Source organism: Falco punctatus (genome assembly GCF_963210335.1).
Source record: "Falco punctatus genome assembly, chromosome: 3".
NCBI classification, from domain to species: domain Eukaryota; kingdom Metazoa; phylum Chordata; class Aves; order Falconiformes; family Falconidae; genus Falco; species Falco punctatus.
The window spans coordinates 114,216,634-114,422,483 of record NC_137582.1 but is presented as its reverse complement, the minus strand read 5'-3'; the positions used below and the strand labels follow the sequence as shown (position 1 = coordinate 114,422,483).

Sequence of the window (205,850 nt, the reverse complement as noted above, 5' to 3'; positions counted from 1 at the left end):
GATGCTCAGCTGTGACCCTTTGCTCTGCTGCCGAGCCCTGGGGCCATCAGCCAGGAGACCACCATGACTGGAAAGGCTTCTCCTTAAAGCCCCCACTGCTTACAGCCTCCCCGGGCTGGGTGTCCCCAGGGTGCCCTTACCCCCCCTCCCCAGCCAGAGTGGCGCAGGGTCTGAGCCCTATTGCTCCCCTTTAGCCCCGTGCCTCAGTTTCCCCCCCTCCCAAACTGCAAAGTCTGCCAAGCCTAGAGCCCTGCAGCATTTTGCCTGGTTACAAACAAGGGAAAATATTAGGTAAACAAACACCATGGCAATCTAGAGACATGAAAATAAAAAAAAAAACACCAAACCACCCCAACCCCCTTGTCCCAACAGCAGCAGAAGGCAGCAGCAGCAGCACACAGGCTCCCCGGGGGGCCTGAGCCCGGGCTCCTGGGTGGCCCCATGCCAGCTCCAGCCCCTAGATCCCACACCAAAGGCAACGGCTCCGTCTGAGAGGTCTCACCCTTTGGGAAGGAGCCACAATAGCCCTTTCCCTTCATCACCCATCTCCATCCCTGGTCCTTCCCCAATGTCTCCATCCCAGACCCTGACCCAGGACCCGAAGGAGTCCATCACACTGGGAGGAGAAAGTTCCCATTCAAACACCAGCTTGTTCCAGCTCGGGCTATTTTTAGGTCATTCCTCTCATTTCGGGGGCTTGGGCAGCCAGTCGTGTTCCCGGCGGGTCACTGGTGCCCCAGGGTCAGGGCTGCTCTCAGGGCCCAGAGGGGAACCACTGCGGGAGCCAGGCAGGCAGCGGGGTTGACTCCATCCCTTCTAGACGGGAGAGCCCAGGGTGGTTTAGGATCTGGGAAAAACAGGGTCGAAAGGGAGGAATTGCATTCGCAATGAGCCAGGTAGGACACACTGAGCTCGACCCTGAGCTCCGTAACTGGGAAAACTGAGGCGCAGGGGGGAAAGTCAAAGCCAGGGGCAGGGAGCAACCTCCTGTCCCGCAGCAGCCGGGTCAGTGGCACTGGGTTCACCCGTTTTGTCCCTGACCCCCCAGGTAAGCCCCGCTGCAGGATGCCAGCAGCTCCTCACTCCCCCCTGGCTCTAAGGGCTCAGTGCTCCCCCAGGAGCAGCCCCCCACATCGGCTGGGGCAAGCAGAGCATCCCTATTGCTCTGCCAAGCACCCTGGGACCTCGCCAGCCCCCGGGAGGCTGGAACACCGAATCAACAAGCGGGATGACACCCCAGTGCACCCCAGTTGCTCCACACTGGCCTTCTCAAAACACCACAGACCTGAAGTGGCATCCCTGCTCCATCACCACCTTGCCTACCCCTCCGAACCCCCGGAGCGGGACAGCAGCAGCTCCACGGCCAGAGTCTGGCCATCCCGTCGAGCAGGACACACTGGCTGGATGTGTCCCACTGCCCCTGGTGAGCAGGGGAATGTGCAGAGCCCTGGGGTCAGGGCAGCAGCAGGGACCAGTTGTGCTGGTGGGTGCAAACCCACGCGGTGGGTGCGGCACCGGCACCCAGGGCCATCTCGGGTGGCTGCGGCATTCAGTGCCATGGGAGCAGATCTGCTGCCTCTCGTCCCCCAAAGGCAGCAGCAGGGCTCCTGCCATCCTGCCCACCGTGGGAGGCGACGGCTGGCCCAGGCTCCAGAGCAGCACGTCCCCACGGAGCCACACGCGGTGACTTTTGGATGTTCCTGCCCCACACGCTGCTCTGCCTCCGCAGCAGGAGACCTTCACGGCACAAGCTCTCCCCCACTGCCCCAACACACACATCCTACCAAGCTTCTCTAGACGAGACAGTTTTGCAGGAGCAGGAATGGGCTCCCAAAGCCCAAATTCCCAGCCCTTAAATGCCCCAAGCCCCAGTTAACCCCTTGCATGCCAGACACAGCACTTTATCCACAGATCCTTTCCTTCCCCCGCTTTGCCCCCAGCGCTCCCTGATGGGCTCCAAGCCAAAGCCCCAGATTTGGGCTCCAGCTCCGGCCACACTCCGGCACTCGGCTGTTGGGACAGCACACATTGTATGGATGCTGGTAACAGTGGATGGAGGACTCTGGCTTTGGAGCTCGGCTCGCCCCATCCCACCCAGAACCAGCCCCCAGGGATCAGCCCCACATTGCTCAGCCTGTTTCTGAAGCCAGGAGAAACGTACAGAGCCTGGGGTGCCAGAGACCCTATGCAGGATACCCCCAGACCCACAAGAGCCAAAAAATAAAGCAAAAAAAAATAGATCAAGCAACTACCCCCAAACCCACACCAGCTCCAGCCCTGGCCTGGCTCTCTTATGTGCCAGGAAGCACCAAGACGGATGCCCTTGGTTTGGTGCCAGCTCATTAATGCAGAAATGCACTGTGCGTCTCACTTATTTCCCCTTTTTTAAATAAAGCATCCAAAAGCGGCACCCTATATACCTCACCAAAAGGCCACAAGGCATTACAGCCCCAGAGAGCGCAACCACACCCCATCTCCCCCACTTAGGGGTCCTCATCTTTAAACTTCAGGTGCGAAGTGCCGCACTATTGCTCATCACATATTGCAACAGCCCCAGCCTGGAAAGCCCTGACACTTCATCTTCCCAGCGCCTCGGCAAAGAGATTTATAGCAGAGAACACTCACCCGAAATAATGTACCAGCATTTGCATTCCCTGGCTGTACTGCAAGTGCACGGCTGCTAGCAGAGTGCTTCCCTTCGCCTAGACTTTAAATCTTAAGGACGGACTTACTGGCCAAGCGGACTCATGGCTGTGGCTTCCCTCGCTGCGGAGAGAGGAGGAGAAGGAGGAGGAAGGGCTGCAAACGAGCCCGAGGGCTGGCAGCTTGGTGGGACCTGGAGGGCTGAGCAGCGTCAGGTGTGTGGTGGGAGCGACCGTCCCCCAGCTGCGGCTGATCTGGCTGAGTGCGGCGGTAGCTGTTGTGCTCTGAGCTTGGGGTCTGGATCCTTCACAGTGGGGATCTGCTGCTTCTCCACGTGGCTGCTCCAGCCCTTCTCTCCCTGTCCCCCACTTTTTTCCCCTTTGGGGGATGTTTCTTGGGCCAGCTCCAACCCTGCCCCATTCTGCACAGTCCCTGCCTCCGGCTCCATGCAGGTGCCCTGTTAAAGAAGTGGCCAAAGGGCTGTTGTTAACGGCCTCCCTTCCCCCCCACCCCCACCCTAGGCACAGAGACGTCCCAGCAGCAAACCTGGAGCCCCACCAGTACTGGCTGGGGTGGTCCTGGGCACGGGAGACCCTCTTACAGCGTTGGTGGGGTCCGCGCCCTCCCCAGAGCCCCTCTCCCACACACAGCCTATGGCAGTGGTTTCCCCCAACCCATTTCCCACCTTTTGTCTATTTTTGGCCCAAACTATGGCTGTCCCATAGCTACCTGCCAGCCTAGAGGTCCCTTGGTGGGGGTAATTGCAATTAGTGGGTCCCTTGCCTCTTCTGCCTGCATCTTCTGCCACAGTGGCCCGAGGGCCACCCCACGGTCAGCCTTGGATGTGTCAGCACTGGGGACAACCCCACTATCTTCTTTTGCTGGTGTTCTTGGTGAAATGCCCCTTCTCTTGGTAAGAATCTCCTGCAGGAGGCACCTCCTGGGGTGGGGATACGGCGGTGGGTGGTAATGGCTGGGTTTTAATCCATAGTTTATAGAGCCAGTCCCTGGGCAGGATGAGAAGACACCATCCAGCACCATCCTGCATAAACTGCACAGCGTGAGGGCTCGAGCCCTTCCAGGATGCTTTAACTTCACAGCTCTGCAGCCAAGTGGGGTCAACGAAGAGATCCAGGGTGGATTTTCCTGCTTTATTTTTAAATTTCTGCTTTGGACCCAGATCTATTCCTGCCCAGTTTTATTCCCAGCACACTGGAGGGACAGCGTAGGGGTGACAGAATCCACAGCACCCATTTGTTGAAACCAGCACTGTTAAAAAACCCACATGCACTCTTGAAACCGTGTCCACAGGCAGAGCTGAAGGTGAGGGATGCGCAGATGATGCTTTCCCCCAGAGAGAGCATGGGTCTTCTCACTTGCCAGGTTAATTAATCAAGCAGCTTTGCATTTTTAAATGATCCCTACATGGCTCAGAAATGCCTCCCTGGAGGATGCTGCTGAGTTGGGCAAGAGGAGGATGCTGGAGCAGGCGTGTGGTCCAGGCAGGAGACACAGAAGGCAGGTTCCCCTCTCCTCCCACACTGTTTGCCATGTTGGGTTGCAGCCGCTTCCCATAGTCAGGCTGAGCCCCAGCCAGAAAACAAAGGGAGAAAATTAAAACAAAAGCCCCCAGCCCTGAAATAGCTTCTGTGCAGCTCTCCGCGGCATTTCAGGCTCCAGTTCCTTGCTGCCAGTTCCCATAGCGTGGCCCAGGGCCCGGCGTTAGCTCTGGCTGCAGCTGGTTAAGCCCAAATGAAAAGTTATTTTCAGATAAAAACAACCTCCCGGCCGGTCTCCTGGGATGCTGCTTGGGGGCAGACCCTGCTGGTAACTTTGTTGTTGCTGTTTATTGCATTGAACCAGTGCTCAAAAATAATTTTGAGATTAAGCAGCCAAAAAAATAGCTGAGCTATGGGCTGGTATCGCTCCCGGTGAAACCTTGGGGGGGCTACTGACCCCCAGACCGCAGCTGCTGGCTGCATCTCGGCTCCCCTGCAACAGGAGATGCTGGTACCCAACTTCTTTGGGAGAGTTTGCACGGGAAACAGAGACAGCCTTTTCTTGTAAAGCTGGAAAAAAACCCACCACTGCAGGGTGTAGGGGTTGCTTTTTGGGAAAAGAGGGGTTCAGCAGCCCTTGGGGGGGGTGTCTCACGTGGGACAGAGTGGGAGCTAGGCGGAGGGGCACAGGGGAAGGTGGAGATGGGGCTGGATGTGCCCCAGGCAACAGAACCTGAAGCGGGTATCGCTCCTGCTTGAAAGGCAAAATAGACATTAACATGAAAAATAATAAAAATTAAAGCAAAACATGGTGAGTTTTCAAAGGTGGGGGGGATGGGATGTTGTGGGAACCCTGACTTCCCTAAACTGAATGTGTGTGTGGGGGTTGTTTCTTGCGGGCTTTAATCTGCCTTTTCCCAGCTCCGGTGCTGAGGCTGGTGGCAACGTGGAAGGCGATGAAAGCCAGGTGAGAGCCAACAGCGGCGCCAGCACAACCCGCCCCGGCTCCCGCAGCCCTGTCCCTGGCACCAGACCCATGGAGGGACAAACCTGGGTGACAAAAGCCCCTGGCCAGGGGTGCCCCCCCCCACCCCCCCACCCCCCTCCAGCCCCAGACATCAGTCTCTGAGCTGCTAGGAATGCTTATATATATTTTATATATATATCTATAAAAAAATATAATATATATATATTATATATATAGTGCTGGCAATATATTTTTGCCAGAAAAGGCAGTTTCCAAGCCATTCTGCAGGGATGTTTTGGTCTGGAGAAGGATCCTGTCCCCAAGGTTTGCAAGGTCCAAGGCTCCGTGCTCACTTCAGACTGGAGGGAAGGAGAAGCAGACATAGGAATAAAAAATCCTAAAGAAATAAAACACATTTCAGCCATTTACACGCACCACAGTGGGCTCTGGTTTTGGGAAGGCAAAAGGCAGAGATCCCATCTAAGCTGCAACGTCACGTTTTGAAGCCTCCTGCGTCACCAGAGAACAGAGCCATCCTTGCCTCTTCGCTCCGATCCATCTGTCGGTACCCTATGGCATCCCGGAGATGAGGAGAGCAGCATCAGGGGTGGTCCTTGGATGCCTGGCAAGATGCTGGTGCTGGATGCTTTGGCAAGGGAAAGCTGCTGCAAAAAAAATAATCTTTCTCTGCTTTTTAGTAGGTGACATCTCTCCAGAGATGGGGGGAAAGAAACACGTAAAGAAGAAAAAAGATGGTTTGGAAAGATGTAGCTGTCTGCCCAAGTGGTACCCCACCACAGAGGGGCTGTGGGGATGCTCCCACCTCGGTGCCCTCAGCAGCCACCCGAGGCTCAGCGCAGGCTGGCAGTGGGTGCCCAACACCCACCCCACCCCCAGCGCCTGAGCCTCCACCAGAGCCAGAGATGGACTTGGTGTTAAAAAAAAAAAAAGTTTTTTTTCTGGAGAGAAGCACCAGGTCAAACCCCAGCATCATTCCTGCCAGGGTTGAGGGAGGACAGCCTGGTGGAAGATTTTCCCGGTGTCCGCATGAGCCGGCGGCACAGCTGGGACTCGCCAGCCCCTGCCTTAAAAATACAAAGCTGAAGGATAGTCCTCCAATTTTTTAGTTTAACCAGGCCCCATCATTGCTGCCTTGTGGCCATGCCGTGGACAGTAGGACCTGACACCTCCTCGCCCTCCCTGTCCCCCTGAGCCCTCCCTGGGGGGCTTCACCCCTGGGGGACATCGGAGGGACACCACAGCCACGCACCAGTGGGAATCAACAGGAATTGGGGCTGGGCACCAAAGGAGTGACCAGCCCGCACCTTCCCAGGGGTAAATACAGCAAAGGCCCTGGGAAAGGATTGGGAAAGAAATGCTGGAGCATTGCAAATTGCTCATTTGCAAGAAAATGGGGCAGGCAATGCTTCCCTTCTCCAGGCTGCCGAGCCCGAGCCCGGAGCTGTCTCCGAGATGGGATGTGAGCTGCACCCCACAGCACGGCCTCACCCAGCAGAGCCAACCTCTTTCTCTACTTCACCTTTCAGTTTATCCACATTTTCCTACTGCATTTCTCTGCTATGCTGGGGGTTTTGGAGAGTTTTGGTTCTGTGCTACCTTCTCACCAGGGATCGCACCACCCCGGTGCCGAGGCTGACCCTCTGGCCTCATCCCGTGCAGCTCCTGTTCTGCATCCAAAGGGCACCAAACAATGCGACAGCACCCAACAGGGCTTGGCAAAACCAGCATCGACACTCACCCCTGCCTCTCTGCCCCATCGCATCCTTCTTTGCGGTACTTGCATCCTTCACACCACCAGAAAACAGCTCAAAGGAACCCTGACCCACAGCCGGGCTTCGGGAACTGCCGCATCCCAGTGACTCCATCGTAATTTCGCCGCCTCGCTGCCTGAAGCTCCCCCGGGCACCTTGTACATCCCTACTCTGCAAAAACCAACCCCCAAACCTTGAGGTTATCACCTTATCCTGCAAATATTCAGCAGCTGGTTATAGAGCATCCTTACTCTCTCCAGATGAGCCTGGGTGGGGGCAGCAAGGTCTTGGAGACCTTCTGGGACAGGCTGCTGCAGGCGTGCTGCCTCCTCCGAGCATCCCGCAGGCAAGATGACGAGGCAAGGCAGGACCACATGGCATCAAGGTAACATTTAATAGCCCCGCTGGGCTTACGTGCTCTGGTCAAGCAAATTTTCCGGTGGGTTGAGGCTGGGCAAGGGAACCCCACCCCCCAAAACACCCCCCCCACCCCACCCCCGCTGAAATAAAGTGCTGCGGGGGCTGGTGGGACTTCACCCCCCACCATGTCCCCATCCTGCAGTTTGTGTTGGGTCTCAAAGCAAGGGCTCCTCCAGAAAAGCCACCAGGAGAAGGGCTTGTAAGGCCAAGGGCATCTACCGGGAAGCCATCGAGAGGCAGCTGGGAGAGGACATCCCACCCCAGGCGAGTCCTCCCCTGGGAGCAGTGCCTTGGGACCGCTCTCTTGGCATCTGCTTAGAAACGCTGCCCCCGAACCCCTCCTGGCCGTGGGGATTTGGGGTCGCTGGTGAATGCTGAAGGCCAGGATGAGGGACTGCGACATCACGGTCCCCGAGGGTGCTGGGGATGTTCAGACCCGCACGCCCTGCTCCATCCCCACTGCCCAGGAGCTGGGTCGGGGCTTGCCCCGGCTCGGGGGCTCGCTGGGCTCCAGCAGCTGGTCCGAGGACTCTCCAGTACTTTCCAGTTTGGCGTAACCCACCAGGCTGATGTGGTCCAGCCGGGGCCAGCTCCGGTTCTTACGGTCCTTGATGGGGGCCACCAGCAGCACCCTCGGCTGGCCGAGGTCCAGCGACTTGGAGTGTCCCGGAGTGTGGAGCTGCACATCGGGGCTGAGCTCCGCTGCTGCCGGCTCCGCGCCCGCACGGCCACCATCCACATTGATGACAATGTGGCCACCACCACCACGGTCCTGTCTGCGGGGCACAACGCTGCTACTGCTGGAGAGCGGAGCCCAGGAGAGCCACGGTGCTTCGAGGTGGGGCTCGGCAGGGCCCCCCTCTGCCCTCTTGCCAGCCCCCCGCGCCGCTGCGTCCAGCAAGCGGTTGTTGAGCTTGATGACGGGCAATGCCAAGGTGCCAACTGCCGAGGAGAGAAAGGACTCGGCTCCGGCGCGGCACGAGAGGCTGAGGTTGGCCTCGGCAGAGGCACCGGAGCGGAGGCTAAGGAGGGAGGTGGCGGGGGATGCTGCCGGGTGCTGGAGGAACTCAGCCATGGTCTGGAGCCTGTTGGGGCCGTAGCAGTCGGACCACTTGCTGCTGGGGCCGGGGCAGGGCTGGCAGGACAGGTCCACCTGGTAGCAGCCCTCCACACACTCGGCATTGGCCTTGGGGACGGGTGAGCAGTGCCCGGCCTCGGGGCTGGCCGCCTCTGGCAGCCCCGCCGCCATGCAGTAGAGCCCCTTCTGCATCAGCCTGCGGGTCTCCATGTCCCGGTTCTCGTACAGCATGGTGTTGGCGCAGATGAAGATGAAGAGCCCGATGCCCATGATGACGGGGCCGATCAGCTTGAGCTTCTCACTGTGGGGCATGTGGCGCCCAGTGGCCACCTCTCTCCTCATGTCCCCTGTCATACTGGCATTTCCCGCGCTGGCCCCCATGCCCCCGGGTCCCCGGTGGGGCCAGTAGCCCACCACAGCGATGGTCATGCCCACCAGGACCACTGAGATGCCCACCATAACGAAGGCTCCCGATGGAGAGCGCATGCGGAGCTGCCCTTTCACCGGGACCTCTGGCGGTGACTTGCGCCTCAGCCTGCGTCCCCGGCGCCGCGGCGGAGCTGGGGGCACCGCCGGCTTGTCCCCCCCGGCCTCTGGCTCCCGCATGGGTCCATTGGTTTCGGTGCTCTCGGCAGTCATTGTCTCCGGCTTGACCGCTCCTCCTGTGGGGTGGGGAGGAGAAAAAGGTGAAGAAGCATCGCTGGAGGGTCTGCGTGCCCGGGGTGCCAGGAGCACGGGGACCACAGGGACACTGGGAGCATGGGGATGCCAGGAGCACGGGGACCACAGGGACACTGGGAGCATGGGGATGCCAGGAGCACGGGGACCACAGGGACACTGGGAGCATGGGGATGCCAGGAACATGGCAGGCACAGGGACACCAGGAGCACAGGGATGCTGGGAGCACAGGGGACCCCAAGCCCACAGGCTGCACCACGTCAAGGACCGGCAGCTTTGCCCTCCTCCCTCACCTGCCTGCTTTCCTCTGGTTACTCCTCCCCACCCCAGAGCGGTGGAGGGCTGAGCTCGCTCCCACCGCGCTGCCAAAGCCTCCAAACGCCTGGGCTGTGCCAGGCAGTGAGGATGGCCAGAACCCCACTGTGCCACGTGCTGCTCTGGCACAGACACCGCTGCCATCGGCGGCCCAAATGACCTGTCCTGGCTCACCGAGTCCTACAACTGCAAAAGGTGCCACCAGCCAGCTCGGCTGGACCACAGCAAGGGAAGGGGCCGTGTATTTGTTGGCCGGGGAAACTGAGGCACAGCTACATGTGAAAACCCAGACTAAAGGTCTGACAAACCCACACCCGCCAGGGCCCTGCAAGCGATGCAGCTCCCCCATTTGCCCCGCTCGCTACCCAAACACGACCAAACACCGAAACCAACATCCCATCGTCCTCAAGCTGCTTGTCAGACCGCGGGACTCACCAACCCAGCACCCAGACAGGATTTAAGCTGAAAGAGGCGTTTTTCCTGATCCGCTGCTGTTGCCTGCTTCAGGGGGAAGCTGACCTGCTCGGCGCATCCACAGGGTCCTGCCCTCACGCACACCAAGATAAAGCTCCACATCCAGGGATTTACGGGGCCTTCCAGAGTGCACGGTTTCTCATTTTATCCAGTTCCTTGCTTCTCAGATGAGCAAGGTGTCAAAGTTGCCTCCAAAACCAGCTGGTGACCAGCCCGACGGGGAAGCATCAGCTGGGCTGGCACTGTCACGCACAGGGTAAGAGGTGCCCCGTGACACGGGGAAGCTACAACACACTCTGAACATGTTCCAGACCAAAAACATCTTTAAAAAAAATAAATAACCTCATGTTGACAGGCATCTGTGTCAGCGCAGCCCGGCTGCTCGCTGCCGTGCGCCCAGCGATGGCTGGTCATGTGGGCTGTGGCTGTGCACCCGGGCAGGACGGCATGTCCGTGCCCTTGCCTGCATCTCCTGGCACTGCCGGCGCTGCTGGGGGCCAGGGTGGGAGCGCTGCCCGCGCTGTTCCCAGCCCCCGGCCGGCAATGTGCCACCGGCCTGAGCGGGGAGCGCGGCAGGGTGGCCCCCGGCCAAGGGATGCTGCGGGAGGGGGCTCACCATGCCGTGGCATCTTGAATTGCAAAAGGAAAGCATTCGGATAGCACAGCAGCCCGGTTGCATTGATATTCAGCAATTAAAAGCCAGAAATTAAATGCAAGGAGAAACACCCCCGTAGGAGGAGGGTGACCGCTCTGATTTTACTGGGTGAGGTGAATGAAGCACCAAGAGCCAACAGCCAGCATCACCAATGGCAGAAACATCAGATACCAAGGTTTTTTGCCTGGTCTTAATCATCTTAAGGTGTTATTAGCATCAGAGGGAAAGAATTAAAGATATGAGTTTCAGGATGACAGCGTGTTCCTGGCACAAGGCTGCCAAGCTGTGACAATTTGAATAAGGGAGATTTAAAGGAAATAAAAGTCCCAAACAAAACAACCCAAACCTACAGCCCACTGCTGACTGGGGCGTTAAAGGTGAAACAAGCCCATAAACCTGCACTGCAAAGGAGGAAACACAATAAACCCAATGCAATGTTCACCCTGGATGGAAAAATGAGGTTTTAAATATTTCGGTATTAAAGGGAAACAACCAAGGCACTCACACATGTCCCTGAGACTGTGGGGTCTTTTTCGTCTCCAAATGCCCTGACTTAGGTTATGTCCCAGCTTTCTCTAATTACCAGCTTAGATTCAACCTCTCATAATTTTATATCAAATGCTTCAAATGCCTTCCTGGCTACTTAGGGATTAAAAAAAGTAAGACCTCCTAAACCACAAGAGTGGAGCAAAGGTGGTTTGATACTGATCCCCCTGAATGCGGACCCCGCAGGGCTCATGGCCCCAAAAGCCACACTGATCGCACACACCAGCCACCTCCTCTTCTTGGCCCCGCGCCTCTTTAAACCCAGTTCTGTGGTTATCTCCTTTAACCCCCCTCGAGCCCCCATGGAGCCAAAGCCAATGCCAGTGGGGAGCAGGAGCATCCCCCCGGTCCCACCTGGAGCATTTGCCTTGGGTCCAGGTGATGCTCCCTTGTGCCACACCAGGCTGCTCTTCCCACCTTTTTGTACTGGATTCATCCCTGTGTTACGCGGTGGGAGCTGGGGTGCTTAAAAATGGGTGCAGAGGAGGAGAGGGTGCCCATCCACCCTGCACCACCCCCGGCTGGGTCCGAAGCAGCCCCATTCCCCACTCCTCTCCTTTTCCCTGGGCACAGGGATGGAGATGCAGGGCAGGAGGGACAGGCAGATGCTGCAGTCTGCCCTCAGGCAGGGGATCCCCCCTGCCCCCTCCCCAGCATCCTGCCACTATTCCTGCCCTGAGCGCCTCCCCCTTATCTCCTCGCCGCCTGCCCGATAGCTGTCTGCTTTCTGAAGTTGGAGCATTTAATTGCTCATCGCCGGGGCTGGTTGTTCCCGGAGTTCAAAACCATTATTTTTATTAATAGAATCCCCAAGGTTATATAAGCTCTTTAAAATAAAAAATAATAAAATAAAATAATAAAAAAAACAACAAAAAAACCCCAGCGCTGCCATCCAATTCTGCAACTCGCAGGCATCGACACTCATGCGAATGGATTAATTCAATGTCGGAGCAGCGGCGCTAGACACAGCTCAGCCGGAGGGCAGGGCTGGGTGTCCCATGGGTCCTGCTGGGCAGGGGGACAGCCGGGTCCCTTGGCAGGGACAGGCGGTGGCTCGGGGCCCCCAGCCACCCCCCTCCAGCCTGGAGGCAGCCGTGGTTCACCCGGACCCAACGCCTCCAGTTTTGAGGTTTCAGTTCCCGGTGGGGAGGAATGACGGTATAGAAATGTCAACGCCGTCAGCGTTACAGAGCGAGATGAGGGCTGCTCTGCTGCCAGGTTAAGCTTCCAATCCCCACAATAAGCCTGGCATTAAAATAAACGCAAATATTTCTCTAATCCCCCCCATCATGAAGGCATATTGCTGGCTCCACCCTCCCACCCCAATCCTCTCCCGCCACCTTCTCAGACAGATGCTCCTAAAATTTGACACTAAATCCCAACCCATCCGACAACAGCAGAGCTGGGACTGGGAGTAAAGCGGAACTTGGGAAGGATGCGGGTCCCCGCATCCCTTGGGTGCCCCGGGGATGCTCTGCCCCCGCCATGAACAGATTGCCAGCTTGAATTTGCAACACGCCACAGGCTATCAAAAAGCAGATTTGGCCTCAAAATCTCTCTCCGGCCAAGGGATGAGGGGCTGTGCTGGTGCCTGGCAGTGTCACCCCTGTGCCACGCTGCAGGAGATGCCAGCCAGCTCAGTGATGTGTCGGAGAGCTGCAAAAACGCCGCATGGAAAAGAGCCAAGCGCAGGCAGCCCTGAGGGCAGTTGCCCTCCCCTTGCAGCTTTATCCCCCTTGCCAGTTATCTTTCCAGGAGCACGCTTGGCTCACGCTTGGAAAGGGCTTCAGTGCGGGACAGATTCCACCATGCCAGCCGAGATTTAAAACCCAGCGACTCCCCAGGGAAAGCATTCCTGTTGCCGTCCTGCCCCGCTCCAGGCTGCGTTGCCCACCCTTGGGGCACGATCCCACCCTGCACCCAGGACCCCATCCCATGGGTCTGCTGCACGTCACACCCACAGAGCATCACCCAGGGAGCTGGTACAGGGAGCAGCCCAGGCTGTAACAGACACTCCAGAAATACCTGACAGAGAGCACCTCTTTTTTCCTTTTCTTTTCCTAAAATATTGCGACTTTAAAGCCGCTCTCCTGATTTTGGGAATAAACCGATTTTGAAATCAGTGGCCAAATCAGCCAGCAAAGCCCGCAGCATGGTTAAAGGCTGCGGTGATGGGCAAGACCCCCAAAGCGCCGAGGCACAGCACAGCCCCCTCTGCCTCATCCAAGCCCCCAAGGGAGCCCGTGATGCCAGAGTCTGTGGTAGCTGAGCTCCCCCACATCCTCCCTCCACAGGGAAGGGGGACCCAGGCAGCCAAGACCTTATGGGCACGAGGACGCGCCGAGGCGCGCTGCGAGAGCCCTCCCTGGCTACCCCACCCCCGGGGAAGGAACGGAGCACGGTAATGACAGTCTGCGCCGAGATGCAACGCTTAAAAATAACTCCTTTCAGCCTAACCTCCAACACCGCCCCCGGCACGGAGCAGCCCCCAGGCACTGGCTCCCCGCTCCCCATCTTACCTCCCATCCCCGCGGGAGGAGAGGCGAAGCCAGCGGGGAGCAGCATCGGTCCTGCTGCGTGGTGCATCCAGCATCCTGGATGCTCAGGCTGGTTTGAGGCCCCACGTCCTCGCCTACGTGGTGCCTCCTCCTCTCCTATTTTTCTCAGTCCACATCAAATTTCCCCCCTCGGCTACACATTAAAGGTGCCCAGAGAGAAGAAACAAGATAAACAGCTGCCAGACATATTTCTGGGTCTCTCCCAGCAGAAAACCCTGTCACCATCCCAGAACCCACTGGTTCCCAGTCTGAAGCTGCAAAGCCTCCTCCGGGCTCGGTCCTGAGGCATAAAACCTCCCTGCCATGACCCCAGAACGAGCATGTCCGCAACGCAGTGACAAAATCTGTCTCTCCAGCTTCAGCTTCTGCTGGGGAGACCCGTTAATCAATCATAATCATTAAGTTCCCTCACAGAAGCTTACCCATAAACCCAGTAACGCCAATTATCACGGCGTGGGAAGGATTAGAATCACAGAATCCTGTAGGATGGAAAAGACCTTTGAGACCATCGAGTCCGTTACCCCAGCACTGCCGAGCCCACCACTAACCCATGTCCCTAAGCACCACCTCGACATGGTTTTTAAACACCCCCAGGGACGGTGACCCCTCCACGTCCCTGGGCAGCCTGTTCCAGTGCTTGACAACCCTTCAGTGAAGAATTTTCCCCAGTTCCAATCTAACTCTTCCCTGGCACAACTTGAGGCCGTTTCCTCTTGTCCTGTCACTTGTCACCTGGGAGAAGAGACCGACCCCCCCTTGCTACGGCCACCTTTCAGGGAGTCGTGGAGCGATCAGGTCCCCCCTGAGCCTTCTCTCCAGGCTGAGTTGGGCTTTTTTCATTTCCCCTTATCCCCTTTCCCAGTGGGAACCACCTTCTGGTCCTGGGCTGGGGGTCCCACGCCTGGTTTTAACTGGGCTTGTGATCTATTTTCCCCTTGTTGCGGCACAGAAGACCCCAGGTGTGAGAGCCCTCTGCCCGCCCCCCCAAAGGCTGGGGGCTTCCCACCTTCAGGTCACACATCCCAGGCAGCAGCCAGGAGTCACCAGGGCCACCACCGTCACTTGGAGTCTGATCCAGGACAGCAGGCTACGGGGAAAGATGGTGCCGGGGTGGTTTGGGGACACAGAGGTGTCTGTCCCTTTGCCTCCCACCCTGTGCTTGATGGACTCCCACAGGCAAGAAGGTCCCGATGGGCAAATGGGATGCAGCAATGCCCGGGAGTGAGGAGGGCCAGGCCACCAGTGCCACCAGTAGCTCCAGCTCCATTCACCTTGACTTCTCCAAAGTCCTCCCTACACCCAAAATGGGGCCATCTGCTAAACTCCTCTCTACCCTGCAGGCAAAGAAAGTGCGTGGAAACATCCAACTGATTACTAATTACAAGAGCTTGCCTTACCCAGATTTGCTCTGCTAATTAGACTAATCTCTACGGCTGGGAAATGAGCCGCAGTCACCCATAGCGAGGAGATCATGCAAGTTGGATGGAAGCTTAACTCATGTCAGACCCCTGCGAAGGGGATCGTAATTCCTGGCTGCTTCTGATGGGCCATTGTTTAAGGAGACAATAGAAAAGCCGGCAAATTTTGTGTTTCTCCTCCAAGCTGATGCCGAAATCAGGACATCTGCATTGCTCAACTTTTTTTGATATGAACCAGATGCAAATAATTAATAAATCCAAATTCAAGATAATGCAGGCATCTAAATTTAAACAGAGAGTGGATTTCTAATGGCAGCTTTTTGCTTGGTTGGAGGAGGGAGAGGTGTGGGGAGCTCAGAGGGTTTTCCTGGGAGAATTCCTGCTTGTGGGAAGCGGTGCAGGATGGCAGGGCACCTGGAGATGCAGGCTGCGGCCAAGCACCTTGCAAATCCTCATGGCCAAGAGAAAAGGAAGGAGAGGGGAAAGAATTCTGTAGGCTGGGATTTCCAGGGAATTAGGACCAAACTCTTTCTGAATTTGGCACCTTCCCTGCTGCTCCTTTGAAAAATCCCTGCCAGCGTGGAGGGAGGGAGGGCACTCCGGGGGGGCTGCCAAGTCCTCCCTGCTCCCAGGCATGGCCCAAGTTATCCAGCGGGTACAAACCTGTATCACCCATCCCTCCCACCCCCGGGACCCCCATCCCACTCTGCCTGAGCAATGAAGTTCCCAGCGTGTTCCCCGCCGCCCGGATTCCTCTTGCCTCCAGCATTTTAACCCCCCCATCTCCGGGCTCTTCACCCTGTCAGAGCCCTGTCTCCCCTGCTTCGTGAGGAGGAATCAGAACCCACCTGGAGGCGAGACGGGAGCAGGGGGGCTGCCTTCGGTCGCTCCCCTCCCTCCAAGCCGCAAAGCTGAGTCCCCTGTGTCGAAAGACCCTCTTGATCCCACTCCAGGAGCTACCGGGATAATTTCCACCCACTTCTCTCGAGCGTCCACATCAAATCCTGCGTGGGGACTTGCTGCGTGCCCACTCCTCGCCTCGACCCTCAGCGAGGAGACTGGGGGAACCGCAAAATCGTGGGCTCCCAGATCTGGGAATCCGGTAGTCCAGCCGGCTGCTGCCCGGGTCCCGGCCGCCGGCCCCGCGTGGGTGCGTGTGCCCGTGGTGGGCTTGCACACGCGTGTGCGCGCGCCCCGTGCACGCCGCCACGCGTGTGCCCGCGGCCGGCCGGGCGTGCGGGTCCCGCTGTGCCTGCGGGGGCGGGGGGCGCGGGACCCCGCTGGGTGCCCGTGGGTGCCCGCTGCGCATCCCGCGCGGGGTCGCTGCCCCCGGGGATGCTGTGGGTGTACGGCCGTGCCCGTGTGCCCCCCCCAAGCCCGGGACCCCCGCACTCACCGCCGAGCCGTGCGCCTCCCGCCGGGGCCGCTCCCCCGGGGGTGGCGGGCGCTGGGCTCCGCCGCCGCGGCCGGGGCCATGGAGCTGCGGGGGGCGGCGGGGGGGGGGCGGCTCCCGGCTCGCCCTCGCCGCCGCCGGGGCCGTCTGGGTGCGGGGCGGGGGGGCGGCGGGTTCCGCCCGGCCCCGGGTCTCCGCCCCGGCCCCGGCCGCGGCCCCGCGGGGGGGCGGAGCGCGGCGCTGGCGGGGAAGGGGCGGGGGACGAGGCACGGGACCCCCCATCCCCCGTCCCGCCGGGGCTGCGGGGCCGGCAGCCGCTTCCCGGCCGTGGGAAAGTTGCGATCGCTTTGCGGGGATCGCTGGGGATCCCCCTGCCGCCGGCCCCAGGCCCAGCAGCGTCCCCAGCCCCCCGCGCAGGATGGGACCCGCCGGTACCCGAGGGGATGCTCGGAGCCCCGGAGTCCCTTCCCCCGGTCCCACCGCCCAGGCCCCCAGGCCCGCGCCCTGCGATGCACCAGCAGATCCCATTCCTCCCAGCCAGGCCAGCCTGCCGTAGTTTCCCCCTTCAGCTGGGAGAGCACGGGAGAGCTCGGCAGCTGTGGTGACAGCGTCACCCGAGTCAACTCAGGCAGCCTGGGGCATTTGGTGCAGCCCCCCCCGCAGATGAGGTCCAAGCAGGTTCCAGAGGCACCTTCTCCTCGGGCAGGCACAGGGAGGAGACCCTCTGCAAGGAGCTGGCCCCCAGCACGGTGGCCCCAAGGATCGGGGTACCTATGGCACCCCCTCTTCTCCATCCCCACACGTTCAGCCCCAAAGATCGTGGTACTTATGGTATCCCCTCATCTCCATCCCCACATCTCCATCCCCGCATCCCCCTCCTCTCAGGGCAGCGGGCAGTGTCTCACCGGTAGCACATCAGAATGCACCGACACAAGTGACCTCAGCTTCGCCAAGGTGTTCACACACCACCACCACCACACCATGCACTGGTAAGTGCTGAGGAGGTTTGGCCTCCTTACACCCCCCAGCCACTGATGCTTTGCAAGGCAGAGAGGCTGTTTATCAGCCTTTAATTAAACATGTACCCAGCTTGCGTTCCCTCCCTTCCCCATACTTGTGGTAAATCTCAGAGCATCAAACCAGACCCCAGCTGTCCCCAGGGAGCCACAAAACACAGCTCTGTGATTCCCTGCGTGACTTGGCCACCAGCACCCCGGGGTCTGTAAGCAGATGCAGAGCCCAGCCAGCCAGCTCTGTGGCAGGGAGCACTGCCCGGGAGAGGGATTTGGGGGTGAAGCTCAAGAGTGAGGCACAGGATGTCGGGCTCCTCACCTGTCTCTGGCAGGGGACCATCATCCTGTGAGTTGATGAGAGAAATAAAATCCACATTTCTGGGTTACACTGTGGAGATGCTGCATGGGGTCACCTTCCCTGCTCCCAGCTGGGCTCAGTTAAAGCAGCGTTTGGGAAACTTTGGAGCTTCTTGAGTGATGAGCATGGGGGAAGGGTGAGGATAACAGCTCTGCACTGCTGGACCAGAGAGATGCCTCGCTCATCCCAGCCATCCAGGCGAGCTAACAAACCCAGCTGCCCAGGGAGGAATCATATCTGACTTTGACTCTTCACGCTGTTCAAGGTCTCCCTTTGCTGCCACTGGAGACCATCTGGGCACTCCACAATCCAGATGAAATTAATGCTTTTGAGCAAAATTTGAGTTCTATTCAGAGGCTGTGCCTGTGCCAGGCGGAGCCGGCCAAAGAGCTGGAGAGGGAAGCAGCAAGCTCAGCGCCGGCGGCTTTAGGAGCAAGGGTCAGCGCTTTCGGCAGCGCGGGCAGGGCCGGGAGCTGGCAGGGGCCGTGATGCTGGGGCACTGCCCATCCCCACGCAGCAGCCCACTCAAAAGCTGTTTCCAGCTGCGGGTCGCCCAGTGATGCTGCAGTGGGTCCGTCTCCTGGGGGGTTTAACCCCACACAAGAGGTGGGAGGCAGGCACAGGGGAGGGGGCAGCTGCCTGCAGCTCTCTGGGGCTGAAGCTGGGCTGTGCAGGGGACAAGCTCCTGCAGAGGAGGAAGAGCTCAGCCTGGCTCCCCATCCATCCATCCTGCGGTACCCAGGCGGAGCGGGAGCTGGATGCCGCTGTTGCCTGTGTCCTTGCAGACAGTGGGATCACCTCCGGAGGAGCAGAGGGGTGAAGAGGAGAAAAGAACCCACCGGGGACAAAAGTGACAGCAGGGAGAGAGAGGAAGGGGCTCAGGGAGCCCGGTCTGGAGCAGAGCTCATGGTGGGATGGGAGATGTGCAGGACCAAAGCCTTGGAGCCTTTTCCCTTATGCTCTGGGAGAGGGTGGGCAGCAGTTGCTCTTACAGACACATCTTTAATGAGGAGGAACAACAACAAAAAACAATATGAAAAAGAATCGACGTCACTGACTCTCTTCAGAGGGAGAAAAACTGAATCTCATGGTAATTGGGCACCTCCTCCTGACTTTGGGGAAGAGAGAGGATCTGAATGCACCTTGTTTCAAGCTCTGGTGATCCTGGCAAAGCTCCCTCTGCTCGCTGCTGCCTCGGCCGGGGACGGAGCCTGGACAGGAGGAACCATGTGGATGGAGGAAGGAGAACTAGACAGCGAGTGATCACAGCCAGGATCTGAGATCAGAGAGAAGGAATGTTGTTATGGAGAGGCTGAAAGCTCGGGGTGGGGATGACTCATGCTGGAGAACATACAGCTGTTGGAGCAGGATTTGGCACCAGCTCGGTGAGGCTGCGGAGCCTTCCCCATTAGCAGAGGGGAGAGAGGAGCCTCTGTGATGTCTCTGCTCGTGCAGAGGCAGCTGCCAATCTGTGCGGGAGGTGATGGGCAGGGGAATGCTACCTGCCAAAGCAAGGTCACGACCCGGAGAGGTATTTTGGTCAGCAGGCAGGGCTCAGCAGAGAGGTTTCTCGCTAGCAAGGTCCCTTCTGGCTGAGGGATGTGTAGTGCAAGGGCTTTCAGCTGGGGTCGGTGATGCTGCCCTGGGGAAGGGGGCAGTTGGAGCAGTGGGGATGGGATGGGGCTGGGTGGGTCAGCCCTGCACAGCCCCAGGGCTGCCATTGCGAAGAAGTACAAGGTAAGAAGGAGACATCCCTCTCCCTTCCCTGGTAGTGTGGAAACCGAGGCACAGGGCAGGGATGTGATGTATTCCCACCACCAAGTCAGCTGCGGTGGTTAAAAAAAAGCCTCATGACGGCTCTTGCTCACTGCTCCATCCCTGGCCCGTGGTCACACGCTCCTCATGCTGGGAAGGGACAGGCCATTTTGTGGCTGGAAGCAATCTCTGGCTGAGGAAACAGACCATCATCCCCTCCCAGGCTGCCGGCAGCTGATGCTTGCAGGACACAAGGGCTTTCATCCAGCTTCCATCCAACTTCCACCCAGCGCGAGATGCTGGAGCAGCTTCCCCAATATTCACAAGGTTGCTGCAGAGAAAAGGGGGAAAAAACATTCCCCGCATCGACTGAAGCCAAGGCAGGCAGGGAAGGAGATTTGGGCAAGCCATTAGGAGTGGGAGGATGAGCCAGCATCTTCCCAAAGTCCCCTTCAGAGAGATTTTTTGGTATCACGCCTGGAAATAACCACAGCGCCAGATTCCCAGCGCCGTGGGACAGAAAGCTGCCTTGGCTGCTTCAGAGGTGGCCCCATTTCAGCGGTAAGTGAAGTGACTGTAAATATAAACAGACTTGTTATTAATCATGTTCTGTAAATGTGGAGTCATTATCTTTATGTCCCTGCAAAAGTAATTATCTCCGGCTTTTCAATAAGAACTTGGAAAAGCCTAAAGACTTGAGTTCTGGAAATGTCATCCATCTCCACGTAGAAGAAAACCTGCATATTTCCACAGATTAATGTAAGTTAACCAAATTTACAAAATGAGTGATTTTTAATATATTTCTAAAGCTTTAAGCTAAATGCCTCTTCTCTTTCCAGTGATTTAAAATACTGTTTTGCAAAGTTTTCCTGTACTGGACGTATCACACTGTACTGTATGATGCTGTATTTTATTCTCTATCCAGTAGTACTTGTACAGGAGACAAGGTGGGATCTGATTTACGGGATCTCTCCTCCACTGCCATGTAAAGCGATTCTTCCTCCTGACCAGGCTCACGGGTTGCAGAGCTCTGCATAAAGAATTATTTCCTCCCTAAAAACAAGCAAAAAGAAACATTTTCCAGTGGAAGGGAACATCAAGCTGGGAAACTTTAGGCCAAAACGCAGCTCTGTGGACTTTTATGTCCACAGCAACACATCCATGCTCGACAGAAAATATTTGGGAAGATAACATTGCCTGCTGCATTTACATTCCTGGTGCTCCAGCAGCTGCTCGGGGAGAAGAGGAGGAGGAGGAGGAGTGGGGAGCAAGACGCTGCAGACCCAGGACCAGCACTAGCCAGAGGCCACTTGGCTGTTCATTTCCAGCTTCGACAACACTGCGTTAGCCCAAACGGGGGGAGAAAATCTGCACTGAAGCTGGTTTTAATTTCACCCAGTGTCTCTTCAAAGCAGAATACGCACTGCCTGTTATGAATGGGATAGAGAGCTAGAGGGGAGGTGCTCGCTCACATCGTGTATATACCTACCACCCTGGTGGATGGCTCGGGGTGGGGGTCGGTGCCCTAATTTTAAGCAGGCAGAAGCATCCAGGAGAGTAATTTTTTGCTCCGGAGTAGCTGCATCTGGCCATCGCTTCGTTTGCTTGGTCACACGAGGGATTGAGATCCAACTCCTGATGGGAAGAGGGGGCTCTCTAGGAAGGATTATCCCAAAACGCACCAAAAGGCTTGTCCTCCTCACTCTTCCCCAGATTTCACAGAGGTTTCCACACCAAAATGTTTTGGTTTGTCATTTCAATTTTATCCCAAATTACTAAGCATTAGTGCTTGCTAATGTTGAATTACAAAAATAAAAGCTGGAGAAGTGCTTCAGCTAAAGCTGGGATGGGATATTTCACAGAAATGCAATATTCTGAGATTGCCTTTTCGTTTCAAAACGAGCCATAACATTTCCAGCTCCGCATGGCTCCTGGGGGAGGTGATTTGTATTTTCAGCCCTCTCTTGCTGTGCCAGAGCGGGCAGGGCTCAGGCTGGGCTCAGCTGACAGGACAGGTACGGAGAGGCGAGGGATCTTCCTGATGGCTCATCCTGCAGGAGAAGTCCCAGGGGAATCCAAGGAAACTATCGGGGCAAAAATTTAATGTGCACAGAGGGAAATGTGTTTTCAGACCCTGTTTAATCGAATTGCTGGATTCGTCCCTGTAGGAGCTCACGAACGAGCTCGGAAGGGGAGAACTCAAACTGACGGAGAAGTGCTTCATCGGCAGCTAACGAACGTGACCGATGGGGTGGCGGCTGCAGCCGCAGAAACCCTCAAGGCATCGGCGCTCCGAAGGGATGAAGCACATTGGGAAAGCATCGTCCTCTGCACACCCAGCTCTCAGCCTGCTCCCCGACCTGGGCTGGGGTCCACATCCCCAGCCTCTCCACACCGCCTGTCCCTTGTTTGTCCCCTCTCTTACAAAATCACACCCTTGTGAGCACCAGGCTTTCATTAGCAGCTTGCTGTGCCAGTGTGGCAGGGGGAGAGGGCTGTCCCCTGCTCACAGCCCGACAGAGGGACCCAGCAGCACCTGGCAGCATCCCTGCTCCTTGTTCCCCCCAGCGGGACACGGAGCCATCCCATGCCACATGCCAGCGTCCCCCAGCACTCTGGTCCGTGTTCTGCTGATGCAGAAGCTGTCACAGAGCTCCATCACATGAGGAAAACTGCAGGGCTCAGGCATTCGGGCAGACACAAGAGGCAAATGTCCCGTCACCTGCCTCGGTCCCAAGCTGAAGGACACACCTTAGGGCAGCACATTAAACAGACCTCACTGGCAATTAAAATAACTGAGCCCTGTGTTTCCCAAGCATGGCGAATATCCCCAAAGCAGAGATAAGCCCTTATCAATATTATGAAACAGCGTCGCTTGCTGTGTCTGAACACCAGCTCCCCAGGCAGCCCCCAGGAAAGCTCTGGTTCTGCTATCAAGCCTCTAAAGGATTAGTGATTTTAAAAAAAATATATATATATATATCACCCAATGCTATTGCCACAGCCTTTTCTTGTACATTAAAGTTAGTTACCACAGGTCAGGCAGGAGCAGGAGGAGCCTAAGCAGTGCCTCAGCGTTAACACGTTTATCTACTCCTCAACCCATCAGGTGCATCTCAGCATCTCTCCAACGATATTGCATTTATATTGCATTTATCCATGTCCCTGCTTCAACCAACATCCTAGGGCGTGTGCAGGCAGGAAGGGAGACCTTGGGGAGGGGGAAGGACTTGGGCAAGAGCCCTTGGAAAAGGAGATTAGCCCAAGCTGAAGCTCAGACACAAAGCTTTCTTGATTTGGGATATTTGGCTTCTTCCCTGGATACAAGCGCATCCTCTGCAGTCCTTTCCTCAACAGATTTGGATCCTGCCCCCCACATCGCTTGCCAGGCACCGAGCCATCACGCACAAAGAGCATCCCTCACTTCCTAGGGCCTGGGAGGATGCAAAATGCTCCCACGCATGTTGCTGGGATGCTCCCGGCAGGGCAGCCCCCCCCTCCCCCACGCCCCAGCAGGGACTCTCAGCCCTATAGCACCAGAAGCCCATCACGGCACCCCAGCTCCTTCCTATCCCGGTCCCCAGGACCACCAGTCCAGCAGCGGGGCTGGAGCTGCACCCTGGGCATGCTGAAAGGTGGGGGTGCCAAAAGTCAACAAAGGTGGGGGGTAGGTGAGGGGCCAAAGCAGGGTGATAGGTCTGAAGCTGTGAGGGAACCAAAGACAGGAGCACCCAGGAATTTAACAGCTTGTTTCAGGGAGCTTGTTTCCCTATGACCAGCTCAGATGTGGAGGTTTATCTCGAAGACCTGATTTTCCCTTCCCTGGGAAGGTCCTGGAGATCCCCTGGCTGCTCACAGGGATGAGATGTGGTGGCATCAATGGCTGTGGGGTTTACATAGGGCTGGGATTCACCAAAAGGGCACATTTCCACCCAAAGCAAGCCAGAGCAGAGCTTGTCTGCCATATGGCACGGCTGACGAGCAGCTGGGAGGGAGGCAGAGCAGCTCTCCACAGTTATACCTTTGCAGTTCCTTCTCTTGAATAAGAAGATCAAGAAGAAGAAGAAACAGAGAGGGGACATTAGCTGGCATCCTTCTCTTTCCCTGTTGGAAAGGTCAGATGCTGAGGATGGAAACCCGGCACACAGTTTGTTCCAGGAAATTTTCTGGGCTGCAGCATCTCACTGTGCTTGACCTTCCCAGCAAAGGCCAGGCTGGGACAGGACTGGGCCTCACAGACAGACCAGAGTAATGAGAGCTATTAACGCTAATGGGTGGGAAGTGGCCATGAATAAATCAGCAGCATCTTCCCAGCCATCAAAGCCTGAAACCCTCCAGCAGGGAGGAAGATGCAGGAGGAATGTGAAGATGACACATGTGTGGTTTATGATAGGGACTGCGGGATGCTGTTAACCTACAAATCCAAGAGACTTGGCCCTGTGCCCCCACCCTGCTCCCGTGGCGTGGCATTTTGGACCTCACCGTCATAGAAGCCCCCTCCCAAGGCCACCCTTGAGCATCAGTGAGTTCAGCTTCTCATTTCCGAATGCCCGTGGGCTGGATCTGTGCAGGGGTTTCACGCTTGCCCTGCCCATGATGCTGCAGGTGGGAAAGAAGATGCGGGGAGGCATCACCAGTTCCAACCTCCCTTCGGCCAGACACATCCTTCCACCTCCAACCATCCAGCCTGGCCTCGGTAATCCTGAATCCTAGGCATTAGGCATTTAATCTTGCATTTTATCCTGTCTCCTCTTAGCAGGGGGTCTGAAATTAAAAGGGAAGCAGGGAAGAGCTGAGCTTCCTCAGGTTTAATTGGTTCTGGCTAGCGGATAAGAAGGAAGGAGGAAAATGCAGCAGTTTCTTTCGCTGGCTTTCCTCGGCGTTTCCTGAACAGCTATAATTATTCTGGGAGAGGGGAAGAGATGCAGCATCAGGGGAGGGAGGGGAAAATAATGCCCCCTCCCCGGAGAGAGGAGGAACTTGCGTTGGCAGCCGGCCGCGGGCGCTCGGTGGAGCAGAGCCAGCAGCCGCGGCTGGAGGCCCGCGGACATCTATTTTCCATGATGCAAACTGGGGTGGGGGCGGGGAGAAGGGCCGAGGCAGAACACAGACAAGTCAGGGCTTTGGTGCCTTTGATGCCTCCTGCCTTGCAGGGAAGCTGGAGGCATCTCCCCGCCCCGGGCTGGTGCTGGGGAAGGTCCCAGCTGGGTGCGAGCGGGGCTGGATGCCGAGCGCTGGAAGCAGCAGTGGGATGGGGCAGGGGCAGAGCCAGAGGGGATGCGGAGCAATGAGCTGAGGGCCGGGGATCCCCATTTCCAAGTGCTGGGAGCTGGTTTGGCTGTGGCTCCCGGGTGGTTCCCAGCGCAGGTCCCAGCTCCGCTCTGCTGATGCCCTGCAGGTCCCGGGATATAAAAATCCCATTTTCCATTCCCTCCCCCAGGCCTGCTACACATCCTCTGGGCATCTCAGTTTTGTACTCCAGAACAGAAGTCCCAGCGTGGGATACTTCACCATTAACACCATCTTACTTGTCACCCCTGGATCCTACTGATGCTAATCAGAAATGCAGCTGCTCTGGCTAATGACTGTTTAGTTATTATTGGCAGACTGGGCAGCTTTTAATCGCATCTCCCCACCCCCCTGATGTAACGCGAGGCTGTAGTTTGACCTCAGCTGAAATATCTACTAGCAACAGGTATGTATACCTTCAATATGCTATTTTCTAGATAAAAATAAGCAGATCTGCAGCCGATGGGATACAAAATGGTGAAGCTGCAGTCCTGCTTTTCCATATTTGCCAGGAAAAAGCACGATATGGGAGTTCCAGCACCCTGCAGCAGCAATGGCTGGCTGCTGGGGAAGGTCACTGGGAACCACTGTCTGGGATGCTGCAAAATTTCACCACCGCCAGCCTGTGGGAAGTGCTGCGCCTCGCTAGGAAGAAGATGATGAATTTTGGAAGAACTATGTGCACTTAAAGAATAATGCAACCTGCCAGCCACTTCACACATCTCAGATAAATGGAACCGACAGCTGGAGCTTACCCAGGTGAAACTGCCAGAGCAAGAGGGCTCTGGGGACAGGCGCGGGGCTTGGGGATAAAGTAGGACACTTTTGGAGCCGATACTGCGAGGTCTTCCCCTGTGTGGGGTGCGGAGGTTGTCACCGCTTTGGAAATGGGGCAGGATGGGGAGGTGGGACGTCTCGCATTGCGCAGATGCTCTGCAGCATCCGTGGGCTGATCGCACTTGCAGGACCGGGCTGTACCACCGTGCCCTTGCCCTCGCCTCTTTGCTCAGGAGGGCACTGCCAGTGACACACGGGTGACAGATGATCCAGATTAGGCCATCGAGGTGGCAAATCACCCTCCAGCAGCGAGCCCACCACCCTGGACTATCTCACTGCTAATGACTGCAATTAAGATTATTTTTGCAGAAAATGCATTTTCACCTTAAAAATAAGAAAGAAGAGGGGGGAAAGACTGTGATGGATGAACCTTGCTCTCTTTCATCTTCTTTATAGCAAGTTCCCCCCACTTGACCTCTCCTCTGCCACCAGCCCCAGTCTCCTCGATGTCCCTGCCCATCAGGAGCTGGTGCCTCCCCAGACCCCCCTTGCCCAGCACTTTATGAACTTTCCCCGCAGGCTCAGCCCCGACAGCGATCGCTCAGAGATGAACAGAGCAGCAGTGCCTGGCTGGGGATTAACCAAAACCCCGCGTGTCGTGGGGCTGTGGCATCGTCCTTCCCAGCCTCAGCCCAACCACCCAGCCCTGCCGTTTGTCCGTGGGGTGCAGCAGGTCCCTCCTGTCCTGGTTAACAGCTGGGACTTGTGACCCTCTCGGGTATGATGTGGGGGAGGGCTGGGCACAGCCCTGGGTTTGTCACCCTCAGCTGGACAGATCTCCCACCCCCTCCTCCGGGCTCCCCTGGTCCCCAGTGGGGAGATGGCTTAAATCCCACTGGGATGGAAGGTCAGCCCCAAGCGCGTTCCCTGCTGTGCTGTGGGAGAGGGTTTGCGAGGAGAAGCTAAAAGAGGCTCAAAGCTCTTGGCAGCTGAGATGTGCCAGCAGACGTCCACTTATCGCACACTCTTTTATCTGGAGAAATAGTGGAAACTTAGGATTTGGCCCAGCCCCCAGCCCTGGAGTGGGTGCAAGCGTGCAACCTAAACACAACACAAGAAGATATCCTGGCATCCCCTGCCCCCCACCGCACACTGGGAAATGGGGCAACCCCCCCCCACAATGAGGTGTCAGGACAAAACGAAGTGTCGGGACCATTTCGTGTCACACTGTCAGCCACACATTTGTTGGGTGAACATCACCAAAACGGCTGCTCTGCCAACATCCCAGGTAGGCACACACCGGGGAAAAGGTGCCCACAAATAACATTTCGCAGCTTAAACCCATCATGAGAAATTAGGCTCTGCCCGCTCCCAGCCAGCCAAGCATCCTCAGCGCATTGCTCCATATGGCAACCATTACCGCTTGCAGCAACCGGAATATTTTGCACGGCACACACACACACATGCACACACATGCATGCACGCTCTCTCCCCTGCCAGCCCCCTGCCCTTCCTTGTGCATAATCAAGCCCACATGCTAACAAGCAGGCGTGCAAACCAACCTGCCCCCCCGCACAACTCGCCTTGCCAAAAGGAGCCCGGCGCGAGCGCTCCTGACGAAAGGATGGCTCAGCCTTTCCCTGCTCCGTCGTGTGCTTCGGTTCTTGGGCAGAAACACCCAAGAGCTGCTTCTCCAGACCCCGGGAGCAGCCACAGGAGCTCCCGCTGGCTGGGGACAGGTTTGGACACGGTGGTGGCACAGCCAGGCAGCGCGTGCAGTCATTTTATGAGCAAAGCCAGTAACGCTGTTTGCAATTAAAATGGCCCAGCCCTCTCCATTGCAAGACCTTGCCTCTTGCCCCTGGACCTCAGCAAGCTTCAAAGCCCTTGGCTGGAGCTCCTTGGCACCAGGCAAGTTTTCCCCCCTCCTCTCCAAGAGCCCCGCTGGAAAGGACTTGGCTGCTTGGGCTGATGGCGCGAAGCAGAGATGAGGAGGCTGGATGCACGGCCAGAAACTCGGGGGGTGAAATAACCCCAATTACCATCCTTTGCGAAGAAGTTTTACCTAGAAAACACCAAGCCTCATACAACCCATCCCAGTCCATATGTGCCTATATATATATATAGATATATGTATATGTATGTATGTAACCCCAGCAGGTTGCTGCAGCCCGGCATCCCAGCACAAGTCCCGAGACGGTGACAGCCAATCAGCCAACAGTGCAAAGGCAACGACAACCGTGAAAAATGCTGGCTATAACCCCTCCGGAGAGGATTAGGCTACGGGGATTTCAGAAATGAAGACATTTTATGGCCACCTAAGGGCTGAGCAAGGGAGGAGACACCAGCAAACAGACCCAGGAGGGAGCGAGAGGGAACAACCAGAAACAAGGCTGTTTTTTGGGGAACAAAAGGGATAACTTTCATTTAGGGAACTTGACACTGTTTGCTCCAGCAAGTTTTCAATTACAGACTGGCTAACGGAAAATCCTGTAATAATTACGGCTGTGTTGTAATGTTATGGAAAATGCCATAATGAGATTAGGGCTGTGCCGGGCTCCTCTGGCAACGTGCACAGGCTGCCCCGTGCACCCGCTCCCCTCCAGCCTCTCCTACTCCCTGCAAAGATTCCGGGGCTTGGGAACCCTCCTGGTGCCCAGAACACCATCACGGTGTGGGTAACCGCCGTGGGCTTCTCCCACTGCAAGCACTGGAGGGGAGTCCGTGAGGGTCTCAAGGCGCAGGGGCTCACGGAGGAGGCTCTCCAGACCTCTGATCTGCTTCAGCTTCATCATCTCCATCAGCAGTATTTTTCCTGGAGATATTTATGGCTCTCTCCGTGTTGCTTTCCGTGTCCCACTGAATATTGCATGTGCTATCATTCCCCAAGGACCGATAGTCTGAAGAAAGCTTGTTCTTTGCAGGCTTTTCTAGAGCTGCTAAATGGCACCTCTTCTCTTCCCCGGCATGATTATATCCACACATTTACCACTGATTATATTTGCAGGCACATTTGGGTGTGATTATTAGCTGAAACCTGTCAAGGAGTCAAGCTCCGGTGTTAGAGCATCTCTGGGGGCTGCAGTAGAAAACCAAAAGCAGCATCTTTCTTTTTCACAGGGGCACGTGTTGGAGGCTCCGTGGAGTCGGGTGGTGGCAGAGCCACCCACAAGGAGTCCGAGCCACCCAACCCATTTATTGCCATCCCCCTTGTCATGGAGTATTTGGCTAGAGATCCCGACCCAGACACGGATAGCAGGAAGCAAAGACTAGGAGTAAAAACGGGGTAAAAAAAGGCAAGAAGCAGGGAGGAGAAGAGATGTGCAGGTCCAAGGGGCAGGTGGGGAATCTGTGCCATGAGGCAGGGACCTTACACAGCTCCATTCCTCACACAGGTGCTTACAGAGGTTATTACCCTTAATTTAAGTAGATCTACACTTGCACTAGAAGAACTTAGGATGTAATTAAACAGCAGCCAAAGAACAGCCCTGGCCTCAGCTCTCGCCCAGACAGAAAGAATTCCTGGGAAGAAGCGATCCTGTACCAAGAGGGAGCTCAGCTGTCGGAGTGCTGCTTCCCCTCTATGTGCTGCTTAATATTCCTAGAAATGATACGAAAATTGGGATGATTTTCTGGAGAAAAGGGAAACGAATCGGCTCACAAACCCTGGGGTTGTCCCAAGGCAGCAGTGTAAGCTCTTTTGGCATCTCGACACGACAAAATGGGTTCCCTCTGGTGATCCAGGGGAAAGGGGTCATCCGACGAGCAATGATTTTTGACACCACGTTAAGTAGAAGATTTCGATCTGGTCTCCAAGCAACTGTATCTAGATGAAAACAAGGGGAAAAAAAGGAGGTGCTGTTTGGGAGAGTAACTCACTAACCCCGCTAACAGGCACTGGAGCAATTACACATGTGGCTCTAATAGGCAGGAAAATAATTAGCACTCTGCCAAGGGCTCAAGTGGTGATTTTATGAGTCCTGCTGAAGCTCCCGTAGGACTATCAGGGTCGGGGTGGGTCATTCTTTTGGGACTATTTCATGATCTCACACACGACTATTGCATTTTTCCATCTACGGATTCCTGCGGAGCTGCCTGACCAGCAGTGCCACAGCTGACCCTCACCCTGCGAGGGCAGAGCTCCAGCACACCTCGCCCCCGGGACCACCCGAGCCACGCGCCCGCTCCACCGGCCCCTCCAGCCGGGGGCATTGCCCAGCTGATGGGTTCCTAAAGTCAACCAGCGTTTGCTGAACATTGCAGGGAGCAATCACCTAGGTTAATCACCGCCAGAGCCTGCACAGGCAGGCGTAAGGAGGGAGGAGAAAAATCCTGCTGTGTTATTACAATAAAACATACAATAAATACTACAGAAAGCATCCCATACATCTTGCCTGCAGGGATTCACCACGTCTGACCTCGGTCATCTGAAAATCAGCCATCCTCCGGGCTCTTCCAAGAGTCAAGGGGAAAAGTCAGAGCTTCCATACACCCGACCCCAGATCAGCGATGTAAGGGGGGGGGAAGGGGAAGGGGGGAATTCATTCATGTTGGCAGGTGCTGGTTTGTTCTCCCTTGTCCAGCGCAGGAGCTGAGATGCCTCAGCTGAGACATTCATCCTTTGGAGGGCTGATGCCAGCTGAAACAAATCACACTTGTGACATTGCCCTGCATGTCTCTGGGCCACACCAGATCACGTAAAACCTGTCCTCTCTTATTCCCCTCTCTCCTTCGCGTGCCAGGGAGAAGGGATGAAAGCAGAGAGCGTTCACGGGCGCGAGAAATGGGCTCAGGCTGGAGTTCTTGTCCTCACTTGCCCTCCAGCGCAGCAGTTGATGCTCCGTGTTGTAGCTACCGGCAGACGGGTCTACACCCATCTGGACGCTGCTCTCCCTTGAAACCGGGCAGGAGCCACACATGATGGTCTCTTGAGACGCAAAGCTGTTTAGCTTCTGCCCAAGAGCAGATGAGTGTGACAAGGTTAACAGAAGGTAAAACTGTCCGTTATTCGCAGAGTATCTGCCATAGCAGGTCTTACCCTGTGGGATCAACAGAAGGCTTTGTTTTCTTTATCCCTTCCAGTAATTAATCAATTTTACTGCTAAACAAAGCCACCTCTTTGAAGGGGAGGTCTCCTACTTGAAACCTGGCTTCAGAGGAAGTGGTGGATGATCTTAACCAGACATGTCTTCTTAAAAGGATGCAGTTGCTACTGCTCTGGCTGAAGATCTGGAAGATCAAACGGTGCTCCGAGAACTCACTTTACTACATCATATTCCTCTGTGAAGACACCATTACCTGATCTCCAGCGTCCAGAAGGACTTAAACACATATTCCCAGCTCTTCCCATTGATGAAGCAGAAACATCACAGCCATTGCACCTGGGTGTCAGAAAGATGCTAAGGAGGAGGTGGGTGGTAGCTCCATCACCTCACCACGGAGACTGTGCCACCTGATGGCCTGGGTGTTAGTTAAGCACAACACCCTTCCAGCGCTGGTGAGAGCCAAAGCTCATGGTTGACCTCTTCTGCCACTTCAAGAGTCTCCAGCGTGGGTGGATATTGGTTTTTTGGGGATATCGGCATGTTATGCTCCTCCTGGTTGTCACCACAAGCAGACAGGGTTGATTTTGTTACCATCTGCACTCACATCCAACCCTTTTCTGTACAGATACAGGGGCAGAAACCTGTATCCCACCTGGAAGAAGGCTCCTTGGCTCCATGATCAGAAGCTCCAGATCCAAGTTTATAAAGGTTTTCCACTCATAGTGGATGTAGAGTTATTTGCAACATCCAGCTGGAAATATGGTGGTGACATGCAGTAGTGCTATCCACTGCATCACTCTGGGCTTTTAATGTAATTTGATAATAGTAATAAAATAAAATTAAAAAATAAATTAATAATAATAAAAAAAGAGTCTGCTCTTCCTGCCCTGCTTACAGCAAGTCCTCATGCACATTTTATAAGAGAAGCTGCCTGGTTATAAAAAAAAAAAATGACTCACTCTGAAACTGATAACACTGAACAACTATGTTTAGACCCAAAGCCAAAAATGCTTTATTTATTTGAAATGTAAATGATTCCTTTATCTACGGCCTTGTTCACAAGTTGTTCAGGGCAGTTTCCTTCCAAATGGGTCACTTAGCACAGTTTTGCAAAGTCCTGGGGAAGAGAGAAAGCTGCAAGGAAGACATGGAAACCCTCTTGCCTGATTTATGTAGAGGAGGGTGGGAAAGGGGCCTCCCCATCCCTTGGGAAAGCATTCCCAGAGCTGCCTTCGCTGGAGACTTGCTGCGAGGCTGCTGCAACAATCTGCGCATCGCAGCCTGTGCTGCAACCATCAGCATCGCTCTCCCGCTCACATCAGCTCCATCTCCAATGATCGCTTTTCCTCCCCTGCAGTCTCCAACTGGTGAGCACCACAGGAGCGTAAAGATCCCTCCAGCACCCTGCACCAGCAGAGGAGCCTCTCTCCTTTGGGGCTGTGGGATTCCCACTCGCTTTGTGTCCCTGTCCTGGCTCCTGCTGCAGCAGTGGGTAGACATGATGCCCCTGCCTGCAGCCTGGTCTGGCTCAGGCTGGAGGATCTCGGTGCCGCTGCCTCCCATTTGTCCTGGGCTTTCTGGCCATGGGAAGGGTCTGCAGCCCGCCTTGGTGGGAGCGGGGCAGGCTGTGTTGCTGCTGGAGCTGCGCTGCTGCTGCCCAAGAACATCTTCATGCTGATTTGTTACAGGATTTGGAGGAGCCGGTGGGAAAGCTGTGGGTCTGCCCTCACCCTGCGATGCCCGAGGGACCCCCCCCATCCTTTGCTGCCTGACCCACCGCCTCCGGGAGGGATGCAGAGTCAGGGCGGACCTTAGGAGAGCAGAAGGTGGGAAAGGAGAGCCGAGGGTGAAGAGAAGGGGAAGCCCATGGGTTCACGCATGCGTGTGCAATGTTCAGTGATGGGAAGAGAACTGACTGTGGGAGCACGGCAGAATTAACCGATTGCATGAAGAATTGATTGATGGGGTGGGAGATTTGCAGGGCAGCAGAGCCGAGCAGGCAGGGAGGTCCCGCAGGCAGGACCAGGGAGAGGTAAAACCCAGGGAGAAAACTGGAGAAGGTGCTACTGAGCTCTGAAAGGTAAGGTAATCAGGCTAATGCTTTCAGCGCATGGGGCTCTGGCACAGCGCAAGGAGGAGGAAAAAAACTCCATTTCAGGGGGTGGGGAATGTTTCAACTGTTATTCTTTTGAAATAAAGATGCTTGAAAGGTTTTTCACTGAAACCAAAGAGCAAGACCTTCCCCAGCCATCAACCAGCAGCAGAGACATGCTTGAGAAAAGGGAAATTTATATTCAAGCCTCTCCTCTGGCTTTTTTCAATTCCATCCATAAGAGAGATGAGTTCAAGACGATGTAAAAACCATCCAGAGAGGCTCATTGAATAGTTGTGTGGTCCCATTTCGTAACGCAGAGACATACCACAGCTTCCCTGCGCTTCATTTCTGCCAGGGATAACAAAACCCAGAGCTGCGTGCCCTGGGTACCTGAGCCCAGAGCAGAAAAGCTTTACACAAGTTTTAGGACGGTGCATGAAGCGGAGGCGTTTTGGCAACCCTGACCTGCAGAGCCGCCGGCTCCCAGCACAGCCACGACTCCAGCCATGGAAACCACCTGAGTTTGGAATGGCCTCTTTTGACATTTTTTTTTAAACACTTGGATAATTTGAGTCAACTGAAGAACAGTGCTGAAAGGCAGCCCGGGCAGCGCTCTGCAGGTGGAAAAGATTCTTAAGTCAGCATTGCTGCAAAAACTGCTTTGTGGCCCAAAAGGACCCACCACCGATGGGGACAACAGATTGACCCTGCTGAAACCACAACCCCGTTTCTGAGGGCAAACCCTACTGCAAATGCAACACCCATGTGATTGAAGGCACCGGTGCCACGCTCCAGGATGGGACTGGTGGGGAAAGGGTTTGCCAGGGGGATGCCAGAGCCCCCCAGCACCTCTCAGGGCTGCGGCACCTGGACCCTTCATGCACAAGGCTTCAGCGTGTTTCTCGGAGGCGTGGCTGGAGATGTTCCAGCAGCAAATGCATCCGTCTCCAAAAGGGGAAAAAAAAAAAAAATCCTGCTTACATTAACAGTGTCTGGATGGTGAATAATGTAGAGAGCAGAAAGTGTCGTGGGGCAATTAATTAGCTGAGGCTGTACCTGGTGGCAAGGATGTAAGAAAATATTAGGGGAAGTGACACACAAAGCCAACAGATAGTGGAGCAAGTGCAGTATTTGGGGAAAGGGCTGCAGCGAACACAGCTGAAGTTCCCCCCCCAGGCAGAGCCTTATCCTTGAACCCCCCCAGCCCCTGCATTTTCCTTTCATGCCACCGTCACCTCTTTCCCCTGGAGCTGGAATCTGCCCACCAGCCATGCAGGACGGAGAGGGCAGGTTCCCCCTGGGTCCCGCCGGGGCTGGGCTGGCAGCACAGTGACGTTTGTCTTCACCATTCCTGCACCTGGAAAAGCTGCTGGGCTTGAGAGTGTGACTTGAGTGTGTGTGTGTAGCAAACCCAGGCAGAGAGCCTGCCGGCACCCCTGGAGTGGCGGGATCCGGCCAGCCCAGTGTATGAGGAGGTAGGAGCTGGCACTGGTGCCCAGTACACACCTCCAGTTGCATCCACTGGTAATAGCAGGTTTAACCGAGCCCTGATAAAATGCTTATTAATGCCTCAATCCCGCTGCAAAAGCACAATGAAAATGCGTGTTTAAAAGCACTTAAAGGGCAGACGGTCTTGGCTTCTTTTTCATTTAACAAGATGCTCAGCAGAGCAACCTTTGCAGCCGCCACCAGCCACCGGGCTGCTCCCTCCCATGGGTGAGCCTTGGGGGACTGTGGGCACCTCCTTCGCCAGAGCAACCCCACCGCAGCCCCCCAGATCCCGCCGGGCACTTTACACACGCAGGCAATAGAGGCTACAGTCAACCTTTCAAAGGAACACCACAACTCAGCACAAGCTTTTCTCTCAAAATTAAGGTTATTCATCTTTGAAAGCAACCCGCTCACACCATCCCGCCCACACCCACCCTCCGTGCCACACCACCTCCCTTGATGAGGATGGGAGCAAAGCTCAGTCTCCCCAGCACCAGCTCTTGAACTCCAAAACCACGCAGCCAAGGCCAACAGCCTCCCACCACCTGCAGCTCCGGGAGGCAGCAGCATCCCTGGCTGGGAAGGCAGCGGATGCCGGCAAGGGGCATGGCAGCGGCACCGCGGATCTGCTGAACCCTCCACGGCGGGAGACAGAGGGGAGGATGGGCAGTCACTGGTGTTGCTGTGTGGGAGAGATGTGCTGCATGGGGTGGAGGTGGGTAGGGTGCTCCTTCTCCCCGTCGCTGGCTCTACCCCAATCAGCCACATTTGCCCCTTTGGCAAAATTTCAGGCCAGGGCCACCAAGAACAAAGGGGCCGCTCGAAGGGAGCTCAAAGCGCCACGAAAGCCACAACCCCACACAGTCCCCCGGGAGCATCGCAGGTCACACCTTCCCTGGCACGAACACAGACACTTTCAGCAACGAAAGGCAACAAGTGAAGGTTCTGGCACATACCTCAACGCAGAGCTGGGTGCCAGCGTCCTACATGGGGCAGAGCTGCTGGAGAAGAGGAGGAGGAGGAGGATGATGAGGTGGAGGAGGTCTCTGCTGGAGGCGAAGGCTAAGGTCTTTGCCCACCTGCTTCAGTGGAGTGTGCAAATGCAGCCCTTGAGTCACAGCTGCCACAGATCAGTCTAATTACAAGGGTCTGACGAGCGTCTGGGACAGGCTGAGCGCAAGGAGTTTTGCTTCCGTGTCTCAAGCCGTTCCGAAGGGCTGCAACCAGGCAGGCAAGGGCAGAGATACAGGGCCGAAAGCTGATGCAGCAGAGTGATGTGGGTGGCACATCTTTCCGCCACACTTTTTCTTCACCTTAAATCAAAGACCCCCCAAGCCCATGCATGGGTGTGCAAACCCCACTGGGAATCATGCAAGGGCCACGGCATGAGGGAAAAAGTAATCCCAAGAAGCGTGGTCAGGGCTGGCCACAGAACAACTTGAGCATTCAAGCAGGCAAAAAATAAACTTTTTTTTGTGCACAAGGAGAAACATGACTCCGGACAAAAAATTCCATGTCTGCCTGAGCAGAATAATCTGCAAATATAATCAGCCATTTGGGTGATTAATGCACCCTGCTCTGTTAAGACTTCTCCATCAAAATCTTGGTTAAAAAAAACCCAGCCCCTTCCGCAGAGAAATTCAGATATCACGAGTGCAATGACACAGACAAGCATGCATCCCAGCAGAACCCCGAGGGAACTAACAGAGCAAGTAAAAGCAAAATCTGATGTTAGCGAGTGTGCAACAAGCATCCCAGCTCACCAGACTGGGAATCCAATCACGGTAACAAAAGCAAACAAGCTGGGGTTTAAATAGAAGCAAAAAACCTTGGAAGGGAAAAAACCAATGAGAGCAAATGTTTACCCTGATGATGGGATAGTTTCGAAATTATGGCGGGGTGCCAGCTCTCCAATATTTTTAGTTTTGAAAGGTCTGATAATCTCAGCCGCCAAAGCGAATCTGTGCCCTGGTCCCCTCTTGCCCTTGGCTCGGTGACGCGCTGCAGGTGCAGCTTCAGCCTGTTGGCTCTACCAGAAACACCTCTGCGCAGATCAGGGTGAGCTTCCACCACCTGCTTTTGTGGAGAAACCAACCCACAGCACACCTGGGCAGCGTTCTGCAATGGATCAGCCAATCACAGCAGAAACAAATGCCCAGGTGAGTTCATTAAAACTGTTACGGGGAGCACATGAAGAAGCCCCACAGGGAATTCAGGAAGGTAAAACAGACACAAAGACCCCAAAATGCAGAGGTTTAATGTCAATTCATACCGATAAGCAGATCTTGCTAGTTTTAGTTAAACACTCTGGTTTGGAAGCTGCTTCAGGAAGCTGGCAGAGCCCTTGGACGCTCTGCAACAGGGAACCATGAGGCATCAAAACACTGTCAGCAGCAGAGGACAGCGAGGAATTGGGGGATTAGGGACAGTCTCAGTGGCCAACGCCAGCCAAGGGTGATGCCGTCCTGTGCACAATCAAGGAGAGCTCAAATACACAGCTTCACTCTGCCTGGTGGAAAAGAGCAAAAGACGCAAAAGCTGCCTGCATTTTGATTGCCAGGTTTGGTGGGGGAGGAAAAGAAGGGGACAAACCTTGGCAATGTCCAGCCCACCCCAGTGACAGCCCTTCGGGGCAGCGAGCCAGCCCAGCTTCCCTGCGGGCACGTGCCGGGGTCAGACCCAAACATGGAAAGAACGAGTCAGGTTTGAACTTATATTAATTTTATTCACATTTCCAGAAGAAAGCATCGGTGGAGTGCAATGTCATGGCTAGTGTCAAAAAGCTCAAGTATTTGTTTGGTTTAGAACAGGCAAACATTTCAGAGGCTTAACCGAGGCAACGGGCGCACACTCCCTTCCCCTGCACGTGTTTCCAGTTCAAGTAATAGGAATTTCAAAAATAAGCTAGCTCATCACATGATGGAGAGGATGTCAAAAACTTTAAAGCTTTCTCTGGTATAAATCCCTAAGCAGGGCATGAAAGTAGCAGGCAGGAAATCTTCTACAGCTGAACTAGCTTATCCCCTGGGCTGAATGTTTTTTTTTTTTTTCCTTTGGTTGTAGAGTTTTGCTATCAGTGCTGCCAAACGCTTCTGTCCAACTTTAATGCAATTCATTACCCAGAGCAGAAATTTACTGCTACTGGATTACAAGGATGATCGTTGGTGATGGCACAGAAAAATTTTAACAGGACTCTCTACCGAGGAGGAAAAGGGAAAAGGAGAAAAATTTGATTGCTTTGGATTTCAAAAGCAGGGATACAGGAACAAAAACATATCCAGGAATAAGATCCATTTTAATTGAGAACTGAAACTTCCCAATTGCACTGCCGGCCCACGGGAAGTTGTCCCAGCTCTGGGTTGCTTCTAAGTAATATATTTATATTTCTAAGTGACTTCTGGGTTCAGTTGGGCCAACAGCTGGTTTCTGCAAACTTTCAGTGGACAACGGAAGCCTCCTCAAAGCAGGTGGCATTAACCAGTTTCAGCTTTGTTCACCACAGAGCTACAACTTTTGGCCTTCTGCTTCAAAGTGCATGTTTCAAATTAGACAACAAGGCATTAGGCAATCAAAGGCATCTGCAGACCCCTTGCCTTGATACAGGTATTGACCAGGACTGGGAAAAGGCAGAGCTGAGTTTGTACAGGCAGAGTCTGGCAGCACAAATAAGTCACCAAGCCACACGTGAAAGCGGCACTCCCCGACACAAGCCAAAGGGCATCAGCAACCAACAAATTCCAAAGTTATGGGCTAAAAGACGAGCTAGTTTAGTTGGTTTTCTCCCTTGTAAATATTAGGGAATTGTAAATGTGTCCAGTGAAGACCCTGGCAATCTTTTTGCCCTTGTGTTAATAGTGAAGTTGCTTGATTTTATTAGAATATAGCTATATTTGGAAAAGGAGTCAGTAATAGATGTGTGCACATTCTTGCTTGTTCTGCAAAGACAATTATTGGATTACAAAAAAAGGCACAAGAAGCACATTCCTCCTTCTTCTATCCCTAAAAGGGTTCCTCCTTCCTCCTTGCTGAAAGCACTACTCTTGCTGTCACTGAACAAACTCCAAGTACGCATTTTCGACTTTGATCCAGCTTGGCTTGGAAGCCCCTAGGATTAAAGATTTCTGTTTGAATAATTTCAGTGACTGGAATCTCATTGCTTGTTTCACCAATTCACATCATCCTCCATCTATATATAGTAAAAGAGATGAAATAAAATTTTATTTTGTTTTATTGCTGGAGGCAGTCTGCTGTCCCGCAACTTGGTTTCCCAAAGGAAGGAGGTAAAACAGAAAATCTGGCAGGACCTTCCTGCTAGAAACAAGAGAAAGGTGAAATTGCACTCACCCCACCTGGCTGGGTGTGACGAGGGAGACAGTGGAGCAAAGAAGGGCTCAGCGTTATTTAACAAGTCAGTGGAGAGCCAGGAACGACACAGTCCAGCTACGGATCCTCTGCTCCAGTTGTCAGGAAACAATTTTGCTTTGCCTGGAAGGCGAGTTGTGTCAGAGTCCAGGAAATGCCACTTACAATTCTTTACACTGATGCTAGATGTGCAGAGTGGGATACAGGAATGTGACTCTTTGGTGAATATCCTGGTTTATCATACTAAAAATGTATTTTAATAAATTACATTCATATCTTGCCTAGTCCTTAACACTGCTTTAAATTACTTTCCTGCAGTTGCCTGGCTGATATTTAATGTTTCAGCTATTAAATATCCCACCAACCCTATGCCTTCTCTGTGGAAGGCTTAAACTCCTTAACATCTTATATAAAAATAGAAAGTATGGAGACAATTTTGCTCTATATAATAATTCAGGACTGAATGGCTTCAGCAGTGTGGATTCTGCTCTATTTACAATTTTAAGGAACTTACCACTTTAGGCAAGTCACAAGGACCTTCTCAGCAGCTGGAAGGTTGGACAAAGGATGTGGAGTGATTAGGGAAGGAAGACCAAGTGTGGTCCTTCTGTCACCACATGGTCACAGACAGCGCGTTCATTTTGTTCCCAGCAGCTCTCGGAGAAGCTGCAGGGCTGGGGCTACAGCAACAACGGTGACAAAGATGCCAAGTCCAGGAGGGAGTCTGAGGTGGGTGGATCACACCTCACCATGCAGTGCCCCGAGAAGTTCATGCAACCCTGGGCAAAGGCTGATGGCGCAACACCGTGCAAACACACCTAAGTGTTCGGAAGGGCTGACACACGCAGGATTCAGCCTGGCAGCTCTGAAGAAAGGGATGAAAAGGCTTCCCTAGCTAAGGGAACTAAACTAGCTAAACTCCAGAACAGCCAAATATCTATCAGGGAGCGTGGCTAGAGGAAGAGTCACGAGCTAGCGTGCTGCCAGGCATGAATGGAAACACTGAGCAGAGCCCCAGCAGGGCTCACCGCTTCTCCCAGGGCTCCCATTGTAAGAGGATGGCTCTGGAAGTAACGGTGTGGAAATCCCCCACCCAGGACATCGCAGTCCCACGTGCATGTTATAAAATTATGCTCTGACTTTGAGCAGAGCAGGAAACACTCTTGCTCCCCTCCCACCAGGAGAGCACAGACTGCATGCACAGGAACACAGCCACAAGCTTTGCTTCCTCCCTGATGTAGGTTAGCTCTCTCTTTCGAGAAATAATTCTTACCTCGTTTTGCTGTCTGTTTAAATCCCAGTTCCCCTCTAATCAAACTTCCCTGCGTGCTCTGCCTGTCTGGCCACTGGAGAGGCAGAGGAGACGGTGCCCTGCTGCTACAGCACACCGACTCTGCGGTCGAACAGACCGAAGTCCAGCTGGAAGCTGAAAAGGCTAAAGCACTAAGCATTCAACGAGTTTCGATTGTTCAAAACTAAAAGCAAATTGTTTCTAGGAAATCTGTTTGCATCTGTACACATATGCTGAGGTTCCAGCATCTGTACACGTACACTGCTGGGGTTCCAGCTCATACTCCCAACATTTGGCTGGCAGGCGAGAGGACATGAATAAGCCCATCCAATTCCCAAGTGCTCCTCATTGTGCCATTTTGCCGGAAGACGTTCCTGGTCCAGACAGCAGCTGCACAAAAGCACTGATGGGAGAACTACAGCTAAAATATTTATCTTTGTCTCCTGTGGGAGGTATCTTTACGAGAGATCTTTGCCTACCCAAAGCCTATCTACACAGGGCTTGCTTCCTGCTCTCTGGTGACATGAATGAGAACATTTTGCTTGTTACCAGAAACGATGCGAACCGTCACTGATGGAAACCCTTTCCCCATGCTACCTTTCTGCTGTGGTGCCAGCAGCCCAGTAGCCAAGGGTAGTAGAACAACTAGGATCAGCAGGAGAAACTGAATTTTAAAATCAGTCCTGAAAAGCTCAGCTCTTCAGTCACAGCATTGAAGGATACTGGTCAGTTGCTCTGAAGTGCATATTGTTTCCTATTTTCTTACTCTCTTTTCTCAGAGTTGTTAAACATACGGAATATATTAAACATGCTGGTGATAACTCAAGTCTCTCTTTCAGGCACTATCATTGGACACAGCAGTCATTTTACTCATCGCTTTCTTCTTGCTATTGCAGCTCCACCAATGTTACCCTGGATTCCCCTTATAACCGGAGGTTTCTTCTAGATCTCAAAAAGAGATTGATATATCAAAACCAAATTCAATTACAAAATATAATAATATCCTCTTCTTGGAAGTGAAGCTGCCCCATATTCCAGACTATGGCAGGATTTTTATGTCCTCAAAATATCTTTAATAAGTTCTACTTAAAATACATCTGAGTCCCAATCTGCCTGTTCGGCACGTTGTAATGCTCTCAGGTGGGGATCTGTTCCCTGTCAATTCTTCATGGGCTCTGCCAAAGGGCTTTGCTCAGTTGTCTTCTGCAGACTTGAACATGAGAATGGCATTGTAGATCTTCAGGGCAGGACCCAGCTTGATACTGAGTATTTTAACTATGTCGCTCTGGTTCAGGAGCAGGAAGGCCTCACCATCTATCTGCTAGAGGTTGGAAAGACAACATAAGATAAAGATTACTGTCAAGAGACAGGTGGGATTCTCACTTCTGCTGTGCTTTAACTGAGGGACGAAAGTACAGACAGGTCTGAAAGACTGAAACCTCCTATTTCTCTCTAGTTCCGGCATACACACCCCTGCGGAGTTCGCAGGCACGATGCCCTTTCCAAGGCTCTCAGACCTCATCTAGCAGCCCTTTTTCTAGAAATAGAGCAGCCTGAGTGTGGGCAAGGCTTATGGAGAGACCATAAGGAGGATGCTTGTTCATGAGACTTTACACTCACTATAATTGCTCTAAAAAGCCAACAACTGTCAAAAATCCTACGACCTATTCACAATCTGTGGCCAGAAATTTGATCAGGAAATCCAGAACACAAGCCTTCAGGAGGCAGCTATCCAAGGATTAATATACTACACTGATCTATGACGATTAGAGATATAAAATCATCATTTCCTAGTGCATTCATTACATACTGTCACTGCACAGACTCTCCAACCCTTGTTAAGCTGTTCAGGGTAAAATTTAAAGGCAAACACCCTTTTTTTGCTGGTTGGGGTTTGTTTTTTCTTTTGTCAGCTCTGTAAAAACCTTACAGATGAGAAAAATTCCTGAGACATGAACATCTGGCTGCTCTCACAACTAGGACGTACTATGCCCATAGACCACAAGTCTCTGTTTAAGGGACAAACAGGAGGCTATTGTGAAATGGTTTTCAATGATGCTGAACAGGCGCGCGTAGCACATTGTAAAAGAGATCATGCGCTATATAAACCAAGGCATAGCAGAGACATGTAATCTGTCTGGACTCACATACACACTCCCTTAATTCATCAACAAGGAGATATTTGATTAGATTCAAAGTAAGCAAGCGAAAAACATTCTACCTTGTGAAAATAAAGGATGCTCTAGGTAGCAGCGAGTGAAATTGTGATGTATTGTTTTAAGAAGAGGTTAAAAATTTACTTGGGTTTACAAGAACATCCAGAGAGACAAACCAGATATAATTAATACAAACCCCAAATGCTGCAGGGAAGAAACCAAAGATTAATGGACACAGACAAACAATATGTGTCTTCCTAAGTTATTCTATTAAAGTTCATTTACAGAGACCGACAGCGTCTCATCCTCTCACTTGATGTTCACCAGTGCAGCAGACAACGCTGGACACTCAACTCATCCAGAATAACAACTCTCCTATTTTTGTAGTCTTCCTAACTAGAACTTTTTTGGATGTCAGCGACTGGTGGAAGAAGATACACTGAATAAGCTTGGTCAAACATATAATTAAAGCAAAGAGCTGGGAGCCAGGAGATTTGGTTTCCCCTTCTCTAATCACACAAGAGACCGTTAGCAAGTTACTTAACCTCCCAATATGTACACTGGAAATGACAGCAGTGCTCCCAGTCCACAGATGTCCACACAACGTCCCCGCACCTTATTTGCAAGCTGCCTGGCCTCTGCACTACTACAATGAACATATTAAAAATAGCTTGAAACAAATGGACTGCTGCTTAAATTACAGAGTCAAGAGTAGCAGAAAACTGCTGGAAAACAGTCCTACATTTCAAAATGCTTTTGAGGCCAATATTATCACTATGCTTCATTTTTACCGCATTGCCTCAAACTTGCTTATTTTAAACAGACCTTCCCTGAACTGGACCTAGAAACAAGCGCAGTATCAGTGCCTGTGCTTTATTATTAATTTCTTTGTTCCATCTTATTTGGATGTTTTTTTAAATTCTGTGCACAATTTGTTCTCTTCATTCCTAATGTACACAGCAACTCATCCTTCTCCCCCCCACCAAGAGAAGTCTGCAAGGGATTTATTTATCCTAAACGGCAAGCACTCAAAGGCCTGATTACAGCTAATGGACAATGGGGGTGGAGTTCAGCAGTCCTGTCACTCACACCTGTATTCTGGCCAAAGCCAAACTGCTAAGAGGGTTTTAATTTCAAACTGACAATTTGGTTTGAGCATAAACCTGAAAAACAACCCAAGCTCCTCTCATCTGGCACAGGGAATCATACTTGGAGGCTACAAAAAAGTAAGGTATTAAGACAGAACATGGCTATGCCCCCTTCCAAACCAGAAAGCAGTTGCTGTGTTCAGGACCCGTTTAAATTACGGCTAGAAGAAATAGAATATGTTGTGAGTGGCTGGATTCATTACAAGATTTGCTAGTTACATCTTACCTACCAAACTCTCACCTATGAATACATCTTCACTAGAAAACTATGCACCTTTTACACTCAGCTACACTGAAAGAACGTATTCAAAATTATTCATTTGAATAAATTTCATTATTTCCACTATATGCCATTACAGAGAATTCCACTGCATTGTTACATTGTGAATAGTGCTTTTTGCAAGCCTCCATTTCTTTTGCTTTGTATTTTGTGTGCGTGCATGTTTTTTAAAACAAGAGAAAACAAAATATATATACACAAATCCCATAAATTGCACTACAGCCTGATTCATCCTGAAAGAAAGCCAGCTCTGGGGAGCAGTCATCTATTAAAAACCTGCCCTTTACAGTCGCTACAATGTGCAATGCTTTTCTTCGGTACAGAGGGTGCGCTCAGTGCTGCACAGAGAAGGTACAGCCCCCTCCCTCAAGCTCTTACAATAAGAGCAGTAGAGCTGTAAGATGCCAGAAGGGGAGGTATGCCTGTGCAAATTAATCAGGGGTTCATAAAGAACCTCCAAAAGTCGTATCTGCAATGTAAGTGGAAGCCAAAGCACTCAGCAGAGGCTAAATGCCTATGACCCATCTAAAGAAGTGTGCTAAAACCCAGGACAGCCATACCCCGGCACGCACTGAGGTTTCTCAGAAGCTGTGGTGAATGCGCCACAAACAGGGAACTGAGCCCAGCCCAGCCCATGGCAGCGATGACAGGACACACTGCCTGCAGGAGATGCTCTGATTTCCCAACCACTGCTTGTTCGAGGAAAGGTTCCCCTCCTGCCCTCACCTCAGCCCTTGGGGGAAGCCAGCGATTCCTGGGAAACCCCGTGACTGCCAACCTCACCAAAAGAAGCAGGCATATGTGCTCGTTAAGAGGGAGCAGATGAGATCTTCGCTGCACCATTCCAACAGGACATCTTCACAACGATGCCAAACCCACTACACAATAGTCCAAGACAGGATGTTAAGCATAAGCTCAGTGATTGGAACTGCAGGGGGAATTTAAAGCAGCAGAATGCAATTAGCCATGCTGGAATTCAGCTCGATTCTGAAGCTGCCTCCTAAATGCCACAGGCTCTTTAATGACAAGTCTGAGTACGTCTATACTATCTGCACCGTAACTCCAGAGTAACGGGGTACAAAACCACCTCGCTGTTGTCAGACCTGTCGGTGGCACAGCACAGGATTTGGGCAGACCTGACTTACCTCTTCCCTGAACACAGATGCTTGTTCTTTGCAACCAGGTAAACGCTGGATAAAGCTTACCACCTGGAATTACATTTGAGAAAAAGAGAAAGACAATTAAAATGAGACATCATCAAGAAAAAAGCTCGTATTTCTATATGAGAGTTCTACATGCAAGAATTTTGAAGACTTTAATACCTAAAACTCTTCCCTTAGTGAAGGGTATATATGAAAAACATTACTGGGCTGTTGCTGCAACACCTCCGTGAAGCGTGTTCTGGTTATCAGCAATAACATTCTGCACTGCCATTTGACCATTTCTCTCTACTCTGTGAAGAGTCCAGCTTCTCCATTCCTCAAAAGGATCCTCATAAAACACCAACATTATTTCTACAGACTAAAAGCTGTATATAGCTATATTATTTTAAACCCATCCACAACTTCACTTTCTCTACAGTATTGCTGGAAAATAAAATTAAAAAGAAAAAAGGATTTAGACATTTTCCCATGACGGCATGCCTTTAAGAGACAAGATAAACCAACTGAATGAGTACTGCTGGTTTACCAACACACAGAAGGCAGAAGAGCTGGGAAGAAAAGGAGTTTTTCTTAGTCTGTGGTGGGTGCACAGGATCCATGGAACCAACAGGATTAAACGAGTAAAAGTTAATTCTACGTTTTACATTAGGGAAAACCTTTCTAAGCAGGAAATCTGTTAACATTTGCAATAATCTCCCCAGAGACATGCAAGCAGATATAACACTAAGTAGTGCAAGAAGCAGTCCTGAATGCAGTGGAGGATGACTTAATATGTATTGTCTTCTCCAGCTGTAGCTTCACTGCTTCATGAAAGATTTGTATATTGAGGCATAATCAGATCAAACATTTCATGCTAATTGGATGCTCCCTTGCAGGAGCAGCTCTGTTTCATGAGGCATATTCATTTGAGTTATTACAGATGTGACATTTCTTCCATGAACACAGATAAACAGTTAGGAGGGGTCATTGTCAAATACAAGCTTCCCTTTAACTCAATGTTGTCAAACTCTCTTCTAACTTGTGTCACTGCATCTCCAGCTGATCCCACCACTTGACTTACATTTGTTCCCTTCCCCCAGTTGTGACTCGCAGGAACAGAGCTGTCAGCATGCCCTCTGGTTTTGCTCTACCCTGGCAGAAGCCGATTTTTGGTGAACAGCTCTGACTGCCGTTGTTTCTGTTATGTAATCTGAAAGCAGAGCATCGCTTTCGTGTTTCGCCCTTATCCTCTGCTGGTGGAGAGAGCTCCATTTTAAAGGGAAACACTAAAATCCCCCCCCCCATTGGGCAGTGACTCCAAATTTTCTTCAGTAGAAGTGCAAACTCCTATTATAAACAAATAACAAAACACTACTTTTCTTTTGAATCACACCCCCTGCTCCTTATAATTAAAACACAAATGAAAATCCTTCTGCAGGGTCTAGTACCTTCCAGAATTAAAGAGACAGTTGGACCCCTCATGGCAAGATGATAGATGCCCTTTAGTGCCTATGATATTGAGAGGCTGGTAGAAATCTCCGGGGAATGATCTGAGCTTGCCTTGCTCCTGTGTTATTCCCTGCACAATTGCTGCTGGCTATTGTCACGGATGCTGAGTGACAGACCTTTGATCTGATCCAGAAGTCAATTTGTATGGACACTGCAAGCATTCTGTGCCACAAGAGCGGCCTTTTAAATAAACAGGAGTCCTGGGGTTTACCGGAAATAGAGAAAAGAGAGGGAAGGAGGATGCAGGAGGAAAAATCTGGAGAGAAAGTCCCCAGGATGCGAGCCAAACCCTGGGTTCCACTGAGCCACAGTGACCTGCCTGGCCCGGCACTGCTGGGGAAGGAGAGTCCCCAAACCAAGATGTGGCAGCTGAGGGGCAAGGGAGGCTGGGGTGCACAAGCCAAAACACACTAACGCTATGGATCAGAGGAAACCAACCCAGCCCCACAGTGAAGCCCTGAACCAAGGGAAAGGGTGAGGCTGGAGGGGCTCAAGATGAGGATGGGAGAGACGTCAGACAGGTTAGGAGCACAGTGGGATCAGGCAGACCAGGGCTCTCCTTTGAGGAGCTGAACGCCTGCCTGCCCTTCCTGCTGGCAACAACCCCAGTACTCACAAGAGCGATCTGGTGGAAGCATCTTACACTATGACTGCATATTGGTAAAAGGTTGAAAAAGAGCTTTATGTAATTCTGAGAACACCTTAGAAACTCCATGCAACCTGTACAGAACGTTACTGCAACCCCAGGTGTGTGAGAGACACTGAAATCAGCACAGTAGCTGTACACCTTTTTGGTGAAGTTGGAAGGTAACCTCACATGGCATCCCTTTAATATCAAGCTATAGCAGAACTGACACCACCTCGTGAGCCTATGCAAAGAGGAGCTGGGTTTAACTGGGATTTAGTAATCCACAGGCAATTAGCACAAGGACAGCCCCCCCCCACAAGGTATTAGCATCTGATGCAGGATTAACTAATAAACAATACAACTCTAGCGCATACTAATATTTTTCTGTAATTCAATATCCTTCACTAGCTGTGCTCTGAAAACATGACAGGAAGCTTTCAATAAATAACAAAGCTGCATTAAAGTAACTACTCTTGTTGACTGTTCACAGTGTAACCAAGAGTTTCTTAGCTTGAGGGTTCTTAAATAATGCTGCTCTGCCATTTCAGCTGCTCTCAACCAACAGAGAATTAAAGCAACATTTTTTTCCTTAATGTGGGTTTTATAAAATAAAAACAGTTCTCCAGTCTGAAACTAAAGGAGAATTTTACACCCCCACTGCTCTTGTTTCAGACCAGCAGAACGGCCCCCTTTGTGCAGCAGTTCAAAGCACAACCCAAAGGCAAGTGTTTGCCCTGTAGGAAGATGTTAGGAGCCCAAATGCCGACAGATCAAATCTGCTTTGGACTCACTAAAACACAGAAAGTCCTGCTGCTTTCATCTTCCAGACCTGCGGCTACATTTCACTGCACATGCTGATCCTGCAAGTGCTTATACAGAGCCCAAATTGATTCCTATGGGAATTTGTGATGAACATAATTTGCAAAACCAGATCCACTGTACTGAAATTCAAGACAAAACCTGTAATGACTTCAGCCACTCCATTGTGGTGCTGCAACTGATCTTTTTAATGTGCCACACACTCCTGCTGGCAGCTGAAACTTCATCAGTTGTTTCAGGCTGCAGCATTCTGGGTTTTGAATCACTATATCCAGAGTGCCCTGTATTCGTGCCCTGTGGTCGCTGCTTACATTCATCTGTTATCAAACTAATATCCCAGTTAAATTTACCCAGCAGTTGCTTTAAAGGTCAACTGCAAAGGACAAATTTATTTGGCTTGTATCCTGACTCCCTTCTCCCATGAACCAGCCTCCATGCTCTATCCAAAAGAAAAGAGATTCTCATTTTCATGTCAGAGGATTAACTGCTTCTGCCTTTATTGATTTTCTAAAAAACCTTTTGGAAAAATCACTGGAAGCTTTCTCCAAAGAAGGCTACAAACAGCAGATCTTTCAGAGAGTTTTTTGTCTCCTTGCTATGGATTTAATTCAAACACATTTTCATTACAAAAAAACCCCAACAACAAATTCCCAAAAAAGTACCAAGTTTTAAAACAGCAACACTAATTGCTCTATCCCCTTAATCATCACTGTGGTTCCCATCTCCTGTGATACTGCAGTCCCACCAGACTCCTAGCAGTCCTCCAGCATGAAGAGCAAAGTCAAGATTGGATTTATCTGATGTAAGAGGCACTTAGGGAAAATGCACTTTCTAAAAGTCTCTGAAGATCATCTATGCATCTAGAACAGCACCTTCTCCCTGCTTTGCAGATTACCTACCTTCTTGCAAGCACAATATTACAGCACATTTCTCTCGAATTAAATGGCCTGCTATTAAGCGCCAGGATCCAAATTGTCACCGCTTCCCAAGTAGAGATACAAATATTATTTATGCCCAAGGCATCAAGGCAAAACCCAGCTACTCAGCACACAAAAGATACTGGCTTTTCCACATGCCACCTAATTACAGGAGACATCTCAAGAGCTAGGACTGCAGACATATCCCCAGCTGCACAGCTACCTCTGTCAGAAATCAGGTCAGGCTGTGGGCAGTTTTGTTCCAGGGGAAGCAGGCAGGGAGACACAGGAGGTGTGGGCATGCACAGTGCAGTTTGGAATTATCTGCAATGTAAAAGTGAATCAGCAGTGAAGTCACAGGAGAGGGGGAGAGAGATCAGAGAGAAATGGAATCTGCTGTCAGAATCACTTTTCAGGCCTGAGGACTAAAAGAGCAAGGGGTAAATAAAGAAATGGAGGGAATCCTACTCAGGGAAGTAAGCTGTGGACACCAGAGGGTTAATAGGCATCCTTCCCCTCCCTTATAAAAGGGACTTGTGTATAACTTTAGTCAAGTCGGCAATATGCAAAGCAAACAGAAGAGCACTGCCTAGGAAAGGAAAGAAAATAAAGATGTTTTCCAATGAGCACTCCAGAAAAGGAGGGCTCTGGCATTCCCATGCCCCAAGAGCACCGAATGGAACAGGTAACTCACCTCTTCCACAGTCCATTTGGCCACGTGTTTGGCCGTGAGGCCCGAGACCTCTGGCAAGAGCTTGCAGTGCTGCTCCCAGCAGAGATGGAGGCGGTGGGTCGGGTTAGAGGCCAGGGAAGGCATGAAGATGGACTGGTGGAGGGCCTGCTGGAGATCCAAATCAGAGTCTGGAAAAGGAAACGAGACAAGTCACAGCGAGGCTTCAAGTAGGAGCAATTGCAATAAAGCAGGAGGAAGGGTCACACTCTGGAGGGAAAAGCAAGGCAGGGTGAGCAGACCCAGGCACAGCTACTGCATGGCACACTGAGCTTTCAGGGCGTTCTTCCCACCCTCCCAAGAAGGAGAAAGAAAGAAAAAAAAAAGATAAAGATAAGATTGCCAGGCTGGAGGCTTTATCGTTTGCTTCTTCCCTGGAAAATGATGTCATGCTGCTAACAGAGAAGATGTTTGCAGCATTTTATTGACAAGGTGGAGGAGTTCTGGTAACAGCATCTTCAGCTGGAAACTAATGGCATCTTTCCAGCTCACAGCTGTAGCCAGCCTGCGAAGAACGCTACGCGTGCCAGCTGATGGCCTGGGCTCACCACCTCCCCAGGAGGCTCCCAGGCCAGCAGTGCTGCAAGTTACCTCCAGACATCAACTCCCTCCTTGTGCGTCAAGTGATGGAAGCTTTAAAAATCAAGGCAAAAAGAGGAAGAAATCACCCCTCCCTAATGAGATCACTCGAGTAGTGCAGAGTCATGGTCCTACGGGGACTTGCTGGTTATACAACAGGAAGCGAAGCAGAGGATGAAATCAAGATGGGAAACATTCCTCTGGTTCCCAGCGGCTAACGTGTGCTGCCCCCTCGCCCCCCGCCCTGCCAGGCTGTGCGCAGGGTGTGCAGGCTGCCCAGGCTGCCCGGCGCCATCCCGTGGCAACAGGACAAAATTCCTGTTCTCTTCCTGCCTTCAGCAAGGTCTGGCACGGCCTCGGCTGGGTTTGCTCAGTGTTAGCGCAAACGGGTGTTAGTAGGCTGCTGTGTAAGGATCTGTGGGGTGTGCCAGCCGCTACATGTAAAGCACAAAGGAAAACAGCACTATAAAGAAAAAGCACATTTCCACAATTTGCCTGCTCCTCACCAGCCAAAGTGAAAGCACCACTGGCATCAAGCCTGCTCTAGCAAAGTCCCTGTCCCCAGCTGCATCACCTTACCTCATCCCCACCTCCCTAAACGATGCAGGCAGCATCAAATACAGGTCTTTATTTGTAATAATGAGACCAAGACAGAGGATTTAAAAAAATTAAGCCTGTGTAAGAACTGCTCAGTTCGGGAGCTGATGCTCCTGGTGAGAACAGGGCACAGAACACTGCTCCTGGGCTGTCACTTCTCCCCTGCCTCCCCCCCCGCCGTCCCTGGGGACAGCAGCTGGCCTTGCCACCACCTCCCTGCTGCAGGAGGTCCTGTTTGTGCCCCATGTTTTATGTACTGCCACGTTCCCTGCTGGGTGGGCACTGCTTCTGTCACAGACTGTCTCCTTCACTAAGCCCAAATTCTTGGGGGTAAGTGTCCAAACCACGATCTAAAATTACTTTCCCTCTGAGAAAGAAGCAGTGTTCTAATAGCTTAAATGTAGATGGGATGAAAGCTCTGGGTAATCATGAAACTACAGGTCAGTGGATTATTGCAGAATTTCCCTCCACTGATTTCCATCATTCTGTTTTAAGGTGAATGCAAAGGGAGAGCAGACAGCTTTCCCTGCCAGCTGCAACTGCAGCTCATAGCTGGCAGACTTCTCCAGCTCTGACTGCAGAAGTCAGCACTAGGTAAAAACGAGTATTAAAAAAAATAAAAACGTGCTAGGCACCTGTCCCAGTTTGTGTCTGCTTAGCTATTTTTGATTGGAGACTTATTACCATGTTAAATCCTCCTAAAAGCCTGGTCAGCTTGGTTCTCTGAAATGGCTTTTTATAGTAAATCTGAAACTCAAGCATACGGTTTGCTAAAGTGATATCAGAAAGCTGCTCTTAAAACTTAACCTGTCATGTACCAGAAAAAAAAAAAAAGAAAAGGCATTATTTTTCAATTTAACTTTTCATTTTCTTTTTCATCTACAGGAGAACTTTGAAATAGTCACCACCCAAAATGATTCAGAGTATGTTTCTGAATACTCAGAGGGGGTCTAAAGACGTAAGTCCATGGAACTTAAAACTATCTGCCAGGTTTTGAGCAAGTCTCCCTTGACACTTCTGCTGGTTCCGTCACCAGACCAGTCACCGACTGTTTGGGGAACAAAAGCTCCTTGCCACTTCAGAAGAGTATACAGTGTACAAGAGACGGTGCAAACTTGTCTTCTCAGTTAATATGTATGAGGCTTCACTCTAGAAAGTATTAAACCTTTCACTTCAAAGTAATTTTACCCTTCCTCCTCATTTTAAAGGAAGACAGACCACCATTCCCATCACCTCCAGTGTGTGCTTTCTCTTGACTGTGGAATCAAAGACAAAAAAGCTATAAAGTTTTAAATGTTCCTTGTGTCTGTGGTATACTGCACATATATACACACAGAGAGAAAAAAATAAAATGTAACCAACCTTTTCCATTGCTTTCCTGTTTCACCAGCTGGAACTTTATATAGGCATGTGAACACCCAAGCCTGAAAGCATCAATTATAAAACATTTCAGAAGAGACACAAACTGATATAATTCCTTTTCTATACAGAGATTAATGGGACTCATAGGAACCAAAAACTTCTCCCTCTTAAAGTAAGCAATAGCACTGCTCTGTCCCTGACCTCTCTCTGTAAGCTAAGGACTGTGCTGTTAAATTCATGGCTAGAACTCAGATTTGCATTTACTGCAGGAAAGAGAAGGCCAAAAATAACGGGAAGGGAGGAGATTTACCATGTCATTTTAAACCCCTGTGCTGCAAATCTCTGATCAAACTGGGCTGTTCAAAGTTATGATTTACATCTGTATTTCAGATATAGTAGCAACATCAAGAAACACAACTGTTAATGCATGAAAATACATCACAAAAACCTTATTTACTTTTTCGGTTTGGCTTTGATGTCTCCAGAGGAATCCTCTTCTACCCAGTCTCTCTCTTGATTGTTTTCAGACTGTTCCGACAGACTGTGAACGCTGCTTTGACACGACTTTTCACTGTCTTGTGCAGATTTTCTGGGAAGGCAGAAAAACGACAGGAGCTAAGCTGACATCCTCTGTTCCCTTTCCCTGCAGGGGAGCAAAGCTGGCTGTTCCCTGCAAGTGAGAGTAACAACTACCACCTAGTGGTAGCAGCTTTCCTCTCCACTCATCACTACTGGCACAGCACAAAGTACTTTTTTACTCTTCAGCAGGGCTTGGGAGGATTATGTGAAATAAATCAGCCCCTATGGACTGAGGCTCTGATACCAGCAGCTATAAAAAAACCCACTGAAGCATGTGTTACGGTGAAATCAAGAGATTTAAGATTTTTGAATCCTGATACCTCCGGAAAACATTTAAGAGTCTCCGTGACTGAATTTGATGCGTAAACTGAGACACACAGATGCCCAGGGAAGGACAAGCAGTAGGGTGTTACCAGATCTGCATACTGAATTCAAACCTCCCAACATCAGAAAATGAAGTATTTAGAAGAATAGAAATATATTACAATTTTAGCATGCTGTTTATTCTGGGAGAATCCCAAAGCTCCTGAGAGCACTTTATGGTAACAGTGCCATTGAAGTGCCATCAATTCTCATGTTAAAATTAGGACACAGAGACACCTGCATATTTCTGGGATGGGAGGAAGCAAACAGGCCATGTATGCCAGGGAGGAGAGAGAAGTATTCCTTTTTCTGGCCAAATATATCCTGAAAATATTATAAATCTAATATAAATCTAAGCAAATAAATGAACTTTAAAATGTATGTAAGCCTTCATATACCACAACAAAGACCAAAAAGAATTGCTGGAGTTTGCCCTAGTGAGACTGGATTTGCATAGACTAAAGGTGACAATAATAATAAACATTTTAAGTGCCTCTTGCAGTCTAAGAACTAACAGAGTTTGCTTCAATGCTTACTCAATTCCAAGATCTTCATGTAAGCAAATAGAATATCTGAAGGAACTCAACTTGTTTGCCAGTCATTATACCTACCAGCATCATGCAGACAACTCCAGGGTGGATTGCAGTTACCTCATTTGACAGTTTTAGGACAGGAAATGAAGGAAAAGAATATATTTTAAATTGAAACAGCAAGACAAAATTTATGGAGGCAGAATGCAATTTCCTTTGTTGGAATGTGACCAGAGCAGCAGGATTAAGGAATCAAGAAACCTATTAAGGCATATGAGGGTATAAAAATGCACTGCTCTGTGTTAGGAGTGTCTGGGGCATGGGTCAGTATTACAGACAGACACACTCAATACTCTGCTGCTTCTCTGCCAATTTCTGTGGTTTTCAGCCTTGTAAAATGGGTTTGCTCCCCAGTACCTGGCCAAGAAAAGGGTTCAGCTCACCTGGATTGTGGAGAGTCCTCTTGCGAAGACTCTCCTGCCCCCAACAGAAATGGGGCAGAAGTCTCCAGCTTCTTGGCTTTCTGCATGCTATTGCTAGGGGAAGGTCTCTCCCCACTCAGACGGTCCTGTAACACATTTTCTCTGCTGAGGTTCACATCAGAGTATGGGCAGCCAACTAACCTGTGTTAAAGAAAAAAAAAAAGGCCATGTGTGTGTGTGTGTGTGCGGTGGGAAGAGAGCACAAGATGACGATGATGATGCATGTTTTTAAGTTATACAGTCTTACCAGCCTCAGGCAGACATACCCATCAAGAAACCCAGAAAAAGTGAAGCTAGAAACACTCAGGGAGTTGTTATTACCCAGTTTTAGGTGCGGGAAAGCAGGGGACTACATGGCAGAATTAGAATTAGAAACCAAAGTGATGTTTTTGAAGAGTCACCTCAGAGAACAACAAGAGCTACTCCTCGTAACCTGCTTGTTTGAACAGTATTTCATGAAACAAGAGTCCTGCAATTTCAACTCTGAAAAATTCAAGGCCCTTTACCACATTATATACTACTAGATCTTCAGACCTCCCATTTGAGATTGTTTTTTTGCTCTTTAAAATAGTTTGAGAAAAACCTTTTCCAAGAGCCCAAAAGATATCAGAAGGCAGAGCACAAAACATGTGCTAGCTCTCCTCACTCTTACACTTTAATAATCTACCTACACTCTCTCCCTCTTTAACTGTCTCCTTGCATGCTGTTCTCGAGTAAATTATTTTACCAAAACAAATTCCTTCAGTAATGCTGGAATGCAGAAATTGGAGTGAATTAATCTATGTTGGATTGCATTGCAGCTGTAATGATTATACTGGTATAAACAGAATTTATGATGAAACAGTACATTTAGACACAAGAGGGAGCTGCAATTGCAGGTATAACTATCTCCAGACTAAACACCCCCAGATAATTCCAGTGCAGTGCAGGTGCTTGCTGCAGCATTATTATTATTGACATCAGTCAGATGCTCGCAGGCAGAACCCTTACAAGATCTCATATACATACGTATAATGTGTTCCATATCGTGGCCCCCTGACATGACCGATACCATGGCAGCCTGGAGTAGGACATGCTTGTCCTACTGTTCCCACCCGATCAACAGCACCTGGTAATAAGAAAAAAAAAAGGTTTTTTATAGATTTGTAAAATGCTCCTTGCATCTGAAGAGCTGACTGCATTTAGGAAAATTATTCGACATAACAACATGATGTCATCTACTTTACCTAGAGGGACTTGCAAAGCATGTCCAGTTTTTGCACACCAGCCTACTGGATGAACATCAGGGCTGTCTGCATCGACCCAGAAATCATAATTATGGTCCCAACCATCAAAATGTATCTAAAAGAAGCACACAGTCTCAGTGAGAGATACAGTTAAGGACATGACTCAGCTTTTATTTTAACTTCCCCCTTTGTTTCACCTTGCTCAGCTTGGGGCTGATTCATTCAGTCTTTCAGTCAAGCACAATTGTCCTTTGTGCTCAGTGTAACTATTTGTTTTCCTGACCCCTGCCACCTATGTTTCACAGAACAACCAGATTCCGGTGACACAGTTAAATCACAGGGTCTGCAAGAAAGCACAGACCATGGGGTGCTCCAGCACACTCACTCAAAGACTAAATCTATGCAAACACAAATGCTTATTTAATTGGTTTGTTTTCTGAGGATCCCCAAAAAACACAAAAACCAGCAAGTTTGGTGAGTTGTGCAGTGAACAAGTTCAAATTTTCTGCTGGATAAAGAGACTAGTAATAGTTAGCTCAGATCCAGGTCAGGGTAACAAGAGACTGAGGATCACTGCAATTTAAAGACTACTAGGTAGTCTATCTGGCAAAGTTTCAAACAAATCTATGAACTGAGTATTATGCTATTATATATTGGCAAAACTTGATTTTTGCCTGCAACCACAGCAATGAGACTGAGAATCAAATGGCTAATGGGGAGCAAACTCCACTTCTGTCCACATAATCAGCCTTCGGGAAGGAGACCTGTGGCCGAGGAGCCTCCGTCAGTGCAGCCTCTGCTTTAGCTAGCTCATACATAATTTCTCAGAAGCCAAAGCACAACAGATATTTCTGGCAATATATTTATGTGAAAAGAATCTGTTAAAATCCATTTATGTAACAAAGTCATATTGGAGAATGAAGCCACTTCCCACACGTACCAGGGTTTAACTTGCTTTGAGTTTTCCTTTAAGTATGCTAGGAAAAAAAATTTGTCAGGTAGCTTCCCACCAGCAGAACATTAATGCTGCCTTCACTCACACAGATGCCACGAAAAGATGGAAAATCATGCTGTCAAATGTTATTTCAAAATAGTTACATTAAAACAGTAACTAACAATACCAGGCAATTCCATGAGATTTCAACAGGACAAAACAACAGAAATAATTTCCAGTTGGGCAGGCCTGTAGGCTAGATCATCTGCAAGGAATCTGCTGCTCCTCACACCAAATGGGTATTTTTCCCGTACTGCCAATCACTACGCTGCTCAGTACATGGGCTCTGCACTTTGAAGCAAGGTCATACCTTAATGCGATGGTCGTCTTTGTCAACGATTGTTGCCACTCTTATCAAGATGGGATTTCTTCTGTCCACAGCCTCTAACTTCATATCAACTTGGAATCCGTGAGCAGGACGCTGTAAGAGGGGATTGTAAGCAGAATATTAAGAAGTCTGGGCGTTCAGAGATAGTCACCTGCTCTGAATAAAATGCACTGTAGTTTTCATTTACCATTCTAATGCCTTTGCAACTTTGGCCCCTGATCTCACACAGCAGACTGCTTCAGAGGTTAAAATCAGAGCTTCCTAAAGGATTAAACTGCCTGTTTGTCAGCAGCCCAAAACTACTCAAGAGGAAGTCTGATCTTTCTCAGTGCAGAGAAGCATTCCACAGCCAGGACAAGAGGCACTTCTCTAACAGACAAAAAGCCAGATACTACCACAGGCTCCACTGACTGGTAACACTCCCAAACACCGCAGAGATGATCTCACATCTGACAAGGACCTTGGCCAGTTCACCACTGTCTCACACCTGAACACACACCATTATGTGACATCTCTCTTGACTACACTATGTGACATCTATCTTGGCACCAGATGCAGCATCTGGATGTTACAGTTACCTTCATTAAGCAGGTTAATGTCTGCTTATGACCACAACTGCATCTGCTTGTTAACAACTGCTGAGAACTGCAGTGCTGGGGTCTCAAGAGCAGTTCCAGCTGCTGGAGTCTCCTATCTGCAGTTGCAGACTTACCTTTTCTCTCAAGCCCCAGTGGTCAAATGCCTTTGTAAAAACTCCAGAATGTCCTTTGACCTGATGTGTGCTCTTTGCAGCACACACAGATCTAAACCTCTAAGTAAGTGACAGCATTTACCAATTTTTCCATTCATCTTTAAATGACTGACTGCAAATTCCTCCTCTGATCTCCTCAGCTGGGGGCTATGGAGCACTGGATACTCATTCAAAACATGTCCTTCTTCACTTCTGCACACAAAGGTCAGGATTTTAGCAAGAGATGATAAATCGTGTCTTTGAACAAGATCAGGTTAATGAAAAGATGAAGATAATAATTCTTTCCTCGCTATCTTCCTTACCCTTTTTACTACCAGTAGCTGAGGGCAGGGAAGAAGGTCCACTTCTGAGCTAAGGGGATTACAGACTCCAAACCTGAAGTTTCTCTTTGGTCTTTTCAACCTGGACACAGACATTTATCCACAGGCTTTCAACCACACGACACGACACGCTGGAAGCCAGACAATCTAAACTGGTTTTAGTTTTAAGAACGTCTTATTGAACCAGCCAACCTTGTCTGTCTTCCTTGAGGAAGGAGCCCCAGTGCTAGAGAACGAAATCCTGCCCAGATGAGCTAGGCTATTTAAGTCTTGCTGAAGGGTTGCAACCTTTTTGGCAATAGCTATTTAACGTCTCTGAATTGACAGCCCAAGACAATGGGCTGAAATTGCAATGCTTATTACGAAGCTGTCTCCTCCTGAGTTTTTGGATGGAAGAGAAGGCAGAAATCCAGCCACAACATCTGCTATTTGTGCCGATAATCAGTGTCTCCAAACTACATAAGATAGTTCTTTACAATTGTTAAAAACTAATTCAGTGAGAAACGCCTGTTCTGGCTCTCAACCCATATCTTTACGTACTGATTTCCTGTAATTGCTAGCTGGAATAATAATAATAATAATCATAATTTTTAAAAAAATCAATAACTGCACCATATATTTGCACTTCAGACCAACCAAGCCAGAAAAATAATGAGGTTTGATCTTGAAAGAGTTCTATTAACTGCTGATACATCAAATGCCTTTTTTTTTTTTTGTGTGTGTGTGTGTCTTATTTTCGAAACACAGTCTTGGATGCTAATATATCTTCTGGAGTTTCGTGAGAGCCAGAATTGGCCCTTCTACTGTTCTCTCAAAGCCAGATACCTGAAGCAGCAAAACAACCGCAGCAGAGATGTATGTAAAACCACGAAAAGAGGCAACAGTCAAGGCAGTTGCATTCCCCCTTGGGAAGACACTTTATTTGGGAAGAACCCAAAACAGGGAGAACTCGGTACTAAAAAGACTCTCTGTCCTGAGCAGCCCTGTTATCTTCAGGCGACATTCCTCAACACATTTTATATTCTGAAAATCTGAGGAGAGAATGCCATAATGACAGATTACTGAGGACTTCAGGCTGGGAGTTTTAAGTAGGTCGCACTTCACTGCTTCTTTTTGTATCATGAAGAGGTTTATTATCTTTCCAAAATATCTGTCTCTCCAAAATTACTGCCATTGTTCCTCTAGTGTGTAGAAGACCAATTGCTGCATTCCTTCACTCTTGTATTCTGAAGGTTCCCATTTTCCAGCACTGTTGGGATTCTACCAGTGCAGCTCAGAAAAAGGCTGAGCCTACGCTGGAGGCAACAAATGTGTCCTGCTGACAAGCTTCACTCATTATCCTGCACACTGGCTCTGAGGTGCTTTACACGCTGTGCTGCATGATCGAAGATGCTGTCTGCCCAACTCTGCAAAACCTTAATCTAAGGAATGTTCTGGAGTTCAGCTGTGCTGCAGGTAACTCCAGCTGCAGCCTTACAGTCCTCTAAAGAGGCAACACCTCTTCCTACACCCTGACACCTACCTTGCAACCTACAACTTCAAATGGATACCTGCTGAAATCTAGCAATTATCAAACTTGTCTGGCTGGATTTTTACCTCCCTTATCTGAGGCCTCCCTGATTGCTTTTCCTCCTCAGTCCCAAAGAGCTTACCAACAAAATGTACAAGAGGGCAGCAGGTATTAACCTGCAACTCTTAACTTCATTGAAAGGAATCAAGACAAGCATCACGATGCCACAGAAAAGTTTTAAAACATATTGCAAAATTTAGCAAGGTGAGCCAGCAGTGTGGAAGAAACTGCTAACAAAAAAACCCTCCAACTTTAACGTAAAGGGTTTTTAAATGAAGTTATTTTGAAGGGTTTTCTTTTTTGTTTCTGCTCACATTGAGCTTCCAGATAAACACAGTGAACTCTAATGTAAGAAACAAAAATTCGTGCTCCCAAGGTTGAGAGAATCATCTTCACATTTAGTCTGCAAGGATGATCTTACTCCATCTAGGAGTTTGGCAGAGATGCTCTATCATCTGTTAGTACACTTATTTCTGTGGAGGACACAGCTGGCTCCTCCCTAGAACTGAGATCTGTATTATATATTAGAACATGTAAGCCCCTGATAGGAACTTCTCACTCCACCTTAATTCCAACACACCAACCAGGGGAAGAAGGATCTGCACAACTGCAAGGTGCAAACATTTCAGAGAAACCTGTAAAACTTCATGCAGAGGGGATGGAGGAACTGCACATTTCTCATTCTCCCCCAAACACATACACCGCACGCCATCCCCTTTCCTCCCTTCCCCACAAAATGTCCCTGGTTCCAGGGCAGCAATACCCACTTCTGACCCCCATGAAGAGAGTCTGGAAATGCCTGTTCAACAGGATCAGAGATACCTTTGCCTACCCACTCAGACCTCAAGCAGAGGACCAGCTCCTTCTCCTCTTCATGCCCTCTCTGAAGCAAGGTACTGCCCTTCACACATTCCTCTGAAAGCCACAATTATCTGTGTGGGCTGAAAGCTCTTCCCTTAAATCTGCTAATGGAGCAACTGAAGATGTTTAGTCAAAAAGCCTTTCCAAGACAGCCTTCCATGGCATTTAATAAAAAAAAAAAAATCACGTAGTCTGCTGTGTGTTTTGTTTTAGCAGCACTGAGAGATAATCTTAAACTCAGGCTCAAAGTAAAAAAACATTTCACCCTCTTGGAACAGACATGGTGAACCATCACCAAATAAAGCATCTGGCAAGAAAGGGTGCCTAACAGCAGTTTCCCCCACCCTCCTGATCTAGGACAATCAAAGAGATTCACCAACCAGTTTGAATGCTCTTGCTGGGGCTGCCTGGGAATTAGTTTCTTCCAAGTATTTCTCCCATGAGAAGGCTTTGGTATCCTTGTATCCTGAAAAAACAGAGAATTACCATTTAAGTAAGAAAAAACCACGTTTATTGTTACAAACAACAGAAAAGCAGCTATGCAACACATTCGTGTTATGTTAATTTAGCATTTACAATGGATGGCACTGGGAAGTGGTCTGTTTATTCATGCACACCACTTAGAGCACACACAGGAGCACTGCAAGTTTCCCCAGCTTCTACAAAAGCCTTTAACCCTGACCTGAAAAACCTGAAGAGTTCATTTCTGTACAGCTTAATCAATTGTCATTCTTTAGAGAAAGCTGCCAATCAAGAGTTAGTCAGAGGATCCTGTGATGTGCAATGGTATCATGCAATGGTATCACTAAATTAATTTCCTATTTTATTAACTATTCTATGTGTGAGAGTCTGCAAGACTCAAAACTTCTCATCTCCTGCTATCTACTCACCCATAGCTAAGTAAAACTAGCAATCTGGAGATAAAAGGCTCCATCACTGTTACCATAACCTCAGACATCTACATGCATGTGCGGCTCTAACAGTAACGGGATGTCTCCCCTTAGCAACTACATTTAAGAAACAGATCTACTTTTTTTTTCTCTCCCTATTTCAGTATTTTTTAGCCTCAGTATTGTTTCCTGTTGGCAGGACAGTGCAATGACTAAATGCATAGGACAGTCTACAAATTGCTGCACACAAATCTCTCAGCAGAGAGATCAGAATTGACTGCAGATTCTGCTGGGGGCACAGGCAATCATGGCATGAGCAGAGGAACTGCACATCACAGCCTTGTCGCACATTTCAGGAGCAGGAATAGATGGTGCTGTTGAAGAATAAGCACTGACAACCCCTTCTGCATCTGCAGCAAAGGCACAGAGGCTAATGCCTCCAATGCACAGGGATCTTATAGTGCCTCCCACTCTACTAAACCTGATACACAGTAATGACAGACATTCTTGCTCCAGGGCTGTCAATCTAGAAAACAGCAGACATAATTTGTTCTGTATTTGTTATTTTTAAGGTGAATGAGCACTTCCAAGGCCTGAAAACAACATTGGTTTTCCTGTATGTTCTGTCCTTTTTCATTTGCCAACATTTTCTTCATGTACTGAATTCAAGTGCAGCAGACAGAGACATGGCTTCAGTTACTCCTTCATTTCCAGAAATTCTATCTTATCATCTATGAAACCATGATACTGATTCCTCTTCCTTCTAGCTCACCTTAAAGGAAACGCTGCAAATACTCCAAAGTTATTTCCCTTCCAATATCAAATTCAATTACAAATTACCAAACCCGTCCCATTTTTTGAAAGAGCTATGAAACAAAGTAAAATGCAGTGGCAGAAAGTATGAACAATAATACCGTTCAGTCAGTAGATTCAAGCGTACTGAATGGAACCTGTAACTTGCAAATACGTAATTATGTGCAAGATAAAGCTTGCAGGTTTTTTGACTGAGGCAGGAAATAAGTCTCACTTTCAACATACCAGGTGGTGTTGTCAGTGGGGTTCCAGTTTCTTGGCAGTAGCCAACAGGACGAATATATGGGCTGCTAGCTTCACACCTGAATCAAAGAGGGAAAGTTGGCACCAGTCAATTTTAAAGCAAAAAGAAAAGCAGAATTTCAAATGCTGTCTGAGATGCCTTTGCTGGGTTAGCAGATGCTTTCAGTGGGTGTGATCAAGATGTAAAAGAGAAACACTACCTTATTATAATTTATAACGCCAAGTTTTCAAGGCGTTCAAGCTGCCCCAAAAGATAGGGAAGTACAAAGAAGAATGTCTGGTGCTTTAAAAAAACAACAACGAAAAGCCCTACACACATGGACCAATCACAGTTCAGCCTGGACACAGACCATCCAAGCTAAAATGCAAAGGAAGCAAAGAAACAAAACCCAAACCCTCGTCCCTAACTGAAACACCATTACTGTGGAAGAAGGGGAAATTACTGCTAAACTCTTTGCCAAGAACTGCACATCATACCCTAAATTCTAGCCGAAACCTAATGGTAGTTTGCCTGGTTCCTGAATTTATTGCATGTTTAGATATTCTGAGTCCCTGATGGAGGTGATGGGCCAATTTAAGACAGCCCCTTTTGTCATATTTGCTCAGAGGAAGGGACCAAAGCAGTCTTTCAGATCTAGGAAAAAACCTGTGTTTTCAGCCAAGCCATACTTTGAAGCTTTGTTTGCTGGTGTCTCCCATTAAAATTTTCAAATTCCAAACAGAACATGGCATGGAATCAAAGCTTCACAGGCTAAAATGGTAAAGGAGCAAGATTTAAAGTCCTGCAAATGGAAACGCCGGTGTTACGAAGCTCTGCATGACATACTTATGGCAAAGAAAGAAACCATCAACTTGCCACCAAACAGGTGCCTATTATGAAAAAAAACAAACAAAAGGAAATGGGGGAGAGAATGCAGAATACTGGTCGAATTACTGTTATTTTGATAAGTGTGTGCCTTGTGTTGCTTTTACTGATGAATTCAAAGAAAGTTACTCCATTCATGTAGGTTGGAAAACATGGATCAAAAAAGAGAAAACATTTCCTTGAGTAATATCCCAGCACGAGGGCAGGGGATCGAGATCCTCAGATGCAGAACAACTATAGTGCTGGTGAGGACTTAAAAGCCTACGTGTTGGCAATCATTTTTATTTTCAAAGGGCCTCAGCCAAACTCCGCTGAAGCAAATGAAAAAGATTTTTACTGACTTTAGCACTGCCTGCTTCTAAATGTAAGTTTGCAGAGCAATGTGCCAACACCTACTAACCCTGGAGGAGAGGATGTTACTAATTCCAGGCAGTGTCACTAGTAGAGCTTACTCTTTCTCTGGCCCTGCCAGAGGAATGGATAAAGTGAACACTCCCTGACCTGACCCAAGTCAGCCAGCTGTGTTACCTCGAATGCTTCTTACCTTGAAGGCTTCACAGGAGTTCAAGCTAACCCCACGGGCTGTGCACTGAGCCAACTGATGAGCTCTCAAACAGCAGGGGAAGCTACTGGGCAACGGGCACTTTGTAAAAACCCAAAGTAATTACTCAGATGTTTGAAAACCGATTTAAGATCCCAACTTCAGTGACTACATTTAAAATATCAGATATTACCCTTAGTGGTAGAGTGAAACCATAGTCTACTTGCAGATGCGTATTAGAAATAGAATCTCTTTACCAGTAGTCGTAACTCTCATCCCAGTTGTCGAAATGAATTAGCAGGCGGTTATCCACCATGTCTGTGATAGTTGCGACACACATTAGCGACGGATTCTTCTTGTCCACTGCCTCTAGTTTCATTCCCAGACGAAAACCAGACGGTGTGACAGGCTGAGGAACAAGACGTCAGCAAAGGGAAATCAGCCATGTTCTAGATCAGGCTATTTAAATTACCCTTATGAACTTGTCTGTTGCAGGTTGCAACCCCAAAACCCTGACCAAAACACACTCTAGTTACTAGCAAGAGGTCTACAGACAAGATTTCCATGCGTTCTGGCAATGATTGTTACTATTTCTGAAAAAACGCTGATGCAGCTCAAGTAACAGAATCTCCACATACACACTACTACAGACTCAAACACTAAAACATACACGCCTTGTGGTGATGGGTATTAGCTGGGGATAAGTGTAAACATTGCAGGTTCTGTCTTATTAGTGGAAAAGTTAAGACAGCCTTCAAAAATAGGTGACTCAGGTGGAAGCAGAGCAGAGCTACACAGTTCAGCTCTGATCCTACTGAAGTCAGTGCTCTGTCCCTCTGCAGCATCAAATCCGCCAGACCACGGACTTTGTGTCATCTGAGTGACACAAAATGGGAGTCAGTGTTACACAGGAACTGAGGCTATCAACCAAAAAGAAAGCAACAGTGGGTGAAGGATGAAAAATGCTCAAGATCCATAGCCTCATAATGAATCCCACGGCTCACATCAGTATGCTGCTGGAAACCAGAAATTATTTTGGAAATGATTAAATTAGAGGAAAGTGACACAAATATCTTGACTGTAGGGACACAGCAAAACAGACCGTTGTAATATATTTAATGAATGGTAGAATAAATCTTTTCCTCCAGTATTAAGGAGGAAGGGAAATACGAATTCTCTCTCTGGAAAGTCAGTGACTGGGGGAACAAAGAAAAATTATACTAGTTTCCCATCCTAAAAATAAATCACAGCAGGAAATAGCTTGCATCTGATTGTACCATGGTTGTACCTCTGACACAAGCATATTAAAAACACGTAAATATTCTGGTCAAAACTCACTTAGCATCAGACCTATTTGCAACATCTTTTATTCAGTATTACCACTTACAGTGCCGAGGGTCTTAAAAAGGCTTTTTGGAGCTGCTTGAGCTTTGCAATTTTTCAAATAGGAAGTCCAATTAAATTCTCCCTCCTTGAAACCTAGAAAGAGAGATAAAAAGATTGTTTTACACAGCCCCGTTACATTCAGATTGGTTTTTCAGAAATGGAAATTACCTGGGAAAAACATGAACTTTGCATGATAACTGCCCTTCTACAATCTTCACGGGCTATGCATTTCAGATAAAAACATCTCTCTTTTTCAGTATAATGTCCAATCATTAATCTCAACCTTCAAATGTGTCTAGGAAATTGAATGCAGGAAAGAAGCAAGTTCTGAACCCCAATGAGACTCCTTGCTTTTACATGCTCATCCAATAAAGAGTTTCTAATTTGACTAACAACATCAGTCTTTTGGAACAGCAAAAGGAAGCTGTTCTGTTCTTTTGTGATTCAATCTTAGTTACACCTCTTCCTTTTAAGCCACTCAGTTCAAGTTCCACAATGAAATCACACTAAAAATGAAACACGCAGAGCCAGGACACCTACTTCTCCACAGAATTTATGGTTTCTTGTTCACCATACTATTTTTTTTCATACCTTTAGGGGGGAGCAGCTTATGACTTGTTTTTTCACACCAGCCAACAGGATGGATGTCTGAGGAATCAGCATTAACCCAGAAGTCATAGCACTCTGGATAACCATCAAAGTGTAATCGCATTCTGTACCCTTGTACCTATAACGAGGGGAGCTCTGATTATCATAAAGAGTCATAAAGAAGTTAAAGAAAAGCACTAATCAAACACTCTGTATTTGGATTTACAGATAAAAGTAAATTTAAGGTCTCATTTATTTCTCAAAAGTCTAGTTTTATTTCTCCTCATTTACATCTCCCAGTTTCCATGCTCCTCTTTCCTCATTTCAAACACCCGAAAATACAATCAGTCACTGTAACTTCACTGGCCTCCTATTCCGTACTCATGCACATATTACTGTGGCAATATCTGGAGTACAAATGCAGTCCAAAAACTTTTATGTCTGTACAAGATCAACACAGATTTTACATAACTGAAGGAGTATAAAAGCATTTTGACTTGCTTATATTTACTAAGTCTTAGGGCCTAATGGCATTGTTCTTTTTCATATTTGTCCATTGCATGCAACTAATAGGTTTACTATTCTGAGTTGCAATTGCAAAAATCTGACAGTAGGATTTCAGGCATAGAGCCTTAACCACATAACACTATTCCTTCAGTGTCACCCTGAACTCCTTCTAACCATTAATTAAAGTACTAAAGTACTATTATTCTTCTGCTTCTAATTTTTACTGAAAAAAAATCCTAAATGTACATGGCAATTCTAGAATCAAAGACAGGAAGAGCAACTACCTCAGCCACTGTGAGAACACAAAATTGAGAGGGATGTTCAGGATCCAGCCCTTCCAATTTCATTCCAACTTTAAATCCATTTCGTCCTTGTGGGAATGACTGATACTGGGGTGGGGGGGGGGGCAGGGGGAGAAGAAAACATTTGGTTTTAATTCCTAAAGACAAAATCTATTGCAGAGCAGTCATGAGATACACTTAAGGCTTCAAATTTTCATCTCAGAGAAGAAAATTCTATCCCTACATGATTGCTGCTTTAATAGACAGGTGCAGGTACAGAGATCAATAATGGCATGATCACCATATTTCAGATTTACTTGTTATTCTAAATAATCTCTTAAAAACACTGAACCACAAGCCTGCTGCAATTAGTATGAACAAGTCTTTCAGCAGATGCAGAAATGAACTCTATTCAGACACGAAAGAATCCCCTTCACAGCCCAAGGCAGGAGACCTGGCAGAAGTAAAGAGCCAGGAAAGCCCAAATCACTTTGCCTGTGTCAGCACAAGGTCAGCAATCCAGATTTTCCCAAAAGGTAACTCCCATTGTTAAATGGTGAAAGGCACAAGGCATGTTTGATCTGGAGCCCATTTACACAGTCATTCCAGAAAACATTTGGGGTTTTCATTTATTTGCAGTCTTAATCCAAATTAAACGTGAAGTATAGTAAAGGCTTAAAATAAATCTGAACTGCAAATGGTTTTTTGCATCTACTGCAGATACCTGACTTTCCTTCTCACCTCACGCTGTAAGGTGCCAACAGCCCTTGGCTTCGGAGAGCTCACTGGGAGCTGAACTTTGAATGTGGGCTGGTGCACTGAAGCACAGAAGCAGCTTCAGCAAGGCTAAACTCAGCCTCCTGCACCTTCAGTGCATGGGACTCTGAACAAACACAACTCCCACCGCCTCCCTCGTAACAGTCACTTCTCATTGAAACAGTCTGCAACATTCACAGGGCTGACTGACTTGCAGCTTTCTACAGAGGAAGGCTGGAAGGGGTGTTGTACCACCACTGACCAAGCACAGGACATATGAAAGGCATTAAGCTGTCCCTCTGCAATGGTACTTGGAGATTGCCTAACTGCCCATTTCTCCAGAGCTACCCAAAGCAGATTGAAACAATCATTGTTTATTTCTGAGTGAGATTCAACCAGCATTTTTTACACCTTGGTCTGAGATGAGACTCACAGGGCAGATCCCTGTTTCCACAGTGCTTCAGGGCTGGAAACAAACGTGGGGGTTTTACTGCTTGCTTGTACCGAAACAACTCATAAACGTAACTGCTGGCTTGAGGGCAGTCTCCAATCCTACCTCTACTGAGCTAGTAATTCTGTGATGTTGCCTGAGAAAAACATAGCAAGAGAGTTGAAAAAGCTGCCAACCTCTCTGAACAGTTTTAGGGGAGCAGCTGGCATCCGTTCGTCTTCTAAGTAGGAAACCCAGTTCCATACCTTCTTCTTTCCAGGAACAACTAAGCAATCAAAAATAAAGAGAAAAATGAGTGTTTCTCTTAGATGCCTCCTGCTGTGCCCTCTCTTCTCTTTCTCCTCCCATGTACACACCAATGCTGTTTTGCTGTTGTACCCCAAAGGAGGCAGTGTTACCCAACTTTTGAGGAAAGGTATGAATTCCAGCAGTAGGAAAACGTGCTCATTTCTCATTAAAAAAAATAATGTATCACAGGTCAAATGAATCGTGGCACCCGGATTGCTGGCAAGCTGCCCATGGAAAGTTGCCACTGCGAAGTTTGGACAAGATATAATAAAATTGTGGAAAATAATTCCTTCTCCTGATATTTCACAGAGGAATAAGGGGTTAATTATGAACTAAAAGACAGCACAAGGAGGCATATAATTACAGCTGAAATAAACCTAAAACAAAACAAATCAAAAACCAAGTGAATTTTTGTTCAGTTCACAAGAGTATTTTTTAATATATATATATACACAGATGTATTTATAACCTGCTAATACCACAATGCATCTACTAGAGAGGCAGCTACCAGCACTCAGATGATGAAAACAACTTCGGTAGGTGCTTGGATTCATTCTAGTAGGACCAAGGTCATACACACTGAAAATTACATTTTAAATGCATATTAAAAATCTCCCCCCCGTTACATATGCTAACTCCTTTAAGCTAGATACTAAATGTAACCCATAGTCTATAATCAATCAAATGTTGTCAACAACTTATTTTCTATTTAGCATTTGTAGTCTGTGGCTATGAAGCTCTCCAAAGTCAATTGAAAAAAGATTCTTACTGCCTTCAGTGAGCTTTGGATCAGGCTGTCTCCTTCTAGATCCTCTACACTGTGCCCATCATGCAGGCAAATCTAGTATATTCTTGCTAATACATTTCAGAAGATTGACTGTGGTAAGAGGGTCATGTACCTAATAAGCTATTCTGAATGTGAAATGAGCTCTACTGTCCTTTCCTCTTCTGTTTACTATTATTCATTTTATAATAGCTAGTAAAAAAAATCTATAAACATTAAAGAAAAGAGACTATGAGCTTAGCTCACCTTGTTTTATTGGTTTAGTGTTTCTGCGGCTTTTCATATTATTTGATTTATTCTTCTCCTAGACACAGATATGTTAAAAAAAAGTTTAGCAATATTGTTTTTTCCTCCCTCTTTGATCATCTCACAATGCAGGTACAATAAGGATGTAACATGTAACTAACAGGACTATTAGCTAGCATTTTATTTTCTTTTAAATAACCCTGCAAGAACATTAATAGGGTATGTTACATATGTAACTTTGATCCTGCAGTATCCCAAAGTGCTTTATAAATTATTTAATATACGCTACTAAAGTTCATTTAAATATGGCTACTGTAGAGCAACATGGGCCCAAAACCTCCATCACAATACACAGGATTTGCTTTCTGCAACGCAGGATTTACTGATCACATCAGCAACCTTACTGTAACGTTCCATTTTCCTTTTGCCTTCAGAGGTTCTTATGTCCATCTGTGCCAGGGAATGGATACAGAAAAAAAGTCATTTATGAAGCCCTGAAGGAGGCAGAAGCTTCATAGATGAACACCCCAGAAAACGTGGTCCCCCTGTGTCACACTCCAAGCCAGATTGCCATTCACGTTTCTCCTCTGTGGTTTTCAGACTCATGTTTAATCCACCCAGGGTTGTCATTTCTCAAAGCAAACCAAAAAGGGCAAAATCCGAAATGTAAAGCTGCCAGCCATACATGCCCCAGAAGAGACAGGGAGGCAGTTTCAAACAAGGAGGAGGAGGAGGAAGGGGGAGACAGAATGCAAGTGCTTCTTTAAAACATCTTATATACATCACGGAGAAAAGCTGAGCAACAAGACGAGTTAAACTGTTCACAACATTCAGCTTGCATTACCAACGAACAACTACCCCAGTGTCTCTGCATTACAAAAGCATGTGCGATGCATGAATATAAATAAAATGTCTCAGGCCTTACAAGCTATGCACATGGTAGCAGAGTGGAGGCTTGCACAAAGAAAGGCCCCTAAAGGGAGTTAAGATGCTTAATGGAAGTTAAAAAAAGATGAGGTCAGGACTGAGGTACTTCTATTCATCCACCATTAACACAGGTTTCTAGCAGTGTAATGAGTGTCCATGCAAGTGCCTAATAAAAAGTAATCAAACTGCGGTTCGACACTAATCTTCAATATCACATAACAGCACCTGACTGTAGTTAAAGTATTTTTGGAGGCACGTGCTTTTATTACTGTGAAATACACTTGGTGCACAGGGCTATAACTAGAACTATAAAGTTACAGTCTGAAATGTTGACTTTGACTTCAATTTCACATGAGCTATTCACCCTTATGACTCCTCAGACTTCATAACTGACATTCTCATTACTGATGGACACCAGGAGCAGGCCCAGACCATTCTCATGGGCACAGAGCAACCTCCCTCAGCTCCGTTTGCATTCCACAGTGAAATCTGAGACACAGAATTGTCCCTGCTTTTCACAGTTCTCTTCAAAGAAAACACATGCAGCCTCATTTACCTCATCCTCATCTGCATTTTCCTCATCATCTTCAGACTCCAGAAGCAGTCTTCTCTTCCTTCTGAGACGTTTGACAGGTCTGTCAGCCTCATTCACCTGACAGCCACTGCTGGTATTAAGATTTCTACTATTTCCCCTGTTTCTGCAATCATCTGGAATGTCTCTGGTATCACTAAACATCCAAAATTGAAAACAAAATCAAATTAAAAGTGCAACAATGCTCCTGCAGTATTCCCAGTGTCTCTGTACCAGTTTAGAAGAATGAGCATGCCTGGGCTGAGAACTGAGAACCCGAAGAAGTGAATTGTGTCTGCAGGATTTGCCAGATATATACCATTTAAAAGCACTCCAGAGTACCGGCACAGCTCTCACCACCAGAGCAGCTCAAGAGGGTTTTTAATTCTGCATTTTTCCAACTCTAACACAACAAGGAAGTTATGCCATCATCCTTATCTGTAGGATGGGGAAACTGAGGCATTGAGCACACAACCAGCATTTGCAGGCTGCAAAGAGAAACAAGGACAGAGCTCCGGAGAGGACCTTTCCTGCCTGGCACGGGAGCCTCAAGGGTAACAGGAAGGTCAATGGCAGAGCTGCGCAGGTGGCTCTGCCTCAGCCATGCCACTGTCACACTGGCTCTGAGGATTTCATTCTAGTCACAGCAACACTTTACCATGCTGTTCTCTTTAAAGGTTTTTGAACACAGAAGAGGAATAATCGGGGGTTTCCTTACCTGTCCCTGTGCTGCTGGGAGCCCATCTGAGTACAAAACTTTCCATTCTCAAAACAATCCATTTGCTCACAGGTTTGGAAATTGAAGCAGGGCACGTATTGTCTGGGCACTGCAGAAGCAAACCGAAAGACAACTATTAAATTAAAATGTTGAAACACCTTTGATGCAATCTGTTCCGCCAAAGTCCTTTACAAACTTTCATTAAGTGACCCTCAGTATTCTGTTTCGAGGGAAGTAATTGTTATCTGTGTGCTGGCACACAGAAAAAGCGTACCCCCTCATTAAAGGAAAACCCCTTTGTCCGTAATATTTTAATTTTTGAGAAACGCTGCCACCTGTAAAAGTGATAAAGGAGAATATAATCTCAAGGCTATAACCAGGACACAGTTACAAATTACTTTTTATATTTCCTTATTCCTAGTAACCCTCTAACTTGAAAGACAAATGTCAAAACAAGTCCATCTTGTTTGGACACTTTTAATATAGTTGGTTAAGTTCAAAAACTTCCACCTTTATATATACTTTGTACCTATGAAAATCCTTTGTAGGCAGCCTCTGGAAATAGAACATTCTTGATGGAAGAACAGAAACAATTCTTTCTATATATAGCAAGGGCTATGTATCAATCTTTCATTTGAATGAAAGCATGAAAATGTAAGGAATAACTCCAATACATCATTCATGTTTACTTTCTCCTATGATTTCAGTTCTTCCTAATGCAAAATAATTTATGTTTAATATTTTAGCAAAACACAACTATAGTGATACCCATTACCAGGCATCTGCACTATCCTGATGCACACTTTGCTCAATTAACCTGACATGCAAATTGTGCACAGGGGCTCCTAAGCATACATCATTCCTCTTCTACTTTTAGTGGCACCATTTGTGTGCACTGGTTTGATCAATCCATTTTTGAACGCACCATTAAACACTTTAAAAGAAAAAAAGAAAAAAAACACACCATACCATCCAGAATGTGGAAAAATGAGTCACTTTGCTTTTTTGTTTAAAGCCATTTTCATAGTCTCCTCACCAGTACTTGTACTCATTCTGCTAAGACAGCTGACGTTTTTCATTTATATTTGATCGCTCCCTGTAGCCCAATACGGATGTCAGAAGGTCCTGGCTGGAACTGGGCAGACAGACTGCCTACGCACAGAGTCCACGCATGCCTGCTTGTATCACAACTTAAAGCCTCTCCCTGTGCCATCGGGGACCAATGATTCCAGGCAGGAAAAAGACAAAAAAGGGAAAACTTGCAAGAACATAGAGTGCTTGAAAATCTCTGCTCAGTTAGAAGTCACACTGATCTATGGAATACACTTGGACTAAGAGGGTGTGAAAAATTCTTAGTGCTGATGTGTCCATTTAAGAGCTGGTTCTTCACCAGATGGATTGACAACTCCTCAGCTCGCATAGACGAGGAGAATGACCCACAATCAGCAGGAGCGTAAGCGAATGCCTGTAAGTGTAAGCGAACCTGCAGAGCTTACAATGAAATTCAAGATGAGAAAAGCCAGCAGGGAAGACAGGTACAAAGCCTTCCTACCCGAAAACAGAAACAGTTCCATCAAAATCCTGGGGAAAGCCAACCAGCAGACGCTTGCCCAGACAGGCAACAAAACAAGAGATCGTTCTTTTCTCAAATAAGAAATTCTAACCATAGGGATGCATGAATTCAGTGATGTATCTCTGCCTTGACTAGGGATCCAGCATCGCTACCGCAAACCTTATACAGTTAACGTCCTTCCAACTACTGCACCAGGATGCACTGATGATGTCGAAGACTGAACAGGCTCCAGCTGCTATCCTGTGGTGCCTGTGTGTCCCAAGCTATTTCTCAAGTCTCCTGCCACCTTAGGAGATGATCTGTTTCAGTACAAGGTGCCAGGGCAACCTACCAAGGGCTCCCTGTGCCACAACCACATGCTGTTACGTTTAACCCAAGAGCATCCTTAAAATATGACCTTACGCTGGATGGCTGATGGCACTCTCGGGATGAGAGCTCTCAGCTGTTACTCACTCCCTAGCACTGGTCTCCATTAGTGCTCTCTGAAAGACACTCAGGCACACCTGCAAGGGAGCTCTACTGAAACAGTTAGTAATTTAATCAAAGGAAACTAGTGATTTACTGAAGTAAGTGAGGCTGGCCAGCTTAACTGAGTGGTCTGCAGTGAAAGAGCTCAGAGGTTATCATATAAATATATTCTGTTCTGAACTACTGGTTTCTGGATAAACAGTAAGAACTGAGATACTTTTTGTTTTACATAGGTGTGCATGTCCAATAACATGCTTGTATTATCCTGTTAAAACTCAAGTTTTCCCCAAATTTCAATTACAGTAGCCTTGGAAACCTAAAACCTCTTATGGCTAACAGAGTAACTCCTGGCAGGAGCCAGGTTAGAGAAGATTCTGAAGAATGTTCTTGCAAAGATAACACTACTGGGAATTCATCCTGAGCCAGGAACCCCAGGTTAGCACAGCACTGTGCCATCCATTCATGGTCCACACTGCCTAATGCATGCAACCAGAGAAAGGAGTAACGCTGGAAACTCCTGTCGCCCCAAGAGCAGTCCAGTAAGGCTCAGCGTGACAGGGATGTTTGACTGTATCAACAAATCTAGCCCAGATCATTTACATAACCACACTTACCTTCCACAAAGGCGAGCACAATGCGTGCACCAGGTACTGTTACGACTATGCAGTAATTACACTCACTCTAAATACTCCTGAATTATTTGAAATGAGACAGAGACTCACTCCACACGCTGCGCCAGGGAGCACCACGCTACTGAAACACACATTTCAGTTAGACCCGTTTCTAGAAGCTTTTTCAGAAACCGTGTATTCTCTTCCACAGCAAAAAGCTCACCTTCCAAACTGGTGCTACAGGCAGCAGAAACGTTGATAGCAGCAGGAGCAAAGCTGGTTGGGCTGGCATTTACTGCTGAGGCTGAAAGAGTTTTTATGGCTTCAGCTTCTGATTCAGTAATGATTTCTAGCAGTCCAAACTCATTTACACAGAACTGCAGGTAAGAGAAGAAAGTAAGCAAATAAGCCGTAGTAAAAGGGCTAGGAAGAGGGACAGGAAGGAATACGGTTCCCTGAGGAGCAACTAGGTATGGGATAAAAAGAAATGGCTGAATATACATTAAAAAGCATTAAAAATAAGTAACAATAAAAGTGAGAAACACCTAACACAACTCTTCCTCAAAATGCCACCAGCGAGCCCCCAGAAATCCCCAACGATGTATTTCATTGTCATTGAAGGAAAGCAACGTTAATTCTACCTGCTTGGGATGTGCTCCCCTTATAAAACCCAGACCTCTGACAAACACATCAAAATAAATACCCTCAGAAAAGTGATTTAACCCAAAACTCTGCTATGATGGTTGAAATTCACCCAACAAAGCACAATTACATTTACTGCAGTTATGACGTACAGCAACTTCCCTAAAATCTCTGTGCAAGCAGGAATCACCCAGCTGTTGACAGAAAAGTCACATTCCAGTGGACAACTTGTCCAGTACGTTCTCCAGCTGGTGCTGGCTGGGCTTTAAAGACCTCAGAGCACAGTGACAGCCAGGACTGCATAAATGCAGTGAGCATCTGGAGCTGCAAGAGGCCAAGCGGTTCCCAACCCTTCTTCAATGACACTTGACGGTCTGGTGCTCCCGGAGGAGCAGAGGAATGCGGGGATATGCACAAGCAACGCTGTTGAAGAACAGCAGACACTGAGAAATAACTAGCTCTTCTTTGTTTGATAAGCTTCTGCTTGCACAGTACCACTTCTTAGTGAAAGCCACGGTGGGGCCCTGGCCCAAGGACAGAGGGGAGAGTCTCAAATCCAAATCAACCATTTCTGAACAACCTAGAAAAGACACCTAACAGAAGCCACAGATAGTGGCAGTAGGTAGGTGACATGTACCAGCGTGGCCAGGAGTCAGTCTCCAAGCTCCCAGTCCCAGCGCCCCCAGGTTTTGACCCTTAAGAAGCCCTCCATCAGCCGCTGGGGTAGATGACGCTCCCACGGCGGTTCTGCTAGCACACCCATCCTCTGCTCCAACACAGCACCTACCTACCAACCCTGCACACACACTGCCTGTCCTGCTACAGGGCACGAGTAAATTCAGACACAGAATAAGAAAAACCCTCCAGATACAAAGCAAAGCTACCATGGGGTAGCTATAGAGAAGGAATAAGATGTGGCAGACTTCAGAGGCTCTTATGCTTTAAGCTTAAAAAATTTCGTAGGCTGTGAAAGAACACTTCATTGGTCCAGACAAAATTACTAAATTGTGCCAAATAGTGTCAATGTGCATCTTTTATTAGTCCTGATCTGCAAATGCCACCGAGCACACACACACACACAAAAAAACCCCAAACAACAAAAAACAACACAAAACCCAACAAACTTCTGATGAGCAAATATGCCTAAAAATGAACTCCAGAATAAGAGAGACATATGCCTCACTCCTTGAACTCCAGAATAAAAGAGACAAGTCAAAGGTAGGTTGCATGTGCAAGCTCTGCTCTAAAGCAGATTAGCTTTAGTATCTGAGATCTTTTCACAGCCACCCATTCTTCGCTCAAACCTGCTAAACCCACTTTAAAAGCTTTTGCTTCAGAAGCAGCACCCCGCATTGCATTGAGAAGCACCATTCTTCCTCTACTCCTGCATGCTTCCTGGGCTCAGGACCCTGCCTCCAGCACCCTATCAAAGCCTTATCCCAAACGTTCTTTGCTCTCTTCCCCCTTTTTTATCTGAAGCCTGTATTTCTTAAAGCTTCAAAGATGCTGGACTTGCTTCTAAGCAGCTCACATCTTCCTCTGCACCCCTGAAGAGACAGAGCATCATTTTTATTTCAGCACAAAAAGAAACAGTCTATTTCAGAGAAGTGATAAATCTAAAGTGGACTAAGTTTAGAGAAGAAACCTATCACTTTCCTCAAACACCAGAACAGCAGCAGCACAACAGTGCAGATCCCAGGGGTCCTTGCTAGAGCTGATAAGGACAGCTCAGCATCATGAGCAGAAGGTCAGTGGAAGGAGCATCTCCAGAGCTCTACGTGCCATTAAGCAGCCGAGCAAGTGCGAAGCAGAGCTCTCAGCTGGAGGTGGGGAAGGGTGCCAGTGTCATTTTGTATTAGCAGATTAGTCTCTGGGGTAGTGACACTCCTGCATATGAATTAACAGTTCTGGTTCAGCTCAAACCAGTGAAGACAGCAGCCTGTTATTTCCTCCTTTAATAATTCAATGGTATATCTGCAGCCGCACGAACTGGTGAAGCCCAGCCCAGGCCACAGAAAACATAAGTTTGTGTTAGAAAAACAAGAAGCATCTTTATTAATGGTCTCTGATCTGATGCTGAGGATGGGCTGATCCATGGAGGCAACCACCAGTTCCATTTCGAGACTCTTCAAAGCAATATCCCTCATTGCTAAGTTCTGGAAACGCGTAACTGCTGCTCTGAGGACTGCACCTTCCTTTACACAAAGGAGTTCACCACAGCATGTTTGCTAATATGAAATCTACACAAACTCTCCAGAAAGAATTAGTCCTTCCTGAGACACTTGGGAAGAGAATTAAGGAAAAGTATATTTCATTGTGCATGTAAGAACCAGAATATAGCAGGAAGAAAAGGGGAAAAGAAGGATTAAATGGCAAAAGGAAAAAAAAAGTGTTTGGCACTTCTGCGAGGGAAAATTAAAAAAAAAAAAAAAAGTGTTTGGCATCTTAAGAATGAAGTGGCCTCCTGTGCAGCTAGTTACCATGCTCCAGCTAAACATTTCTACCAGACTCACTAACTGTGGTGCTCAGTGTTCTTACACTTGATCATCTAATATAAAACAATACAGTATTATCTGATGTCTTTCTGTCTAAAAAATAATGTGGTGCTTTGTTGATTACTATTATGAGGAATCAATAAAAGTGAAGTTGTGTCTGCAAAGGAACATTACTGCTGTTTAGGAAAGAACCTGTGGCAATACACAGTTGAGCTCTTTTAAGAAGCAGAAGTATAATTACTTTGATTAAATACAGGGCAAAAGTTAGGCCACTGCAAAAGAATCACCCAAAGGACCTCCTTGAAAGTCAGCGGACCCCATTCCATGGCAGTTTTACGGGAGTGTAAACCACTGATCTTAAAATACTCCAAGCATGCAAGTTCATCCACTTTCTCTCGACATCTGCTGGCAGAAGCATCTTCCTCGTAGCCTAAGTGAGGTCTGACAGCCCGTCTAGAAGACTGTCTGCACAAAGGCAGGAGGGAGCAGGGGAGGAAGGGGAACTGTCAACACTTGCAGGAGGTCTTGATTCTGAATGCCTGATGTGATGATACCAAAATCCGATTTTTCAGAGCTTTCAAGTCCCTTCAGCTCCAATTTTTTTCACTTGAAAATTGATCTTCCACCACCACCACCCCCCCAAGATTCAAAACTTGCAGCCTTGAGGGCAATTTTATGTATTCATTTTCAGTCATCGGAACTGCAACTGAATTGAAGCAACAGTTGAAGGTAATTTGGGAAACAGCCAACAGACACCCACTCTCCTCCCTCCTCTAACACAGAACACCATGTTTAGGACCATCAAATCTTGGTTCTGATTTACACGACAGCTGTATTTGTCGCTATCATGAATACCTAAGATACAGGCAGCTGTCAAAAGCTGCGAAAAACAACCACCGATGTGAAAAGAATCTAAAGACTCAACCCCACAAAATACAAAAATTTGTCTTTCAGAGAAAACGTCTTTCTCATAGTGGGCTGAAATCAATGGGATTTCTTGCCCCAGAGTATGTTGTATGGACAGTACCGGGGATTAGCAAGATCAGACCCATAACTTTCATTAGCAGAAAACAATTACTTAAAATACTTCCTGCCATTAGAAATCAATTCATCAAGAATTTTGAAGGAGAGAGGGAGTATCATCAGGCTTTCAGAAACATTACTAACACTTCACCACTTCCTTGGTAAGGCCAACCCAGTTGTTTAAAACAAAGTATTTTCTCTGCACAACCTTCATGTGCAAACTACAGAATATGTTGCAAATATTCTGTGATGCCAAGACATGGTGGCCACTCATGTATCGTGTTCCTTGGTTTCTTACTTGTATGTTGCTACCAGGCAAGGTACCAATGCCGTCTTTCCAGTCTAAGGCATTCAATATATCGCGGTCTGCTGTCGGGATGCTGATGATTCTCTCCGGGACATTCTGTTCCATCTTTCTGCTTAGTCTTTGGGTTCTTTATTTAATTTTAACAAAGAAAACTAGGGTGTGAAAACAAAACAAAACAAAAAAAGAGGCACAGAATAAAGAGGTCTGTTGCTCACATTTCACTAAGGGTTTTCAGAGCAATGCTAGTTTCAAAAGATGGGAAAAATGTCAAATGTGCATTTTGCTCATGACACTTCAGTAAACATGAAAAGAAAGCTGAGAGCGTTAAGCATATGTACAGCTTGAGGACAAAAAAAACCAGTAAGTTTTAACAGTTACTTGATTTGTATGACATTTTTGCCAATTACAGTTCACTAGCAAGATCCTAGAGCCTCTGGATTCAGTAGGAGCTTTGGTCTGGATATTAGGAGTACCAGGATTTAAAATTACAGAAACAGAAATACACAGCTGTATGCACAAACTCATATACAAGTGAAAAGTCTGTGCACATCACGGGGGAGCAGCAGCATCTAACAGCTGTTTCCAGGCCCCTCTATACTGCTGTAATGTCAAGGCTTTGCACTAGAAATGCTATAAAGCTCTTAAAATGCTTAAGCGCCACGTATTGCTTTCACATCCCAGCAAATAAACTAATGGGCTCCATTAGAAAACTCTACTAAAAGCCACACTGCTATACGGGCTCCCCATATCCAATTACTCAACAATTTTTGTGGTAGACATTAACCAAACACTGACCATAAATTAACTGTATGTTCATGCCCTTTAAACGTAGCCTCAGTATTTTCAATCCATGAACGTAACTGCTTGCTTAAAAAAAAAAAAATAATGTAAAAAATTCACAATCTTCTCTTGAACTGTCAGCTCTACTAATTTTTCTAGTGTGAGCAAACCCACTGATGTTAAGTACAAAATGCACAGTTCAACTGACAGGTCCAACTGCATTCCTGTGGGAATGGGTCAAAACTGCCCACGGCAGGGGTCTTTGCTCTGACATTTGAATGCTTGAGTTCAACAAGGTCACTCTGAGCTGTTACAGCAAGAGCAGGCATCACCCAAGGCCCATGTGCTTGATCTGCCTCTGGCAGACTGGCTCTCTGCTGGAGCACTGGAAAGTGCCTTAAGATACACTGCCAGGGCAGGCTTTTAACTGCCAAGTGCTTAAATAAGGGCAGGTGAACTCCACTCTTGATGTGAAGCCTTCCACATGCTAGACCTTCTACCTACAGGTTCAAAGTATAAGTTTAATTCAGCCAAAGGCAAAACCACAGATCTGAGGTAGGATAATATCTGATGTTTGAGCATTCCTGAAGCTCTCATTCAAGCATCACAGCTCTTTATGATAATCTAAATTGGGTTAAAAGCAGGACAGATGTTTGTAAACTGGAATACCAAATATCTTTGGGTATCACAACCTAATTCCTGTAGGAGGATCTCTTCCTTTTTTCCCCCAAATATAAAACTCCAGCTACTTACAATCCTGCATAACTGTGAAGATAAGCTGCATATAGGCTAGTCAGAACGAGTCAGGAGGGTGAAAACGGGAGCAAAGCAGAGCAGCAGTCAAGCTGCAGAAGCCAGCTCAGCTTCCACCGGCTCTAACGGAACCGCAGGCGCGGGAGATGCGCGCTGGTATCCGTGGTTACGTACACACAACACAACGGCGCCACCGCAGCTCCACAGCGCTACGGAAAGTGACAAACTGGACTAAACAAGCCTTACACACGGTGGTACTGAACTACTGCCGCCCAAGGCTCACCATACATTAACATCTGATGTAGCCTTGTACATCTATAAGCACTCGTTTGTAGCCAATGTTTTGATGTCAGTTTCAGCAAGGGCAAAACTATCACTTTTTAGATGTTCTTTACAATCAGGCTTTTAAAATAAAGCAGCTCAAACACCAAGACTACTTACACAGCTCCCTCTGGGAGAAGGAGCCTGGAGGATACTTGGACAGAAGTAATTAAGCTGTGGATTTTATTTAAAACTGGGCCAGGAAAACTGTCAAAAATCACAATCTAGACAATAATCTTGTGCTAACCAGAGAAGACCCGATACAATAATGAGCCTTTTTCATCTCTGCATTTTATAAATCCAGTAAAACCCCTAGAAAAATATAGTAAAGAAATTACTTTTCTTATAACATTCCCTATCAGTAAAACTTACAATAAAATCAAGATAGCCCAATAAAAGGAAGCAAACTGTGCAATTAAAAAAAGACAGCAGAAACTAACTTCAAACATTTCAAAGAGCTGTAGTGAGGCATGAGTGTTCCCCATTTGTCCATATTTGTGATTGCTTTTCATCTTTAACAGTTTCAGACTTCGAAACATTAATGCAAAAGATACAGCAAAACTCAGATGAGTCATGCAGCCCCAAGTCATAGATTCAAATTTATGAAATGATAAATGACTACCATGCTGGCAGAGATAATGATTCATAATTAATATGCTACCACCCAGACTTCTGTGCTTGAACTTTAGATAGGGAATCCACAGGCAGAGGTCAGAAATACCCAGGTTTTGATCTCGTTTCTACCACTGAACAATAGTGCAGCCTTGGGAAAGAGCTTCATCATTACTGTAGAAAACCAGCTTTGGCTTTTAACATCCATCTTGCCTTAGGACCGCCGCCCCCCCCCCCCCAAAAAAAAAAAAAAAAAAAAGGAAAAGAGGCACAAGTTCATACAAACAAAATCGTGAAGACTGAATGGGTGGATGGGGGTTCACTGTACTTCTGTATACGCTATCAGACCTAATGGGAAGAGAAACATTTCAACCGAAGTCCCTTTTCAGATGCTGCCAGGTTGATTTCTAAAGACATGGGGATTTCAGTGTCTTTATAAGAGGGTAAATGTGAGAAACACAACGAAGCAATAAAACCCAAGACTGTAAATCAAGCAACAACACTGATGTCTGCAGCCCTTCTAGCTAAGCCTCCACGTACCAGGAGGCAAAATTCCATTTGAGAAGCAGCTGGCACCAAGAAAACCATCTGATACTGTGCTGTTCTGGGAATAACTGACTTACAAACCACCTTTCTTCCCCGAAACAGAATGGGAAACCTAGCAAAAGCTGGTCATTTCATTCAGTGTTAAGTGCGCTCAAAGCAAGCTGGCATTCAGAACTCTGTGCATCCTCAGTTTCTTGTATGATTTGGCAGGGTGTCTAACACCCAACGTATCAGACCTGCCAGTCACTCTTATGACGTTAGTGGAGAACCGAACTGCAATTTTTAAACAGAAACAACAAAAAAAAAATAATTTCATGACTTCTCACAGGGCACAACTAATCTGGTCTCAGGAACTGCTTTGAACACTTAGCAGTTCAGACACAAAAATCATTTGCCTGTCCCTTTCTATGATGATGACTGATGATACTTTACTTACCCATCAAAGCCTATTACTCACCTCAGGCAAGTAATATTTTGCAAGGCTGAACTAATACCATTACCAGAAAAAAAACCAGCCTCACCTCCAGGAAACTCATCAGTCAAGGTCTCAAATGAACTTTCACAGCCTGCAAAGAAACCGTACCAATGCCTAAAGTGTTAGTAGCCACTGGCAAGTATTTAACAGTGTGAAGAAGACTGAAGTGCTTTCACTACCTGTGTCAGTGAAGGGGCGAAGATAAAATTCAGAATTGAGGAATGCCAGGCTCCACCCATTGTACTTCTTACTAATTTTTGTTTCTCAGGAAAAGAGAGAAAAATTTTAACTACAAAACAAGGAAAATACTGCTCTGAAAGATCAGAGCAGGGAAACAGTCGAGGAAGGTAGAGGGATGCCCTGGCCTCACAGCATGGGCTGGAACGGAGAGGAAGCAAACGCTTCTTGTCTTAGCTCTGCCACAGGACTGCCAAGATAAACTGCTCTGGTTTTCGGGAGTTTGCCATGTTCATTTGTACAATACAGCCCTTTCAAGGTTACCCTATGTACACATTAATGTATGGATTATGCTTAGGTGGTATTACGCTGGGAGACAAATAAACAGTCACCATGGCAATACAACTTAAATCAATTTATAGGATCAGACAGCAATACTGTGAGTTTACTCTAAACCCAGCAGCTGATCCTAGTATTAAGCCCAAACCAGCATAATGGTTCGTAAGCTGCTATCTCTTGGTTTCTTGACACAGTTGTGTCAAATATATACACACGCACGGATTTATTTCAGGCTGCGGCTGCCTGCTACATGAACGCACGGTCTGCAAAGCTCCCGATTTACACACAGCCCCGCTCCCCGCCCCGCTGACGCACCAGCCAGCCTTCCCCACGGAGCGCACTGAAAAGCGAGCGTGCGGCAAGTCAGCGGCAGCACATCCGACTGCGAAGGCTGAGCGCGGCGCTGCCTCATTTCTAGTCTATCTCCATCTATGATCACACTCGCTTTGCTACCTTTCTCTTTAGATTTATGTGACGCTGTGAAGCCAGCAAGGAAACAGCCTTTCTCCTGTCCTTCCTGCTGCAGGAGCTGCACGAGGCACTCAGCGCTCCACTGGAGAGCATTTCGACCTATTCCAAATAGAAGGGGAGGGATGCAAAAGAAGGTACAAAACCTACTTCCATGTCCACAGTTTACACTTTCTGTTCATTTACTGAAAGTGAGGAACAGAAGCACATCCTACCTTCACTTTTGTAACTTTCATTAACAGCATTGATGCTGCTTCTCCCCAGCTCTTCATCTCCTCCTGCTTGCTAAGAATGGTGGCTCTGGGGAAGGCACCCGGCCACTGACAAAGCCCCGTGCAAACCTCACACTCGGCCCAGCCAGGAGGCTCAGGGATGTCCCCTCAAGGCCTGAGACCATGACACTGCTAATCCTGGCCTCTGGGAACTGCTTATACCACTGTAACACTTTGCACACGCTAACGAATGTCACCCAGTGCCACACAGAAACCATACACCATAAAACCCATCATGTTCAGAAGCACCTCTGCAGGAGCAACCCAAAGCCCCCCCTAGCAAGATGCTGGAACTTCTGCCATTTCTAAATCTGATCCGATTTCTCCAACAACAGATGCAAGATATAAATACTTTCCATCACTCGTGATCATTACTATATTCACTCAAAACTTAATGACCTGTAAGGAAGCTGTAAGATTTGTGATTCAAGATATTGTCAATTTTGTGACAATATAAAAACTGCAGTGCTGGGGGAAAAAAAAAAAATCTCCTAATGGAAAACTAAAAGTTCAGTCACACCACTTACATGTTTAAGGAAGAAGACACAGATAATTACTTTTGCAATAAAACATGCTCTTAAAGTGGAATTAGTTAATGAAAACAATCAAAAGCAGCAGCCATTTCCCATAATGTTTTGTGTCCGCCAATATTTTTGACATCTACAATGGCTGCACATTGGGTGTAGGCTCCCAGACAGATGTTTTAAAGGGATGTCAAATCTCTGCACTAGTTATTTGTTTCTGTTCTGAAGCCATTTTATTATGTTGTACTTTTCTGAATACTCATAATTTTCTGGGGAATAATTAAGGCTGGTTATCTAAACTCCAAATGACTGGTGTTAAGGAGTCTAGTCTTGAACTCCAAAACTACCAGTACCTACCTACTCCACAAGTTTTTCATGCGCCATACTGACACCAGCCACAATTGTTTCATGTTGAATAATGTATGTCAAGTATTCCAGAAGAAAAAAGTGCAAAGAATTGATGAAACAAGCTTAAAAACCACAAGTATGTGTAGGCTTGTCTTTTGAATCCATTCGATGCTGCAGTCAGGAGGCAGAACCAGCCAGAGTGTCCATATTCTGTGTACATAATTGTGCAACAAAAATTGCAAAACAGATTTTTCTTCTGGTATTTGTTTTCTAAATAGCTTGGTAGAGTATGCAGTCAAATTGTTATTTGCAGATTTAGCATTACTACAGAATGAAGGAATTGAAGTAAAATCTGGCACAGATGGCCATATAAAAACATCCAAACTTCTTTCAATTAAGCATCACATGCCTTCTTTGTGTTAAATACAATGAGAAACTGCAAAAATACTGCTGTCCCTGTTGCAGAAAGGGTTAGGTCAAAAATGAATCTTCTTAGAAAACTATCTGAGTCTGAAAAGTGAAGTGTTTAGTCAAGGAACTAATTAAACAAAACCTAGAGAAGTACTTTTTCAGATAACATGAAACAAAGCACAGCTTGCACACATACAGAAGCCATTTTCCATCCCTCCCTCCCCACCAGAAGTTTCAGGAAGTACATGGATTGATATCACAGTCATGAAAGGTGAGCGGGAGAAGAAAATGTGCAAATTCTGTAAGCAATATCACTGTTATTGTTCCAACAGTGTGCTTAAGTATATGCTTAGTCCTATTTGATTTCCTAAAGATTTTGTGTGCACTTTGGAGCTTCACTGGCAGCATCTGTGCAAGTGCCCAGAACCCTACACTTTCTTTGACTACATCACCCAACTTTTCACTGTGAAAAGTTATAACCCAAATTTCCACCTAACTCAAAAGAAGAGAGAAGAAAAACCTCACCCACAATCCACACAGAAGTACCAACAATTTCCAAATGTGATTTATAAACATCTTGTGATTCGTAAAATGAGGATAAACTAATGATGCCTTGGGCTCAAATATCCCTGTATCAGCTTTGGTACTGTAAGAGTTACAAACCAGAGCTGAGATACTATTTTTCTCTAACAACCCAGTACCATCCCCAATCTCGCCATGTCTGCTCTCTCAACTGAGCGAGCAAAGACAGCTCCTGACCTTCTCCAGGCATTTCAGAGGCAATTCCTCCTTGATGCCCCTTCTGCAGCCAAGGGTGACCCACTAAAGTACAGAAATTTGCACCTGGTTTCAATACAAGTGAATGACAATGGAAAGGACTGCTGAGCAGGTAAGGGCCTTGCATTATTAGGAATAAACATTTTTTTTTTAAAAAAAGACACCTTTACGGGACTGACCTTTTTCCTATGTGTTTACTTTATTTAAAAAAAACCCCAAACTTCTAAGTGATCCAGTCTTATGCTATCTCATTTGAAAGTTGCCAAAGTGGAGAGCAGCAATGGGGAAACCAGAGCTGAGGCTGCCGTGCACTGGTGTGGACAGGACGGAGCTCAGGCTCCCGGGTCCTGTGCCACACTGCCATCCCTCTCGAGCCATACAGACACCCTCCAAACACAGCAGAGGGAATAAAGCATCTCCCTGGAGCCTGGAGAAGAGCACATGAGTTTAGCATTCAAAAGGGAAGCGGAAGCTGCGACTACTGCAGCTCACCCTGTAAATTCACTGTAGCTATTTTCTCCCTGCTCCAGCATTCTCACCATTTATGTTCCAGCTTCTGGGGACACCATGAAGTAGCACTGTACAAACCAGACACAAGGAAGCAGTCAAAAAGCCCCAGAACAACCCAACAAACTACATGCAAAGAGAAAAGGGAGCAGCAGGATTGCAACAACAGCCACCAGGTACTATCTGAAAAAAACATTCTGATGCAGGTTGGAAGACACAGCACACCCCTACAAGCCTTCCAGAACTCCTGCCTCCACCAACCCTACCCCAAAGGGGCAGACGAGCCACACGATTTAACAGCGGTGACTATTTCTGATGTGCCAACAGGACCTCAGCTCTGCACTGCCCTGCTACCAGCCAAACAGCAACCCACGAGGAAGCTTTGATCTGCCTCAGACCAGTCAAGAATGATCTCTGCTGCTGCTTCTGTTCAGGTTTCTGGCTTTTAAATCATGTATTTTGTTTGGTTTAAAAGCTACAGCATAAACAGGGTTATCAAAACAAATCCTGTGTGGTTCATGAATACAGCTGCTACCTCTGTTTGCTTGGATCTACCATGCTTTTATCCCATCATTTTGCTGGATTCAATCAGAAATTGAAAAAACAGGAGACGAGCCAAAAGATGCTAAACCTACTAATAAAACATCCATTCCCTGGAGGTAAAGTATTTTACCAGTAAGTTGAACCATCCTCTGGAAAGTAACCTGCCAAATTTAGCAAAGCACATCTGCATACATACCTCACCTGCAGAGCACAGTTAGTGCTACTAATTAGGAAGGACGGGGTCTGGTCGGATCTCTGTTTGCTTTGACTGCTAATTGATTCCACGTGTGGGAGCATTCAGCTGCCAGCCTTCATTAACAAGTAAACATTTGGTCATTTTCCCCCCCAGTCTCCGATTTAATTTTTCAGCCCACTGTTCTACCTTCTTCCCTCTCCTGTACCTCAAGACAATGCACTGATGGAGGGCTTGAGAAAAGGCTGAAATAAATTAAAAATTATAAACTGGGGAGAGCAGGAACAGTGTTCGGGGAAGAATTGACACTGCAACTCAGGAACCTCCTTGTTGTTTTACAGAAAGACTGTAAAGTTCCAGAGTAACTGCTGCCGTGGTTCAGTCTGGTTTTGACCCAGGTTAACTGTGTTTCCCTGATACGCAAATTGTGCAAATTCTGGTAAAGGGAATTTGGCCTCCAAACCCCTTTCCTGCACAGAGGTGAGGCACGGACTGGCACAAGAAGGCTGAACAGACAGCACTCCACACCTTCATCCACGTCCTCATCACCACCCTGGGAGCATCCTATCTCATCACCCATCTCCCAGCGCCAGGTTTGCAGCCCACCACACTGCTCACCTCTCAAAAAACATGAGTGTTCATATAGAAAAGGACAAGGGGGTAATACTGAGGCTTTACCCTCAAATTCATGTCCCCTCTCCACCAATGGACTAGACATATATCACCATACCTATAAGTGTTTAGACTAAAAGCTTTGCATGAAGGTGGAAGTGAGGTAACAGAGAGCCAGACCTTCTCCTGCAGATAATGCACTTTTAAGACAACCATTATAAAGTAAAATTGCAGATGCTAGATGCCACTTTTAACAGTCAGTTTAAAGACCCACGCTTCTGCTACTGCCTTAAAATTCCAGTAAATAAAGAACTGGTGGTAAAAAGTGCAGACAAACAGCATGGCTGAGGCAAAGAAAACACACCCTTGGGCCATGAGAAGTCAGTCGGTCAGGAATCTGCAGAGCACATCTGTTTGTAACCACTCACACTACTGCACCCTACTTATTATGGCAATAAAAACCACAAAGGCAAGATAAATTAACTCTGGCCAAGAAAAATGGAACTGGCCCCGCACAATCTGCCCAGTAGTTGTACCCAGTTGTACTCAGCAGCTCAAACTCGGGCTCCATTTCCACCTCTGCACTCACGATGAATTACAATTTATTTCACACGCATTCAGCCTTAACGGGATTATTTGCGATGTAAGGTGCAATCAATTTGAGGCCAAAACTAGAGCAACAGAGGCCAAAAGTGTCCTCTGTTTTAATTGCATCTGTAATTACTTTATAAGACTACAATCCTGCAAATTACCCTGGGGACTCTTACTAATTATTATTACAGATCTTACACTGCCAAGTAGAAAGACTCACTGAGGAAGAGACTTGTCCCCACCCTCAAAAAATAGAATCTACATAGATGGGACAAGGAAGAGCCGGGAAGCAAAACACCAACGCTAACAAGACCGCATCGGATGGCTGTTAATTGCTGCATGGTAAGAAGAGTTTGCAGCATCGAGTACCCATTTTGCCTCCTTTTCCTTCTGTTTCATTACATAATAAGACATGAACCAGAAAGCTCTTATGCAATTTGGCACAAAAGATCAGAGCTCTTTCTCCCTTAATCCCAATTACAGACCAACGTGTGTTTGTTTTTGTTTCTTTTTTTCAGCTTATCTGGGCAATACTTGAGTAAATTAAATGTTTTCATATTAAAAATCTAATCCAATTCCTTGTGGCACCAAGCATCAATAAAACTGTCCTAATCCCCTTTTTTCTGAACACCAAAAATCATTATGATTATCCCATTCCCATCCCTACATCAATACTTATTAAGTATTATTTTTATCCCTCTGTTCAAAAAATGTTGATATTAGTTCTAGTCTTTGAACTCGCCGTCAGAAAGTTTGGGGGTTTCCCCCCTGCATGTAAAAATCTCTATTTTCAAACTTAAATCCTTCAAGTCTTGCGTAAATCTCCCAGTCCTCATTCTATTGCGTTGTATTTATATGTTTTTTAACATTTCTGAGTTCTCGCACTCCCACAAAGTTTCTGCCGGCGTTGCGGCCGGGTAACGCTAATTTTCACAGCCACCTCTATAGACTCATTAGAAACGGGCAAAAAGCCAACAGAGAAACCGGACATATTTTTATAATTTCGCTCCGTAGCCGGTGAACAACTTAAACTCGTCTTCCGAACGCTTCCTCAGCCGAGCTCTGCCGCGGACTTTCCGCTCCGCGGGTTTGGAAACACACTTTCCCCCCCAGCGGGAGCCTCACGCCCAGGGACGCCCCGAGGGGTCCCCTCAGCCCCCGGCGGGGTGCAGACCCCCGCAGAGGAGCCCGGCCCGGCCGGGGGCCGCGCCGTGACGGGGCGCGGGGCAGCCCTCACCCCCGAGGCGCCATTTCCCCTCACGGACCCCGGGGCCCAGCGGCTCCGCCGCGGCGAAGCGTCTCGGCCCGTCTCGGCCCCACCGCCCCCCGCCACAAGATGGCGGCCGGCGGCTTCCCGCGCTCCCGCCGTGCCCCCCGCCGCCCCCACTCACCCCGGCCCGGCCGCCCGGTGCCTCCCTCACGTACCGGGGGGTTTTCTCTTTAACTCCGGCAACAATTAGTGCCCCGGCGGTCCCGCGGGAGGGCGGGGCGCATGCGCGGCCGTCCCGCTCCGCGCCGGCCCCGGCCCCGGCCCCGGCCCCGGCCGAGGCAGCGCTGGGAGCAGGGCGGGATGGGCACTGGGAGCGGGACTGGGACCCACGGCGCTGGGATGGGACTGGGCACTGGGATGCGGCAGCCCCAGGGACAGGCTGGCAGTAGGACGGGGATGAGCTGGGACACGGCTGGCGATGGAACGGGACTAGGCGCCGGTACGGGGCAGGCACTGGGACAGGCAGGTGCTGGGATGGGGAGGAACTGGGGAGGCTGGCACTGGGACAGGGATGAGCTGGGACAGGCTGGGACTGGGACGGGGATGAACTGGGACAGGCTGGCACTAAGCGCGGGGATGAACTGGGACAGGCTAGCACTGGGATGGGCAAGCACTGGGATGGGGATGAACTGGGACAGGGCTGGCATTGGGACAGGCCCATACTGGGACAGGCTGCTACAGGGATGGGGATGAACAGGGACAGGCTGGCACTAAGCACGAGGATGAGCTGGGGCAGGCTGGCACTGGGATGGGGATGAACTGGTACAGGGCTGGCATTGGGACAGGCCCGGCATTGGAACAGGCCCATACTGGGACAGGCTGGCACTGGGATGGGGATGAACAGGGACAGGCTGGTACAGGGATGGGGATGAACTGGTACAGGGCTGGCATTGGGACAGGCCTGGCATTGGAACAGGCCCATACTGGGACAGGCTGGCACTGGATGGGGATGAACTGGGACAGGCTGGCACTGGGACAGGCTGGTACAGGGATGGGGATGAACTGGTACAGGGCTGGCATTGGGACAGGCCTGGCATTGGGACAGGCCCATACTGGGACAGGCTGATACAGGGATGGGGATGAACAGGGACAGGCTGGCACTAAGCACGAGGGTGAGCTGGGACAGGCTGGCACTGGGATGGGGATGAACTAGGACAGGGCTGGCATTGGGACAAGGCTGACACTGGGACAGGCTCATACTGGGACAGGCTGGTGCTGGGATGGCAACAAACTGGTACAGGCTGGCACTAAGCATGGGGATGAACTGGGACAGGGCTGGCAGTGGGATGGGGATGAACTGGGACAGGCTGGCACTGGGAGGCACCCACCGGCAGTGGGGGCACTGGGAGGGGGGCAGGCTGTGCCCCACCTGGCGCTGCCCCCTCCGCCGGTCGGGTCTGCAGGGAGGTTTGGGAGATGGAGACCTACATCACTGTCACCGCCACACCAGCGGGTCGGGACCCTGACAGACCGACAAAACATTGTCCCTCTTCTCCGCATTTGTTCAACTTGTTTTTCTTCTCATCTGAGAATATTTTTTTCCTTTGTATTAGAATTTTGAAACAATAAAATAAGTGGTGGTAGGACTTTTTAATGATGCTTTGGGGGTGGTTTTTTTTGTCGTGGTGAGGCAGTAAGGAGCACAAGCAGGCCCCAAGCTGTGACAACTTAAATGGAATGAGATTTCAGGAAAATAATAAATAAGATTTCAAATGGTTCATTTGAAATACACAGCATAATATTCTTCATCCCTCAAGTGAGGCACATAAATTTTTTTTTTTAAAAAAATTAGTGGGAAAACAAAAACTTTTTTCACCTATCTGTGTCAGCAAGTTCCAGCTAAAACCCCAATTCTGCAGATGTTCCCGGCTGGTGTTTTAAGCACCCACTGGGACCAGGTTTACAGGGATGTTGAAGAGCTGGAAGAGTTTACAAATAACTGAACTATCCATGTGTATTTAGACTCATACTTCGGTGTTAATTGTAGTAAGGTAGGTTTTGTAGAGGGGTCCCTATCTCGGGGCTTCTTGCCCTTTTCACTGCTTTGACCGATCCCTTTGACAGAGCCTGCCCCATCACTTTCTGCTTTCCCTCCTCAGAGCTCATCCACAAGTTGCATTTGCCCCATGAAACGGGTATCCCAACCCTAAATCAGACTTTGGGGCTGTTTTTTAGTGCATCTGGGTAGGTATCTCCAGCCTAAAGCTGGCTTCTTGCATTTAATTATTCAAACAGAAACACCGATTGGAAATACTGCAGAACTATAGCAGATGTACCACTGATTCTTCCTCTCTAGCCATATGATGTTATCACTATTATTATTATATATTATTATTATATATTATTATTACCACCATTACTGCACTGGCTGCACAACTGCTGCCAGTTAAGGCCCTGCAGGTTCCCGAGCGCGTGGTGCAGCATCGGGATTGCAGCAGTTCCAGGCTGGGAAAGGCTGTGCCGGCACCACCAAGCCACACGAGCCGAAGGTTTTGATGCAAAACCTACACCTGTATGCAAAATTAGTGGGGGAGACTCACTTGGTGACGATCAGACACCCAGGAGATGGAAACAGACATTGAATTACACAGCCGAGACCCAGCTGAGCCATGTGCCCATCGCTGCCAGTGGCAGAGGCGTGCCAGGCACAGTGACCTGCATCCCTGCAGACACCCGGTGCAACTGCTGCCCTGCTGCAGGGGGCACTTACCTTCAGCCTAATTAGTGGCAATAAGATGGCCCAGAATGTCCTTACCCCTGGAAATTCCTGCTCCAACACCCCCAGGCCTTGCATCTGGTGCAAAAAGGTACCTGGGCTGAAAGCCGCGGTACCTGCCGAGGAGGGTGACCACGCTCATGGGGCAGTTGCCCTTCTCTAGGCCTTTCGCTACACCGGGCAGTAAAGCACCGCAGTGTTCCCACAAAGGGTTGGTGGGGAAGCGATGACACCCATCACCCGAGAGCAAACAGACCCGAGTCAATATTTCCATCCCACAGGTAGGGAAACTGAGGCACGCTCTGTGCGGGCAGCGGGCTGAGGCTTCGCATCACCCCTGCCCCTCCAAGGCACCCGGGATTATGCAGCAAAAGGAGAAGGTGCCATGGAAATGCCTGTCTTCCTATTCTTTTCCGCTTTCCAGACATACCTCAAATTGTTTCCCTTTTCTCTTGGACAAAATATTGAGCAAGGGTAGAATTAGCAAAGAAAAAAAAAAAAAAAAAGAGACCAAGAGACTCACAATGTGCGCCCTTCCAGCGCCATCCTGCTGGATGCCACCTCCTGCAGGTGCCGAATTCAGGTAAGAATTTAGCACCACGGACCCAAAATTCTTGGGAAAGCAGCTCCTCTTACCAGGCTGTGCTCCCGCGAGGGCCAGCTCTGTGTGAACCATAGCATTTTTGGTGCTGCTGTTTTGCCTTTTTAAAATGCTGATTATTGGGGATTTGGGAGTGGATGTGCCACCCCCAGGCTTCAGACCTCTTGGTGCTGGAGGGCTTTGCAGCTTGAAGCAGCACTTTCAGGACAGGGAAGGGGCCAACATGCTGGCGGGTTGGGGGGGAGGGGGGCGGGTGCAATGTGGTGCTCTCGGGATGGGATGTGATCTGGAGCATCCCAGCATTGGAGCATCTCAGCCATCAGCAGCCTGCAGGGATGGTTTGGGAGGGGGTCTCAGTCCTGGAAAAGAAGAAGAGACGCTGAGATCACAGCACAGGGATGAGGAGAGGTTTGAGGACTGCAAGCCAACACACAGAGCCCACCAGCACCTGCAGGTAGAGAGGCTGAAGGCAACGACTGTCATCATCTCAGCCTCCAGCTGGGCCACCGGGCTGTGGTGGGGGCCATGGCTGCGTCCCTGGAGGAGCCTGTTCTCAGGCCAGCCCAGGGCACAGGGGACAAGGGGGCTGCAGGGCACCCACGGGGACTCGGTGACGGCTGGAGTCACCCACCCACAAAGGCAGGAAGTGCAGGAAACACCTTTTATTTTCTTAATACAAACCTCTATACTCCCTGTAACCGGTGGCAGGAACATCTTTTACGTGCAACTCGCGTCACTAGAAGCTGCCTTCACGGCAGAGGAAGACAGCCCCAGCCGAGATCACAGAGGAGGTGGGGTGAGGGTGTTGGAGCTTGCTTTGCTCAGCAGCTCAGCGCGTTTTGGGACACCTGCCTCTTCCACCCCATGGCAGCATCACCAGGTCCCCCCAGAGCAGGACGCAGGGGCACAAAGCCTCAACCCAGCCACTTGCTGGTCCTGCTGCCAGCACTGGGACCTTCCTGCAGAAAGGCGCTGGGGTATTCGATGCCCAGGGAAGGGCCAGAGTCCAGAGCTGGGACGAGGGTTTAATTTCTCACCTTCCTGATGGGCACAGCTGATGAAATCTCCTCTTTGATGCTGATGAAATCCCCGCATTGCTCCTACCACATCCTCTCTGAGCAGGTGCCCAGCACAAGCTGTAGCTACATGGTGTATGTGTGGCGGCACAGCCGGGTGCCTGGCTTTGTAACTGCATGTGAGCAGCTGGAGACGTGGCAGCCTCAACCCAGCCAAAAAAAGGACCCAGCAGGCTGAGAAAGCGGCTTGGCCTGGGGACGGGGGTAATGGGGTCACTCCCACTTAGATCTGGGCACATTTAGGGGTAAACCAAAGCATGGGAGATGCACAGCTAAATCACACAAGTGTTTTAAGCACAGGCTTCATATCGGACATGAGACGAGTCCCAGCTCTTCACTGGGGTTATTCATGTTCAAAACAAATCCGGCTGGATCACAGCCTTGCAGCAAGGTTTGTTGAGCAGCAGGAGCCTGGAGTGCAGGGAAGCAACCCCAAGCTTTGCAGAAGACCCTGCCTCTCATAGGTGACCAAGTTTGCACCAGAATCGAGAACAGTGCTTCCAAATAGTTGCTCTAGGTGCATCTGAAGTGGTTTTGGTTAAGAGCTGCCAAAGGCTCCTCCTGATACAGAAGTACTCGGAGACTTGGGCACAGATCCTGGGCTGCTCAACCCTCAAATGCCTTTTTAATCAAAACCTACTTTTTCCACCCCTTGAAAATTTGCTTGCAACAATCAATCACCTGCTTTGAAAACAGCAAAAACAAAAGCAGGGACATCACAGTTAATTCTATCAAAAAATGACACGGACACCCCATTGCACACGCAGAATTCCCTGCGGGGCAGGTGCTGGCCCTGTACCTCCAGCATCACCCGAGGTGCTCACACATGCAACCTTGAGCATTGCAGGGAACAACCTTTGCTGCACACAACGCAGATTTACTCCTCAACCAAAAGTTTTCCATGTACCTCCATCTCCAAAAGCCTGTCTTCAGGTATTTAGGGAAGAAATGTTTCTCCCTGAGGGCTCACTAAAGCCGTGCTCACTTCATTAGGAGCAGCCTTGGCAGCCAGATGGCAAAAGCCAGAGTTACTTTTTAAAGTCTTAGCCTAGACTTTATCATTTGCAGATTTTCTTAAAGGTATTTTTCAGCTAATTATCCCCTATTAGCAAACATCTTGCCTAGCCTGGTTTGCTACTGTACCAAGATTAAGCAGCAAAAGGGATTAGCAATGTTATTATGAGTGCCTAAGATGTTGAAGCACTAAATATATATAGCTGGAAAAGGCTTTTCCTTCTAAAGAAATTAAATTCACTTCCACATTGCTTTCTCATGCTGCTGTAGTAATATGACATTTGATAAAGTCTGAGCCACTCACCAGGACCTGACCCCTCTTAAACTCTATGGAAATATTTTGTGTTGAAAGCAAGTCTTATGATCTACTGCCCTTTCATCTTTTTAATACAGCAGTACAAGTTTCAAATGACCAAATTACACAGAATTACTTGTACCTATGAAGTTAACATCTAGCTGCAAGAACTGCTATCAGAAGTATTGTTAGCAATTTGAAATTCGCTAAAGAAAAGATTTTCATAAAGCCGTAACTAACTTTTTTTTTTTTCCCAGACCAAGTAAGAACTCACAAAATGTGTTTTGCCTTTTATTTCAGAACACCGCTGGCAGGCAGAGCAGGGTGCTGGGGACAGCACTTCTTCGTTCAAAAGCCATTCAAAGCACCCATGCAACAGAAGAGCTTGTAGAAAGTTCAGTTTGAGCAGTTTGCTAATGGCCTGAGACTAAAATTGGGATATTATTCAGGAACACCTATGAAACTCCTGCTAGGAGCTGCCTGCCTTCCCCCCCACATCTGAGGGTTACTGGGGACATGCAGCAGAGCAGCCCCCACCGCTCTTGGTGTTTCCAAGCTCCAAGCTCCTCAGAAGCGTGTCCTGCAGTTTTGGGGTTTTTTTTTCTTTTACAAAAGTTCCCCCCAAGCAAAGGTGTTTTATTAGGAGGAAACACTCCTGGAAAATATGCTGAGAAGAGACAAGCTGAGTGAGGCTCCAGCCTCAGCTCCAAATTGCTCTGGGTGTGACTAGAGAAGCTGGACTGGGAAAGTGAGTGCTAGGGAATTTCAGCTAGATGACAGAGCCCGTCTGGACACTGAATCCAGAGCAAACGAGGTTTCTGTACAGCAGCTCCCTTCCAGGAAAGGGCCACACACAACGTGAACCTTCAATCCATGGCAGGAAATCTCCACGCTACCATTCCCCTGCATTTTTGGGGGACATTAGGACAAACACTGGCTGCTGCACAGTGCCCAGAGCAAAGGCTGGTTCACGCTATCGGAGTCAACATCCCCATCCCACCCGGCTCAAACTAACGCCTTCCCATTTGGAAAGTCGTGGTTCGTGACTGAAATCCCAAACTCGCAATCAAGAATCATGAAATCAAAGAAGAACCAGAAGTAAACAGCTGGGGTAGCTTTGTGTTCTCCTGCTGAGCGTGCTACCTTGCCTGACACCGCTAAAAGCATCGTGCTTCTTTGCCCTTCATTTCCCACAGGTGCAGTAAGAAAGGCCAACTGTGTGAATGAAGAAACAGAACTAATGATCTACAGAACAAAGCAAAGAGCAGAAAAACACACTTTCCACGCCAGCCACGCTTCCCTCCAGCACAGCTGTACAAAGCCCAAAACGTTGTGGGACAAGCAATGATCTCAGTTGACTTGAGTCGAGCGAGTTAAGCGGGTGACAAATTTTCTTCCCTGTATTATGGAAGCTGAAGCTCACTCCATTTCATTTATTAGACAGTGGAAAACAGGCTTGTCACCTTCATTATTGCTTCTGGTTCATTTTCCTGTATTCTTCTTACTGCAGCATTAAAGCTCCAAACAACACCTATGTGTTTCTGGAGGAACAAGTTATTTTAACTGGACTGTATTAAAGTGTCATGACAGCACTTTAATATTAAAGTGGCTTTCTGAACCAAGATCCCATTCTCTGTGAGTAACTCTTCTGCAAATTCTAGTTTACACCAATGGATATCAAACACTGACAATCACGACACAACTTCATGTAACCACCACCAAATGTCATCAAGCAAAAATAGTCTTTATTCAAATTTCATGGAAACAGGAATCACTGTACTTTGCAAGACAGGGAAAAATAAAATAAAAAAATTTAATATAAAACAAGGATATTGTCACAATACCAGAATATGGAACTATACTTCTTTTCCCTATGGATTACTGCAAGTACCTATATTTTTTTTTCCTTTTGACTGTGCTATTCACAACTCTGTAAGTCCAAAAAATACGAAACAAAAGTAGTATGAAACTTAAGACTTAGCACTTCCACTAAATGGCATACATCAAAGGGCATCAATTCAAGGGCAAAGACTGTTGAAGCCATCATACCTACCCTATCAGTCATCACTGCAAATCTCATAAACCCACCAAGGTGCAGTGCTCGTTCTCTGCAAGGCTCTTCCCGGAAAACAGGGCAATTTTGGTGCTCTAGGAAGAGTTATATTTAAAGAGAACCTTTCTATAGGATAGAAAATGAGCTGAACAACCTTGCACCAGAGAGCATGGCAGGGAGGGAGCACTGCAGTTAATAATGACAGACAGACCATCAGGTTGTTAAAAATATACAGCATTGACATGTTTTCTACTTCAATCACTTGCGCTACAACTACTAAACATGTACAAAAGACTTTTCCAACCATTCCAAGTGCAGTTGCAGCAAGGTTAGGATCTGGAGCGAGACCTTGACCGCGACTGGGAGTGTGACCTAGAGGCAGACCTAGATCTAGACTTGGACCGGGACCTAGGCTTTGAAACTGATTTAGACCTGGAACGAGAATCTGATTTGACATTTGGTTTTGACTTGGAAATCGACCTAGACCTGGAGCGAGACACCCGACATGCAGCTGCATCCTCACCCTCACCTTTTGCCTCCTTTTTGTCAGAATCTGATTTTAGATGCTCCTTGTCTTTGGAGGCTGACCTGGACCGCTCGTGGCTGTCCTTCCTTTTCTTCTTGCTACTTGGTTTGCTGTCTCGCTTGCTGCGCCTCTTGCTTTTCTCACTCTTGCTGTGGCTCCTGCTCCTACTTCTGCTGTCATCCCTGCTTCTCTTCCTACTTTTCCTTTTATCCTTACTGTGGCTCCTGCTCCTGCTCTCATCCCTGCTCTTGCTCCTGCTTCTAGCCTTGCTAATGCTCTTCTCCCTGTCTTTGCTTCTGCTCTTCTCCTTGCTCCTACTCCTCATGCTCTCCCTCATGTCTCCCCTGTCCTTACTCCCACTCCTGCTCCTACTCTTTTCCTTGCTGTGGCTCCTGCTCTTTGCTTTCTCATCACTGTTATGGAGAGCACCCTCAGATTTATCTTTACTTTTGTTTCGGGATTTCTCTGCACTCCTGCTGCGGCTCCTACTTTTATCCTCTTTACTTGGAGTCCTGCTTTTCTCTTTTTGGCTTCTGCTATGGCTCTTGCTTCGACTACGGCTCTTGCTTCTGGAACGGGACACAGACCTGGAAGCGCAAAGACAACAGACAGCTCCACTTCAGCGCGGCTTGGATTTGATTAGCACTTCAAGTGGCATGCATAATAGGTAGGGAAAAGAAAAACAAACAGTGCTCCTGCTGCAAGTATAGGATGATTCTTCCCATTTAAGTGGGTAGCCCCCATTTCTTCCAACACAAAGACATACCTGGATCTTGATCTACTCTTGGAGCGACTACTACTGGCGCTGCGGCTCCTGCTTTTATGAGAATGTCTGCTTCGAGAGCGAGACCTGGAACAAAAAAATCAATCAGCTTAACATTAGCACATGCCCATGGAGAGCTTGTGATCCCCAGTTCCCTGTGGGCAAAACCCGTAGCATTAAGGCACCTTTCAAGCAGCCGGATGGTGAGACGTTACCCGATAGTTACAGGCTTAAATTAAGAGTAACCTTCTCCCCACTGCTCACCCCCTGCTGCCATGTCTGGAAGAGAGCAGAGTGGCTACCCCAAAGAAAATATGCAACCTTATTTAAAATAAGGAAGTGAGAATCACTTTCCCAGTCAAGGCAGAGTGAATACAGTGAGACACGAGGATAAAGCTTTGATTTCATAAGCAAGCTGTTCTATGGACAGTAGAAGCTTGCCTGAGTTTTCTTGCAACACGTTCTACCCCAGAATGGAAAGGGGAAAATGTTGTGTGTTGAAGCAGTTCTCTTGATCATAGAATAAAAGCAGCAAATCTCTAAGAAGCAGGGAATGGGTGGGGGTTTCCAAGCTGAGAAAGAACTGTTAGTCCTGGTGCTTACAGCAGAACACAGTGTTCAGAGCTGAAGTGTCAAAGGCACCTTCTGTTTCATTCTGCATGCGCAGCTCCACCTGCCACGCAGCCTTCTCCTGCAAGACAGCAAGGACTACGGACTTGGTGTAGCTGGGGAAGAATGGCAGCACGCTGCCAGGTGTTTAGCTAGCAGATACACACGTTCACCAAGGAAGATACCTCTGAACAGAGGCCTCATTCCCCTTGGTTACTTGCAGGTAACCAATTCATTCTCAAGAACTAGATGTACTGAGAACTCTGAACGCTTCCAGGGTGTTTTGGAACCTGCTGTATATTCATGTAATTGCAGCTAGACTCGGCCTGAGCTACGTTATAAAGAGACATACCTCGAATGGCTTCGGCTTCTGGAGTAAGAGCGGCGCCGTCTCGATCCAGGTCTGTCTTCCACTAATCTAATCTTTCTGCCATTTACTTCTGTCCCGTCCAGCTTTTCAAGGGCTCTTTTCATGTCAGAATAGGATTTGAACTCAATCACACCTTCATTTTTCCTTCCTTTGTGTGCATCTGCATATGTCACTTCCCCTGCCTGACGCATATAATCCTAGAGGAAGAGGACAGAATAACCATTCCCTCGAATCCACAGCCAGGCTTCCAGGCTGACTCTGTTCATTTCTGCAACAACGCTCACTTAGCCTCTTCTACTCACATGGATGTCAGCAAGGGTTTTAACCAAAGAGCATTCGCAGTGCTAACGGCAAGGTTTCTGAGCAAGCCAAATAACACGCTATGATTTCACAGTTTGTGTGATTAGAACCAAAGCGGTGTTGGTAGTTCTGAGCCAAATGGTAATTTAAGGTCTCTCATCTCGAGTCCAATATGGAATATGCTCTGGACTAACGTAAGTTTCAAATTACGAAAGTGATTAAAGAAAGAAAATTATCGCTCTCTAAATCATGTTTTCAAAGGTAACTTGGGAAAGATGACAAATTTAAAGGTTGAATATGAAGAGGCAAGAAGACTACAGACAAGCAGACTTCCTTCCCTTTGTCCTCCACCTAGGTAACACCTCTCATTCTGCAGGAAGAAACCCCCACACAAGTAAAAGCTCAATTCATTTTCCCCACTTCATGCTCCCTGGCTTCTCTGTTTCGATTACTAAATGCCTGTTTATCAGGGAGGGCCGTCCTGCCCTGCTCCAAGCAAGCCACCAGACAGGGTCATCTTTCAGCCACTGCAGACATGGGCTGCAATGGAAATGGGGCACAGAACCCCAGTTCAGTCTGTTTTCAACCCAGCTACTCCCACCTTAAGTACACTGAAATGAAAGCTATTCAAAAGAAGCAATGCATCCAGTAGAGGATTAATCATGCCATGCTCTACTTACAATTTTTAATACCAGAAGCAAAGACAAGCTACTGATGCTGTGAAGCGTTAACAACAAAAGACATTTGAAGAATCTCGGTACGTACCTGAACTAGTGTTACATATTCAATTACAGACCAGTTTCTACTACGTCAAAGTTTGTTTAGAACAAATTTTACACATCCTTAAAAGAGAACCATAAAAGAATGCGTTCCTGTAAGAACAAATGTTTTTAACCATTGCTGCTAAGTTTGACAAGAAAACACTATCTTTCTGCACCTACTGTTGAAATTCTGCTCCCTGTCCTGCCTCCTCCATCCATGATGCAGACAACCACGAGCCAACACTCCACCTCCAGCGTACTCAGAAGTGCTGTGGGTACACAGCATTACCCAGCACCTCTGCTGCTGAGAATCACCTTTCACTCCTTCGGACTTAGGAAAGCACCAGCTTTTGGCAGAGGTTTTGTACGATTGCTCATTCTGGGAGCGTCCTTTCCCTGAAACTCTCTTTAAAACAGCTTTACGTGGTGTGGAAATTCTTAACAGAGACTGTGCAAGAATGATGCTATCGTTTCCAAATAGCTCTAGCACCTTACAAGTTGATGAGTAAAATCCAAAGTGACAAGGGCGAACTCCTCAATCTCTCGTGAATCCTACCACTGGCATGATTAAAGCGTGTTTTGACAGGGCTTAAAGATAAGATAAAACACATCTGTACGTGATGCTGGTTTGTGTTAAGGAAAAAAGTTAACCTCCTACAGCCCAGTGACACCAAGCCTGCAGGTGCAACACCCAGCGTCACATTAATGATTTCACATATGCAAATACATTTCTATATTGATTTAAGTGTGTATTACTTCCAAAATCTACTTGTATGCACACGAGCACACAGACTTACTAATAAGTAGGAATAAAGAACATGGGTGCATACCAGTTTTCCTTGTTGAAACGGAAGCTAACTTTTTTACCCTTTGTGCTCTTTAATAGAGAGAGGGTAAAGAAAGGGGCCCCATACCTTAAGATCTTGCCAGCTGCAGCGGCTTGACAAATTTTCCACAATCAATCTGTATTCTGTACGGGTAGGAGGACCGTACTTATCTCTTCCGCTTCTTCTATAACCATATCCACCTTTAGGAGGTGACAAGCAGACAGCAGTACTTCAACTAGGGAAATGGAGCACTCGCTCTACGTCCCAGACGAAAACTCTTCTGCCCCGTACGTTCGCAAACACATTAAAAATTCACCCACCCACTGGTCTAAATTCGATCCCCCTTGTATGAAATGTTACAAAGATCCAAAGCATTAAAAAAAATTTACTACAGGCACATAATTAAAACAATGCACATAATTATGATTACGCTATGATTAACATGCAATTAAATTTAAAGTTATTTTAAAAACAGTTTGAAAGAAGAAACCAAATTAAGCCAGTTTACTAATGTTACTTACGTTGCTTAAAGGCTTTCTGAATATCTGACATGAATAAAGCTTTTCAGGCACCTATTTCAGATTAATCTCATCTGTCTCTAACCCTTGGGATCCTCACCACCCAGGTCTAATGGGAAAAGGTTGCGGTCGTCACATGGCTTCCTTTTTTTTTGGTCAGCCAAGGGCCACAAAGGTCAAAGAGCCACTCATGGAAAGGTAACCCAGGGTCAGCAAATGGAACAGGCAGTCATCTTAGCCTCAAAGGACTCTTTTAATTAAAACATTGAGGTCTTTGTTAAATCTATGTTAAACATCACAGTGCAAATAAACCATTCAAATAGTTAAACAAAATGATAAAATAAAAATGGTACAAGAAATTGTGTTTATTAATTTATCAGTTAAAATAGTTTAATACAACAAACACGTTAAATATTCAGATCAACAGTTACATTTACAGTTACACAACACTATTCACAACTTCATATAATTTTCTTTTTATATTACTCTTTAAAAAAATGAGCAAAAAATATTTTATTTAAAATAAGCCACAGATACAAATGCATGTTAGTGCTTACTGCGTCCAGAACCGTAACTGCTGTCACGACGTGGGCCTCTGGCATGCTCAACGATCACTCTCTCCCCACAAAGATCTTTACCATTTAGCTCATAAACAGCATCATCTGCATCTCGCAGATCATCAAACTCAACAAAGCCGTACCTAAAGAGATGGAGAGAAAAAGAATCACTCAGAACCGAACCGGAGGTATCTGCGCTCAAAGACAACTCGCGTTGCACAGATTTCTGCGGAGCCCAAAGAGCGTGCTGCACGGTCCCTCAGACCAACATCGGCGGCAGCCTCCTGAAGGCCACCTAAGGGTTCAAGGCCATGAGCACTACCCCTGCCACAAGCCCACTAAATATCGTGCTGTGCTGCACCATATTCAATAAATAATTCCATAAATTTGCTCAACGGCAGTGAGGCTGAACTGGCATTTGACAGATAGTGCAGTACATATGTTCCACAGATCAGGATTTATCCTGAGTTTTTAAAAGCCCCGGGTTCATTCCTGGTCCTATCAGGAAGCGATCTTAATTCCTACTCTTCAAATGGCAATATGCGTTCATCTCTGCAAACACAAGTGGTCTGTATATGCTGCCTGAAAGGTCCAACAAGACAGAAAATACAAAGGCAGGTCAGGAAAAGGGATTTTGTTTTAACCAGACTAATTCTGCTCTTGACTATGGACAGTACTGATGGTCTGGGTAAGAAAAGCCATGTGCTCATGTAACAGGACAGATCTTCCACCTGCTGAAATACCCGCAGCTTCCCATGTACTGCTGAGAAAGTGTTTTCTGCCCACTGTATTTCCAATATCCTAGCATCTCAGAGAGCATGGCAAGTCCAAACCTTGTCAAGGGACTCAAATCCAGCAACAGTAACGAGGAACAAGTTCCCTGGGCAAAAGAGGAATCCACCTGCCGCCAAGAGGGCTTGCAAGGGCAGCACAGGGTGCAGGTCCAGAGAAGAACGAAGTTTTGTGTTTGAAAACATCTGCTGCACTAGCCTTGCTCCAGACTTGTTAGTCCTAAGCAGATCAAGTGCAAGAAGGATACAAATTGAAAAAAAAAATAAAAAAAATGTTCATTTGAATGTTGAAATGAAATATTTCGGCATTGGTTTCTCACTACCAAAACCAAACACAATCCAGAGACAAAACTTACAGACCACTGCTAGCCTGAAAAGGTAAAAGCCAGTGTTTTCAGTTTATCATCAGAGGTGCCACAGGCATCAGTGCCAATGTCAAGCTGCTGCAAGTACCTAATCCCTGTCAGCTAGAGATCCCAAAAGGCCAAGCACAGGGTTTTAAAATAATTTCTTACAGCTGGTGCTCAGGGACAAGCTGGTGACTTGCTTACAGTTGCAGAGCTAATGCACAGCAGCACTGAAGCAAAACTCAAGCCTGCAATTTCTAACCAGACAAGAGTTAAACACCTATTTAAAAACTAACATTGTGTGGACACCCGTTATCCCAACAGGTCAGGGGAAGAGAACAAAAAACATCAGAGTGCTGTCTACCGGAGTTCAGAGACTACCTGCAGTTGAAATCACTTCTCCTTCAGTTACCTGCCAAGACCGGATCCAGGCTCCAAAGTCACCCAAGCAACAGCTGAGGATGCTGCAGCCCTTTGTGCAACTGAGAATCTCTTTTGGCTGCAGCTTCTCTGGCTGCTGTAGGAAAACATGTAATCCTGAGCTCAGGTCTTAGCAAGCCACAGGGCAAAATTTTTGTGACTGCTGGTGTTTTAAGCAATCCAGAAAAACAACCCCCTGATGCAAAAACACTGGCCTCCTCCTCTTTTAAGTCACTTTGGTTTTAAGCTTTCTCACTACCTCCCCCAACCATGGCACTACCAGCAGCTACAGTTTTGCTGCATAATGGTACCCGTAATAAAGAAACACTGAAAAATGACTCCAAACACCACAAATAAGGTGGCTGCTTTCACATGCAAGTGCCTTAGTTTCATGGAAGAAACAAGCGTCATTGATTTATAACAACTGAAACCATTATAAAACCATTCAAATTGCAACTTTCCTCCCTTTAGTTCCAAAAATAGAGCAAGTGAGCGCCAACGTTTAAACGAGATCTCGCCTTAGTAGCAATTACTTACACAGTGAAGTGCCTGCTGGTAAGCACCAGCACTTTTGAGACAATAAATGCACAGACATTTGAGGCTAGAATAACACAGGAATATCTGAATTCAATCAGAGCACAGCACTGAATTTGTTCTTCCCAGAAGTGCACCCAGAAGTTGCTTGGGGAGGCACTCAGACACCCGGACCACACATAAGACAAGAGGCAGCACTTCCAGCACTCGCGGTCCGACACCAGCTCCTCCACCTGGCCTCCCATGGGAATCTGCTCCCAAGATGGTCCTACATCAACAGGACATTATCTGGCCAAATGGTGATGGAAAGCATTAACATTTTTTCTTCTCTTTGCTCATTCCAAAAGGGAAGGCTTATCATTGACCCTGTGCTGTTGTTCTTTTTCATCTGGGAACACACAGAATGCAAGTAGCTCTAGAATAAGACATTACTCTGATGGAAAAAGAAAAAGCAAAAGTTAAAAAAAGAAATTAGAAATTTCTTCTTGTAAGACAAACAAGCAAGCTCATACAAACCTTGAGATTACTTGCATTTAAAGAACATTAGAAACCATAGTCCACACCACTCACAAATGAAAGTAATACGGATCCACCTGTTAAATATGTATAATATTGCAGTGTGATCTAAAAACACGAATCAAGAACCTTCAGAAGCACAATTTTACACCACAGAAAGCCACAACTGCTGACACAGCCTTAACTACAGCAATCTGAACCTGCTGTTATATGACAGCAGTGCAAGTAAATCTTCTCTTAAATGCCTACTATTACTATTTCATACGTGGCATAAAACTACTTACTAAAAATGTCAATGCAATTTACTTCAGCTAACGTGAAGCTATGCCATTTTCTGTTCATGTACCAAAAAAGGAAAAAACTACAGGAGTCTGTCCTCATCCCAAGCAATTCCAGTAGACCAAACATCCTAAAAGGTGGGTTTTTTTGGTTTTTAAATCTGAAAGGAAAGGAAAAACGTCATTTTCTGAAATTGCTTAATACCTGAAATAAAAGGCAGACCCCTCATCTTTCTCCTTTCAGCTGCTCCTCCACTGCACTGCTTTCAAAGCCTGCTGGTTCCACACCCTCTTCTCTACGACAGACCACCAGGACCAGCACAAAGCCCACAAGCCCACCTCTATAGTATTCCCCAGGTGACAATTTTTTCCCCACTATTGACGAACGGCTGGTGCTGGAGATGCGATGGAGTCCAAGAGCACGAGTCCCATGGGCCGAGAAGGACCTCAAAGCTGCTGTCCCTACCCTTTGCAGCACAAGAAATCCATAAAGTTTAGATGAGTGGCAACCTGCCTGAGCTTGACCTGTGGCTGCAGTGCCAGTTCAGCCACTGCTTTGCAGGTTCCCAAAGAGAGACATGCCCAACTCTCACCATGCTCTTCTCTCAGCAAATCAAGCTGATGGTTTGGCAGCTTTCTAAGAACAGAATCACAGAACAGTTCGGGTTGCAAGGGGCCTTAAAGACCATTCAGTTCCAACTCCCTGCCCTGGGCAGGGACACCTCCTGCTAGCCCAGGTTGCTCCAAGCCCTGTCCAACCTGGCCTTGGACACTACCAGGGATGGTGCACCCACAGCTGCTCTGGGCAACTTCTTCCAGTGCCTCACCACTTTGAATTTTATATTACACAATTGCTTCATATGGACAGATGCTCCCAAAACGAGCACACTGCACCTCCACCATTCCTCCTGCATCTCTGGATGAGTGAGGTCGGGGCAAGCAGGCATCAACATGAGCAGCAGCAGAGGAGGAAGCCCATGAAAAAAGCGATTCCTGGCTCCGGTTTTATTTGGAATAAAGAATGCAATGCGTCCAACCCTAAAAAACACTCCTGAAAGTTAACTTGTAGGTGGCTCGCAGTCCACTCGGGCTGCTTGCTGGAGCCATACGCTCGCCCGTGCTGTAGCCAGGAAGGGGAACAGCAGAGGCACGGGCAGCACTCTGCCTGCCAGTCCTGCTTGGAGGCAGCTACAGCCAGGAGCAAGGCGTTATTAAACAAAAGCATCTTCAGACCGCTTGAAACAAAACACTCATTTAATGAGTCACTGAAGTTACAACCTCAAAAAATACTTGAATTTCAAGATTTAAACTACTTAAATGTAAGATTTGGTAGTGATTCTTCTAAGTTTCTGCACTAATGACAAACATTGCTGAGAATCTCTGCTCTTCCAGCATGACTGGACACCTTAAATCAAAAAGAAATTAGAATCTCACCTTATTCACCCCAATATTAGCAAAAGGGGAAAAAAATCCACTGGCATTAATTAATAGGTCACCTTACTGTCATCTAGGTGTACTGAGTATCATGATGTTGTGACACCAATTTGATTTTGTTTAATACCAATTACTCTAATTGAAGTTAATCAGCACTAAATATTTTGGTGGGGATAGTACAAGTGAATCAAATTACTTCTCCTTGGGCAAATACAGACTTTGAGCCTAGCTAGATGGAAGAACTTAAGTCCAAAGCTTTTAGTTTTGATCTGTCTTCCTCAATCCACTGGAGAAGTTACATCCCTCTGTCTTGCAGGTATTTTATAAAGATGAAGCTGCAAATTCTCAAAAGCTGCTCAGGGTGACACAGGGCAGACAAGCACACAGGTAGAACTATTTTTTAACCTAGCGAGATTGCAGATTGTTGTCCCCATCCATGAAAGCTTTCAGATCTTAGAGCTACTACAGCTAGCTTTCAGCATTTTTTTAGAAGGTAAAAAGCAGGCTGAAAAGTCCAAATTTCTGGTCGCTTAGTACATACACCACTGCCACACAGAGCTCCGGTTGTCAGTGCAGTTCTGAGTAGGAAAAAAGAATATGAAAACTATGAGCATACAATTAGGAATTGCAGCATTACTTTAAGCCTTCGAATTGCAAGCTTAAATTACAATTAGTGGCAAGCAAGACCCAGCTAAGCTTTTAGGACTCCACTGTATCACATTGCAGTTTCATCCTCCTGCTCAGGCATTTCAGTTTAACTGCTAAAATACCGAACCACTAATCTCCTGCCGGCTGAGCACCAAAAATAGCTCACAAATTTCCAGAAGGAACTGAAAGAATGTCTCAAGTCAAACACCGTACAGTAATTTTTAATCGTTTGCTAAGCACTACTAAAAATAAGCCGTGGAGAAAGGATCAGAGAGCAAACAAAGCACGCCACAGTACCCTGAAGAAAGAACAGTGCGAGGCTATCCCAAGTAGCGACACACAAAACCCGAGAGCTCAAGTCAGTTTTTGTCCAACCCTAATTTAACTACAAACCAACAGCTGTTGAAAGAACTGCAGAATATAAAACTAAAAAAGGAACAAAATTGTTGAGTTAATCCTAGAAATACGGACTGAAGCCACTGCTGAAGCCATCTGCCACAGAAGCAGCAAACAGCAAGGTGGATGATAACTCAGTTAACCTTAGGCTTCCTGTATTCCTTCCTTTATTGGCAACTTTTGAACTCTGTCTCCCCCAAGTGAAGTTCCAAAAAGGACTCTAGCTCTGGAATAAACTGCATACAGAGCGCCTGGATATTAGATCCAGGCAGACTGTGACCTCCTCCCCTCTATACCTGTTACTGTTTGCACTTAAGATGCCACAAGTTTGGGCCGCACAAGTGCACCTGTAAGTCAACTCCTGTGTCCACACCACCACTCCGCAGACAACTCCTGAATGCCAAGCTGGGATGATGGGGCTGGTCCTTGGCAGGTATTTTTCAATAAAGGCAAGGTGACAAGTCCATTAGCCACATCAGCCATGTAACTTGGCGGTTCTACATCTGCTAAAAAAGTTTGTCTGGGTTTTTTTTTTTCCCCCGCCACATCTGTCCATAAGCCAGAAATGTTTAATTTGGAGGCTTATGCAGCAACTGGAAAACTGACAGGCACCCCCACCCCCATCCCCCCCAAAGCACTTTCAAGGGTTCACAGTGGGGTTGGAAAACAGAGCACACTGATATTCCAGTTACAGGCAACCTTCAATACCACCTGAAGCTGTGTTAATTAAAACACTGACATGTGCACAGTTGTTTATTTTAGTAACGGATTTTATTCATCTTATAAACCTGTTGTATGTCCACCTACCAGTACAACCAGCATTAAAACTTAACGAGCCTTTTTTGGTTTTATGCTCAGGGGCTAACTTTTACGAGAAATGCCTCTTCTCCACTTCTAAAGTGAAGTTAATAGTTGGCTTGCCTAGCTAATAATAATAAAATCCATATTCCACTCAGCCTTCCTGAGCAAGACTTCAAGCTGGGTTTCTTGTAAAAAGTAAAGACGCCAACACTCGTGAAGCTTCAAGTGTTGGGGAAAAAAACCCACCAAAAATAGGAATTTGTTTTCTCTTGAAAAATCCACACTTGAATGTCTTGGGCAAGTCCTGGTGAAGCAGGAACCAAACCCTCGAGGTGCAGCAAGGGCTCAGCTGCGGGCACAGCACACAGGTCAGAACACATACGGCACACCGGGGCGCTGGCTAGGCAGCCCCCCCCCCGGCTGATGCCAGCACACACCTCCCACCCTGGGGGGCTGAGAACAAACCTCTGCGGCTGCTACGGGGGCTGCAAGGCAGGGCCTCAGCCCCCCCAGAGGGTTGAGTTTGTTGGGTTTGGTTGTTTGGGGTTTTTTTGGTTTTGTTTTTGTTGGGGGGGGGGGGGGGGGGGGGAGCGGAGCAGGTGCTGGTGTCCCAGAGCATGCCTGGCTCAGCCCCGAGTGCTCACCCTGTGGTGTGGAGGGGCCTGGGGGAAGCCCTGTGGGACACCCCCTCCCCACAGAGGGGGGCAGGACACAGATGACCTTCCCCCTCCCCTCAGTAACTGAGACAGGGGCCCAGCCGTCCTGCCCCACCCCCCCCGCCCCAACTGCCATGAGAACCCAGGCGTCCTGCCCCCCCGCCCCCCCCCCCCCGGAACCCCCCATCCGGCCCCTCCTTGCCACAGAGGCCCAGGTGCACTGTCCCCCTTCCCGTTGCCATGGGAACCCAGGCGTCCTGCTCCCCCCCCCCCCCGCCCCGCCGCCACAGGGACTCAGCCGCCCGGCCCCCCCTTGCCACAGAGGCCCAGGCGTCCTGCCCCCCGGGACCCCGCCATCCGGCCTCCCCTTCCCCTCGGAGGCCCAGGCGTCATGTCCCCCCCCGTTGCCATGGGGACCCAGGCGTCCTGCCCCCCTCCCCGCCACAGGAACCCCGGCGGCTTGCCGACCCCCTGGGGCTCAGCTGCCCGGCGGGAGCCCGGGCGGCCCGGCCGCCCCCCTACTCCCCAAGGGACCCCTGCGGCCTGCCCGCCCCTCACGGCCGCCGCCCGGGGCCGGGGCGGGCCGCGCTCCGCCGGCGGGGAACAGGAGGGGCCGGGCCGCGCTCACCCGTTCTTGAGATCCACCTCCAGGATCTTGCCGTAGCCCTTGAAGAACCGCTCCACGTCCCGCTCCCGCGCCTGGTAGCTGAGGCGGCCGATGTAGACCCGCGGCATCGCGCCCGGCGGGGCCGGGGGGGGCGCGGCCCGGGGGGGGGGGGGCGGGGCTGCGACGGCTGCGGAGCGCCCGCGCCAAGGGCGGGGCGAAGCGGCGGCGCGACGTCACGGCGCCGAGCGGGGAGGGGAGGGGGAGCGATAAAGGAGGGGGGAGGGAATACGTCACGCTAGGCCACGCCCCCTCCACCACGCCTCCCCGCCTGGCCGCGCCGCTTTTAAAGGGGCCACGGCACTGTGGGGTGGACTCCTTCCTCCTTGTCCCTTCCCCCGGTTTGTGGGGCTCCCACTTGCCTGTTATGCAGGGCAGGGGTCCTTCCCAGGGGTCTGGGGGTTATGGGGTTCCCCTCCCCATATATGGGGTGCGGCTGGGGGCTGCCTTCCGACGGGTCGGGGGCTTGTGGGGTCCCCCATTCCCCCCACAGCCCCACATGGTGTGCCAGGGTGCTGATGGGGTGTCCCCTTCCCCACACATGGGACACTGCTGGGCTCCTCCTCCCCCAGATGCAGGCAGGGATGCGGGTCCCCCACCCCCACAGCTCGGGGTTCTCAGGGGTCTCCCTTCGATGACCCCCTCCCTGGGGACACCCCCACCCCGGCCCCACTTGCCCATCCCTCACTCCCACTGAGGAGCAACGACATCCCCCTTGCAGATCCCTAAAGGCCACTTTGGGGACTTATTTTTATCCTTTCAGTTGATACAGACGCCTAAAGCACAGCAGACCCCAGCAGAGGCTCCCGGGAACATCCCAGCCTCAGCAGCCACCACCTCCCCAAACCCCCCCGCTGTCACCCTCCCAAAAATTAATCCCATGTGTGCACCATGCCAGCAGCTGGATCTCCGATGACAACTCCGCTTGTGTGACAAGAAGAGTTAAATGTAATTATTTATTCCTTCGTGCCCTGGTGTAGGAGTAAGAGCTTGGAACACTTTGTGAAAGTTCTCTATAGCTTGTTAGGTTTTATTGCCGAGTCAAATAAACATGGGGGATGAATGCTTTGCATTAATTTTTCTGGTTTATGTCATGCTTAATAGTGCTCTTAACGATCCCAAAGTCTTTTCTTGCTTTTTTTCCACCCCGCTTTATTTGCTGATCAGGAAAGTGCTGGGGCACGCAACGCTGCCGTGGCTCCAGCACCGGTGGCTTTGCTGCGGGGGTAATGGGAACGCAGAATATAGGAGTATAGAGGTAGAAACTCAGTTTATGTATAGGATGTATGAAGGTAGAAACTCAGTAGTATAGGAGTTGCAGAGGCAGAAATACAGTAGTATAGGAATACAGAGGTAGAAACACATTAGTATAGGAGTCATCAAGTTAGAAAACACAATAGTGTAGGAGTCGTTGAGGTTGAAACAAGTTAATATAGGAGTAAGTAGGAGTAAACTCTTTGTTGTTCTCAGGAACAAATGTTTGCACACTGCCTTGCTCACTCTACAGCCCCCCAGTACCCTGGGCTGGGGGAGGGGGGGGGGCGTCAGGGCCACGCAGGGGGGCACAGCACATCCCAGCCGGAGGCCGCAGCAGCCATGGCCGCTCTGAGCCCACCCGCCCCTCAGAGCTCCTGGGGGCTCCGTGCCCCTTCCTCCCCCAGCTCAGCGTCAGGCCAGGGGCAGCTCTTCCAGCCCCCTGCCCCCAGCCTGTAGCGTTACACGGGGTCACTGTGTCCCACATGAGGACATGGCACGGAGCCGTGTGGAACCCCATGCACTTGGCCTTGGCCATGGTCCAGCCTGCCCAGACTCCCCTGCAGAGCCTCCTGCCCCCCAGCAGATCCACACTCCCACCCAGCTTGGTGTCACCTGCGAACTGCCTGAGGGTGCCCTCGATCCCCTGGTCCAGACCTCTGATGAGGACATTAAACAGCACCCAGCCCATGGGACACCCCGTGCGCCTGGCCACCAGCAGGATGTGACTCCACTGCCAACCACTCTGCAGCCCATCCAGCCAGCTTCTTACCCAGCAGAGTATGCCTGTCCAAGCCATGAGCAGCCAGGTTCCCAAAATTCCACCCCATCCCTCTACAATGGATGGGTTTTATTCTAGGTACTGCCATGTGGATTCTCTGCTGTCTAACAGGATTGAGCGGTGCTGAACCTCACACCCAAGAGGAGCTCAAGGAGTTGCTCCCCACCTTGTTCTGCCACCGGACTTTACAAGCTTTATAGCACACCTTTGGGATTGTCACTCTTGTGGTGCGTGTGGATGAGACTGGTTGCGGCTCCAGCTTTACTGGTGGAGCTGCTAGGGGAAGGAGGGGTGAAGGCGTGCGTCACACCCACAGCATCTCACCACCTTGCAGCTCAGGACTGGACTGTCCTCTTCTGACCCCAAACCCAGGGGCGAGCAGGGGTAGACAGGTGGCCACCAACGTGATGGATAATAAATAACCTGGAGTTTCTCTGCCACTTGTAAGGGACCTTGGAAGGCTGGGCGGGCGCTCCCCCGCCAGGCAGGCGCCGGCCCCTTGCTCCCGGGCTTTGCTGGCTGCGGAGCAGAGGGACAGGAGCAGCAGCTCACTCCCCCGCTGAATATCGTAATTAAGACCAAAAACTGAAATTCAAGTCAACACCATGGTGCTTTGAAAAGGCTTTTGAAGGGAATTGTGGTTCTTGTTGCCCTGAGGATGAGCCTCATCCTTCCCATTGCAATAACTGGGTGGGGGGAAAAAGTGCATCTTTGTCTGTCTTGGGGCACAGATTTGGGGTAAAAAACACTGGTTTTGATGACTGACGGTTGCTAATGGGGCAAAACCACATCCATCCTCCTGCTACTTTTAGCAGGATGCTAACTGTTTACGTGCAATTGTAATTAAAGCTTTATAGGATAGAAAATCCCCAAGATTTAGGATGGGGAAAAGGCCAGGTAGCAAGGGAGCCCGGTGCATCGCGTGTGCCCATCCTCAGTGCCACACATCCCTTGCCCACCCTCACGCACCCGACTGAGCATAGAAACATTTATTAGCAACATCTTAAAAAAAAATATAAGTATTAAAAAAATAGATACGTATTAGACATGGATTTCCATGAGGTTCTCATCACGATCAGTAGTGACAGCAGGGGCAGCAGCAAAACTGAGTTCAAGTCCAGGTACTGCAAAAAGGCCTCCTTGTACTCGCTAACTTGGCGTTTCTCTTTTTTTGAGCTGTTCGAGCTCATTTTTGAAAGGAGGGGATGCCAAGGGCTGGAAAAGCCCTTTGTGCCCTTGTCCTCCAGCCGGCACAGGCATCCCCTGCCAGCACTGCATGAGCTGCGCAGGGAAAAATAAAATAAAAAATTTTTACAATAAAGAAAATCCATTTAAAAAATTGAGGTTTCTCTGCATTTCAATGTGGGGAGTGCCCCCAACCCCCTGGCACTTTCTGCTGAACTTGGAGGGGGGACATGGAGGCGGCTCAGAGGCTGCAGGGCTGTGCTGGTTGGGAGGAGGGCAGTGACCAGCCCCCTGCTACCCTGCAGAGCCACCCACAAGCAGCCAAAAATCACCTGGAAGGACAGTGCAAACAGCAGAACACCACTGACAGCTGCTAAGGAGGCAGGGGACTGCAATGCAACACCCTCAGCCCCAAAAAGATGAGAGAGGGGGGAGCTGCTGCTCTTTGGATACCCTGAGCTGAGCGAGCCGCTGTCCCCAGGCTCCCTGAGCCTTCTCTTCCACCCAAACCCCCCCCAGCTAAAGCAAGGTTGCAGCCTTCCTCCAGAAGCAATTACACATGCTGCTTTAAAAACTTTAAACAACAACAATAAAAAACAAAAAAAAAAAGAGAAAAAAAAAGAAAAAATAGAGAAAAAAAAAAAGAGAAAAATCAGTGGATCTGGAGGGGTTTTTTTCCGCCTAAGCATCTCTTGTTTGCGGACAAGGAAGCAAGGACAAGCCTGGCTGTGGCGAAGCAGCAGTGGGCTCAGCCCACCGCCGCGGTTGAGCTGCAGGTCAGAAGATGAGGATCTGCTTCGAGGACGTGAAGGGCTTCATGGTGGCCTCCAGCGCTGCCTTGTAGTCCTGGAGCGGGACCTCGGTGCATGCTGGCGCGGTGAGCTGACCCCTCCGGATCAGCTGGCACAAGGCGTCCATCATGTCAGCCAGGCTCTGGTCTGCAGGGGAAGGGGGGAGCTCTTACCATCACGTGTCCCAGAGCCATCGCCTGTCCCCAGGGACCCCTGCCTGATGCTACCCAGGGGATGCTGGGGTGCGATGGGTTCTCAGCTCAGGCATGTGGCATGTGCCCCCAGCACGGTGGCTCACCACTGTCCCTCCCCAAGCCACACCGCCCAGCGCCCCTGTTTCAGCCCTGCTGAGGACTATCAGCACTTGTGACACAAGTAAGAATAAAGAGGACAGCACCGGTGTGGTTGGCACTGGTTCCTGTGCCGCCCCCCAGCACCCAGCCGGCTCACCCTGCGCGTGGTCCTTCTTCCACTGGGTCACCCAGAAGCCGCAGAGCCGCACGTCCCGGAAGATGAAGGCACTCTGCGGAGAGAGGGAACCACACACCTAGGTGAGACCTGTGTGTCCCCTCCCAGCGTGACAGCCGTGGAAGGTGGCAATGAGGCTCCTCGCTCCTTTGTTAGCGCTCTCATTTGTGAGCCAGGGCCCGGTGGGATGTGGAGATGTGACTCCAAGGCATGGAGTCAGGGTGGGTTTGATGCTTGGCACCGGTGGGGATTTAACAGCCACCCGAATCCTCCATAAATAAAGCCAAAAGACCTGCACTGGGATGCAAAGCATCTTGTCCCATAACGGACCCCAGCACTTAAATAAAAAGGTTGGAGCTCTCAGTTTGCAGGCAGGGGAGAGCCGAGCTCCTGTGGTGCTGAGGGGACCGGGACATCCGCAGTGGAGCACAGGGGACCTGTCCTGGGGGAAATCAAGAGCATCTCCATTACTCACCACAGGCACCATCACAGGCTGCTTTGCCATCCCACCATAGGTGACCATGGTCCCTTTGGGCCTGGAAGAGGAAGGGGCTCTTGGGTTGTGCCACCCGCAACGTGCAGCTTTGACCTTGCAGCCTCTCCTTCTGCTGTACCCAACCCCACCATGGCACCGACAGGCCCCTCAGCCTCCACTTTCCAGAGCTCCCCTCTCACTCCCATGCGCCATTAGCTGAGTTTACAGCTAAATACCCCAGTTACACCTGCCCAGGACCTGGTGGACCTTCATAACTGGACCTCAGCTGCCTCACGCCACTGGCAGCATTTGAGACATGCAGTGATGACAGCTTAACCTGAAGTACTGCTATTTTCCAAACCCACTTCTCCACTCATCTCCCCTCTCCAAAAATTCAGTAATGACCTTCAGCTAACAGCAACTCCAGCCACCTCCTGTGCTCCGAGGGCTCTGGAGCAGGACCCTCCAGGGCTGGCTGCTGTCCCTGAGCCCGTGCCCGAGCCACCACCCGGCCAAACTTACTGCAGATGCCGCAGCATCTCTGTAGTGCTTTTGCCTCCAACGCAGTTCAGGGCGAGCCGGGGCTTCGGGATGCTCTGCAAGAGTTTATTAAGAAGGTTCCCAAATTTTAGGGCTCCTTTGGAGGATGGGACTGCAGTTTTTGAGGTGGCAACTGCCTTAACCTCAATGTTTACCCTGGGGGCAGCTAAGAGTCATAGAGTTAAAATCTATGTTCTGGACCTTGTGGCCGCAGCAAAAGCCCCCCACTTCTGGGGTTAAATCCTGATCTAGAGAGAGATTTGCCCATCCCACCATCCCTGCACCTCTCCCCACAGCGCCGACTCGCTGGATGGTCTCTCCAGTGGGATCAGCATTGAGGTACCTTAAATATATCTTTCATCTCTGGCTTTCTCAGCATCTCCTCCGTGATGACATGGTCTGCGCCCAGGGCCATCAGCCTCTCCACTAGCTCTGGGAGACCAGGTCTGAGGGAGGAGAAAAAAAAAAAAAAAAAAAAGATGAGGCAGAAAGCGGAGTGTCATCTCCTCCTCCCTCCTGCTCAGACATAGCCTGGGGACAACAGGGCAGAGGCTGGAGGACACCTTGGAGGAGCAAACAGGAAAATTCTGGGCTGGATGGCCAGGATGACCAGATCCAGCTGCCAAACTTGCCTGACCTCCTGCCAGCCTCTGACCCAGGCTGAGGGAAGCTCCTGCCCTGCAGGAGACCCTCTCCTCTCTCAGGGGACCCACCTGTCCCTCACCACATTGATGGTCCTGATGCCGGAGGCTTTGGCGATCTGGATGACAGCCTGGCCCACGCCGCTGTTGGCGGCATTCTGGATGATAGAGTCACCTGGATATAAATAAATCCTGATTTTTTGTTGCAGAAGCAACTGGCCAACCCAACCCCCTTGTTTTCCACCTGGTGAAGCCATACCTGGCGCCAGGGTCTCGAAGTCAGCCAGCATGCGGTACGCTGTGCAGGGGTTGACGCTCAAGGTGGCGGCGCACAGCACCGGGATGTCGCTGGGCACCTTCAGCAGCATCTCCTCAGGGAACACCCCGTGTGTCCGCCACGTCCCTGGGGTACCAGAGCATTGCAGGCAGAGCGGCAGGAAGGTGAGCAAGGAAAGGAAAACATTACGAGACCGCAACTCAGGCCATAGCTGCAATGCTGGTCGTGGCAGCACTGCCACGCTGTGCACAGTTTAAACCCTGGAGAGCGAGTTATGAAATATATTCCTGTATGGGTATGGCCAAAATATTGTGAGAGGCAGGGAGTGGATTCTCCGCTGCCTGCCAAGATTTATCACCCAGCAAAGTCCAATCATTTCCCAGAGGGATAATGAGGCCAGGGCTCCCTGAGCGCAGGGAGTATGCAGAGATAATGGAAACACCCCCCATCCTATAGATGGGCCCATATATTCAAATCCAGTTTAGTTCAATTCACTCCCTTTATACTTATATCCGCTTTAGCCCCCTAGCATCCATTTACTTTTTTTTTTTATGTTTAAAAATATGACATTTGGATCTTAACTAGATAGCTTTCGTTCTCCCATTAAGCAAAAAAGCCTTTTAAGAAAAAATAAGCAGAGACCAATCTGTTACACTGAACCAGAACCAGCCATTTTTCTGGTCATTGGCATTTTGGAGAAGCACAAGAGACATTGGTTGGAAAATAAATTCCCATGCTTTCCCACCAGAGCACTATTAAAGAGAAAACTGTAATGAGATGTAACCGTGACCTTGCACAGGTTAAATGTTTTATCCCAGGTCTTTAAAGAAGCTCTAAGCTGATGTGACAAAACACAGTTGTTTCCAGAGAAGCACAGATTGCTGCGAGGCTTTAGAATGGCGCAGAAGCCCCATAAAGGGTCTATGCTACAGAAAAGTGGATTATTTCTAAATTCAGGTTTAGGATAAACAACGGCATTGCTATCGCTGCTATTGTGAGTGCTCCAGATTTTTGCACTGGATGTGTCCCGTGCACAGCAGCCCCTTCCCCTGAGCCCCCCATCCTTCCCTGGAGCTCCCCTGCATCTGCAGAGGATGAGCAGCATCAGTCGCTGGGGATCACATACTGAGCTTGCTTTAAAGAAAAAACATATTAAAAATAAAAATGCGTGGTGGAAATAACAAAACATAAGCCATGATATAAACAGGTAAGAAATGAAGATGCCTTTGTGCAGCTCCAGCAGTTATCCCGGTGCTTCTCATCCAAGACAATCCAGCCCATTATATTTATGATCAGGCTAATACAGCACAGAAGGGGCTCCAACTGCTGCCTCCCTTGCCCAGCATTCTCTAATGAAGCTTTTTTTTTTTTTCCCATTTAAGTCACATTCGATTAGATGTAATTGCTGTAAGCAGGAGAGGCACGTGGCTCTACAGACACCCAACAAATATGGTGCTGGGGGGTCCTGGAACAGGATGGAGCTCCCCAAGCATCGGTTTGCACAAGAGCATGGCCATGGGTTTGCTCTCTGTGCAGGCTTGGTAAGCAATCAGGGGGTTCAAGCACCCCAAAAATCCCCTGAGAAGATGCTTTGCAGGTGGGGGGATGCAGAGGAGTAGCTTGCTGGTGTGTAAGGACCCAGCGGTGCCATGGCTCCCAGCACCGAGGATGCCGGGGTATGCACTCACCGAGTCCAGCATCCGCTGGGATGACCCAGTCCCCAGGTTTTAGAGCTGCCACACGACGCCCGACCTCCAGCACTTCCCCAACACCTTCATTCCCCGCCACGGCCGGCAGCGGGGACAGGATGGCGTAGGTCCCTGCCAGGAAGCTGGAGGTAAGCTGCAGACCCCATCATACCCCAGCCCTGCCCATCCCAGGAGCCGTCTCCAGGCCCGCTGGGAGCACCATGCAAGAATTAATACGCAAAAAAAGACATGGCCGGCACGTTACCTTGGATCATATTGATGTCAGCAGGATTGATGGGGGCTGCCAGCATCTTGACGTGGACATCGGAGTCCCCCAGCTTGGCCACCTCAAGGTCCTTTAGTCTAAACAGGGAGACACAAGGGAAAAGTGCATCAACATTGGCCAGGCTGATGTCTTCTGGAGAGAGATGCCTGTATCACCTACACATTAACCAGCACCCTGTACCCCATGTCACCTATACTGCTGTAGCCTGGTCTCATCGAGTGAAGAACCCAAACATTGGACTTCAATGACCCCGCTGAGACTCCTGTGCCCCAGGGAGCAGCAGTGCCCACATCCACCCCTAAACCTCACACCCTCAGCCAGGGTTAGGAACAAACCCTGAAGAGTCCTGGCACAGAAAAAAGCCTCTCTGAGAGGGATGACATCCCCAACCCTTTTGCCACAAGACCATTTTAAACATGATGAAGATGCTCTTACACCAAGGGAAGAGGAGGGCTGGTTAATCCAGCTCATCTCCCTGCCTCAAACGCATCCTCCTGGCGCGCACAGCCCTAGGGAATTGTAGTATAAAACATCTGGGATACCTTGGGTCTTGCAAGGAGCAGGGGGGAAGTTCCTCCGTAAAACCCATCAGCACCATGCCGCAGACCAAGGGGACAGAGCAACTGGGAGCTTGGTGACTGCCTGACCCACCTCCCAGCCAGGGCAAACCCACCCGGCCGTGCCCATTGGCAAGACGAAGGCAATTTTAACCACATTTAAACGAGCTGGGGGCTCCGCAAAGGGGCTCGCAAAGGCTGCCAACGTTGGGAGCAGCTCTTTGCTGCAATTACACGCTGCTAACTACATGTCACCAGGAACAAGACGCTGAATTTCTTTTCATGGCTTGGCCTGTGCTGCCAAAGTGGCTCCCCCCTTCCCTCCTCCTAGCTGCGCAGCTGATTGGGAGAGGACGTTGAGGTTTTAATTAAACAGCAGCGTGCATGCGTCCGGCGGCCGTCAGCACACGGGAACTTGCACTGCTGGCAGCAGCTCCAGCTACGGCCCCACATGCGCTCCAGTGCCGGCTTCAGGAGAGGTCACCACGCTCCAGCTCCTCAGCAGCAGCCAGCCAAATAGAAACCCACAGCCTGAATGCTTGCTGAGCACCCTCGCTGAGCACCCTCGCTATACAGGTGTGCCCCCAAGCACAGAACCCTCTGTCTGCGTCATGGAAGACCGCCCTCTGCCATCACTCCAGCTATCCTAGCCCTGCACACTCATCTCAGGGGCAGGTCTCCGGCATTTGCAAGTATTTTCCTCTCCTAATTAGCAATCTTGACAATGAGATGTGCATCAGGCTCCCAGCAGGGTCCAAAAACCTCCCTTGGAGAGTTTGGCATCAGCAAGATGCAGAATACAGCCCCGCAGCTGCTCAGTACAACCAAGAGTCCTGACTTTGGTGGGTTTTGCCCAGATCCATGCAGTTTTTGGCAAGGTTATGAATTTGGAAGCCAGGTGTGTGTCCAGCATCCAAGGAGCGGCAGCAGCTGCTGGGCAAACCGCCTGCCAGAATCAGCTGGATGAAGTTAGCTCCTTGCAAACCAGCTTCAAGCTGAATGGCAAGGCTTTGGAAGGAAAACACTGACGCTCCATCCTGTTTAAGGCTTAAAAAAATTAAAAAGAAAATAAGAATTAGCATTCCAAGACACGGGGACCCACCCGCAGGCACTGCTGCTGAAGGATGCCCATGCCTCTGGCTCTCTGGCCCCTAGCAATGCCGTCTCCATGCTGTATATATTTTTCTGCCTTGTTAGGCAGCCAATTAAATAATTTTGAGTTTTGCCACCTTCTGCATATCTGACTAATTGAAACACCTTCCTTTTTCTTAAATTAGGTTAAATATTGAGGTTAAAGGTAATATCACACAGCATCTCCACACGGCATTGGCTTGGGCACAAACCCACAGCTCCAATTGCCATCTCGTTAAAAAAAAAAATCAGATTTATATTAGACAGATGGACAGATTTTTGATGGAGGCTGCCAAAAGCCAACCACCCAACAAAATCCCATGTCACCAAGCAAAGTAACGCTCAATAATCTTAACAAATTCAGCAGGTTGTGTAAAAAAAAAACCATACACTATTCCGTTGGATGGGGATTTTACAGCTTGTCCTGCCCCACTTTAGTGTTACGGGAACTTGTCAGAAATCTGCAGAAACGAGAAGTGGTGAAGCCCAAGACCGGCCTTGCACAAGCGATGGGGCAGCAAATCTCGAGAGCAACGAGCACTGTTGCACAATTAAATGGTCATAAGGAAAAGCAACCGTCCATCCCCCCAGACCCCGGGGGCTTGGGCTGCAGGGGCACCCACACAACAGGCTGCACCTCCGGCATCTCCAGGGGTGACCTCAGTTGGTCCGAGCGGGGCAGGGCAGCAAGTCCTCAAGGTTTGTTTCCTCCCTTGATAATCGGGCCTAAACCGCACCAAAATGTGACTTTCCCCTTATAAGGCTTTTTGGCCGTTTTAGAAGGAAAATCCGCAGCACCAGGTGCCAGTCGCTGGCCCCGACAGCTGCGACACTGGCTTGGTCCCCGAGCTGGGACCCCAGAGAAACCCCCTCAGTGTGATGCAGCCAAGGGTGAAGTCAGGGTGCAGCGATGCTGGTGGCTCCAACTTCTTCATCATACCCCAAATTAATCAGGAATGGGCTTTTGGGGAAAACACATGGTTTTAAGGCAAACTGAAGCAGCAGCAGGTGGGTGGGGGAAGTGGAGGCAAGCCCCCCCACCCCCCACAGCACCTGCCTGTGAGACACTGCGGGATGCGGGGAATGGGGGCACCCCCAGGGACCCCCTGTGTGCCTGGGAGCCTCCCAGCCCCCTTGGCACTGCCTGGGGGTCCTGCACCCTGTGGGGGGCAACCCCTGACACCCACCACCAATGCACTCTGAAAGCAGCCTGCCAGCACCCCGGGCCCCACACGCCTCCCCTGCACCTCCACCCCACCCTGCACCCCTCTGCTAGCCCCCAACCCACGCTTATGCTCCTGCTGCACCCGCACGCCAGCCTTGCTCCAACCTGCACCCCCTGTGCTCTTTGCAATGCACCCCAGCTTCACGCCCCTGCACTCCCTACTGCAATGTACTCCCAATACAGCCCCCCCTGCAAAGCATCCCCAGTAGAGCCCCCCCTGCACCCCCCTGCAAAGCATCCCCAGTAGAGCCCCCCCTGCAACGCATCCCCAGTAGAGCCCCCCTGCAAAGCATCCCCAGTAGAGCCCCCCCTGCAAAGCATCCCCAGTAGAGCCCCCCCTGCACCCCCCTGCAACGCATCCCCAGTAGAGCCCCCCCTGCAACGCATCCCCAGCAGAGCCCCCCTGCAACGCATGCCCAGCAGAGCCCCCCCTGCAACGCATGCCCAGCAGAGCCCCCCCTGCAACGCATGCCCAGCAGAGCCCCCCCTGCAACGCATGCCCAGTAGAGCCCCCCCTGCACGCCCTACTGCAATGCACCCTTAGTAAAGGCCCCCCTGCACCCCGTCGCAATGCACCTCCTATACAGCCCCCCCGCAGTGCACCCCCTGCCCCGCCCCCCCGCGCCCCCCTTACTGCACGACGGCCGGGGGCTCCCCGTGCCGCTCATAGAGCAGCCCCCGCGGGGGGGCCCGCGCCGCGCCCGAGAGCGCCCGCACGGGGGGGGGCCGCGCCCCGCGCACCACCCGCGCTGCCGCCCGCTGCATCCGGCTCGGTTCGGTCCGGCTCGGCTCGGTCCGGTCCGGCCCGGCTCGGCTCGGCTCGGTCCGACTCGGCCCCGCCCGGCGCGGCCAGCAGTGGCGTCACGAGCGCAGCCCCGCCCTCCGGTGCGGCCCCGCCCCCCGCCTTAAGGCGGCCCGGGCACCGCTGCGATGAGCCGGCGGGGTCTTTGCGGGGCGGCCCGGGGGGGGGGCGCGGGGGGCTCCGGCACCGCCGGGGCCGGGGTCCTGCTTCGGGGCTGCTTTATCCCAAACCACTCCCGAAAACATCAGCCGTGCTGGAGGCTGCGCCAGCGCCCTGTGCCGAGCCGTGGCAGCCCAGGGGCCTCGGTGATGGGCACAGGAGCATCCCTTGAGCCCTGGCAGGGGGGTCCTCGGTGGGCGGGGGGGGGGGACACACGACAACGCTCCTTTCCTCTGATTTATGGACCACCAGCTTCCAGCCTGTAAGGGATGTACACGCTCGCTGGAAAGATGCACCACAAATGTGCATCAGATGATTATTTAAAACAACAGTTGCCTGACACAAGTGGGAAGGTAAAAATTCCTAATAGTAATTTAATTCAATGTTTTGTATAATTATCTTGAAGGAAAGGTCTCGTTTATTCTTCCAGTTAAAACTGATTAGGTCAGAGGGAAAAAAGGGAAGTGAAGATGCCTGCCTTACTGATGGGCCTGCCACCGCAGAACAAACAGTGATTTTAAGAACAATTTCTTATTTCCTGGAGAGATTGGATTTCCCCGCCTGGGCGGCAGCAGCAACATAAACCCCAGTTTGCTCATTGCACTCCACTTCTCAGCGCAATTAGCAGATCCCTTCATTACCGCCAGCCCTCCCCGTGTCAGCCCTGGAGCTTTGCTGGTGGTCCGTGAGATGCTGCATGGGTGCGAGCCCACGGCGGGGTGGCCTGGCTGGGTACCCATGGCCATCGGCATCACCCCTAAATCCAGCCCTTCCCTTCCTGCTCCCCCAGTCCCATGCTGAAGCCCCTGGTATTTTATTCCCATAAAATTCCTTTGCAATCAATTGATATCCAAGCGAGAAGTACCTGATGCTCAGATCTCCCGCCACCCGGTCCATGCCCTCCCCAGTGTGTCCCCATCCTGGTGACATGGCCCAGCGGGCATCCGAAATTATCCTGGGTGCTGCAGGAGAGGGTCCCTTCGGACTCAAATGACTCATCCCTAAGGCTGCAGTGATTTGAAATAGAAGATTGTAACCAACATGCTTGGTATTTCACATTATTTTTTTGAGAAAAAAGGAAAACAACATTTTTTTGGGGGTGTGAATTCATGTGGCTGGAAGGTTTGACATGAAGGGAAACTCCAGTTTTGGAAAAGAATCCTTTTTAAAGGTGCTGATGAGGATTTTTCTGCCTCTTTTCTCTTCTGGGGTCAGGTTTACAACTGCTGCAGGGGGGCGAGGGGGGCTCTGCCAGCAGACGGGGGAGCAGGGAGACAAAGAGCTCTTCTCGCTGCCTTCGTCCACTCTGAGGAACCTTGGCGTTGCTTGTGACCGGAGTGGGTGTAAAAGTCCTCAGACATTCCTGGGATTGGCAAGTTAATCACCGCTGACAAATGCCCCCACAGCCGCCCCGCGCCCACCGAGCCAACCGGCACCGCTCGTGACACGGGCTGCTGTCCCCGGGCGGGGGGGGGGAGCGGCTGAGGGGCTGGAGGGAGGGGCGGGGGGGGGGAGAGGGGCGTGCTCACCCTCCGGGAGCCGAATCCACCACGGGAGGAGGTGGGCCAGATCCTGACATGTGGCATCGCGTCTCCCCCTTTCCCCGGGCCGACGCCGGGATGGCAATTAATTCAATATAGACATTTCTGTTGTGTTAAATTCAACACGGCATTAAAAAAGAGATAGACAGGAGTGCTGGGGCTGGCAAAGTCAGGGTCGACGACCACCCCTTGGGGTGCTGGAGCTGGTTTCCAGCCCCCTGCCTGGATGTTGCCAGGATAAAACCCCACACCAGAGCCAGGGACCTGGCCCCCTGCGGTCAGGGTGATCGAAGCCGTCAGATGCAGAGAGGAATTTGATGAGCCCTTGCATTTCAAAGCACATTTTCTTGCTCTAATCAGCAGCACCCCCTTTTACTCAGCCTGAATCACCGTGGGAGGCAGGATTTGCTCCCCACTCTTGCCGCTGCAGGGATGCTCCATCCATGCAGTGAGTTCAAAAGGGCTCAGGGCAGCCCGGTGCCACTGGTGATGGCACCGCGAGGAGCCCTCAAGCACCAGCAGGGCCATGGAGGACAAAACCGGCTTTTCCCACATCGTCTCTGCTGGATCCTGAGCACAACCATGTCCTGGCAGCACCTTTACCACTGGGCAGGAACGATCCTGAGGGGAGTGAGCGGGGTGTGCAGCCATCTGCGGCATGGCTGGCTGCTTTAAATCAGTGTTTTAATCTAATCACAGCAATAAAATGATAGGATTTTAATAGCCTCAAATCCACAGCTTTCTGAGGACACTGAGTGCTTAAATTTTTTTTGTGGTGGGGCAGCTGCGAGAGTGGCTTCGGGCGCAGCAGAGGATGCTCGTGATGTGGGTGAGCCTGTGTGCTGGGAGACGTGGGTGCCCACGCTCTGCACCATGTGGCAAAGGGTTAATAACTAATTACACGAGCAAAATGAGATGCCTTTCCATATCCTTAGAAACGTGTGCATTTGCAAATCAGGGTTGGCAAACAATTTGTGATTATTTTGTTAATGTTTCTCCTGTAACAAACACAATTTCCTGGTGATTAATGACTACTTTGTATCCTGGAATTACATTTTCTTTTTTGAGGAGAAGTGCATGCAAATCCGCTGTCCAGCTGAGGGTGCAGGGGTGGGTGGGGAGAGGAGGAGGAGGAGGAGGAGGAGGAGGAGGAGGTGGAGACAGCACCGTGTGGGTGCTCCGGCCAGGGAAAGGAGCAATGCTTTCTCAGTTTTAAAACCTTACTGTCCATGAGCTGTGATTTATCACAGCCATTCATTAATTTGAGATATTCATACCTGTCCATGGCTGGAAATCAAAAAATGCTGCCAGTAAGGTTTGTTCCTGCAGACATGGGGAGCCCCCAGTCTGGAGCTTGGGGGGATGCGGGGGTGATGGGAACCCTGAGAGCTGGGTGACACCAGGCTGACGTTTGCTGTGATTTTATCCCTAAAACCTCCAGACCTGTTGAGGACAAAGAATTTATCCCTTGGTTTACAAGGACGAGCTGAGCCCGGCCGGTTCAGCCTGACCCCGGGAGCTTCGTGAATGCTGCACCGCCTCCCGCTGTCCTACTGCTTAATCAAGTTAATGTGGAATTATTAATTAACTGCTTGTAAGACTGACACACTTTTTAATTAAGGAGTATAATAATCTATTTCCTTTTCCCTTTTTGGTGGAGAAATTGAAGGTGTATCTGCTTCACTTAGGGATAATTAAGAAAGATGGGGCTGGAGAGATTGCCTTCAAGGGTTTTTTCTCTGGGGGGGTTGCTCGGTGTTGCCTCTTGGTGGCCTTTGCACCACGGGCAGATGTGGTCCAGTCTCTGCTGGATCTCCTGGAGACCGAACGGCCCTGCAGGTGTTTTAGGTTGGGATGCTGGGCTGGGATCCCAGGGCTGGAATGCACCAATAGGACAATCTTGTAAAACAATCTGCAAAATAATTCCCTTTTTCTGGCAGAGAAAGGGATGCTTGGAAACAGCCCACAGGGGAAAGTGGTCGATGGGCTGCACCATCCCACTGACCACAGAGCTCCCCCCTCCAGCGACACCTCCCACCTCCTTTCACCTGATCACTGCAGCCACCATCCCTCCTCCCCTTGTGTCCCTTGGAGGCTCCTGGGGCCGGACCCGTCCCCACCGCCTGGTTTTGATAAGGGACAGCTCGTCCCCACCGCCTGGTTTTGATAAGGGACAGCTCGGCTGTGATTTTCCCCTTGCTAGCCCCATTCACCCCAAACCCAGCAGTGCTGGCAGAGCCCCATCGCGCTGACATGGATTGCCTTCTTATTAGATGTGTCTGAATCGTAGAATGACAAATACATTGTGCTTAAAGACTCACTTTACATAATCCTTGGCTTATCCCCGAATCCCACATGTAACACCTCTGATGGTGCTGGACAATCCCATAAACTCTGTTGAATCCTTCACCTAAAAACACGCGCCTAATGCTCCTGGCTCAGCGTGGCAGCAAGGGCAGATGTGGCTGCGTACCCACAGAGGTTTATTTTTTTTAAGCACGCTGATGGCTTCTTCCTCCTCTGATTTTTTTATCACCCTTTAAATTGTTTCATTGTTAGATAATTACAAAAAAAATAATAGAAAGAAATGCCATGTGTGGTGGCTAACGGAGAATTGAGGAGTTCTGGTCCTCTGCCAGTGAGATGAACAAGGAGGCTTCATCTCGAGCTGTAAATAAGGAAGGAGAGGGAGATGCTGAGAGGATCTAGCTGTGCTGCTGCCCACTAGCTCTGCCCGTGGGCAGCATGGCCCCAGGACATCATCCTTGCTTGGTCCTTGTTATTACTTTTCCCATCACTGCTTTTTCCAGTGCCGCTCGTGTTTGGGTTGTGCAGCAGAATTGGTCCATCCCTGGACTTTCAGTGGTGTTTGATGCAAAAATCATCCTGTTTAGGCATCTTTCCAGCCTGGGGCAGTGCAGGAGCTGGTCCCCAGGATCAGTGTTTGGGGGTTGATGCAGAATGAGGGTGTAATGCCGGCAAGGCATCATCCAGCTGGGCAGAGGAGGATCACGGCCATGGGGGCGAGATGCTTCTTTTGGGACATGTGTTGCCACAACGGCACCCAAAGGCATCACCCTTGGGTGACTTGGCAGGGAAGATGTCTCAAAATACTTTGAAAAGATGCCCAGATGAAGAAAGGCAGCAAATCAGCATATTTTATCCTTTTAAGCTGTATTTTAGCTCATCTTTTTTTCCTCCCCCGTACTCCAGGTCCCACTACATTCCCATTCTGCTGCCGTTGGCTGCAGACCCAAAATATTTGCAACACTGCAGGGAACCCTGAGCATGAACTGTCTGATTTGGGAAAAGAACTGGTTGATCTCTGAGGTGTGCTGGTTTGCAAGCTGGTCACTTTTGTTCACTCCTGCTCGGCTCCAATGCCCTATGAGCTCTTTCTGGTGGAAACTGCCAAGCGCATCCTTCCTCCAACGGGGTTTGGAAAACCACCAAACCAGAGCTGCTGACGCTGAGAGGAGGACAAACAAGAGAGAGGAGATCTGACCCTTCTCCTGTACATAAAATTGAATAAAATAAAACAAGCAGTAAAATAAATTAAAAATAATAATAAAGAAATATTGGATACACTATTATTCCCTCCTTCCCTTTCAGTTGAATTTTAAATGACAGCTGGTTGCACTTCTGTCTCTGTGCTCAGACTCCAGCCTGTCAGCACTGAGAGATGATTATGAGAAATCTGAGCAATATTCAAACCCCAGGTCTGAAAATAAATGGCTTTTGCGATTTTGAAAGAGATCAGAGACCCAAAATGTTCTGGCTGATTTACATCCCCCCCTCTCTCAAAGAATAAACCTCCAAGGCAATACCGGAGGAGACAGTACAGAGTTTTGGTGTAAGGCTGCTTGGGTTTGATGCCTTTATTCTTTTTTTATATGAAAGTCATTTTATGTGGATAACTGGCTAGCTGAAAAGGGTCACATAGACATAGTCCAGCTGGCTGGACAAAAATGCACATCACTCTCAGCTTATCTGAAGTAAAGCAAAAATACACTATCCTTGGCTGTTCTTGTTACCCAATAACAGGAAGATCACGGTGGGAAAAGAATGTTGCAGGTGGGAACAGATAACTACAGAAGAGAAACTAGGGGCAGGCTTGGTATTTAGGCAACTAACCAATAATAAGCTTAACTTTTGTAATATGTATGAGCTAATTATAACAAGGCATAAAAGGTGACTGTAAGAGACAATAAACGAAGTCTGCTGATCACTCATATTGAGTGACTGTGTCTTCCCTCCGTCACGACAATTTTATTGCAAGGTGTATGGCTGGGCAAATCCAAGCAGCTGGGATGGTGGCTGCTCTGGGTTAACACTGAGGGGACGGAGGGACAGACAGTGCATGGTATTCTGGAATATTTTTGGGTTAAAAGCAGTTTGTAAAAAACCCAGGATCAAACAAGACTCTCCCAGACAGCTCTGGAAGAGGGGCAGGGACAGACTCCGACCTTCTTGTCCCTGATAATGGGATTTTTAACTGTTTTGCATGACAACATCAGCAGATGCTGGGTTTAGGACCATAGGGAAGCTCAGCGCTATTCCCCTGCTTCACCCCCACCATTAGAGAGGCCTTTCTGGGAGTTAAAAAAAGAGACAAAAATGACCCAAAGTGAGATGAATAAGCTCTGAAAAGGTGGTGTGAAGGAGGCACTTGGGCTACGCCTGCCTGGGTGGCAGCGAAGCAGCTGGGACCCCAGGGCCCAATGGTGCAGCCCCAGGAGCATCACAGCGTGCCTGGAGGTGACATGGACAGTGCTGGTCCCTGACCTATCCCCGCAGTGGTCACACCCCGTAAGGACAGAAACGGAAGGTTTTAGTGGGGTGGCCGAGAGGGAACGAGCGTAGCCCTAGTAACAGTGTTGGGATTTTACATTTTGAAGCGGAGCTGCTGCCTCAGACCATTCTTCACCAGCCCAGGTGGGAGGACCTGTTTTTTTTTGCATCACTCTAAAAAATCCCTTTAAAATCCTACTGGGAGAATTTATGGGCATGGGGAGGTTAGTCTGAGCTGGCTGGGGCAGTGCCCTGTGGGGCCATCCCAGGGGCTACCAACTGCCTCACTGACTCCAGAGCATCTTCCACAGGGGCTGGGATGCTGCCACGGGCCATGCCAGTGGTTTCGCCTGAAGATTTGGGGAGATTGCATGCAGCTCATGGGAGATGGAGGGATAGCTTGAGAAAGCTCTTCTGAGATGGAGAGTAATGTTTCCTCTTGCAATCAGTGCTGAGGGTGAAAAAACAGTGGGTTTCTGGATGCATGTGGTCCTCAGACTCAGCCACGTGTTGGGTGTCTGTGAGGCTGTGCCAACAAGCACTCAGTAAAACGCTGTCGGAGCGGTGCCCGGGTGAGGATTTAGCTCTGGGTGTTGGGCACTGACCCTTGGGCTTCCCAATTCTCCACAGAGGAACTCCTGTGCCCTTCAAGCACAAACCAAGAGGCGGCTTGGTAAGGGGCTGGGTCTTAAATAACATCTTCTAACACCTTGTAACACCTTCTAACATTTTCCTGGCTATTTCCTCTGGGAACTCTTGTTCATTCGTTGCATGGAACAGGAACAGGGAGGTTTATTTGGACAAAGACACAGAAGTTATTTCATCCTTTCAGGCTATGATAACTCATCTAATAGCCCTATTACATCCGGCCACGGCACCGTGTCGGGCGTCTGACCGCTTGGGGCTGGACAGACGAGGAAGAGAGAGGTGGGATGAGATAATCTATTTTGTCTGTTAAGAAAGAAAAAGGATTTTTGGCATTAGCAAAAGGCAGGTGATTTGAGAAAATGGCAGAGACTTATTAGAGATAAAGAACTGGATGGGGATGTAATAGGTAGAGGTATAGAAAGAGAAAGAGGGGGACGTGGGGTGAAGAGGGAGAGAGAGTGGTATGAAAGGAAAAGGAGAAAAAAAATCAGAAGGTAAAAATTTGTGAGGTAAAATTGCCCAAATTTCAGTGCAGGCTTCTGGGGGTCAGGTCATGTTCCTGAAGCTCTGCAAGAGCCTTTTGCTGCAGGGAAGGCAGCGCTGGGAGCAATGCCTGGGAGGTGATGACTGGCCCCATGCCCTGTGCATTTAATGGGGAAAAGCGGGGAATTATTATGCTAGGAGCAAAGTGTGATATTCTGAAGAAAAAGTAAAAATTAAAGGGTCTTGGTGTGGAAAGCCCTGGTCAGCGTGGAGATGCTCGTCCACTGGTTTGGGTGAGGCTGGTGGGTGCTGCAGCTCCATCCCGCGGGTGCGGGGCTAAGGGCTTGGGGCAGCCCCTCTCCTCATGGAGCACAACCCCCCCCCCCCCCCCCCCCCCCCAAAGTACTGCTGATTCCTAAAAGATTCAAAGTCCCAAACCCCAGCTTTCTACCCCCAGCCCGGGAGAACCCAGGAGAGGGTTCCATGACGTTCCCAGGAGGGTTCCTCCTGGGTTCTCCCCTTAAGAGGGTGCCATGATAGCTGGGTTTGAGGCTGCTGTCACCAAACACCCCGGAGCTAAAAACATTTATCCTCGATGGGAGGGACGGTTTCAGCTGAGACCATTTTCGATCACAGCAAGGCCTGTATTTTTCCTGCAAATGACTACGCTTGAGGAGTGATTACTTCATTTTAACTTGATTGCTTCTGCAAGGCGCTTGGGGGCTGATGGTAGCGGTGAGATGGGGAAGGGCTGGGGCACTGCGAGCTCATCCTGCGGGGTGCTGAGTGCTCCCTGCCCTCTCACCCTTCAGCTCTTGTTCAGGATGGAAGGAGATGCTTGGGAAGAAATCAGGGATGGGATATGCACCCTGGGAATGGGATGGAGCTTGGTCCTGATGGGTTGTCACCAGCTGCATCCCTGTCGCTGCATGGGGCAGTGCTGTCCACCTGCCTTTCCTTCCTCCCTACTTCTCTTTGTCCCTCCTTTCTTCCCTCTGTGCAGGTTTAGTGCTGTGCTGTGCAGGATGGGTGCTGTGCTGTGCCGTGCCACCCCAAAGCCATCCCTGTGCCCCTGCCTGGCACTGCTGTGAGGCAGGTCCTCCCCCCCAGCCCTGGCAGGCAGTGACAGGCCCTTTGCCAAATTTTGCTCCTGTTTGGACCTGTTACACAAACGGGATTTGCGGTGGATGTGCTGGAGGGGGAACTGCCCTCACCCAGAGGCCTGGGGGCAGTGTCTGCTTGTGCTCAGACTTGCTGGCGATATGAATATATACCTTCCATGCATGCATGTATCCCCTCGATGAATCTCCTCCGTGCATGCACGCATCCTCTCCATGCACCCCTTCCATGCACGCATCTCTTCCATGCATGCACACATCCCCTCGATGCATGCAAACATCTCGTCCATACGTCCCTTCCATGCATGCACACAGCCCCTTCATGTGTCCTCTCCATGCTTGCATGCACATCTGCCATGCACCACTCCATGCATACATATATCCCCTCTGTACATCTCTTCTATGCACCCTCTCCATGAATGCACGCAGCCTCCAGGCATGCATCCCTTCCTTGCATGCATCCCCTCCATGCACGCATCCCCTCCATGCATGCATCCCCTCCATGCACGCATCCCCTCCATGCACGCATCCATGCATGTGTACATCACCTCCATGCACCGCCCCCCACATACATCCCCTCCCTGCATCCTCTTCATGCAGCCAGTAGCACCGCCATCCTGCAGGGCTCCCCCAAGCCCCTTCCCCTGGGGAAGGACCCCTGGGAGCTGCCGCCCACCTGCCCTGCCCTGGGCCAGCGCCAGCCCTTTGTGGGGAACAAGGCGCCTTTGTGGAGCCCCCAGTCTCCCTCCAGCTCCTCTCATGCAAAATTCGGGCCGCATCCCCATGGTGAGTGGCAGGTCCAGGGTGCATTAACGATCCTTGTTAAGCAGCATGGATGTGTTACCAAATTAACTCACCCGAGGAGGTTGCAGGTGGGATTTTTCCCCCTCGTGGTTTGGGCTGTGGGGTGATGGAGCAGGGTGGTGACCTGCTGGGTAACATGTTGTGGCATGCTGGCTGCAAAAAAACACCTTTTTATGTGGGTTTGCAAAGCAATTGGTTTGGAAACACAATTTGGGGCTTTGTGTGGAAAAACAGGCTGTGGGAAGCACGGTGCATCGCTCTAACAGGTTTGTGTGGCTTAAAAGCTCCATGTTTCCAGGTTGGTTCCCACAAAATCCTGGCAATGTCTTGCTACAGCTTAGCCTCAGCAGCATTTTCCTCCTGAACCAAGGGGTTTCAGTTCAGCTGCTGGGAAAAAACCAACCCCATATTCCTCCCCAGTCTGGGCAGAGACTGTGCCCAGCTCATCCTTTGGGTGCTGTGTGACCTGGGTCCTCTTCCAAGCAAGATTTTGGGGGTTTCTCTCTTCCCCATGGACTGGGGGGGACCCTGCAGAGCCAGCACCATGCCAGCCCTTTCCTGCCTGCACATTTAAGCAGCTTAATTCCTTCACCGGGCATTATTGCAACAGGCTTTTAGTGTCACTGGGAGGGGATTTGCTGGCATTGCTCCGTGCTTGGCGTGGACAACGCACCGGCGGTGCCCACTGGGGCTGGGGTCCCAGCTGTGCCCGGCGTGGGGCTGAGCATGGGGAGAGGTGGCCATCGTCCTCCGCCTTCACTTCAGAACGTGCTGTCCCGGCTGGGGGACACATAGGGTGCTGACCAGGCACGGTGTGACGTGTCTGGTTTGTCCTGCATCCCTGGGGATGGATGCATCCCTGTGAGTAAGTGACACTGTGGTGCCAGCCTGGCCGGGGAGCTGCTGGAGGGGATTGGGGGGGAACTGGGAATGGAGGGCACCGTGGTGCAGGGAGGGGTGATGCTGGGGATGCTGCCAGGGGGTGTTGGGGGCTGGCAGCACTGGGGTGACCTGCTGCACCCCTGCCCGGGGCAGTGGCTGTGGTCTGGGAGGAGGGGGCAGGGAGGGGTCTGCGCAGTGTCCTCAGGGCAGCACAGCATCCCCAGGGCAGTGCAGTGTCCCCTGGTCAGTGCAGTGACCCCAGGGTACTGCAGTGTCCCCTGGTCGGCGCAGCGTCCCCTGGTCAGCACAGTGTCCCCAGGTCAGCACAGTTTCCTCTGGTCAGTGCGGTGTCCCCAGGGCTGTGCAGTGTCCCCAGGGCAGCACAGCGTCCCCAGGGCAGTGCGGTGTCCCCTGGTCAGTGCAGTGTCCCCAGGGCAGCGCAGTGTCCCCAGGGCTGTGCAGTGTCCCCAGGGCTGCGCAGTGACCACAGGGTAGTGCAGTTTCCCCTGGTCAGTGCAGCATCTCCTGGTCAGCACAGTGTCCCCAGGGCAGCGCAGTGTCCCCTGGTCAGTGCACTGTCCCCAGGGCTGCCACCAGAGCCACCTGTTGCCAGCAGTTTCCTTTGCTCCAGCTGCCCCCCCGCTGGGCTCTGGGTAGGGGATATGCCACACACGGAGCCATGGGGACAGGACCCTGCGCCCAGGCTGGCCCAGACACAGACACCACCCAGCACCCCCATAGCCTTCCTCTCCTCCGCCTCCTCCTCCGCTCTGCAGGGATGAAGGCCCTGCGAAGCGGGCTGCTCTTTGTAGCTCTGCTGTAGCTGGCGCAGAGTGAAGCGATGCTCCCGTCCCGGCAGCGCCCGCCGTGATTTACTCCACAACTGGCTCTGCAGCTCCCAGCAAAAATTCATCTTCGAAATGAAGTTGCAACGATGCAGCCGGGGCCGGGATTAAAAGCAACGACGGCCTTTCCTCCCTGGGGGAACTGCTGCTGGGGTGCGCGGTCCTTCACTGTGCCCCAGGAACCGGCTCTGGGCTGGTTTGCCCTCCTCGGTTTTCCCGGGATTCGTTTCTCCAGGGCTGGATTTGATGCCAAATAAATAAACCAGCCTGACACGGGGACACGGGGACATGGGGACTTGGCATGGCAGCGGCCCTGGGGATGAGCCAAACTTGGACGAAGCTTTTTGGTCCTGGCAGCGTTTTCCCACTTCCAGGGCTGGGAGCTTCCCGGTGCTGAGTGACACCCGGGTCCCCTGTGTCCCCCCGCACCCTGCTGGGTGCTGGCCCTGGGTGCTGCCTGGTCTTGCAGGATGAGGGCTGCATCGTGGTAGGGTGCTGCTGACACCGGGGCTTCTCCCTGCTTGACCTGGGATAAAAAATCCCAATATTTCCAGCATCGTTCCCTCCACCTTCCAAGTTTTCCTCTGCCCCAGCAGTTTCCCAGGCTGGAACTGTGGCCGGGTGCCCCGAGCAGGGGTCACGCCGGAAAGCCGATGCAAAGCTCCCCCCTTCCTTGCCCCAAACCTTTGGAAAAACATTTTCCTCCAGAAACAGGGCCGGAGAGGATGTTGGTGAACAAGGCGCCTTTCATCCCTGCTGGCAGCGCTGGCGGACACTGGGGGCTGCCAGCGCCTTGTCCCTCCCCCCGCGCCCGGTGGGGACATTTTCCTCTTTTTGCACCTTTTTGGCATAATTTGGATTTTCCCCTTTCTGTTGGCTCTGAGTTATACCCCGCACCTCCTTCCCCGCCGGGGATGGTGGCTTTGCTGTGTGCCACTGGGGTCCCATGGGCCACCACCAGCCCTGCACAGCTCAGTCTGGGCTTCCATGTCACCATCCTGTAGGACAACGTGGTGTGTCCCTGTCCCTTGAGGACACCTAGCTTGGGGTGGAGGACTGGGGGGAGGTTCGGGGTCTGAGGACCCCCCAGGGTGGGCAGGAGGCTCTGTCCCCACAGTCCCCAGTGCCCAGCCCACGGGGACCAGGCTCTGCCCCATGCAGCCTCGGGGGGCTGGAGGCACCCGAGGGGCTGGGGGCAGTCACCCCCCTTTTCTCAGCTCTGCGAGGTGCAGAAGCCCCACACGGTCCTGCTGCACCCGCCCCACCTGCTGCATCCCTCCCTCCCCGATAACCCTGCCTGCCTCCCCCCAGCACCCGTTCTGCAGCTGGTGACCCCCCCAAGATTCACTCCAGCTTAGTGGGGACCCACCGGCCTTGACCCCTGGGGACCCTCCCTGCAGCCAGGCACCCACCCTGTTTGCAGGGACCCTCCAGAGCCTTGCACCCCCTTGCAGCCAGGGACCCCCCACATCCCCCCTGCAACCTGGGACCCCCCCTGCAGCCGTGCACCCCACTGCAACCGGGACTCTCCTGCAGCCCGGAACCCCCGTGCAACCGGGGACTCCCCTGCAACCGGGGACCCCTGCAGCCGTGCCCTCCCCGCAGCCATGCCCTCTCCTGCACCGGGGGGTCACCCCTAGCACCACCACCCCCAGTTCACCCACAGCCTCCGCCGCAACCCTCAAGCAACCAGCGCTCGCGGGCTCCCTCCCCCGCTTCCCCCGGTACCGGGAAGCCCCTCCCGTTACCGTGCCCCCCCCCCCCTCCACCCCCACAGTCACCGGGACTCCCCCCCTCCGCCTCCGCGGGGGCGGGGCTCGCCGAGCGTGTGCGCGCGGCGGCCGGCAGGGGGCGCCCCCGGCCCGCCCGCGGTGGCGGCGGTGGCGGCGGTGGCGGCGGGGCCCGCGCGGCGGTGACGTCAGGGCGGAGCGAGCCGCCGCCGCGCGGCCGCCGGTATTTGAGGCGCGGGGCGGGCGCGCGTGCCCCGCTGCGCCGCCGCGCCGGATCCGCGGGGGCCCCCCCGTCCCCGCCCCCCCCTCCCCCCCCCTTCCCCGGCCCGGCCGCAACATGCGAAGTGCCCGGGCGCTGCTGCTCGCCCTCGCCCTGCGGGTCTGCGCGCTGGACACCGAGACGCCCGCCGGTAGGAACGGGGAGTGGGGGGGAGCTGTGCTTCGGGTGCTTGCGGGCTCGGGGTGCGTGGTTGCAGCCCTCCCGCCGGCGGGGCAATGCCGGGAGTCCCGGTGCGAGGTGGCTTCCTCCGGGCGAGCGAGCGGCTGTCGCGTTCGGGACACCGGCGGTGGAGCGCGGGGTGGGGAGGGGCACCCCCCGTGTCTGCACGGCTGGAGCTGAGCCCCCCTCCCCCGGCTCCCGGTACCGTGGGGCGCTCCGTGTGCCCCCTCCCTGCAGCCCCGGGAAGGGGAACTTCGCCGCGGCGCAGCGGGGGGGCGCGGGCCGGGGCCCCGGGGGGCAGGGGGCGGCGGGACCCGGGTGAGTTACCGGGGGTCCCTGGGCAGGAACAGGTGGCGGCCGAGCCCGCTCCGCGCTGGCAGCCTCCCCGGCTCCCGTGTGACGGGGGTGTAATCGGAGTTTGACCAAAGCACCGTCTCTTTATTTTATTTTCACAGTCGATTGAATTGTTTTTTCCCCTCTCCTTTCCCCTGCGCAGCTTAGCGCTGTGTGTCCTCCCCCCCTCGTCGCCCCCCTGTCCCCTCTCCTGCTGGTCGGGAGCACGGCTGGACCCTACAAGCCGGGGGTGGGCGGTGGGTTGGGGCAGGGTGCGGGGGCACTGCTGGCTCCCGAGCCCTTTGGGGGGCAGGGGCTTGGGCGCTGCGCGGGGTGGTGGGGTGTGTTTGGGCTTCCTGGGGTGCTGCCGGGGGCTGCGAGTGCTCTGGGCTGGGGGAAACTGAGGCACAGGGGAGAGGGGACCTGGTGCCGTGCTCCGAGGGGACCCTCGTGGTGCAGCTGCCAGTGCTTGGGTGATGCTTGGTGCGTTAAGGTATGTTTTTGCCCGATTCTTCAATTTTTTTTACCTTTAAAACAAAGCAGCTCACCTGCATGCAGCCCCTATGTTGGTGCATTGATTTTTTTTTTTTTTTTTGGGTGGTGGCTTCTCTCCAAAAATTATAAATGGTGGCACCCATCAGCAGAAAGCAAAAAAAGGCAGACCCATGCGGTGGTAGGGAGGGTGGGTGGGGGGATACGGAGCAGCGGAAGCTCCCCATGGCTTGTGCAAGGTGGAGGAGATGGAGGGGGAGCGAGCTTAGATTTTTCTGGGGCAGCTGGAGGGGGGAGTTGTGTGCTGGTGTGGGGGGAGGTGCTGATCTGTGGACAGAGCAGCCCCGTGCTTCAGGCCAGAGCAAGGAGGCAGTAGGGAAACTGAGGCACGCTGCTGGTGAGGGGCTCGGCGTCCTCCCCCAGAGAAAGGGGCTTCAGCAGCCCCACCCCGGGTGTCAGTGCGGAGGTCTTGAGCTGCGCTGCTCCCCAGTCCTGGGCTGTGTGTGTCTCTGGCTGTCACGGCTGAGCCGCTGCAGCCTGCGAGGGGCTGGAGGACAGCAGTGAGGACCCAGTGTTACTTGGGGGGGGGGCTTTGTGGGGAGGCACCCCCTCCCCAGCAAACCCTTTCCCCTCTATAGGCATCCTTGCCTACAAGATGGCATTTGCAAGGGGCAGGATCGAGCCCACTCCTGGTGTAAATGAGGAGTGTGTTGATTCCTGTGTTTCCCTGGTAGGTGCAGAGCAGGCTCAGCTCCGCGGTGGAGCCGGAGGGGCTGGGTTCAGCTGGAGGTGGGGGGTGGGGTGTCTGCTTCCAGCCCCCCACCTCTGTTGCATGCTGCTTTTTATGTGAATCGCAGCATTTGCTCCTGCTAGTGTGGCTTGGCTGGCTGCGGGGACATGGCCAGGCTCATCCCTGTGGGCCTGGGGGCTGCACCGCAGGCAGTGCTGCTAAAAAAAAAAAAAAAAAAAAAAAAAAATTTAAGCCATCTGCATGTGCTCTGGGGTCAACAGGGACCCTGGAGCCAGTCAGGGGGAGCACCAGCTGCTTGTCTTGGTGGGTGTTTGGAAGATGGGTGGTTTTCTTGACACTCCCTTGCAAAGAAGGGGTGTAGGATGATCTTGTCTAGGGGTGGGGGAACAGGCAGGGCATGCCGGTGGCTGAGCGGGGAGGTGGGGGAGAAGCTGGGTGCCCGGGTCCCAGCCTCCCCGCTGGCTCGGGGTGCTCTCTGCTCCCTCCTGCAGCATGCAAACTTTTGCAATTCATTAGATTTCACAGGGACTAAGCTGTCGGTGCATGCCTGCGCTGCGGAGGCCGGGGTGGTGTTGCAAGGCACTTGCTGACCCTTTAAACGGAGTGGTCCCTGGTGCTCTTGTGGTGTCAGCTGGCCGTGACAGGGACCTGCCACTTGGCACTGGTGTGTCCCAAACTGGTGGGCTCTTTGCAATAAAACATGGAGCCTTTCCCCTTGCTAAAAAGCCTGCAGCTAAGGGCAGGCTGGCTCGCTGGGCCACGGGGCAGCGGGTTTTACAGGCTGAGCTCTTTTTCCTCCTCCTTTTGCCTTCCCCTGCTAGGAACGGGTGCAGCTCTGCGCCTCTGTGTTGCACCCATGCACCCTGACACTTCAGCAGTAAGTTGCTGCCCAGGAGTACCCCAGCCTGTGTCCCCCCGATGCTCCTGGGCTGCAGGGACATGCTGTGGGGACACACACCTGCAGCTGCCAGCACTGCGTGGCACTCCCGCCGTAATCATGCGGAAGCTGTTTGCACTTGGGTTTGACTGTGTTAGTGGCAATTAAGCAAATAAAATATTTGGGTTTGCAGCTTCCACTTCAGGAGGCTGGTGCTGCTGGGGAGCCCCAGCCTGGGGTTGGTGCCATCTCTGGTGGCACTAGACTGGTTTGGGGGTGGGTTGGTTGTGTTGGATGAGCCCCTCGCTGGGGTGCTGGAGGGCTGGGACCACCTGAGGGTCTCGTCACCCCCAGGGACAGTCCTTGCAGGCTGGCAGGAGGCGGCACGGGTGACCCTGACCTCAGGGTGACTGTGTTGTCTCAGCTGAGTGAATGGGAATGGCAGAGCAGATGCTGTCCCCAGGGCTGGGATTGGGGTTGGGGAGTGGAACAAATCCGCCTGGCGTCCCGCTGCCCCGGCCGTTAACTGCAGCATCTTCATCAGCGGAGGTCGGGGGGGGGGGGGGGGGATGCTCAGAGGAGTGAGGGGGGATGGGTGCTCTGTGTGTCCCAGTGCAGGGGCTGGCTGGGGGTTGGCGTGGGGGGCTGTCCCTGCGTGCTGCTGGCAGCCCCCTGCACCAGCCCTGGGGTGCTGGGGACTGTCAGTGTTTTGCCCAGTGTTTATTTCCCTCTGCCTGGCTGCTGATGGGCTCTCCCTTGCCAGGGCATTTTTTTTATCCCCACCCTACCTTCACCAAACATGTAAAACATGCAGGAGCATTGCATTTTCCTTGTCAGCTTGTTTCAGCCTTGGATTTTTTTTTTCTCCTGCCCGTTCTGCTGTGCCAGGGAAGAGTCTCATTCTGATGCTTGCTCCTAGGTGTGTGTTTTAACGCCCTGGGTGTGCCATGGCCTTTCCCAGAGCACCCAGACAGTGTGAACAGCCGCAGGCTCTTGCACTGGGATGCTCCGGAAAACCCTGTTGACATGCCCAAGTTTGCCCAGGGCAGAGGTTTTCTGCTCCCAAGCCCCTGGCTCTCCAGTGTCCCCTCTCCATGCCTTGGAGAGTGGTAGATCTTCGCTGTCTGCAGGGGTGAAGCAGAACTGAGGGATACTGTGAGTGATGCTGATGCTCCTGGATGAGCCCATGCCTCTGGCCCCTTCTCTGCAGCTCCAGGGTGGAGGGTGGCAACGCCTGTTCCCTCCCCCTCTCCTCAAGGCTTAGAGTTGCATTTGCTTCGTTTTTGGCCTCTTCTTGCTCCAAAACTCCTCTTCCTTGTTTTTCCTCTTGGTGTTTGGACCTGCCCTGGCCTTGGGAACAGGGATCCTGGTGAGTCACCTCCTGGCCCGAGCTGCACATTTTTCCCTTTGCTATCCAAACTAAGACAAACCAGCCCCATTCCAGCTTTCCCAGAGCAGCACCCAGCAGAATCAGCCCCTGCCCCCCCCCCCGGGCAAGGTGGGGGTGTCGGGGGGGGGCGGGGGCGGTAAGGACACCTCCTGGAAGACAAAAGCAGATGCATTTTGGTGGCTTTGACCCCTGCCTTGGCTGTGATGACCTCCCTGCTGCCTGTTGATGTTGGGCTTTTTTCTCCCCTGACTGCACCTGGGATGGAGCTTTTCCATCGCGTGTAACCCATCACCCCATCCTCACTCTGCAGAGGGGCTGAGAGCCCTGAGCACCCCAAAGTGCACCATCACAGCCCTCTTCTGGCTGCACCCCCCAGGGATTTGCTGCTTTGCTTCTGGCAGCCATGCAAGGGTTAAGCATGAGGGGCTGGTGAGGCAGAGGCAGGTAAATCCGTGTGCTACCTCCCAGCTCTAAGCATGCAGCAGGGAGAGCCTTATCGACGCAGCCCTGCCATCTGCCTGCTTAAACCTCCATAAATAAGCTTTTTAATAATATATTATTAACATGCACTATAATTGTCTTATTAGATATGTCTGGGAACCTTTAGTTGCTGTGTGATTACATGTCAAGATTCCCAAACCTCCTCTTCTCCCCGATGGCAGCTTGGGGCTTGTTTTGCAGCTTTCCCTGGATCCCACTCCCCCCATTGCAGGCTGGAGACGCACCCCACCCCCCTCCCCTTGTACCTGGGGTAAACTGAGGCTCTCTCCTCTGGACAAGCAGAATACCCAGCAATTTGTCCCCCGGAGCTAATTGCCTCCTCGTTGGCAGCCTTAAAATAAATAAGTCCTGGAGATGGAGCTTTTTCTTTCCGCTGCAGGTGGCCTGGCAGAAGCTGCTGATTTTTCCCTGTGCTGGGATGGACACGGGGGGGTGATGTGGTGGGGGGTGCCAGCCTTGTGTGCCCAGGCCTTCCCCGGCTGGAGAAGTCCTGGGGACATGGGACCTGCTCTTCCTTGCTGGGTGAAGGGCATCTCTGGGGAGGAGGAGGAGGGCTGCGGAGCTGGGGTGTGCTGGGGGGACTTCCCTGGGTATTCCCGGAGCCGTTTGCTTTCCCAGCCTTGGCAGCGGCGGTTTCTCCACCCTCTGCCCGGATCGGGAGCCAGAGTCCAGCTCTGCTCCAGCTGCTGGAAAGCCAAGGCAGAGCCCCTGCCTGCGCGAGCAGCCCTGGCCCCCTGAGCCGCTGCTGGTACCGGCTGGGGGGGCTCGCACATCTGCCGCGCTTTTGGGATTTTTTTTTTAAATTTATTTTAAATAGAGAGGGTTGTTCCTGCTTGCTGGGCGGTTGTTACTGCAGCTCATCCCCTGACTGCTTTTGTGCTCCTCCGGGTCCTGGTTTGCAGCATCTGCCTGTTCCCTGGCTGCTGGTGGGGGGACGATGACAGATGTCCCAGAGTAGCCCATGAGCTTCCTACAGGGGCTCAGGTTTTGCACCCCAGTGCCCCCCACCCGGCAAATGAATGTAGCTTGGTTCGTGGCAGTGGCATGCTCAGTCAGGATGGGGCTGTCCCCGACTTCTGTCCTGGTGTGCCTCTGCCCCCCCAAATCTGGGTGCTGGCGCTCTGCTGGCTGCAGGAGCGGGACAGCAAGGCTCCCCCCTCGCCGGGCTGTGTGGGGGTTGCTCCCGTGGGGTGGCTGCCCTTCGGGGGGCCAGAGCAGCCACTCGCTTGAGCAGAGGCAGGGCTGTAGTGGGAGGGTGATGCTCCCGGAGTTGTTTGGGGTTCAGTGGGGCTGCGGGGTCTCGGTGCATGCCCCCACACCTCGTGCCTGGCAGACTCACACCTGGAAGGTGTCTCTTGTCTTCAGCTGTAAATTCATTGTTTTCTGACACTGAAAGTGCTCAAGATGCTGAGGAAACAGGAGCTGGGTGGGGTTGGTGGGTGCTTGGCACCCCTTCTGCATCTGTCTTGCCTTCCCAGTGGTGTCCTGGCCTGGATCTGGGGGCCACAGCTTGGTGGGGTGGGGGTGGGGGGGGGCGGCTTTGCTGGGCTGTCCCATTGCTGCTGGGGGAGCAGGGACACACATCTGCCGTGCACCCTGCTGCCTGGGGACTCCTCTGCCTGCCCTGATAGTAGGGGTCTGGGGAAAGCCCCCCCATCCCAGGCCAGGATGTGTGAGGAGCAGAGCGTTGTCCCCTTACTGCAGCTGGGGCTGTAAATGTGTTACAGCTGGAGCAACTCTGAATAATTTTGTCATGTTATTTTTTGTGGGGTTTTTATTTGACTTACAATATTGGTCAGTCTCCCCAGTGGGGTGGTTCTGCTGGTGCAGACCTCCCTGGCTCCCAGTGGGTGCAGAACCCATCCTTCCCTGCTCTGCAGCTGTGCTGGGCTCTGCCCCAGTATGGCACCCACCAGGTGCTGGGGTCCCCCCTGCTGTGGGGAGCCCTACACAAGCCAGTAAACTGCTTTGACTTTCTGCAACCCTGCCTGGGTCAGACCTTTCTTGACATCGTTAAGTTAATCAGGGTTGTGGCTGGGATGCAGCGGCTGGCTGGCACGAGATGCGCTGAGCTTTCCCAGGGCAGGACAAGGGGACAAGGACACTGATGACCTGATGCATCTTAATGAGACCACAGTCCCTGCGGCCCTGCTCGGTGCCGCAGATGACTGTGTGGAGATGAGCCAAGGCAGCCCCTGGGCATTTGAGCTTGGCATGCTGCTTCATGCCAGAGACCTTCAGCCTAATTAGCCCAATTAGCCCAGCTGAGGAGCAAGTGCTGCTCTGGTCCAGTGTGCTTCACCCTGCAATTGCTCCATCAGCTGCTGGATGGGTTGCTGGGAGGCAAGCGGTGGCTGGTCTGGAAGAAGACACCCCCAATGCTGGGGGCTCATCTTTGGGGTGCTGCCTGGGAGTCGTCTTGCTGTCAGCCAGGAGCTGGTGCAAATGGCTTTTTCTCTGAAGGGCCGGAGGGGCTGGAGCATTGCAGCCACTCGCTGAGCGATGGATTGCAGGCAGACGGCATGCTTGGGCTTGAGTGGGTGTGGAGGTGCCCGTGGAGCTGCTGCAGTTCTGGGCGATGCTCCACAGGGTTCCTTGGGGTGCAGCCCTGTCCTGTGCCGTGTGTGGTGTCGTGGTTCCCACTGAAGCTTGAGCTGTGGTTGTGGAGGGTTCAACAACAGGGGTTTTAAAACTTGGGCAGCGAGTCCAGGCAGATCCCCTCAAGGGGAGAGTCTCCAAAGCCCTTCCCTGGCAGCTGGCAGCACACCTGTGGGGACAAGGACCTGTCATGGGCTGCGCAAAGCACATGCCAATCCCTTGACAGCGCATCGAGCACGACAGGCATGTCAGCAACCCTGTGAAATTACAGAACAAATGTTTTTCACATATTTCCAAGGTGCTGCCATTTGGCCGATTGAATTAGCAGAGGCGGGTGGTCCCTGGTTGCCCCCAGCCAGCACCTCATAGTCGCAGCTGGGACATCTCGTTCTGTGGCTTTGGTGCCGTAGCTTTCCAGTGTAGCTTTGGGGAAGGAGCATCTTGGGGGTGACTTTTGAAGCCCCCCCAGTGCCAGGGCAGGCTCTGACCTCTCTCCTTGGGGATGAGGATGTGGTGTGGGTTTGGCCACTGCCCAGCTGGGTCTTCCCCTATTTCTGCTTATTTTTTTTACTGTTTTTTCAGCTGTCTGCTGAGTGATAATGTCCCATTGATTTTTCTGCAGCCAGCAATCAGCCTGCTTTCCTTGGATTATAACAATATCAGACTAAAGCAGCGCATCTCTGCGTTGAGCTATTTCTGTTTTTATTAGCTGAACTTTTTATTTAGTATCTCACCGGCTCCTGTCTGGGTAGCTGCTGCTCGCCGTGTCTGGCTCTGAACATTTCTCTGTGCTAGGAGCAATCTCCTGCCTTTCTTCCCAGGGTTGTCCTGCCCGGCTGGTGGCTGCAGCTGGGCAGGGCTATGAGCTGGGACGTGGCTGGGGCAAGATGTGTGCAGGGAGGGGGTGCAGGGTGCTCACATGGGGTTGGAAGTTGCTGTGTGTACTTCCAGCACCACTGCAAGGTCTCTTTGACCACCCATGCGGCGCTCAACAAATATTTTTCAGTTATTGCTGCATAATTAATGTAATCCCGGAGTATTTAGGGCATGGGCTTAGGATGTTGCAGGTCAGCCCTGCTGTGGGGTTGGGGACCCGGCAGTGGGGCAGGGTAGGAGCAACAGTGCCCTGGTCACACTGTCTGCCCAGGGCAGCAAGTGGGGTCCCAGTGGGGCTGTGCCTGCGTGGGAACAGTAGGGCAATCTGTCGTGGGTGGCTGTGGGGTGGGGGTGAGGCAGCAGTTGCATCCTGGTCTGCAGGAGCAAGGAAAAATAAAATGCTGGGGAAGGAAATACCAGGAACGAGCCTTTGGGTGTCTGGAGTGGTGGTAGTGGGGAGGGGGTTAGAGGAGTGGGATCTTCTGTGATGAGAGCTGTGGTGGGGGGGTTCTGAGGGCAATGAAGGGAGTGCTGCAGGTGAGCCCCCCCTGCCCTGTGTGCTTGCTGCTTGGCAGCAGTTTTCTTGACCTTGGAGCTGGATGGAGGGTCCTGAGCCATCCTGTGGGGGGATGTGGTGGGGGTGGATGCCGCATCAGGGCTTGCTGAGCATCCAGCCCTGGAGGGGTCTCTGGTTTGCAGGGTGGGTGATGCCTTCCCCTGCCTGGATGGGGAGGGACACCCCGCGGCAGGGGGGTTGGGATGCTGCCATGGGGCTGGGGAGTGGGTCCCTGCCTGGGAGCAGGAGGGCGGGCAGGAGTCGGGATGTGCGGTGGGTGGGTGCCAGCTGCCAGCACTGCCTATGAATCCACCCTGCACCCCGGCTGTCAGCAGCAAGTTCATCTCGTGCGACCAGACTCGGGGTTCTGCTGTTGGGGAGGTGGGTCCAAACCCAGCGGTTCTGTGCGCTGAGTCTGCCAGGTCTCAGCAGTGCGGCAGCACTGTGGCATCCCTGCCTGTGCCCATCCCATGGGAAACGGGCAGGGGGTGGGCTCCTGCCTGTGTCTCAGCTGAGTTTTTATAGGCCCTATGAAAATAAAGGGGTGGGAACGGACTTTTGGTAGCCTTCCAGAAAAGGGAAATTTGTGTGGTTTTGCTTTTTTCCTTTTTTTTTTCCCACCATTTGTGAAGCAAACCTGGCTTTGCAGCCGGTGCTGCCAGCAACCGAGGGCAGGTATTAAAAGCGATAAATAAGCTGTTGAGGCAAAGCATCTGCGAGCTTCTGTGACTCTGGATTTGCAGTGTGCTGTCCCCAAGTGCCAGCTGCTTTTATACCCGATGTCTGCATGGGTGCCTGCACCTGGGGGACCTGACGGAAGTTTCATCTAGTTAAAAGGTTGTAACCTCTGGGAGAACTGGGTGGCACTGGGATGCTGGTGGAGACCCTGAGATGAGTTTGCTGGAGCTGCCGGGTTTTACCCTAGCCTCAGGGATGGATGGATGCCCAAGCCAGCACTGGTCAGGGATGGCTGAGCCCAGCTGGGGGACTGGTAAAAACATGCCTGCTGATAATGTTTTTTTTTTACTTTTTTACCTCTTCTGTGCTTGATTAGCTCTATTCCCACCTTTACCTGGCCAAAGGGTGCCCAGCTTGGATCAGAGCTGTGACATGGGTCGTCTGGGCACAGGGCTCCTTGTTATTCCCCCATGCAAGTTTCTGCTGGTGCCTTTAACCTCCTGGCTGATTCTGTTCCTCCCATTTAACAGCACAGGGTTTAGCTTCCCCCGTGCTGGTGTGCATGTGTGTGAGTGACGGATTTGCCCGCGTCAGCCGCATTGCCACCTTTAAACCTTAGTGTCAGTCTTCCCACGTTGCTTTTCCTGGCTTTTTCTGGTTTGATGGGAGGAAGAGGAGGATGTCAGCCTGGATTTTGCATTGTACTGGGATGTGCTCCTGCTCTGCCCTGACCTTCCTCCCTGCTCCTCTTCCTCCTGCTCTTATTTTCCTCGAGGGCTGGGGAGCGGATGCTGGGCACGGTGGGGACTATGCATCCCTGTTGCCGGCTGGTTTTGCAAATGCAAGCTGCTCTGTTCTCTGCCTTGAAAGACCATCAATAACCTGGCTGAGCTGCCTCCCCAAGGCCCCGCTGGTGCTGCCATGTGTTCCATCACAGCAGGATTAGCCCACCTGCATCCTTCATGCCCACATCCATCACTGCAGAGAGATGGTACCCACAGGGAAAGAGATTCCAGGGTGGGGAGGCTGAGGGTTCCCTCCATCTTTGTCCCCTGCAGAACCGGGTTGGTGTGGAAAACTTGGTCTTCCTCATGGTTTCTGGAGCTGGTGTTGGAGCCCCCCAGGGCTATGGTGCTGCTGCTGCATCCTGGGGCATCTGCTGTCCCTGCCTGCACTTGTGCCAAGGGAGCACCTCCATGTCCTCAGGGGTTCCCTGAAAGCAGCATTTTACCCTCGAAGCTCACAGTCCTTGTGTCTCTGGGTCTATGGGCATGTGGGGTGGGATAGCCTTCAGCAGGGCCATGGGGACCTGGTGGTAATAAAGGAGCTGGGGGAGAAATAAACTCCCCCCACACCTGGCCCTTTTCTCCTCTTTTTCAATTAATTTTAATCTTTTTTGTCCCCTTTTTTTTCCCTTCCAAGGTTCCAGGTGGGTCCATAGCCCAGGAGCTGTAACTGCACAGTAAAGCAATCGATAATGGCAGTACAGAGGTTTCCAAAGGCTTGCCTTGTTTTTCTTCCTATGGCATTTAAGAGGCAGCCCTGACTATGTTAATTAAGTGAGGGTTCATCATTAAAGGACTTGTGTTGCAGGTGAGTGGCCTTCTGGCTGGGGAGCTTGAGGATGTTTCTGTGCTGCAGGACCTCTCCTGACCTGGGTATAAATAGTGTTAGAGGAGTGATGCTGGTCCTTCCCAGGGAGCAGGGCTGGCTGGATCTGGGAGCAGCACTGGGATGGGGTGTTACATGCCTGTGTCTGCTCCAGCTGTGGGGGGGGGAAACCTCCTGGCTTGTGCCCCACAGCATCACTGTGAAACAGCTGGGGCATCACAGTGCCTGGCTGCACCTGTGTCATGGTGATGCAGCACCTGGGTCCCAGCAGTGCTGATCCCCACCCCCCCCCCCCCGCCCCCCGGGAGCTGCTTCAGGGGGTGGGAGGGAAGGAGAACTGCATTTTTCGGCTGGATGTGCCCCAAGGAAAGATTAATTATTCCCCCTTTGCTTTTGAGTGCATCCTCATAAGGTGAGGCATGGCGTACCTGGTCCTTGCCCAAGCAGAAGCTGGCCCCGTGGCATTGCCAACCCTTGCCAACCCTTCAGAGTCGTGTTTTCCCCACTGTATTTGCTCCCCCCAGCCTTGGGAATGCTCGCATTGAATCCACATCTCCTGATTCCCTGCTGTGCCTGGGGTCCCTTGGAGGCTCCTGGGGCCAGTGCTGGAGCTGGGCGCTCGCTGCGGGAGGTTTAATGCCTCCATGAGAACCTGCAGGTAAAAACCATAAAGAGTCTTTAACAGGCAAAAAAAAAAGGGAAAAAAAAAAAGATTTATGTCTTCTGTAGTTGCTGGTAGATGGATATTGTTCTCCTAGTCCTGCACTTTCTAAACACTGAGGTTATCAGGCATAAGTGACTTATTATGCAAATCCTCTGTCTTAATATCTGGCTGCTCTCTCCCTGGAATTGCATTGGCTAAACCCCATGTGTTGTTGGAGCTGCTAATGTTTACACATTAGCTTCTTTGGCTAATATACAAGGCTTCAAGTTGCAAATTGATGTTTCTTACAGCTGAGCAAATTATTTTTCTATTAAATGCAATATTTAAAATGATTTGGAGAAGCAAAACAAACTACTGGTAAGAATTTTAATGGAGCTGCTTTCCATATTCTTCTAATCAGCTTTTATCGGGGCCAGAAAATTGGTAATATTTTTGAATGTTTCTATTTCACAGAAGTGGGGAACAGAGAGGAGCAGGGAGGGTGTTTGTCAGAATCTCTGGGGTGCATAATGCACAAAACCACTTTCAGGTGCCTGTTGTGCTGGTGCCCCAGTCCCTTGGAGTGTGCGAAGTACAGTGAAGGAGGGATTTAGCTCCCCTTTGCCTGGACTAGAAGAGGTTTTCCCACTGCTGAGACTGAAACCCTGCGGTGTTTGGGCTCAGCTGGGCTTGGCCGTGGGGCTGATGGGGTGCCCAATGTGGTGGGGGTCTCCACTGGTGCGAAGATGCTGGGATGCTGCAGCGTGGCAACCGCTCTGAGTCTTGGTTTTCTTGCTGAGCTGGATTCCTTGGTGCCGCATCCCCCCGAGTGAGTCCTGAGTCCCGGATCCCTGTAGCATCATCGCCTGGGGAGTCTGAGCCCCTTGCCGACAGACCTGGGGGCTTCCCATCCCATAACTGTTAATAACCTCAGCCGGGAGCCTGTGGTATGGTACATACGAGACCTTGCTGGATAAGAAGGGTATCTAATTTTAGATGAACTGCAGTATGTGTTCCCTATCCCCCGTGTCTGCTGGTGCCCAGAGGAAAACCGCTCCCAACGTTTCCTTCCCAGGACATGTTCCTGTAGGAGCGTGCCAAGGAAATTGCCTTTAAATAGCAACAGGGATCTGGGAGGTGGGAGGCTGGCTCGGCTGTGGGGGGGGGTGTCGGGGAAGGGATGGCATCTTGCCGGCACCCGCTGGAGCAGGATTCTGCATCCTATCGCTTTCCACATCCCTGGGGGATGATGCTGGACTGCTGGTGTTACGGGACTTTGCCAAATCAGCTGCATGCCTCAGTTTCCCCATTGGCAGTGGCGGCATTGACCATTTATCCTGTAAAAAGAACTTGATCCTTTGGTGCAGAAAAAGAGCATCTTTCTCCTATGTGTTTAAGAGGTCTTGGGTATGATAGTCCAGGGCTGTGTGACTTTGCATAGCCTCCGGCTCCATCCATGTTCCCAGGAAGCAGTGGGAGCTCTGGATTTGGGAGACAAAGGAGCTCTGCTCACCCCCTGCCACATCTCAGTGTGTTCGGATGATGGTGAAGATGGGTCGTAGCCCTGTTCTGCTGTGCAGGGTGTTTGCATGCAACCACTTGGCTGCTGGGGCAATGCACGGTGTGTCCTGCAGGTACCTGAATCCTTTTGATTTCTTGCTGGCAATTACCTGGGATGTTGGGCAGGAGCTGCTGGAAAAGGCCATGGATAAAAATTTAATCCTGACTCTGAAAGGTCACCTGTGTTAGCTTTGCCAGCTGGTGCCTGTGCCCTGCAGCATGGGGTGCTGTGGGCTTGTGCCCCCAAGATGCTGCACCCCAGAGATGACTGTCGGACTAATGCAGTCCTGGCTGAGCCAGGACAGGAGCAAAAGGGGCTTTTTCCCATCGATAGGCTTTGCTTCTTCCTGGACTGGGAGTCTGGAGCACCCACCCTGAGTTTTGTTACTCTGGGGAGCCTGCGCTTGCTGAAGTTTGGGTATAAACTCTTTTTATAAAGCTTTTCCACTGCTTGGTATGTTATTTGTGTAGCATCCCCATCAGATGATGCCTCAAAGGGTCTAGGTGGTGTGGCTGTACCCTCGTTGGGATACAGGAGCTTGCGGTCCCATCATGGATGGTGCCGGGCCACCCTATTGCACAGGAGCCTTTTCAAGGCTGCTTGATAAAAGAAAAAAAGAAGCCTGTGGAGCATGTCCCATGGTGCAGGAGGTTAAACAGAAAAGGTTTAAGTGTGTAACTAACTTTGAAGCGAGAGGAGCGTGGACTTGGTGGATGAAAGAGCGCCAGGCGGGCTGGTGAGTGGGTGATCATATTCCTCAGTGGTCACGGAGATTTAATTGGATGCTGTCCATTGTACTCTGTTGTTTGGACTTTCTTTTACTCCCTCTGCAAATCCTTCATTCCTTTTCTCCCCTTCCCCAGCTTCCTCCTTTCCATCCCTGGGGAGGGGAATGCTGGGTGGCAGCATACACAGGGGATGCTGAGCAGCACCAGTACTTGTGTTGCTGGTGAATCCGTTAAGCCACCATTTCTTTTTCTTTTTTTTTTTTAAAATAAAATTGGTCCATCTGATGTTTAACTCCCATATTACTGCTCATGCCTCAGTTCCACTCTGCCCAGGCATGCCCTGGTGCTGCAGCGGTACCGGGGAGGGATGCTGAGCAGCACTGGTACCAGTCTCCCTAGCAAACCCCTCATGCCACCTCTTTTTTTTTTTTTTTTTCTTAAAAATTTTGGTCCATCTGGTGTTTAACCCCTGTGATAGCACTTGCCCCTCTGCTCCCTTCTGCTTGGGTATGCTTTGGCACCACGGAGCTGGCAGTGGTACCCGGGGAGGATGCTGAGCATCACTGGTAGCCATGTCTCTGGCAAATCCTTTGAACCACATCTTTTTTTCTTTCCTTTTCTTAAAATGTCAATCCATCTGGTGTTTAACCCGTGTTAGCACTCATCTTTCTCCCCTGTGTCTGGGTGCGTGACGGTGCCATGGGGGTTTTGTGTGGGGTGTTTAATAGGCGATGTCTTGTCCTTGGCACGGGATGCAGGTCGTGAGTTGGGGCAGGGTTTGGGGGGTGTGTGTGGGGTGTGTGTTAGGTGACTTCAGGGTGTTCAGGCATCATCTTGGATGCATCACACCCCCGGGGAGCAGACAGTCATGCCCCCAACAGTATTTTTAGCCTCTTGCATTCATATTGCACCTCCCGCGCTCACTGCCTTCATCTCACCACCCGGAGCTGCTGTTACCCTGGCCCTGAGCCAGTGCAGGGGCTGGGAACTGGGGTCTCCTTGTTTCTGCCTGGTGACTTTTAGGGTGCATCCAGCCCTGGCTGGCTTCCCCAGACCCTGTCCCACTGCTGTTAGCCCTTACGATGGATACAACCATCCCTCTTGTTGCAGATGGGTATTTCAGGTTGCAGTCTCTCTGCCCTCCTTGCAAACATTTTGATGAAACCTTAATTATTTTTTTTTGAAACCCCCTCTGACTTTCCTTGGCTGACGGGGCACCCACAGCCACTGCTTCTGGAGCTGGGATGTTGACGTTTAATTGCTCAGGTGTTAATTTTTATGCCCCATTTAGTCTTGTGATGGGGAGGGAGAAGGGACTGGAGGTCAAGCTTCTCCCTAGCCCCGCCCTTGGGTGGGGAGAAATGGTGCCAAAACATCCCATAGCTCATGGAAACTGAGGCTCTGCAAAACCCTTTTTATTTTTTCCCGGTGTATGCAAATCATAGACAAATTTGTCAGTGAGGTGGAGTGGCCAGTCGAGCCTCCTTCATTCTGCGCCGCGGATGGGAGGGAAGGCTCGTGCAGGGAAAAGCTATAACAATAAACCTGTCTGAGGAGGGAGATGGATCGGCTTGGCCAGCTGTGCTTCTGCCAGCAAAATATCTGCTCTGTGTAATTGCATTTTAAGCTTCTGGAGCCTGGGCATCGTCTTGCAGGTGGCCAAGGATCCAGCCTTGTGGTGATGGAGTAGTGGGGAAACGGAGGCACAGGGTGGGTTGGTGCCAATGGCTGCGCTGGGGGTGGCAGTGGGATGCGGGTGGTGGGGGTCTGGCCTAGGAGGAGGGGGTTATGTCTCCCCCAGTGTGTCTGGGAATAGTTTATTGGGGGTGGAGGGATCGCTTTTCCCTGGGAAATGGGGCTCTGCCAGCCTGAAACGCCAATTGCCTCCACTTTCGTTTCTCAGACAAAAAAAAAAGCCCCAAGAACAAATTTCTTCCTCCCAGAATATATCCCATTTCAGCAGATCTTGGAAAGAAACACTTGAGTGCTTTTTTTTTTTTCTTAAAATCACTTGGCACTTAGTTTCTGACACTGTTTTATTTTGGCTTTTTTTATTTTCTTTCCTTCCTGGAAATTTTTGACAGATTTGTACTTTTTCTCCCATTAGAAAGCGCAGTCAAATTTCAGACTCTTAAAAATCTGCTGTGTCCCGTGGGGAGAGCTGGAGGCGCTGAGCACCATGTCTGCGGCGCGGGGGCACATCCGCACGTGGGCTGGGCAGACGCTCCATTTCGGGAAGGATTTTAAGCAAGCTGTGAGGTCTCGGTGCCTCCAGGCATATGAATATGAGAGAATTAGCTTTAAGTTATTTAAAAAGAAGTTTCTTGTGGTTCTGAGAGGGGAGGGGGGGAAAAAACCCACCAGCTTGGTGATGGAGCTGGAATGTGCCCTCGTGCTTTAAAAAATGAGTGTAAACCGGGGGAAAGCCTCAAATACGCTCTTACGTGTGAAAGAGTTGGCAATCGTCATTTTCTGGGCATTTTAGAGGATTTTTTCCAGTGTTTGGATTCGTGTTTGCATAAGCGATGTGCCCAAGCATCCCCCGGCACTGGGAAGCACAACCCGTGCGGCAGCAGCGAGGCCATTAACAGGCAAATCCCCGGGTGGTGGGGGAATTACTGCTGTAATTTGGGGATAAAATAGGAAAAAACCCAGAAGAAATAATCCCCTGGCCCGGCTCTGCTTTCATGCTGGCCCATTAGGGGATATTTGCCTTTGTTCGTTCTGCTAGCTCAGGGCTTTCTTAACGTGCCTGCCCTTGTCAGTCCAGGGGCTCGTATTAATTAGCGCCGGTGCTCTGGTCCTGGTGTAATCTGTGGGTTTAAGGGAACAATAGGTCAGTGTTAATGAAGGGCTGGGAGCGGCCCCGTGGGCAAAGCCAGCCCCAGAGCTCCGGGGTTTGGGGGGCTGGGGGGCTGGCTGGCATCTCCGTGTCACCTGGGTACACGTGGGGACAAGTGGCTTGGCGTTTATTCCGAATCTCCGCGCTGAGCTGAGCACCTTGCAGACCGGGGAGGATACAAAGGATAAAAACCAACCCCAAAGCCCCGACAGATAAATGAGAGGGCTCAGAAGTGCCAGCCCGCAGCTGGGGGGGGGGACGGGGGACGACGACAACACGGACTCGGTGATGCTGTTCCAGGGGTGTGGGTGCTGTGGGATGTTGAAGGCCCTCCTGGGACCTGCTGCTGTCGTGTCGGGCAACGGGCAGACCCCCAGGAGCTCAAGGTCAAACCCCGGTGCAGGCAAACGAAGGGCTGAGGTCAAAGCAGGACCTTTGCAGGAGCCCCCGGGGTTTTGCGAATCCTTATGTGGAGTGCCTGTTTTTTGGGAGAGTCACGTTATTTGGTGACTGACCGCTGGGAAGCAAAGCTGGGAGCTGCATCCTGCTCCCGTGGCTGAGACCTGTCAGCTCATTTCACTGGTGGAGGAGCTGGATGGGAGAGGTGGGGGATTAGCAGCAGGTGGGGTCATACCTTGCTCATGGGTGCACATGGGGGGCTGCCTGGGGTCCCCCTGTGTTGTGGGGTGCAGCACACCATCCTGGCATGGCTCTCAGGGAGGGACCAGCTGCTCTAAGGGGGTCTCAGCGGGGGCTGATGGGTCTCTCTCTCTGCAGCCGGCTGCACCTTTGAGGAGGACGGCGACCCGAGCCAGTGCGAGTACAGCCAGGGTGAGGATGATGACTTTGGGTGGGAGCTCGTCCGCAGCTATATGATGCCGCACCTGACAGCTGACCTGCCTCACGGTGAGTCCTGGTCCCCAGCAGGGCCATGCTCGTCACCCTGCATCCCCCTAGTGCCCCCAACCCACCCCTCAGTCCTGGACCCTGGAGCTGGACTAGGTGGCTTCTCCTGGTTTTAATTCCTGCAATGCTTTAGGCTTGATTTGTCCTCAGACGCAGGGGCAGGGTGCTGCTGTGTGTGATGAGCTGTCAGTCCTCAGCGCGATGAGGCAGATGCTGCATGGCCCTGGGGAGGGCATTGCTTGGGCACGGGGGATGTCGGACCCTGCTGCCGCTGAGGGGAGAAGGGTTTTTAACGGCACAGCAGTGACAGGGACATTGAATGGCTCTGGGTACTTCTGAGCCCAGTGTTGCTGCCTTGGCGGGGTGTAACCCCCTGGCACCCCCAGCCCACCCTGAGGTGAGGGAGCCTGCATACGGTCCAGGCATGTGTTTTTGGGGCGGAAAGTCAAGATTTCCGGCTTTGCTCCCTCTGTACATGACCTCTGCCATCGCTGCGTTTGCTGCCCTCAGCCCAGGCACCCCCAGCCCTGGTCCGGGGGCTGGCCAGGGGCTGTGTGTGGGATGTCCGCAGCACCCTGGCATCCCCCTGCCCGCAGCAGCGGGATGGAAAGCTGCCCAAGCTGCTGCTACGCTTCCCGTGGGTATCGGCAGCATCTCCGGTGATGCCAAATTCCCCATCTGGCGTTGAGCGCGGCATCTGTGGCTGCTGCCAGCTGGGATGCACCCAGATCCCGTTGTAAAGGGGCACCTTCAGAGCCGCTCTCCCTGCCTGGGGTCGGCAGCCACTGCCTGCTCTCTCCCCGCTGGCGTGTCGGCTCCTGCTGCTTTTGCAGGTTCATGAGAAATTCTCATCCCTAGGAAATGTGGAAAAGGGGGGAAAAATGTGTTTCTGGCTCATGGGAGTGTGGGGAAGGGCTTGTGGCTGTGAGTTGGAGGCATCTCCGAAGTCTGAGGAACTGTAAAAAAATGCAAATGGGCTTCTTTATCTCATTGCTTTAAAACCAGCTTTTGTTATTTTCTGGGTCCAGCTTCTCTCTGGTGGCCAGGCTGGGGGAGCATGGCCAGCCGGGCAGCTGTGGGGGGCTGCCCCTCTCCCAGCAGGCTGGCATGGGCACTGTGCCTGGGTGGCATTTGGGGGCTTTGCTTGCTCCCAGCTCCGGACTGTGTCCTGCTGTGACCCCCTCGAGTTGTCCCTGTGCCCATCTGCTCGGCAAGATGCGGGGGGCTCGAGATGCTCCATGTTTCGGGGACTGCTGGCTCCTGTCTGGTGCTGGTGCTCAGGCTCCTGCCCAGCCTGGAGGTCAGGTCCTATGCTGAAGAAGAGCAGGAGAAGAGAGCTGATTTTAGAGCTCAATAGTAAAAATGACTTTTTTTATTAAAACATTAACTGCCTTATAGAAAACTCTTTACTGCTCCATCAGTCTGCCTCCAGCTGTTTATCTTGTGCCTTGTTCGTGCCAAGGCTTAGTTTGGCTTTTCCCCTCTGCTAACCCTCCTCTTCCTTTACTTTCTCCTCTTCCCATCACCTTTTCCTTCCTTTCCCGTCCCTGCTGGCACATCCTGGGTGCTGGGTGAGGGCAAACAACCCTTAGCCTGCCTGTAGGACTGCTGACAGATCCCAGTTCCTCCCTTGATGATATTCCAAATAATTGCTTTAAACTGAATTATCCTAATTTGTGTGTGTCCTGAGGGGGGTTTCCCAGGGCAGTGAGGAGGGAAGCAGAGCTGGGGATTGAGGTGGCTCATGATGGGGAGTCTTAAACCTGTAATTAGTTGGGTTTTCTGCTTGGTTTTCAGCTGTGATTAAAATATCTGCAGTGAACAGCCAGAGTTTAAAGCCTGGGGGCTTGCAGGGGCTGAAGGGGTTGGGTGGAATGGGGCTGCTCGCACTGCTTGAGGAAATAACGGTTGGTTAGTGAGAGATGGGGGCTTAAATGAATGCAAAGAGTTTAAAACTCCAAAGTTGAATGGGGAGGGGGATGCAAGTGTCCCAGGCTGGGCACTGTGAGGCTGAGGTGTGGGCACGGAGCATCACTGGGTCCGGTCCCTAGGAAGGGCACCAGTCCCCAGTGCTGATTGAAGGGGCGTTCGTCCCCACGGCTGGGGGCTCCCCCAGTACCAGGTAGGTACCGTTTGCTTGTGGTCTTGGGGCACCCAGCGGGTGCAGGGACCCCAGCTCTGTGTCGTTGTGCCTTGGCGTGCAGGGGGAGCTGCGCACGCGGCTCCTGCAGCCTCACTGCCCCTCTTGGTCCCCCCCAGCAGCTTGGTGGATGAAGAGTATTTCGCAGCACCGGGGCCTCTCCAGGGAGCACTTTCCAAAGAAGTCTCGTGGTCTTAGATTAAAATGAGTTTTTATTGGAGATCAGCCAGTTTCAAGGAGCATAGGATTTATTGGAGCGGATGCTGGCTGCGGGCCACCTGCCTCTACCTTTCCATCCCTCTTTCTTTTTGCTTTCTTTGGTTTGGGTCTTTCTTTCCCCCCCTCTCTCTTCCCTTCTTGACTAGTCTCCCTTTCACCAAAAGACAATGGATGGGTCTTTCCCGTGTTGCAATTGTGATTTATTTATTTTTTCCCCCTCCAACTATTTTTTGTTCTCTTTTAAAGGAGCAGTTGCAGGGAGGCAGGGATGAGGCTGCACCATCCCTGTGCCCGCACCAAAATAATTCTCCCTAGATGTTTTGGGTGCACTTTCCTCCTGCTTTCCCCCAAGCATCACTTCTATGTGCCAGGCTGGTCTGTACCTGCCTTCAGGGGCTCTGCAATATCTAGAAGCCCTGCTGTTTGGAGCTGGGGCGAGGAGGGACAGCGTGCTGTGCTCTGCAGCACCTGGCATTGCTGGCACCCGCAGGGCTCGCAGGATGCGGCTAGATCCTGCCCTTTGAGGATGGGCTGGATGCCCTTTGAGGAGCAGAGGGCCAGGTGTTGGGGGGGGGCGCCAGGTGGGGATGGGGCACGGGAGTGAAATCGGATTTTTTTTTGAGCTCTTGGCGTTGCAGGTTGGGGTTACTTCATGAACCTCAAAAGAAAACGGGGTGTCTAGGTTAAGCCCTGTATGGTTTTGGCTGGAGCACGGGGCAGAGCTGAGGCTGGGTCCCTCTCCTCACCCCTGCAGAGATGCAGGGTGCCCCTTAGAGGTCAAGGGTGCCCTGTGGAACATCTCCCTGGATGAGGTGCAGGCATCTCTTTTTGCTGCTGGTTGGAAGTTCAAAGGAGATGAGCTGGGTTGTGAGAAACTGTGGGAAAAGCTGCCCATGGAGGCTGCGTGCCCTCCTGGCCCACCCCCCCTCCCCCAGCATCCCCATCCTGGGGGCTGGAGCGCCCGGGCTCCTCCGCTCCTCTCAGCTTGTGCTAGAAAATACTAAGCCAGCATATCCGTGGGTGGGGTTTTTTTTCCCTTGAATGTGTGTTTTCTTTTTCCAAACTCAGTGACATTAGAAAATCCTCTGTGAATCAGTTTCTGTTCCCTGCTTGGCTCTTCCCTCTCTCTGTGCACGGAGCATCGTGCTCCTGGCGCAGCCCCATCACCATGCCCTGGGGAGTGACCGGGCCGATGTCCCCCCCACCCCGATGAGCTCTGATGTCCCTCCATCTCCTCCGAGGAGTTGCTCCTTCAGCTGATAGCTTTGGCACTGCTTCCCAACCAGCTTCTGCTGCGTATCCATAAAACCCATGAAAAATTATGCTTAAATTTTTGGCTCCTGGGGGAATGATTACAGTTTGTCCAAGGACCCTGTGGTGGTGGCAGATCAGGTGGTGCTTGGGCTCCCTGGGGGGATGCTCGGCGCAGAGGTGGGGAGCGGGTACCCGGTTCCCGTGCTGGCTCTGACATGTTGAGAAGAAACGGGCATACGGTCGGAGGAGGCGCGGTCGGGCTTAGTCTTCCAAAGCGCTTTCCTGGAGGCAGATGCTGCGGTGCTCAGACTTGGTCCCCTGGCACCTCCTGGCTGGCGGTGCCACCTTCTCCTGTCATCCTGCCTGCCTTTGGCTGCCTTTTAATAGCTCTTTGATTTTTTTTTTTCTTTTTTTTAAATTTTATTTTTATCTCTCCGTGGTTTTGGAGGAGCTAAAACTTGATGAGACAGGGGATCGAGGAGGATGTTGGGTTCTTCCCTCCTCCTTGCTGGGCTGGTTTGGGTTTTTCCCAGAGGGATGCAGGCGGGACCCTGGGGAAGGGCAGCCTGATGGGGAGAGCTGCTCCTTCCCTGTGGGCGAGCAGAGCTTCAGCCTGAAACCGGGGTGGGGGTGGGGGGTGGGGGCAGGGGGGGATGGGGTGGAAATCCTTGGGAGCTCATTTATCTCTGATTCATGGCCAAAGTTATCGGAGGTGCCAAGTTATCCTTGAAGACCCTATTTGAAACCCAATGAAGAGCTGGTGATCCCACAAGTGGAAAAAATTTGGCTGGAGACCTCGCATGAGGACTTGCTGGGAGGGGTGCAAGGCTTTCTGTGCACAGCCCCTCTGGGCTGATTTTGCACCTCGACACTCATTGTTGACTTTTGCGTAGCAAATTGATGTTATTTTCCTTAAGGAACATCTCTGAAAACTTGTTTCTCTTTTCCTATTTGATTGAAATATTATTTAGCACTTTTTGAGTCTTTCTCTCCACAGAGCGCTTTGGTTCTTGTCTAAAAGTCCACCTGAAAGCTAAATTATATTATGTTGTGGGGGACGTGACAGAGAGGGGCTGACTTACTGTGTGCCGTGACAAAGCGGGGGTGACAGCTCGCCTGGACCAGCATCTTGATTCAAACTGACCTTAAATTGAGGATCAGAGGAAGGATTTAACAAGCAAAGGACGGTATTGATGTATGCCCGAATCCTGTCCTTTGGTTTGAAGTCTGAACTGGGGGATGCCCCGGGGCTGTTTGAGGCTCCCGTTTCGTGGGAGGTTCAGAAATTATTTTCCCCGGCATATTTGGAGCAGATTTTTGCTGTGTAATGCCAACATATGGATAGGGTTCAAAAATAACCCTTGCTGTGCTGATAAACTGTGATAGTGCATCAACCCCCCAGCTGTTGGGAGTGGTCCTGCCTGTCCCCCACCTACAGCTCTGGGATGTGGCAGGGCTGAGGTGCCCCCTCCTCTCCATCCCCATCTCTGGCTTTGTGGGCAGGAGTTAAGCTAAGCTTGAAAAACTGGAACTTGGCAATTTGCACAGCTCTTGCTGCAGCTCTGCCCTTGCCCTGACTGGGAAGCTGCTGGATCCCGCTGGAAGCTGAGCGCCTGGTGGGGTGGGGGCTTGTGGGGAGATCCTGGCAGCAGTGGTGGATTAACAGGGAGTAAGTGGAAGGGGTCTGGGGGACCCCCAAGTCCTTGCTGCATCTCCCCAGGAGGGGCTGTGTAGCCCCCTTGCCCCCTGGGTGCTTGGGCAGCAGTCAGCCGCATCGAGAGAGCAGGGGGAGCAGGTTGGTGACCTGTGGGGGGACTGCATTTGGGGGTGACAGGTGGCAGTCACCCCCTTGTCACCATTTTGGCAGCTGCTGCCTCTTGGAGCTCTCTGTGCCCCTGTACTGCTGGTGGGAGCAGCCAGGTGGGCTGTGCTGCCATTTTATTGAGCTGCATTAAAAAAAAAACAACAAACCAAAACAAACCAAACCAAACCCAAAAAACCTCCCTGAAAACCAAAAACAGCCCCTGCAGAAAAAAAAACCCAGGGGCTGCTGAGGGCATTGGGTGAGCTGCCTGCCCCAGGACCTTGTCCATGCCAGGGGATGCTTCCATGCAGGGTGCAGCACCTCACCCCAGGGGCAAGAACCACTGCTGCTCCTGCATTAAAAAAAATAAATAATCCCAACTTTGAAGCTGGGACCAGTGATTTACAAGGGAGGAGGACAAATATAATTAGCACAAAAGCAAATGGTGGGAGCCTGGGTTGTGGTGTTTTTTTTTTTTTTTTTGTTGCAGTAGCACTGGGAAGAAAATAAAGAGGGGAAAACCCTGCCAGCTGAGTGATGCACAGATGGATTGCCACCCGTTCGTGTCTGTGGTCCCAGATGACCTCAATGGATGTTCTCAGTCTTTTAAAATAACTTGTTAGTGGCTTAATTTTAGTCTTGATCTCTTTATTTTGGTCCTCTGGCTTTTTGCTTTTAAAGGGAGGGGAGGAAGAAGGGTCTGGGTGTGTTAGTGAGGGCCTGGCAGATGGAGCAGGTGGAGGTGGCTTTTGGGAGATGTCCCCTGGCACGGGGTGGGTCGGAAGTTGCTCCCCACGCCACCGTCATCCGTACCAAATGGAGCTGATCTTGTTGGTGCAGAAATAATTTTGCTGGGGGAAACAAGAGGGGAAAAAAACCACCCCAGCCAGAAGAGCTGTGGACAGAGTGCCTTTCCCTCTGTCACTGAAATGTGGCTGTGCTTGGCTCTGAGAAAATAAATCGTTATCATTTTATTTCACCCTGAGTATCTGCCCAGAGGGGCTGGGGGTGCCAAGTGCACACATGGATCAGCAACACAGGGAAAATTTTGCTTTTCGGTAATTTCTCTGCCCTGCTCTGGCTCCCATCCCTGAGGGATGCACTGGAGGGTGTGGTGCGGTACCTGGTACCGTGTCTCCCCAGGTGATGCTGTGAGCCCCTGGGGGTTTCGGGGTCTCCCCAGGCACTTCTGAAGTCCTACTAGGTGCAGCTTGCAGACACTGGGGGAGATGGATGGGTGTCCCCTACGATCCCCTGCTGCCTTCATTAGGCTTTTCTCCGTGCCGCTCACTGGGAGGAAAGCTTGTGAATTCGTTTAAATTAACCGGTGGTGAAAGCTATTAATAATTAAGCACCTACTGTCAGGAAAACAATGGCAGACTTGAATAAATGGCCCAGCTTTGTTACTTACAGCTTCTGCCATTATTAAAATTGAAGGGATATTAATAATCCCCTCGCCTTTGGTGATGGGGAGCGTTTGGCAGGGCAGCTTCTCATCCACCCTGTGTCCTGGCCCCACGGCCACGTCGGATGGCTCTGGGAGCTGCCACGAACTGCTGGGGCTCCTGCATCCCCCTCCTGCCTCTGGACTGCCTGGGATGGAGGGTGTGGGGCAGGGAAGGCTGCTGCCTTTAGGATCCCCTTTTCGATTTTCATCCTGCCTGCCCCATAAGTACGGCCTTAGAGTTGCACTGGGGCACACACCGGGACTCCTGGTTTTGCTGCTGGTGATTTTGGGTGATGGGAGGTGGAGTACCAGTGGTGGCTGGGGCATGGGGGGAGCTGGGGCTGGGGCCAGCATCCCGGAGAGCTGCGGTGCTGGTGCCGGTTAAGCCGATGAGCGCTTTTCCCCCGGTGAGTGCCTGCCGAGCACAGTTTAAACTCGGCGACAACTGTGTGGTAAATGATACGAGGTGATGGGAATGGAAATTAAACGGCTGGGGCCCGGCTGGGGAGGGGAATATTGACGCAGCCGAAGCTGTGAGCATTAAAGCAAAGCAGGCGGAGGGTCTCTGGTGGCATCGAAGCGGTTACCGACCTTGGCGTCCTGGGGGGGGGCAGCTTATCCTGGAGGCAGTGGGTCTGATCCTTCCCTCCTCCTCCAGCGCCCAGGTCCTGTTTCAGTGTCCTGGTGCTGCCCAAAGAGGCATTGGATGCTGACTCCGTCCCAGGTCCCTTGCTCCTGTCCTGCATGTCCCTTGCTCCTGTCCTGCATGTCCCATACCCAGTGGGACCCAAGCATCATTGCTGAGCCGTGAACATTTTTGCAGTCCCACATCCTCCGCCTTCTCCATCACTGCTGGCGTAGCTGAGGAAATGTGGGACAGGGGGATCGCTCCACGCTTTCCTCCCTTCTCCCTCCCGCTGCAGGCTCCTACCTGATGGTGAACTCCTCGCAGCACGCCCCAGGCCAGAAAGCTCACCTGCTCTTCCAGGCACTGAGTGAGAATGACACCCACTGTCTCCAGTTCAGCTACTTCATGTACAGCCGGGACGGCCACAGCCCTGGCACCCTCAGCGCCTACGTCCGGGTGACGGGGGGCCCGGTGGGCAGTGCCGTCTGGAATGCCTCGGGCTCCCACGGCCGCCAGTGGCACCAGGCAGAGTTGGCCGTCAGCTTGTTCTGGCCCAGCGAGTACCAGGTGAGCCCCAGAAGAACCCCCTCCCCCCCCTTGCATGAATGATGTGGACCCCCCTGGCAATGGGTGACCCCTCTGTTTGGTGCCGCAGGTCCTCTTCGAGGCGATGGTCTCCAGCGAGCGCAGGGGTTATCTTGGCTTGGATGACATTTTGCTCTTGAATTATCCGTGCTGTGAGTGCCAGGGGACGGGACGTGAGGGTGGGCGGTGGGGGGTGGGCTGGGCAGCAGTGTTCGGAGCTGGTGCCCACTGGGATGGTCCTGGGGAGAGCTGATGGGCTAATGCTGGGATGCAGCCTGGTGGCACCTGGGTGTCCTGTTGTCACCAAGGCTGGTGGAGCTCCTTCTCCCGAGTTCCTCCAGGGCTCCTTTTTTCATCCCCATCGCTACCACCTCCAACATTGCTTCAGTTTTTTGATGTGACCTTGGAGAAGTGTGGACTGAATATGTGGCCTGAGTGTCCCCATCAGAAAGGGCCACCTGGACTGGTGGTGGGGATCTGGAATCCCAGGCTGTCGGAGCACGTTGGCTGTTGGGGTTCACCCCCTATTTCTTCCAGGCTGGGGTAGGAGACCTGCCCCCCTCCATCAGCCCTCTCTGGCACCAGCACTGCAGGATGCTGGAGGGGGGAGGGCTGCATCCCTCCCTGGGACACTTGTACGAGGACAGGAGCAAATTCCTGACTCCGACCTGGGCTGTGAGGATGGGGATCAAGCCCGTCCAGAGCTCAGCTCCAGCCCTGGCATCTTGGGTGGGTTTTTGGGCTGTGATGGGATTTTTGCAGCAATGTTCCTGCTGCTCCACTCAGAGCTCGGCCACTTACCTCTTGCATCCCTTGGCAGCCAAAGCGCCTCATTTCTCCCGCCTGGGCGACGTGGAGGTCAACGCGGGGCAGAATGCCACCTTCCAGTGCGTGGCCGCCGGCAAGGCGGCTGAGGCCGAGCGGTTCCTCATGCAGGTGAGCAGCAGCGGGGGTGAAACCAGCATCTCCGCTGTCAAGCCCACGCATCACTTCTGCAGCGCCTTGGTGCCTGCCCTTTGGGAGAAAGCCCTGCTGGGCAGCGAGGGGGAGGGCAGCCCCCCCACCTTTTAAGCAGATATCGTTTGGGGATGTGTTTGGTGGCTCCGGATGTCACGCTGTGCCTCCTGGTGACATCTGTGTCTCTCCCCGTGGGGTAGAGGCAGAGCGGCGAGGTGGTCCCGGCCGCCTCCGTGAAGCACATCAGCCATCGACGCTTCCTGGCCACCTTCCAGCTGGACGAGGTGTCCAAGGAGGAGCAGGACCTCTACCGCTGCGTTACCCAGTCCAGCCGTGGCTCTGGTGTCTCCAACTTTGCCGAGCTCATCGTGAAAGGTGGGTGACTTGCTGTTGCCCGCCAGGTCCCTGGGTTGTGGACGGGCTATTTCTGCTGCGCTGCTTGCAGAGGAAGAGGAAGGTGGGACACTTGGGTGGTGGGATTGCGGTTTCTCGCTGTGAATAAGTTGCTACATGCAGATGGTTCGCCATAAAAGCAGGAAACTACCTTTCCCGGTGGACTTAGATCATTTATTTTTGATTGCGGTAGGTGGGAGTTAATTAATTATGGTGAAATTGTGCAGCGCCACGCTGGGCAGTGTATCTTAGAAAGATAATTAAGGTTTGATCAGATGAAACCCTATGGCAGCTCTTAAAGCTTTACTGAAAGCGACGGAGGGCACGTGCGCCGCTGCAGTTTAAAGGCGGGATGGTGCCCTCCCACACTTCGGTGTTGGTCCCTGTGTCGTCGGGGCAGGGGATCTGTGCTGGTTGTGTGCCCTGCAGCACAAAGGTGGTGGGTTTGCTTGGGAAGAGATGTGACCGTGTTGGCTGTACCTAGTAAAAAACAAAATAAAGTTGTGGTACCTGTGGTTGTGCCAGAGTTGGCCTTGGGGATGCTGCAGAGCTTCTTCTGGAAGGGGATGCTCCACCTACCCCTTCTCTGGCTCTCTTCCAGAGCCCCCTACACCCATCGCACCCCCCCAGCTGCTCCGGGCTGGCTCCACTTACCTCATCATTCAGCTCAACACCAACTCTATCATCGGCGATGGCCCCATCGTGCGCAAGGAGATCGAGTACCGCATGACCTCGGGGCCCTGGTCGGAGGTCCACGCTGTCAACATGCAGACCTACAAGCTCTGGCACCTGGATCCAGACACGGAGTACGAGATCAGCGTCCTGCTCACCCGGCCCGGCGAGGGGGGCACTGGCAAACCGGGTCCGCCCCTCATCAGCCGCACCAAGTGCGCAGGTGGGTCCCACAGTGCATCCCTGCCGCCCCAGGTGGCCTTGGCAAGGTCCCCTGCCACCCTGAGCCCCGGGCAGGGAGCATGGCTGGCGCTGGTTGGGTGCCGAGGGTGTTTGCCAGTGCGGAGCATCACTGCTCCAACAGATACACCTCTAACTGATTTCTTGGTGGCTGTATGCAGTGTCTGGGGAGGGACGGCTAATTAAACCCACGTTATGATCAGGGGCAGGGGGGTAGCAGGGTGCACGGTCGAGGCTGGATCCTGAACGAGGCAGGCTGTGCAGAGGGGCTGAATATCGGTCCAGCCTGAAAATGCCCTGAGGGACGGTGGGTTTTTGCTGATCAGTCATTAGTACCCAGGTATGACCTCGGCACAGGAGGGGCCAGCAGCAGGGCCACAGCGGGATGCGCAGGGCTAGCAGTGCTGCGGCTGCTTTCCATCCCTGGAGCCGGACAGATGCTGGCAGAGGTGGTGGCTGCTGCTCGGCGGGGGCTGTGGGCTCGGGGCTGGATCCAGCTCAGGGCATTCCCAAATTTCAGGCTGCCCCTGAGGATGAGCCCTTTGGCTGCCTCTGGGGAGGTTCCCATCTTGTTCCCTCTTTGGAGGAACTGTAGATCATTCCCCGGTTTGGAGCAGTCTGTGGCTCTGAAAAATATTTCTTCTAAAAGTGTTAACCCTGTGCCACACTGGAGGGGTGGTAGCTTTGGCTGCAGGGGTCAGCTGCCTTCCCACACACAGCCATGCCCCGGGGGTAATTCAGGGCAATCCCATCCCTGATGAAGCCCCCTCACCCTGGGGAAGGTGAGAGCTGGGGTTTGTCTCTACCAAAATGGAGCAACACAGCCCACAAGTGCAGCCCTGCTGTCGGTCTGGGGGGTGAGGGGGTGAGGACCTCTCCAGTGCTGTGGGGCTGCAGGGGAGGCTGACCCTGCATCCCTACGGGGGGAGACATGGGTTGGGGGATGCTTCCCCTCCCTGGCTGCTGGGCTGGGGGTGGCGTTTCAGATGTTCCATGGCAACCGCCTTCCCGGCGCTGGCATTCAGCTGCTGGTAACAGAGCAAAGTCGAAGGCAGAGGGAGGAGGTGTGATGGAGGCACAGGGTTGTTGTGCCGTGTTCACCCCGAGACCCAGCACCGCTGCGGTGCTGGGCTGGGACCCCGCACAACACCCCAACACCCAGCCCTACACAAGTGCAGGTGATGCTGCTGAGCTGGGAGCATTGCCCTGCAGGCGGGGACCGGTGGGCACATCCTGCACGTGGAGGGAGCGGAGCAGGACACGGCTGCAGCCCCAGGGCTGTGGGGCACCCCCGGCAGCTTGGGCTGTGGGGAGCCCCACGAGCAGGGTCGGCTTCGGAGACGGGTGGGCGAGAGGAGAGCGGCCGGTGCCAGTGCAGGGGGGGAGATGCAAACAGGCATTGCCATGAGGGGCTGGCGGCGGCTTTGCATCTCAGATCAGTTTTCAGAGGTGCTGCGAGAAAGCCCAGGATTCCTGTTGCCTTGAAGCCAGTGACAGGCGCCGTGTGATGCCCTCGGTGCCCTGTGATTAGTATCCTATAGCTACCGCGTTCAGGCTTCCCCAGCCCTTCCCACGTACCATCACGATGTGTTTTTCTCCCTAGCTTCCCCTGGGTCGTGGCGGGTTTGAGATTCCTGATGCAGCCACACGCTGCCGGCCATCATCAGCCCTGGATGCCGTACTGCCAGCCCCCCCCGCCCCCCCCCCCAGCATTTAAATACACTGGGATAAAAGGGAGAGGGGAAGGTTGAAGCCTGGCACCACTCAGCACTGCCAGGGAGAGGTTGGGGGCCTCCAGACCCCTCGGGGAGAGGAAGGGGGAGGTGTCCCTGTGCCCTTGGCCACCCAGTGGGAGTGACGTCGGTGGGCACGGGGGCTGAGGTTTGGTGTTTTTCAGTAGAGCTGGATGTGGCAATGGGTGTAGGGCTGGGCTGCCCACAGCCTGGGGCTGCGTGCCTTCTGCTGTGCTTGCCCCCTGACAAAATCAGCTGGCGTTTTGAGGGGTCCCACAAGGGCACTGGGATCTGTGGGAGCATCTGCTGGGGTTGCAAAAGCCTCTTGTAACCTCGAGCTGCCCCAGCTCCTCCACTGCACAAATCTCAGGGGAATTCCCCGGGGGATCAGCTCTGGGACAGGATGGACAGGGGGTGTCCTTCCCAGCGCCCTGGGATGGTGAGAAGAGCTTGCTGCTGCTAACGCAAACCACCTGTGTGCGTGGGCTGCTGGCAAAAGCTCAGCTCATTAAATCCGACTTCTCCTGTTCACACCAATTAGAGCTAATTAGACTTCTTCCCAGTGATGGCACTCAATCTCTGTCCTTTGGAGAGTCTGACAGGGGCTCAATGAAAATGCGAGGGCTCCCACCGTGCAGGCGTGTTTATCTGGTTATCTGGGGCCTTGTGGATGCTCCTGGTGCTGGTCGAGGGAGTGGGGCTGGTACCCGGCCTCACCTCTGTAGGGGACGATGAGCCAACAGGGGCTGCTGTCCCTGTGGTGTTGGTGGCTTTGAGACCCAGTGATGTCCCCAGCCCTGTCTGCAGGGCAGCGTCATCCTGTGCTGGGGCTGGTCCCAGTTTCGGTGTCAGGATTGCTCTCTGCACTTGCCTGTCTTGTTCCGATGCTGTAAAAGGGCTTTTCCTGATAATACATATAAACCCATGAGATGTTTTGCTTTATCACTCATCTCTCCCCATCTCTCTTCCCCCCCAGAGCCCATGCGGGCCCCCAAAGGCCTGGCTTTCTCCGAAATCCAGTCCAGGCAGCTGACCTTGCAGTGGGAGCCGCTGGGCTACAACCTGACCCGCTGTCACACCTACACCGTCTTGCTCTGCTACCGCTATTTTGTGGGCACCGGCCACAACCAAACCTTCCAGGAGTGCATGAAGATGGAGCGTAACACCAACCGCTACACCATCAAAAACCTGCTGCCCTACAAGAACATCCATGTCAAGCTCATCCTCTCCAACCCTGAGGGACGCAAGGAGGGCAAGGAGGTGATATTCCAGACGGATGAGGATGGTGAGTCCGCTCAGGGAGGTGCATCATCCCCAGAAATGGGACTCTGGCTGGTGAGCTGTGGGGTGTTCCCTGTGGCATGGTGCTCATCTGTGGCTCTCGGCCAGGGGCATGATGCAATTATCTCCTGCGGCCATCATGCCAATGGGGAGGGGAAAAGGCGGTTGCAGCCCCAGGGCTGTGCAAGGGGAGGCGAGAGAAGGGGGCAGCGATGGTGGCTGGGGAAGGGACATGCTGAGAGTGGCTTGCAGGGATGAGGGGACTGGATGGGGACATCAGCGCAGAAACGCTGCCCTCATCCTTTGAGCGCAGCGTTTGAGCCATGCCCGGTCCAGCAGAGAGGGTGGGGGTTGGTTGATGCCCTGCTTCTCCCAGCACGAGTCATCCTGGCTCATCCGTTAACGTGGAACCAAAGCCTAGCAGCGATCATAATAACAATTAAAATAACTAACGCTTTGCACTTAGGGAACACCTTTTATCCGCTTGGTTGCTGATAACTTCGGCACCGCTACATTCCTTTGGGAGTGCTGTTAACTGGAGCTGGGTGCAGCTTTGCTCGGCTACCCCAGTGCTCTTCCCCGGTTAGGTTTGCTCCCCAGTGGGGTTGGGTTGTGCGAACGAGCTCTGCGGACGAGCGCACGTTGATAAGGGGTGTCCGGCTCCTGTTATTTGCCAGCTGCATCGCTCCTGAACAGCTGAGCTGTTTCTCTTCTGTCCTGGCCATGCCCTGGGGTTGGGTCCCTGCTGCCAGCACCTGAGCAGGGCTGATGTCCTCACTGGAGGCTCCAGCGCTGAGCCAGGACCCCTGGGTTTGGCATCTCTTGCTCCTGCCCAGCCCTTCCCTGAGGATGTGCTGGAGCTGGGGCCACCAGAAAGGTCTCCCAGGTCTGTGCTTACCCTGCACTGCGGTCCCTGGCTCTCTGTCAGCGGAGTGCTTGGGTAATTTTGGGCTATGGAAATCTGGTGGACGTGTTTGGGGGTACAGGGCAGAGCTGGCTCCATGTCTCTGGTGCCACCCATCAGTGACAGGCCACATCCAGAGCTGGCATCTCCTGCTAATGACTCCTCTTGCTCGTCACATCCTCTTCACTGCCCCATCAGCATCTCTGTGTGCTGTGATGACTCAGATGCTTTCAGGGACAGCTAGGCAGCCCCGAAAAGCTGATGGCTGGTCCTGCAGCTGGTGGGCTCCAGGAGTCTCATCCTGCTTCATGGAGGGCAGCAGTGGTTGGGGCTCGCGTGGAGTGCAAGAGCCACCGTGCACTGGCGTGGGTGCTGAGTGTGGCTGGAGCATCCCTGGCTTCACCGTGTTCCTGGCGCTTACTGTTCAGCAAAAATATAATTAATCTCCAAAGCACTTCTTAGCATCAACAATCAGAAGTTAAGGTGGAAGAACTGGTAACTGCAAAGGATCTGGCCAGCTCCAGATCCCCTGGATGACCCCTGAGGAGAAGCCTGCCGTGAAACTCCCCTGCATGGGACTCGCCTTGATTTGGGACCCACCGAAACGTGCAGCTTTTGTGTGCGTGTTACTCATCGTTCCCATTTCCCAGGCTGGAAAACAAAGCCTGCAGAGCGGGAGCAGAGCCGGGAGGGTCTCTGGGTCCTGTTTTTATCTTGAAAGCCTAAATTTGGCACCTTTCTCTGCGCTTCAGCATTTCCTATATCCCCAGCCCTGAGCGTGCCCGACTGGGGGCACCCAGCTTCACGCTCCTGACGGTTTATTTTCCGGCTATAATTGTTTCAGCTGTTCTCACTGTGTTGTGACTGCTCCAGCTGTTTTCTTATTGAATATTAATACAGGAGCTCCAGATGTCTTTTTGCTGTACTGTAATCACTCCAGCTGCTTTCCCCTATGCCGTGATTAACTGGGGCTTGTGGCTTCCCCCTTGGATTGAACCTGGGGCCGTGTATACGTTCGGTCTCTGGTGAGGTTGATTGATGGATGTCTGCCTATGGATATATTGCAGATATCGCACACAGGCTTGGCCCAGCATCTGCCTGCCTGCCTGGGAGGGTGATGAGGATTCAGGCATCTAGAACCGGGTGATGAACAGCCACCCGTGCAATTAAGTCAAGCTGGTGAAGGCTCATTAATAATAGGACCCTTGATTATGGTTTTTTTTGGCACAAGGTCAGCTTCAGTTGCAGCATCCATTGCGGCTTGTCTCACAGGGGGGGGCCTGGTGTGGGCTGCAAAGATGCACACCCCCATCCCAAGGGATAAACCCTGGTTTGGGGCTGGAAAATGTATTTCTGGGGCAATGATAACTGGGCCAAACCAAGGGTGTTTCTCACAGCATCCTCCTTGGACCCTGGGCTGAGTCCTGCTGGCTCCTGGGTGTGTGGGCATGACACCGAGAGAAGAGGGTGGGCATCTATAGGTTGCCCAGCTGGTGTATAGGTGCCCCATATAGATCCAGGGAAGGTCGGTGACCCACGGCGGGAGATTTTGGTTTCAGTCTGCGTGAAACGATGAGACTCAACCCCAGGTGTGCGGAAATACCCGTGCAGCATCTCGGTGCCACGGGGAGGTGTGTGTGGGGAGCCAGTTCTCTCCCTTGCAGGCAGGGTGCATGCAACGCAAGTCAGAATAAATATGTACAAATACATAAATAAATATATATATGTGCGTATATGAATGGCAGAGGGGTATACGCACACCTGGGAGCCTTTGCGTGCCTCTGCTGGTCTCAACCTGGTGCATGCAGAAGTGCATGGTGCCTGTGTGCATGTACACATGTATGTAAAAAAATGTATAGGTGCTATATATATATATAAAAAATATCTATATAGGTGCACACTTCCTGCTCTAAAGGTTTCCGTAATTCTCTGTGAATTTAATAAGTGCCTTGTGTACACGTGTAGGACATGGCGCCTCTGATTAAATTAACTTGTAAATCAAGTGGAAACTGTGTATTTGCGCAGTGGGAAGCCTGCGGAAGGTGATCCCTCTCTCTTGGCCCTGTAATTAGATCTGAACAAAAGCTGCAAAAAAGAAAAATAGAGGGGAAAAGCTGATGTCCCTCTGCAGTGAGAGGGTGTGTGTTTTGGCTCCTCGAGCCTGCAGCGGAGGATGCTGCTGGTGAATCGTGGTCTTGGGGGAGGCAATGGCTCGGCAGTGTTCCTTGCTGACCCCCTCGGGTCAGGAAAGCCATGGTAGAGAAGCAAATATTGATCCCAGTGCTGTCGATCGCCGTTATTGTTTGTGGTTATTGGTGGTGGTGGTGTTAATTAGGGGGGAAGTGCTGGGGCATGTCAAGCCTGTCTGCAGATGAGGAGGTTATCGCTCACTGTGGGGAGTGCCGGCAGTGTCTCCTGATGATGCTGGCGGCTCTGGGGGAGGGGTTGGATTGTATGAGAAAAGGGAGTTTCTTTTTTCTTTCCTCACACTGGGCAAACTTAGGCGAGCTCTGCTGGTGATGCTGAGGCAGGGTGCTTGCTGCTTTGCTGTTGGAAACTGAGCGCGGTACCAGAAATGGTACCTGCGGGGCTTGTGCTGTGGCATGGGGACCTACCCCCAGCAGCGAAGTGTCACCCGTGGGCCTGGGAGTGCAGCGGGAGCGTCATTGCCTGGGAGAGCATCTCCCTGGGGAGCCACCGCTGTCTGGTGGGTGCTGGAGCTGGGTGACGTGGCAGAGGGGATGCGGTGGCTCAGCAGCGGGGCAGAGCTGCTGCAGCCATCTGGAGGGGTTTCCCGGAGGATTTCTTCTTCCAGCTGTTTTTTTGCCACATCCGAGCACATCCCCTTTCCTTCCCCAGTGCCCGGCGGCATTGCCTCGGAGTCCCTCACCTTCACCCCGCTGGAGGACATGATATTCCTGAAGTGGGAGGAACCGGTGGAGCCCAATGGCCTCATCACGCAGTACGAGGTATGCCCTGGCTGCGGCACCCGCGGGGACCCGTGGGGATGTGGGAGGGTCCCGTTGGAGGGATGCAGTGGGGAGGATCTGGGGCAACTTCTGGCTCTCGGTTGTGGGGGTTAAAGGTGGCTGCAGCATTACTGCTGCCCCCAAGCCCTTTGTTTGGAGCACGGACCCACGCTGCATGGTCCAGCTCACAGGTCTTGTCCCTGCTGCGGACCCTGCTCACCGGTGTTACCCAGCAGCAGCTTTTCTGATGAACCTCTGCTTTTGATGTATCCTAAAAAGCCTCTGCCTTCCAGGCTGTCCCCATGCCCATCCCCTCCTCTGAATCCATCCCTTTAACCCTTTCTCCACCTGGATCCGAGGTCTCTCCTCTCCTGAGGCTGCTGGTGATGCTCTCCCTGTCCTTGCAGATCAGCTACCAGAGCATCGAGTCCTCCGACCCGGCAGTCAATGTGCCTGGCCCGCGGCGCACCGTCTCCAAACTACGCAACGAGACCTACCACGTCTTCTCCAACCTCCACCCCGGCACCACCTACCTCTTCTCGGTCCGAGCCCGCACCGGCAAGGGCTTTGGCCAGACAGCACTCACCGAGATCACCACCAACATCTCCGGTATGTTCCCCCAGGCTCTGCACCTGGTGCTGGGGCTTCTCCTCTGCCCAGGTGTCCAGTGGCAGTGCTGACCCTCCGGTGTGTTCCCATGGATTTTGGTGACTGGATGCTGCTATCAAAGGATGCTCTTGGTGGTGGCAGCTGTGCCGGGAGCCCCCTGGCAGCCCCCCAGACCCATCAGCTGAGCTGCTTATGGGGCTGTGGCTGGGGAGTCCAGCCAGCCCAGTGCACTGGTGCTGTCTGAACTATCAGTGTACAAGCAAGGGATTAATTGGGGTTTGTTAATAAGCCTTGCAGTGCTTGGGGCTGTTTGCTCACGTCCGTGGCGTCGCTATTAACTGCAGCAAATGGGCTGAGATGAGCACTAATGGGTGCACCGAAACTGCAAAGCAGTGTGAGCCAGACCCCAGTGGCGGCTGGTGGCTTGGGGACACAGGGGGGTCCCCCACCTTGGTCTGGGGGTGCTGCTGGGCTGGCTTGGGTCTGTTTCTGCCCTGGGTTGGGACGTTCATGCTGTGCTGGCGATTCAGAGTGGTGCTGTCTAGGGGTGCATCTGAAGGTGGGAGCATTCGGGTCCTGCTGAGGTTGGATCCTGCTCCAGTCTCCTCCAGTCTGTCAGACTGGTGTTGGTAGCCCCCCTCAGCGCACACCCATGGGTCCTCTCCCAACTATAACACTTGTTCAAGACCTGGAGGGGTTTTCTTTATTTGGAATAATTCACATTACATCATTTGGCGATGCCATGCTGTGGGCAAGGCTGCTTGTGCCTCAGTTTCCCCACTGAGCAGAGGGAAGCCCCAGGTGCACCCCTGGGGACCAGGACTCCCCCCTGCCCACTCTCCCCTGCTCCCTTTGCAGCTCCCACCTTCGACTATGGGGACATGCCGTCGCCGCTGAGTGAGTCGGAGAGCACCATCACGGTGCTGCTGCGTCCGGCACAGGGCAGAGGGGCTCCCATCAGGTAGGCTGGGGCTGCACGAGGGTGAGACCCCCCCTGCAAACGGGGTGGTACGGCATGGATGGTGGGGTTGAGCACCAAGGAAAGGGCAGGATCATCCTTTTCCTGAAGCTAACATGTGCCTGGCCCTCGCCAGCACCTACCAGGTCATTGTAGAAGAAGACCGGCCCAAGAAGCTGAAGCGGGAGCTGGGTGGGCAGGAGTGCTTCCCGGTGCCGCTCACCTTCGACGACGCTGTGTCCCGTGGCTCCGTACACTACTTTGGGGCTGAGCTGCCTGCCAGCAGCCTCACCGAAGCCAAACCCTTCACTGTGGGGGACAACCAGACCTACAGCGGCTACTGGAACCCGCCGCTGGAGCCCAAGAAAGCCTATCTCATCTACTTCCAAGCCATGAGCAACCTCAAAGGGGTGAGTAGCCGTGGGACCCCACTATCCAGCGGCGTGCCTGGGGTCCCAGTTGGATCAGGCAGGAGCCCAGCTGGGGTCTGGGGGGGAGTCAGAGAAAACGAGGCTTGTCCCTCTCTGGTCTCACCCTGGGGTCCTGCCCTGGGGAAGCTGCTGCTCCGGGCCACCCTCATGGCACATGGGGGTCATGGATGGGTGTCCCCCTTCCTCCCGGCACCCTGGGCTGTGCCCGTCCCCTTCCCAGTGCCGATGCTGGGGGTGGAGGAGCCCAACCTCTGCTACCTGCTGCGGTACCAGCTGAGACCCCAGCCAGCGCCGGTGCTGGGGAGACCACATTCCAGGAGCTAATCCTGGGGTGAAGGACCATTTGGGCAGCAAGAGCTGTGTGCGCATTGCTGGGACCCTCTGCTGACACAGCGGCTGCTGCAGGGAGCTCCTGGGAAGCTGCTGAATTCCTGGGCTGCCCTCTCCCTGCCTGCTGCTGCCGGTTCTCTCGGGGAAGCTGTAACAGCCCTGCTCTGGCAGCAGCCCGTGCATCCCCCCAGGCTGGTGTCCTCCAAGTCACCGGTGGGACCACTGGGAACCCCTGGGGACCTTTCCCAGCTTCACCTGCTCCAGCAGCTCCCATTGCACCCGGGGGAGGATGAGCTGTGAAGCAAAGCAGCAGGACTGCGGCAGCATCCTCATCCTGCACGGCTCCACCTTGCTGGAAAAGTGCTGGTTTTTGAATCCTTTCCTCTGCTCCGGGATCATTCACACCTCACTGGGTTGTAATTAGAGCCGAGACGGACAGGGACCATCTCTGCTCTGCCTCGCTCGGGCATTGCTGGATAATAACTGGTAGCTGACACTGTTTTATAGCCTTCCTGCTGGGAGGCAATGGATTTGTCCCGGCTGCTGTCAGATGTCATGAAAAAACTAGATCCCAGCTTGGGTTTTTCATGGGTTTTGTGCCAGATGGAGCAAGAAGCAGGAGAAGCAAGAGCTGGTGACCTTGGGGAGAGGGGCTGGAGCTGGCCCTGCCCTGGGCACGCTGCACGGGCAGGTCTTGATCCGAGGGTGGATGGAGCAGCGTTGCCAGCACTGGTATCCTGAGGGGCTGGAGGATGCTCAGGGAAGAAGGCAGTCCTGCCAAAATGGTGCTTTTTATTTTGTAACAGAAGTTGGATGCATGGAAAGATGGAATATCTTAGCTGAAGCCATCCCAAAAAATGCAAATGTGGAAACTGTTGGAGACCTGAGCTGGAAGCCCTCATGGCAACCTTGGCAGCATGTGCAGAGCACTGGGGCTGGGGCTTGAAAACTTTGATTCGTGAAAAACAGCCCTGTAAAGCTCTGAATCATGACCTGGGAGTTTTAGCTGCAGTTGGTGACGTGCTGCTGACACGCGGCTCAGCTGGATCTGCTGGGTCCCTCCTTCGATGATCTTGAGCTTTACTGTCCCCTCTGTGCCAGGAGCGATGGCCTCGACTAGACCTGGGGATGCTGGTGTACGGGATGCTGAGGACGCCGTTCAGCAGCATCTCTTGCTCTGTGTCCTCAGGAGTTCCTTTGGCTCAGCAGTGGGTGCTGCAGCACAAATAACCTGCAGACTCCCTCAGTTTGGGTGTCAAAGCACCAATGGACCAGCCTTGTGTCCGCCCAGCCTCACTTCGAGCGGGGAGCGGAGTCGCCAGGGTGCTTACCCGACACTGATCCTCCTTTTTTCCTCCATAGGAAACCAGACTGAACTGTGTCCGGATCGCTCGCAAAGGTGAGCCCTCCCTTTCCCAGCTGGTGGGATCCCGCCGAGGCTGCGGACCCGATCCTGCGGCTGCTCTGGCAGTCGGGGCCGTGCCGGTGGGTGCCGTTACCAGCGCTGGCGGTGGTCGGGGTGCGCACGGTGGTTTATTACAGCCCTATCCTGCGCTCATTTTGCACTTTCTTTAGTGTCTGGGTTTTTTCCCTTGGTTGAGTTTTTCCTCCTAATGCCGTTATTGTGGCTGGATGCTGAATCCAGGGATGGACAAGCTTATGTTGGGCGTGATGGAAAGTGGCACAAAGGGACGGTCTCATCCCACAGGAACTGAGAGAGGGTGGTCATGGTGTGGCACTGCAGAGCCCCATAATGTCTCGGTGGAATAAAATATATTCAAGGAGCAATGTGCATCCCACCGGACAAATCCCAGTGTTTTCCTGCCTGATGTTGCCACCCCCTCTCCCCCCCCCAGAGCTGAGCATTGACCCCTCCTGTCTGTCCTTGTCCCCTGGCAGCTGCCTGCAAAGAGAGCAAGCGTCCCCTGGAGGTGTCGCAGCACTCGGAGGAGATGGGCCTGATCCTGGGGATCTGTGCTGGAGGGCTCATCGTTCTGATTATCCTCCTGGGAGCCATCATCGTCATCATTCGGAAAGGGTAAGGCAACCTGGTGTCGTGGCTGGTGCCACCATCCATGCCTTCCTCCCAGCTCAGCCTTTCTCCGCTATCCCAGCCCTAACTGGGAGTTACTGGTGGTGATACCGCTGCGCTGGTCAGACTCCAAACCCTCCCTTGAGCTGTGCCTCCATGTGCTTGTGCATCCTGCTGGGCATGGTGCCCTCCTTGCTCTGTGACACGAGACATGTCAGGAGGCACTGGGGATGCTGGGGCCTGAGGAGCAAAGTTCTGGGGACATCCCTTTGCCCTCAGGGCTCTGGAGCTCTGTTCCACTGGCCCTCTCCCCTGTATTTTTCAATCTTTTGCTTCTTTTTCTGCTGCTTCTCGGTTTTGTGCTGCTCTGTCAGTTCTGCATTGATGGAAATGCTTCTGCTCTGGCCGTGCTGGTGCCCTGCCATGGGGGGTGTTGGGGATGGGGCTGCGCACAGTTCCCATGCATCGGGTTGGCATTCCTGGGGGCAGGGAGGAGGGGAAGGCATTTTCACCGTCACCCTTCTGCTGAGCACCCAGCACCTCCCAGCGCTGGGGGACAGAGCCCTGGGGGTGCTCGCTTCTGGGGTGATGGCTGGAAAAAGAATTTCCATCCATGGCTCTTACCTGGAAAGTGGTGCAGTGTGTCTTGCTGAAATACTCAGGCAGACTCTGGCTCTCATCTTGGGCTCTAGTTCGTTGAGAGTGTTGGGAAGAGCAGCATCCCCCCTTCCTCTGGGGCTGGGCAGGGGGCTGCCGGCGGCTGGGTGCCCTGGTGTGCGGGTGCTCAAACCATCCCAGCTTCTCCTGGGCTTGTTTTAATGGGGAGCCACTGAGCTTCCAGTGAAACGTGAGCAATCCCTTGCTGAGAGCCTCCACCTGGCTCTAAATGAGTCGTTAAGATTTGGGTGCGTGCTGGAGGGGAGGTTTTCCCAGGGCTGATGGTTCCTGGGGACCCCCAAACTGCTCTCCCACCCCCTTGGGGGTCCCCATGCTGGCTGGGGAGCTGAGCGCGGCTGCCGTGGCGGTGGCGGTGGGCTTTCACTTGGGAAGGGAGGAGGGCGAGGGCTTTTGGGGACACTCAGCCCCGGGAGTGCTGGGGATGTGGCCGCTGCGTTTTGCTTGGGTGCAGCGCTCTGGAAAGCAGCTTCTGACGGTGCGGGGCTGGAGGCAGCGCCGAGCTGGAGGGCTCTCGAAGCAGGGGAGAAAGGGCAGCAATTAAATGCCTTCCCCGTGCAGGGATGATGGGAGGAAAGTACGTTAACAGCCAGGGGGGAGAGAAAAATAGCAGGGCACAACCTCAGCCCCTGTAAATCTGCAAAGCTCTTTATGGCTTCGTTCACCCTGAAAGGATTCTTGCTGATTTATGCCAGCTGGAGAAGCAAGGCTGTGGCATCCCTGCACGCTGCAAGGGGTGCAGGACTGGCCCGTGGCTCCCCGCCTGCTGCTGCTCTGGGCAGATGCCTGTGCGTATGGCATCGGATCTGTCCCTGACAGAGCAAGTGGCGGCCGTGCCGATGTATTTTTGATGTATTTTTGGGAGTGACGCTGTGGGTAGGAAGCCGTGAGTGCGGCTGCTGCATTCCCATTGCCAGTGCTGCAGGGCAAGAGGAGGAGGAGGAGGAGCAGCTTTGCTTCAGCATCCCGGGGTGAACCTGTTGAAGGACAAACCAGAACCACAAATCAGACCCGGTGGTGAGGGCCCTGAATTTGGGGCTGTTGGAAAGTGGGACAAGCTTATAAGTCTTCTCCAGAGCGTTTTGCTGGAAAAACACCGATGTGGTGGAAGGGCCATGCACCCCTGGAATACGCTTGCCCCTAATAAATAGTGCACTGGAAGCATGATGTCCTGACCCTGCTTCTCCCCCTGGGGCTGCCCGGCCCCTAGCTGGCTCCCTGGGGATGCCCTATATTTTGGATACATTTGCTGTTCAGCCTTAAAACTTGTGGAATAACCCCTTGGACAACGGTACTATGGACACCCCGCTGCTGGTGCGGGGACTGAGGTCACCCTGAGAGCCGGTGCTTGGGCCCTGCTGCCGGGATGCCGGCTCCTGCCCGGAGTAAATACGGATGCAAAAGGGGAGCCGGGTTTCTTTACGGTGCATTTAATTTTATGGCAGCCGAGTTGCCCTGTAACCCCCCTTCCCTATGCTGGAGAAAAGCTGCTTATGCAATTTCTGCTGTTCTCTTTGTTTGCATGCTTGCCAGGAGGAACTACTATTCTTATTCCTATTACCCGTAAGTAATTGTCATTCTTTTTCTCCTTCACCCTTCCTCTCGGCCGCCCCCCTTGTCCTGCTGCTCCAACAAGTCCTTTTCTCTGCTGAGTACATTTTAAAGGCCTCTTTGGCTCGGGGAAAATAATGCTGCTGAGCTCGTTAGACTAAAGACAGCATAAAGGGAAAGGGTCAGTGACTCTGGCTTGAATTCTGGATTTTGGCAGCATCCCAGCCCCTCCAAGATCTGACATGGGCTTGGGTCCCCTGTTCGTCCTTCCCCTGGTTTAATCCCTGCTCTGGGTTTTGGGAGCCTGATGGTGCCTCTCAAAAACACTCAGTTGGGGTTTTTTTGCCTGAATGTCTTGGATTTGGGGTGTGAGGTTTGGTTCTAGCGAGAGCTCCTGGGCTTTCCCAGCATCTTCATTAGGTGCCTAACAGGCACCTTGCGTGGGGGGGAAAAAGCCTCCCTGGTGGGTGCTGAGCACATGTGCGGTTAGCCTGTCCCTTGGGATGGATTTGGCCCCCAGGCATGGTTTTAGATTCATAGAATTACATATTATTGTGATTTGTGGTGGGCATTATCTGTTCATGCAGGCTTTGAAAAAAAGAAGATGGTCCCAAATGAAAATTCATAGAATCACAGAGGGCTTTGGGTTGGGAGGGACCTTTACAGGCCACCTAGTCCAGCCCCCTGCAGTGAGCAGGGGCATCTTCAACTGGATCAGGATGTTCACAGCCCCATCCAGCCTGACCCTTGAACGTTTCCAGGGGATGGGGCATCTACCACCTCCCTGGGCAACCTGTGCCACCATTACACCACCCTCATCATAAAAAAAATTTCTTCCTTCTGTCTGGTCTGAATCTTCCCTCTTTTAGTTTCAAACCATTACCCTTTGTCCTGTTGCTACAGGCGCTATTAAAGAGTCCATCCCCGTCGTTCTCCTACAACCCTCCTTTACCTACCGTAAGGCAGCAGTAGGGTCTCCCCGATGCCTTCCCTTCTCCAGGCTGAACAACCCCAGCTCCCTCAGCCTGTCCCCGCAGGAGCAGCATTCCAGCCCTCTCCCCCTTCGTGTGGGTCCCCCTGGACCCGCTCCGGCAGTTCCCCATCTGCCCTCTGCTTCTTGCGCTCACACCATGCAGTGCGGCGATGCGCCTGGCGCGTTGGATGACCAGCGAGGTGGTGCGGAGCGAGGGGTGGGTGATGCCTGGGGAAATGGGGCTGGGGGAGAGCTGGGGCAGACCTGTGCGGGGCCAGGCAGCCAGGGAGAGCCTTTGCTGGCACAAGGAGCGCTCCCGGCTGTGCCAGCCGCTGGGTGTTTTGGGGAGGGGATGGGAGGGCACGTTGAGGATGAGCAGCTGGACTTGCTGCAGCCAGTGGGAGCTGACCCATGTGTGTGACCAGCTTGGGGCACCAGAAGAGCAAAGCATGCTGATAGCTGATGGAAGTAATCCATCCTGCTCCCTGAAATAATCCGAGCCCTGTAGCTTTGGGGGGGCATCTTACAGCACCGCTGGGTCAGCCCTCCTTACCTGCGCTTCTTCCCCCTCCTCCCCTTTGCGTCCCCCTGTAGAAAACCCGTCAACATGACCAAAGCGACCATTAACTACCGCCACGAGAAGACGCACATGATGAGTGCCATCGACAGGAGCTTCACCGACCAGAGCACGCTGCAGGAGGACGAGCGCCTGGGGCTCTCCTTCATGGACACCCACAACTACAGCAACCGAGGTGAGGACAGGGACCCGCGGCGTCCCCCTGCCCCCATCCAGCTGCAGCGAGGGTCCTCGGTGATTCCTAAATATCCCCAAAACAGCTGAAACATTTATCCGAGGCTCAGTAGCAGGCATTGAATCTGATATGTGTGGGATGTTGCAGGCTTTTCCCTGCTCTGCATAAACCTCCAAGGACATTGATCTCATTGGTGTCTGTAGGAGCTTTTTTATCATCCAGGCTTTGCTGAAGGAAATTGAGCTGGGTCTCGGTCTCTGCATCTCAACCTCTTGAAGCAGAGAGCTGAGCTGCTGGCTGGGAGGGTTGAGGCCATTTGTGGGCTCAAACGCTGGCTGCAGCCCCCCGGAGCTGGGTGAACCCCAACTCTTCGCTTATGCCGAGGCTGAAAGCTTTGCACCAGCCTTCACCCCGCACACCTGACGTGGCTCTGCTCCGCGGTGTTCTGCACAGTCCTGGCCTTTGAAGGGTTAAAAGAGCCACAGTGTTCGCATCAGAGGGAGGCTGATAATTTAACACCCACTGGAGTATGCATCTCTGTGCTGATTTAGTTGTAAAATAACTCGTTGGATGCCCCAGATTCAACCATATGCTAATAACATCTGTTACAGTAACTTCAAGATGCTGCTTACACACGGCTCTTCTCCGCCGGCTGCGGGATTAATACGTTTCGCAGCATTGTCTCACGGATAATGGAAGCCCAGAGGGCAAACTTTTCCTCCTCTTAATACATCTGGCTAGGTGTATTACTTGTTGGTTGCCGTCCTCAACATGCCCAAAGGCTGATGGGTCTCTGAGCGGGGACTGCTGGCCCTCGGTTTCTTCAGGGAAGGGGCTGTGGGGCCGCATCCTGCTCCCACCTGTGTGCTGGCTCTGTTGCTGGCTGCTACTCATCCCTCTGCTTGGTAGAGGAGGAGATGCGGGGAGCTTGGGTTCTCTGCCACAGCTGGGTCAGCCACTGCCTGCCTATAAGCATCGTTAATTAACGAAGGTAAATGAGCAGGCTGCTCCGTGAGCAGCTGGGGGCTGTTCCCCACCATGCCTCAGTTTCTTTGCACTTAAAAGATGTCACTAATCCTTCTTACAGAAACCCAGGTGGGTCCTCGGTGTGTGGCTCCATGGAGCTGTCAGCATCTTGCAGACTCGTGGATTTAATTTCTCTTAAAACCCAGTGGCCAGTGCACCCGTCAGCCACGCCGTGGGGTGCAGCATGGCTCTCCCATGTTGTCCCGTTGGTTCAGCCACGTGCTGGCAGCCTGGGAGGGAGATGTTTCTGGTTGCAAAGGTTGCAGCATCGTCTCCTTAGGGGCTGCGATGCCTGATGGAGACCGTGCTCTGTGCATGTGCTGCGCCCATGTTGCACCCGTGTTGCACCCACACTGCACCCGTGTTGCACGAGCAGCCGGGAGGCGCATCAGGGGGCGAGGAGCTGCTCCTTGCATTCAAGCAGATCAAAACCACCAAGCCTGGGAGCTTTGCGAGGGGGGATGTCAAGGGCGATTTTCAGAAGTGTTGTTAGGGGAAAGTGTACCCAGGATGCACTGTCTTGCAAAGCTGCTTCCCAGCAGTGTGGGGACAGCATTCCAGGCTGGCTGCTGCAGGATCCGTGCCTGCCACATCTCGGGGAGCTGTTGGAGTGTGTCAGGTTTTGTGCAGACCCAGATTTCAAGATCGGGTGTGGGACCTTCCCCTGATAAATGTAGGTGAGGTCTTAGTCTGGTTCTGCTGGTAATTACACAGCAAAGGCATAAAGCAGGTAAATACTGCATAAACTCCCCAATTAAACAGCAGCGAGCTCCGTTCGTGTCAGTGCTAGGAATATGGCACCGGTATCTAGGAGTGAGGAAAACTAACTGTTAAGCTGGGCTGGAGACTTTGGCAATGTGATTTTTCAAGTTAGGACTTTGTGTGAATATTTGGGCACGTAGCTCTTACTTGTCTGCAGGGGAGTTAATTGTTCCAGTAGGTGGGAAATAAGTTTATTAATCCCCTTAAGATCTTGCCCACTGATTTCTAAGAGATCTGCTGTGGTCCTAAAAGGCTGTAATGGGTATTTTCAGCTTTGTGGTATGGGAAGCGCTGCGGAGAGCAGAGGGGTGTCTGGGCTGCTTGTGGTGCCTGGAGAGGGTCTGGCTGCAGTACCGTCATCCCCTGGGGATGTTTCCAGGTGCCCTGTCACCCCTCTGTGGGTGCTGGGAGGTGATGGGGATGCAGTCTAAGGCTTTGCTCTCCTGATGGCCCCTGGTTCTCCCTCTGCTTCTGCAGGTGACCAGCGCAGCAGCGTGGTCAATGAGTCCAGCAGCCTGCTGGGGGGCTCCCCCCGCCGCCAGTGCGGCCGCAAAGGGTCCCCATATCACACTGGGCAGCTCCATCCTGCCGTGCGGGTGGCAGATCTCCTCCAGCATATCAACCAGATGAAGACAGCAGAAGGCTACGGCTTCAAGCAGGAGTATGAGGTGGGAACATCTTGTGCTGGTGTCTTGGGGAGGGTGGGAGGTAGGCTGGAGAAGGTGGCGCGGGTAGGACCCCTGTGCAGGGAGCAGATGCTGCAGACCTGGAGCTGCAATGCTCTGGACAGCAGGAGCTGGAGCTCACAGCATCCTGGGCAGGCGTTAGCAGCACGTGGGGTGTCCCTGGGTCTGGATCAAATCTCTGGTCCTGGCAGCTCAGGATTTAATCATCAGCCAAGCCAGTCCTGCCAGCCCACACCTCTCCTGTCCGCAGTGCATCATCCCCTCTCTCCTGCAAGAGCCGGGGATGCGTCTCCCATTCTCAGGTCCTCCTGGGCACCACGATCTTGTGTTCTGCTGCTCTCCAGCACGCTTGTCCTGTGATAAGCATGGCCATAGCCTAAGGACAAGCAAGTCCTCTAGAGTCTGGCAGCTCCCAAGACCGTGCAGACCCTAGGGAGAGGATGCGGGAGAGAGAGGGGGTGATCCCAGGGGAGGGAAGTCCCCCCCGAGGGTCCATCCCACCTCACTGGGCCAGAGCGCTTGTAACGGAGCACACCATTCCCCATGTCTACTGCAGCACACCCAACAGAGTTGATTCCTGACTCCTCGGTGTCCCACAGGTCTGGCGATTGAAATTTCCCAGTGAGAATACTGTTTAATGCTTGGTTGTTTCAAGTGCAGGAGCTTTCCCTTCCCCCCCCCCCCCCCGCCTTTCATGTATTGGACAAACCAGGGCTTGCTATAATCATTAGTGCTCCTTGAAAAGCTGCTATATGTTCTTGGAACTAGTCATTTGAAAGCACTCAGATATTATGGGAGGGGAGAAAACATGTAATTTCCTTCCACTTTCCTCCTCTTACGCCGATCTATGAATACTACTGTTATTATACACAAACCTATTCTGTGCTGGGGAGAGAAAGGGGCTGGGGAGGTTTAGAAAAAAACCAAAACCTCGAAAAAAAACCAGGCTGTCTATAATTTGCTGGAAAATGGGGCATGTTGTGGATGCAACAGAAACGTGTAGCTGGCAGAGCGTGCCATGGAGGTGGAGCTGGGGCTGCAGGACCCAGGTGCTGGGGTGGAGGGACCACCCTGTCTGCCCTGCTCCCCAGGCTGGTGCTGGGGGGGACCCCACAGTCGTGCCCTTGGGTCGTGATGACCATCCTTTCCTTACAGAGTTTCTTTGAAGGCTGGGATGCTTCGAAGAAGAAAGACAAGACCAAAGGGAGACAGGATCATGTGTCGACATGTGAGTGCCATTAGCAGAGGCTTAGATGCCCCAAGCAGCTTGAAAAACCTTCTGAAGGGCTTTGGGCCTTTTTTTGGTAGATGTGTGGTCCATGGCAAGAATAAACTGGTGGGGTTTGTTTGGTCAAGAGTAGCAGAAGGGTCCTTGCTCAGTGCTGGGGTCCCAGACCGAGAGCTTCTGTTGGGCATTGGACACCAGAGCAAACAGGAGGGCTGGAACTGCATTACTCTTAAGGATGGGACATCTTGGGGTGATGATAACATCACTATGATATTCTGGTTGGTGCTGGAAGGCCCCAGATAACCTGGGGTGTGTTTTCTTGTATGGACTTAGAAACTACAGCCCTGCCTTGGTGGGGATGTGCAGGATGAGACAAAGGGGTTGAATGGTGAGTTGTTAGGACAGCAGATTGGGAAGGGGCTTGACCCCACCAGAGAAAGGATGCTCCTCGCCAGCTCCCGCCAGTCAGTTTGGCACAGCCGCTTTGCTTCCTGCTTCATCTCCAGTGATGTTCTTGCTGAATGGAAGCACCAAGCCTGGCGCTCCAGGACCTCTGGTGCGGACAAAGCATGCAGGAGGTAGAGAGCAACTTCATCCCTTCCACTGCAGCATTGTCTGGGGCTGAGGTGGGCACTGGAGGTTGGACAGAGCTTTCTGCTCGCCTGTCTGGGCTCTGGCCATCCTGGTGCCCTGCCAGGGAGGATGGCAGGATGCTGGAGGGTGGGTGCTCTCTGTCTTTGGCAGGACTGGGCAGAGGTCAGGGAGATGCTGCGCTGACAGCTGCTCACCCGTGTCCCTGCTGGTCTAAACCACCATCTTTGGGAAGACCCCCACCAGTTTGTATTGATTGCTCCTGAGCATGTCCCACCTGCCTGCATTTTGCAGATTCCTGGTGCAAAACAATTGCAAAGGGCACCTAGGAGCCCTGGGACATGGGGGGTGACGCGCTGTCCCCGTGCTTGCCCGCCCAGGGGCTGATAGTCCCTTCTCCCCTTGCTCTCCAGATGACCGTCACCGAGTGAAGCTGCACCCGCTGCTGGGTGATCCCAACTCGGACTACATCAATGCCAACTACATCGATGTAAGTAGGGACAGTGCCTGTCTCCGTGGGGGGTCTAGGCTGGAACAGCAGCTTCTTGTGGACCCTGTGGACTGTCAGGGTCTGTCCAGCGTCTGGAGGAGCTTAGACAGCCCGGAATGGGTTGATCTGTGCATTCCTGAGACACGCCATGAAGAGCCTGCCTGATTTATTTATGTTCTTTTCATGTTCGGTTTCTGCTTGCTGTGTCCCTCCTGTCTGTGCTCCGCTCTGTCCCTCCTTTCTCATCCCCTCTCTCCTCCCCTTTTCCATCCTCTCTTCTCCCTTCACCTGCTCTCGTGTCCGTAGCGCTCCCTCCCTCCCTGCTGGGTGGAGGATGCAGAGGCTGAGGGGACCAGCTAGGGCCTCACACCGGGATACCTGGGTCTTCCCAGTGCACGTGAGTCTGGGCAGAGCTGGGCCCTGGTGTCCTCTGAGAGCAACGTCCCCCCCAGCGATGTTCCCTGCCAGCAGTGCGGAGACCAGGGAAGGTGCAGGGACGCTCCGCCGAGCGCAGGCTCGAGCAAATCCCACTCTTCCCACCTGCTTGGAGGACGTCGTTTATCAGTGGTGGCCTGATGCCACCGCGATGGGTTCCCTGTGCCCAAGCTGCATCCCTGTGCCTATCCCCTGTCCCCATGTGTCCTTTCTCCCCTGTGGCTGTCCAGCTGTCCATGCCCTGCTCCGGGGCAGGTGTTCTAACTTGGCTCTTGATTTCTGCCTCACTAATGTCTCTGTCTCTGATCTTTTTCTCTTAAACCTGTGTCCCAACGGGATCATTAAGATTCGGATAAACCGAGAAGTAAGTAGATGGTTCCCCTCTCCTCTCTGCTCCTGTGTCCTCCCAGGCGTCATACTGGGCAGCATGCTGTTAAATAGCATCAGGGAGAGGCAGTCTGGGAAAATCTGTGGATAAACTTGGGTATGGTCCAGGGAAGGGGAGAGCGAGCTCTCCATGGCACGTCCTCCCTGGGGTGATGGAGGGCAGGGCCTGTGTGCTCGGAAGAAGGGCTGAATTCAGCCTACAGAAGTGCCCCGTGAAAGGACCCACGGTGGATGGAGAAGCCACCACCACCTCCATGCATGTGATGTGGCTTAACTCTGTTGGGCCCATGGTCAAGGTTGTGGGACGCTGGGTCTCCGGTCCCTTTGGCAGTTGGCAGTGGTCTCGCTGGGATGTGCTCTTTGGGGTGGTACGTCCCTGTGAAGAGTTGGGAACGGCCCCAGTAAGCAGCTGGCATGAAGGAGGGGAATGGGGCGGTCACTCAGCACCGTGGGGCTGTTGCAGGATTGGGGTATCATTAGCGGGGCTCTCATGGTGGTGGTGCCGTGCTCGGCCCCGGTGTGGTGGCAGCAGGAGCTGGGATTGAACTAGTGGACCCCAGGATGCCAGCTGGGAGCTGCTGGGGACTTTGGTGCAGAAGATCGCTGAGAGCTGGCGTTACACGAGCCCTTCGCGGGCTGTGGGGTGTGCGCCCTCCCGGGACAGGCTGCGCTGGGTGCCAGGTGGCTGCTGAGCCTCCTCCTCCTCCTGCAGCGGTGGGTGGCACTGCGCCGGTGGCCGGGACCTGGCCTGACAGATGTGGGGAGTCGCTACTAATTGGGTGACTGTGAGACATTTTAGGGGGCTGTGGCCCAGCTCCTGAGTGTCCAGTGTCCCCCCAGCTGGTGACCGAGGTCTCTGCTTCCCTTGCAGGGCTACCACAGGTCCAACCACTTCATAGCCACACAAGGTGAGCTGCCCCTCCCTCCTCCCCTTCCTTCTCGGCCAGTGGGTCAGCAGCTCCCGATTCCATTCCCACTGGGATTTAACCTTGTGTGGGCAAGGGAGGCAGGAGCGGGCCAGTTTGGGGGGCAGCAATGTGGAGCATTGGTCCCCCACGGCACCGCACATCCCGGGGCAGATGGGTGCTTCCAGCGCTGCGTTGGTGCTGGTGCTGCCGGCCTGGGAGGGGATGGGCAGTGGTACCGCGGCGCTGCCGGGGCTGGGTTCTGCTGGCCGTGCCCATCCAGCCCCTGTGGCCTTTGCTTCGTCCTGCAGGGCCCAAGCAGGAGATGGTGTATGACTTCTGGCGCATGGTGTGGCAGGAACACTGTTCCAGCATCGTGATGATAACCAAGCTGGTGGAGGTGGGCCGGGTAAGGACCCCATCCCATCCCTCTCTCTCCGGGCTCTGGCTCTGCCAGAAGCCTCCTTCACAGAGCCTACACCCCTTCCTGTCCTCCCCTTGCAGGTGAAATGCTCCAAATACTGGCCGGATGACTCCGAGATGTATGGGGACATCAAGATCACCTTGGTGAAGTCGGAGACGTTGGCCGAGTATGCTGTCCGCACCTTCGCTCTCGAGAGGGTACGGTCCTGCTGGCCATGCCCTGCCCTCACAGGGAGAGAACCAGCCGCTCTGGGCATCTCCAACCATCGCTAGATTGGCATTTACCAGTACCCTATTTATTTACCCCAAAATGGGGCTTTCAGCCCTGGTTCTGAACTCCAGGGATGATGGTAGCTTCTTCCTTTGCCTTTTCCCTGGCTCTGTGCCCTCTGCCGGGGCGAGCAGCTCAGCCCCGCTCTGGTTTCAGCAGTGAGTGAGTATTTAATTTCCATGTGAGCACCATGTAAATGTGGCAGAGGTGAAGGATGCTTTTTTTCCTCCGTGCTGGAGCGCAGGTTATGCGGCCATTACTCTGCGGCACGGTACCTGGGGATGGAGCCGGTGCGATTTACCCCTTACCTACAGGAATGTGAAATTACTGTCTAGTTATAGGGCAAGTAACAAAGATGCGTGTAGAATGAGACCTGTGGTTGCTGCCACCTCCTCCTTTTCCTCCTTAGCTGATTTTTAACCCTCTTGCAGTCAAGGAGGAGGGAGCTGTGGGGCTGCCAGAGTGGCTGCCCACTGTGTGGTCTCTCTGGCTGGATGCTGAGCTGGCGAGATCATGGACTCCCAAGAAAATCAAGTGTTTGGGTGGCTTTGTCCTCCCTGTGCGCCCTCACTCCATCTCACCCTTCCCTTGCAGCGGGGCTACTCGGCCCGGCACGAGGTGAAGCAGTTCCACTTCACGTCATGGCCCGAGCATGGTGTCCCCTACCATGCCACCGGGCTGCTGGCCTTCATCCGCAGGGTGAAGGCATCCACGCCGCCCGACGCTGGCCCCATCGTCATCCACTGCAGGTACGTGCGTGGCCGTGGGGCAGAGCCAGCTGTGGGGGGAGCATCTGCCTCTGGGGTGGGGTTTGGGGGGGGTATGGGTGGCCCTGGAGGGGAGCACGGTGTGTCTTAGGTGGGTGCTCAGCTTCTGGCTCTGAGTGATGTTAAAAGCTCCAAATGATGTTAAAATACTCAGCAGGGAGATGCAAAAATGTGTAATTTGGGTTCACAGCAAGGGCAGGCACCAGGGCTGATGGCATGGGGTTGGATGTCCCTCTGCGATGGCATCCAGCTGTAAAGTGGCACCACCAGGCTGGTGGCAGCAGGTCCCAGGGGGCAAACATGGAGCAGCACGTTTTGGGGGGCTGTCCCAGCACCCCTTACTGATGACACAGCTCTCTTGACCACTGCTGGTGGTCAGGATGTTGGGTCTGACCGATGGGAGAGGTGAGGAGTGACAGCAGGACAGCCCGGCGGGGCTCAGCCACCAGGACCCCAGAGCTGGGAGGACGCCAGTGGCACATCTGAGTGGCAGCAGTGGCTTTCTGTCCCCTGAGCGGGCGTCCCCACGCAACAAGTTAATGGCTCTTCCTCTGCTGGGCAAACAAGGAGGAGCTGATGAGCAGGAGGGATTTTTATTTTATTTGATTTCTCCCTGTCAACTGCCTCATCAGTATTCATTCACTGACAACAGTGAGTGTGGTTAGTGCCCGTAGCCTGTAATCAGTGATAATCACGATGAGTGATTCATCAGCCCAAGAAATTAGTATTTAGCTGGAAAAGACTTTGTAGGAAAGGAGTCAGGGGGAGCAGTTCTGTTCCTGACGTGTCGCGGGGGGCTTGCAGCATTGAGAGGTCTTCCGCTGTAAGTCCAAGCATGCCAGGATTTGGGAGCTGCTGGGTTGTCTGGCTCTGGGCATCCTGCTGGGCTCAGCCTTAACCTGAGGGTCTCCCCTGGGGGGGATTTGGACCCACTGTGTGCCAGGGGTGCCTCCCTGTACTCCTGGGGCTTGGTACTGAGCATCCTCCTCACCCCTTTTGGGCAGGGCGTCCTGGAGGACTGTCAGCACTCTGGTGGTTTAGCTGCAGCTTTTGTTGCAAAAAAGCACGTGGTTTGCTGTCCTACGGTAAAAATGCACCGCAGGCGTGGGTGCCCACAGCCTGACCACGGCACAACCCCCAGCCGCTGCAGGGGTGTGTCTGGGCAGGTGGTTTAAGGCAAAACTGGGCTTCGGTTCCGAAGGTGTGTGAGGTCCTGGCTGCCCTGCCTGGACCCCCGCTGCCCCCACGTTCATAGGCGGGGACCGTACCTCGAGCCCTCACGCACACAGACCTTGCTCTGTGCCCTCTGGCATCTTGGGCTGCATGTGGATGCTGTGCAGACTGGGAGTGTTTGCTGTGTTTTCCTCCTCCATCCCCAGTGCTGGTACGGGGAGAACAGGCTGCTACATCGTCCTGGACGTTATGTTGGACATGGCTGAGTGCGAGGGTGTTGTGGACATCTACAACTGCGTGAAGACCCTGTGCTCACGGAGGATCAACATGATACAGACGGAGGTGAGCGGGTGTCAGGGACAGCTGGGGACATGTGGGGGCCGCTGTCACCAGCATGTTGCGGAGGCTCAGCCCTCTCCCCTCCCCCCTGAAAGGAGCAGTACGTCTTCATTCACGACGCCATCCTGGAAGCCTGCCTGTGCGGGGAGACCAGCATCCCTGCCAGCGAGTTCAAGCCCACCTACAAGGAGATGGTGAGGATAGAGCCGCAGAGCAACTCCTCGCAGCTGCGGGAGGAGTTCCAGGTGAGCGGCCCCAAAACCTCTGCATCCCCCCGCAGAAACACCCCCTTGCTCCTCACCCTCCCAGTGCCCACCGCTGCCTGCAGCAGCAGGCTGTGGCGAGCAGCAGGCAGGGGATTTGGCCCCGGTGGAGGCAGGAGGGGAGCTGAGGGGAGCACCTGTGCCTGCAGACCCTCAACTCGGTGACTCCCCACCTGGACGTGGAGGAGTGCAGCATTGCCCTCCTGCCCCGCAACCGGGAGAGGAACCGCAGCATGGACGTCCTGCCGCCCGACCGATGCCTTCCCTTCCTCATCTCCGTGGATGGAGACAGCAACAACTACATCAACGCGGCCTTAACTGATGTGAGCGTGGGGGGGGGGGGGAGGGGCTGGCTTCCCCTGTCTTGGGCTGCTTTTCACAGCAAAACCCCACTCGGTTTGAATTTTGTGGCCTCGTTCTGTGCAAGGGCGTCAAGGCACGTGGCAGCTGTGGGGGTGGGGAGGAAGGGCTGGGACTGGTGTAGCGGGGTGCTTCACCCCTTTTGTATAGCAGCATCTTGTTTGTCTCGAAAGAGCTTTTCACCTGCTCTCACGAGCTGTGTGCAAAGGGTCTTCATTTATTTTGTGGTGATAGTGGAGCACAGGAGGGGTTGGTAGCATTAAGGTGCCCCATGTGCTGCCAGCGCTCTGGTGTGCATCCTCCCGGGGCAATCCAGGGGGCTCTGAGCTGCTCCCAGCACCGCCGTGCATCCCTCCCATGCAGTCAGAAAGGGCACCTGCAGTAGCAAAGCTGTGCCCTACCTGCTGACAACCGCAGAGCAGAGACGATGCTGCAGCCTCCGAGTCCGCCCTGAGCGATGGGCCATTTGCCACCAGAGCCACTTTCCTCTCCTGGAAGCGAGCCGGGGTGCTTTGCACGGGCAGCGCTGAGCCCTGCTGCGCCCCGGGCACCTTCCCTGAACCCTCCTGCTCGCAGCTGAGCCCTGCATTTTTACCCCACGGGTGATTTATCACATTGCATCTTTGTGCAGATCTCATCTCCCCGATACTTGCTCTTGCAGCAAAAAGCAGTTTGTAAAGCGGAGGAGCTGCACCCATTGGGCTGCAGGCTTTGGCTACCGTGGGATGGGAGCTTTGTTTTCAGCTTGCTTGCTGTTTGCATATCTATTTTATTTTTATACCTCACTGAGCCTCCCTTAATCTCTGCTACAAGGTCAGAGAATAAAAATTTTTTTATAGACAGAAAAAGCCTTTTGGATGAAATTCTTGCTGAAGGGATAAAACCCATTTCCTTCTTTTGAGGAGGGAAAATAAAAAAAGTCTCAATTTCTTTAAGTGCCAAAGTGGTTTGCTTAGTCGTTCTGTCCATCTGTCAGATTAAATTGGTCTGTGCTGCCCATCACTGGTGCCGAGCGCTGTGCCGATGCTGGAGGAGCCGCGTTGCTCCATGCCGGCTGCTGTCATTTACAGTGGTGCCCAAGGTCTGCGGTGCCATGGCAAACCTGCTGCACACCTGGTGAGCTCTCCCCTCGCCCTGCTGCTGCCGTTGCCCTCCTCGAGGGTGGAGAGCTCTCTCCACCGCCCCATGGACAGGGCAGGAGGAAAGGTCCAGTAAAGGCATTTCCAGGAGCTAAATGAGGGGTTTTGCAGCAGCCAGGGGACTCCCTGTTAGCGGAGAGCTGTGCTAATTCGCAGGCGCAGAACATTTTCTGCTCTGTTCCCGTATCTGAAGAGGCTTGAGCTAAAGTGTGTAAATTGAAAAGTCTGATTGATGCAGCGTTGAGCTAAGCTGTGGGCTCCCAGTCCCTTGGCAAGCCAGTGTCAGGATGGCCCAGGGTACAAATCTCGATCGAAGCACAAATGAGAAATACAATAATCATCTTCCCTCCCTCCCCGGCCCCTTTCTTTCTTGTAGTTTTTAGGGATCTTTTGCTTAGGGGTTTCCTTTTCTCCCCCCAAAAACACTGAGCCCATGTCAATGCTTGTCTCCGCTGCTCTCGGTGCCCAGCGGTGTTGGGGCACTGTGGGGGGGGTGATGCTGTGGGTGATGGTTTCATTCAGCCCAGAGCTGGGGGCTGGGGCCACCTTGCAGCCACGGCTTCTGCTTGTTCTTGGCTCAAAGGTGGCATCTTTTCCCTGGTCGTTGTACAAACCGCCCTTCCCTGTGAGAGCGGGGAGCCAGCACTTTCATCCTGACTGAGAGCAGGGAAGGCTCAGACCTGGTGTTACAGAATCTCCCCAGCACCAGGGCATGGAGGGACTGAGGCTGTGCCAGGGAGGCCAGCTCTGCTCCAGCACGGAGATGACTTTGGTGCCCCTCATCTCCTGGCTTTTTGTGGGGTGCGATAGCAATGAATTCAGCGCTGTCCTTAATGGTGCTTGTCTTCCGTCTCTGCAGAGCTACACCAAGAGCGCTGCCTTCATCGTCACCCTGCACCCGCTGCAGAACACCACCACCGACTTCTGGCGGTTGGTGTACGACTACGGCTGCACCTCCATTGTCATGCTCAACCAGCTCAACCAGTCCAACTCTGCCTGGGTGAGTGCTGCCGCCCTGGGGACCGCACCAGCCCCGCGGGTGGCCTTGTCCTGCTCTGTCCCCACCGCCTTGGCAGTACCGCCACCCTTGCCTTGCTCGCTCAGCTCCTTCTTCTCTGCAAGGGGAGACGGGACTGGCTGCAGCAGCCAGTATTTATCCCCTGTAAGCAGAGGGCTGGCCAGCTGGAACCAAAGATGCGTTCAGCAGCAAACCAGCCTCCCGGTGTTGCATTGGTGTTGTGTTGCCATTGCTTCCCTGTACCCTAATCTTTGTGGATGACCCAGGGAGATACGAGGTTGATGACAAGTATAACCTTGTCATTATAAATAACTGGTTTTTATCCTCCTTTTACAAAGGGGACACTGAGGCACAGGGGATTCCTGCTTTCATCTTCCGAGGGCACCGGTGGCTTGTGAAGGCTGCTTTATAAATCAGCCTGCTGTAAAGGAGCTGGTCCTGCGGGTTTTATGGTGTGGTGGGATGTGCAAGTCTGCCAGGCTGGAGGAGGGGTGTCACCTGGGGGAGAGGGGACAGAAGCCAGGGAGTCGGGGGCCATGCTTAGCCTCACCTCGCTTCGCCCTCCCGGTGCATTGCTCCCAGGGGGATGCCTCGAGCACCTTTGCTGCCAGCAGAGTGGATGTAAAAGTCTGCTACAGGTCTGTAATGTTAATTCAATGAGGAATCTTATTGGATTTTTACATAAAATTAGCGTTACATACTCTTAATGGATGTCTGGAGAAGGCTTCATTAGCTGGTTTATTTTATGAGTTGAGATCAGATACTCGATGTAAATGACCCAAAACAGCAGTTGTACCATTCGTCACCAGGATGCAGATGGATGCGGCACCGGTACTGACTGGTGTGTAAATAAGCTGGTATTTATTTATATATATAAATATGCTGAGCACATGCAGAGCTATGGAGCGCGCCCACGCGTCCCTCCATGCTGAGCTAATGCCATGTGCTCCAAAGGACCTTTGTGGGGTGACATTGAGCAGACCCTGAGCATTGAGGGATGTCCTGGGATGACATCCTCCTTGTGGAGGTTTGCTGGGAGAGGAGGCAGAGCTGGCCCCAATGAGCTTCCAAGCTCGTATGCTGACTCCGAGGAGTCGCTTTGATATCAGGCTCATGTTTAATGAAGCCATCTGCCCGTGGACGCGCTGAAGTGAGCAAACTTGTGTGACCAGCATCGTTGGAAGGCCCCGTCCAGCACCAGCAGCTGGGACTGATTGGGCTGCCCAGAGCTTGATGATGGTGTTGTTCGAGTGATGATAGTGATGATGATGATGATGGTTGAGTGTTCCTGGGTAAGAACCAGGGGGAGGCCAACAAGGCAGATATCCTGGTGAGGGTCTGTTATGGACCACCCAACCAGGGTGAAGAGACTGATGAAACACTCTGTAAGGAGCTGGGAGAAGTCTCACGATCGCTAGCTCTTGTCCTCACGGGGGACTTCAACTTCCCAGATGTCTGCTGGAAATGCAATCCAGCGGAGAGGAAACAGCCCAGGAGGTTCCTGGAGCGTGTGGAAGAGACCTCCCTGACTCAGCTGCTGAGGGAGCCAGTGAGGGAAACATCCTGCTGGACCTGCTGTTTGCCAGAAGAGGAGAACTGGTGGGTGACGTGATGGTTGGAGGCTATCTGGGGCTCAGCAATCATGAAATTTAGATAAGAGTTTTTTGACTCTTGGAGCGGTAAGGAAGGGGATCAGCAGAACTGCTCCCTTGGACTCCCTGGGGGCAGACAGTGGCATCTGTAGGGACCTGGCTGACAGAGCCCCTTGGGGGGCCATCCCAAAGGCCAAGGGCTCCAGGAAGGCTGGACAGGCTTCAAGAAGGAAGTCTTTCTTCAAGGCACAGGATCAGGCCGTCCCCATGTGCTGAAAGACGAGCCAGTGGGAAAGACCAGCCTGGCTGAACAGAGAGCTTTGCCTGGAACTTAGGGAAGAAGAGGGCTTATGACACTGGGAAGAAGGGGCAGGTGACTCAGGAGGACAACAAGGATGTCATGAGGTTGGACAGGTTGAAAGTTAGAAGGGCCAAAGCCCAGCTAGAACTCAATCTGGTTACTGCCATAAAAGACAATAAAAAGTGTTTCTATAAATGCATTAGCAACAAACAAATGGCTAAGGAGAATCTCCGTGCTTTACTGGATGTGAGGAGAAACACGGTAACAAAGGAAACGGCCTCAAGCTGTGCCAGAGGAGAGTTAGGTTGGATATTAGGAAAAATTTCATCACCAAAAGGATTGTCAAGCACTGGAACAGGCTGCCCAGGGACGTGGTGGGGTCACCAACCCTGGGGGTCTTTAAAAGCTGTGTAGATGGTGGTGCTTAGGGATGCGGTTTACTTGATGGGCTTGGTGGTGTTTGGTTGATGGTTGGACTTGATGATCTTAAAGGTCTTGTCCAACCTAAATGTTTCTATGACTCTGTGACAGTCAGTGCAATAGCTGGACTGTGGCTGAGGGTCTTCCTGGAGAGCGTCGTGGGAAGGAAAGGTCCATCTTGTCATTGCTGGCTGCTGTTTAAGAGAATTTTTTTGATTGCACACTCCTATCAGTAGAAGATTTTTGAGCATACACCCCCCTCCAATATATGGGTATTTATTTATATATATTGCGTATATTTATAAACCATACGTACGTTCTCCTGTACTAATATATTAGGTACCCTGTAAGGTGTACACAGGCAGTATAAATTTACAAAGCAAGCAATAAAGATGAACAATATTTAGAGACATTTTTTTGTTTTAATGTATTAATGGTCAACCTCCCTTTTTGCTCTTGCTAAAAAAAAAATACCATTAATAACACCAGTATTTTATAGCAGGGGCTCTGTGATTGCCTACGCTTCATTAGTTTTGAAAACTTTGGTTTAGCACTTTGCGACAGAGCCATCGGAAGGGCTCATTCCAAGTCCAGTTTATTTTGATACTTGGTTTTAATGGCTGTCTCTGCTGAACAGAATTCCCCACGCAGATGTGGAGATGCAAATGGAAGAAGCGCATCGCCGGCTGTGCTTATTAAACCCCCGTACTTGCTTTTCAATCCATCCACTGCTTATGCAAAGGGTTTTCTTGGCTGGTAAATGGCCATCTGCCTGGTGTCAGCCTGTGTTGCTTTTGGGTTTTTTTTAGGAAATGCTTTTTCCATAGCATGAATTTATTTGAAAAAGCACTTTTTCAAAGTTACTTTTCTCACTTACTGTCCAAGCAGCACCTTCACCTTGAAAGGGCACCTTAAATTAGGTGTGTTTATTTTTTGGGCAAGATCAGCTAGGTAGCATGCTACTGAGAGCAACTGGTCATCAGCAAGTTTGCAACACTTGTCTTTTTGTAAAATAAAACTCCTTTAAGTTCGACAGCTCTTTTAAACCCTTTGCTGCAAGATAAGCAGCAAGTCTCCATGTGGGACGAGAGATTTTCGTGGGTGCTCCCTGTCCCATTACAACATGTTGTAAAAAAGTAATTTGGTGTTGAGAATCTACCTTCTCTGGATGAGAAAAAGATAAATAGAATGAAAATAAATAGAAGTTCAAATTTTTCCTTCCTGCATCTCGATGGATTGCCTCACATGTGCCACTGTGGAGACCACTGCCTTAGGAAATCTGAGTGAGGAATGACGTGGGTATTCACCGCTGGAGACAGTGTTACAAGCCCAGAAGTCTTCAACACCTGGTTCGGTACAAGTGACATCCCCCTCTCTGGATTAGCCCTTGTGACATTTGCGACTTCATCGGGAATGTTTCTGTCCATGAGCCTTGCTGTATGCGTCCAGAGGAGTGAAGAGAGCTGGTGCTGGGGCTGGGGGCCATGTCCTCTGGGGAGCGGAGGAGGACCCTGGGCTTGTCTGGTTTGGAGAGAAGAAGGCTGGAGGCAACCTCATTGCTCTCTACAGCATCAGGGGAGGGTCAGAGCAGGCATTAGGAAGCATTTCTTTACCGAGAGGGTGGTCAAACCCTGGAACAGGCTTTCTGGAGGGGTGGGTGATGCCCCATGCCTGTCATTTGGACCATGCCCTTAATGGGATGCTTTAACCCTTGGTCAGCCCTGAATTGTTCAGGCAGTTGGGCCAGATGCTGGACCCTTGTGGGGCCCTTCCGAAGGAACTGTTCCGTTCTGTTTTCAGTGCCAGCCCCTCTGCAGGGCGGTGTGACTGAAGGTGTGAGAAGGGGACTCTGGTGATGGCTGTGCCTCTCTGTGCCTCTGCAAGCCCGGAGCAGAGGGTGTTGGTGCAGACCCAGCACCCAAGGGTGGCTCTGTCATGGGCGAGCAGGCTCTCTGGTCCCAGCAAGGTCCCACCCTTGGCACGTTGCTGCATTGAGCCCTGGCTGGCAGCGGGGGCTGCCCGGAGCCTTGCGGGCTTTGCTCCCGACAGGACAGACCTGCCTGGCTTCCCCGCGTGCAGCGTTGGAGGTGGGAGGGTGGAAGGGCTCTGCCAGCAGGGTGGCTACGGAGGAGAGCAGCTGCCTTGCCCCAGCAGTGGGCAGGTCCAGCTAGGGCAGGGTGACCGATGCTCGCTCCCACCTGTGTTTTTCATCTGGATTCATGTTTACCCTCGTGTGCACCGAGATACCTGCTAGGGACCAAGTGCCCCCTCAAAAACCCAGCCCTGCAGCAGTGCCACCGTCTGACTGTCCCTCCCTCTGCCTCCCATCTGCAGCACAGACATCAGCCACCAGCCGAGCCCAGCTGCAGTGGACCACGGCGGGGAAGGAGACGGCAAAACTGATTTAATTCCTCTCTCTCTTATCCTGTTCTTTCATTCCATAGTCCAGTAATGCCCTTCAGCCTCGCAGGAGCTCACCGCTCCTGTGCCATCCTCGCCCAGGTCCCCATCCCCTGCAGTGGCCGCTGTCCCCTGGCACGGTCTGACGGGGCTCTGCTATTTTTCTTCATTAGTCAGCCCTCCCTCTCTCTCTGGATGTCTATTCTTCAGGGATGTCTGTGTTAGAATATTTAGCTGGATCTTAAATGTTTACCAGTTTAGGACCAACAGGTAATAAATCAGCCTTTATAGCAGGCAGCTCTGAAAGGTGACTTGGAGGGTATATCCCTCACTTGAACTTGTGTCTTGCTGAAGGAATTTTTAATATCCAAATTATAGTTCTGAGTCTAGAAGGCTTGGAGATTGTGGAGATTTATGGCCCCTATTAATAACCAATTATTTCTCAAAGACATTTGCCATGCAGTTAGGCCCAAGCCGTTAGATGACCTGAAATGGTAAATGCCCTGTTAAAGTGCGGTGACAAATATCATATATTTTGTGTCGATGCTGGTTTCCCAGCTGTCATGGTGTAAAAACAATCGCATCCGTGACCCTTGGACCAAGCCATCCATCAGTGCCGTGCTGGACACACGGCGGCGGAGCAGGAGTCACTCCCCAGCCCTTTGCTGGGCTGCAGCCTGGGGTGGCTTTGGCTTGGTGGGATGTTCTGGCCATGGGGCGAGGGTCTCTGTCACCCCACGTTGCTGTTGCTGATGGCAGAGCAGCTTCTAAAGCCAGTGGGGTTCCAGGGTGGACTTGGAGCAGCCAAGCCCTGCTCCGTCATTGTGCAGGGTCAGGTCTCTGCTTGCTGGGGCAGGGTCCATCCTGCACCATTCTGGACCACCAAGGTCCATCTCCAGGAGCATCAGCTGTTCTGTTCGTGCAGTGGGGAGAGGGCTATGTGGATCCTGGGGGGTGGACCTGACCTTTCAGCTTTGATCCCACAACAAGCTGAAGGATCCTCCATCCATCAGTGTGCCATGGGTCCTGAGTGAGCAACAGCATCATGGGTCCAGTGTCCCATCTTGGGGCCACCCCCTGTGCCAACAGCCCCTCGGTGTCCGGTACCAACTGCTCTGTTCCACTCCACGTTGCCTGTGATGCATGATGCCATTTCCCCGTGTCCCTGTACGCGTTCCCAGTCCTGGTGAGCTGTTCTTCTCTCCGCAGCCCTGTTTGCAGTACTGGCCTGAGCCGGGGCTCCAGCAGTACGGCCCCATGGAGGTGGAGTACGTTTCCGGAGCGGCGGATGAGGACATTGTGTCCCGTCTCTTCCGAGTCCAGAACATCACACGGGTGAGGGTCTCTCCTCTGGCTTCGTGTCAGTGAAGGGTGGTTGGGGGGCTCCGTGCATGCCTGTGTGTGCGCCCAGGTGCCCCCCAGGCATCTCCCAGTGCAGGGGTCAGGGCTGGGGGAGCGCCTGTGCAGGGGGTGGATCGCTTTTGTCAGCCTCTGCATTGAGGAAGAGCTGCTTTATGTGAACAGAGACCTTTGGAGAGCCAAAAGGATGATACAGCTAGTGAGGCCACGCTGTCCCAGAGCTTGTCATTGCTTGGCCGAGTAATTTTCCATATAAACTGACTGAGTGGTGCTGTAGATGCTGGTGTCTTCTGCAGCCCAGCCCAGCTCCTCCAGAGGATGCAGGCCCAGCCTTCCTCGTGGCAGAATGGTGGCTGTAAAATTGTCGTTGGCTCCATCCAACCTTTCCGGAGTTCACAGCTCCCTGCGGGATTTTAGATAACTCTGTAAGAAGACTTTTCTCATCCTGCCTGGAGGTCCATCTCTGCCCTGCCACGTACATATCACAGGATGGAGACTCCCCACATGGGCACGGCAGCTCCCCGGGGACCAGCAGAGACCTTTTTCTGCAGGGCGAGAAGATCCACGCGGGTTTTCACCTGTTGTCCTTGCTGCATTGGCGCTTGGCTGGTTCAGCTTGCCTTCGAACAAGGAGAAACGTAGTGCAAGCGGGAAGGGACAGCGATGAACAGCGCACCTGGGCGTAGAATATGCAGAAAAGAAAGCTGGTTTAACTGCAAAAGCCAGATGGGAAGAGGCGGCATTCTTGAGATCCTTAAATCTCCCAAGGGTTGCCAAGAGGCTGAGCCCAGCGTCCTACTGGAGGTCACTGGGCAGATGGGAATTAGAGAGCTTGGAAGAGAGTGTACGGCTTGGCTGGTGGCCTGGCTGGGAAGGGCGCTTTGGCCCGGGACCTGGGGTCAGAGAAGATAAATCCTGATTATCTGGACTCTTAAAACAAAGAAGGTTTTGGTTTGAGCTCCCAGTGGGAGCATCTGGCATTTCCTGGGTGTCAACATAAAAAAAAAATGTGCTTTGCTCTCAGGTGGTAGAACATAACTCTGTGCTAAATTAAAATGCAGTGCGAGTGAAATCTCTGCATCTAAGAAGAGACTTCCCCAGGGAGCAGATCGCTGGAGGAGTGCTGGTAAACGTCTGGAGCCGCTTCTTGACAAGTCTCGCTGTCTGGAGGGGAGCTGGGCGTTGTGGGGTGTCAGAAGTCCTCCAGAGCCAGACAGAGCTTTCACCTGAGCTTCAGAACGCATCCCAGAGCTTTCCTTCACGGCTGTCAGAGGGGGTTTTCTCCTGTTTAACTTCACTTTTTTGTTTCACCTTTTCCCTCTGTCTTCCTGGCTTCCAGCTGGAAGCAGCGACAAGCCCGGGGAGGTCAGCCCGTCCCAGCCACATCACCGACTCCCGAAAAGGTTCAGGGAAGCCCCCGTGCGGGTGGGGTGTGCTGGTTGGAGTGGGCACCAAATGCCCTCGATGCCCTCCCCAGGCGGGACTCCCTGCAGAGCCACGGGAACGCCTGCTGGCTGGAGGTGCTTTGGTGCTCATCCTGCTCATCAGGCATCTGAAACTGGGTGGATGGAGCCCTCCAGAGCTGAGGATCCCCCATTTGCATCCTTTTCTCCTTCAACGCTCCTGACATGCGTGCCACGAAGCCCTGAGATGCGGCTGGGGTGTGTGACCTGTGGTTTCATCCCATCAGGTACTTCTGGTGCCCTGAGCACTTTGGAGCAAGAGCCCCACATCTGCCTGGCTAAAGCCTGGCCTCATTTAGCTTTACGGACGTAATTTTCCTCCTGGAGCCTGCTAACCAGATTAGGTTTCAAAACTAACCAGATTACCAGGGTATTAAGGCGTACTTCCACCGCTTCCCGCCTCTGTGGTTGGCAGCTTCTCATCAGCCTCCTGGTTTAGAGCAAACACAACAAAACCACATCGCCTGGGAACTTCTGCGTGCAAGACGAGGATGTGATGGAGAAGCCTTGGGGAGGCTAAGGGGTCTGGTAACAGGGCTTGGGTGACAGACAGCCCAAGATGCTGTCAGTTAGGATAAACCGTGTCAGTGGAGCTTCCCCTGGGTGGGATGGGGAGGTGGAACAAGTGCGAGCTGCAGAGGAAAGGGCTGAACCACCATCTTAAAGCATCGGGAAAGGGTTTTCCTCTCTTCCTCTACTATCGATGCGTGGCAAACCTCTCTTGTCCTCCATCACACCTCCAGTGGAGGCAAATGAGGGCAGACCATGGGTTCAAGCTGATGAGGTTTGTTTTTCTAGTTGCAGGAGGGGCACCTGATGGTCCGACACTTCCAGTACCTGCGGTGGTCGGCATATCGGGACACCCCAGACTCCAAGAAGTCCTTCTTGCACCTCCTGGCCCAAGTGGAGAGGTGGCAGAAAGAAAGCGGCGATGGCAGGACCGTGGTGCACTGCCTGTGAGTGTCAGCTGGGGAGGAGCGGGCTGTGGTGGGGGGGGAGATGCCACCAGTTTACCTGTCCACAGTTCTTGGAAATCCTCTAAAAAAGCCCTCACCGGGATGGCTTTGTCCCCAGATAGTGCTGCCTCTCCCACAACGTGGGTTTTGGGTGAGGCACCTTGTGGTCACCATGTCAAACCTGCTCCCCGAGATGGATGCTCAGCAGCCCTGCCATTCACACCAGCGCCTGCCTTGCAGCGGATCCCAGCCCCCTCACCACATCCCGTGCGTGACGGGCTCCAAAGGGATGTGGCAGGAGCTGTGCAGCTCCCACCGCTTGCTTCTCATCGAGGTGGACGTGCTCTTCATCCCCCTCCTCCCAGCTGGGCTGGGCTCACACACACCCCCCCGTGCATGCTCTCCTCGAATGGGACCTAGCATGTTCGCAGATTGGTACAGACAGCAGGAGAGCCTTTAATCAAAAATTAATTAACAGCCTCGTCCGTCTTCATTAAGGGAAGGATAATTTGAGAACGTGCTTTTACAACACTGGCACCATGTTCTCTCCTCCCCTCCCCGCTCCCCTTTGCTGCCAGGGATCAGACGTGGTGGTGCGGGATGGTTTCAGCCCAGGATGGGGGAGGCATCCAGCGAGCTGTGTGCTGGGTCAGACCTTCCTCCAGCCAGCGCTACCCAACAGCTCACCAGCCCAGGGTCACCCTGCAGATGCAAGAGGATGGTAGAGGGTCACAGTGGTTTCCTCAAGGTCACATGAGGAATTGGTCCATGGCAGGGCTGGAAACTGAGTCCAGATGTCCAAGACCCAGCCTTGATGGTCCAAAAAGGTGTTTTCATGCTCTGTTGTGGCTCTTGTGGGGACTGGAGGGCAGGATCACAGCTCCTGCAGCCACGTGGCTCTGTTTCAGGTCCTCCAGTTTGGAAGGTCTGTGGGGTACGAGCCTCTGCTCTGGAACATCTCCTGGGATGCAGGGGTGGGTAGAGGAAGGAGAAATTAGAGGGAGCAGGAAGATGCTCTAATGCCACCTTCTCACCACTGACACGTGTGTTTCTCCCACCAGGAACGGAGGTGGCCGGAGCGGCACATTCTGTGCCTCCACCATGATCCTGGAGATGATCAAGTGTCACAACATGGCAGATGTTTTCTATGCTGCAAAGACCCTCCGCAACTACAAGCCAAACATGGTAGAGACCTTGGTAAGCAGCAGGCACCGCCAGCGTCCGCCCTGGCTGCCGGTGCATCCCTCCAGCAGAGGGGAGAGGTGCTGGGGGATGCCCACCTCCCAGAAGACCTCCTTTTCCATCCCAAATCCTAATTCGCGTTACGGGCATCCTCATGCAGAATGTGTCTCGGGGAGTGTGCCAGCACCGTGCCGCGGGCTGGGGCGGGCGGGGAGGTGAGACAGCAGCTCTTGAAAGCAGCCTTGGGCTTGCCTTCATCTCGCTGTGCCGACATGCCCTTGGTGTCGGCGCCGGGCTTGTTGGCAGTCCTTCCCAGGGGTAATAAGGCAGGTTCACATTAATTCACAGGATGTAATTGTAGTTCTTTGGAGGGTTTGTGGTGCCGAGAGCTCTGAGGTGAAGTCAGACAAATTCCTGTTGGAAATACAAAAGGGAACTCTATTTTGAGTGAAATTAATTAGTGGACAAGCTGCTGGGAGCAGCAATGGACTCACATTTCACGGTGAGGAGGCTGGAGGTGGCAGCGGGTCAGGGTGAAAAGCCCGTGCCCTATTTCAGGCCCTCAATCAGGGGACAGGGGATGAAGCAGATGCGTGGTCATCCCCGTGGTGGAGAAATCCAGGTGCCTCATAATATTTTAAAAGCAGATCAGCTGGAAACGTTTACCCTATTTGGATTTAAAATCCCTAAGTTACAAAATGAAATGGTTTCGAGGAGGGGATGTGATTTGCATTAGGAATTAAAGTGGAGGAGAAGGTGAGGGAGGAATGGATGCAGATAATGGAAAGATGATGTGACAAGCATGAAGCCACCAGGACCCATTGGGCTAAATTGCAAAGGTATTAAAAAAAGGCAACGTTTCACATCAGGGCACAAGCATCCTCCAGCCTCAAATGAACCTGAACCGTCTATTCTGGGAATCCCAATCTACTGGAGTCACTGGGGGGCCAGATCCTCGCCTGGTATAAAGAGCCACAGCCCAGCAGAGAGCAGCCAGCACGTAGCAGTTTCCTGTTGCCTGTGCATCCTCCTCCTCTGTTTGCCTGTGGGCTTTATTTTTATATGATGATAAATGAAAGCAATCCCTTTTCTTAATCTAGAAAGCATTATGTGCTTTTAATCTAAGCTGTCGCAGCTTCCTTGCTTTGAAGCCCTTCCCCGCTGCCCACTCCCTGAGCAGCTGCCCACCTGTGTGGGGAATAACAGGATTTTCATGCTGGTGGTCAAGCTGCAATCCTTGTGCTGCTGCTGGGGATTTGGGGAGATAAGCTCTCCCCTTTCCCTCCCTGCTGTTGCACCTGGAATGCTCCCACCTGATGTCCCAGCACTTGCAGCAGCATCAGAAACTTGATATAGTTGGTTTCTTTTCCCCGCTCTGGCTGGTTTTGCTTGTTGGATGCTCCGAGGAGCAACATCTCATGCGGATGGTCACTTCCAAGGTCTGAGCTCCACTGCAGTTTTCTGGGCTGCGAGTTGTACGAGGACAGGAGAGCACAAGAACAGATCACGTAAAGGAGCCCAAGGATGGATGAGGCTGCCTTCGCAAGCCCGATTTCAGTGATTTTTTTGCTATAAAACCAGGAACCGGGCACACGGGGCTTTCCCTTTGTGCAGCTGGGGAGCCAGCTAGAGGGAGAGCAAAGGATGGGAAGATGCTGACACAGTCCGTAGCTGTCTTGGGAAAGGGGAAGGGTGGCAGAGCGAGCCTGGTCCTGCTGCAGGATCGGAGACGAGCTTTCCCACTTGCACCCCTTGGCTCTAGCTCAGCCATTGCAGGCAGGTCAGACTTTGACCTGAGCACCAAAATGCTCATTTGTTTGGCATTTCCCTTGGAAAATTTGGATTTTTGGAAGTGAGAGCTGCCGGGACTTTCCTTTGCATCTCTATCCTCCCGCCCATGCAAAGCAAACGCCCAGACCAAATTCCTGCTAGGGATGGAAAATGGCATTTTTTTAATCTGCAGCAAGAGAATTTGTGCTGAGGAATGTCCTGGCAGCCAGGGCAGGGTGTCTCCGGTAATCCCGCAGCTGGACCATGGGTGCTTGCCTGGACATGCTTCCTGTTAGCAGCCTCTGCTGAACTCAGAAATAAAAACTCCCCTTGATATCATGCCTGGGATTTTATTTCAGACGCCTCTGACCCCAGAGCCCATCATTCCCACAGCTCTGCCACCATCAGGTTAACGCGTGTCAGTCGCTGTGTGTGGGGGGTCATGGTCGGACATGGGTGAGGCTGGTCGGTGGAGCCCTGCACTGGTGCTGCCCGGTTTGTACCCTGGTGCAGTGAATAAACCATATTTCCGCGGGAAGGGGAAATCGCAGTCCTTGTCTGTCCTTCGGGGGAGGCAAAGGTGCCATGTGCCCCAGAAATGCAGGAAATCCGGCGCGTGCGGTGCCTTTGGATCCGGAGGATGGTTCATCCCCCCTCCCCAGCAACGGGTGTCGTTTGCCAGAAACAGATTTTCTCCTGGCTTTTGCTTCAGCGGGGCTGTCAGAGGGGCCAAGAGGGGGAGGCAGCCCCCAGCGAGGGGTGACGCCTGTGTTCATCCCATAGGAGCCCCCCATAGGCTTTTCCTTAGGGCTGTGGAATTGAGTAGGGGTAGTTTTGGGAGCTCGTTTGCTCTGAGTCATAGCGTCCTCTCTTCTCTCTCCAAACAGGAGCAGTATCATTTCTGCTACGACATAGCACTGGAATATCTGGAGTCCCTGGAGACCAGATAGCACCTTGCCCGGTGAGGGGCGGCAAGGGCTTGCGCAGGGGTCATGCCAACTGTGCATTTCGCACTCAGATGTTGTGTTAGTGCTGACGATGAGGAGGGAAGCAGCAAAGGACCCAATGAGAAAACCCATCAGATCAAGAAAAACGCAAGGATGTGGGGATGTGTCAGCTGCTCCCCATCTTCATCCTCCGCTCTCCATCTTTTCTTCCTGCCCCGAGCGTGTCCGAGTGGCCACAGGATGGATGTCACAACTCGTCCAGTCCCTGCATTGCTTTGAGTCACGGCCGTGGGTCGGTGTGTGCAGGATGTGGCCCTGCGGTGCTGCCTGGGCATCTCTAAAGCAGCTGGAGAGGAGGCCAGGGAGGGGAGGAGGAGGACAGAAGGAGCCAAGGCCATTTCCCAGCAGGGAAGGATGGATATTTGGAGAAGAGATGTTGCTTTTTCAATTGTGCGTGGAATTGGAGCTGCTCTTCCGAGGAGCCCAGACGGCTGCTGGCAGGTTTTGCCTGAGAGGAGCTCTTGAGTTTCTGCCCGTTCACACCATGAGTTTGATCTTCGCTTTTTTTAGTTCTGTGAGTTGTGACCCTTTGTGTATCCAGCCCTGGACAGAGCAGGGATGGGGGGTGGGAGGTGGGCGGGCAGGGCTTAGTGGCTGCCTGGGCTCAGGCTGCGGGGTGGGGGGCACTGGGCAGGCAATGTCCCTCTGCAGGGACCGACCCAGAGCCCTCCTGGTGCCTTTGCAAGGTTTTCAAGTGATGGTTCCCCGGCATCTCCACACCATCTTCTCCATCTGTAGCAATTAATTCCTCCTGGGCTGACCCAAAGGCACCAGCCCACAAGTCTGTTTTTAACCCTTCCCTTGTGCATTTGCATTGCTGCATATGAGACCACCTTCGGCGCCCAGAAGTAAAATCCTCAGTGTTTGGGTCCATCCCATGTGGCTCCTGGATGCCACCCGGGGCAGTTGTCCATCGATGCTGCTCAGCTTTTGCTGGGGCTGGTGAGGCGGGACGGTGGGTTTGGTGATGGGTTTGGTGATGGCGTTGTTGCGGGGCAAGCCGTGCTGAAGCCCAGAGCCATGGCAGCTCTTCAGGGCTGGGCACGGGGAGGTCCCCATGCCCCTGGTGCCACCCAGGCAGGGACAAGCATATGGGGCTGGTGATTGAAGGTACCTGATACTTTCTTGGCTTCATCCTGCTGCAGGCGGGTGTGAGATGTCACTTTTTCTGATGTGATTATTACAGGGGTTTTTGCTTACAGCCTGGTTGTAATAAAGCTGCGGTCAGGGTTTTCTCTCCCTGCAAATGGCCTCAAGAAGGCGCAGCCAGAGGGATGCAGGTCTGGGGTCTGCTTTGGAGACTCGAGGAACCAAGAGGAGGTTGCTTCTGTGTTGAGGGCCGGACAGAACCCTTCAGAGTCATTTTTTGGGGGGATGGAGCAGAACAGATGAGAAATGGTCCTCAATACGCTGGAGGTTGCATGTGGGAACCCCATCCTTCATCCTGTCCCACATCCTTCATCCCCCCATCCTCCATGCTCCCCATCCATCAGCCCCATGTGCCTGGGGCAGGGAAGCTTCCCCGCCCTGCTTGCTTGGAGGCTGGGGTCCCTCTCCCCAGGGAGTTGTGTTTGGATCCGTACCACGAAAGCTTTCTTTGGAAGACACCGTTTGGCTGGACCGAGCTGCAGCATGAAGGCTGCAGAGCCAAAATGGCTGTGCCCTGTGTGAGCAAACCCAGAGGTATTTCTATCCACCATCCACCTTCCAAGGGTGGAGGAGAGCAAGGAGATAAATCTTTGCCCTCTCTTCACCCCGGAGGATGTTCCCCTCGCTGCCTTGCAAACGCCCAGGCGTGGCGATGGGGATTTCATCAGCATCAGGAGGTTTTGCCCAGACACTTGGCTTTCCCCTGTGCTCACCGAGTGATCCACATGGCCTGACAGTAACTTAATGCAAGGGCTATACATCATTATTGCCCTTCTTCCCATGCGTGCCATGTGCCCATTCTGTCTGGTGACCAAATAGTCTTTTTATCCCACCGGAGCCTGCAAAATGGTCCAGTTACACCAGTACCTGGTAACACCAGTACTCTCCTTGCAAGCCTTGATTTAGAGTAGATCAGTGTCCTTCTCCCAGTCTTCATCTCTCTGTAGACGTGTCCATGCTGTCCCAGGGCGCTGCAGGGAAGGTGCTGTGTGGTGGGTGCAGAGAGGTCCCAGGGTGCAGAATTTTTTTGGTTCTGTATGAAAATGGCTGAGCTGAGCCTCTGAAATTCCTGGGAATGGGATGATGTTGGCAGTGTTCAGCCCTGGAGCCTGGAGGGATGCTGCTGCTTCATCCCAGACCCTGCGGGAGCCTAGACCACCTGCATCCTATCTCTGGTCCAGAGGGAGGGAGCATCCTGCAGTGCTTCACAGGTAAAGTGTTGACAGAAAGAAGAAAAAGGAAAATTGAAAAACCCCATTTAGTCCTAAAGACACAGCAGAGACTGGAAGAGTTGTATATATGTTTTAAAAGCAAGATTATTTTTTTTTTTTTATATCTCCTTGCTGGACGTCTCTGGGTTTTTAGGGCATCTTTTATGAAGGGCAGACTTTGAAATCTAAGTGCTGCAAAAGCTAACTGATCTCCAGCTCCTACTGAGATGCTCACATGACATGAGGCAAGGACATCCTGTACATAGAAATATATATATAGAAATATATATAAAAAATATAAATACTGTTCTTAAGATGGATAATGTTTATTGGTATTACAGATTGGAGTGGTGCTTTTTTTAAAAAATAAACCCAAAACAACGAGAAAAAAATAAAAAATTTAAACCCCAAGAAAAACACCACATCGGAAAGATTTTGTCTATATGCAGAAAAAAGTGACCCCAAAAGCTGGCAGTATCCAAGAGCTGCTGCTGAAGGGACTGGTACCATGGGGCAGCCCCACCATGGGGGAGGACAGTACGGTGGGACCAAGGGAGGGATGGCGAAGGAGGGACACATCTGATGTGGATTGTACCACGCACATCCAGCTGTTGTCAACTGTTTTTTTTTTTTATTTAATTATTATTATTTTTGGCTTTCTTTCCTTTTAAGAAAATCAGTTGCATAAATAAATGTTCCAAATTTGTGATGGCCTCTGGATTTCTTTCGCTGGCTCTGGTCTGGGAGCTGTGATGCAGGGAGCCCTGATGCGGGTACCCACCAGCCAGCTTGCAGAAGAGATCTTCGTAGCGGCTGTGTCTTGCTGTTCAGGGGTGTTTTGGGGGAGTACCTTTGCAGGGCCAAATTCCAGGACTGCCAAATCTTCACAGCACAGAGGAGCCGTGTTCGCCCGTCACCACGCAGAGGAGATGATGGGGTTGCTTGGTGCTGGTGGAGCTTTGTTGTGGGTTTCCTCCTAATACCAGCGCGGTGAGAGCTTGGGCTGGGCGAGTTCTGCCAGCCAACCTCGATGCCCACAGCTTCATGCGACACTTCTGATGGAATTTTTCCATTGGTGGAAAAGGTGTTACGGAGGAAGAAGAAACTTTCAGTGCATTTCCCAGCTGGAAAATGAAACCCTATTGTAAGAGAAGCCTTCAGGAGAAGAAAGCTCCCGCATTGTCTTCGGTGATTTATTTATTACAAAGCAGCCTTTAGTTAAATGTGTTGTGATATTAAACACTTCCAGTAACACTTGAGTCTTAATTTAATGGAGACCAAGGGGAAAAAAAAAAAACCAATTTACTTGTCAGGACTGTTTTTCATCTTTAATTAAGGTTTGTGAAGGATACAGTAATTACATTTTACCAATAAATAATGAAAAGGGGGATAATGCAAATTAAAGTCAAGAACTGCACTTGGGAAGGGCTCTGGGGGTCAGCCCTTGGCAGGGGTGTCCCTGGGGGTGAGCTTGTCCCCAAGTCCCGCGGTGCCATCCCACAGAGCAGGGTGGCCTCAAGCAGTGGCAGTGCCCCAGGTAACAAGGAGCAGGAGCTGGGCTGGCCCCTGCAGCCTCCGGTGCCCTGTTCCCTGGTGGGGGTGGGGAGGTTGGGCACGTCAGCCCCTGCT

At 51.8% G+C, this 205,850-nt stretch overlaps 5 protein-coding genes and 1 long non-coding RNA gene across 17 annotated transcripts; 2 read left to right on the top strand and 4 right to left on the bottom strand.

The window, feature by feature from the left end:
• Window positions 1-5,238: 5,238 nt before the first annotated feature.
• Window positions 5,239-16,572, bottom strand: TMEM200B (transmembrane protein 200B). Of its 4 annotated transcripts, none has more exons than XR_013926711.1 (2): window positions 5,545-13,559; window positions 5,239-5,468 (listed from the first exon to the last, which is right to left on the bottom strand). XR_013926711.1 is itself a non-coding variant. In XM_080379109.1 (2 exons), the coding sequence occupies exon 2, from the start codon at window positions 9,016-9,018 to the stop codon at window positions 7,732-7,734; it is 1,287 nt and encodes a 428-aa protein (XP_080235235.1). In that variant the 5' UTR covers window positions 9,019-9,041; window positions 16,420-16,572; the 3' UTR covers window positions 5,239-7,731. The 4 variants fall into 4 exon arrangements, 3 of the variants coding, with proteins under 3 accessions (XP_080235235.1, XP_080235236.1, XP_080235234.1); XM_080379109.1 differs by adding an exon at window positions 16,420-16,572 and having other exon boundaries at window positions 5,239-9,041; XM_080379110.1 differs by adding an exon at window positions 15,872-16,408 and having other exon boundaries at window positions 5,239-9,041.
• A 3,643-nt stretch (window positions 16,573-20,215) lies between these two features.
• On the top strand, window positions 20,216-22,514 carry LOC308060414. The gene is made up of 2 exons (XR_013926713.1): window positions 20,216-20,301; window positions 20,468-22,514. It is a non-coding gene; the product is annotated as an uncharacterized lncRNA (long non-coding RNA).
• Window positions 22,515-36,943: 14,429 nt separating this feature from the next.
• Window positions 36,944-89,064, bottom strand: LOC308060654 (lethal(3)malignant brain tumor-like protein 4; the record flags this gene model as incomplete). 4 transcript variants are annotated; one of them, XM_080379655.1, is made up of 21 exons in its annotated part: window positions 36,944-41,213; window positions 44,622-44,684; window positions 49,186-49,352; window positions 51,760-51,821; window positions 52,217-52,348; window positions 53,675-53,854; window positions 54,722-54,821; window positions 54,940-55,054; window positions 56,244-56,354; window positions 60,144-60,229; window positions 61,692-61,768; window positions 63,373-63,524; window positions 64,503-64,594; window positions 65,093-65,228; window positions 65,881-65,985; window positions 67,261-67,349; window positions 68,403-68,460; window positions 69,886-70,057; window positions 70,619-70,727; window positions 73,494-73,647; window positions 88,378-89,064. In XM_080379655.1, 21 exons carry the CDS (start codon window positions 89,062-89,064, stop codon window positions 41,085-41,087), a joined length of 2,976 nt encoding a protein of 991 aa, XP_080235781.1. In that variant the 3' UTR covers window positions 36,944-41,084. The 4 variants fall into 4 exon arrangements, with proteins under 4 accessions (XP_080235781.1, XP_080235783.1, XP_080235782.1 ...); XM_080379657.1 differs by having other exon boundaries at window positions 88,412-88,473; XM_080379656.1 differs by lacking the exon at window positions 73,494-73,647 and having other exon boundaries at window positions 88,378-88,506.
• A 6,617-nt stretch (window positions 89,065-95,681) lies between these two features.
• On the bottom strand, window positions 95,682-108,851 carry SRSF4 (serine and arginine rich splicing factor 4). Of its 3 annotated transcripts, XM_080379651.1 has the most exons (7): window positions 103,338-107,982; window positions 102,793-102,897; window positions 101,243-101,385; window positions 100,255-100,367; window positions 98,262-98,476; window positions 97,304-97,387; window positions 95,682-97,124 (listed from the first exon to the last, which is right to left on the bottom strand). In XM_080379651.1, exons 1-7 carry the CDS (start codon window positions 103,577-103,579, stop codon window positions 96,341-96,343), a joined length of 1,686 nt encoding a protein of 561 aa, XP_080235777.1. In that variant the 5' UTR covers window positions 103,580-107,982; the 3' UTR covers window positions 95,682-96,340. The 3 variants fall into 3 exon arrangements, with proteins under 3 accessions (XP_080235777.1, XP_080235778.1, XP_080235779.1); XM_080379652.1 differs by lacking the exons at window positions 102,793-102,897; window positions 103,338-107,982 and adding an exon at window positions 108,692-108,851; XM_080379653.1 differs by lacking the exons at window positions 102,793-102,897; window positions 103,338-107,982 and adding an exon at window positions 100,689-100,935 and having other exon boundaries at window positions 101,243-101,383.
• Window positions 108,852-111,736: 2,885 nt separating this feature from the next.
• Window positions 111,737-120,878, bottom strand: MECR (mitochondrial trans-2-enoyl-CoA reductase). Its single transcript, XM_080379654.1, has 11 exons — window positions 120,837-120,878; window positions 120,661-120,792; window positions 117,093-117,190; window positions 116,828-116,959; window positions 115,122-115,265; window positions 114,935-115,037; window positions 114,565-114,667; window positions 114,204-114,277; window positions 113,682-113,742; window positions 113,189-113,261; window positions 111,737-112,885 (listed from the first exon to the last, which is right to left on the bottom strand). Exons 2-11 carry the CDS (start codon window positions 120,789-120,791, stop codon window positions 112,725-112,727), a joined length of 1,080 nt encoding a protein of 359 aa, XP_080235780.1. The 5' UTR covers window position 120,792; window positions 120,837-120,878; the 3' UTR covers window positions 111,737-112,724.
• A 13,024-nt stretch (window positions 120,879-133,902) lies between these two features.
• On the top strand, window positions 133,903-204,928 carry PTPRU (protein tyrosine phosphatase receptor type U). Of its 4 annotated transcripts, XM_080377912.1 has the most exons (32): window positions 133,903-134,239; window positions 151,483-151,611; window positions 159,399-159,670; window positions 159,759-159,840; window positions 160,509-160,624; window positions 160,846-161,020; window positions 161,640-161,933; window positions 164,660-164,968; window positions 168,728-168,837; window positions 169,245-169,446; window positions 170,305-170,407; window positions 170,541-170,814; window positions 172,528-172,564; window positions 173,065-173,203; window positions 175,406-175,435; window positions 176,991-177,148; window positions 179,414-179,604; window positions 180,778-180,850; window positions 181,855-181,931; window positions 182,713-182,730; window positions 183,625-183,661; window positions 183,970-184,067; window positions 184,163-184,279; window positions 184,947-185,101; window positions 186,499-186,634; window positions 186,727-186,876; window positions 187,044-187,217; window positions 189,253-189,393; window positions 195,334-195,459; window positions 197,745-197,902; window positions 198,964-199,099; window positions 201,742-204,928. In XM_080377912.1, the coding sequence occupies exons 1-32, from the start codon at window positions 134,167-134,169 to the stop codon at window positions 201,802-201,804; spliced, it is 4,353 nt and encodes a 1,450-aa protein (XP_080234038.1). In that variant the 5' UTR covers window positions 133,903-134,166; the 3' UTR covers window positions 201,805-204,928. The 4 variants fall into 4 exon arrangements, with proteins under 4 accessions (XP_080234038.1, XP_080234039.1, XP_080234040.1 ...); XM_080377913.1 differs by lacking the exon at window positions 182,713-182,730; XM_080377914.1 differs by lacking the exon at window positions 175,406-175,435 and having other exon boundaries at window positions 133,904-134,239.
• Window positions 204,929-205,850: the final 922 nt, after the last annotated feature.

Coding starts and splice junctions, on each gene's coding strand:
- TMEM200B (XM_080379108.1), bottom strand. CDS start 13,633: ATGCACCACGCAGCAGGACCGATGCTGCTCCCCGCTGGCTTCGCCTCT. Junction 9,042..13,566: donor TCCTCCCGCGGGGATGGGAG/GTAAGATGGGGA, acceptor CCCACCCCACAG/GAGGAGCGGTCAAGCCGGAG.
- SRSF4 (XM_080379651.1), bottom strand. CDS start 103,579: ATGGGAGGCCAGGTGGAGGAGCTGGTGTCGGACCGCGAGTGCTGGAAG. Junction 102,898..103,337: donor ACCAGCAGGCACTTCACTGT/GTAAGTAATTGC, acceptor GTTTTCCTACAG/CAGCCAGAGAAGCTGCAGCC. Junction 100,368..101,242: donor CAGTTACGGTTCTGGACGCA/GTAAGCACTAAC, acceptor CACCTCCTAAAG/GTGGATATGGTTATAGAAGA.
- MECR (XM_080379654.1), bottom strand. CDS start 120,791: ATGCAGCGGGCGGCAGCGCGGGTGGTGCGCGGGGCGCGGCCCCCCCCC. Junction 116,960..117,092: donor TGACATCAATATGATCCAAG/GTAACGTGCCGG, acceptor GCTTCCTGGCAG/GGACCTACGCCATCCTGTCC. Junction 114,668..114,934: donor ATCAATGTGGTGAGGGACAG/GTGGGTCCCCTG, acceptor CTCCTCCCTCAG/ACCTGGTCTCCCAGAGCTAG.
- PTPRU (XM_080377912.1), top strand. CDS start 134,167: ATGCGAAGTGCCCGGGCGCTGCTGCTCGCCCTCGCCCTGCGGGTCTGC. Junction 159,671..159,758: donor TCTGGCCCAGCGAGTACCAG/GTGAGCCCCAGA, acceptor TTGGTGCCGCAG/GTCCTCTTCGAGGCGATGGT. Junction 164,969..168,727: donor ATTCCAGACGGATGAGGATG/GTGAGTCCGCTC, acceptor TTCCTTCCCCAG/TGCCCGGCGGCATTGCCTCG.